The sequence below is a fragment of the Dromiciops gliroides genome, chromosome 1 (assembly GCF_019393635.1).
Source record: "Dromiciops gliroides isolate mDroGli1 chromosome 1, mDroGli1.pri, whole genome shotgun sequence".
NCBI classification, from domain to species: domain Eukaryota; kingdom Metazoa; phylum Chordata; class Mammalia; order Microbiotheria; family Microbiotheriidae; genus Dromiciops; species Dromiciops gliroides.
Genome location: NC_057861.1, coordinates 338003881 through 338247673, shown reverse-complemented (window position 1 = coordinate 338247673; position 243793 = coordinate 338003881). Strand labels below are relative to the sequence as shown.

Below are 243793 nucleotides of genomic sequence, written 5' to 3'. Positions count from 1 at the left end.
GGGAGGTTACACTCTCTGTGCAGCTAGGTGGCACAGTGGATAGAGCACTGGCCCTGAAGTTGGGAGGACCTGAGTTCAAATTTGACCTCATATGCTAGCTTGTGACTCTGGGCAAGTCACTTAAACCCAAATTGCCTTAAACATCTGGGGCAATCTCCAGTCGTTCTGATCTAGATCTTGCTACTGGGCCCAGATGGTTCTGGAGGAGGAAGTGAGGTTGGTGACCTTGCACAGCCTTTCCTCATTTAAATCCAATTCACTGCACCCTGAGGTCATGTCCTTCAAGATCGAAGGGCAAATAAGAGACCACACTTGGAATTTAGTGTCTAGCCCTGAGGACCATCTTTTCTGAAGGATATTAACAAACTAGACAGTGTCTAGAGGAAGCAAGGAGTTCAAGTGAAGATCGAGTGACATAACTAGTTTAGCCTGGAGAAAAGACAGGATGGTGGTCTGTAAGTATTTGAAGGGTGGGCCAGGTGAAAAAGAGACTACCTTTTACCTGGCTGACCCCATAGAACTAGGACCAATGGAGGGAAGTTCCCTATCAACTCACTACCCCACTCTCATAACAACTCTTCCAAGCTTTTTCATTTTTCCTCAGACCTCCTGGGCTCCTTTACTCTCTCAACTGAGAATCTTTTTCATATTTTACAGAAAACAACTGAGGGCATTGGCCATGAGCTTCCTCTTCTCTCTTCCTCATTTCCCATCATTCAGATGCCTTCTACCACCATCTCCTCCTCTACCCCTGTCTCAAATGATGAAGGAGCCTTACTTCTTACCAAGGCCAAGCTCTGCTTGTTCAAATGATCCTATTCCATCATGTCTTCTCCAACAGATTGCTTCCTCTGTCATCCCTACTCTTCCACTTATTTTCAGTCTTTTTTTTTTATCAACTGGCTCCTTCCCTATTGCCTATATCTCCTCCATCCTGAAAAAAACCTCTCATTTGATCCTTCTATCTCTACTAGTTATCATACTATATCTATAGTACTATACTATCATACTTTATCTCTTCTACTCTCATAGCCAACCTCCTTGAAAAGGCAGTCTAGGGGGCAGCTAGGTGGAACAGTGGATAGAGCACCAGCCCTGGAGTCAGGAGTACCTGAGTTCAAATCCGACCTCAGACACTTAACACTTACTAGCTGTGTGACCCTGGGCAAGTCACTTAACCCCAATTGCCTCACTAAAAAAAAAAAAAAGGCAGTCTACCACAGGTGCCTCCACTTTCCCCTCCCTCTCTTTTTAATCCCTCACAATCTGGCTTCTGACCTTGTCATTCCACTGAAATGGCTCTCTCCAAAGTTACTAATGATTTCCTAGTTGCCAAATTTAATGGCCTTTTCTCAGTCCTTATTTTCCTTGACCTCTCTGCAGCCTTTAACATTGATCACTCTCTCCTTGATATTCTCTTCTAAGTTTTTGGGACACCCCTTTCTCCTGGTTCTCTTTCTCCCCATCTGACCACTCCTTCTCTGTCTCCTTTGTTGGATCTTCCTCCAGATTGTGCCTTCTAACTTCAGACATTTACTAGCTGTGTGACCCTGGGCAAATCACTTAACCCTGTTTGCCTCAGTTTTCTCATTTATAAAATGAGCTCGAGAAGGAAGTGGCAAACCACTCCAATATCTCTGCTAAGAAAACCCCAAGTGGGGTCACAAATAGTTGAACATACTTGAAATGACTCAACAACAACAAATTTCCCAAATGTAGCCCAGCCAGTTCTGTTCTCTTACTCCATTCTAGGTCTGGCTTGTTTTCCATGGACAGTGCTCATTCTAGATGTAAGCATTGTTGGATTAGTCCAAGAGATGGCTGGGCATTCAACTACATGTCATAGATAGAACAATAGGAATCTTTAATGCATTTGGTTTTTCCAGATTGTATGAATTGTTTAGCCCATCTCTTTTGAGTTTTAATGAACTTGCTTGAATTGGCTATTTAACATTCAGCTGGGGAACACCGTTAGGAGCATAAATAAATAATCAGTCCTAGAGAGTTCCCTCTGTTCCATTGGCATTCTGTGGGAAATTGTAATCCTTTGTATATGTGGGATTTCTCTTTCATATGTAACCCTGTTATTATATTTTAATTGTATGCTTTTTGTTTTTAATTAATGTCATGTCATTTGGTTTGGTATAAGATATATTGATAAAGGCCAAGATATGATTGGCCCCAAAATACCATAAACCTGGATGTAGCTGAGAGGGCTCTGGGCAACATCAGGAACTCAGCTGCTGCCTTATATCTTTGTGAACGAGTACTTGCCTGATGTTCTAGCCCTTTTCCCACCAAAGAAACCAGTTTCCCCACCATTAAGCACCAGTCTTCTTGTGATGGGGCTCTTAAAACCAACTACTAAATCTCTCCAAGACCTAATACCTTCCCAGGAAGATAAGATGACCAAGCTGACCAAGCTGACCTCAGCAATGAAAACCTTCACGTATTCAAGGCTATTAAAACAGAGTAACTATGGTTAAGACTAAGCATTCTGTGTCTGTCAGAAGGTAGTGTTCTAAAGACTGACTTTTATTCCCCTCCAAATTCATATTAGAATTTTCTCTAGAGGAAACTGTGTTTTCATTCTTTGGTTTCTCTGGTAACAATGTTTTGTTTATCTGGTGTTTTTTTCTATTTTTGGACTGTACAAGTGCCTCTTTTGAATATTTGATTCTCCTAAGGGTTTTCTGCATGTGAGGATAGTTGCTTTTCCTTCTTGGCCTTTTGGGGAAATGCACTTGGTGTTTATGATCCCACAAAGTACCTTTTGCAGAAATGGAGTCAGGTCACAGATGTTTAAGCAAGTCCTTTGGAGGATGACGGTGATGAGTTAGTAGGCCATTCCAGATGGAGGAATGGAACAGGACTTGCTAGAAGATGTGGAGAATTGGGGTACAAGTCAATCCGCAGGGTATGTGCCTGATTAGAGGACAGTGACTGAGTCAGGGGATAATGGGAGTTGAAGGTCATTAGATCACTGGGACCTGGTGGAGAACTTGGTGTAACAGTACGGTAGTGCTTATTGGGCAAAAAACCTTTCTACCCTACTTTTTATCCTTAAGAATTTTTCTCCCCACTCCCCTAGGTGACATAGTGAATGGAATGCTGGAGTTAGTTAGGAAGACCTGAGTTTAAACCCAGCATCAGATACTTACTACCTTTGTGACCCTGGACAGAACTTTCAATTTCTCTTGACTAATTTTCATCTAAAAAACTGTGACAATAATAGTATTTACCTCACATGTTTGTTGTGAGCATCTATGTAGGGGACAGAGACAAATTGGCTGGTGGGGGAGGGATAGACAAGATGTCAGAGTAGCAAAAAGATTTATAGCTTAATTCTACTGCATAACTCCTCTATACAGAACTAGAAAATGCACCTGATCAGGAAAAAATAGCTAATAACAGCTAGCATTTATGTAGCTCTTTAAGGTCTGCAAAGCACTTTGCATGTTATCTCATTTGGTACTCACAACAACCCTGGAAACCAGGTGCTATTATTATCCCCATTTTATAGATAAGGAAACTGAGACTGAAAGAGGTTAAGTGATTTATCTAGGATCACATAGCTTCTTAGTGTCTGAGGCAGATTTTTTTTTTTTGGTGGGGAAATGAGGGTTAAGTGACTTGCCCAGGGTCACATAGTTAGTAAGTGTTAAGTGTCCGAGGTCAGATTTGAACTCAGGTCTTCCTGAATCCAGGGCCAGCGCTTTTTCCACCTAGCTGCCCAAGAGGCAGAATTTGAACCCATGTCTTCCCGACTCCAACTCCATTACTCTATCTACTGTGTCCCCTATTTGCCTCTAAATAAAAATAATAGGAGTCATTTTCCCAGCCTAGGTTGACAAAAAGAGACAGAGATCTGAAGACCTGGGGATAAGGTGTAGCCAATGTAACCTAAGCCCCAGAGCCACTTGGTATGAAACTGTCTCCTCATTGTGGAGATCAAGGTCTTGCATCTGCATGAAGGATGGCAAGGTGTTAGTGAGAGCTGGAAAGAAGAGAAAGCTGGTGGTCTCTTCTGGCTCTTTTGAATCTTTTCAGGTTCTTCTGGCTTCTAGTTTCAGGAGAGAAGATGGATGATACCAATAGCACTTCAAGTTTCTGAAGAGAGAAAAGACTTTGGGAAGAAGCTGACATGAGAGAAGCTGGCTGTCTCCACTGTCCCTCTCCCCAGTTTGCTGCACTAGAGACCAGGGGTCTAACCTCTTGGTGAACTCATTCTTGGACAGTTTCATAGCAAGAGGCTTTGGGGCTTGGGTTACATGGCTAAACCCTATCTGCAGATCTGCATCTCTCTCCCTCTCTCTCTCTTGACTTGGATAAATGGGTTTCTTTGCTTATCTGCTAGTTATGTGTTCATTGTGGAACTGGCATTTGGTTTGGGGGGGGCTTTTTTGGGCATGCAATGAGGGTTAAGTGACTTGCCCAGGGTCACACAGCTAGTAAGTGTCAAGTGTCTGAAGCCAGATTTGAACTCAGGTCTTCCTGAATCCAGGGCCAGTGCTCTATCCGCTTTGTACCTAGCTGCTCCCTGGAACTGGCATTTGTTGGGAAGGGAGTCAAGCCTTGGATATAAAGCTTGAGGTTCTCCTTTTCCTGATAAAAAAAGCAATCAGAACATTAGCTTGAATCTGAAAACTACATCCCCATGACTTATAATATTTAAAGTAGCAGAAAGATGTAATTCTAGTTGTGCACCCCCTCTCTCTGAGAGGAGCAGAGAACCCAAGCTTCTGGCCCCAATCTCCTACTTCCCATCCTTGTAGGAATTAGTCTTTATTGAAGAAGGGTAGGGGAAAGATAATAGAGATAGCTATTTTTTGGCCTCCCTTCAAACCACATATAACACTCTCATGCTACATGTAGGGGACACCCTCCCTATAGCCACACGTAGCCATGTAGAACATCCCAACACAGGGAGAGGCTATATACTGAGGCAAAAAGCAGAATAAACAGGGAAGGACTCCCAAACTAAAGTGGAGCCTGTAGTTCTGACAGTATGAATCAACAGAATTTTCCAACAGACTGATAGTGGCTGAGGCCAGCAGCTGTCTACTGGAACTCCAAAATGAGGTAAGCCCACAGGCATGTTGCTCAAACCAAAACCCAAGGCAGGAACTTGAAAAGCTCAAACCAGGAATAGTTTTGTCAGATCCTAGCAGATCTAGTTTGTCCTGGATCAGACTACTTTGGGAGTTCTGAAAGCTTAGAGGTCCCCACTGTTATCTGTCTCTGAGATCCTGGAATAATACAACATTCAATACTCTAAGAGAGCTACTGTAAGACCCAGAAGACATGAGCTCAGTCCAGACATTCCTTTCTGAAGTGCACAGAACTTGACCCTAACATCAGGTCTAAAGAAAGGAAGTAGACTAGAAGAATGAGCAAACGATAAAAGAATTCCACTATTAAAGACTACCTGCTATGATGACAGCAACACTAAAGCCACAATCCCAGAGTAAGAGAATGACTCCAAAACATCTATAAGCAAAACCTCAAAGGAAAACACAGCTTGGACACAAGTTCAAATAGAATTCCTGGAAAAAGATAAAGCAAGAGTTTTCAAAAAGAATTAAAAGTGTTTTTATAAATGAAATGAAAACACCAGAGGGAAAAAACTGGAAAAGCAATAAGAGCTGTGGAAGAAAGAATTGGAAAGGGAATTAAAGGCATGGCACAAGAGATAGAAAACTTCACCCAAGCAGCAAACTCCCTGAAAATTAAAATGGAACAGATAGAAAATAATAACTCTATGAGATAAGAAGAAATAGTAAAACAATGTCAAAACATAATCTCTGTACAATGCTTTGTAAATTGTACAGCACTATACAAATGTTAGCTATTATAAATTGTGAGAAAATAATAGGATTGCCCAAAAGGCTGCACCTGGAGATTGATTTGGATTAATTGAATTGAGTGAGAGTGATTAAGCCACACCTGCCTGGCCCTCAAGAGTACTCAGACACACACACACCCTCCCCGCCCTCCCCATCCCCCACAGAGGGTGTTAACTAAAGACCATCTTCAAGTCATGCCAATCAATGGAATTGAATGCTACCAGCCAATTAGCTTGGAATGATGTGTGGGGACCGCCTCTCTTCTGCTCTGACAGGCATAGGATCTTGCTCTTTGTTTCTGTAACCTCGTGGTGTTGGCAGAAAACAGAGGAGAAGAATCAGGTTAGGTTGAACTCTGATCTCTTCTCTAGGGTACATAGGTTTCCCTATATTTCTGAACTCTATATGTTCTCTCTTTACTCTTTAAAAAAAATGCTTAATGCCTAAACTGTTGCTGAAGCTTCTAATTTATAAGTAAATCCTAGCTAGTTTTCCCCACACTGGGGACATTAGATTTTACACATCACAATGTCTAGCACTGATATTGCTAGGTCTTTGGATATCCACATTTTAGTTATTTTTGGAGTACAGTTCTGCATTGCTTTCCAGAATAACTGGATCAATGTATGGACCCAACAACAATGCATTAGCATTCTTGTCCTCCCACAAAGACCTCTAACAATTGTAAATTACCCTTTTTTGCCAATATGTTGGGTTTGATATGGAACTCAAGATTGTTTTTAATTTGCATTTTTCTTATTATTTGTGATTTGACATTATGATAAAATAATTATTAATAATCGATTTCTTGGGGGACCCATGGATCAGTCCTTTCCTGCCTTTTTCTTTTTTTGGATCAGTCCTTTCTCCCCTCCACTCCAGAAAGTCCTTTCCTTGAGAGTTTTTCATCAAATCTCATCTGGGACAAATCCTAGGGAATAAAAGGAATGGAGATAGATTCTTTTGTCTATATCGCTGAAGGACTGATTGAATTAGATCACACCCAGATAATGGACTTTACCTTGAGCAACTTGAGTAAAGGGTTTTGCATTCCTTTCCCTACCAAGAGTTGAGTGACCTGATGTCATCCTTGGACTTCATCATAATATAGACCACCTTCGAGTCATGTCAACCATTCAAATAATGCTAACCAATTAGATTTGTTAATGACCCACCCCTATCAAAAGAAGATAAAAACCCTTGCTTGGAAGATGCCACATGAGGACTTCTGGGGGGTCTTCTGGGTCTTCTGCATCTCTCAGGGGCTCTTCTGGTTGTGCTAACTGGCATGCTGAAGCTCTCTCTGCCACATGACTTGGGACCATGAGAAATTAGGGAGACATGGTCAATCCTTTAATGGTATAATATTGATAAATTACTAATATGCTTACCAAAAACTTGTGTCTATAGTAATTATTTTCACCATCATGACACATCGTCTTATGGTTGTCAATAACTTGATTTCTTCTCTTAGAAACTGCCTATTCATATTCTTTGACCATTTACCTACTGGGATTTTACTAGGTTCTTGTTCTTATATATTTGAATCAGTTCTCTATATATCTTGGATATAACAATTTTATAGGAGAAACTTGTAAAAAAAATTCTTCCTAATGAACTGTTTCTCTTCTTATTTTATCTGCATTTATTTTTATTTTAGCAAAAGCTTTTGAATTCTATGTAACCAAAATTATGTATTTTTATCTCTTGCCATCCTTTTTCTTTGTTGTTTGAACAAGAAGTCTTCCGCTATCCAAAGTTGTAAAAAGGTATCTCCTTCCATTCCCCTATAATTTGTTCGTGGCATGATCTTTTATATCTAGTTTGTTATGGCATATGGCATGAGATAGTGATTTAGTTCTGATGACAAAACTGCTTTCCAGTTTTCCCAATAGTTTTTATTAAATGATGAATTCTTTTTTAAAATTAAATTAAATTATTTTTTTTTGTGAGGCAATTGGGGTTAAGTGATTTGCCCAGGGTCACACAGCTGGTAAGTGTCAAGTGTCTGAGGCCAGATTTGAACTTAGATCCTACTGAACCCAGGGCCAGTGCTCTATCTACTGCGACACCTAGCTGCCCCAACAATGAGTTCTTAACCCTGTAGTTGGAGTATTTGGGTTTCTATGTCCATTTGCTTCTGGAGCTTATGTTCCTAATCTGTCCCACTGGTCAAATTTTCTATTTTTAAAACCAGTACCAAAAAGTTTTTTATGATTACTGCTTTGTAGCATAGTTTGAGATCTATTACTGGTAGGCCTACTTTATTTTCACTTTTTTTCTCCATGATTTCCCTTGAGACGATTGACCTTTCTTCTTCCAGAAGAATTAAAAAAAAAAAATTCCAGCTCTCTAAAGTAACCCTTTGGTAATTTGATTGGTATGGCACTAAATAAGTAAATTAATTTAGACCTCATTGTTACTTTTATTATATTGGCAAGGTCCAGTCAAAAGTAATTAATATCACTCCAATTATTTAGGTCTGTCTTTATTTCTATAAATAATTTTTTAAAAAATGTATTCATAGAATTTCCATGTGTGTCTTGATAGGTGGTCTCCCAAATGTCTTATATTTTCTGTAATATATTAATATGTAATATATTAAATGGAGTTTCTTTTTCTATTATTTCCTGCTGAGTTTTGATAATAAAATACAGAGAGACTGATGATTTGTGTGGGTTTATTTATCTCCTGCTACTTTAATAAAGTTATTCATTATTTAAATTAATTTTATTTTAATCACTAGGATTCTTTAAGAAGGCCATCACAAATAGACCTTTCTAATAAGATCAAAGATAAATAAGGCAATGGACATTCCTGCTTTATCCTTGATCTTATTAGAAAGGTCTCTAGCATTTCTCCATTGCATATAATAGTGTCTCTTGCTTTTAGATAGGTACCATTTGTCATATTAAAAAGGTCTATTTATTTCTGTTTTTTAAAAAATTAACTTATTTATTTTTAGCATTTATTAAATTTTTTTGAATTCCAAATTCTCTTCCTTCCTCCAACTCCTCCCACATTCATTGAAAAGGCAAGCAATGCATTATCAATTTTACATGAGTCACGCAAAACATTTCCATATTAGCCATGTTGAAAAAAAAGGCAAGAAAAAAAAGTAAAAAAATATGTTTCAATTTGCACTCAGAGTTTCATTAGTTCTCTCTCTGGAGATGAACAGCATTTTTCATCATGAGTTCTTTGGAACTGGATTATTGTATTGATTAAAATAGCTAAATACTGTTACAATAGTGCTGCTACTATTGAAAATATCCTAGCTCACTTCAGTTTTCATCAGTTCATAAAAATCTTTCCAGGTTTTTATGAAACCATCCCCCTCATCATTTCTTATAGTACCATAGTATTACGTCATTACCATATACCACAACATGGTCGTTAGATTATTTTTCTTTTTATTTGAAAAATGAGGTTTTTATTAGAGAAAGAGAAACTTGCTGCAAATTGCTTCCTCAGTTTCCTGCTTTCCTTCTATTTTTGTCTACATCTATTTTGTTCGTGCCAAAACTTTTAAATTTCATTTAATAAAAACTATCCATTTTACATCCCTGATCCTTTCTATTTCTTGGTTGGTCATACACTTTTTCCTTTTCCATATATCTGTCAGGTAAATTTTTCCATGATCCCCTAATTTACTTATGATATCACCCTTTGTATCTCAGTCATGTACCCATTTTGACCATATCTTGGTATACAGTGTAAAATGTTGGTCTATGCCTAGTTTTTGCCAAACCACTTTCTAGTTTTTGCAGCAATTTTTGTCAGATGGTGAATTCTTACCACCAAAACTTGGATCTTTGGGTTTATCAACACTAGATTACTATGGTCATTTGCTACTATGTATTGTGTACCTAATCTATTCCACTTTATTTCTTAGTTAATACCAGATTTTTTTGATTGGTTTCCACTTTGTAATATAGTTTGAAATATGGTACTACTAGACTACCTTCACAATTTTTTTTCATTGATTCTCTTGATATTCTTGACATTTTATTCTTCATCGTTCCAACTAGTTTTTAAGTTGATTCTCTAGGGCTCTCTATACCATAATATCATCTGAAAAGAGTGATAGTTTTGTTTCCTCATTGCTTATTCTTATGATTTCTTTTTCTTGTCTTATCATTACAGATAGCATTTCTAGTATAGCATTGAATGATAGTGGTAATCACGCACATCCTTACTTCACCCCTGATTTTATTGGGAAGGCTTCTAGTTTATTTACAATTCAGATAAATGTTTGCTCTTGTTTTTTTTTTTCCAATCTTTTTTTTGGGGGTGGGGCAGGGCAATGAGGGTTAAGTGACTTGCCCAGGGTCACACAGCTAGTAAGTGTCAAGTGTCTGAGGCTGGATTTGAACTCAGGTCCTTCTGAATTCAGGGCTGGTGCTTTATCCACTGTGCCACCTAGCTGCCCTGCTCTAGGTTTTAAATGGATACTACTTATCATTTTAAGAAAAGCTCCATTTAGTCCTCTGCTTTCTAGTGTTTTTAATAGTTTTGGTCGTTGTTTTTTGTCAAAAGCTTTTTCTGCATCTATTGATATAATCATATGATTTTTGTTGTTTTTGTTATTAATATAGTCAATTATACTTACAGTTTCTCTACTATTGAATTAATCCAGCATTTCTGGTATAAATCCCACCTGATCCTAGTGTATGATCTTTGTGATATATTGCTTTAATTGCCTTGATATTCCTATGTTTTGAAATGGGTGTTTTAAATTAAAAGAAAAAAATTAAGATTTGGTCTCCCTATCTCTCCCTGGCTAGAAAGTACAACTCTGGTAGGCAGATGCTATTATTAGCCTTATTTTACATTTAAGGAAACAGGCAAATGGAGTTTAAGTGTCTTGCCCCAAGTCACACAGCTAGTGTCTGAAGTGGGATTTGAACTCAAATTTCCTGACCCCAGGCCTAGAGCTCTATCCATTGTGCCACCTAGCTGCCCCAAATTTTAGCCTAGATCTTATTGATTTTAAATCCTGGACTTTGAACTACCACATCTCTCAATTAAGGCATGAAAAGTAGGGACTATATTTTTGCAGTTAATGGAGAGAGAAGCCAGGTAGGAGTAATCTAGGGAGATTTTTTGGAGGATGTTAAGTGTGGAATAGTTTTTGAAAAAAAGTGAACTCACTGAGGCAAGAAGGAATAACCAAAGGTTATTCTAACAAAGCATTGAGACAAGAGCTCCTCTGAGTAACTCCCATTTTGGGGTAGGGCAAAGTATGTATAGACATCACATAGGACTTGTTGAGATTAGGGAAGTTTGAGATAAGGGACTTTGCTAAGAAGGGGAGAATTGGAGCAGGTCCCAATTGTGGGTTGCTTTTGTTTTGTTGTTGTTTTCTTATTGTTATTTTTGTGGGACAATGAGGGTTAAATGACTTGCCCAGGGTCACATAGCCAGTTAAGTGTCAAGTGTCTGAGGCCAGATTTAAACTCAGGTCCTCTTGAATCCAGGGCTGGTGCTTTATCCACTGAGCCACATAGCTGCACTCCACTCCCCCCCCCAACCCCCGCCATTGTATTTTTTAACATCATAACAACAAAGCTAGTAATTACATAGAATTTTAAGGTTTGTAGAGCACTTGTACATAGGTTATCTCTCTCTCTCTCTCTCTCTCTCTTTTTTTTTTTTGTACATAGGCTATCTCATTTGATCCACTTAACAAGCATGGTAGGTAAGAACCATTATTATCCCCATTTTACAGGTGAAGAAACTGATCTTGAAAGAAGTTAAGTGGTTTGTCTGGGGTCATACAGCCAGTGAGTGTCCTACATAGGATTTAAACTTGTCTTTTTGGTTCTAGGTCCCAAGCAGGAGCCATTGCAAAGTTCTGAAAAGGGGAGTCATGTGTCCAAAATTACTTTTAACTAAAATAATCCCTGTGGTCTTGAGTAGGACAGACTGAAAGGAAGTTTCTGAAGGTAAAGAAGCTAGTAAGGCTTTTGTAATGGCCTAGCTGGGCATTTGTTGGCTGCCAGTCAATAGTATTTATTGGGTGTTCACCACATGCAAAGCACTATAACTAGGTACCATGGGAACAAAAGGCAGAAATCAGGCCCTGCTGACATTCTGAAGTTTAAAATGTGAAGTCCTCGGTCTAGGGCCCTGGGTGTGGGAATGATGAGTATCACATTTAAAGAAGTGGTACAGGGGCAGCTAGGTGGCGCAGTGGATAGAGCACCGGCCCTGGAGTCAGGAGTACCTAAGTTCAAATCCGGCCTCAGACACTTAACACTTACTAGCTGTGTGACCCTGGGCAAGTCACTTAACCCCAATTGCCTTGCTAAAAAAAAAAAAAAAAAAAAAAAGAAGTGTTACAAAGGTTTTAGAATGGAGTATATTTGCGGGATGGGGAGAGAATTGCTGAAGATGGTAGCAAGCTTTTGTACCTAGGGATGTAGAAGGAGAATGCTCTAGACAGGAAGGAGGCTTAAAAATAGGGATAGGCTAGATAGGGGAAGATGGGTTTTATTCCTTTAAAAGTATGGTAATAGCCTAGATAGATGTTGCAGACAGAGAAGACAGAATATAGTGCTAGAGAGAAGTTGAGAGGTATTATTGTGAGAATCATTCACCTATGAGGGATAACTGAAACCAAATGTGCCGCTGAGCTCTCTGGACAGGGTGGTAGAGGATCGGAGCATAGAAATGCCTGCTATTGGAACAATTAGTGGTAATGGGAAAGAAGAGAAGAGAACAGACCCATATCTCTGTGGTCAGAGAGGTGATGGAAAATGATAATAATCTCAATATTGAGACTAGAAAGGGTTTTAAGGAAGAGAGGATGTTCAATCTTGTCAGAAGCAATGGACAGACCCTGGTATATTTGCTTGACTTTTTTTTCCTCTTTTTTCTTTTCTTTTTAAAATTTTTTTTTGGCAGGGCAATGAGGGTTAAGTGACTTGACCAGGGTCACACAGCTACTGTCAAGTTTCTGAGGCCAGATTTGAACTCAGGTCCTCCTGAATCCAGGGCCGGTGCTTTATCCACTGCGTCACCTAGCTGTCCCCAGACCCTGGTATATTGAATCTTGTCAGGTCATTGCAGACCTCAGCAAGAGTAGTTTCCGTTGAACTCTACTTGTGAGGCCAAACTTATTTTTGTTGAAATGCATGGTCCTAGGGGCAGCTAGGTGGTGCAGTGGACAGAGCACGGGCCCTGGAGTAAGGAGGACCTGAGTTCAAATCCAGCCTCAGACATTTGACACTTACTAGCTGTGTGACCCTGGGCAAGTCACTTAACCCCAATTGCCTCACAAAAAAAAAATGCATGGGTCTATGTGGGCTCAAGAGGGCAAGAAGGGGAGTCTTTAAGAAGAAAATAACAATATGGCTGGGCTCCCCTCTAAGAAAACCCAATATACAAAGACCTTAATTTACAAAACAGCTCAGTGAGGAGTTAATGTTACCATTTTCAAAAGGTGTTCTTTTGCTTTAGGAGACCATTCATAATAATTTGACTTACCAAAATTTGGTTCATATACAGGATGAAGTTACTTGTACAGGTACTAAGACAAAATACTCTTGGACTGGACCGGTGATTTTATTGTTATAAGGAGCTCCTCATAAGAAAATTCCCTCCATTGCAATACATAGATTGGGAACTGCTCTGCTAATCATGGTCTTAAAGAGTGGCTAAGGACACTGAGTGGTCAAATGGCTTGTCCAAAGTCAGAAATGGGACTTGAACTCAGGCCTTCCTCTCAATTCACTAACCCACCATTGGGTAGCTTTCATATTATACTGAATGAGCCCAAATTCAGAGAAGTAGTGAGTATTCTATCTTGACTGTGCAGTAATTATCTTCCATAATATTATTTGGAATGTTTTTCTATGTCAGATTCCTGCCTACCAGCTCTCTTACTTCAGACATCATCTTGATTGTTTCTTTTAAACTGATATAACCATTCTTTTCCAATGTACCTTCTCCGGTGTCTCCACTTGGAGTTCTTAGGACTCTAGCTCACTCGTGGTGCTGCTCTGAGTAGACTGCTGTCAGAGACAGCAGGAGTAGGAGGAGGTGTGTTCTTCCTGCTGTTTGATCCAGGCTCCCAGTTTTCAAAGAGGAAGTCGGGGGGGGGGGGGGAGAAAGAAGGGAATGCAAGAATGACATCCAGCTGGCTGTTGGCTTCCCAGACTCCCTCACCAAGGCTGTACTAACTCAGCTCTTGGTTTTGACCTGACAGTATTTCATTGCTTTCATCATTGAAGGAAGGAGTGTTTCAAAGCCATTTCCAACAAGGATCTGAATTCAAATAACTCAAAGCCCAAATTCACAGGGGCCACGGAGAAACATCATCTCCTCTCCACACTCCCCGCTCCCTGTCAGTGAGCTGACAGGTTGATTATAGTACAGCTCAGTCTTAAGACCATAATATTATGCTCAAGACCTTTATACAACACTCAATAAATCTGCTGGAACTAAATAAATAAGGAATTTATTTAAGTCCATGTACAAATGAAATCCAACGCAGCTATTACAAAGCATTTTTTCTTTCTTTTTTTTTTTTTTTGCAAAAAAATATCCATACAGTGATGTGAGCTACTTTGTTACACTAGGATTTTATTGGAAGAATACTGTCCAGAACACTTAGTGGCACACACACACACAGATCCCATGCAAACGGAATGTGAAAAAGGGCAGCTCTGGCCCCTTGGAGTCTCCTTCTTCCTGCATAGTGGCTTTTTGCCTTGACACATCTAGATAGCTAAGACAAAAAGGACATTTGGGGATTGAACGAGCCAGATAATTCTCTCAGTTCTCCGCTTCCCATTCTGTGTGAGTCGATTATGGCCTCAGATTACAGAAGAGGAAACCAATTACTTTTCATGTTGGACACAATTATAAAAACCTATAAATGGGAGCACAATAGGAATAAGTGCCTAGAAGAAAGTAGGGGCTTACTTTGCTCCAGCAACCAAACTTCTATTTACAAAGAGCCAAAATTCTCATTTACAACTTGGTCTCTATAACTTGAGGCAATGGTATAGAACTTGTTCCCTCTATCATTAATCTACTTTAGAATTCAGTTTTTCTTTGAGAGCAGCATAATGGAAAAGATATAACTTTATCCATAAATATGGAGTCATGTGTGTATGTATATATATATATATTAATTTTTCTTTTTATATAAATGTATATATACAGATAGATATGCTCTCTATATAGCAAGTGCATATATACTGTGTGCATATCTACATATCTATAATCATACATTGACATAGATATATATGGACTGTATATATGAGGAAAAGCTTGCTTTTAAAGTAGGGTATAATATTATAGACACACACTTTATTATGACATCTGAAAAAATCCAATGAAATGTTGCTTATTGTTATACCAGTACAATGTTAAGAAAGCAAATACATTGTCAGATGTACAAATTCACACATTATAAAAAACCCCAAAACAAAATCCCAAGCCCAAACAACATATCTTTTACCTTTCCACTAGTGTATCCTGTACACTTCTCCACCCTAACCAGAACCATGAGTCTCAGTTACACTGAAGAACACTAAAATTCATTACTGCCTAACTCTTGGGTAGTACATCCCAAATATTTAGTTCTTTTTCTAATCGAAAGAGGTGACTTAACTGTTAAGAAGGTAGCTTTGGTGGGGGATATGGGAGTTAAAAATGTCCATTTTCTCAACTCAGAGAGCAGTTGTGTCATAGTTACAACAATACTTCCAATTAATATCAAGCCCTTTCTACTCTTCATGTGACCAATTCATAATAAAACCCATACCATGTCCTTCCAATGTGGGAGATGCCCATTTTAGAGATCAGGAAACTGAGGCACAAAGAAATGGAGCTCAAGGTCCTAGAATAAGGACCAGAATCCTGCCTCCAATCCACTGACCCTGCCCCCTTCTGCTCCCTTCCATCTTCAAAACCACCTACTTCTCCACCATGATCCCACTATCCATCTGTTGAATCCACTTAGCTTAGTTTACTTGAGGAGTATCATTGCTATAATGAAATGGTAGCAATTAACCATGTTTATTTTTCTCCACTCTTTCCTTTTTCCCTCAGTTCTAACATTCCTTTGAGTCGCTGAGTTTGGAACCTGGAAGGGACTTAAAGGATAACTTAGGAAAACCTCTCTACAAATAAGGAAACTGAGGCCCAGAAGGGTCATGACTTGACCCTAATAAAACCACCAGCTTGTGGCAAGAACTGGGATTAGGACTGGTGTCCCACTGATGTGTCTCTAGTTCACTGCTCTTTCCACTAGGTGACATGACTCATGTAGCTGGGTCTCAGACAGAAGGCCACCTAAATCTCCTTTCCCAGGAACACCAATGACACTCAGACCAACAGCAAACCCTTGGCACCATGCTACTTACTGCCTTTCCCTCACTCTGTTCAGTGCTTCACACCACATATCCAAAGGAACTACCCACAACTTTGCAGACCATGAGAAAGCTGTTAGTCAAACCACCATCATGATCTAATAATGAATAAATTATTTAAAGGGTACAACACATTACATTCACTCTGGACATACATGACCTATGCTCACAGGTTAGCTACCAGTCGTCCAACAACTCCCCAGAAAATGGTTGGAAGCACCAATAGAAATAACCAACAAAGTTGTGAGAAAAATATCATAAGATCATTTGAGCAGAGATTATTATTATTGTTTACCAAAAAGAAGGCCTCATCTTGGAATTATAAACATAAGCAGATATAAATTTATCTTTCTACAAATATATATATATATATGTATATATATGTATATATATATATATATGTATATACGGTTTTTATGGAGTACATAAAACAGCATTCTAACTGAGAGGTGGCAGTGGCCCCAAATGCATTCATTAAAAACATTATGAGACGACAGTATTTTTTTTTAAAAGACCTCTCTGTAGAGCATCATAGCACAACATTGTAGTTGTACCCACACCTGAGATCTAGAGCTAAATATTTAATAGAATAGAAAATAATATTCTTTATGCAAATCCGTAAGGTGGTGGTTTTTTTTAAGTGAAAAGCAATGATAAATTCAGCACATTTTTGTTGTTGCCTGGATATGCCAGTGCTTCATTTCAGAAGGAAAGATGACCCGATGTTATAATTAGTAAACAGATGAATCCACTCTCCCTTTTCCCTTCTGACCCAGTCCCCACTGCCCCCTTCCCTTCCTCTAGTCCTGAACTCTGTTTCTGGAGACACAGTTCACTTGGATTGCCTCCTGACTGAAGCTCAGCTCCTCTCTCAGGACTGATGGTAGTGATGGTAGTGGTGATGGTGGTGATGTTCGTGGTGGTGGTGATGCTCGTGTCTCTGAATTACAGGAATGACGTAACCCTCATTGGTTAAGACTGGGGGTAAATCCCGGATCACCTCATGCTCCAAGACAGCAGGCTGGGAGTGAGTGGCTTTTAGTGGGGAGTGGGAGTCCTTTGCCTTCTGCCGATACTTCTTGTGAGTGTGTGGCTGTTGCTGGAGGTGGTACACATCCTGAGCGGCTGGGGAGGGCGCGGCTGGCATGTAGTAGTTAAATGCTTTCCCTGGCTTCCCACCCCCATTGCCGCCACTGGTCATGGCTGGCATTTTGCCAGAACCCTTGGGCGACTTCAGGAACTGCTTCTCCTGGCCTTTTAACCTTTGTTGCATCTCCAAGACCCTCGAAGTGGGTTCAGCAACCGGGACTGAATAATCAGCCAGCACCTGTGACCTCCTGTGATGCACTATGTGGGCCTCGGACTCCTGGGAACGGGACCTGTTTTGGGAATGGGAGGGTCTGCCATGGTGTTCTTGTTTCGGTTGTGCTGGAGGGGAACCTGTAAGTAGAAAGGAATGGAAGGTTAGGGCCTTTCTCTTAAGTCCCCTCTTATAAGGGAGAATGAAAATGCATGTATCCAGTGCTTGGCACATAGTAGGTGTTTAAGAAATGTTGTTGGGGCAGCTAGGTGGAGGCAGTGGATAAAGTATCGCCCTGGATTCAGGAGGACCTGAGTTCAAATATGACCTCAGACACTTGACACTTACTAGCTGTGTGACCCTGGGCAAGTCACTTAACCCCCATTGCCTGCAAAAAAAATGCAAAAATAAAATAAAAATAAAGATGAATTTTTTAAAAAAGAAATGTTTATTGGTTGATTGATGTACCCTTTGTTATCTTGTATGCTTTAAATGGATTCATAGATTTCAAGCTGGAAGCGCCTTCAGAGGCCACCTAGCCCAAATCTCTCATTTTTTTTATGCAACTAGGAGGCATGGGGGATAGAACACTGGACCTAGAGTTAGGAAGACCTAAGTTCAAATCCTGCCTTAGACAGTTATTAACTATGTGATCCTGGGTAATTCACTTAACCTGTTTACATCAGGGTCCCCATCTGTAAAATGGGGATGATAATAATGGCACCTACTTCCCAGGATTAGGATACTGGTTAAAGATGAGATAATATTTGTAAAGTACTTTATAAACTTTAGCTATTATTATTCAGATTAGAAAACTGAGGCCCAGTGTTGTTGAATGCCTTGCCTGTTTCTCTGACTCCAAATACAGCAACTCTGCTGCACTATGACATTGTACCGAAGGGAAATTTTCAAAGACCTGGAATGGACTCTTTAGATACATAAGCTATGGAAATGCCCAAGAAATATTGCCTGAAAATGGTTTTGAGAGTCTGTGTCTACCATTAGAAGTTTTAAATACAGATTCTATCTTGAGTAATACAGGAAAGGACCCTTTCAAAGCAGACAATTCAATATTGGGCAAATTAAGTTCATTCATTTTTAGGAATTCCCTTCAAACTTCCTTGGTCTGAATGTGTGAGTTCACCAATGCAGAAAACTCCCAGTGAAGAATTCCCCTCCATCAATGCAGATTAGCAAACTACTCTACAATTTATAGCCTTAGAGAGTTTCTGGGGATAATAAAAGGTTAAATGACTGGCCCAGGGTCACACAGACAGTGGTGTCAAAGGTGGGTCTTGAATGGAGGGCGTCCTGACTCTCAGGTTAGTTCTCTACCCCCTAATGTTGCCTCTTGATTAGCTTTCAAACAGCTTTTTTTTTTTGTAATTAAAAAAAAATTGGGGTGGGATGGAGCAATGAGGGTTAAGTGACTTGCACAGGGTCACACAGCTAGTAAGTATCAAGTGTCTAAAGTCAAATTTGAACTCAGGTCTTCCTGAATCCAGGGCCGGTGCTTTATCCACTGCACCACCTAGCTGCCCCCTTCAGACATCTTAAAGAAAAGTCAATTTAAAATGATTTGGTGTAATTTTACAAAATAGGTATCATTTCTTTTTAAAGCATTCATTTGGTGGTCCCCACCCCCACCCGCCATGCACGAGCCCTCCTGTTGATGGAAGAGGTATCTGATAGGAAATACCCCTTAAGTAAATGCATTCATCTGACCTATTGTTAAAAAAACAAAAAAAAAACCCCAGGATGGATAAGTTAAACTGTTAGCACTTCCGGAAGGAAAAAAAAAACCCAACCACGTCTAAATTTAGTTTGGATTTAGAAGACATTAGGTGTTTTTTTGGATGTTATGCCTCACTGTTTTGCTAATCCCAAGGGTCAGGATATTTCAAGAACATTTCTACAATAGTGTTTCCACCCCAAGCTATTTAGATTAAAACAATCCCCCTCCACTTTTCCCTTTTTGCTTTTCTTAGGTCTTTAGAGACTAACAAAATATAGAAGAAAAGACTTGGAAGAGGCCATTAAGAACAAACCCTGAAGTCTTTTGCTACAAGCTCCCTTTCAACATGTCAGAATAGAACATATCGGTTCAAGAAACAGGTCACGATGAAATATTTTATAACCAAGGTCAGGCTACAGATTAACGAATGACCACCCGCCCCTGTATGTGTGAGTTATTTTCTACCCTGAGTGTTCACTTGAATTATATGATAATGATACCTGGCATTTATAGAGCATTCATTATCATCCCCACTTTACAGATGAACAAACAAGCAGAGGGAGGCTAATCGGGGCCATATATCTAGTGTCTAAAATAGGACTTGAACTCAGCAAGATTTGAAACTAGGTCTTCCTAATGCCAAGTCTAGCATGCTATCCATTGTACCCATAGCAGCCCATGCTGCAGCTAGTTGTCTATGTACACAGGGTTCAAATAAATAACAGAATCTTCCACTTCTCCTTAAAAGGATGACTAAAGGAGTCCTCCTTTGGAGTGCCTTGACTGGTACTTAGTCATCCATCCTCGGAGATGATTCTTACAACGGCTGGGTTTTTTAGGCCTGCTATACAGGGGATCCTGGTTCAGGTGTATTAGAAGGCTTCTGAGATCCCTTTTAGATTCTGAGTTTCTGTGATAATTTGTTGATACAAAGATCTGGGAGAAACTAGAAATCCATGGAAGTTTTCTTCCACCTATTTGATAATATTATTATTTTGGAAGGATGCCATCGGCCTTTTCCCACAGGGTACTCCATGGAGAAATGTCCTGCTAGACTGAGAATTGTTGGCATATGAACACATGCTTTATCATAGGTAGATAATTTTATATTACGTGTAGTTATGTGGAGGAAGCTAGATGGTACAGTGAATTTAGTGTTGGGCCTGGAGTCAGGAAGACCAGTTCTGATCCAGCCTCTTACACTATTTTTTTTTTTTGGTGGGGCAATAGGGGTTAAGTGACTTGCCCAGTGTCACACAGCTAGTAAGTGTCAAGTGTCTGAGGCCGCATTTGAACTCAGGTACTCCTGAATCTAGGGCCAGTGCTTTTATCCACTGCACCACTTAGCTGCCCCCCAGCCTCATACACTATTTATGTGACCCTTGGTAATCATTTAACCTCTACCTAGAAAATACTTATGTGGCTCAATGGATAGAGTGCTGGGCCTGGAGTCAGGAAGATCTAAGTTCAAGTCTAGTCTCAGACATTTCCTAGCTCTGTTACCCTAGACAAGTCACTTAACCTCTGTTTGCCTTAATCCACTGGAAAAGGAAATGGCAAACTATTCCAGTGTCTTTGTCAAGAAACCCCATGAGGGGCAGCTAGATGCACAATGGATAGAGCACCAGCCCTGGAGTCAGGAGTACCTGAGTTCAAATCTGGCCTCAGACACTTAACACTTACTAGCTGTGTGACCCTGGCAAGTCACTTAACCCCAATTGCCTCACTAAAAAAAAAAAAAAAGGAAAAAAAAAGAAAACCCCATGAAACAGCCCTGGTCCATGGGGTCACTGAGTTGGGCATGACTGAATGAACAACAACAAAGTCACAGGGAAGAGAGGCTGGAGAGACACAGCTCTCCAAATTAGCTTGCATGAGAAGTTTTATAAACCTCAGCTCTGAAGAGTGACGATAAAGTGAGATGTTTATTTTATAGGAGCTCTAGAAATCTTTATCCTGTTTAAGCTTCTGGTTCCTAAAGAGGATTATCCTCATTTGAAGAATCTTTGTGTCTGCTCTGAGTGTCTACCTGGCCCAAACTTTGAGGTGTAGTTTCTCAATTCCAGCGAGATCAAGGTAATGGTTCCTTCTCTCTGTATTTTCATCAACACAGTACTGCTCACGGCACGGTGTAATGGTGGTGGTCATTGTTCGGCCTCCTGTGCAATCAGGAAATAAACAGGACATAAATCTATTACTTACCAGACAAAAACCATATTGAAGTAAAAACCTATACATGCACACATCCATAATCCCTATTTAAGTGTCTGTACGAGGCTGTCTGATAAAATAGAAGGAATGTTATTCTTGAACTCAAGAGGTCTACTTTGGAATCCCAGCTCCAATATTTATGATCTGTGTGACCATCTTCAATTCACTTAACCTTTCTGGGCTTTATCTGTCAGATGAGGATGATAACATTTGTGCTACTAACCACACAACTACTCAGTGAGGAGCAGAGAAGAAAGGTGTTCAAAAACCTAAATTGCTGTATAAATGTGATTTACTCTGATGATTATTTCATTTATACTTAAAGGATAACAGAGGGCTAGCTGAGGTTAAGACATTATGTAATAATAGCTTGCATTGAGATGGGTTAATTTTGAGGAAATAAAATGATTGGCCTAAGATAACTTAATTAGTAAGTAGTAGAACTGGGAAAAAGAACGCAGGAAAAAAAGAACTGTTAAAAAGAATTGCGAGGAGCAGCTAGGTAGCACAGTGGATAGAGCACCGGGCCCTGGATTCAGGAGGACCTAAGTTCAAATCTGGCCTCAGACACTTGACACTTACTAGCTAGTGTGACCCTGGGCAAGTCACTTAACCCTCATTGCCCTGAAAAAAAAAGAATATAACAGAAAAAAGAGAAGAGGGCCATTGGAGGATCTACACACTGTTGTCAGTGAGATATGGATGCAGATCAGCAAAGGTGACTTAGGAGAGGTAGGAGAAAATCCTAAGAGAGACTAGTATCATGAAAACCCAGACCAGAAACGACTACCCAGTGGAAATCAACAGCATTAAATCCTGCAGAGAGGTCAAGAAGGATGTAGGAAACTGTCATTAGATGGGGCAATTAAGTTAAGATCATTGGTAACTTTGGAAGAGAGCAGTTGAAGTTGAATGATGAGGTTAGGAGTCACCCAACTTAGACTTCTCAGTCAAGTTGAAAAGGAGAAGAGAAATCCAGGACAATAGTTAGCAGAGATAGCAGCATCTATTGAACTTTTTTGGGGGGTGGGCAGGGCAATGGGACTTAAGTGACTTGCCCAGGGTCACACAGCTAGTAAGTGTCAAGTGTTTGAACTCAGGTCCTCCTGAATTCAGGGCCGGTGCTTTATCCACTGCGCCACCTAGTTGTTCTCTAGTGAACATTTTTTAAGAATGGGGGGACTTAAGTGTGTTTAAAGGTAGTAGAGAAGGAGGAACCAGAAGACAGGGAGAAGATGAAGATTATAGAGAGAAGGTATGATAGTGGGGTAAGTCTGCTAAAGAAGACATGCAATACCGCCTATAATGAGGATCAACAATTTATAGGAAACAATCACATGGTAACACTTTTATACTTTTGGGGCTGTCATAGTACAATGACACTTTAAATGAATAACACTTACAGAAGGAAAAGCAAGGAGAAGGTGAATTATTTAGGGTAAGTATGTTGTATTTTTAAATATGCTTTGATCAATGGGCACACAATCTGCTCATTTAGGGCCATTCCAAATGGAAGACCCATCACTCTCTGAAAAAGACAGGTAGTAATGTATATGCCATCAACCCCAACTGGAAAGAAGCCTACTGAAAACAACAAGGAACCAATGAGAAATCTTGCTTTATTCTTTTTTTTTTTGAAAGGTAGAGAAAAACCAATAGGCCAGGAATTTGTTTATTCGACTGAACTTAAGTCAGAAACCACGTGTCCATATGAAGAATGGAACCGCTGGTTCTTGCATATGGAGTATAATGAACATAGATAGGTCTGTGTCCTGAACTCTCAACATCTGTTTCTAGTGGATATATTTTTTTTTTTAGTATTGGGGCTTTTTAGTCTTTTATTGGGTGTGACTTGACCAAAAATGAAAGCTTAGCCCTGTTTGCTACTATCTCTATGACCTTCACTCATATAAGATGAAATCAAGGCAACTTCTAGAAGGTCAAACGATTGTAAACTTTTCAGTGTCTTCTTACCTGACATGAGCAGATAGCCTCTTGTCCGCAATCCTCATTTCTTCAGAGTGCTCTCCTTCGGTTTTACATCGAATAGCTTCTCGATCTAAATGACACATAATTAGAATTGCTTTACAATAAACAGTAACATTTGGCAGTCCACCAACACACCCATTCATTAGGCACACTTACCTGAATGCCCCTCCTTCCTCTTGCTGGAAGGCTCAGGGCTCACAGTCAGTTTCACCCGGAGTGTCTTGCTGTTGGTGGAGGAATGGTTGACCGAAGCATCTACAACTTCGTAAATGGTGTGCATCAAGCTGGACATGTCCTTGCATAAGGATCAAAACAAGAGACTATCAGTACCCAGAATTAATTAACACCTTATCTCCAAAAATAAGCAGGTAGGTGGTGCAGTGGATAGAGTAATAGACTTGTAATCAGAAGACTCATCTCTGTGGGTTCAAATCTTGCCTCAGATACTTAGAGCTGGGGGACCCTGGGCAAGTCATTTAACTGTTTGCCTCAGTTTCCTCATCTGTAAAGTGATTTGGAGCAGGAAATGGCAAACTGCTCTAGTATCTGCACCAAGAAAGCCCCAGATGGGATAACAAAGAGTTGGACAGAACTGAAGTGACGCAACAACAAATATCTCCAAACAACTTAATGTTAAGAAATAAACTCATGCATACCCTCAACACTTTGTTTTTTATTTTCAATTCACTGAAACAGCTCTGACAAAACTCTAGCATCATCTATATTGTGGTCAGGGATAGAATTTCATTTTTGTCATAGCCTTGAGTTTAGTTCTAATAACTCCAGAGAAAAAGGAAGTATTTTCATTGCTGTTAGAATGACTTATCTCTAAGTGACTGAAATTTCAAACAGACTTTGGTCTCAATACAGGTTTGTTTTTATCTTATTCTTGGTCCAAAACCAAGTTCTAGATTCCTAGTTCATTTAGGAATCTGGAGTGGTCCTTTAAAGTGCTTTTGCCATCTGAGGCTAGGGAAAAAAGATTGAAGGACCTTTAATATATGCCACCAAAATGACTGTGGGCACTTGCTTGGTCTTGCTCATGGAATCATCACTGTCTGATGAGGAAACAGAGCACTGCATCACCAAAGGAGGCAATGCCAGGTGCCCTGGCATGGGCAGATGTACAGAAGAGAGAGAAGAAAGTTGATTAAGGCAGCTGTAGTATAAGGGTGTATTTGGGATCTTTTGACTGTATTAAGGGGAGCTAGGTGACTCAGTGGATAGAGGAGAGATCCTAGAGTCAGGGAGACCTGATTTCAAATCTGGCCTCAGAAACTTAGTATCTGTATGACTGTGCATAACTTACTTAACCTGTTTGCTTCGGTTTTCTTTTCTGTTAAATAAGGATGATAATAATAGCATCTGCCTCTCAGGGTTGTTGTGAAGATCAAATGAAAACAAAATGGTAAATCTTATGTGCACAGTGCTGGGCACATAATAAGTACTACATTAAATATTAATTATTATTATTGTTATGCATCCAGATCTTGGTTGATTCTGACCAATCCATATATACAAGGTTATATTGTATCTTTTCAAGTGGCCAGTCTGTTTTCCAGGTGAAAACAAATATTACCTCTTTGGTTACTTTTCCACTGTTGTCAAAATCATACAGGGTAAATGTCCATTCTTGACGATTGTCATCTTCTACTGAGACATCACACTGAAGCTCCTGGAAACAAGGATTTCTTTTTATTAAAAACCAAAAATCTTCAAAAGAATATGTGTCATCTTTGCCATATGCAGCAAAGAATGGGATCATGTTTCTGTTCCAGTTTTATAGAACATAACGGGAGGGAGGAAGAAGCTAACAATTTTTCCCATTTATTTTATGATATGCATCTGCTTATATGCTTTTTATTGGTTCATCTTTCTGATTTAATTTAATTATAAACAAATAACTAACTTTAAGCAGGTATGATATATAAAAATCCAAATTTACAAAAATTAAAAGATTATTTGCTTCCCTTAGTGTATTTGAATAAAATTATTCTATTTATGAAATTCATTTGGCATAAGATGGTGCAGTGGATAAAGTGCTAGGCATTGAGTCAAGAAGACTCATCTTTGGGAGTTCAAATCTAGCCTCAGAAAGTTACTGAGTGACCGTGGGCAAGTCACTTCACCCTGTTTGTCTCAGTTTCCTCATCTGTAAAATGAGCTGGAGAAGGAAATAGCAAACCATTCAGTATCTTTGCCAAGGAAACCCCAAATGGGGTCATTAAAGAGTCGGACATGACTGAAATGACTGAAACAAAAGCACGGGACTGAGTCAAGAGAGTTTGGGGTCATGTCGTGACCTTCCACTTACTTACTTGCTAGGTAATCTAAGTTTTCTTATCTGTAAAAAGAGGGTATCAAGATTAGATGGTCTCTAAGATTTCTTCTGGACCTTGATAGTCTATATTTTTTCAGAAAGATGTCTATTTCATGCAGTGAAGCACACCTGTATGCATTTTATATTAGGCCAAGGTCTTTAAGCATTTGTAGGAAGTAACTTCAAGGTCTGAAGGAAGTCTCTTGTGCTTACAATTTAATTTTTACATTAAGTAAGAACTTTAAGTACTCCTACAGAAAAATCTTCCTTGTTTGTGGGTGGCCAGAGCTGTTTGAAAGATCTTAGAAACACAACATCTGAGGGAAAACTGTGGCTATATTCCTCTCCCTCCTCCTTCTGGGTGGGGGCTAATATTTCAACTTATGTGGAAGGCAGAAAGCCCATTTTCAGACCCTCTTTTGGAGTTTCTACTTTGGCTATGTGGAATCATGTGTCTTGACGTTATATCACTGAGATCATCATACCCAATTTGCAGATGGGAAAACTGAGGCCGCAAGAAGATTAAGGAACTAAGTCACAGTAAAGAGAAGAATGGGGAAAAGGGGACTATGGCTATAACTCCTGCTTCTGGGTGCCATGCTAATGCTCTCCTCAGCAATTTGTTTTGTATGCTGTTGATAATGACAAGACAATGGGTTATCTGTCACATGCTATAAAGTTAATAAGTGAGCATCATTTGATTTTTTTTTTAAGTTTAGAAATGGAAGCAGAGGAAAGAAGGAGAAACATCATCCTTTCATTTCCCTCTACCCCCAACTGTAGCTTACCTTGCAAAATAATAACTTTTTCTTCCAATAATACCAAATATCTTACAATGGGCACCTTGTTCAAAAGCCACAGAATTCTGAATTGTTTGCTAAAGTTTACTTTATATCACTTCTGTAATGCAAAATGTGCAAAGCCAAGCAAAATACTGAATTCGAAAAAAGATTTTAACTCAATGCAAAACAATTTTAGCCTTATTAGCAAAATTCCATGGCAGGGTCCTTTACCCCCCTACAAACCTGCCAAATTTATAGTCAATTCCACTACATATTTTAACACACTGTAATTTGCTAGAGTATAAAAGAGAATTTCCTTCCTGAAAAGTCAAATTGGAACCCAAGTTTGAGGAAATATGTATTTTAAACACACTCAGAATCTAACAAAGTGATGTACAGAGAAAGACACATTACAAATAAACCAGATAAAGACACAACATACATCAATATTTAACCGCTTCTTCCCCATTCCTCGGTTTGTGTCTTTATTCGCAATTTTTTCTCATCTTCTAGATTAAAAGGCTGTATGTAACCTTCACATCCTTCTACTTTCTCAGGAGGAAGGGCAACTGTGAGACCAAAAGGAAAAATTGGTAAGAAGGTATAGAATCTCTCCAGTTTAGTTATTAATTCATAAATGACACTAGGGCCCACAGATCATCCTCACAAAGATTCCAAGGGCATAACTACTGGCTGGACTATGCATACTCAGAGGTCAGGATTCAGAAATATGGACATCTTTCTTGGAATTAATATGGAAATATGGAAATATTTTCTTGTCTTCTTAGTCTCTCTCATCCTAGTCCTTCTAAGCCAGCCTCTAGGCTAGGGAAGAGTAAGGAGAATGGATGTCTTCCTTTGGGTTCCTCTACCAAATAGCTTTGATTGGGTATTTTAACAAGTTAATAAAAATCCTGTTGGAGAATAAATGGTTCAATGCTTTGTGGATGGTATACAGAAAGGATGGTTCCAACTCATCAGTAGAATCTTTTCATCACCACCTAAGGATATGATCTTGTCTCTCATGGTTCCTCCTCCAGGGTGGTAGGGAATGGAGCAAGAGACATAAAGAGAGAGTGGGGGGAGGGCACAGCTAGGTGGCACAGTAGATAAAGCAACTGCCCTAGATTCAAGAGGACTTGCATTCAAATCTGGCCTCAGACACTTGACACTAACTAGCTGTGTGACCCTGGGCAAGTCACTTAACCCTCATTGCCCCTCAAAAAAGAGAGGGGTGGGGGGAGGAAAGAAACAAAATGGTAGATGGATGAGGCAGTATTTCCCAACTCACAGGAACCAGGTGAATGATTGTAAAGCTTTTGTAACTTTTTTCTACTCTCATTTCTATTTAGGGGTTACTCACCCCTCCCCAATTTAGGGTTCATGTTGAGGAACTCTAGAGTCGAATACAAGGAGCACTCTAAAGTGTAGAGGAAGAAGACTTGGGTCCACAGCTTGTCAGCTATGTGACTAGGACAATCATTTAATTTCTCAAAGCTGTAGTTACCTGCTCTGTAAAAAGGGGTTAATTATTTTTAATAATTCTTTTATTCTTTTAAAAAAAGTTTTATTGTTGCCTTTTGCTTTTATGCCACAATAATTTACCTTTGACCCTTCTCACTCTGAAAACATTCTAATAAGTAAAAACTCCCAGCAAACACTTAAGCATGGCTGACATAGTAAATATGCTTTATGGTATAGATCCCATTCAACATCTATACACTTTTACTTTTACATTGGGAGGAGGAACGTGTTGTTTCTTGCACTATCTACTTCACAGGGTTGTTATGAGGGTCAATTTAAAAAAAAATTAGGTAAAAGTGCCTTGTAACTATCAATTACTGCACAAACATAGACTGATCTTCTTGTTATCATACATCATCCAAACTTATGAAAATCAAGAAAACGATTCTTATACAATTCAGGCAAAATTTTGATTCTTTGACTGTTCAGGTTTATGTGTATAGGCCCATAAGATGTGGGGAAATAGTATATGCTAAAAGCATCCTGTCAGCTGCTTTTGAAGAATGAATGACTTAAAATGAAAATAACAAGTATGTGTGTAGAAAAAGGTTGGCACTAAGTACTAGTTACTTTGACATCTATTTAAAGATGCAAACACTCTATATTTTTAACCAAGGCATTAGTCCCAACTCTGCTTAGATTTAAATGTAGGAATGCTGGTTATTTGAAAAGCTGATGAGGGTCTGCATCTCAGTCCAGATTTCCAAAAGGCTATTAATGCTACCTCTCACTTTTGAATACACATGTGGATGTTTTTAAAGTACTGGACAGGAAAGTGGACTTTTGAGTTTTCTCCCGGGCTGCAGGAGCAAGATTATGTACTTACCCTCCAGGGGGCATTGGTCCTCCCGAAAATGTCCCTCTTTCAGTTCACCATTCAGTAGCTCCTGCAGGGAGAACAAGGCCCAGCTGTAAGTGAATATGCAGGATTTCAGCTGCAGCCCCAGTGAAAACAAACAGTTACAGGCAGAAGCATTTCCTACATCTAGAGTTCTGAGATGTGAGATCTGGGAACAAGTCCCATCATATGAACCGAACATCTGCAAGGGCTATTGTGTTACACTGTCTGGGTCTAAAAAATTTAACAACTGCCAAATCCTTTATGCCTCATTCAAGTTTCAGATTTTCAGAAATCAAAATACCACACATACTCTATTATATCGTCAGATTTCATTGTGACAATCTTTATGACAAAGATAGGGTTGCTCAGTACATGATGGCTGACATGTCAAATGAAGCAATTAGAGAAAACACAGGTGAAAATGACACAAATAGCCTTCACTCATCTTTGCACTAAAATAAAGACCAGCCCACTCTCTCAGGCCCAGATTCTCTGTGCTGGCCACACATTTATCTCTCATCTGACAACAATGATACAATGCATCTGAAGATCCATTGCTAAGGGGGAGACAGAGACAGAAAAAAAGAAAGAGAGAGACACACACACACACACACACACACACACAGACACAGAATAAGTTTTGGTGCCAAAGTTCGGTTGCCTTCCATCCCTAACCCTACAGATGACACTTTCTTTTGGAGTGGAATGTAAGGAACTCAATTGTCCTGTTCAGTGATGTAGTTGGTATGAACAATTCCTGGGCCAGTGAATTTCTCGGGAATTCCTCATTTGAGTATGAGGAGATGAAAGATGAGCCCTATTATGGATTGTGAGAGTGAGGAAGTGCCTGCCTTATAGAAGACTCTACATCACTTCCGACAACAGAGTTCTTCATCAGATGTGGGGGCTGGGGAGACTTTAAACACGGGAGAATAAAGTTAACCCAAAATATATAGGTTTTAGGGGGCAGCTAGGTGGCTCAATGGATAAAGCACTGGCCCTGGATTTAGGAAGACCTGAGTTCAAATCTGGCCTCAGACACTTGACACTTACTAGCTGTGTGACCCTGGGCAAGTCAATTAACCCTCATTGCCTTGCAATATATATATATATATATATATATATATATATATATATATATATACACACACACATATATACATATATATATAATTTGTCATTATAAAACCTATATATGTGTGTATATATATATATATATACACATATATACATATATAGGTTTTATAATGACAAATAATTGATAAATTCCTAAATGTGGAAAAGCAATATAGGAAAATATCATTTGGAAAGCACTCTTGGAAATCCTTACACAATAATTAAAAAAAAAACTATGCAAGAATCTTGCTCCGTAATTAGCACAGAACTATTTTTCCCACCATCTTTCTGTTTGCATGCAAACCTTAACTATTGTCAAAAAGTAATGCTCAGGGGCAGCTAGGTGGCGCAGTGGATAGAGCACTGGCCCTGGAGTCAGGAGTACCTGAGTTCGAATCCGGCCTCAGACACTTAACACTTGCTGGCTGGGTGACCCTGGGCAAGTCATTTGACCCCAATTACCTCACTTAAAAAAAAAAAAAGAAGAAAAAAAGTAATGCTCAGAGGGCCGGCCCATGCCATGTAGCGGGTTCCCTCCTGAGGACAAGTCCAGTAAGGGCATTGCTGAAAGTTGCTGTGTAGGTGAGAAATTGATATCTTTGTTCCAAGTCTTAGCTGAAAATATCTCCATTGGAGGAATATTGGCCTCTGAAATCTCTCTCAGGTTGTTTCGAAGTGAATAATTACTGTGCTTGCTTAACTGCTTCAGACATTGCTATCATAATTCCTACAGTTTTATTATTTCTTCCTGACAAAGAGCTTTATCCTGTGTAACTCGAGAAACCTCATAATCTCCCTTTCCGATCTTCTGTGTGGCTTAAGTCCCAAAGCATCAGTGGCGCTCCGTAGAATCTGTCTTGGGCAGGAGGCCAGAAGGATTTACCCCAGCGAGGGCTTCTCGATTCTCCAGCTGCCTCCCTGTCGGGGTATTGCATCATGAAAATGGTTTTATCTCCAGCCAGATGCCCATAAACTGCACGCTGCCCACAGATGGAGGTAAATAGTCAGGGATCTCTAGGTCCCTCCTGTGAGCAGCTGTCATTAATCAGGGTCCCCAGCAGGAGAGCGGCCAGGAATGTTCCCCAGCACCAGACAGGGCCCTTTCCAGTTGCCCTCTGCTGAGTCCACATGAATGTTTATGAAGGGCCAATAAACCAGAGCTGGGAGGACCCCCCCCCTCCCCAACCCACCCCAGCCGGGCTTCAGAATCGGAACCTTAATAAAATCACCCCCACAGTAAATTTTGAGTATGCCTTGTTATTTAGTTAACTAGAAGGTACCATATTGATCCATTTCTTAGAAAAAAAAAAAGAGAGGGGATGGGGGTAGGGGACAGCAGAACCGGCAACCTTTTCAACTGAAAGGTTAAATTCCAGGAACAGAGCTGCTGCATTAAGGAAGCACTGGGTTTGTGGGTTCCGGGCCAGCTATTGCCTAGTGTATTACCTCACCATATGGTTGGGGTGGCTCTGGGCCCTCACCTTCCAAGGGCCAGCATTCTGTTTTGGAATGACAAGTATTTGTATTTGCCTAAACTCAACGAGGGAGGCCCATCTCCCCAGAAAGGCAGCCAGGGCTTCTAATAAAAGGAAGTGCCAATCTGCAAGGGTTTGGCAGCCCAATTGGGCCCGGATGGAGGAGCGAGCTGTCCAGCCTTTGTGAGGGAAAGCTTGACTCTCTCCTCTCCCATGTTATGTCTCATTAAAGACACACAAACCCCAAAGGACACCGAAACGTTAATGAAATCCATCACCTTTGCAAATGACTGGTTGAGCCTTTGTTTATAGTGAAAGCCAGTTAGGGCTTTATTCTACAGTTACACACAGGGGCTGCGCCACAAGGACAGAGAGAGGTCTCTGATCGGCCTGATAGGCACTTGGAAAACAAACAAAAGAATCAGCTGGCTGTTTGTTCCTGTTTTTGCAACATCACTGCCAAGCATCCTTCAGCCGGGCCTTTTACCAGCCTTTTAAGTGATATCGGATTACTCTGAGGTTTTCATTGCTAAGGACCCGGTGACATCAGCCAAATCTTCAGCTCTCTCAACCCACCCCCGCTGGTCGAGGGAACACTACAGATCTTTGTTTCAACCTTTTCCTCTCAAAGAAAACCAGGCAAACTTATCAGACTATCAGAAATTCCACCTTTGGGGACTTGCACATGTCAGTCAGCAGGACTTAAAAGGAAAGGCAGCAGACTCCATAGAAAGGTTGAAAATGCAAAGCTGCTTAAAAAAATAATTAGGTGACTGAGATAAATGAAGAAAATAATTACAGGAGTAACATTTTCCTCTGGATGATGCAATAACTAAAATTAAACTAAAAAGAAAATCTCACCCCCACTCTGCCCCCTTCTCCTCCCCTGGCCCCCAAGTGTACAATCTGGCCACTGTGGTTTTACAAAAGTTTGGAGGTAGCAGATTTTCAACTATTATATAAAATTCTAAGAGGCCCCATTTCTCTCATTTTTGGACATTGATTTAGCACTCAGATGGCTACAAAGCATATTACAGGCATCATCTCATGTGAGGCCAGGGATGTGTGGGAGCCAGCATAAACCGGCTAGTGAGAGCCAATTGTTAAATTTTCAACATGAGCATTTACACCTCGGAAGTTGGCAAACATTATAAATTAGGCCTTGATTTATTGTTCTGTCGATTGTCCAGACTTAAGAACGTGATGGAGAAAATATTAATAATGCAGATTTAAACTTAAAAGTATATAATTTCTTGAAAAAAAAAGTATATAATTTCGGGGCAGTTAGATGGCACAGTGGATAGAGCAACAGCTCTGCAGTCAGTAAGACCTGAGTTCAGATCTGGCCTAGACATTTATTAGGTGTGTGACCCTGGGCAAGTCACTTAAATCTGATTGCCTTTAAAAAAAAAAAAAGGATATCATTACTATCTCCCCCCATTCAAGCCAGTTGTTAAATAAACATTTACCAGCACATTCCTATGTAAGGTCCATAAGCCAATAAGGTAGGCACTTATAGGTATTATTGTTCCTAACAGATGAGGAAACTATTTTTTAGCCTTACATATGACAAGAGAGAGGGAAAGGGAGAGAGGGAGAGAGGGAGGGAGTGAGAGAGAGGAAAGGAGGGAAGGAGAAAGGGAGGGAGGGAGAGAGAGGAAGGGGGAGAGAGAGAGACAGAGAGACAGAGAGAGACACTTCTCCAAGGTGACATGGCTGTTAATGTCAAAAGTGCATGGGAATCCAGGTCTTGCTGATTCTAAGACCAACACTCTAGCTACTCTACCATCGTGGAAGTACCATTGCTCCAAGTGAAAATGGGGAAGAATAAAAGGAATTTTCCTTAAATGTGTGAGAAGCAAACTTTTGAATATTTTTCAAATAAACAGAAAAAAAAAGTTTCTTAATATATAGCAGGTCTTGGTCATCAGTCAAGGAAAAATGTGGAAGGATAGATGTTTCATGTGACAACCTACTATTGTGAATGATTGACACTCCTTACTTGGAGGGCCATTAGATTTTTGGAATATCCCTATTGTACCGTTTCCGTGTAAGGTCAGAAAGAGGTCATTTATTAGCTCAACTTTAACAGCCAGGAAGAGTTCATCCAATGCCTTCAAATAAAAAATTCCAATCCCTTCTCACCAGTGTGAGGAATCTATCATGATATAAAGTCCTCCTATAAACATTTTGTGGAATGAAATTAAGCATGCTAACTTTGATAAGGGCAAAAAAGCAATTGTGATGAAAAATGGGATAAGATCTCCTGATAAGTTTTCTGAAGTAATCACCATAGTACCTCCTCCTCCTCAACCCACACCGTTGTTATTATTCTAGGTCCCTTTTATGATAGTAGATGATACCATCATGTATGGGCTGACATAAATTTGGAATCAGTTCATTTCCGCAGGCAATAAAAGTACATGGACTTGAAATGTCATCCATTTTTCTTATTTTTAAGTATTATTTCCTTTCTTCCATTAACACTGCCTTGTCAACCTAGCAAAGTAGCCAACTGAACTTCAAAAGGCTTTGATTTACCACACCAGCTCAAAAGACTTAAAATATTTTGGCTAGAGTTACATATCTAATGAATTTAACTTGGGGTCATATCTAAACAAGTTTCTTACTTAACAAACAACCTCAACTGCCCAGAACACAGGCACCAGAAAGATGTTAAGGGTTTCCTTGGGTTATCGGACTGCATTTCATCAAGGGTTCGGATCCTAATGGATTAAAAAAAAAAAGCAATACCTTTTCAAAGAAGTCAGATTTATTTTTCAAACAGCCTGAAGATGTTTTTATGAAAAGTTTTTTTAATGTGTGTTTTTATATAAAAAAAATAACCTAACCTGTTTGTGGCAAGGAACAACTGCACTCCTCATCTGTGACTGTCTCCATTTAGGTGAGATGGTGGTAAATCTCACTCTGTGAATGGATTATCATCCAAAAATTCAAGTTTTGTTTCAAAAGCTCCTTTATAAGTACATGGCTTGGGCCTTGGAACTCAGTTTTCTCCACTTGAACAATGTTATAAACAGTTCGCAAGCCAAACCACAAACACCTATTGAACCTTAATGTAGCTGAATTGTAATCCTAATAAAAAGATGGAACCTTACCAATGGGGTGGCATAATGGATAGTGTTCTGGACCCAAAGTTAGGAAGACCTGAATTCAAGTCCTTTCTCTCATACTTACTATCTGTGTGACAATGAACAAGCTATTTAATTTTATAAATTATATAATTTTGTAGCCTCTGTAAGGCTATAAATTAGAGGCCATTTGTGATTCACATTAGTGGAGAGAGAGATTTTCCATACCAGCACCAAGGAAGTCACATGTCCCTGTGCATAATGATAGAGAATTTGGACTCCCAAACTGGGATGATGTTAGGAACACACACCTAGGACTCTGAAGAAGGACCTTTCCCAAATTGTTAGAGTGGTTCTGCTGGGGACTCAAGGATCCCTTGGGAGGGTGGCTTTTGGTGGTAACCACACCAGTGGTAGGAAACAGGAACTTTGCCAACTGCTCAGATGTGGGGATTCTAAAGTTAAGGGGGAGATGTTCTGGAAATGTATAGGTCTTTTGTGAACCAGGAGTTGCCTAAATGTACAGTTTTCATTTAAGCCATGTGGATTTTATAAATAGTTTACCACAGGTTATGCTCTATTTTCAGCTGATTTGGGGGAGCCAATATTTTCAATACTCAGAACTATGATCAATCTTTAATGATTTTTTTTCTTTTTTTCTTTTTTCTTTTGCAGGGTAATGGGGGTTAAGTGACTTGCCCAGGGTCACACAGCTAGTAAGTGTCAAGTGTCTGAGGCTGGATTTGAACTCAGCTACTCCTGAATCCAGGGCCGGTGCTTTATCCACTGAGCCACCTAGCTGCCCCCAATCTTTAATGATTAAGGATGAATTGGCTAAGATGTGGGATCCTTCAATCATTCCTCTGTACCATCAAATAGAATATAGTTTCAGCTCTAATGTCGCACCATTCAAGAAATGTTCAGTGTGGTCCCAATCTTGAGTATGTATAAATTACTTTATCACCAGGTAACACGAGACTTGAAATATTCACATCTTTTTTTTTTTTTTTTTTTAGTGAGGCAATTGGGGTTAAGTGACTTGCCCAGGGTCACACAGCTAGTAAGTGTTAAGTGTCTGAGGCTGGATTTGAACTCAGGTACTCCTGACTCCAGGGCCAGTGCTCTATCCACTGCGCCATCTAGCTGCCCCCATTCACATCTTTTAACAATGGTAACTTAAAACATAGAAATTTTTCATGTTTTGAAAAATTATCATAAATTAAGAAACAGTTTGAGAATTGAAAAAGCAGGAAAGATTTTATCTGGATTAACCAAAAGGTAAATGGATTCCAATCAGTCAACTGACACACATTTATTAAGTGTCTAGGATGTTCTAGTTACTTGGTGCTAGGGTTCACCTTTCATACTAGCTTGGTTGTTGAAAGCTTATTATTATTATTACTAACACTATTATTATTATTAATTATTGATAGTAATAAGGAGAAGCAACAGGAATTTATTGAGAGCTAGCCTTGAAGACAAAGACCTAGTTTCAACTCCTGACTATGACACATACAGTCCATGTGACCTTGGGAAAATGTTAACCAATCTGTGCTATAAGCAACTCTCATGCTTGGATGCAGAGAAAGTGATCATCTGCATTGGTAGCAAGAATATCCTTACCTAGAGTTCTCCTACGCCAATGAAAACACATCTGGCTTCCTCCTATTCCTTATAATCATTTATGACTAAAAGTTTAATGTTGCAATGCGTATATTGGCTTTGTAAAATTGTGATGTTTGCTATTAAGAAAAATATCAAGAAAATAGAAAATTCTTGTTTTAGTTAGGTATAACAATTTAAATGGCTTTTTTTTTGCAGGGGAGTGATGGTTTTTGTAAAATTGGCAAAATATCATCAATATACCCATGATCAATTACTGAACTGGAGATGTTTTACTCCCAATGCTTCAAATGGTTTCACAAATAAAACAAACAAACTATTGTTCGGTTTTCTAATGTGTTGTAGATGCAAAATTAATCTTGAGGGGAAAAAAGGGGGACCATAAAGAATTAGTGATTTTAAAATGCACAGTCTGTTCCTTCTAAAAATTATATCTGCATCTATCTCAATACGTGAAGAACATGTATTGAGGTTATTTGACAAATAACCAGAATGTCCTTTTTTGTTGAAAACAATTAAATTTAGTCTTGAATAGCGATTTAAATTGTGATTTAAACGAAACCCAACCTAGTTCCAATAAATCTGCCCTTCTCCTGATCGAAGGCTGTTTTTATTCAATATAAGGGGCCAAGAACTTTAATTACAATTTATTAAATCGTCTGTAGATCATTTACATCTGGCTGCGTTGGCCACACTAAAACAGATGTGATGCAGTGGCTCAAACTTCAACAGTTATTTCCTAAGTACTAAGATCCCTGGGTCTCCAAAGGCTCCAGGCACCGGTAACTATTGAGAGACACAGCCGTTTTTTCCCATTGGCTGGCTTTCCCCTTTTCATGATCAAAGCCAGACTGACTCTGGAAACTGTCCCTGTTTAAAAAAAAAAATGCTTGGATGATCAAAGTTCAGTCTTTCACATTATTCTCAGCATGTTAGCAGTTCTCATACAGGCAAAGTGCTATTATTCCTATATTTACCACCTCCCACAGCACAAAGAACTCAGCTATCTTCTCCTCAGGCTCCCAATAAAAGAACATTGGAGGTGGGGGTGGGATGAGGCTATATAAACTGTGTCCAGTGTTACTCTAATTCACATTTATAGCAGATTTGGGCTAAGTACAAACCATTGTTTCCTGGATCCTCGTACCAAGGCTTAATTCTTTACATATTCTGACTCAAGTTTGGAATATAAATTACATTTCCCAATAACAGCTAACAATTGCTGCCTTTATAACTAGAAAAAAATCCCTTATAATAAAAGCTATATTCCACACAGAATGAAAGTGTTCCAGTCCTTTTAACAGGAAACCATCCCAAAGGAGTTCTGTGGATTTTTACATTGATGTTTGAATCAGTTGGGGGGTTGGGGCAGGGGGTGGGAATCAACAATCCTCAAAGATCCTACGTCTGATGAATTAAAACATTGAAAATAAAAGTCTAATGTCTTATTCAAGGCTCTTTCCAGGCTTTAGGCGATCCCAAACTCTAATTTGGCTATAGAATTTAAACAAAAAAAAAAATTCAGTTTAATGCATGTCATTGTAAAGGAGTGGACAATGGTGGGATGGTGATAACTATTTCTTGACCAGGGAATTTTCTTCTAAAAGGGGAGGAGGAGAATGCCGCCAAGTCAAGCCTGGAGAGGTTAGCTAGAGACTGCTCTTTATTTTCCTCTTCTTTCAGGCATCTTGCTCAGTGCTTTGTAGTATAGAGCTGACTGGCACCAGAAGACTCTTCCCTTGTAAAGCCTGTTTACTATTACTGAGACAATAGTGGCCTTTGACACTGAAGTGTGACCCTATGGGATCTCCTGTTTACAAGGAGGCTCTGAAAGAGTTTCAAAGTAAATATTTTCCAAGTGCTCTACTGAGCAGGGACCATTAGGATGCCTTACCTCATTTTAAATAAGATTAGAGAAGTCCCAAATCTCCCACATAGCATGTGGGTATTGGCTGAGCTATTAATAGGTACAAATTATTATTAAATACTTATGTTGTGCTAATCCTAGTGATTTGGGGGCACACTTTCCAATTGTTTGGAGAGTAGCTTAATCTCTCGTGGGGCCACGATTCATTTTCCACTCATAATTGCCAGCTTTCTTCAAAGTGCAGGCTCCTAGGTGGCCAAGTTACCGGATTCTGCTAGGTTCTTTTCCGGTAGCATTTTCTCCAATCCGGTTTTCCTTGGCGTCATTTTGTTATTTCTATAAAAAAGGTGAGGTTACCTTCCATCTGTCCTGCCAATATCTTGTACATACTCAATGATTTATATGTTGTTTACCTCATCAGAATATAAGTTCTTTGAGGTCAGGGTTGGTTTGTTTGTTTTGCGGGGTGAATGAGGGTTAAGTGACTTGCCCAGGGTCACACAGCTAGTGTCAAGTGTCTGAGGTCACATTTGAACTCAGGTCCTTCTGAATCCAGGGCTGGCGCTTTATCCACTGCGCCACCTAGCTGCCCCCCAGAGATTGTTTTTACCTGTCTTGGTATACCCACTCCTTAGCACAGTTCTTGGTACAAAGTTAGCACTTAATAAATAGTTATTTATTAACTAAATGACTGCTCTCCAGGAGAATCTTTACAAAGCAAATGCATTCCTAGGATGCTAGGCACTGGTCATTTTGGATTCTAGGGTGACTGAGAATCTCCAATCAATCCCTCCCCCTAGGAGGTTTGCACCTAGGAAAGGTGCAAACAATGCAGATTTCTTACTCCACAGGGTTCTGGGCGCAAATCTGATTGTCCCCTAAGAGGATCAGTCCCTCAGCTGCTCTCTTGCTGGTCTGAGACCCAGTAATCATCAATTGCAGGTCAATTCAAATGTTGACATTTTACAAATAATGTTAAAGAGATACTAATTTGATTTAATTAATGTACATCTGGCTCTAGATATCCATCCACAGCTGTCCATAACAAAGTCAGAGAACAGTGATATGTTCCATAATTTTCATAGGACATTATATAGCAACCACCTACTCTCACCTAACTTCTGACCCATGTAGAGTCATACTGCTAAGGCCAAAGATGTTACCAACTCTTCTCTTCAAGGTCTTGAAAGGAAAGTAGAGATGTGAGAGGGAAACCTGGGGCCAGGCAAAGAGGAGGATGACAGTGAGTGGTTCAAGAAGTCAAAACCAGGAGTCAAAATGAAGGTCTTCAATACATAAGGGGGTCAAAAGACTTGCACGCTGGTAACAATCATATAAAATACTCCAAATTCATAACAATGTGAATCAAAACAACTCCTAGGTTTCGCCTTATACCTGATAAGTTATTTGTTTTTTTGGGTGGGGCAATGGGGGTTAAGTGACTTGCCCAAGGTCACACAGCTAGTAAGTGTCAAGTGTCTGAGGCTGGATTTGAACTCAGGAACTCCTGAATCCAGGGCCAGTGCTTTATCCACTGCGCCACCTAGCCGCCCCTACCTGACAAGTTATTAAAGATGGAAACAGTCATTGTTGAAGGGGTGGTGGACAAAAGGCATACTAATGCATTGTTGATGTATCTGTGAATTGGGCCAAATGTTCTGAAAAGCAATTGTACTTAAGCTAAGAAAGTGACTAAATGTCCATACTCTTTGACCCAGAGATTCCAGGGTTGGGTATATACTCTAAGAAGGTCAATGATAAGAAGAAAGGCCCCATATAGACCAAATATTTACAGAAAATTTTTTGAAGTAGCAAAGAATTGGAAACATAGTAGATGTCCAATGATTAGGAAATGGACAAACAAACTATGGTATATAAATGAAATAGAATACTATTATGCAATAATAAACAGCTATTATGAACACAGAAGCATGGGAAGACTTATATGAACTGATTCAAAATAAAGGAAGTAGAACCAGGAAAACAATACACTGGATAACTACAACACTGTAAATAAGCAAAAGCAAAATGAACAAACAAAAATTAAAACTCAATGCTGTGAAAGTATAATGACCAAGTCATTTTTTTCAGTTGTGTCTGACTCTTTGTGAGGTGTTTTTGGGCTTTTCTTGGCAAAGATACTGAAGGGGTTTGCTATTTCCTTCTCCAGCTCATTCTCTAGATGGGGAAACTGAGGCAAATGGGGTGAAGTGACTTGCCCAGGGTCATACAGCTTTTAATCATCTGAAGCTAGATTTGAAGTCAGGACTGAACTCTGAACTCCTGACTGACTTTGGGTTCTGAGCTCTATCCACTGTACCACCTAACTGCCCAATGATAATAACCATAATAATGACCAAGCTTGGCCTTAAAGAAGAGATATGAGAAGGCAGCTAACTCCCCTCCCCCCATTTTTTTTTTTTTGTAGAAGTAGAAGACTATGGATCTGGAACAAGACATATAATATCTCATTGAAAAATTTTTTTTCCTTTAGTTTTTCTGAACAATTTTTCTCTTTTAATTTTTTTGGTAACTCTCTGGGAAGGGAAGGGCATATACATTGGGAAGTGTAGGTGGTGTAAAAATAAAATATATAATTAAAAATTCATTTTAAAAAAGGCATAAAGGTCTGTTGCCTCCCAGTCTACTGTTACTTTTGTTTCCACTTTTCCTGATTCTGTCTTTTTGCTAAAAGAGATATTCATATTGTCAGATCTTGAGTTAAGGGGAAGTATGTATATATTTGCTCTCTGTGTTTATGTATGTGTCTGGGGTGGGGGAGGAGGGGGGAAACGGGGAACTGCCGTGGGAATGAACACACTCCTAAATATCTTGAGGCCAAATAAATGGTGGCACGAAATCTCTGATAAGTTGGAGTATAGTAACATGTAAGCCAAGAATTGGTTAACCATTTTCATGATTATTCATGAAAAGAACTTTCTAAATTTAAAAAAAATTTTTTTCTAACTTGCTAAATACAGCAATAAAATTAATAGCCTTATTAAAACCTCTATTCATACACTACTACTTGATGCAATTATAAATTAACCATTTCTTTTCTATCTACAATAACTAAACAAAGAGTAATATGCATTGGATGGCCACTGTCTGACAACCTTGCCTGGATAATCTGGCTCTTTCTTTTGGGATATATTGGCAAACTCTAAAGAGGCAGGCTGAGGCTGGAAGGAGCTGATCCTACTGTTTCTTATTCCTATCTCATGCCTTCTAGAGCAGCTCATGACATGAAAGGAATTGATCTAAGCCTCTAAAGTGGAGACTCCTTTCCATGATGAGGGTCAAGATCCACAATCCCTTCACTCACGTTTCAAGCTGAACACAGGAATTCTAGACTGGTTTTTAGCAACGAGTGGCTTAGCCAAGAGTCTCTTATTTTTTTTTTCCTCACTGACACTGCTGGATGTGGCCTGATGCCCACAGTCATATACCTATGCAGCATAGGGAAAACAATGGGAGGTGTTGGACAGAGAGAGGTAGAAGAATGCAAAAATGTCCACCATAGGGGATGGGAGAAGGAAGGAACAATCAGAGAGATAGAAGAAAAACCAGGGGGAAAGTAGTGTCATGGAACCCAAAGGAGGAGACAGTATCAAGAAGAAATGGAGGTAGCTGACCATGATACACAGACAGACAGACAGACAGATAGATGATAGCTAGGTAGGTAGATCAGATAGAAAGATGATAGATTGATAGAAAGGTAGATAGATTAGCTAGACGATAGATGATAGGTATATAGATGATGGATTGATAAATAGATGGTTGACAGATAGATTGAAGGATAGAACATTTCTAGAGAACTGCTAAGTTCTGGGAATAGAAATACCAACCAAAAGAAATAAAGTCTCTGACTTCAAGGTGCTTACATTCTAATGAGAGGGAAGGGAAGCTAACACATACAAATACTGAAACTGAGAACAGTTTTTAGTAGAGTATTGGGGAAGGGAGGAAACATCAGAATTCAGGAGGTTGAAGAAGGAGTGGACATGGAAGAAGCAGAAGCAGCAAACGTAGAATGTGGACTAATCTTTTAAAAGTTTAAGAGGAGAGAGATTAGACGGTAGCTTTAAGGTGGTAGCAGCTATTGGTAAAAGGCTGTTTTTAGGCTAGGGAGACCTGAACATGTTTCTAGGAAGAGAGAGAAATAGGCAGCAGGAATGGAAAGACTGGAGATGAAAAAGAGGAGCTTGGAGAAAGACATGGGATTTCTTATTCTTTCTTTTTTTTTTGGTCTTTTTTTTTTTTTGTGGGGCAATGAGGGTTAAGTGACTTGCCCAGGGTCACACAGCTAGTAAGTGTCAAGTGTCTGAGGTCAGATTTGAACTCAGGTCCTCCTGAATTCTGGGCTGGTGCTCTATCCACTGTGCCACCTAGCTGCCCCCCAAGACATGGGATTTCAAGGGCACAGGTAGAGGTGCTAAGTTTGGTGAAGAGGATGGTCACTTTGTCTTCTGAAACTGGTGTAAGATGAAAGGACAGAAGAAGCAGTTTTCGAGGTGTAGAAGCGGGGGTGGGGGGGGGAACTCCGGAATGGAAGCCTTAATCCTTTTAGGAAAGCAGGAGGTGAAGTCACATGCTGGGGGGTGGGGGGTGGGGAGGATAGGTGCAGAATTGGGATCTCGAAGAGAGAGAAGACTTGGAATAGTTGCTGTGGGGAGTCAATTAGAGATAACAGCAGTAGAGAAGAATCAGTTGTATTTATTTTTCATGCTTAGTAAATGCTTGGTTAGACTTGGCATTATTTCCTGACTTCTCCATCATACTATGCCTTGCCCATCTAGTCTTCTCATTCAATATCCAAGAGGAAGTTACTGCTCTGCAACCAGACTTTGAGTTTAGAAACCTGGGTATACTTGACCAATATCTCCCTCCATCCTTCAAACTCTACCCCCACCTCTTAACTAACTTCTGCTGCCTTCACTCCTTAATCTTTATTTTGCTTTGACTGATCTCACCCTCCATTCAATCTCTCTCTCTTTTTTGAGGCAATTGGGGTTAAATGACTTGCTCAGGGTCACACAGCTAGTTAAGTGTCTGAGGCTGGATTTGAACACAGGTCTCCCTCACTCTAAGACCAGTGCTCTATCCACTGTGCCACCTAGCTGCCCCCATTCAAATCCTAGAGTGACTTTTTAAAAAAAATTACTGTAATTTGACAGTTATTTGAGAGTGGCAAGACATAGTGGCTAGAGTGCTAGTCTGGAAAACCAAGGGTCAAAAATCACCTTAGATACTTCCTAGCTGTGTGGCCATTTAACCTCTCTGAGCTAATGGCTGGCCACACTCTAAGACTATAACTTCATGGACAGATTATGATCCGAGTTGGTAGAAGAGGCTCTCACAACAATGAGAACACAACCGTCTTTGTTGCTATTTCTTCTGTCTTGAATTGATATTTAACCTTACATTATACTTGGGTCTGGATTCCCAAACAAAGCTGTAAGCTTGCTGAAAGCCAGGCTTTTGTCTTATTTTTTGGGGGGAGATTGTCCCTCATGTTTTGTATGTAGTTGGTGTTAAGTTCATTCTTTCTTCTTAAACCTGCTTCCAACTTCACAATTTCTTTCACAGGCCCTACCACCCTTCACCCTCTCCCACAGTCCAAAGCCTGACTTTCTCTTTGGCTCTTTCCAATCCCTCACCATTCATTGATCTTCTCTACCTATCATCTCTGGAATCCATCCTCTCTGCTCTGTTCTCACTGCTGCTGTGCTAAGACAGGCCTTTGCTACGCCTTTGCCTAGACTACTGCAATAGCCAGCTAACAAAGTCATCTGCCTCTAGTCTGTCCTCCCCTCCCATCCTTCTCCAGGTAATACCAGAAAAATCTTCCATGTATACACCTTTGCTCAGACATCTCCCACTGTTCTTTACAGCCTCACAAGTTAAGGCCAAAGTCCTTTGTCTAATGGTCAAGACCCTATAAGATCTGTTGTCTTCCTGGCTATCAAGCCTTATCTCACATTGTTCCTTTCCTGGCAACCTGAACTACTTCCTGTGCCCGACATACCCTGGGTCCTCTCTCCATGCCTTTGTTTACCCCCTTCCCTGGCTCTGGGACTGTCCTCCCCTTCCCCTATTTACCAACTTAATTCCCACCTGCCTTATAGAGTGAAACTCAAATCTTTCCTCCATGAAAGTCCTTCTTCTCAATAATGAACTTCTTGTCTCCTATCTCACATAGTATTTTGTTAGAAATCTTTCTCATGCACTCATCATTGGACACAATGTGTTATAGTTACCTGCGTATCTTATTTCATCATAAAACTATAAACTCTCATAAGGACAGAGGTTGTGTCTTCTATACACTTTGTTTTTCCACTAGTGCCAGAGACACTGCTCTATCACACACAAGAGGTGTTTAAGTGGTTAACTGATGGTTGAAAGGAAGATATGGGAATGCCTAGGGCAGGTTATTCTCTTTTTGTCACAACTCGGTGAAGGAAAGAAGGTAGGTATAACTGTAGGACAGAAGTGATGATTGAGTTGACGATTTCAGTGGGATAGGGAATTTTCTCTTCCAAAGCAGGCTAGCACCTTTCCCCCCACAATCAATTAATCAATAAAGATTTATTAAATGCCTACTATGTGCCAGGCACAGGGCTAAGCTCTGGGCAAAAAAAAAAGAGCATAAAACAGTTGCTGCCCTCAATGAGCTTACAGTCCGCTGGGGGGAACAACACAAGCAAATATATACAAAGCAAGCTATATACAGGATAAATAAGAAATAATTAACAGAGGGAAGGTACTGGTTGAGAAATAATTACCAGAGGGAAGAGAGGTTGGGGAAAGTTTCCTGTTGAAGGTGGAATTTTAGTTGGGACTTAAAAGAATCCAGGGAGGTAAGTAGGAGTTGAGAAGGGAGAGTGTTCCAGGCATGGGCAACAGCCAGAGAAAATGTTTGGAGCTGAGGGATGGAGTGTCTTGTTTGTAGAACAGCCAAGAGGCCAGTGTCACTGGATTGAAAAGTAAGCGTTGAGGAGTAAGGCATAAGAAAAGCAGAAAGTAAGAGTGGGCTAGGTTATGAAAGCCTTTGAATACCAAACAGAACATTTTGTATTGCTTCTGGAGGCAAGAAGAGCCACTGGAGTTTAGTGAGTGGAGGGAGTGACATGGCTGCACCTGTACTTTAGGGAAATCAGTTTGGTGGCTGAATAGAGAATAGACTGGAGTGGATAGAGACTTGAGGCAGGCAGAGCCACCAGCAGGCTATTCCAATAGTCCACGTGTCAGATGAAGGGGGCCTGCACTAGAGTGGTGGCAGTGTTGGAGGAAAGAAGGGCCTGTGTTCAAGAGATGTTGTAAAGGTGAGGTTGATGGGCCTGGGCAACAGCTTGAATATGGAGGTGGGGTGTGAGAGATAATAAGAAGTCCAGGATGACCGCTAGGTTGAGATGCTGGGGAACTGGGAAGGTGCTATTGACCTCTACCGTAATAGAGAAGTGGCAGGAGAGGAGGGCTTGGGGGAAAGATAATGAGTTCTGTTTTGGATATACTGAATTTAAGATGTCTCCTGGACATCCAGGTTGTGATGTCTAAAAAGCAGTTGGAGAGGCAAGATTGATAGTTAGCAGAGAGATTGAGGCAGGACAGGTAGATTTGAGAATCATCTGCATTGTTTAATTGTTCTCAATCATGTCCAACTCTTCGTGACCTCATTTAGGGTTTTCTTGGTGAAGATATTGGAATAGTTTGCCATTTCCTTCTCCAGCTCATTTTATAGATGAGGAAAGTGAGGCAAACAGGGTGAAGTGACTTGCCTAGGGTCACACAGCTAGTAAGTGTCTGAGGCCAGATCTGAACTCAGGAAAATGAGTTTTCCTCACTTCAGACCCAGAATTCTATCCACTGTGCCATGTAGCTGCCCTACTTCAGTATCAAGATGGTAATTAAATCTCTGGGAGCTGAAGAGCTTACCAAGTGAAGTAGTATAGAGAGAGAAGAGAAGAGGACCCTGGACAGAACCCGGAGGGGACACCTTAGGGACAGTTAGAGGGCCTGATCTGGAAGAAGGTCCAGTAAAGGAGACAGAGAAAAAGCAGTTGGATAGGTAAGAGGAGTCTTAGATAGTTACCTAAAGCTCTGAGTGGATAAGTGCTTTGCCCATAGCCCCACACAAACAGTACATGTCAAAGATGAGACTTGAACTCAGGTCTTCCTAGTTTGGAGACCAGCTCTCTATGCCCTCTACCATGCTGCCTCTATAAAGAACCTAGTGTGTGTGTGTGTGTGTGTGTGTGAGTGTGTGTATGCATACATGCCTTGCACTTGTGTAGTTTGACCCCTCCCCCAAACCCCCCAAAATTAAGATTTTATTTTCAGCCGGATGTGAAGGTTGATAGGAAGTAACCCATTCATTCATTTCCTGACTGGGAATTTTCTTTGGTGTATGCGTGTGTATACGCACACACTATATATATATATATATATATCTGCATACATATACACTCATACACATGTACATACATGTTTGTATATTATACATATACCTGCAGTTCTGTCTACATATCTATATCTACATCTAAAAGTGGGTGAGGACTATAAGGAAGAGAGGTTAAATGATTTAGTATTACAGTATTTGGAGTTGGAAGGATCCTTAGAGATCATCCAGTCCAACTCTCTCACTTTGTGAATGAGGAAACTGAGGTTCAGAGAAGTGGTGACTTGCTGAAACACCCCCAGGTAGTGAGTGACAGGGCCATAGCCTGTGTTCTTGCTCCTCTTACTGTAGCTGCTTAAGGTTAAACAGCCAACTGAGACACAGCTGGAATCCAGGTCTCCAGACACCTAACCTTTGGCTCTCTTACAAATCCTATTTGCGCGTATTAACGTCACCAAGACTTGTTTTGCCCAATCCTACAATAAAGAAATGTAGGTGGAGTTTGGCAAAAGCAGCAGAATTCGAACTGAGTTTTGTTGGAAAAGAAAAAAAAATCACAACAAATCCTGATGAGCCCCTCGAGTGAACAAAATCAGGATTATATTTCCACCCATAGTGTGATGCTTCCAGGTCCTGCTCTTTACTTTGTGTGTGTGTGTTTCTGGCTGTATCTCATAGCACAGGGGACTTGGCCCAAGCTGGGAGACCATCTCTCACACAGCAGGGCTGTGTGCTCTGAAGAAGGTCTCTGGAATGTGGAACAAATCCCTCCAGCTTTATCAGCTATCGCGTGCACACCATGAGCGTGCTGGATGGGCCAGAATCTTGGAATGGAGTGTTAAGAATTCACAGCGATCGCCAGAAACAGGGTGAACATCCTGTTTGAACTGTGAAACTCCTTTCCCACACGACTCTTGGCGGCCTGTGATATGGATTTGCTCTGTTTTCTTTGCGTTATCCTGTGGTCACTAGGTTTTGCCTAATAGGCAATGTGAGTCTGGATTGAATGTGCAGAGATTTTATGCCCCACTTTAAAGCCACAGAGAGAAGAAAATCTGGTTTGGAAGCCCCTCTGTACATGAGCTCTGTTAGCGGGACTGAAATGGCCCCACCGTCTTCCAGTGGAGATGCTCATTTTCAGTTTTCATTTTATTCAGTTGAACAATTTCCCTTGGAGTTGCTTCAGCTAGGGAACATCTGTTTCATTTGAGCATTGTTTATATTATTTGACTGATGATGATATAGAAATGAGGCTAAATATACATGTTAACACATTGGAAACCAAACAGGTGGGTCAGCAAGTTTCTAAAAAAAAGTTTTGTCTCATGCCTGAGCTCATTGGCAAAATTGAGAAAGGCATCGGCAGCCTTCCAATCGGTGATGACTCCTTGCCCTTCCTCCTTTCCCTTTAATGTTTACATTCTTTTAGGTTGTTCTCTCAAGAAAGGAATCATTTTTTTGGCTGTACTGTGCTTCTTAAGAAGTTTCTTGAAACAAAAATCTGTGGAAACAGTTCTTTTTGTTTGGTACAAGGGGTTTTGTGGATTCCAAGGAAAACAGACCACCCTTAGAACACTGGAATGTGTTTGCACAAAGATTACCGATGAACCTAGCCTTGAGAATACCTAATATATGTGAATATACATATTTTTCAAAATAAAGGAATTAGGGAATGACTGTTGGCATTACATAAAAAGGATTCTTTCTTTTAGGGATCCTTTAAATGAGGAGCTGTCCCATGGCACTTGAAATAGGATTTTTATTTTTTCAGACCTTTGAAGAAAGGATTCTTCACCCTTTTTTTGTGGCTGTCCTGGTGTCCCTTAGCACCCTGGAGAAACTTATGGACCCCTTCTGACAATGATGCTGTTAAACGCATAAAATAAAATCCTCAGAATTTAAAAGGAAATCGATTATACACTGAAATACAGCTATCAAAAATAATTTAAAAACAAGTTCACAGACCGTAGGTTAAGAACCCCTGCTTTGAAGGATTGCTCCATAAAGTGAGGTCCATTTGCACTTGCTTGGTTTGACCCTTCTCTAGAAACTTATCTGGTTTCCAACAGGATGCAGAGGTTCTTAACAAGAAATCCATTCATTTATTGCTTGACTCTGGGCATTTTCCCAGGCTGTTCCCCTCATGCCTGGAATGCTCTTCCTGCTCATCTCTTCCTCCTGTCTTCCTTCAAGTCCCATCTAAAATCCCAGCTTCTACAGGAAGCCTTCCTCAAACCCTTCCTAATTCTAGCACCTCTGATGGTTATTTCCTATTGGTCCTGTATATAGCTTATTTTATATAGGTGTTTGCATGCTGTCTCTTCCACTAGATTATGAGTCCCTTGAGGAAACGCAGGTATTGAACTAACTTCCTTGAGGAACTGTCCTTTGCCTTTTCTTTCGCCTTTCTTTGCATCTTAGGTGCTTAGTACAGTACATAGCACATAGTAGGTACTCAATAAATGTATGTGGTCTAAGCAATTTCTTTCAGAAAACTTAGTGCGTACACACACACACACACACACACACACACACACGCACACACATATATATATGTAATTTTTTTTTTCCAGGGTCACACAGCTAGTAAGTGTCAAGTGTCTGAGGCTGGATTTGAACTCAGGTCCTCCTGAATCCAGGGCTGGTGCTTTATCCATTGTGCCACCTAGCTGCCCCAATGCATATGTTTTTGAAGATTAATCAGTCTTATTCCAGAGAATATGCATAGCATAGTCAGTGGACAATGAGTATACCAACTTGGCTGCAGGGGAAAATTCACCTAGGGGTGTTTGGAAAAGAAGGTTGAAGCCCAATTGGGTAGGGCCATAAAAAACCTGAATAAGAAGTTAAGCTTTGTCTTGAAGAAAGCAGAGATAAATCAAATATCATTTCTTTTATGTTGATGAAAACTTCTGGGACCAGCAATTCAAAATTAAACACTTTGTACTAATAATTGGGAAGTCAGGCAACAAGTATCTATTGGGTGTCTACTATGTGTTAGGCATTGTACTAAGTTTGGGGGCCACAAAGATTAAAAAAAAAGGCATAGCTTTGAGAAGCTGACATTTCATCCACAAACATTAAATAAGCGCTTGCAAGAGGTTACAATGGGGCCCATGAGATACAAGGAAGCATAAGAACAACTTCTTGTCCTCTTTGGAGGAACAGCACCTATGCTAAATTGTTTGGGATACAGACCACCCATTGTCCTAAAATGAAATCCCTTTGGAAAAAAATATAGCTCAGCTTTAGGCACTACATAAAAATATAGCCCAGATTTAGGATTTACATAAAAAAGAGAGTTCAGATTTAGGATTTATACATGGCCTATATTTGGCCTCTAGGTGACACAGTATATAGATGTCCCCAGCCTGGAATCAGGAAGATGAATCTTTCTGAATTCAAATCTTGCCTCAGATGCTTACTATCTGGGTGACTATCTGGGCAAGTCGCTTAACCCTGGTTGCCTCAGTTTCCTCATTTGTAAAATGAGCTGGAGAAGGAAATGACAAACCACTCTAGTTATCTCTGCCAAATGGGATCATGAAGAGTCGGACATGATAGAAATGAATGAACGGTGAAAACATGGCCTATATTGAAACAGTATAGTCTCTAAGATGCAAATGCTTAGAGGAAGATTTCTACAAAGGAGGTGAAACCTGAGCTGTACCTTAAAGGCTGGGTGAAATTAATTAAAGTAAATAGAGGGAGCAGAGAAGGGATGTTCCCAGGTGAAGGGGATATGGCATAGCATGACCTGCGGGAAATTTAATTCAACAGTTTATATTAAACACCTACTGTATACAAGGCATTATGTGAGGCCCTTATGATATTGGGACAAAATGAAATAGTTCTTGCCCATAATCATTTCACGTGATAAACTTATAAAAGTAATAAGGACTTATAAACTTATAAGGAAAGAACAGCTAGAGAACCCCAGGCAGCAGAAGATATCCTGGAAGTGGGGGTGGCCAAACAATGTCAAAAGGGGCAAAAGATGGTCTGGGAAGATTAAAACTGAGAAAAGGTCACTGGACATCCATGGAGGATACCGATCTTGGGTAACCTTAGAAAGAGCATCTTCAATGTAGTGGTGGGGTGGAAGCCAGACCACAAGAAGTTGAGAAATGAGTAGGAGAAGAAGTGAAGGCAGTGAGTGGCTTCTTTTATGGTTTGGCTATGAAAGGAAGAAGAGAAGTAATCAGAGACCCTGAGGGCCTGGCAGGACCAAGTGATGAGCCTTCAAGATTAGAGAAAACCTAGAGGGGCAAAGTGGTAGAGAGTGATGAACTAGGAGTCAGGAAGACATAGGTTGAAATCCTACATCAGTCACTTCTTACTAGCTATAAGACCCTGGGCAAATACCTGTAATGATTGGAATGACGCCACCTGCTGGAGAGTTACTGTAGGAAAGCTCCACCATGAGGAAAAGGCGTCTGAGAGCAAGCCATGTGGCTTTCCCTGGCTCAGGAAGTTTGCTTGTGGGTACTGTCAATCAAACCTACCAGCCAATTAGCTTGGAGCTGTATGTGCGTGTGGATGGGGGGGGGTGTTCCCAGTTTCACAGGAGGCTTTTGGGAGAAAGGAGGAAACATTGGGTCTTTTTTGTTGCTGACCTTGCCATGGCAGGTCGGATGATGGGGTCTCTTAGAAATAGATTTTTACCTTTTCTCTCTGATCCCAATGCTCTTTAATAAATACTTTAACACTTAAATACTCTTTCTAAAGCTTATAATTTGTTGGTGACCACTCATTAGATATTTTAGACAGACTAGGATTTTAGCCCCTTACAGGTCTGGAATTTTAGCCCCTTTCATACCTCAACATCTCTTGTTCTCAGTTTCCTTGTTTGCCAAATGAGGGAGGTGGACTTGTGTGGTTTCTAAGGTCCCTTCATATTCTAAATCTCTGATGCTATGACCTACTCATGTATTTTAGGCATTGGAGGAGAAGCCGGTATATAAAGAGAGTTTACAGATGAGTGAGATTGAAAGATAGTTCTCATAGCTGATCAGATGGGGTGGGATCAAGAGTATAGGTAGAGAGACTGGCAAGGAGAAGGGCCCCCTCTTTGTCAGGGATCGGAGGCTGGAGTGCTAGAAAAGATGTTGGGACAGATATTGACGTCTCTAAATATGAGGCAAGTGTTGGGGTGGAGAGGAAAGCCATTATATCTAGGGAATTCCTTTTCAGGCACCCTTCCAGTTCTCATACTATACAATTCTTATTACACCAGTTTGGTTATAGTATAAGGTTCATTCAGGTGAATTTAGAAAAGCAAAAATGGGGCCAAATTGTAAAGGACCTTGACTGCTGAATTAAAGAGCTCTTGGACTTCATACTGAGGTCAGTAAAGAAGGTTCCTGTGGGGCAGCTAGGTGGCATAGTGGATAGAGCACCGGCTCTGGATTCAGGAGGACCTGAGTTCAAATCTGACCTCAGACACTTACTAGCTGTGTGACCCTGGGCAGGTCACTTAACCCCAATTGCCTCACCCCCCCCCCCCAAAAAAAGGTTCCTGAGCAACATAATTAATCTGCAGGTTCTTTCTGGCACCAATAGGCATTATCCATTACTTGCTGAAGACTGATCTACATACATACAATTTCTGGAAGATCCTAGGTTTCAAGAAAACTCTCTATGTTTTTCCTAAAACCCAGCTAGCACAGCAAATCACGTTTCCTGTGTGTCCAGGTGAATACCTAAAGATACCTTTTCTCCTTTTAATACACATGAAAAGGAATTTTCCAAAATTCTATAGAAGATACTTATAGGGTACTCCATATGAATGAGTTCTAAGCCTGAGCTGATCTGTTTCAGATACTGTCACAATTTGGGGCTGACATTAGCTATGGGAGCTCTGAGTGAGCACTTTCTTTTACATTCACATCTAACTCATCACCATATTTGGCAAGTGGCTTGATTTTTCAGTATTCTTTTGGAATTCATTTAGCATCTCTAGTTTCATTTTTTTGTTTGTTTTTGGTGAGGCAATTGGGGTTAAGTGACTTGCCCATGATCACACAGCCAATAAGTGTTAAGTGTCTGAGGATGGATTTGAACTCAGGTCCTCCTGACCCCAGGGCCGGTACTCTATCCACTGTGTCACCTAGCTGCCCCTCTGGTTTCATTTTGATAGTGCAAAGTTTATTTCAAAATAAAGGTTTGTTTTCTCATGGAATTCTGAGGGTTTTGCATGTATGTAAAAAATTTGGAGTTTTGGTGTTTTGTTTTTTTTCCCTGATGACAAGTAGCATCATTTTTTATACTGATAACCCAATGGAAAAGACTTTGTTTATACGTAAGAAAAATCTGTCAATCGTTTGACTTTGTTGTTTGAAAGTTAAAGCTGCTCGGTTTGTGTGAGCTGACTTGTTCAGAATACTTGAGAAATGTTGCCTTCTGATTGTCGGGCTGTCAGATTTTTGGAGATTTTTATCTTCATGTTCATACCCAACAACCTGATAGCTGTGATTGGAATTCCCTATTTCCTGTCAGTTGCTTTTGGGAACCAACACATGTAATTGTTCCTTGCCCTCCCTATCCTCCACTTAATGTGAGTGGTAAGGAAGATAATGTATAGTAATTATAAAAAGAAAACAAAATACTGGAAAACCTCCAGCATGAATTGAACGATATATTCCATAAATAAAGAATAGATTTAATAGATGAATATAAAGCGGTAGCCTGGCACAGTGGATTCAGTTCAAGTCATTTTTCAGTTTTGTCCAACTCTTCATGGCCCCATTTTGGTTTTTTCTTTTTGCCGGGCAATGAGGGTTAAGTGACTTACCCAAGGTCACACAGCTAGTAAGTGTCAAATGTCTGAGGCTGGATTTAAACTCAAGTCCTCCTGAATCCAGGGCTGGTGCTTTTCCACTGTGCCACCTAGCTGCCCTCCATTTTGGGTTATCTTGACAAATATACTGGAGTGGTTTGCCATTTCCTTCTCTAGCTCATTTTCCAGATGGGGAAACTGAGGGTTAAGTGACTTTCCCAATGCAGCTAGTAATTGCCTGAAGCCATATTTAACTCAGAAAGATGAATCTCCCTACCTCTAGGACTAGTACTTTATCCATTCTACCACCTGGCTGCCCCTGGCATGGTAGATATGGTGGTGGAATTGGAGTCAGGAAGACCTGGGTTCAAATTGTGCCTCTGACACTTACTAGCTGTGTGACTTCGGGCAAGTCATGTAACCTCTGCCTCAGTTTCTTTATCTGTAAAATGAAGATATTGGACAAGATGGCCTTTAAGGTCCCGTCTAACTTCACATCTATGGGCCCTGAGCCATTTGGATAAATCAGGTGACATTTCAATAATTGAATATGTATATTTGTTATGAAATCTATCAGAGCAAAGAACAAAGAATAAGCAGTGTGCTCATTTGTAATAGTTCTCATTAATTCAGACTGAAAAGGATGTGTTGCTGCTAATGAAGCCAAAGCACCCAATAGGGTGGAGTGTACTGAGAATTCTACAAGTTTCCAGCTGCAGCAGCTCCTAGGATTCGTGGTCCTATCAACCCAGAAGTCTCTCTCCCATCATATTTTAGGATAAAATATCAGGGAAAGGTGAGAGGGCAGGGGTATGTAAATAAATACACTAGTTCTCTCCTTGAAAAATATATAAATCAAACCATATTTCTAGCACTTCAGGGGCAGTATGACATTTAAAAGAATCTTAGGGTGAATTTTTTTTTTATAAAGTAAAAAGTCCTTTTGTAATGGAAATAAACATTCCTTGATTTATCTTTTTTTTTTTTTGTAAGCTGAGACTTCATGGTATAAGTGTAAAAGTTCTTGGTTTAGGACTCAGAAGATCTGGGTTTGTTTTTTTTTTAAGATAAGAAATCAAGATTTCTTTTCCTTCAAGAATCGTTTCCTTCTCTATTAGAGCACCTGGGGTAAAATTTAGGACCACTCTGTGGTAGTCCCCACCCACTCAGTGGCCTGAGCAGTAGGAGTTGCAGACCAGTCTTCGGTAGCAGGCTGAGCACTCCAGTCTTCAGTAGGGAACTGCTGAATGGGCACAGATGGCACCTGCACTCCCTCAGACCAATCAGTCACCTCTGGTTGAGCAGCAATGAATTCTGGGGCAGGGGCAGTCCATTCACCCTGAAATTCCTCCTTTATCACTGCCTTCTCAGCTGTGGCCTGCTCTTCCATCTCAATCTCCTCTGGATCTCTGTAGAAGTGAAGATCAGGCATCACTTCCCACGGGTGTTCACATGACACCATCGTACCACGCATACATAGGACGTAGGCCAGCATCCGCCACATCAGACCCACGGAGTGAGCTCCCTTGTTCTTACATGGAATGCCAATGTTCACATATCGAAGTGGAGAATCTGTGTTGCACAATGCAATGGTTAGGAGGTTAACATATGATGCTTCAGTCAGAGGCTGGTGATCCATCTGAGGATCAGTGACCACCAAGAGTCAAGGTTCCCTGAAAGCTGCCTGAATCTGGTTAGTGAAGGTGCCCAGGGTGAAGCATCCAATAATAGGTGTAGTGCCAGTGGCAGCAGCAAATTCCAGAACAGTTCGCTGGCCAGAGATGACACTAACATCAGCAGGATTTTCAATGGCGACAATGGCACAAGCAGCGGGCAGAAGCTTTTCCCAAGTTATCTTCAAATGAATGATGTAGATGCCGTCATTCTTCCTTTTGTAGATGTACTGTTCCATCTGGAAATCCAAATTAGGGCCACCCGAATGGGTTCCTGCAGCAAGAAATTTGAGGGCATCCTCCTCCTTCATCTGCAAGAAATCCAGGGCTCCGGACAATGTGGAAATTTCCCTTTAAAGTTACGACAGAAACCGAGGACAACGCCGTATGGATCCCCCTTCTGTGTAGAGCGGAAAGTAGATCTGGGTCCTAATGTTGGTTTTGTCAATAACTGTGTGACCATAGACAAATCTCTTAACCTTTTTGGTCTGGTTTCCTTATCCCTACAATGAAGGGTCCAGATTGGAAGGAAACAGGGGTTTCCACAATCTCTAGGGGATTCGCCTCATTCTTTGATTGTAAAAGCAGATTTTGTAATATGAAGCAAGACACCATGGTGTTTACTCAGCAATTATTTCTTATTTTCCTGAATCGAGATGATTTTGTAAAGGTTTATTTAAACAATCAGATAAGGTAGAAAAGCAGTCACAAATTTCCTTCTTTTATTAAACTTCCACTACATCCTAAAATGAACAAATCAGTAAAATGCTATTTTCCTAGAAAGTACCTTGAACTTTCTAAGTTTTGAACTTTGAAACTTTTGAAGTACTTGTAGGTATGTGAAACAAACTTTAGCCTCTAGTCTATGGGTATTGGCAGCTAGGTGGCTCAGTGGAGAGAGTGCTGGGCCGGGAGTCAGATAGGAAGACTTCCATTTCTTTGAACTCCAATTTCTCATTACCCTTCGTTTGCTCATCTCCTTTGCTTATATGACATTCCACCTGGTTTTATGGCTATTTCTGTACATATCTGGACAGAAACTATGGCTTTTGTATTCCTAGAACCTTGAGCGGTGCCTCGAATATGACAGAAATGTTCAAATGTTCAGTTAGAAATGTTTGTTGAACTGTATAGAAATAGCTAGCTTTGTGGAACACCAGGGGACACTTTCTAAACGGATCTCAAGAAATTTTCAAAGCAAACTGTTAATTCAAATTAATATTTACCATGTATGCAGTAATTCCTCCGCCATACCAGGCCTGCTATTTATTAGCTGTGTAACCTTGAACCAAGCTCTTTGCCTCCCTCAACCCCACCTATAAAATATGGAGGCTGCTGAGATGGCCGCTAAAGTGACTTCTGGCTTGAAATCTCAGGATCTGATATCTGATTAACAGGCACTTTTGTACATCTCTGGTATCATTATAATTGATGTTTACAGTGATCTGGAGGGGCTGTGTATCCTGAAACAACTTCTTAATCATAAAGGAAAGAAAAGGAATTAGGTTCACTATGGCTTTGGTGTTGGGTGTATTTTAATCCTCTGAAAATTGATAATCCATTTATGGCGTGTGAGGCATGAATGCAAAATAATGAGACTAATTTGTTAACAAACAGAAGAGAACTCACACACTCAAAAGGATGTTGTCTTTTCAATAGGCGAGGTTGTGTTTTGTAAGGGGAAGAACACTGGATTTAGTATACCTAGCCTCTCTGAGCCTCGGTTTCCACATTTGTAAAATAAGGAGAATGACGCTCACACCACATATTTGTGAGATTTCCTTAATAGGCTCTGCCACTGTTCAAAATGCTTTTTAAAATCCTCTTGGGAGGAATGTATTAAAAGCTAGATCGCAAACCCCATGGCTATATGCAATGGCTTGCAAGTCGTCTCCCCAATTGGACTGTGAGCTCCTTGAGAATAGGGACTAGTTTTTGCCTTTCTTTCTTTGTATGCCCAGCTTTTAGCAGAGCGCCTGGCATGTGGTAGGCAATACTAATAGCATTAACAAATTAGATAAATACTAAAAGCATTAATACATACTAACTGATATAAGAAAACCAGGCTCATTACCTTATGCTCATACTTTGTATGTGACCAAAAATAGGAATGTTGAGCAACACTCATCACTCCCTTCACTCAGCAGACCTGATTCTGAAGGCCTTTTAATCATTTCCAAAAATCAAAACCACTCTCCAAAAAAATGAGGATTTGGCACTGGCGAGGCTATTCCAAATAGCATCGCCTTTGGCTTGGAAGCCAGTTCTCAAAGAGGAAGTTTTAAAAATGCTTTTAGTGGTAACAGCCTCATTGGAATAAAGACATCATTCCCCCCAGGAAAACTCATTTGGAAGTATACATTTAATTCCAGAATTACTTACTATGTTCCGACTACGGGCAAAGTGCTGAAGAAAGTATGAAGATAAATAAGAGATGGTTGTTTACCCTCAAGCTGCTTATATTCTCATAAGGAAGTTCTGCTATGGTCGTTTAAAAAAATCACTCCGATTACTTTTATGGCTTCATAAAAATCTTGTACACTAAAGCTTCCTAATTTCTTTTCTTTTTTTTTCCTGTGAAAGGCATCATGAAAGCTTGGGAATCATCATGAACTTTTTGCAGAAATATCAAGTTTTGAAGTTTTGTTTGGTTTTTTGGTTTTGTTTTGTTTTGTTTTGTTTTGTTTTTTGTGGGGCAATGGGGGTTAAGTGACTTGCCCAGGGTCACACAACTAGTAAGTGTCAAGTGTCTGAGGCCGGATTTGAACTCAGGTCCTCCTGAATCCAGGGCCAGTGCTCTATCCACTGCGCCACCTAGCTGCCCCCAGTATCAAGTTTTGACTTCTCTATTACCATAATGTTCCTCTAGATCACTTACTCTCCCCATACGCCATTCACACTAGTACTACTCTAATACAGGTCCTCATGACCTTATTCAATGCATCTGTGATCTTTTTAACACAGTCATTCCCTTTAACAATCAAGAACACAGTTCATCCATGTCTGCCCATCCTTGGCTATGTCTTCCCATAAGCTTGCTACAGAGAGATTTACCCAACGTGCAGGTAACTTTCCTTGAAGTTTACAGATTTTTTTATCTTTTGAGGGAGGTTACCCATGGACCATTTAGGATTTATACCAGGTGTCTCACTGGGCACCTTTTTTTTGACTTGTATATTTTATTTACATTATCTTTCATACCATTGCTTATCTATGCCATTTTGCCTCATGCACACACCCATCATGTATTTCTCCACTGACCTTTGGGTGATCCCCAACTTCAGTTCTTTGGAGAAAATAGTAGTCTACAACTTGCAGCCAAATTGCATCACTGGAAGAATATTGTTTTTTAAAAAATTTTTATTTTAATTTTATTTTTTAATTAATTAATTAATTTTGTTGAGGCAATTGGGGTTAAGTGACTTGCTCAGAGTCACACAGCTAGTAAGTGTTAAGTGTCTGAGGTCGGATTTGAGCTCAGGTCCTCCTGAATCCAGGGCTGGTGCTCCAGCCACTGCGCCACCTAGCTGCCCCCTGGAAGAATATTGTTAAAAATTTGGGCCTTTACAGGCAGCTAGGTGGCACAGTGGCTAGAGCACCAGCCCTGAAGACATGAGGTTCTGAATGAAAATCCAGTCTCTCAGACATTTACTAGCCATGTGATCCTGGGCAAGTCACTTAACCCCAATTGCCTCCAGAAAGGAACCTAGTTTATTTCAATAGCCTCCTAGATGGTCTTCTAATACTCAAATCTAGATTCTATCTCTTCCAATATTGCTAGATTAATTTTTGAAAATTACCATTCTCTTCATGTCATTTTCCTTCTTAAAAACTGAAAATGATGTCCTCATCATATCATGTCCAACCTCCTTAACTTAAGGTATTGCATCATACTTAATATCTAAAGTTATCTCCTACTGCTTCTCAACAGCAAACTCTACTCTAACCAGGCAGGTCTCCTCATTATCACCTGTATATCTTCATTCTCCCCTTCTCATATTTGTTTACACTATATTCTGAGCCCGGAATTTGCTTTTCTCTTTCTGCCTAACCAAATCCTGTATAGTTTTCAAGGCCTGTCTCAAGTTTTGTCTCCTCTATGAAGTCTACCTTATAGTTCCAGTCCACATTGCTCTTGCCTCTTCCAGCTGTACACTTACACTGCACTTAGTTTCAATACAATATAATTAGCACATTAGCATATGCCACCCTGCCCTTTAATTTATGCTTTTGTGGTCAGGCAATGGATCTGAATTTCTTTTCATAGACTTCTTTCAAAGTCAGAGTTGGAAGGGAAGTTCATCTAGTACAGCAGTAGGAGTAAAGGCGCTTAAATTCTTATTTAACAAGTATTTAGTAGATACCTGCCTTGTATATAATTGACTGATTCAAGGCCTATGTGCAGAAAGTTAGCCAGCTGCCAAACATACAGGTGAGTTCCACCCATGTATAGCCTGGGAAAATCTTTATTTCTTAATGCAGTTAATTTAGAAATAAAACAAAAAAACACAAATCAATTAGTTAACTTTTTTTTTTTAAAGTGAGGCAATTGGGGGCAGCTAGGTGGCGCAGTGGATAGAGCATTGGCCCTGGAGTCAGGAGGACCTGAGTTCAAATCTGGCCTCAGACACTTAACACTTACTAGCTGTGTGACCCTGGGCAAATCACTTAACCCCAATTGCCTCACTTTTGTTTTTGTTGTTTTTTGTTGTTTTTTTTTTTAGTAAGAGAAAAATGGATGGATCTATCTTTCACAACTAAGGCTAGGGGAGAAAGACTTAGCTAAATAGCGACAGTAGAATGATAGTCATACTGATAAATGATGATGGAGCTGTGAATCGGTCCAACTATTCTGGAAAGCGATTCGGAATCATACTTAAAAAAAAGTGACCAAAATGGTTAGACTCTTTGACTGTGAGACACCACTGCTAAGTATCCAACCCAAAGAGGTCAAAGACAGAAAGTAAAGTGCTGTGTACACACACACATACACACACACACAGAAACCTATATATATACCTGTATACAATTATTTTTATTCAGCCATTTTCCCCTATTTTAAAAAATGCTGATGTTTTATATTTAAATCAAGTATCCATTTGGAATACAACATGTATAAGATGCTGGCTACACCTATTTTTTGTCAAACTTTTTCAGTTTTCCCAGTAGCTTTTGTCAAATAGAGAGTTCATACACAAGTTTATACACATACACACATACACACCACACACCCATTGTGTATACATATTTATATTCATATTCACAAAAGTACTTGTTTGAGTGGCAAATAAATAGAAACAAAGTAGGTCATTATTGACTGGGGAATGGCCAACCAAATGGTGGTATTTGTAATTAAATTTTACTGCACTAAAAGAAATGATGAACATGGATTCAAAGAAGCATAGGAAGATTTCTGTGAACTGGTGCCTAGTGATATAACTGGAGGTGGGGAAACTATGTACACAATGACTACAACAACGTAAATAGAAAGAGCATTTTAAAAAGAAGAAAGAAAGAGCATTAAAAACACACTGAATATGTCCATTACTGTAATAACAAAGTCTGGCCTTGAAGAAGTGTTGAGAAAATGTGCCTCCCTTTATTGCTGAGGTAGGAGACTAGGAGTGTGGAATATTACACATACTAACAGATACAGCTGACAGATGCAATGTTTGATTTTGCTTAACTGCTTTTTCCTCTTTCCCTTTGAAAATCTTTGTTAGAAGTAGGAAGTTGGGTGGGGTATTGGGGAAGGCAAGAGGAAAGCTATATTTGGAAATAAAAATTACCTAAAATCAGAAAGCATCCTTAAAAACAATTCATTTCATTGAATTCTAAGTCCTTAATCAAGCTCTTTGTATCTGAGCAGGTCCTCTGTGGTATTGTGCTTGTGGTTCAATCATTTTAGAGTACAGGCCATGACATATTAGTGAATAATAAGAGACCAGTCCACAGAAGACCCTTAAGAGTCCTTCTGTCACCCTTTAACAACAGTACTAGAGGGCTTTTTTTTTAATTATGCCAAAGAGATAAATTATTAATCAGCTCTGAAAAAGGTGCCCCCAGCTAGAGCAGAAGTGAGGAAAATGGTGACCCTCTCCTTTGCCTTCAATGGAGACTTTCCTGGCTGGATGGTGATGACAAGTGTATGGTGATGGATGGTTCTAAAATTATGAACAGCTTCCTGTGCCTAGCAGGCTGATCTGGTGGCTCCAAATGAGGCGTGCTTCATTGAAAGTGCCCATGTCTCCCCCAAAGTGCTCTTTCTTCAAGAGAACTCCAACTGTGGTAGACAGAGTAAAAACATTACTGGGGGCTCTTGGGGGGGGAACTGCTTCCCCCAGTTCTATTTCCTTTTCCTTCTTTTATTATATCATCTATATATAATCAGTTGAATTCCTTCTATGTATCAGGACAGAGAGAAGGAGGAGCTGGTCTTGGGATATTTACAAGGTGTTAATAAAACAAACAAACAAAAACCTTCCCTTTCAGTAATATCTTTATTTTAATTGCCATAAATCTCACTATGAATATTCAAACGGAAAAACGTTTATTAAGTAGTTGCTATGTGCTAAAGGAGGCAGCTAGGTGGCTCAGTGGATGGAGCCTTGGGCCAGGAGTCAGGAAGACTTGAGTTTAAATCCAGCCTCTGACAGGCACTAGCTGTGTGACCCTGGATACATCACTTAAGCCGGTTTGTTTAATCCACTGGAGAAGGAAATGACAAGCCACTCCAGTATCTTTGCTAAGAAAATCCCATGGGCAATATTGGCACGATGGTCCACAAAGAGTTGAATACAACTGAATGACTGAACAACTTGTATTAAATGCCAAGGATATGAAAAGAAAGGTTAGACTGTCTCCATTCTTAAGGAACTGAGATTTAACTAAGGGGATAAAGCTCAGTGTTGCCTTGGGCAAATCATTTAACCTGTCTGTACCACTTTCCTTATCAGTAAAATGGGAAGGCTGGATTCAGTGATTTCTAAGGTTCTTCTAGCTCTAAATCTATGATCCTAGAAACCAATATAGAGTCTATGACATAAAAGGAAGGAAAGCTGGAATAGGAAGAAAGGGAGAGGGAACATGTAGGAAAGAGCAACCAGGCTGCTCCAGTGTTACCCTTGGTTTCCTTGAATTAAAAGAACAGTTTTAGTAAAGGATGCCCATAACTCACATGGAGTGAACAGGACTTTGCCTCAGGATTTGCCCCAGTAGATGCAAGCTTCTCATGGGTAAGGACTTCAGTTTTTTGCCTTTGTATCCCAGCACCCAGCACAGGGCCTGGTACGTAACAGGTGCTTAATAACTGCTTGTTGATTGACTTATTGATTGATATAGAGGTTCTCATCTGGGAAGGAGGGTGGTAGGTCTTCTCTACAGTGACTACCACCACTTCTGTTGGCCCATATTATGTACAATAAGTCAGAGTTATCTCCCCTAACCCTTGGGTCCCATCACTATCAGGCTCCTTCTTCAAGAACCCCCTTCCAGTTAACTGCCCCTCTTCTCCTGGCAGGACAACTGCACCAATGGTCTGACTATCCCATGCCTTGCCACTTTCCTCTACTTCCATTACCCCCCAACTGTTTTTGCTCTTAGTGGAGAAGATATTCTTGGTTATAGCCCTATAATAAAGAGGTGGTAAAGCTGATAGATTGCTGGGCTTGGAGACAGGAAGACTCACCTTCCTGAGCTGAAATCTGGCCTCAGACACTTACTAGCTGTATTACCCTGGACAAGTCACTTAACCCTGTTTGCCTCAGTTTCCTCATCTGTAAAATAAGATGAAGAAGGAAATGCAAACCACTCCAGTATCTTTGCCAAAACAACTCCAAATGGGGTCATGAAGAATAGGACATGACTGAAACAACAAAATAACAAAAACAAAGAAAACACTGGAAGAAATATATTTCAGGGACCTGAGAGAAATGAAGACCTGTGACAGGGTTGGTTAACTTGTTTGGGTGATTTTCCAACTGCAGTTAGTTTCCAGCTGAGTTTTATTGAAGAAACAGTAATTAGAGAGCAGGCCCCAAACGACTAATGGCACACATATTTTCCCTAGTGAACACAAGTCTACTTGACTGACAATCACATTTATTAAACCAAAAGTAGGAATTCACCTTTCTTGTCAAACTGAGTAAGGTAATCTAATCAACTTAATTCCCTCTGCCAGGGTTGCCCAAAGGCCTGATCAGATTGTTCTAATTCCAGACTAAATGTTCCCTCTGTTTTTCCCTTCCCTCTGCTTCTAAGCATAAGTACTATGCTAAACGTGTGATAAAATATAAAGAATGAATATATGTAAACAGAGTCCTTGGGACCATGGATTGGGAGCTGGAAAGGCCCTTACAGGCTACTCAGTCCAAACCTTTCATTTTACAGGGGAGGAAATTGAGTTGTGATATCAAGTCTTGGATTTCTGGTTCTTGGGTTTTGAATTGCAGATTTGCTCCTGGAAGCCTGTGGGACAAACCACTTCACTAATCTGGGCCTTGAATCCTTCATCTGTCTCCTAGATGAACCTCAAGGTTCCTTTAAACTCAAAATCCATACTCCTGTGACTTGAAAAAAAGGGGAAGCAAGACATTCTATAATAGCAACCAGCATGAATAAAAGCATATGGATGGAAGAGGCAAGAGACTTAGGCTCACAGAGCTCACAGATCAAAAAGAAGGGATTGGGCTAAATGATCTCTCAGTTTTCTTCTGGCTAAAAATCTTACGATTCTCTGATCCTAATAAAAGGAAACAAAGTTTATGTGACACATGAGTAAAATAGTAGAGTATGTGGACTGGATGGTCTATGTTTTTTTCAGGCACATCTGTTGCTGGCTCAACAACTATGTCCAAACTGTATTTGTTCCTTCATTCAACAAATATTTTAAAGTGTCTACTATGTGTAAAATGTATTTAACACTTTGAACATACAATGCCTTGTGTTAGATGTTAGAGAAACAAAGAAGCAAACTATTATATCTTTAATTACTTTACAATCTAGTAGTGGGCTATAAATTAAATTTTAATTAGGACATGAGGGGGCAGCTAGGTGATTGGGCCTGGAGTCAGGAAGACCTGAGTTCAAATCTGGTTTTAGACACTTACTAGCTTAGTAACCCTGATCAAGTCACTTAATCTCTGTTTACCTTAATCCACCAGAGAAGGAAATAGTAAACTGTTCCAGTATCTTTTCCAAGAAAACCCCATAAAAAAAGAAAAAGAAAACCCCATGGATAGCATTGGCGTATGATGGTCCATGGGGTCATGAAGAGTCGACTGGACATGACTGAATGACTGAACAGCAACAAATTAGGACATGACAAGAGTATTAGAATAGACAATGAAGAAGCCAGTTTGGCTGGAACACCAATTGTGTGAAGGACAGTAATGTGAGATCAAGTTAGAAGGAAGGCTGGAGCCAGGGTAAGGCATTTTCTCTTTCTTTGGTAGGCACTAGGGGAATAGTTTTGAGTAGTGGAGTGGCATGATCAGACCCAAAGGCCAATCCATTAGCGTTATGTGGAACTGATTGAAGGGGAAAAAAACCTGGAGTCAGGGAGACTTTGCTAAGGCATTCCACAATCCAAGCTGGAGGTAAGGAGGGTCTATATTAGAGTAGTAATAGTAAGAATAATGAGGAGGTGGGGGGCAGTTAGGTGGCACAGTGGATAAAGCACTGGCCCTGGATTCAGGAGGACCTGAGTTCAACTCCGGCCTCAGACACTTGACACTTACTAGCTGTGTGACCCTGGGCAAGTCACTTAACCCTCATTGCCCCACCAGAAGAAGAAGAAGAAGAAGAAGAAGAAGAAGAAGAAGAAGAAGAAGAAGAAGAAGAAGAAGAAGAAGAAGAAGAAGAAGAAGAAGAAGAAGAATGAGGAGGAAATGGACATTGGTGGGAGGGAAGAGGAAAGGTGTAGATAGAATGTATTTAGGTGTATGGGCTCCAGAAGAAGGAAGAGCCAAAGATTAAGGTTATAAGTATTAATCCAGTCACTGGTGAGTGCCCATTTCCTAACAGACACACACCCCTGTGTGATATGGAAAAACCACTAGGAATCAGAAAGCCATTTCTGTTCCAAGCTCTCATACTTAGGAGTCATGTGACCTTGGGCAAGCCATTAATCACCTTCAAGCTTTTGATTCCTCAAGTGTAAAAAGTGGATGGTAATACCTGACCTGTCTACCTTAAGGAGCTGTTGTGAGAATCAATCAGATAGGAAGTGAAAAACACTTTACAAAATATAAAGGATTATACAAATGTAAAGGCATCAGACTCTCCATGTGTATCCTTATGAGAAGACTCCAAGCTTGACTTTTTAAAAAAGTAATAAAACCATTTTTATTTATAGTTGGGGTTCCTATTATTATCCTTCCTTCCCTTCTTCCCTTACCCCCTCCCTGAGGCAGTAATCAATCAGATATGGGTTATGCATGTATGATTATGTAAAAGATTACCATGTTAGTTATTTAGTACAAGAAAACTTGAATAAAAGAAAAAATGAGTGAAAAATAGTATGTTTCAGTCTGAGTTCCATTAATATAAGTTTTTTCTTTGGAGGTGGTTAGTATGTTTCATCAACAATCCTTTGGGATCGTCTTGATAATTGTATTGTGAGAATAGTTAATTAAGTCTTTCACAGTTCTTCATCAAACAACATTTCTGTCTCTATGCACAGTGTTCCTTGGTTCTGCTCACTTCACTATATATCAGTTCATACAAGTCTTTCCAGGCCTTTCTGAAATCATACTAGTTGTTATTTCTTATAAAACAATAATATTCCATCACCATCATATACCACAGCTTGTTTAGCCATTCCCCAATTTATGGGCATTTCCTGGATTTCCAATTCTTAACCATCACAAAAAGAGCTGCTATAAATATCTTTATACAAATAGGTCTTTTTTTCCTTTTGGGGATGTATTTGGGTATGCACAGTTCTATAGCCCTTTTGGCACAGTTTCAAATTGCTTTCCAGAATGGTTGGATCTGTTCACAATTCCACCAAAAGTGGATTAGTATCCCAGCTTTCCCACATCCCCTCCAACATCCAATATTTTCCATTTTTGCTATATTTGCTACACTGATAGGTGTGAGGTGATACCTCAGAATTGTTTTAATTTGCATTTCTCCGATCAATAGTGATCTAGAGCATATTTTCATATGATTATAGATAGTTTTGATTTGTCTGAAAACTGTTCATATTCTTTGACCATTTATCAATTGGGGAATGACTTGTATTTTTATAAATTTGACTCAGCTCTCTATATAATTGAGAAATGAGGCCTTTATCAGAGATACTTGTTTCCAAAAATTCTTTCCCAGTTTTCTGCTTCCCTTGTAACCTTGGTTACATTAGTTTTGTTTGTGCAAAAGCTTTTTAATTTTATATAATCAAAATGATCTATTTTACATTTTGTTTTACTCTCTATGTCTTCTTTGGTCCTAGATTCTTCTTCTGTCCATAAATCTGACAGATAAACAATTCCATGCTCCCTTAATTTCCAAGCTAGACTTTTAATTAGGATCCATTAGCCAAACATACACAGTCCTTGTAACCATAAGGGTAGAACATGACATGGAAATGTCATTAAATCAATGCCAATAAATAGTTTGGTACCAATAAATAGATGAACTTAAGTCTTATCTAGTTGATCTCGTACTCAAAAGAAACCTAAGATTTTGTCATTAGGCAGCTTGGTAAAGTTTTGTAAAGTGGTCTCCAAAAGGAGGATGGGAGTTGTCAACTCCAGTGTATCATGTATATGGTATTAGGGCAAGCTTCCATTCTGGGATGAGGTCTGAGAACCTAAGTCTCTTGCCTCTCCTATCCATCTGCTTTTATTCATGATGGTTACTATGCCAGAGCGTCTTGTTTCCTCTTTCTTTCAAGTTATAAGATCTCAGATCTCTTTTGAGCTTAAAGTGATCTTGGGTTCATCTAGAAGGCAGTATGGAATAGTGGATAACTTACTGAAACTAGAGTTATGAATACCTGATTGGGAATGCAAAGAAAGGCAAAAACCAGAGTTTGCTCTCAAAGGATTTCATAGTCTTATGGGGGAGACAATCTGTAAATAACTATGTACAAAGAAGATATGTACAGGAAAAATTGGAGATAACCTCAGAGGGAAAGCATTGACATTAAGCAGGAGTGGGAAAGGATTTTTGCATTGTTGTTCGGTCATTTCAATCATGTCCAATTTTTTGTGACCCCATTTGGGGTTTTCTTGGCAAAGATACTGGAGAGGTTTGCCCTTTCCTTCTCCAGCTCATTTTACAGATGAGGAAAAATGAGGGTAAAGTGGTCACATAGCTAGAAAGTGTCTGAAGCTGGATCTGAATTCAGGCCTTCTTGACTCCAATCCTAGCACTCTAGCCACTGCACCACCTACCCTGGAATAGGAAAAGATTCTTGCATTAGGTAGGACTTTGAGATTTGAAGAAGTCAGGGAGGGCAGCTAGGTGGCACAGTGGATAGAGCACCGGCCCTGGAGTCAGGAGTACCTGAGTTCAAATCCGGTCTCAGACACTTAACACACACTTACTAGCTGTGTGACCCTGGGAAAGTCACTTAACCCCAATTGCCTCACTAAAAAAAAAAAAAAAGAAGAAGTCAGGGAATCCAGGAGGCAGAAACAAGGAGACCATAGTTCTAGGCATGGGGGAGAATCACTGAAAATACCTGAGTTGGGAGATAGAGTGTCTTTTGTGAGGAACAGCAAAGAGACCATTGTCACTGATCGTAGAAGACTAGAAAGGGGGAAAGGGCCATGTTATTATTCAGGGCTTCAAAAACCAAACTGAAGATGTCATTTGAGGTAATACTAGGTAACAGCCACTGAAGTTAATTGATTGGGGAAGGGAATGAGAGGAGATATGGTCAAACCTGTGCTTTCAGGTTAATTTAACAGCTGAGTAGAAGATGGATTGGAGTGGAGAGAGACAAGGCCTAGAGGTTGACCAGCAGGCTATTGCATTAGTATAGTTATGAGGTGATGAATGTTCTTACCAGTAGAGTGGCAGTGATGACAAAGAGAAGGGGCATGTAGGAGACGTGATACAGAGCTAGAAGCAAGAGAATCCGGGGATTGATTGGATACTCAGAGTAGAGAGAGAGGGAGGAGTGAAGAATAACAACTTTGTAACCAAGAGGATGGCAGTACCCTAAACAATAATAAAGGAAATTTGGATAGAAGGAAGAGTTTGGAAGGAAAGATGAGTTTAGTTTGGGAGAAGTTGAGTTGAAGATGTCTATGTGGTGTCCAATTTGAGATGTCTAATAGGTATCTGAGGATGTGAGACTGGAGGTCAGGAGAAAGACAAATTGATCTAGGAATCGCCATCTTCATAGAGATGAGACTTGAATCTATGGGAACTGATGATGAGATCACCAAGGGAAATAGTATAGAGGGAGAAGAGAAGAGAGCCCAGGACAGATGTTAAGAGATCTCCTCAAAGTTATATAGTAAGTAAGTAACAGAGGTGTATTTTGAACCCAGATCCTCTGACTCCAAATTCAGCATTCTTCCCACTGTGCCACACTGCTGCCTAATTCGAATGCTTTTGTTGTTCAGTTGTTTTCAGTTGTATTGGACTCTTTGTCACCCCATTTGGGGGTTTCTTGGCAAAGATACTGGAGTGGTTTGCCATTTCCTTTTTCCAGCTCATTTTATAGATGAGGAAACTGAAGCGAATAGAGTGAAGTGATTTGTACAGGGTCACCTAGCTAGTATCTGAGGCTGGGTTTGAACTCAGGAAGGTGGGTCTTTCTGACTCTGGGCCTAGCACTCTATCCATCGAGCCACCTAGCTGCCCCAAATTCAAATGCTACATACTAAATGAAACCTTCCCTGATCTTCTCATGGGTAATGGCTTTTTTCCTTGGCCCTCACACAGCTCTTTGGCATGCATCTCTCTAATGTAAAATTTCTATCCCCTTACATGCAGAAAATACTCAGGGGAAACTGGGGTCCTATGAACTTCAATTCCACTGAATACTGACTTTTCCAAAAGGCTAGCTACATATCTACTTCATACTTGAAGCCCATGTAGAGCTTCAAGTGGCTAGACCTGAGAAGCCTGGGACTTTGGTAGCAGAGTGAAGGAATAGGGTTTGATGAACTCCAGATTAAGACACAAAAAGTGTAACCAAGAGAGAACTAGGGGGGCAGCTAGATGGCGCAGTGGATAGAGCACTGGCCTTGGAGTCAGGAGTACCTGAGTTCAAATCCGGCCTCAGACACTTAACACTTACTAGCTGTGTGACCCTGGGCAATTCACTTAACCCCAATTGCCTCATTAAAAAAAAAAAAAAAACAAAAAAAAAAAAGAGAGAGAGAGAACTAGGTAAAAAAAAATGTCATTTACTAGAGGTTCTTAATCCCACATGATCATTAGGACCAATCTCTCTGGGATCCTCAAGATGAGCCACAGCAAACAACCACAATGTACAGGGTGGGCCAAAAGTCATAAATTTTTAATAACTCCTTTATTTTTTGTTTTTAATTTATAATACCATAGTATCATATACAGTATATATAGGAAGTGAATTTACATTGAGTGAAAAATCAAATCTTGTAAATGGTGAAAATAAAGAAAAATAATTTTCAAAAAGTTATTAAAACATCAGACCCCTTTGTGACTTTTGATCTACCTTGTACAACATGGTACAGGTTTGCCTATACTGAGGCCAGCAGCTTTGAGGGCTCTTTTTTTTCATTTAAGTTGAACTTTGAAATAAATCAGTGAATTTTATTCTCTTCTTACTTTTTAAAAATATTTTTAAAATTTATTTTTTAATTTCTAGAATAAAACAAGCATGTCTATAACATAGTATACTAAAAAAGATGATTGTATATGAAACTGCAAATCTGTTGTGTACAACTTGCTATTCCTTTTATGTATATAACAAAGTTATTTAAATTTTTCCTTCCCCTAGAGATGGTTACCATTAAATACAAAGAGGTGTGTATATATGCAGATATGTATATATGTATGTATATGTATGTATATATAAAATCATTCTATACATATTTCTATCAGTTCTTATTATCTTTTCTTGAATGTAGTAATACCAAAGGCCCAAACTAAAAGAAAAAAAAACACAGAGCTAGTTGTTAGCAGTGTTCTTATGCCACATCAAAATTAATAAGACCTCGCATTTCCACAGAATTTTCAAGTTGACAAAGCATCTTTCCTCATCACAATAATGCCTGCGAAGCAGTTTCATCTCTCCCCACTCTAATCTATCTTCCACTCAGCTGTCAAATCCCCATTTTACAGATGAATAAACTGAGGATCAGAGGGGCAGAAATCACTTGCCTAAGATTATATAGCAAGTGAGTGTCAGAGACTTGAACCCACATCTTTTAACTCCAGGTCTAGAATTACTTCCACTTACATCACACTGCTCCAATAAAAAAGATAAAATGTGAGCTCTGAACAACTACAGTAACAATTATGGATTATTCTTTTTCTTCAGCCAGAGGTCTAACTGGAAAAGTTCAACTTAGATGAAACATCTGTACACTTGGTGCCAAAAGTGAATTCCTCACATCATATTCCCCCCCCTCCAAAAAAAAATCCTATCCAGAGCCTGTATATTTGAGAATTCCATTTTCTCCAGGGGGCAAATATTTACTCCTACGCGAATTATTAACTTTATCCTCTGGATTCAAGAGGAAACGAGATCATGATTATGCGCACGAGTGTGTGTGTGTGTGTGTGTGTGTGTGTGTGTGTGTGTGTGTATGAAAAGATCCAAGAACATTTTGTTTTAATAAAAACCCAGTTTCACCTACATAGAGCCATAACCAAAGTTTGGCAAATACAGGCATTCCTTCATTGGCTCTAAGGTGAGCCCATCAAACCACTGGCAAGAAGGCTTCATCTATACAGATGCAGTGAAATCATACAGGATTCACTCAGATCAGACCATTAGATTTTTCTTGGTCTGTTTATATGACTCTGTTTGGGGAAGAGGCTGAATGGATGGGTGCCTGAACACTTAAGGTCAGAGGGGAATTTATAAGCTTCATCTTCATTTCTGCATGGAGTTCCAGCTTCTAAGAACTAACTAGTATGGTGAGGCACACTGATTTTAGTGATGCCTGGCTTTGGGGTAGCTAGAAATGTTCTGAACTCTTTATATGTCTGGTTATCTATTTCTACCTCAAGAGTTTGTGATGGTCTGGCCCACTTTGGTGGTTATTTTTTTTAACCAGAATTATAACCAGAAAAATTCACAGCCTAGGCCTTCTAGAAATGGGGAGTGACTAGTTATTTACAGGCAGTAGCTGGGTGGTATAGTTGATAGATTGTAGGGCTGAGTCAGGAAGACTCATCTTCCTGAGTTCAAATCTGACCTCAGACACTTACTAGCTATGTGACCCTGGGCAAGTCACTTTACCTTGTTTGCCTCAGTTTCCTCATCTGTAAAATGAGCTGCAGAAGAAAATGGCAAATCACTCCAGTATCTTTGCCAAGAAACTCCCAAGTGGGATCATGAAGAGTCAGATACAATTGAAAAACAACTGAACAACAACAGTTATTGGTCATTCACAAGAATCTATGTGCATTGAAAGCATAGCTTAGCATAACTGCTATGAGGACAAATTTAGGTGTGGGATAGGAGAGTGACAGGGGCATAAAAGTTATTCCCTCTTCAGGAGGACTGATGAAAGATTCATCCATCACTTAGAAACCAGACTCCACCCCTTCAGGGTTGGAGCAGGAGAGAGGGACGGCACAGCAAGCCCTGGGTGGCCAGGAGGAGAGGTGTGGGGATGGCGCCTGTCTGCCTCACACATAACTTAATCTGCACCAAAAAAACAGTGAAATAAATTTGAAAGTGCCATTAATATCATCTGTCTCCAAAAAGAATTTCAAAGGAATTGCGATGATGAAATAGGATGCTGTTTTTCAAAAAGTTTGTTTTTGTACAAAATTCCAGACTAATAGCTCCTGAGGATGGAGCAGTAGAACCCCTCTTTCTTTCTCCTAGAAGAACACAAATACACATTTGGAATAATTAGGAAGAAGACAGTTCTTACAGTACTGCAGTAACAGTGATGGTGGTAATAGCAGTAGGCAGCCCTGTTCTTCCTTTTATCTATGGATCTCCCAGTGTGATTGTGACACTAGTAAAGAGCAGACAGTAAGGTTTGGACACTGTGGTGAAGCAGCAGTCAGAAGATGTGGGCTCTGCCACTAATCGGTGGTGTGATCTTGGGCAAGTCGCCTAAATGCCACTTCACTCCATCTTTCAAATGGGGATAAGCCTTTCCTCCTGCCCTTACAGAATTCTCTCAAGAATTAAGATAATATTTGTGAAAATGACTTGGGATGGGGCAGCTAGGTGGCGCAGTGGATAAAGCACCTGCCCTGGAGTCAGGAGGACCTGAGTTTAAATCTGGCCTCAGACACTTAACACTTACTAGCTGTGTGACCCTGGGCAAGTCACTTAACCCCAACTTCCTCGCCAAAAAAAAAAAAAAAAAAGAAAAGAAAAGAAAAGAAAAGAAAAAGAAAATGACCTGGGACTACAAAACACTCTACAAATGAAATTATATATTATTATGAACTGCTTTCATTGTTACGAGGGAGGGTTCTGCAGGGGTAAAGGAGCATCTTGGGAAACTATGGTATTTTTTTAAAATGAAAACATCAATAAAACTTCAAAAACAAGAGCAAAAATGAATGCAAAACACATGAACAAAGATATAATTATGACCCTTTGTTAACCTAAGAAGGTTAATGCCCACTTGGCATCATCTCCAGTAAAGTGTCCTTAGGGATCTAGCCTAGTCCCAGGCCCTGTATTATCTAACATTTTTATCAGTTTCTTGGATGAGGGCCTCAATGGCATACCTGTGAAATATGAAAATGACAAGATGCTGGGAGAAAGGAACAGGTATTTGTTAAGCTCCTACTATGTGCTGGGCCCTGAGCTAAATTCTTTATAAATATCATCTCACTGGATCCTCACAGGAACCCATGTGCTATTATTAACTCCATATTATAGTCGATAAAACTGAAAGAGGTAAAGGTTAGGTGACTTGCCCAGTGTCTCACGGACAGGAAGTAGATCTGCCCCAACCTTTCCCATTTTTTACACTTCCTACCCCACCATTTAATCTTTTTATTTTAATTTAATTTTATTTTTTGAGGGGCAATGAGGGTTAAGTGACTCACCCAGGGTCACACAGCTGGTAACTGTCAAGTGTCTGAGGCCTCATTTGAACTCAGGACCTCCTGAATCCAGGGCTGGTGCTTTATCCACTGCACCACCTAGCTGCCCCCCAGAATTATATTTAAAAAAAATTTTTAATATTCATTATAAAAAATGTTGAGTTCCAAATTTTCTCCATCCTTCCCATCCCTCCCCCAACCATCAAGAAGGCAAGCAATCTATTTACACACACACACACACACACACACACACACACACACACAAAATTTCCCCAAAAGAATGTAAGCTCCTTTTATTTTATATCTCCAGGCCCTAGCAAAGTGTCTGACATATAGTGTTTAATAAATAATCATTTGTACCACTATATACTCTTTGAAATCCGCTGCCATCAGCCTCCTCTCTGTTCCTTGAACAAGATGCCCCATCTCTTGTCTCTGGGTATTTTCTCTGGTTGTCCCACAGGACCGGACTGCTCTCTCTACTCATCTTTGCCTCCTGGCTTCCCTAACTTCCCTAAAGTTTCAGCTAAAATCCCATATTCTAGCAGAAGTCTCTTCCAATTCTTCTTCATTCTAGTTGCCTTTCCTCTGTTGATTATTTCCTATTTATTCTGTAAATAACTTGTTTGTCCTTAAATGTTTGCACGTTGTCTCCTCCATCAGTCTGTGAGCTTCCTGAAATCAGGGACTGTCTTTTACTTTTCTTTGTATCCCCAGCTTAGTAAAATGCCTGGAACATAGTGGGTACTTAATAAATGTTTTCTGATTGGCTGAAGTGATTGAAACTGGATTTGAACACAGGTTTTTCTGACTCTAGGCTCAGTGCTCTATCCACTGTGTCTCCTAGCTCCCACTGGAAACAATAACAAACATTTCGCAGAATTAAGTCGAGGTCCAAAAAAGATCTCAAAAGGCTATAACCATGGACTGAATAGAATAAAGTGAAATTTAGTAGATTCATACGTAAGATTCTACACCTGGGTTTTAAAAACAATCTTCACAAATACAGTATAAAATAAAAATATACTATGACTAAATAGCTGTTGTTGTTAAAAAGATCTGGGAGTGTTAGTTTGACAGCTCACTGTGAATGACATGGTGGCCTATATAACTTTAATAGGTAAAAAACTGAGTAAAGGGAATAAGGAATCTCCCTGATGTGTTCATATTATTTGAAATCTCACTACATATTTCCATTGACCTGGAACGAATGACTTTCTTTTCCATTATTTAAACTGAATTGTGTAAATTCAAAAAAATATGATTCTTACTAACTGTTCTTAGTAACTGGGACCTGGTTCATATTCCATTCTTTAAGCAATGTCCTGACTGCTCATCAAAAAAATTACCTGACAGTACAAGTTAATCGAGGCATATAATTTTCTTCCAATGCACAAATTCTTCCCTGGATAATATCTGTATCTTCAAATTTTCTCGGGCCATGGTTTTTTCCCTTTGATTAAACTGTCCACTGGACAAATCTCCTAAATTCCTTAAGCCAGCTCTGACCAGAAGATAGTACACTGGTGTGGGCATGGGCTAGATGTGGTTCACTGGGACCACCCAAGTGCATACTCTGAGCAGTCCTGAGTCACCTCAGAAGCCTTCTCACAGTGGCCAGGGGAATCTGCAGCAGGTGGGACATCACTGAAAAAAGTCCTTTGGAGGGCAAATTACCTTTTCAGTCATGACTATGACTTAAGTATCCCCTGGTCAATAATCTGTGACACCCAATGACCTTAAGAGTCACAGTCCTTCAGGTGTTATGTAAGGACCCCTAGTTTTTAAGGAAAAAAATAGAGAACCATGTTGTCAAGATGCTAATAACTGAATCAATTAAAAAACACACCTGAGTAATGGATTCATAAAATATTTAAAGCTGATACTTGAGGAAAAGTCTATTTAAATAAAGGAGGGCTATGCAAGCGATAGCAATTTTATGGAGATCTTAGAGGAGACTTTGGGGTGCTTTTAAAAATGATTTTTAATTCTGAACTTAAATACAAAAAAGGTAGCATTTCTATACACATAATAGAGCACAAAAAGAATACTTTCTATGAAACCGCGAATCTCCAGTTTACATTGCTTGCTGAACATTACTCATGTATAATAAATTTTATACATTGTTTTCAAAACTACCTTGCTTGACTGCATTTCTTTCTGTTCTCTTCTGTGTAGGTTTAACTATATATTACATTATTATATATTATATGAATAGTAAATATGTTTCAATTATCCCCTTTTTTTTGGTTACCCCTACTGCTAACTTTCCCTTCTGCCTTGGGGCCACTCTTTACTGTCTTTTTTTTTTTTTTTTTGCAGGGCAGTGAGGGTTAAGTGACTTGCCCAGGGTCACACAGCTAGTAAGTATCAAGTGTCTGAGGCTGGATTTGAACTCAGGTCTTCCTGAATCCAGGGCCAGTGCCCTATCCTCTGAGCCACCAAGCTGCCCCTTTGGGGGCATTCTTAAAAGGTTCAAGACCCAGTTTGCTAATGTCGAATTTAAAAGTTTTCTTTTTCTTTTGTATGAGAGTGTCGTTAGCATTACTTGTACACTGATCAACTCTGCTTAGGGTTGTTTGGGGGTGTCACAAATGAAATAAATAAGGATACAAGAATAAAAAGCTTTTCTTTATGTAATTAAGCAGAATTGTTAGAGGAAAATGGAAGTGATGTTAAAGAAGATATGTGTGAGAGAAAGCATTGCCTAAGGGGGAATTAACTGTCTAGAGCAAAAAAAAAGAAAGAAAGAAAGAAAGGAAAAAGAGTAAGGCATGTAGAAGGAGGGAAGGATGACCTGGTGTGTACATGATCTTCCTGATGAAAAAGAAAGGAAGTGGTGGGGAAGAGATCCCTGTCATAGCTCAGCAAATGGTGGCAGCAACCCAAGGTAGATTGGCTATTATCTGAAATGACCTTTAGGTTGGGACTGGGTGGAGATTGTCACACATGTGTGGACAAGACACTTGCATCTCCAAAAGAAGACACATTCAGTCTGCCTTTATTATTAGCACTTATTTATGTTACTTTGTCAGTGCTATCTTTTCTTGGGTTCATCTATTTCCCTTTATTATCATCCTTATCCTGGCACCAAAAGGAAGTTTGGCCATGAAGGATAAGCAAGTGAATGTCCCCTCTAAAGAACTAGGACCACTCCAATCCTTGTGGTCAGACCTACAGGGTCTGTGTCTGGAGGACACAGATCCCTTTGGAGAACCCCCACCTCTTTGTGGAAGCAGCTCCAAGGTAACAGGAATGGGTCATTTATCCTTGTCATTACTGAGGTAAACAGATAAGGAAAAGCTATTGAGTCGAATAAGGATATTTATTGAATCTTTGCTACCTGCTGAGTACTAAATAATGCATTACTTTAGGGGAAGGGAAGCCAGGGAAGGATTAAAAGAAAAGTATGCTTTGTTTTCAAAAGCTAGTAAGTGTCTGAGGCAGTATTCCAGTTCTAGTCTGTTTGACTCCATGTCCATCACTTTATCCATTCTATCCACCACAACACTTAGCTTCCTAGTAAGTAAGCAAGACTATCCAGTATTTTAATCTAAGTCTGCCAACTCCAACTGCTGCATGCACTCCAACCCATTCCACAGGTTAGTAAGTCCAAAGTTGCCATGGCTTTCCAGCACACCTTTAGGGAATACAATCAATTATATTGGGCAAGACCGTGTGGAGGGATTAGCAAAAAGTCATTGTTGTTACTGGGGAAAAAATTCAAAGCAAAGGTCAGACTGCAGTTAGCATTCCTGAGAATGACTTTGAGTGAATAAGTCATTTTGACTATTATAAATGCCCAAATTAATTAAAAAGGACATACAAAGAAAGACACTACCTGCATCCAGAGAAAGAGCTAACAGACATATATATATATATATAATAATTTTACATCTATATATACCTATTTGCATCTAATGGGAGCCATTGATAGGGTGGAGCCGGGGAGGTAAGGAAGAAAAAGAAATTTACACATTAACTTTATTATATATTTAAAAGAAATAGCAAGTTGTACATAATAGATTTTCAGTTTCACTTACAATCATCTTTTTTATTATACTGTGTTATGGAAATGCTTGTTTTATTCCATAAATTTAAAACAATTTTTAAAAATTTAAAAATAAAAGAAAACTTTATATATATAAAAAAGAATGTAAGATCTTTGAGGGCAGGGATTGTCTTTTTGCTTGTATTTGTGTTGTCAGTGTTTAGCACTGTACCTGACAGATAGTAAGCATTTAATTAATAATTCTAGACGTGACTTGCAGTCCATTCAGTATCCACCACCACCACCCCCTTTTCTTTTAAAAACAATGCATACTTTTCTTTAATCCTTCCCTGGTTTCCCTTCTCCTAAGGTAATGCATTATTTAGTACTCAGCAGATAGCAAACATTCAGTAAACATCCCTGTTCGACTCAATAGCTTTTCCTTATCACTGTACCTCAGTCATGACAAGGATAAATGACCCACTCCTGTTACCATTTTTTGGGAGGATTTAAGCGATCAGATCTAATGACTGGAAACTCTGGTGGGAACCTTAATAAGGACCCCCCACAGGGCTAAGAAAAATGCCTTACACATAGTAGGTGCTTAATAAATATTTACTGAATTCCAGTGAGTGGGAGTTTTCCTAAAGATACTTGTCCACTGGGAACTAAAACCAACAACTGAACTTAATCCAGGCTTTCAATCATTCTTCCCCAGGTTGGGTTTGGCCTATCCACCTATATACTAACAATGCTATATATCCTATTACCTACCACTTGCTTCAGACACATATGGGGTTTCTAAGGGAACCAAGGTGGGGTGACTGTTTCAAATTCCCCTTTTTTAAAAAAAATAGCATTTTCAAACAGCACTGTACTGCAAAATCAGAGGCAATCACAATTCCCAAATTGACCAAGTCCCAGTGTCTATGGTGACTGTGAGCACATCTGCCTCTGTATGTCTAAAGAAATCAAGTTGTTTTTTTTTTCTTTAAAAAAAAAAAAGAAAAAGAAAAAAATCTGTTAAGGTAATAAAGGCACATTTTCTACATGTTCACCATCTGAGTGGAATTTGATTTCAAGGTGATCTGCCAGCCGGGTCTGTCTGGAAACACTAGGGCAAGCTTTGAAGTCAAAGTCTCCGTTTCAACAGCTAAACAGTTTCAGATGTGACAATGTAGTTTTATGGGCTTAATAATACCGACATATGTGCAGTTGAGGTCCACAGAGGGTAGATTACAACAATAATGAAAGATGGTTTCCATTCTAAGAGGGGCCTACTTTTCAAATGTTATTCTGAACTTCTGATTTTAAAACGAAAGGCTTAAAGAGCTATGAAAACCCAGGCATTCTTCCTGGAGGGGTGGGGGAGGGAAAAGAGGTCAGAATACAGAGTTCCTGGGTAGAAACTTGTAGGTCTTTTAGTATGTTTCTTTTTAAATTGCACTGAAGAGCCATGTTTTTTAAAGAGGCTCCGCTACATTTTTTTTCCCCGTTCTACTTATTTGGGTGCATGCTTAAATCAGAGGGGTTTTGTTGTTGTTGTTGTATGAACCAAAGAACAGACGCTAAATTTAAAAGTTGAGAAACTTTGGGATCAATTGGTCTTCTATCAAAAAACATATATTCTCCACTCTGTGAACGTTAAGTTCTATTGTTTTCCACGAAGTTATCAGGGAGCATAATATTAGAAAAACCAAACCATCTTTTTTCTTTCCCTCTATTTGCTTTCCCTCTTTGCCTACAACTGACACTTTACTCTCCTCCCCATCAGATCCACTGCGTGGTTGAGGATCATGTAACAACCAAGGATGTGAAGTACATTATCATCTTCCCTACCATACCCATCTCCATCATCGTTACCTCATAGAAATTATGAGTAGCTCCCATTTCCGTAGCACATTATGGTTTACAAAATGCTTTCTTCAGAATCCCATGAAATAGGCGCTGTATTATTTTGCTCAGATTATGCCCAGACATAATCCTTATGGAACACTTTCACAAACACCTTTTCATTTGATGCTCACAAGAGCAATGTAAGCTAGGCAGGACTGGTAAAAAGTACTCAAGCACTCAAACTTATCTGTGATCTCATAGATAGGGATGTTACCTCCAACAATGGCATTTGCCACCTATCCATACCTGGCCATCTTGTGCCACCCTTGTAAATTTGTTCTGTAAATTTGCCACGGCGCAACTAGGTGGTGCCAGAGAGTGCCAGGCCTGGAGTCAGGAAGATTCATCTTTCTGAGTTCAAATCTGGCCTCAGATACTTAATAGCTGTGTGACCCTGGGCAAGTCACTTAACCCTGTCTGCCTCAGTTTCCTCATCTGGAAAATGAACTGGAGAAGGAAATGGCAAACCAACTCCATTATCTTTGCCAAGAAAACCCCAAATGGGGTCACAAAGAGTCAGACATGACTGAAACAACTCAATAACAACACATTTTCCACTGTAGCTTGTGTCATCATGTTATAATTTTGGAACTAGAAGGGATCTCAAAGACCATCCAGTTCAACCTTATCATTTTACAGATAAGGAAACTGAGGCCTAGGGAAGTTGTCACTAGCCCAGGGTCACATAGGCAGTGAGCACCAGGTGGGAGTTAAACCTAATCCTCCTATCAATTCAATGCAAGGGGTTCTTCCCACCCAACATGCTAAGGGCCTTCCTTGACTTCTCTTGACATCATAGACCATATAAGTCATCCAGTAGTTATCCCTTGCTCAGTGATGAATTCCATTATAAGGGTATCATTTGCATTTTACAAGTGAGGAAACTGAGGCTCAGAGAAGTCCATGACTTGCCCAAGGTTACACAGTTATTAGGTGACTGAGCTGGGACTAGGTCTTGAATACAGATGTTCTAATTCCTAATCTAATGCTGTATGAATGATACTATAATGCATAAAGTAACTGGCACGCTGGGAGCATGGAGGTACGCGCACACACACGTTCACAGACACAGACACACGCCCTTTGATTCATAGAAATTAATTTACTAATTCAACTAGGATTTGTTAAGCAACTACTGTGCACTCATCAGTATGCTGGTTTACTGGATTAGTGAACCAAGCTGAGCTTCTGGGCTTGATTTCTCTATGTGCCAGATAACTTTCCTTCGTTTTATAGCCACTAACCACAACCCAGTCTTAGGATGGCATCTAGAAAGTTTGTGCCACTGAAGATACCAAGATAGAAGAGAGAAGTTTGAGGAAGATCCATACAACTGGAAAAACTGCCCAAAGCATATGCCTTAATAATACTTTGTGTACATCAAGAAGATTCATAGTCAATACTAGAAGCCAGCCTGGAACACCATAGGTATTTAATAAATGCTTATCAACTGACTGACTGACTGACCAGGGAGTTCCCTATACTAATGATATCACAGGACTATCATTCCCTATCCCTATCCTTAAGTAATTCCCCTGGCTCCAGCAACTTGTTGTTGTAAAAATAAATGAGATCATGAGATCCTAGATCTAGAATTGAAAGAGATCTCAGAAGCTATGTATTTCAACACTCTCATTTTACAGATGAAGAAACTGCTACACAGGGAGGTGAGTAACTTGGGCACGGAACTAAGAAGTTCAAGAGTAGGGTTGTGCTAGCAAACATTTAACAACCGGTTCTCTTGGTGGGGAGGAAGGGGGGGGCGGAGAATGTCTCTTTTAAACTTAATATGAATTATTAATATTTTCTTAAGTCTAGAAATCAACAAAACAATAAAACACATCTTGATTTATAGCTTTGCCAATTTCTGAGGTGTAAATGCTCACATTGAAAATTTAACAAGTGGACTCGGTTCCAGCTGGCTCCAGAACACCTCCTGCACCAGGAAGGATTCAAACCCAATTCTTCTGATTCTAGAACCAGTACTCTTTTCACTATAAAACTATAGGAAAATCCTTTGAAATGAGAAAAAACAAAACAAAACAAAACAAAACTCTGAATATTGTGAAATTACAATGATCAAGTTTAGCTTTAAAAAAATTGAAATGAAAATGCACCAGATGCCTTGTTTTCAGAGTTGGGGGACTATGGATGTGGGACACAGCAAATACCAATGATCTTGGTTGATGAGCTGGCTAGCTTTGCTTAATTGTTTTTCCCTCCCCTTTAGAAAAAAAAAAAGGGTTTTTTTTTTTTTAAATAAGAGATGACTTTTTGAGTAGAGTAGGGGGGAAGTATGCATTGAAAAATGAATAAAATATAAAACCAGAAGCCTTTAATAAATTTTAAACCCTTAAAATGCAATACAAATGAAAAGGATTTTTATTACTTTAAACTTCAATAATTTAACCCATTTTTAAAAAAATCTCAGGATTTCTATTAGTTTTTCCTCCAAATCAAGTCAGTCTTCTAGGAAGATCATGGTATTGAGAGGTGAAAGGGACTTCAGAGCTCATCTGTTCCATTCCCCTCATTTTATAAACGAGGCCTTTCGAAGCCCCAAAACACAAATTCGCTTGCCCGAAGTCATACAACTAGGAAGCAAAATTTGAATCTGGGTCCTTTGATTCTAAACATGGAGAGCTTTCCTTTCATACTGAGCTGTGTTTAAATGGTCAATTTGTAATCTAATAGGCAAGGTGTTCCTAAAAGTAAATGTCTGTTATTTTCTAAATACGTTATTATAAAGGTACATGTACTGCTACTTAACAAGCATATTCCAAGTTTAAGGGACAAAATTTTCTTTGCACTTTTAAGCATACACAAAAATCAAATTTACAACCTACCTTAAAATCAAAGCAAGAACAATGGTTCATCAGAACAACAAGGCCCACTGAAATTGTCCCTATTTTTGAAAAAAAAAATCTAACTTCAAATCTTTTATTTTTAGAGTTGGCTTAATTGAGCTGTGTTGTTTAAATCGAACTCCCACAATCACTTTATCTTTGTTCCTCAGCACAAGGGGAAAAACTCACTGGGATTTTTTTTTTTTTGCTTTCTTCCCTGGGTGTCGAAACCTCATGTTTCCTATTTCAAAGGAAGATTAATTCCAAAGCTGGAAAAGGATCCTACTACATTTTACATTTTTAAATTTAGAAGGCACCATATATTAAAGTGCAATGTGAATGTACTTAAGAAAGATAAACAAACTGAAAATGTTGAACTGGTTATATTTGATTACAGCATTAGGACCCTGAGGATTAAGCTTTTTTGAAAAAACAGTAATAAAACTTTTTTTTTAAAGCAACCTACATAGGTTTATGTGGAAACATACCTTGCACACTACAATTTAATAACCTTTAAACCCAGCTCTGTTGTTGTTGGCTAGAAGCTACACGAGATCAAACGGGGAATGAAATCCAGCAGACTAAGCCAAAAACGTCTGCAGTAAGCCTCAACTTCAAGTCATGGTATTTTCTTTATGCTTTGATATCTGGCAACAAGGACTTAGATGAATTTTAAAGGGCCAGAGGACTATAAGTAATTCATGCAAACATGAACCAAAATCCCCCAATAAATTAAAGGAATTTGGTCAGGACCTCACATGATAAAGATTAAACCCATACACATACACACACACACACACACACACACACACACACACACACACATATATATATATATATATTTTTTTACATAACACATATATATTATAAAAGAACTTACACACATCTCTATTGAACAATAAATTATCTCGTATCAGAGATGGCAATAGTCCTAAAAGAGTAAAATGATCTGAGAAAATCCCAGTCTGAACAGGAAGAACTGTGAATGACAGAAAAGTGCTTACAGCATTTTTCACACAGTGATTTCGACCATTATAATGTAAGGGACATAAAGAAAACCCTGGTGTTTCTTAAAATAAATATGAAACTCAGTTTTACATTTTAAAACTTGAAAGTTGGAAAAGAACTCTGCTTAACTTTTCTGGTTCATACTTCAGATAATTCCAATATATCCTTAGGAGACTGATTTTTGTAGCCTGTATTTAGGTTAAAACAGGACAGAATTACATAAGGGGCAGAGGGCTAGAATTGATATCACAATGACTGGGAACAAATCCCCCCTGTGATAATTACTTGTTACATGATGATTATGGGCAAGTTGTTTAGCTTTTCTTTGCCAAAGTAACTTTCTGCAGCTATAAGTCATAGATACTTTGGTGGAGAAAGTTCCTACATCAACAAAATCAAAGGTTCTTGACATTGATATATAGGTATAGTTATGGGGATAAATATAGTTATAGGTATTATAGGTATATGTATAATTATAAGTATAGGTATGGGTATAGGTATAATTATGGGTATGGGTATAAGGATAGGTACAGATGTGGGTGTGGATATAGGTATAGGTACAAGTATGGGTATGGGCATGGCTATAGGCATAATTATAGGTATGGGCATGGGTATAGTAAGGTTTAGGGATGAATATAGATATAAGCACAGTAATAGGTATTATAGGTATAATTATAGGTCCAGTTATACATATAGGTATGGATATGGGTATAGTTATAGGTATAGACATTGGTGTGTGTGTGTGTGAGTGTGTGTGTGTGTGTGTGTATATATGAATGGTTATAGGTATTATAGGTATAGTTATGGGCATGGGTATGACATAATAGATATATGTATAGGAATAATTATTGGTCTAGTTGTAGGTATAGGTAGAAGTATAGGTAGAGGTATGGGTATGGCTGTAGGTAAAGGTATGTGTGTGTATATATATATATATATATATATATATATATATATATATATATATATACATATATACATATATGTGTGTGTGTGTGTGTGTGTGTATATGCATCTGTTTGTCTAGATCTATGATCTCATAAATATAAGGAACTCCCAGTGATATGTGTGTGCATGCACAACACTGATATATATGCACACACATCATAGTAAGTACATTCATTCATAACTACACAAATATATTTTCCTAAGAGAGAGACAGAGACAGAGAGGAGGAGAGGGGAAGGGGAGAAGGAAAGGGGTAGCATGGTAGTAGACAGAGGATGGGCCTTGAAGCCAGGAAAACCTAGATTAAGGTCTTGCCGTGTGACTCAGGGTAAGTCACTTAAGCACTTGTGCCCTAGACAGCTCTCTAAGGCTCTAAGTTGGCAGAGAAGCAGCCCACCTTCACTGGCAGAGAGAGTTTCCTTATCAGGGAATTCCTATACTGGTGAAATCACAGGTGCAGGCCCCTTTTCTCTCTTATATAAATAGTACATAACCACATCACCTAAAGCTGTGATTTCATCAAATCTCACAAGTTTATAAACCAAGTGGGCAATGAAGTAGGTTGTTCCAAGAAAAAGAATCTTAAGAAGTTACTCAGAGTCCGGCAGAGCCCAGGTGTGGCTGGAGGATATGGGGTTGGGGAGCCACTATACTATAGAAGACATTCTCATTCTAGTAGCCTCAAGCTTTATCCTGTCATGACAGATCATCCCCATACTCCTTTGTCACTCACTGATCTGGGGGAATTCCAAGCTGGGCGATGGCCTCTCTTGCCTCTCTGGGAAAAGCCAGCTCAGCACCTTCATTCTCTACACTGACTTTTCCTCCTGGCTCTTCTTGCTGGACCTCAGAAGAAAATGGGAAAGAAAGGAGAGAAGAAACAAAAATAGAAGCCACCTGGTGAAAAAAAAAAGTCCCCTAGAGATAATCTCTTAGGGAGTGTTCTCATCTATGAAGTCAGGAAAATAGCATTTGCCCTCAGCTTGTCTCACAGGAGTGTTGTGAGATCTAATGAGAAAATGTTTGTACAGTGCTTTGAGTTCCTGGGATGAAAGGCACTGTGTAAATACAGACCATTATTATCTTAATTGAAGGCTGGAAGCAGCAAATATAGTTAGCAGTGTTTTGACTGGGAGGTTCTTCTTTTGTGGGAAATGCTTTGATTTGTAGCTGAAAACAGTTGAGCACAGCTCCTGGGGATTGGATCCTTTGCCCTTTTACGTTCTTCCCTCCTCTCCACCTCCCACCCCTCCATCTATGAAGCAGTACATTCTCCACTCCAAATATACATCCACTACAACAGTCAACAGGGAGCCAGCAAGTTCTTGCTGTATAAGAGAGGGTTAAAGAAAGAAAGCACTACTCCATGCATCATTCCCAAATGATGCCCAAACACGGCTGAGACATGACTATACCCTCTGCTCGGGTTGGTTTTTATAAAATCATAGTTGGTTGTGTCTTAAAATACATTCTAGCTCCTTTTTGGATAATTGAATGAAATAATTCAGGAGCTATATTTACCTTTGGTCCTAAAAATAGTTGTGCTTTTTTTTTCTCTTCTGAAATTAAAAAAGAAATGGGTCATTAAGAAAAAATCAGTGGAATGAAAGCAGATGGCAATGCAATCCACTGTGTGGGTTTCAGTGTGCTGGGGGATGCCAATCTCCTCCTGGAGCCTCCACATCCTGGAGTAGAAGCCCAGGAACTCTCCAGAGTTAAGCAGGGTTAGGTTAGGTCAGCAGATGGGAGAGCTCCAAGAAAAATCCGAGGCTTCGGGCATTAGTGCTGGTGCTTCAGCAGGTGGCACTCTCTCCTGAGATAAGATCTAGTGTGGTGGAAAGGAAGCATGGGTGGCTGGAAGGCTGGGTGAGGGGAAGACACCAACGGTATTTGTTTCTGCTCACTGACTCTTCTGTGGATAGGCCCTGGCTTGTGAACATTCAGGTAGGTTGGGGTTTAGTGCCCTGAGCAAAGCCAAATTCAGGTAAGGACAGTCATATTTCCTCCTCAAACTGCAATTAAGAGAAAATTTTGTTCTAGAGCTGATGACCTCCAAATTATACACGGGTTGTGTTCTGAGTTTGTTTGGATTACAGAATACATTTTTCTTCCTCATAGAAATGGTGTGATAAAGGACTGTTTTTTGTTCAGTCGTCTGCAGTCGTGTCTGACTCTTTGCCACCCCATTTGGGGTTTTCTTAGCAAAGATATTGGAGTGATTTGCTATTTCCTTCTCCAGCTCATTTTACAGGTGAGGAAACTGAGGCACACAGGGACAAGTGACTTGCTCAGGATCACACAGCTAGTAAGTATTTGAGGCCAGATTTGAACTCAGGAAGATGAGTTTTCCTGATTCCAGGCCTGGCATTCTATCCACTACACCACCTAGCTGCCCTGATAAAGGACTATAAGGTTCCACAAAAACTTTATCTGGCCCACAATGTGGAAATTATCTTAATGAATGCTTCTCTGATGAGCTGATCATTGTCTTATGGGTTTCTTCTCTTCCTCTTCTTTCCTTTCTATCTTTTGTTCCAATCCAACCCAACAAGCATTTATCAAGTACTTATTATGTGCCAGGTTCTAGGGACACAACATACCGTGAAACAGTCTTTGCCTTCAAGAAGCTTATTATTTTCTGGGCTACCAATGGGTAAATAGCAAAGAACATACCTAATTTAAGGAAGGTGAGAACACTAGGGGTTAGGGGGCAAGGCTTATAAAAGTTCAGAGGGAAACCTGAAATGCTATTGGCCTTTGATTTATTATTAGAGAATTAGCACTATGGAAAAATAATTGCTAGACCCTCAGGGAGGAGAACCAGCTTCAAATACTGCCTCTGACACTTACCGGGCATGTAATCAGGAAGAAAATCATTTAACCTCAATGACTTTATCTGTGAAATGAGGTTAATAAAATTTGCAGGGGCAGCTAGGTGGCACAGTAGATAGAGCACCCGCCCTGGAGTCAGAAGGACCTGAGTTTAAATTCGGCCCCAGACACTTGACACTTACTAGCTGCGTGACCCTGGGCAAGTCACTTAACTCCAACCGCCTCACCAAAAAACCCACAAAAAACCAAAAGCAAAACCCCCAAAACAACAACAACCAAAAAAAGAAAAGCAAAAAACCTTGCAGTTCCTACCTTACAGGGTTATTGTGTGAGAACTGTTATAAAAATGTGAGTTATGTTATTTTGGGGAGGGACAACCTTATAGCATTTAGAGGTAGCCAAGTAGCACCATGGATAGAGCATCAGGCCTGGAGTCAGGAAGGCCCAAGTTCAAATCCAACTTCAGGCTAACTAGCCGGTGTGACCCTGAGCAAGTCACTTAACCTCTGCCGCCTCAGTTTCTTCAATTATTAAATGGGGATAATAGTAGCATACAGTTTGTTGTGAGGATCAAATGAGAGAATATTTGTAAAGAACTTAGTTCAATGCCTGGCAAACAGATGACCCTTAATAAATGCTTGTTTTCTTCCCTTCCCTGGAGAGGCAGGAAAAGAGCTGAAGGTTTATCGCAGCTGTCACTTCAGCCTTGCTTTCCTCATGGGGTTTGACTGATGATTGCTAAAGTCCCTTCCTTTTTAAAATTCTATGATCCTGTTTATCACCATCATCGTTATCATCTATCCTTCCATCGGTCCCTCCCCTTTCCCCCTGTTTTTTAGCCATGTTGTGAGTTCATTTTTTCTCAGAAATCCAGAACATATGAAAGGAACAGTTATCAAGGAAGAAGGTACCCAACGCAAAGGCTAGGAATGTGGAGAGGAGAGAAAGCTTTGGACAAGTGGAAAAGCCCCATTAATCACAGAATTTGAGAACTGGGAAGGGAATCCAACCTACACACCAAAGGAATCTGCCCTCTAGAGGCTGGATGAGGGATGGTCCAGTTTCTGATCGAAGGCCTGAAGGAAGGGGGTGCCTACGATCTCTCCAGGCAGTCCATTCTACCCTTGGGACAGCTCAAACCATTTGTCTTAACTGATTTCTTTGCCCTTCTACCCATTTTCCTTTGTTTTGCCTTCTGAAACTGGAATGAATGAGTCTAATACCTCTTCTAAATGGTAAGCCTTATCAAATATTTGAATGAATGAAAATAGCATTTATCAAGCACCAGCCATGTGCAAAGGGGTGGCTAGTTGTTGCAGTCCATAGAGTACCACGTCTGAAGTCAGGAAGACTCATTTCATGGGTTCAAATTCGGTCTCAGAAACTTATTAGCTGTGTGATGCTGGGCAAATTAATTAACCTTGCTTACCTCAGTTTCTTCATCTGGAAAATACTCTAGAGAAAGAAATGGCAATTCACTCCAGTATCTTTGCCAAGGAAACCTCAAATGGAGTCAAACATGACAGAAACAACTGAACAACAACACCATAACAACAAAAAAATGTGCAAAGAACTGTTCTAAGCCTAGGGACAGAAAATCAGAGTCGGCCCTTGCTCTCAAGGAGCTCACATTCTAATGAGGAAGACAACATCTGGATTTCAGCTGCCAGTCAGATGGAAAAATTCCAGGGTCCTTTGGTTACAGTGGCAAGAAAAGCAGATGGCAATCCCTTTTTCTTTAATGTCATTTCTACTGATAAAATCATATCTGTTTCTTATTTTGAACAATTTCACAGTTAAATAAAGGCTTTTGTGGGCTGATGTGGAAACATAACTACAATTTATAGTATCATTCTCCGGGACAATCTGAGGAAGGAATGCATTAGCGCCATGAATACAAGCTCCCCTCCCTACTTACTTTTACGGGAGTTTCTGGCCTCTTAGGGAAAAGAGCATTTGGTGATTTGAGAATTATTTCTCCTTGTGGATCTAGGGGAAGGCCCTCCTTAGCCCCAAGTTGGTTTCGCTATTTATAGTATGAACATTGATAAATTGACTGTTCCTAACTTAGGAAGTGCTTTCTATTCCCTTCCAAGGGACCATGTGAGCAGATGACCACAGCGCCAGGACCCAAGTAATTAGAGAAAGGGTTATCATAAGTATTCAGTGCAAAACTTTCTGCAGTTGCTCAAGAAAGTAGAGGCAGATTACAAAACCTTTTGGTTATCCAGTTTTCACTCATTTTCTATGATGGGCCTGCTTGACCCCCTGAAAGCATCTGATTTGTTAAGGATACTCTCAGGAATGAGTGTCTCACAAATGAAAGTAAAGCCTCTCTGTTGGTTAAGTTATAGATCAGGAGATATTGAGCTCATCTAAGGAACCCCAGTAAATGAATAGGGTGATAATTGTTTTTAAAAAATTGACAATGTTGGATGCTAAATATTTTTAAGGGCCATCCTTGGAATTGAGAGACAGCATGGTCCTACAGAAAGAGGACTTGGGTTCAAATCTGGATTCTGTCACTAACTGTGTGACCCTGGGTAAGTCATTTAACCTCTAGACCTTAATGTCTTCAACCATAAAACTAGGAGCCAGATGGCCTTGAAGGTCCCTTGCATCTCTAAATCTACAATCCTATGAATTTGGTTTGGGGTCAGTGCCTCAAATGCTGAAGATAAGCAGGAAATTGATATGATCCCCCATCTTCAGAAGGACATTCATTGAGTTTGCAGAACAAGACCTACACTCAGGGTTCTGGGGCCATTGGCAAAGTAGCATGCACTTCATGGTTGCAGAAGGAAGCTAAAAGGTCCATATGGGATGAAACCCACTAATCTGGTTTTATTAGCACACACTCCAAAAAGTGAACCACAGATCAAGGACTTGGAGTGGAAACATCTCACTGCATAGGCCCACACTGTGTTGCACTGCATTGTCTTGATATTGCTTGGCTGAGGGCAACATGCCTTCCCTTGTGGAAAGAAGAGGGAGAAGCTGATTCTAGTTAATTGCTTTCTATCAAACCCCGTGAGAAGGAGTTAGGAGCCCTCATTACTCCTGCTAAGCACCAGGAAAGCCTCAGCAAAACAAATAAAGGAACAAAGCAAAAGAGATCCCCGAACAAAGGCTCAAAATTAAGCTTTCCTCTGCCTAATCCTGACGATACAACTTCTTCCAGCCTAGCCTATGGGCTAAGAACATATGCTGGGAGAGAGCAGGGGAGACTTCTCAAAAATCAGGGAAAAATAAAGGAAGCCAGCTGCAAATTTAGAGGACTATAGGAAAGCCTGAGAGAGGGGGGGGGGGATTAGTTTTTAAACAAACAGGATCTCATGAAATTATGAAATCAGAGAAAAGAAGACCCACCTAATTTTAGGAGAGTCACCTACATCAAATAGCCAGAAAAAAATACATACTGCTAATATTCATTCATTCAATCAAGAAAAAATATTCAGAAACCATTATGAGCTAGGCATAGCATCAGGTGCTTTGGTGGATAAAGGAGCTGGGAAAGAGGGAAAAATAAGTAGAAATCAAAGTATCTGCTTTTAAGAAGCTTCTAGTCTACTCAGGGGAGACAAGGCCAACATATGAGAAACAACCATAGGGTATAAGCAAGTGACGGTCAAAAAAGTCCAGTGAATGATTCAGGAGTGTGTCAGCCATGTCAATGACTATCATAAACCACAAATTAAACACAATTAGGATTTTTGTAGGTGGCAATTGTTTAGTTTTATTTGATGTGTATTACAACGGAATGCTATTAAAATTGTGAACCTAAGCATGCACACACAATAGAGTGAAAATTGGGTTCAAAGCTAACAGAGAAGACATTATGGAAAGTCACAAAGAAGAAAGTGGCTCAGAAGCCCAGAATTAAACTTGATAGTCTAACTTTTCACCTTCTTCCTGACCCCGTCTTCCTCTTCTGTTTTAGCTCATTTTGGATATAGTCCAAATGCAGAATCATAGCACTGTCATTTAGAGAGAGAGAAGGGACCTTAGAAGTGGTTATAGCCTGTCCCTGGATCTCACAAATAAGGCAACTGAAGCCAAGAGATATTAACTGACTTGTCCAAGGTTGGGCATGCAAGATGGGAGCTCTGAATCCATGTCCTCTTACCCCAAATCCAGGACCCTTTCCCTTATACTACTGCCAATTTGGATGGCTTTTTTGGATATGGCTTATGCTAATGATAAGAAAACATTGTAGAGCCCATTAAAAAAAATAACAACAAAAACCAAATGGGTTAAAAAAAACAAACAAACAAACAAGGGCAGCTAGGTGGGGCAGTGGATAAAGCACTGGCCCTGGATTCAGGAGGACCTGAGTTCAAATCTAACCTCAGACACTTAACACAATAGCTGTGACCCTGGGCAACTCACTTAACACTTATTGCCCTGAAGAAAACAAAAAACCAAACCAAAACAAAAACCCCCAAAACCAAAAACAAATGCGTTGGAGAAGTTAGTCTTAGTCTGTCAAAATATAATACCTAAACCAAAACACGATAACTCTAAATTCAGTCAAATAAAGGATAGATGGGACAGGACTGGTTTTTATCTCTATCATATGGGGGAATTTACTTCTTGCCTGAGCCAATTTTCTAGGAAATACATTGAAATTTTGCTTGTGTCGTCTTGTTTGACTTATGGTTTTTCTTGAAAGGAACACAATGTTCTCTTTCAGGTTCAGATGCCCATCTGCAAACCTTACGGGAAAATATTTCAAAAATGGATTTATAACTGATGGGCCAAACCTGCAATCAAATCAAATAAAATAAATGTATTTTTGTTGAGCGCCTACTAGATTCAAGATTCCGTTGGGCCAATAAAAAGCTGAAGGTACCTATACCCTGTCTTCAAAGAATTCAAACTCTATTTAAGAAATACATAGTTGGAAAGTCAAATAGTAATAAAATGTAAAAGAGAACATAGGCTTCAGAGCTAGAAGGGACTTCAGGGATTATATAATCCAATTCTCCTGATTTTGGCCAGGAAGGTTACGTTGCAGGCAGGAAAGGAGTAACAACTGACAGATGATCACTATAGGCAGGCAGTGAATGCTAGGAATTATGGGAAGTAAAAAATCACTGTAGGCTACAATGATCTGAGAAGCCTGAGGGGAGGAGGAGAAATGAAAGATGGGTATCGAAAGATGGTTTGGATTTAGATGAAGAGAGATGGCAACATTCCAAAGGAAGGAAGGGTATGAGTAACAGCATGAGGAGAAGGATATTCTAGACTGATGTGAGGGCTGATGAGTAGACCGGCTTGTCTGAAACAGTCAGTTCATATGTGTATAACAACAACAACAACAACAACAACAATAATAATAATAATAATAATAGTAATAATATAATGCCAATAATTTCTATAGTGCTTACTGTGTGCCAGGCACTGTGCTAAGTACTTTACAATAATTATTTCATTTCATCCTCATAACAATCCTGGGAAGTAGGTGCTATTATTGACCCCATTTTACAGATGAAGAAACTGAGGCAAACAGGGATTCAGTGATTTTTCCCAGGATCACACAGCCAGTTAACATCTGAGGCCAGATTTGAACTTTGGTCTTCTGGACTCCAGGTCTGGCGCTCTATCCACTGTGTCACCTACCTGCTGTGAGAATTGGAATTGCACCCCCTACTGGAGAGATACTGTAGGGAAGCTCCGCCATGAGGAGAAGGCATGAGATTTACAAGCCATGTGGCTTTAGTGTCCAGGAACTTGTCTCTGTAGAGCTGCCCATTAGACTTGTCAATCAAAGCTACCAGCCAATTAGCTTAGGGCTGTGTGTGTGGACAGCCCTGTTTCCTGTTGGAGAGGGGGCTTCTGGGAGGAGGAAGGAAGCATTGGGTCTTTTTTGGTTCCTGACCTTGCGATGGCAGGTTGGATGCTGGGGTCTCTTAGAAATAGTTAGATGTTTACCTTTCTCTCTGATCATTAGATCCTAATGCTCTTTAATAAATACTTAAAAGTCTAAATTCTTGCTAAAGCTTATAATTTATGGCAACCACTCATTAGATTTTTAGACAGTCTAGCTAGAATTTTAGCCCCTTACAGATAGCAACTTTACACTGCCTCGATTATTTTATTTTTATTAAATGATAAAGCTGGGGGCAAGGTCCTTGAATGCTAGGCTAAGGAGTTGCAACTGTATTCTGTGGACAATGGGGAGTCATTAATGATTGTTAAGCTGAGGAATGATGTAAAGCTCTGGAGCTGAAAAGTGACCTTTGAGATTATCTAGTGAAACCCAACTATTTTAAAAGATGAAGAAACAGAGACCTGGAAAGAAAATGATTTATCTGAGCTCATGAAATGAATGGGCATTGTTTTAGGAAGATTAATCTGGCAGCACTGTGAGGGATGGAAAGGACAGGTTAGTTATGAAGTTATTATGGTAGTTAAGCTGTCAGTCATGAAGGCCTAAATTAGGGTGGTAAGAATGGGAAGAGAAAAGAAGAAATGAATGTAAGAGACAAATTGCTGTGGATATATTTATAAGATATGCCATGGGGCAGCTAGGTAGTGCAGAGGATAGAGCACTGGCCCTGGAGTCAGGAGGACCTAAGTTCAAATCCGGCCTCAGACACTTAACACTTACTAGCTGTGTGACCCTGGGCAAGTCACTTAACCCCAATTGCCTCACCAAAAAAAAAAAAAAGATATGCCTGTAGTCCCTACCTCACAGGGTTGGTGTAAAGATCAAATGAGATAATATTAAATGAAATAAAATAATAAATAACTAATAAATAGCCTACATGAAGTAATAACTAAAGAAGCATCATATAAATATCAGCTATCATCATCATTATTGCAGGAAATAAAGATGGAAGAAGTTTCAGGAATCACCTAAGTCAATTCAATAAAATTAAATTCAATAATCATTTATTAAACATGTATTTGGTGCTTGCCATTGCACTAGATGCTAGAGATTAAAAGATAAAAACAAAATAGCCCCTGCCTATAAGAATTTTATATTCTGTTGGCAGGAAACAACATGTACACTGATATGTAAATACAAAAGATATACAAATTAAATCCAAGTAATTGAGGAGAGGGAGCTAGGTGGCTGGGTGCATAGAATCCCAGACCTGGAGTCAGGAAGATTTATCTCCCCGAGTTTAAATCTGACCTCAGACACTCACTAGCTTTATGACTCTGGGCAAGTCACTCAATCCTGTTTGCCTTAGTTTCCTCATCTGTAAAATGAACTGGAGATGGAAATGGCAAACTAGTCCATGTATCTTCACCAAGAAACACCCAAATGGGGTCATGGAGAGTAGGACATGACTGAAAATGACTGAAAAACAGAACTGGGGAGAGGGGTGACTAGAAGCCTGGGAAATCAGGATGGGCTTCAAGGTAGGCGGTGGTCTGTGAGCTGAGTTTTGAAGGAAGCAAGAGGTTTCAAGAGGAGAAGCTGAGGAGTGAAAACATCCCAGGAGTGAGGGATAGCCTGGACAGTGGCTCAGAGACAAGATACAGAGTGCTATGGACAGGTCACTCCCAGTAGACCAATGTGACTGGAATGGAGAGTTCTGGAGGGAGAATAATATGGAATCAGCCTGGAAGGGGAAGTTGGAGACAAATCGTAAAGGATTTGAAATTCCTTGATTTACAGATATAAAGGGGGCAGCTAGGTGGCGCAGTGGATAGAGCACTGGCCCTGGATTCAGGAGGACCTGAGTTCAAATCCGGCCTCAGACACTTGAGACTTACTAACTGTGTGACCCTGGGCAAGTCACTTAACCCCAATTGCCTCACTAAAAAATAAACAAACAAACAAACAAACAAACAAATAAATAAATAAATTTACAGATATAAAAGCTGAGTCCCAGGATGGGAAAGTGACTTGCCCAGAGTCATACAAGGAGTAAGTAGCTGAGTCATGATTTGAACCTACCGTCCTCTGAATCTAAATGAGAACTATTTCCATTACCTGATGTGCCTCTTCAATGCTTCTACTTTACAACATGTGAGTACCAATGGGCGTAAATCAAATCTCCCCCAGTTTAAATCTTAACAGCTAGTTGAAGAAATTCAGGACATGATGCATTTATACTTGGTAGATTATTTTAAATAGCCTGTCATATGGTTATACAACTCAAAATTCGATTAAAGTAAAATAATCCCTATGAATTAGAAATTCTATTACAATGTGCATTTTTGAAGTTGGAGATTACCCAGCCCAAATCAGAACGCTGCTATAAGGCATCTTGCAGATATTTGAGACAGAGCTAGGTGGCCCAAATTATACCTTTTCAATAACAAATAGCTCAGGCATTATTGTTAAAATCACTGATATTTTATGGGAAAATATGAGGAGAAGAAAATATCAAGTAGGGGAAGAGGAAAGAGAGGATAAGTATGTGGGAGTAGAAGAGGGAGAAAAAAGGAAAGCATTTTGTAGATAAAAAAACAGTAGAAATTTTCTTCTAAAAATGGGAACACAATAAATCAGTGTCTCTATGAAAATGTAAAGTATGTCTCTAGCAGCTAGGTGGCATAATGTATAGATCACTGGGCTTGGAATCAGGAAGACTCATCTTCATGAGTTCAAACCCAGCCATAGACACTTACTAGCTGTGTGACTCTGAGCAAGTCACTTAATCCTGTTTCCCTCAGTTCCTCATCTGAAAAATGGAATGGAGAAAGAAATGGCAAACCACTCCAGTATCTTTTCCAAGGACATCCCAAATGGGGTCACAAAAAATCAAGTATGACTGAAATAACTTAACAACCACAACCTCAAAAAAATATATTTCAGGGGACAGTTAGGTGGCGCAGTGGATAAAGCACCAGCCTTGAAGTCAGGAGAACCTGAGTTCAAATTCAGCCTCAGACACTTGACACTTACTAGCTGTGACTAGCAAGTCACTTAACCCTCATTGCCCTGCAAAAAAAACCAAATGTGTGTGTATATATATATATATTTCAGTTTATATCAGATGTTTTGAAGAAATAGTTCTTGCGAAAAAGAACAAGAAGGTTTAAAAGAAAAGGTGTATTGATAACTATCTTTACATGTAACTGGAAAAAAAATACAATTAAATAGAAAGGGTGAAAGTCTAATTAACAGTGGTTCCCTTTGTCTGGAATGTACTGTTTCCTCACCTCTATCTCTGAGAACTCCTAACTTCCTCCAAGAAACTACTGAGGTGCTTCTTTCTATACTAGGCCTTCCTGATGCATCATTAATGGCTTCTTCCTCTTCAAATTATTAGTACTTTACTACCCACAAGTAAAGCTAGAGTATCCACAAGAAATGATGGTGGTCAACAGTGTCAAATACTGGCGAGATATCAAGATGGATGAAGGTTGAGAAAAGGCCATTAAGAGATCATTGATAACTTTGGAGATAATTGTTTCAGTTAAATAATAATGTTCAAAGCAAAAAAAAGAGATCCCTTTTATTTGTTAGATACAAATAAACCCTTTGTGGGATTGCATTTCCAGCATGGGGAGTACCTGTCCTCTTTGTCTTTGAAAGTTTCATTGCTCTCAATAAAGACACAAACACTTTCTTGAGAACAGAGTAGACTTAGTTTTTATATTATGACATATGCAAAATAGTGTTTTTTTTTTTTTCAGGCAATGGGGGTTAAGTGACTTGCCCAGGGTCACATAGCTAGTAAGTGTCAAGTGTCTGAGGCCGGATTTGAACTCAGGTACTCCTGAATCCAGGGCCGGTGCTTTAACCACTGCGCCATCTAGCTGCCCCTCAAAATAGTGTTTTTAACCATTTTTGTTTTGCATTTTCAAGCTAGCTTTCAAATTACATGACTTGAAACCATCAATAATAATGAAAACTTGTCACTAGAAGTAATCATGAAGGAAGGATAGAAAACTAGCTCTTTTATATGTTGTCTTCTATTAGAAATAAGTTCCTTGGGGGCTAGGTGATGCAGAGGATAAAGCACCGGCCCTGGATTCAGGAGGACCTGAGTTCAAATCCTGTCTCAGACACTTGACACTAGCTGTGTGACCCTGGGCAAGTCATTTAACCCTCATTGCCCCGACCAAAAAAAAAATAATGATACAAGCTCCTTGAGAATAGGCATTGGCTTGCTTTTTTGTATTTGTAACTCCAGCATTCAGTACCATGGTTGCCACTTAGAAATAAGTGCTCTTGGGGCAGCTAGGTGGCACAGTGGATAGAGCACTGGCCCTGGATTCAGGAGTACCTGAGTTCAAATCCAGCCTCAGACACTTAACACTTACTAGCTGTGTGACCCTGGGCAAGTCACTTAACCCCAATTGCCTCACTAAAAAAAATAAAAATAAAAAAAAAAAAGAAATAAGTGCTCTCTCTCTATCTAAATTTTTTGCTTCCCATAGGCAATATGGTAGTAGTAAAATGGAGGTCAAATGACATAAATTCTCATTTCGGTTGTACTTTGACTTAAATGTGTGACCCTGGACGAGCTGATTGACTTCTTTGGCCCTCAGTTTGCTCACCTGTCAAATGAGGTTGGGCTAGATTTCTTCTATGGCCTCTTCCAATTCTAAAGTTTTATGATTTCAAAACAGGTTCATTTACTTCACAAAAAGAAAATCTTTGTGCCATCTGCCTTTGTTTCTAGGGCATTGTCAAATTATTTCAAATGGCAAAATAAACCACTGAAGGAAATGTTAAAATCTCCAGATTTTGTCAAAGAATGAAACTATTAGTATAGAGTAACCAACTAGAGACATGTATAAAGGCTACATAACCCTTAAGCATCACCTTTCCCCTCTGATCTCCCATGGCACATTATTTTCTATTTCTCAAATGCCCTTTTCATTTATTTATGTATTACAGTAAACTGTAACTTAAACCCTTGAGGGCAGAGACTTTCTTAGACTAATTTTGCATATTTTGTATACAGTAAGTGCTTAATAAATGAATTGAATGAATGAATAACCATCTCTTCTTACACAAGAGGCAGCTTGGTGTAAGGATAGAAAGTTGACCAGGAAGCCCTAGATTTAAGTACCTCATACTGGGCAAATCATTTAAAACCTTCCTCTTCTCTGCTTCTACATTTCAGACTATAAATTGGAAATTAGGTGTTATTTGCATTGGGACAAGGAATTTCCCCACATGAATTTTCCTATATCAATGAAATTACAATGCCTCCTCCCCCTACCTCCACCAAAAAAAAAATTTCAAAGAAACTAGGCATTAATTAAGGAAGAAGCAAAAATAGTTTTTTGCCATCAAGTTTATAAGTAAGGCCAAGGGATAGGACTTCCACACAAATAAGCACAATACAAATAGAATATGATAAATGCCTAAGATGAGCCTCTTAATTGGATTTCCAATTTTCAGTATTTTTCCTCTCCAAGTGATACTCCATACATTTAGCAAAATGATCTTCCTAAAGCAAAGGTTGGACCGGGTGACTCCTTTGCCCAAGACTCTTTAATGGCTTTCTGTTATGACACCCATTCCTCTGTCTGCCACAATCTACCTCCAGCCTACCTTACAGACTTAACTGAGCATTACTCCTCCCCCCTCTACACTTCAGCCAAATTGGCTTACTTGCTGTTCCACAACACAAATTCCATCTCCCGTCTCCATGCCTTTCCAGGCATTCCCCAGGCCTGGAATTCTCTCCCTCCTTCCTTTTGACTCTTAGAACCCTCAATTTCCTGTAAAGCCACAGTCAATGTGGCATCTCTGGTGGAAGTCTTCCTGTTTCCCTTTGTTAGTGCTTTTGCTTTCCTCCTCAAATTATCATGTATATACTTATCTGTTTTACATATTTCCTCGAAGGCAAGAACTGTTTTTTTTTTGTCTTTGTATGCTCAAAACCCATAGAAGTGTCTTTCCCCTCAATAATAAGTATCCCATCTTCAAGTGGAAGAGGATAAGGTGTTTTGAGCTCAATTTTATATATATTACATATATATGTATATATACATCTATTATATATACAAAATATATGTGTGTATATATAAGTTAAGGATTTTATATATAGTAGGCTTCCACCAGTCGCGGACGACCATGGATCAGCGCCTTGAAGAGCCACAGGCCACAGTGTGGCTATGCAGTCTGATATGGGAGCCGCAGCTCCTGCGCAACGAGGACAGTGGAAAACTGCACACAATCCTAAGCTTTTGTTTGGGTAATGTTCCTAGAAAACAGCAGAAAATTTTTTTTAAAAAGTGAAACCTAATATATTGAACCTATGGGAAATAGGGGGTTAGGTTTCCACAGCCACCAAAAACTATAATCTTTCACTAGAGGTTGTTGAAAATATGCTTTTCTGCATAAAAATCTTTACAACAAAACATTAATTCTGGTAAATATGTAAATTTCCTAATACAGTAATCACAAAATAAACTCATAAAATACAGTACACAAAATAAAATTAGTAACAAGCAGAACATTTTTTTCACCAGTAATTCCCTAGAATTCTGTGACCTTTTGTGCTAACATCTCCCAAAAATTGTTTCAGATAATATTTACTTTTCATAACACATGAAATCTACAGTGCCATAATTACCGTACAGCAAATAGAATTCTTACAATTAAAATGTTTTTTTAACCTGAATCATACCTTTCACTGTGTCAGATGGTGGTGGGAGGGCATTATATTATATCCTATACTGCTATAAATTTCTTTTCCTTGGCTGCTCTCTGAAAGCCAAGAGAGGTTGCTGGGACTTTAGTCACTGCTGTTGGAAGACAAGGAGACTGGCAAAGTCTCCACATAGCCTCTGATGCTCTGTCTTTCACAGCTGGTGGACAGCATTGGAGATCACGAAGGACTTGCAAGCTTGTGATAAATAATCCATCAGCTGAAGGCTACTTTGTTTACCATTTGAAAGTCTTAAGGATCTCCTGGTGGACAGCCACTGTAGACACTGAGGCATGCAGTATACTTCTTTTTTTGTTTTGTTTTGTTTTGTTTTGTTTTGTTTTGTGGGGCAATGAGGGTTAAGTGACTTGCCCAGGGTCACACAGTAAATGTCAAGTATCTGAGGCCGGATTTGAACTCCGGTCCTCCTGAATCCAGGGCTGGTGCTTTATCCACTGTGTCACCTAGCTGCCCTCATGAAGTATACTTCTAACATTTTTTTCATTAAGCCACTTCACTGACTTTGCACATTTGGGTTTAGAGTCTAAAGGGCTTGCAGCATGCTTTGGGGGCATAAGTGCAACATAAAACTTGGGTTTTAAAGTCAAATAATGAAAATATGCAATGAATGCACAGGGAGCTCTTTACAACAGCAGGGTAAACAAGTCCAGTGAAGCACCTAGCAGGATACCAATTGCTCCAAAAACTTGGTGCATTGTGCTTCTCAGCTGAGTATAGCTAGGAATATGCATGGTTGCCAACCCAAAAGTGAAAATAAGGTTACTAATACATGAATGCCTGAAATCATGCAAGCTAAACACATGAGTGTTGAGGATTGACTATACACATACATGTATAAAACATGTGGAATTCCAGCTCAAGAAGAATTTGGAAATTTTTTCCAAATAGACAACATCAAATACATCTCTAAGTAATAATTTTCTTGGTTTTATCACAATTCACATGTTACAGTCCCATGACCAGAGAAAAATCTGAAGTGGACAAAAGTTGTTAGTGTCTAAAAGACAATCTCTCTCTCTCTCTCTCTCTCTCTCTCTCTCTCTCTCTCTCTCTCTCTCTCTCTCTCTCTCTCTCTTCCCCTCCCACAATAACCTCGACAAGAACAAGTGGTCCTGTTGGGAACAACAACAGCTTCGAGGTCTGAGAGCTCAGGAAACTCTACAAGGCATTGCCCTTTGTGACAGTTAACAAGCTCTCTGTCCATTGGCAGTTCCAATAATCTGAGCCTGATCTGATAGAAGACTGTCTACTAGAGACCAGGCTGCTCTTACTTGGCTATTTCTCATATGCTGGCTACACCAAGTAAAGACCTAGCCAGACAACTTTGCAGTGGTCCCACTAGAGAGAATAGGGTAATGGTGGTAGTCCTCCAAACACATCCCAGCAGACCTTTTGCCGAATCTGAATGCAAGTTTGTAATTATGTGCCAGGCATTATGACAGAAATAGAGAACTGAAGAAAAAACTCCTAAACCATTCTTGCCCTCATAGAGTTCTTTTCCATTGGAATGACTGACGTATTCCTCCTTCACATCAGGGGCTATTTTAGAAAGAATGGAATCATTCCATTCAGAATGAAGAAGCATTAGCCAACTTAATGCAAAACGTTTTTGGTTCATTTCATCTGCTGTGAAATAGCTGGGCCAACAGGGAAACCAGACACTTCCTCTCCTTGGGCTTCAGCTTCCACATTTGTCAAAGGAGAAAGGTTGGACTAGAGCATCTTCTGAGTCCTCCAATGGCTTTTTTTTTTTTTTGCAGGGAAATGGGGGTTAAGTGACTTGTCCAGGGTCACACAGCTAGTAAGTGTCAAGTGTCTGAGGCTGGATTTGAACTCAGGTCCTCCTGAATCCAGGGCCGGTGCTTTATCCACTGCGCCACCTAGCTGCCCCCTCCAATGGCTTTTAACATCATGTTTCTAAAATCCAGACTTTTTTGGTGTCTAAGAATCTCTAAGTGCTTTTCTTACCACAAAAACAAAGAATAGGTGAAATCCTCTCTATTTCCAAGTTGGGGACTAGGGGGCCGGGGAAGAGGGAGTCACCGAACAACTGTTGCATGTCTGTCTTGCTTTACCCTCCCAAAGCCAACAAATGATCAAAAGCAGGCCCACAGAACCGTGGTGCCTCTTGTGCATCCCTCCCTCTCGTCCACCAGATCACATTCCCCAGAGTCAGGCACGGAGAACTGTTTGAGGAGCATTTGAAGTCACCATTTGCTAGGGCTCCAGCTTGGGCCTGGCATTTCTCTGTGCCCAGAAGCCTCTACTAAGGATTAGAAATGAGCAGGCACACAACAAAGGAACCAGAAAGCACATAATGAATCACACATGGGATTATTGGAGAGGCAGCGGGGCTGTGGATTGGAAAATAAATCGGGAGCGTCTTAGCTCCCTTCTCCTCCTGGATAGTGAGCATGGCAAGTCCTAGCCTGAAAACTAGACCTGAAAGCTAAGAACAGAGTGCTGGGAGCCCATGAGAAATGAGAACTCACAGGAAGGGTCTAAGGGCACCCACAGAACGCAGAGCTCATCCAGGGGTATAGATGCTATTAAGATAAAAGGGTATTTTGTCAAAGGGCAAATGAGAGTGTCAACACCTCAAATTATTTTCAATTGCTTTCTCAATTAAAATAAAAGTGAATTTAAAGGGGAGAAAACTCAGTAGCTAAATCTGCTTCCTTTTAGGAGGTACTATATACCATAGGATCTTGGGTACACATTTAACTTAACACTTGGCTTCCAATGCTTAGAAATGGTAGGAAAACAGAAAATGGAGGAGGGGGTCACCCATTGCTGACAGAAACCCTTGGGTAGAAAGCTCTCTCCAGCCTAGTCTTTATCCTGTGAGTCCTGAAGGAGAATGAAGGCTCCCGTTAGTTATTATCCTTAACTCTCAATTGTAAGCTACAAATACAACCCAACCACATCATCAGCAGTAAACTCAAAACAGCCCTGACATTTTAACTATCACATAAACATAATCCCCAATTTGAATTGTTTCATGTTAAAATATTCTCTGCTAGGAGCTAGCTCCCCCTGACTTCATAGCTCACAACTAGTTGCAATTTCCTTGGGAAGACACTGTGTAGAACAAAAGGAAAATAAATCCCCCTACTTCAAACTGCCAAGAGCTGGCTATCATTATAAATAAATTCGAGCTACAGCATAACAAACAGGATCTAACAGACCCAATTTGTTTAATGTTGGCATAAAAGCCTGCCAGTTCGGTGCCTTGCCAAATACTCCCCAGACATGAAAGAAGATGAGAGCTCACATAAACGAGAGCAGTTGATGTAATTCACTTTGAGGGGAGAACTGGGTTTCTGAAAAGCATTATGTCTAATTACATTCAGGTTCTTAATGCTAAGAATTAGCATCCCAAGGAGATGGCCCAAACCAAAGCCAATGCTACATTTAAATTTTTAGAGCCTCACCATGAGACTTAGCCAAAAACAGATCATTTATTACTCCGTGGAAAATGTCTCTAGTGGATTGATGGAATGTCTCTCAACCTAGGTTAGAAATTAAGCGATTAGTGAGGGTAGCCTTAAAAGAAGGGACAGAGAGAATTCCATGACACAGAACTTGCTTTAGCTACCCAAGCTCCTGGTGACGTCCCTTTGCATCAATGGGACAGACCTAAGCACATGCTGTCCAGCCAGCCCTTCTAGCTGCTGATCCAAGGGAACAGTGCCTAGCACCATTCCATTCTGTGACTAGGTGCCTCCTAATGCTTTTGAAGCATGGATCCAAGCCATGAAAGCTATATAAAGGAGATGGATGTTTCGCATTATTATAATTAACTGAGCAGAAGAAGCTCTTCTCTAGTAACAGGAGTGATGAATAATAGGCACACAGCATCCAAGACTATGCCTAGTTTCCAAATATAATTTGAAGTGTAAGGTAGCTTCATCATGCTGGGTCAAACCCATATGCCAAATGCTAGCCCATCATGGACACTTGGGATATAGAGTCCAAAGGGGCAGGGAAGGTATGATAGAATTAGCTTCCCTACATTCATTACTCCCAGTTCATTGCTTCAAATAGATCTGGGATCTCATCAATATGAGAAATTCCTTTCCTTAGAGCAGACTGTGACGCAGCCAAACCTCCTTGTCCTGCCTGTCTCTGGTTCTGGTCCATGATCATCCATAGATCCTCTGCAGAGGATGCACCCCGGTGTTGGAGGTCTTCCTCTAAGTCATCCATGGAGCTGGAAAGGATCTCACAGGTCACCTTTCTACATCCAATGGGCGTCAGTGCCTTGTTCAGGTTGTCTACCTGCTATCCCTTGATCTCACCACACATCCAGTCTATGTCCTTTTTCAAGGATGCATTTCTTCAGTGACAGACCTCAAGCCAGCTCTTTTGCAGTATTTCTTGTGATGTAGGTCATCATTAGAAACATGCTGCAGCCTACCTCTTGGGTTACCATTGCCCTTTGGGTCACCCACAATCATTGCCAGAGGATATGTAGACAACAGCTACAAAAACTAGAGGAAACACTAAGAAGTAGTGCTAAATGCTAAAGTAGGAGGACTGAATTTCTTTCCTTCCTTCCTTTCTTTTCTTTTTTGTGGGGCAATGAGGGTTAAGTGATTTGCTCAGGGTCACATAGCTAGTAAGTGTCAAGTGTTTGAGGCTGGATTTGAACTCAGATCCTCCTGAATCCAGGGTCAGTGCTTTATCCACTGTGCCACCTAGCTGCCCACAGAGGACTGAATTTAAATCTTATGTCTGTCCCCAAAGAGCCACAGACCTGGGCAAGACATTTACTCTCTCTGCCTCAGTCTCCTCACCTATAAAAGAATATAGTAACACCATCCATTCTGCTTCCCTCTCAAGGTTGTGTAGATAAAATAAAATAAAGATGTGAAAGGTATTATTCTCTGAACACCTGTGGGGGGAAAACAGTCATTTGTTCCCTTCTTCCTTTTTTTGATTGCATTAGCACATGAAACATATCACAATCCAGGGAGGCTGCATTCAAATTCTAGTCCACATTCTAAGTGTGAAGGTCCCATGGATCATTGCTGGATCTCTATCTGCCCCTACCTTTCCCGTGAACATCAGTCAGGATTTAGGATTAACCTTATTTAGCATTTCTTAGTAAAATGGATGGGTAGCATGCCCACTTTAAACCAGGGGTTCTTAATGTGGGGTATATGAACTCGGTTTTTTATCTGATAATTGTATTTCCTTTTTAGTCTCATGCATTTTATTGTGTGCATTAAAATTTTTTATACTGAGAAGGGGTCTGTAAGATTCACCAGGTTGCCAAAGGAGCCCATGATAGAAGAAAAGTTAAGAAACTGTGGACTATAAACAGAGACTTTCGACCTTGACACTGAAGACTTCCAAAAATGCTGAGTGCAGATTTAAATCAACAATACCTGCATGTCGATTCAGCAAAAATGGATTACACACCCACTCTGTCCAAGGCATTGGACTCGATACTAGACATACAAAGACGACCTGCCCAATTTCAGAAAACCACATGTACACACACACACACACACACACACACACACACACACACACACACACACACACAAAACTGCTCAGCAGTCATAATGGGTTCTCACTCAATACCTGCCAATTGATTATCTGGTAGCCAGTGGTCTGAATTCTATCTCCAAAACTTTAATTGAAGTATTTCTTTGCACTTAACAATAATCTTTTAATCTGAGTGAGTGGCTGGGTAATTGTTTGCCTTTATTTAAGTTTCAAAAAATTTAGTGGTTTCTACTTTTCCTGGGACCTGTAAAAAAATAATGCTTTTCTCTTTTCTCTTAATGCATCACAAAGTGCAAATAGAGATAAGATTTGTAATTCAGCTCTGTATTTGCTACCAGTAATTCTCTTTATTCTCTCAAGTACTCCAAGTGGGTTTTTGAACTCTCCTTATGCGCTATCATAATATCTTCCCTTTCTTTCTTTTTCTTTTTTTTTTTTTTTTTGCGGGTCTATGGGGGTTAAGTGACTTGCCCAGGGTCACACAGCTAGTAAGTGTCAAGTGGCTGAGGCTGGATTTGAACTCAGGTCCTCCTGAATCCAGGGCTGGTGCTTTATTCACTGCTCCACCTAGCTGCCCCCCCCTTTCTTAATCCATCCTTTCTTGTGTTATGTCTCCCTCATGCAATGACCAGATGGACGTGGAGGAAGAGCTGTACAGAATGCCAGGGTTTCTTATGGAAGGAGCCTTCAATGTAACCACTTTTGTAAGCAACCTCATAAAGACAGGGAATCAGATTGGAGGGGATAACTATGAAATAACTGGTTCGTGTGCTACTTGTAATTTCTATCTCTAGTAATAGCAGTGATGTTAAGAAAACCATTCAAGCTTAGATGGACTAATTTTAGCCAGCTATAAAATGGAAACAATTTTATTATAATGGCTAATATTTATATAGAACTTTGAGATTTGCTACTTTACATACATTATCTCGGGGATTCTTATTTTCCCTGCTTTATAGATTAGCTTCTTATTTGGAGGATGACTTTAGGCAAGCTTAGTAGCCTCACTGGGCCTCAGTTTCCTTATCTGTAAATAAAGAAGGTTGGGCAAGATAAGAGCTGACATTTATATGACACTTTAAGGTTTCTAAAGTATTTCCCAGATGTCATGTCATTTGATCTTCACAACAACTCTGTGAGGCAAATGATATTATTGTCTCCATTTTACAGAGAAGGAAACTGAGGCTTGAAGAGAGGATAAATGACTTACCCAAGGTCCCACAGCTAGTATCACAGGTGGAATTGGAACACAGGTCCTCCTGACATCAAGTGCAAAAATCATTCCACTCCTCCATACTGCCTCCTAATTACCTTTATTCAAGAATCCTAGGGGGCACAGTAGATAACTGAAGTCAGGAAGACTCATCTTCCTTGAATTCAAGTATGGCCTTAGATACTTACTGGCTGTGTGACTCTGGGCATGTCACTTAACCCAGTTTGTCTTGGTTTCCTCATCTGTTAAGCCAGATGGAAAAGGAAATGGCAAACCACTCTGGTATCTGTGCCAAGAAATCCCCAAATGGAATAATGAAAAGTCAGACACAACTGAAATGAATGAACAACAATAACAACATGTAGCCAAGCTTAATTAATGTTTAGACATTTTAACATGCAAGACCTTAGAAGTGGGAAGACCCACTTCATGATTTGAAATATTCTTGCTCACCAAATCAATCAAAAGCAACACTCTATCTTATCAATCACTTAGCTCAATGTTAAAATAGGATAGGAAAGGTAAAGGTGATTCATGACAACTGGAAATAAACCACTACGTTTAAAAAAACAGAAAATTGAAAAAAATGTTCATTTAAAAGGGGCAGCTAGGTGGTACAGTGGATAAAGCACTGGCCCTGGATTCAGGAGGACCTGAGTTCAAATCCAGCCTCAGACACTTGACACTTACTAGCTGTGTGACCTTGGGCAAGTCACTTAACCCCAATTGCCTCACCAAAATTAATTAATTAATTTAGTTGTTTCCATTAGTTTCATTTATGACAAAATTTCCTACTAGCTTCATGTGAACCAAGGAGGCCATGGAGGCCTTTCAAAAAGGCAGATGATCTCAAGAGTCAGGTCATTTCATGTCATTCTATAAGTGGAATATCAGTTTTATCTTGAACTGACTTTTCCCTCCTCTCCAACTTTTTTCACAAGTTTTGAAATAACACATATAAATTACATCTAATTTAATATTACATAGAAAGCAAATGATGAGAGGAAATCATGTTTTAGACTAGCTAAAATACCATGGAGAATGTATGTAGCAGAAGAATTTGGGGTCTACCCTCCCCCACCACCATGCATGAGACAGAGTACCTGTCTTAAATGTTGTTTAGTTGTTTCAGTCTTGTCCAGCTTGTCATGACCCCCATTTGGAGTTTTCTTGGTGGAGATATTGGAGAAGTTTGCCTTTTCCTCCTCCAGCTCATTTTACAGATGAGGAAACTGAGGCAAACAAGGTTAAGTGATTTGCCCAGGGTCGCACATCTCTCAAGTGTCTGAGACTGGATTTGAACTCAGGAAGATGAGTCTTCCCCGATTCCAGGCTGGTTCTCCATTCACAGCACCATTTGTCTGCTTCCTCAGTTATAAGGGACCGAAATTATTCCCCTATTTACTTTGTGGTTATCAGTTAACCAAAAACAACCAGGAAGCTAGCAGTCAAAGGGCCATGAGGCAAATCTACAGGACAACTATGTGATTAATCTGTATGTTACAGAGAAAAAGGCCACATTTCCAGAGACAAGTAACTGTGGTTACAGTGGGCTGCAATGTATGCTGCCACACATAAAAAGATCCAAGGATGACAAAAACACTTGCCATCTGGAATCTAACTCTGGACTACCTGGCTATGTTTGGAGTCACAACCCACTTGAGACTGGTCTACCACCAGATCTGAAGTTGTCATTTTTAAGGTAGAGAGACTGCTGATGAATCGTGGAATCACAGACCTGAGAGGAGGCACAAAAGTCTTTGCTGGTGAAGCAGCAAGGAGTGTGATGTTTTCTTGTTCAGTTGTGTCTGACTCTTTGTGACCCCATGGACCATAGACAGAAAGCCAGTCCCTTCTGTTCTTTATTATCACTTGAAGTCTGTCCAGGTTCATGTTGGTGGCTTTCATGACACTATCTATCCATCTCATCCTCTGCCATCCCCTTTCCCTTTTGCCTTCGATCTTTCCCAACATCTGGGTCTTTTCCCATGAGTCCAGTCTTCTCATTATGTGACCAAAATATTTAAGCTTCAGCATTTGACCTTCCATTGAATAGCCTCGATTTCTTTAAATACTAACTGATTTGACATCCTTGCTGTCCATAGGACTCTCAAAAGTCTTCTCTAGCACCACAATTCATAAATGTTGATTCCACAGCACTCAGCTTTTCCTTGTAGTCCAGCTCTCACAGCCAGACATTGCTACTGGAAAAAAAACATAGCTTTGACTACATGGGCTTTTTTTGTTTGTTTGTTTTTGTTTTTTTGGTGAGGCAATTGGGGTTAAGTGGCTTGCCTAGGGTCACACAGCTAGTAAGTGTCAAGGGTCTGAGGCCAGATTTGAACTCAGGTCCTCCTAAATCCAGGGCCAGTGCTTTATCCACTGTACCACCTAGCTGCCCCGACTACATGGGCTTTTATAGGCAAGGTGACCCTGCCTAACCACAAGAGCTCCTGTGCCCCAGTGCTCAACAGATCACCCCTATGGGTATTCTCTTCAATGACATAGATCTATAAATCACAACCCGACCATTCCTACCTATTCTAATAAGTAAAATTCAAATTACTGCATTAGAAACTTCTACTCAGTATAGTTTATGTAACTTCCCAGTACTAAAAAAGCTAAGTGAAGGAAAGAAAACAATTCTTGATTTTTTTTTTTGTCTAGACCTTGGTTTCAATGGCATAGGAAAGTCCCAGTATGAAGTCTGCTACAATGATGTAGATTAGAAACTCATCTGTGAACTACAGTTATTCAGTCAGTTACTAAGTATTTACTAAGCATTTATCTAGTAGGCACTGTGATAAATGCTGGGGATACAAAGAAAGACAAAAGATAGTCCCTGCTATCAAGGAGCTCACAGTCTAATGGAGAAGACATCATTCAAACAACTACGTACAAACAAGATATGCAAGATGAATAGGCCCTAGCATCAAATGGTATTAGAAAAGTCTTAAAGTCTTTGTGTGTATGTGTGTGTGGGGGGGAAAGTAGGACAGAATTGAAGCAATAATAACAATAATGGAGCAACAATAACAATGAAACAATAATAACAACATTATCTCTCTCTCTTTTTTTTTTTTGCAGGGCAATGGGGATTAAGTGACTTGCCCAGGGTCACACAGCTAGTAAGTTTCAAGTGTCTGAGCCCGAATTTGAACTCAGTCCTCCTGAATCCAGGGCCGGTGCTTTATCCACTGCGCCACCTAGCGGCCCTATCTCTTTTGATTGTCACAACAACCTTGTGAAGTAGGTGCTATTATAATCCCCATTTTACAGATGAGGAAACCGAGGCAAACAGGTGAAATGGCTTGTTCAGGGTCACAAAGCTAGTAAATGTCTGAGGCTAGATTTGAATTCAGGTATTTCTGACTCCAGGTCCAGCACTCTGCACTATGGTGCTACCTAGTGACTTATCTAGATTGATAGAGGCAATATATGTCAAAATAAGAATTTGAACACAGGTCTTCCTGACTCCAAAGTCAGCTCTATCTATAACATCATGTTGCTTCTCAAATTCATTACTTGCTTCTGTGATTTTTGTCATGAGCTATTTTGATAACTGCTCTCCCCTCTCCACACTGACTCATATTATGAACCCTCCATAATTTACTGGACTAGCTACGTAAGTTACTAGGGCCAAAAATGTTACCACCTGTTGCAGTGATGTGGCTCTCTGAATTTAGTTGGGCTGGTCTTCAGATGACAGACACATGCAGAATGCTGTTGGACCCCACCCTCCTCAGAGACTTCCCATCTTGTTAGGACCTGTTAGAACTTGCATTCCCCTGCCTTGGCCTTGAAGAACCCAGGGTCACCTCTAAGCTGCCAGGAATAAGGCAACAGAGCATTGCTGAATAGCATTAGAATTACTGAGATTATATCCATTGTTTCCAAAATTAAGCAAGAGCCACAGCGAAAACCATGGAAGCGGTTTCCTGTCAGATGTGCAGATCCTAATGGGTAAGTGGATCATCTGCATTTATGAGAACCGCAAAGTAAGAATTCATAATTCAAACAAAAGCCTTAAGATCTAATGTGTTTTGTTGAAGCAGTTCTAGATTTGAGTTCTACACCTGTCACCAAGTTTAAAAGCCCATGTGTAATTTTTTCCTCCCCATTTAGGTTTTACAAGTGAACAGCTTTTAAAAATATCCTTTGAAATATTTAATCCCAATGCAGGCTCAGAGCTTTTCCTAACTGCATTGCAGACTTAGAGCTGGAATGGGAATTAGAGGCCATCTTGTTCAAGCCTTCATTTTACAGATTGAGGTAACTGAGGCCCAGAGGAATGAAGTGACAGATCTAAATTCACACAAGGAAGTTCACACAGAGCTGGGATTTAGGTCCAGGGCTTCTAATTTCAAATCTAGTCCTCTTTCTGGAACACTACACTGCTTCCACTGATTCTATTTAGAAGTCCTTGTATTACCTAGCAGAAAAAGACAGAAAAAAGAAATTCCATTCAAAATAATCACAGAATGCATAAAATGTTGGGGAATTTGCCTATTAAGGTATACACAGAAGTTATATAAATATAAACACTACAGAAAAAAAAAGACATTAATTGCTCATGGTTGGGTTGTGCTAATATACTAAAAAGAACAATACTATCTAAGTTAATTTATTTTTGTAGTATTATGTCACTCAACCACCAAAGGATTACATTATAGAACTAAAACCAGAAAGAAAAACAAAATTCATCTGGGGAATCAAAAAGGTCAAGAATCTCAAGGGAAATAATGAAAAAAAAAAGTGAAGGAAGGAGCCTATCAGCACCAGATCTGAAACTATACTATAAAATCTGTAACTGTCAAAACTATTCGTATTGCTTAAAAAAAAATAAAGAGGTTGATTAGTCTAACAGATTAGATACACAACATACAGGAAAAAATAAATAGTCTGGTGGTTGATAAACCCATAAAAACTCCAGTTCTTTTTAGAGAGAACATTAAATCTTTAAGAAAGAAAATGTGTGGATATCCAAAGTTTGATACAAGAACTAATGGGGTGCTATGAGAAAAGGGAGCATTTTGGAATAGGAGTCAACATTGGTACTTATCACCTCCATGGTCCCCAAGATGCCTCTTCCCATTAGAAAAGAAGTAAAAGTGGTGTAACTTTTAGCAGAATCAGATGCAGCTTGCAGACTTCTGGCCAACTGCCTCACTGGCCAAAGTTTGCATATTCTTGTGCCTAGAAGGACTCCAGGCAGGTGTTAGCTCTGCCTCTCAGCCAAACCAATAATTTCTTTTAAAAAAAAAATCTGTCCAGGGAGAAGATAGAAGATGGAGCAGCTGGTCGTGAGGCAGGACATCATCATCACTGCTAGTGATTGAAAGAGGGGCCTCAAATTCTCCCCCTTGAAGCTCTTTGATGTTTCTCTAGAGCAGATGGCAAATCCAATTAACCAACTGTTTGAGAAAACACCCAACCATCCTCCCTCCCCCATTCCTTAAAAACATCCCCCAACCAAGCACTTCTCCTGCCTATAACCTATCCACCAACCTTCTCTCTGCCCTTGTAAAACTCTTTACTATATCATTTGGAGTGAAAGGAAATTAGTGCTCAAAGCTTGAATTGCATTTAAATACATTTTCTTTTACTGATGAATACAGGGGAAACACTTTTACAAGGTCTATTAAAATTGGATATTTGGGACACAGTTAAAAAAAAAAGCCCACCCTCCTTTCCAACTAAAACAAGCATGGAGGAATTATAGTAATTGGCTTTGGAAATGAAAGAAAAAAAAAGGGCACAACCCTCCTTCCCTTTCTTCCCCGCAGCCCCACCTCCAACCTAAAATCCCTTCCAGGGGGAAAAAAAGGTTCAGCATGTAAAAATGTAGGTTAACAATATGGTGACACTGACACACCCCAGCTGGGTATTGGAAAACTTTCTAAAATGTGGGGGGAGGGAACCAAAGCACAGCAATAACTAATTTCATTGAGAAGTTCATGACCATTCTAGAAGAATATGTAATGTAGCGGGAGAAGCCTTACTTGATCTCACAAGTCTGTGTTGAACTTTTATGAACTGAGAGAGAAAGTTTGAATTATGAGATCTCCTACCCTGAGGAAGTTTTTATCCTTCCTCAAGTAAAGAAATTCAGTGCAATGAAGTCCTCCCCAAAAGAGGACTCTATTGGGCCACAGAGGGTCAAGAAAGACCTGAAAGCTTTAGGACCAGGACTTGTTCGGTCTAAATCTAGGACTTTCTCCACTACATTACTAGGTCCCCTATCATGAAAATCATCAGGGCTCCCAGTGCCACATGATGTCTGTTCCACATATATGTGGAAGAGCCTGTTATAATCAAGAAACCCCAATGAGCTTCACCATTTTGAAAACTTCTGCGGAAATACCAACCATTCTCTATACTAGTGTTATTAGACTCAAATAGAACTGGATCTCTGTGGGTTGCATATTGACTTAGAAAACCACAGGTTAACATTATCTATGTCATATTGCATTTAAATGTATTTTATTAAACATTTCCTAATTACGTTTTAATCTGGTTTGGGCCGAACTTGGAGTTTAGCAGACTAGAGGGCTGTGAGTTTGACACCTCTGCTCTAGACCAAGGGTTTTCAAATTTTTTGGTCTTGGGACTCCTTTATACTCTTTTCTTTTTTCTTTTTATTTTTTTGGCAGGGCATGAGGGTTAAGTGACTTGCCCAGGGTCACACAGCTAGTAAGTGTCAAGTATCTGAGGCCGGATTTGAACTCAGGTCCTCCTGACTCCAGGGCCGGTGCTCTATCCACTGTGCCACCTAACTGCCCCTATTTTTCATTTTTTAAAAGTATACTATCCGGGGGCAGCTAGGTGGCACAGTGGATAGAGCACCGGCCCTGGAGTCAGGAGGACCTGAGTTCAAATCCGGCCTCAGGCACTTGACACTTACTAGCTGTGTGACCCTGGGCAAGTCACTTAACCCCAATTGCCTCACCAAAAAAAAAAAGAAAGAAAGAAAGAAAAATGAAAAACAGTCTCTAATCCTAGGAAAAGGGGGTCTTCTTTCCCTAGAAGAACTTTTGCTCTATTCTGTCTTGTGGATACTAACTTCACTCCAAACAACACATTAGACTCCAACATGAAAGGGTTTTTGTAACCTCACTGTAGGGACTTTTCTACAAGCTTCTAGGAGCAACTAATGGAGAAGAGAAGCCCAAAAAAAGACAATAAAGGTTCCCTTAGTTTCTCATTGGAAAAGATGATGGATGCTGTTGGCTTAAGAGGCCTACTCAAGAAGAAGACAATTATTAACAAAAGGTGGCATCCCTGAGCAATTAGAATTTGGCAGAAAAGAGGTTAGAATTTAGAAAAAGAGGAGCGGCTAGGTGGTGCAGTGGATAAAAGCACCGGCCCTGGATTCAGGAGTACCTGAGTTCAAATCTGGCCTCAGATACTAGACACTTACTAGCTGTGTGACCCTGGGCAAGTCACTTAACCCCCCATTGCCCCGCCAAAAACAAACAAATAAACCAAAAAACCAAAAAAAAAAAAAAAAGAATTTAGAAAAAGGAAGAAAAAAGATCCACACTAAATATCCTGACACAATCTTTGATTCCTCTTTTTAAGAGCAGCCCCATGGCTTCCCTGGGCACTGATCCATTCTCCAACATGTACCTCACCTGCAGGAACTTCTGCCAGATGAAAGCTCAAACAGAGAACAGAAGCGACTACAAATGGAATGATTTAAAAGGAATGGAAAAACAGAACTCTCTCCAGTCCAAGAGGTAACTAACTGTGAGTAGAATGAAAATAGCTGCTGACCAGTCCTTCAGAAGTAATAAAAACAGGAAACTGACATTCTTTTTCCTTCTTTTCACCCATCAGTACACAGAAGAGCACCTGGCTGCCTGGGATAGACGTCAAAATTGAAAGGAACCTGTGGGAAACTAAACGAGAATGAGGAGGGCAGAACAGCTGTCCTACAAGCTATCAGACATGGTTGGCAGCAGTGTGAGGGGGGCGGCTTGACAATCAGAAGAACTGAGTTCAAATCCCACCTTTGATGCTTATTGCCTGGGTGGCCCTGCGCGGGTCATTTCATTCGTGTGGGCTCCTATTTTCCTCTTCTATAAAATAAAGGGGTCGGAAGAGATGGCCTCTGAGATGGTGAGATCCAGTTTTGAATTTGAAGTCACTCCTCAGTTTGGATCTGCACCACTTACTGAGCACATTTTTCACTTGCTTCCCCTTGGAAGACAGGGGTTCTTAGATTACTTGTACTCATGTCTGATCTAAAATTAACATGTGAGGCGAGGGGCATGACGTCTTCCAGCCATCAATGATGTTTTCTAAAAAGTTCTTCAGAAGTAGGAAAGAGATTCAAGTCGGGGCCACTGGATGAATAAATCCTTTGAGTTGCCTGCCTCACCACAATGCCCATAGGATCTCCAGCAAGGAGAGTGCTCAGCAATACCTTTCCTCTCTTAGAAACAACTGTCAGGTCTTGTTCAACTTGGTAACAAACCACACACTAACACTGGCAGGGTGCCGTGACCGCATTTCATTCTGGACTTCCATAGAGTTCTGGATAATATTTCTTTAATAACTTCATAAGATTATATAAGGCTTTGCCTTCTAAACCTAGTTATTTTTCTGAAGTCAGTTTATGGTTTCCTCACAAGCCCTAGTCAAACCCAAACTGGGAGAGGTTTTCATGAGACACCTGCAAGATGTAATTCGGCTCTGTCCAGTTTGGGTCATTTTCCTTTGAAACGTAAGCACTGACTCAACCTGGTTTGCTTTCATTGACTCCTGGTTCCTGTTGGAGTGACTCACTGTCCACTTCCAGGTTATTTAGGAAAACTCCAAATGTCAAGAGATAAACTGTGCCTGACTCCGATTCAAAAACTTTCTTCCATTTAAAAAGGCAACAACAACAAGAAGTCACTAACTCACTGAAGCTAGCCAAAAAGACAGAAACGGCTTCCTTTCCTCAGTGGAGAAACAGCATTACAGCATGTCTAGCAAGAACGAGTAGAGTAAGTGAGGGACATGAAACTAAAGCAAATGAGCAAGGACTAGATAGTCAAAAGGGGGCTTTCCATGCCAAGGAGCCTCTGTGAATCTTCCACGGCCCTTTCACTCCTCCTCCCCTGAGAAGAGGGAAGGCTGTTAAATTCTTAAATCAATTTGATTAAATTGAGGATTCTGAATCTGGGGCTATCAACTAAAAAAAAATAATAACTGTATTTTGATGAATTGTTTATATTCAGAATCGTATGTATTTTATACATTTTAAAAACATTCTGAGAAGGGGTCCCTAGGCTTTTCCAAAGGGGATCATGACAGACAAACAAATATTTATTAAGTTTTTTATATGTGCAAGGTATGTACATGCTGGGGAATACTCCTAGAATCAGCCAGATTTCACCAATAAGAAACTTGTTCCACCAGTAGAAATCACAGCCAGTTTGACTTAGTATATAAGGAGCTGATCAAGGCATAAAAAAGTTAAGCAACTTGCCCAGAGCTGTCAGATGCAGGAATTTGTTTTTTTGTTGTTTTTTTTTTAGTGAGGCAATTGGGGTTAAGTGAGTTGCCCAGGGTCACACAGCTAGTAAGTGTTCAGTGTCTGAGGCTGGATTTGAACTCAAGTCCTCCTGAATCCAGGGCCAGTGCTCTATCCACTTTACCACCTAGCGCCCTGAGATACAGGATTTGAATGCGGGTCTTCCAGATTATAAGCCCATCATTACATCTGTTATACTGTTTTTCTTTTCTCTGGGAATACGAAGTTTAAAAAATGCCATAGTCCCTTCCTTCAAAGAGCTTTTACATTCTAAGGATGGTTTTTATTTTCAGAATGGATCTCTGACTCATTTACTGAGCAGAGGGCAGCTAGGTGGGACAGTGGATAGAGTACCAGGCCTGGAGTCAGGAAGACCTGAGTTCAAATCGGGCCTCAGACACTTACTAGCTGTGTGACCCTGGGCAAGTCACTTAACCCTGCTTGCTTCAGTGTCCTCATCTGTAAAATGAGCTGGAGAATGAAAAAGCAAACCGTTCCACTATCTCTGCCAAGAAAACCCCAAATGCAGTCACATACAGTCAAACTCAACTGAAAAACAATTCAACAACCACCTCACCAGATAGGCAAGTAACAGAACATACTGCTCCCTTCGGGAAAGTTCTATGCTGCTCACAGTATAGCAAGTGTAAAATCACCATAAAAAAAAAAATCCCAGCTCTTATCTTAAGGTTCTCATCACAGGGCAGTGCTATCTCCTTGGGAGAAACAGAAACAGACTGAGACAGAGAGACTTTCCCAGGGTCTTGATATACAAACACTCAAAGCCCCCCCCCCAAAGCACTTACCAACTGAGTACCCTTATCAGCTAAGGAGATAAGGAGAGATGGGGTAAAAGATGCAGAAATTATTGGATCGAGGTCCCCCCCCCATAACTAACTATGAATTCTGTTGTGTCTCCCCTCTATTGGGTCCCATTACATCATTGCTATATCTCATACCCAGAGGATGAAGAGGTGACAGGCAGATAAATGTAAATAATTGAGGCATACGGCTAAAATTCTATCACTTGGGTGGGCCTCCAGGCCCACATTTTCCTACTTTCGTGGATGTATGAGGATTTGAGTTATGGTTGGCTAGTTTCTAAAGAAACTGCAGGAATTCTTTCAAACGTTAATACTGCACCAAGTTTAAAGGAGAGCCCACATGTTTTTAGCCACTAGGAATAAACTTAAAGAGGTGATATTCAAGACCTCTATAATAGTATTCTCATCATCTAGCATAGCAGTTTACACATAATAGCACTTCTGAATTAAAAATAACACCAAATCTTATTAACAGCTGTCATACTAAACGGGCACCTAACAAAAAGATCTCAATTGATATAGCGCTTTAGATTTGTAAAATGTTTTACAAATGTTACCTCGTTTAATCCTCATAACAACCCTGGGAGGTAGTCATGACAATTATCTTCATTTTGCAGATGAGGAAACTGAGGCAGACAGAAGTTAAGTGCTTTGCTCAGGGTCACAGAGTTAGTATCTGAGGCAGAATTTGAACTCACATCTTTCTGACTCTCTTTGTCCGAGATTCTACAGCTACCTTTGGGATCGACCCCCCCCCCCCAATCATGCTATCAAAGGATTACAGCACCAATGATAAACACCATAACCACTATTTCTATTGATAAAGAATAAATCACTAAAAATGAAGAGAAATGTCCCAAGAGCTTACATTTACCAAGCTCCAACTTTTAAGACCTTTTAAAAGAGCTTTATATAAATCATTTAAAAAAAGCTTGTGTGGGGCAGCTAGGTGGCGCAGTGGATAGAGCACTGGCCCTGGAGTCAGGAGGACCTGAGTTCAAATCCAGCCTCAGACACTTAACAATTTCTAGCTGTGTGACCCTGGGCAAGTCGCTTAACCCCAATTGCCTCACTAAAAAACAAAACAAAACAAAACAAAGGGCTTGTGGGATGGGAACCAATTTAGACTCAGAAAGTTAGTTGACTTACCCATGGTCACACAGAAAGCAAGAATTGGGGTGGGATTTGGACTGAGGTCTCCTCTAACGCCAAGCACATTCTTCTCCCCAGTATTTCACAGTCTTTCCACATCAACCATAGAATCTTTATAGTTGCTAGAATTTTATCTATTGGAGTCTCTATTTAACACCTCTCATGAAATGTTCATTTGCCAAGTTTGATTTTTTTTTCTGAAAAGTGTATATGGTCTTTTATGGAAAATCTGTCAAGTTGCCTGAAAGTTGACTATATACTAAAGTTTACCACCTTCTGGTTAAACCATAATCCCAGATTTGACTATAATATTCTATTCTGGATCATAATGACCCACCATGGTCTTAGAGTCATTTTTCCAGTAGCAGAGATGGATTTATGCCAATCCATCCACACCCCCACCCAGTTGTCCCTCCTAGCACCCAAGGGAAACATTGCACAGAATGTTTTACAGATCCGGATGGGGAATCTGTGGCCTGAGAACAGACAGTGTTGAACCTTTTACCGTGGTTCCATTAGCACCATATAATAACCAACTTCACTAAGTGAACCCAAATCTTTTAAGTGTAATAATTTGCTATTTGCATTTGTAATATTTCCTTTAAAATTAGGCCTCTTTTAGATAGCTGGCAACTTACAGGCCATCTATCATGAGAGTGTAGAAGGGGGATGATGGTCTCTTTGAAAATCTGAATTTCTGATAGTTATAATAGGCCTTATGTTCTTTTGAGGAAAAGCAATATGTAAGTTCTTAACTAATAAAACTAAAATTCTGTAGGTAAATAAGCCACAAATATAAAAGTGACAGAGAAAGAAAACAAACTGTTACTCAGTTGGCACAAAATTTTTGTGTATATTGGCCGTTTGTTTCCTGCCTATGAAATCTTTTTTTCTTACAAACTTCCAAAAATCAGCTAATAAAACCATGGCAAATCATGCAGACTAGCTGGAGGGGAGCTGATATTATGCTCAAGAGCCCTTTGCTTTAGAAATTGGAAATTTTTAGCTCATTGACTCATACACAACATAGGACATTTTCTCATATTACCTCTCCTTTCTGGACACCAGAATTTGTCAGTTTGCAAAAGAGGTAATCTCATAGACATAGGGCACCTCCAAACCAGGAAAATAGTTCATAACATTTACATTTGGAAGAAACCTTTGAGATTCAACCCTATCATTTTAGACATGAGAGAGGTTAGATGACTTGAAAGGTCACCCAGCAGAAGCAGGATTTGAACCCTACTCTTATGAATCCAAATTCTGTGTTCTTGTCACTGCACCATAGCTCTCTTGTTCAATCTGGGGTTTTTTTTTGGGGGGGGGAGGACAATGAGGGTTAAGTGACTTGCCCAGGGTCACACAGCTAGTACGTGTCAAGTGTCTGAGGCTGGATTTGAACTCAGGTCTTCCTGAATCCAGGGTCCAATCTGCTTTGGAAGAGAGCTCTTTGTTTTTTCATATCTGACTTCTGTGGGAAATTGAAAAACCACTTTTGCATTATTTGGATAATTCCTTTGTTTCAACAATGATGCTATGGTGCACTGCTATTTCATGTTTAAATCACCCCTCATTTAAAAAAACTTCTTTGGGGGGCAGCTAGGTGGCACAGTAGATAAAGCATAGGCCCTGGATTCAGGAGCACCTGAGTTCAAATCTGACCTCAGACACATGACACTTATTAGCTATGTGACCCTGGGCAAGTCATTTAACCCTCATTGCCCCACAAAAACAAAACAACAACAACAAAAAACTTCTTTAAAGTCTAAACTAAGACTATAAACTTTCCCAACCAGAAACCTTGTTAAATTCACTCTGAATGGAAATCTGCGTCTTCACTAGCTAAAATGACAGGTTCATTTTTTAAGAGGCCTGTATGTCAAACATAAACGTGACTGTCTGAATGACAGTGATGAATATACATACAATACTTTTCTCCATAGGTCACTTGCTATAATACAACAAATTCAGTCCACTTTTCTTAATGTTCAAAGCATCCAAATCTTTTAAAATGGAAATGGCTCTGAAGGAGTTATCACCAGCTTAGAGGGAGGTGTCTTGGGAACCTTGTTGAGCCAGACAACACTTAGAAGGACTTATTCCTCTCTCAGAATGGTATGTAGTAAAAACTGGACTAAATGACATACCATTAGGGTCCTCCCTTGCAGGTCTAACATTCCATGATTTTACTGAATTCAATCACATGAAATAAATTGCAAATGAAATCTCCGTTCTTCAGAGAACTCCCAAGTTACCAGGATGCCATTCTTAATCACTTTGAAAAAATAGCTAATTTTTCTATCTAATCTTAGAACAGCTCATTTATGCCTCATAACCTTAGGTTACCACAGCTTCCTCATCTGTGAAATTAATAGGTTAGGATAAATGATCACCAAAGGTCCCTTCTGCTTCCAACATTTGGTGATCCTTTGTCTCTATTAAATGATTCTTCCAGGATCTTTATATCACACCTATGGAACCTAGCAGATGTGACTAAAGATGGTTTCATAGCTGCCTATTCTAATAACCAACCAAAACAAGCTGGGGCAGTTCCTGGAAGGGCTATGTATTGAGCCACTCTCCCATCTTTTGTTAAGCAGACTATACCAAAATACTTGCTATCAGTCAATCAATAAGTATTTATTATGTGCCTACTATTTTTCAGACACTGCACTAAGGAGTGAGAATACAAAAAGAGACTAAAGACAGTGCCTGCTCTCAAGGAGCTCACAACCTAACAGGGAAACAACAATAATTATAAGAAAGAAGTCACTAGAAATTAAGAGGGGTTGGGGGAAGTCTTTCTTTAGAAGACAGGATTTTGATTGGCTCTTGAAGAAAGCCAGACACAGCAGGAGGGGAGATATGGAGGGAGACCATTCCAGGTATGGGGGGACAACCAGAGAAAGTGCACAAGGACAAGAGATGGAGTCTTCTTCTCAGAACAGTTAGGAAGCCAGTGTCATTGGAGTGAAGAGTATGTGGCAGAAAGTATAGGTGTAAGAAGATTGGAAAAGTAGGGGGGGTAGAGTGGGTGTAGGTTACAAGGGCTTTGAATACCAGAGGATTTTTGCATTTGATCTTGGAGGCAATAAGGAACCACTCGAATTTATTAAGTCTAGAGGTGTGGTGGTGGTGGTCGGTGGTGGTATGGACCTATGCTTTAAGAAAATCACTTTAAGAAAATCAGCTAGGTGGCTCAGTGGATAAAGCACTGGCCCTGGATTCAGGAGGACCTGAGTTCAAATCCGACCTCAGACACTTGCCACTTACTAGCTGTGTGACCCTAGGCAAGTCACTTAACCCTTATTGCCCCTCCAAAAACAAAAACAAAACAAGAAAATCACTTTGACAGTTGATGGAGGACTAGATTGGAGTGGGGAGAGACTTGAGGGCAGGAAAACCCACCCAACGGGGTCTATTATCAATAGTTTAGGAGTAGGAGGTGAAGTCTTGAACAAGGGTGGTAGCAGGATCAGAGGAGAGAAGGGGGCATATTTTTGAAATGCAAAAGTGAAACCAACAGGCAATAGACTGGATATGGGGAGAGATAGTGAAGAATTGAGGATAACACTTAGGTTGCAAGCCTGAGGGACCAGGAGATTGGTGTTGCTCTCTAAAATATAGAGAAGTTAGGAGGGGAGGCTTTAGAGAGAAAGACAATGAGGTTTGTTTGGACATGTAGATTTAAAATGTCTACTGGACATCTTAATTTCAGGATCAATACAGAGATGATCATTGAAATCCATGGGAGCTGATGAGATCCACCAAGTGTGGTAGTATATAGAGAGAAGAATGGCAAGCCCAGGACAGACCTCTGGAAGATGATCCAGCAAAGGAGTCTAAGGAACATTAGAAAGGATAGACTCTGTGCCTCACTGATGACAGGTTAGAGGAGGCAGATTTTGAACGGAAGGAAGAACCTTGTTACCATAAAAGCTAGTCAGAAATGGAATGGAATTTCTTTTGGAGATAGACTGTTCCCTGCACTGGAGGGCTACAAGCAGAGGCCATCAGGGATGTTGGAAGGGATTCCCTAATCAGTTAGAAGGTTGGACTTAAGAGTCTATATCAACTCCAAGGTTCTTTGGGTCCAAGAAGAATATGAGCTGAAGCTTTTCACATCAGCCATAGAGGAGACATTTTTTTTTCTTGTTCAGAAACATTCAATTCTTTGAAAAATACTCCTAAATTTTGTTAAGATGCAGCACAATAACATATCAGTCGTGATAACCCAATTTAAATTTTTTCAGAGGACTCAATATCAGATACACTTGGGAAAAAATGCTTGAATCTTACTTGTTTGAATGGCTTCCCTTATTTTCCCCCCCACTTCATTCAGAACAAGTAGGTGAAATTGCCTTTATCTAATAGATCAGTATCTCCCAAGGCATATAAACTAGGCTAATTCAAAGGGTTTTAGAAATATTGTTATTGATTTGATCACACCCTATGGAACAGTTAATAAGTGCTTTGTTTTTCAGATAAGGAGGAAGAGCTAGGGAACCTCGAAACAATGTCATAAAGGAACAAGGCTTAATAGCTAGTTAGGAAGTCCTTAGCAACAACCTAATAATCCAGAACTTACCCCTTCTCTAACCCTGAATACTATTTTAATGGGCCACTTTAAAAAGTTGTGTGATTTTTTTTTAATTTTGAGGAAGTTAATGACACATAAATGAGAGCTAGATAAGATGTGTAAGACAAACCTGGGGGGATTGCGGCTGGGAGTGGGGTGGGGTGGAACAGACTGAGAGACACACAGAGACACAGAAAGAGACCAAGACAGAGAGACACAAACAGAGGGAGAGAGAGAGAGAGAGAGAGAGAGAGAGAGAGAGGCGAGAGAGAGAGAGAGAGAGAGAGAGAGCACAAAATCGACTGGTTTTCAACATCTCCCTATTACGTATTAATGTAATCCACAGAAAAGATGCAGACAATATTTTATTCTTCTGCCAAAAATATGAATGAGCAGATATCTTAAGATAAGGTCTGTAGGTGGAGAAAGATGTTGAGAAATAGTATATAGGTATGCCCCCTAAATATTAATGACATTTACATAGTTGGTACCTTTTAAAATGTTCTTAATCATCCTTGTTTTTTTTTTTTTTTTTTTTTGGTGAGGCAATTGGGCTTAAGTGATTTGCCCAGACTCACACAGCTAGTAAGTGTTAAGTGTCTGAGGTCGGATTTGAACTTAAGGTCCTCCTCGAATCCAGGGCGACTGCTCTATACACTGCTGCCCCATTCATAACATCCTTTGCAAATATTTAGTTTAGTAAGAGTTTGTGTTTTCTGTTGAAAATGGTAGAAAGTATTAAGCACAAATATTATTCTATGTGAGTATACATATGTGCATACATACATAGAGTAAGATTTAACTTACACTCCTAACTTATCAAATCACATCATTGAAAGTGGTAGAAAAGGGGCAGCTAGGTGGCACAGTGGATAAGCACCAGCCCCTGGATTCAGGAGAACCTGAGTTCAAATCCTGCTTCAGACACTTGACACTTACTAGCTGTGTGACCCTGGGCAAGTCACTTAACTCCAATTGCCCCTCACTCCCCCACGAAAAAAGAAAAAAAAGAAAGTGGTAGAAAGTATAAAGCATAAAAGCATACATATAAGCATACATTTGCATATACACCATAGAATAAAATTTGTGCTTAAAACTAATTTCACTTTCCAATATGTGATTGATAAGTTTAGGAGTGTATGCATACATACACAACTTAAGTCCTAATACATCACATTCCAACTTCAGTTTCAGGGACAACTAACTAGTGTTATGCCCACAGCAGCAAATGACTTTAAATAATCGATAACTATACAAACAAACATCCACACAGACTAGAAGGATGAGTGTCCTTTTGAAAGCTGCTAGGGTCTCGGCCAACACTTGTCTTAAATGATTTAGGTTCAGACTCATTTATGGGAGGGACCAAATGCTCGGGAGATCAGTTTCATCAGCATGGTCTGCAATCTATTAAGTATCCATGCCATACAATCCACGGAGAGTTTGGGGAGGTGTGCTGGGGCTGGGGGTGGGGTGGGGGCTGTTACTTGGTTGGCAGTCCACATTGATCACACTAATGGGAGGACCGCCAAGTAGCCATTTCACTCTGCCTGGGGACAAAAATTTGGTGGGTCCTGTTTCCCAGATGTTGTCTCCACACATGAAGAAATCTTCTGATTCCATGTGCCTGCCATCCACTTTGGCCATACAATCTGGACTCATGAATGAATCCAAGCCAACTATATTTTGGGGTCAAGTCTGATCTGGCCATAATTGTATAAGCCATCCTTATGCTTGGTAGATACTGCCCTGAAAGCTGACTCTGGCGTCTGAAAATATCAAAGAAACACCTCCCCTTTCATTTTCTGTACATGACTTTTCCTATTTCCAGTCAGTTTATGCACATAAGCAAATGCAGAGGCGAGACTCTGGTAAAAACTTTAGCATAATACCCGACACTAATCTAGTATTGTACATGTGTAATCTTAGATGAGGAAACTGAGGCTTAGAGACATTAAATAACTTGGCTGTGGTCATACAGTTAGGAAATGGCAGAATTTGAACTCAGTATTTGAACTTTGAGTATTCTGTCAATCAATCAATCAGCATTTATTAAATGTTTAAAATGTTTGAGTCACAGTTAAGCATAGGGGACACAGTTGCTGGAAATGAAACAATCCTTGCTCTCAAGTAGCTCACACTCTACCACAAGACCATGATGCTCCTACTAAACGGGAGATCCCCACTCTCCACTTTGGAAAATGCTCTTTTATACCAAAACACCCATCAATGCCTGGAGACCAATATGCTTCATTACATCTAAATCAGGGGTTCTGAACCTTTTTAATGTCATGGACCCCTTTTTCTGTCTGGTGAACCCTATGGACTCCTTAGAATAATGTTTCAAATGCATAAAATAAAATGCAGAAGATTACAAAGGAAATTAAAATCATGTTAAATAGAATCGTCAATTTTTTAAAAAGTATGTTCATAGACCACAGGTTAAGAACTTTTGAAATAGTATATTTCAAAGGGGGGGAGAGGGAGGAGGACAATGAGAAGAGTAAAGAAGAAAGAAGAAAAGGTCCAGTCACACTTCATGTAACAAGGAAACTCTCATGGAATGATCCATGGCTGTGAATGCATTTCGAATACCTGTTAGAGCTTAATCAAAGATTCCTTCCAAAGTCTAGCAATGCCAACCTGAGTTTAATCTCCTCTCAGAGTCTCCATTAGCGTAGACCCATAACTCCTCCTTTAATCAGGAAGAATAGGTAAAATAGGTAACAATTGATGACACTTGTCTACTAAATGTCTCCAGGCTTCAGCATGGTTCGTAAATGCTAGGTACTGGCATTCTTACTTTGATTTAAATACGAAAAGAGCACTTTTGTTTCCACTTTCCAGGTAAAACCCTAGTAACTGTCTACTTTTGAGGTTGTAACTCTCTATAGTTCCACGAATGTCTGGCATCTTCTTGCCCCCCCATCCCCCCCCCCCATGCGAAGCAGTATTTTGGAGAAATTGTTACACTGAATCAATCACCAGGTATAGATACTTGACGCATGATTTCACACCAGGAACCAGCTCCCTCCCAATTACTTCTGAGTACAGTACTGGGATTCCAAGCAAGGGTGTAGGAAGAATAATTCCTTATTTCTGGAGGAAGCCAGAGCACCAGCACGAGTCTGTCACTAGAAAGGAACCAAGTGGATAGAATGCAAGTTCTTTCCCCTATCCTGTTAGGCAGCTGCGGAAGCTAGGCGAGGTGGATGGTAGTGTCTCTCACCTGTTTGTCTCTCGACCTGTGCTCCCCGACTCCAAATCTGTCCCCTTCTTCCAAGCCTTTACGGTTGCCCACGTAGGAGTTCACCACAAAGCTGTCCCCTGCAACACCCGGCCAGCACGGGACGTACGGGAAACAGACATCCCAAAGGAAAAGGGGGGAAGCAAACTATTAATGAAGGCAAAACCACAAACTTCCGAGCGGTTACGAGATGCGCTTCCAGTGACAAGCCAGAGACAGGAGGCAACCCGACCTCCGACTCTCACACTACAAGGCTCGTAGGGGATTGGGGGATGTGCGGAAGGGGGGTCGTATGGGCGGGGAAATCCTATTACGGGAGAGAGCCTGCCCAGGATACGCAGACAGGAGGGGCTCATCCAGTCTAAAGTGAGGTCCCAAGGTAGCTAACAGCCTTTCCCCGCCACAGTTTAACTATTTCCCAAACCGCTCTTCAGCCCCAGCTGAGAGGAGGGAGTTAGAATCCCTTCTTCTAAGAAAGGAAAATCACTAGTCTTTCAGATTCCCATATCAAAGGGAGATCAAAGCTTGTCCCTCCAGGGGTAGGAAAAGGTAAGATTTGCAGTCAGATAAGACGACTCACCCCGAGGGCTCAGGAGGAGATACCCAGGGTTACTTATTAACCCCCTCCTAACTCCGGGGTCAGTGAGTCAAGCAGACACGTACCACCACGGCTGCAGGGAGAGCAGCATCTTCTCCCCAGGAAAGAAGACAGCATCCTCATCTCTCCTCCCGCACACCCAGATGGAAGCAAAGGGACTGGACTAAGATCCCCGCTAGCACTTAGCAGGCCCGCTCCAGGCAATCCGCAGCAAGCACCCCATTCCATCCACCCCACCCCACCCCAGCTCCCCCTTTTTCCTCTCACCTTCTGGGTTTTCTCTTCTCTTGCATGCTGCTGTCGCCAGTTGGCAAAGGCAGAGTAGAAGAGAGGAAGAGAGACGGGAGGTGGGGAGCGGAGGACGGGGGGTGGGGGAGAGAAGGGAAAAGGGGGAAAATACAGTTGAGATGTTTTTCAACCCGCAAAAGGATGCAACGTCCCAATGTAAAGTGCCCACCGCAACCTGCTCTCCCTCCTTTCTTAACACCCCAACCTCAGGAGCCCTCTCCCCTGCCCGCTTCCCAACCACAGCAACAACTCCAGCTCTTACTTACCGTGTTTGGACTGAAATTTCCCCATTCCGCTCTCCACGCTCTCTTCTCTTGCCAGTGCAGCCCGTTCAACTCGTCCTCTTTCGGAAGCCTCTTCTTCCCCCAGGGTTCCCACCCTTCCCACCCACCCACCCCCAGCTCTCCTTCGGGAGTCTGCAGCCGCTACCGCTGGCCCGGACGCAGATTCCCGGCTCGGGACAAGGCGATCATTCAGGTGCAGATTTGTAATCCAAAACCCAGAGAGGAAGCCCGAAAGATCCACATGGAATCCGCGCAGGGAAAGCGACCGAGCGCAGCAGCCTCTTCCGTGGCCAGTCTTTCTCTCGCTCACTCGCTTGCTCGTTCCCTCACTCCCCACGCTCAGCTCAGCCCGGGGTCCTAGGTCTTTGGGAAGGTAGGAGCGAATGAAAGAGGGGAGGGGCAAAGGTCTTTTACCTAGAGACAATACACAATTATGGATGCGAAATGCACCCAAGGCTGGGAAGGCGGGAGCGAAAAGCAGCCCCCCTCCCGGCAAGCTCGGCAGGGGTGGCGCGGATGCAGATGCGCCAGCACCACCAACAGCAGCAGCAGCAGCAGCAGCAACAACAGCGGCGGCGGCAGCAGCAGCACGGATTGCAGAAACGTGAGGGCAGCAGGAGAAAGCAGCAGCGACCCGAACCTCCCCAAAAGGTTGGGGGGGGGGCGCGCTCAGAGAGGCACAGAAAAGAAAAAAAAGGAAAAAAAGAAAAGGTGCAAGAAAGTGGAAGACGAAGGAAGAAAAGAAGGAGAAGGAATAAGAGGAGCAGGAGGAAAAGAGGAAGAAGCTCCAGCTGCAACAGCAGCAGCGTGTGCGGGCCCCCAGCTGCACTCTGAGAGCGCGCGCCGGGCGCTTGGGGGTTTAATCGCAGCCCTGCGCAGCGCCCCTTGCGGCCGAAGACTGCACTGCGTGAAGAGACAGACTCGGTCTCTCCAGGCGTTTAAAAAGCTGCCTGCGGAACATGGTGGCTGCCCAGGAGGCTGGCTGTTCGCTCCAGGGGGTCTCAAAAGACCCAGGGAGCTCATTTACTCTCTCTCGGCTCCAGCGGACGAGATAAAATGCACATTCTATGGGGGAGTCATAACGACAACCCTGTTCTTCCAAGAGCATTTTCATTTTTGTCCCCAAAGAAATCCACAGGCTGTGTCTGAAGACACTGATGCCTGAATTCATTGGTGTGGACAGCCCACTCGGAAAATCTTAGCCGAAAGATGGGCATTATGACCCAAATCACACGGTTTGTGGAGCACACAGATCTAATTAGCTTAATTAACAAGAAGTTCCCTTTGTTTTGTCATGTCAAAATATACTTTCTTATAGCATACTTTGTATAGAGATATGCATATATTTACATATACACACATGCATACACTGGCATAAGCATAGGTATACAATTAGAATGCTTTAAATCTCACCATCTATTATCAAGACGTCTACCCTCTCTGGGTGTCAGTTTCCCTTATCGGCAAAAAGGAGTGGAAAGGAGAAGGGACTGTCTCTCGCTTAATCTATGCTCCCATGATTTTGCCAAATGAGATAATGTAAATAAAAGTGTTTTACTTCCTAAAGGGACTATATCAATATAGTTTATTATTGTAATTATTCCAGTTAGTATATCTCACATTGTAGTTCAAACCAATTTAAGGATTCTCTTACTCAGAACATTAGTTCTGGATGGCATCTTAGAAATTGTCTAGTCCAATAGCGTCATCCTATAGATGAAGACACTGAAGTGAAGGGAGTATCTGTAACAGACGTCCTACAATTGGCTAACGTAACTAATGGAGAAATAAATCTAGGTTTCTTTACTCTTTGTACTCTGTCTTTCCTGTAGGAAAAGAGGGAGAAGGAAAAAAAAAATGTGTAATAAGTTCTTGAAAATTTTACTCTGGAAAAAAAAAGATGTAAATAAGAGATAAATTCCCTTGACAACCTAGTTAACCCAGGCAACCCCTAATTCAACTCCCCTGTAACCCGATTCAAGAGATCATCCCACTTTTATGGTTGTTTCTTCATCCTCTTCATGTTCCCACATAAAAGGGGGAGACCAGAGAAATTGCCTGGGATTTGGTTACAATATTATGCTTCTAAATCCTTCTTTCGCTTTCCTGGAATTAAGCCCTGTAACCTGGATAGCTCTATCAGAAACAGCCACATGCTATGTATGACATTTTCTGTATGTGCACACATGAACCAGTAGAGGTCATCACATACCTCACTAAGTAAACAGGCAAGCTTTGGAAGAGATCCTGGTTTCTCTTTGAGAATATCTCCATAAGGGGATTTTCTGCTGCACAGTTCCCTGTGCTGTCCCTGGGAGACAATTTACATTGATGACCACTGAAGTGAAGATTAAAGACCCACTACCAGTTAGACTAAATCATTTGGAGAGCTCTGATCCTTTCCCAACTCTCTTCTCTGTATCATCTTTGGTTTCTCTCTCTGCACTACTTCCTTCTCTACCTTCAAACATATACAGGACTCTCCTATATTTTAAAAAAGCCTTCTGTTGACTCTATTGTCCCTCTCACCCCAAGCTGCCATCCTATCTCCTTGCCTTCCTCATTTGACTTGATTTTGTCACACACACACACACCCACACACCACACACACACACACACACACACACAACACACACCACCTTTCACCCCTTAAAATCAATCCCCTGTAGCCACCATTAGTCTGAAATTATTTTCTTGTGTAACATCTTGGCAAACTGTTCTACCTTTTCTCCACTCCTTGGGTTTTCCTTGAACTCTCCGCAGTAAGTGGTCCTGAGGATCACTCTCTCCTTACACTCTCCTTGGGCTTTCCCCCATTTTATATTACCCTAACTTTCCTAACCTCTATGATCTTTCCATGCCCTGTTTGCCTTCCTTTCTAGATTTTTTTCTTGTTTCCCAGAGCATGACACAACTTCCACCCCCTCCACCACTAAGCTGATTCCATGATCATTTATTTTCCTCTGTACAATCCCATTTCTTTGGAGAACTCATTTCTTGGAGGAATAGAACCACTTGCTGGTTCCTAAATCTGTACCTCTAGTCATTACTTCCCAATTAAGCTCCAGTTCTGTAATTCCAATTGACTATAGGATATTTACACTGATATGTCATACTGTAATCTGAAATTCATTATGTCCCAAACTAATGACTTTTCCCCTATAAACCTGCACCCTCACTCCCAGTGTCTAAATCCCTCATTCCCAGTGTCCAAACCCCTTTCATCAGCAACACTATTTCCTCACTCATCCAAGCTTAACATCTTGAAGTTATTCATTCTTTTAGCTAACAACCCTTTTTAAGCACTGTAGGAGTGTACAAAAAAAAAGTCATAGAAATAGTCCCTGTCCACAAAGAGTCTACAGTTTTAAGTGGGAGGGCAAGATACACACACACATGAAAGTAGTAAACAAGGCAATATTTTATATACTCTATTAGTCAATCGACAAGTATTTCCTAACTGCCTACTATGTTTTATGAGCTAGGCACTTTGAAGGAAAAAAAGCTACCCAACCTAGGGTACTGACTTCAGCCCCTGGGAACCCTAAAGAACAATGCTACAATTATATCTCATACTTCTGAAAAGAAACCTCAGGGGCAGGAGGAACAATGCAAGTTCATCTCCATGGCTAACGGAGGCGAAGTGCTAATGAGGCCAAGGTCACCGAGTTCAATCCCTGTATAAGGTCAATTAGCTTTCTGTCTTCTATGGCAATAGACTGCACCCTTACCATTTCATCATCTTGTAAAACCAGGAAGACTAGAGTACAAGGTATCCAGGACTGCGGGGGGTGGGAGGGAGGTGCAAAAATAGGACAACTTTTATAAGATGAAAAGAAAAAGAAATAAGGCAAAAGACCATACTTAGTAATAGAATCAGGGAAGAAAGGCTACAAACAAGTTCCTGTTGACAAGAGCTGGGATATTGGTGGACTAATCCAGCTATGAGTCAAACAATGTGACAAGGCAAGGCCCTCCCCTCCCCTTCCCCGCCCCCCCAAGGAAAAACAGTAAAGCACATTTTAGGCTTGGGACCAACCGATGTGTGTGTGTGTGTGTGTGTGTGTGTGTGTGTGTGTGTGTGTGTTGTGCCTGGGTCAGATTATACATGGAGTGTTGTGTTCAGTTCTGGTTGCCACATTTTAGGAAACTCATTGCTAAGCCACAGTATGTCCGAAGGAGAGTGGCCAGGATAATGACGGAATGGGAGACCATGCCATATGAGAACTGACTGAAAGCAAGGACAGTTAGCCTAGAGAAGACTGGAGGATCGGGGACAAGGAATCTGACAGTATTTCCAAGGAGTTGAAGGCTGTCTGATGAATGAAGATTAGACTCTTTCTTTGTGGCCCTGGGTGGTCAGAATTAGGAACACTTGGTGAAAGTGGAAAAGAGTCAAATTTAGGTTTGAAGAAAGAAAACACCATAACAATTAGAGCTGTCTCAAAATAGAATGGGCATCTAAGGCAAGTAGAAGAAAGACCTCCCTCATCTGGGGTGGTGTTGGTCGTGAATTCTATTCCTTATGGGGAGACAAGGACCTTAGAAAACCATGATGCAGCTGCTGATGAAGAGGCTACCACTGCCCTGCCCCACTCCCCCCATTTGGATAAGTATGGTTCCTAATTAGCCTAATGGTTCTTAATCAGTAGGAGCTCTAAGGTCAGATCCTCTTTTCACTCTGCGGCCACAACGCAGCTTGAAAGTTGGGGTATAAGGGTAGAGTGGTAACCCTTGCAACACATAAGTGCTTTTAGGGTCAGGCTAAAGGAAGACTTGAAGCCAACACCCCCCTCCCCCAAGCCCCAACGCTAAACCTTCAAAGTGTCATGTTCTGGAAAAGACTTTAGAGATCATCTAACACAATTTGTTCATTTTGCAAGAGGAGGAAATTGAAGCCAAGGAACGTCACAGAGGAAGGCTCCTTCAGCTCTTTGTGACTCTGAATGTGTGCTGAGGAGGATCGAGAGACTCCCAAACTCACTGTCAGAGCCAGAAGGAACCTCAGGAACCCCCTTGTACAATGCCCCTCGATTCACAGATGAGGGAACAGAGCCCCGGGGTTAGTGTCAGGATGGAGACCAGAACTCAGGTCTTTGAATTCTTAGACCAGGGTCTGTTGGGGCAAGTTGGGGACATTTGGGTGGGGTGAGGGTAGCACTGGTTTTTCTGTAGCAAATACCCTAGGTCTAATAGATCAGAAAAAGCAGTTAAATAGGTGAGTCGGGGGAGGGGGTTCAGTCCTCAGGTCTCGCCACGCTCAACCACTCCCTCCCCTTTCCCAATCTGGGAACGTCTAAGAAGTTAGGGAGGTGCCCCTGAATCCACCCTTTCCTAACCTATGTGACACAGAGATAAACCCCTGTCCCCCACTTCCATTACCCCACTCCATGGGACGAAGGTGTGAGTGCGAGAACTCCATAGCTTGAAGCAATTGAACTCATTACAAGGATTAGCCTTGGTGAACCGGCACTCCCGTTCCCAGTCAATTTCCATCTTCCCCATCCCCCCAACACTCTCCCGTAGCTTAATCTTAGAATCGTTTGAGAAGTTGGGCCGGTTGGGGGGAGAGAAACTTCAGGGGAAAGGCAAAGGCTCTGGGAGGTGTTGGTGACTCAAGGAAAGCTCAAACTTCCAGGAGGAATGAAGGAGTTGTTTCTCTCCTTTGCCTCCTTCCTCTTCCATCCCTGACTCTATGCCCCGATCCCTATGCCAAATACTTGGCTCTGTCCCTGCCCCACTTCTAGGCCCTCTCCACCACTCTGTCCCACCCTACCTTCTTTCTTTTTTTTTTTTTTTTGGGTGAGGCAATTGGGGTTAAGTGACTTGCCCAGGGTCACACAGCTAGTAAGTGTTAAGTGTCTGAGACCGGATTTGAACTCAGGTACTCCTAAATCCAGGGTCAGTGCTTTATCCACTGCGCCATCTAGCTGCCCCCCTACCTTCTTTCTTAAAGGAATAGAACCACTCTGCAAGCAAGTGGCTCTGGGTCCAATTCACTGGCAATTGTCTGCCCTTGGGCAGAGCCCCCATTAGCCTTATCTTAGTTACTTCTCTAGGTACTGTGAAGATTTTTCGACTAGGATTCTGTTCAGGACCAGGATTTCTGAGATCAAAGCTAACCAGGAACCAAGTGTAAATTAAATGTTTGCTGTATAATTTGGGTGTGCATCAACTCCTGCCATATTGGAATAAGGGCAAAGTCAGTCAGTCAATCAATCAACAAACAACTAGGTGGAGCAGTGGATAGAGTGCTGGACCCAGAGTTAGGAATACCTAAGCTCAAGTTACACGTTAAAACAAATTTTCGCATTGATTTTTTAAAACTTTGTGTTCCATGGGGCAGCTAGGTGGCGCAGTGGATAGAGGACCGGCCCTGGACTCAGGAGGACCTGAGTTCAAATCCAGCTTCAAACACTTGACACTTACTAGCTGTGTGACCCTGGGCAAGTCACTTAACCCCCATTGCCCCGCAAAAAAACCAAAAAACCAAAACCAAACCAAAACAAAAAACCTTTGTGTTCCAAATTCTCTTCCTCCCTCCCTTCCTCCCCACCCCTCCCTAAGAACTCAAGCAATTTAGTATAAGTTATACATGTGCAGTCATGCAAAACATCTCCATATTAGTCAGGCTGTGGAAGAAAACAGACAAAATAACTTTAGAAAGAGGAACAAACAAAAAAAATTATACTTCAATCTGTATTCAGATAACATAAGTTCTTTCTCTGTAGATGGATTGCATTTTTCCCAAGTTCTTCTGATAGCATCCTGCTCATCATTTCTTTCTTTCTTTTTTTCATCATCATTTCTTTCACAGTTACTATTGCTAACTGTATTACCCTTCATCCTAGGAATATCTAAGTTCAATTCTGGTCTCAGATACTTACTAGCTGTGTGACCCTGGGAAAATTACTTAACCTCTCTCAGCCTCAGTCTCCTCACCTGTAAAATGGGCATTATAATAGTACCTACCTTCCAGGGTTATTATGAGGATCAAATGAGATTAATATTTTTAAAGCACCTGGCACTTACTAAGCACTATGTAATCACTAACTACCATTAAGCATTTATTAATTACCTACTACATCGGTAAGTCAACAATCATAAGTTTCTTCTATGTTCCAGGCACTGTGCTAAGTGCTGGGGATACAAAATGAGACAAAAGACAGGCTCTGACCTCAAGGAGCTCACAGTCTAAAAAGAGAGACAGCAGACAAACAAATACAGTGGTACCTCAGTACTCATCATTAATTGGTTCCAGAAGGCATGAGGAGTAGTGAAATCGACAAGTACTGAAGAAACTTTTCCCATCTGGAGTAATGTAAATTGAAACAATCTGTTTCTGAACCCCAGAAATTTCACATTTTACTTGGCAATGTATAAATTAATGGAGTTTTTTAATTTAAAAAATAACAAAAGCCAACTTTTAAAAAGGAATTCATTTTCCTCGCCCCCAAATTCTTTCTCCATACTGTCACCCCCTCCTGCACACTCCCCCATCCCCCCAGTTATGATGACTACTCATCATGGGATAATGCAGGGGAACCTCAAACCATATTTCAGTACAGACATCCATTTCCTTCAGGGACATGGAGATGGGGTGAGGTTGTGTATAGAGGAGAGGCTGTTGCTGTGCTGTCTGAGATAATGAGCTCCCAACACCTGCAGATGTTTTGCCAGGGGAATAACATGAAATACCCCCCCCCAATACACCCAGCCTGCTGCTCCCTTTCTTGGGAGGGCTGAGGCAGAGCTTAAAAGAGAAGCAAAAATGGGGCAGGTAGGTGGTGCAGTGGATAGAGCACCAGCCCTGGAGTCAGGAGGACCTGAATTCAAATCTGGCCTCAGACACTTGACAACTTACTAGCTGTGTGACTTTGGGCAAGTCACTTAACCCCAATTGCCTCACAAAAAAAAAGAAAAGAAAAAAAAGAAAAAAAGAGAAGCAAAGAAGTCTTTTTCTTGAAGGCTGCAATGGCAGCTGGTGGCAGGTGGCAGCAGCTGCAAAGAGGAGGAGGAGGGTTTCAGAAGGTTTCCTGGGTAATTGACAGCAGCCTGGGCTGTGTCTGTTGGCTCCTGTTTGTTCTCAGGGAAAGTAGAACCTTGACGGTGGCTAGACCACTTGTTGAATGACCTTTCCCCACGTCTCCTCCCCCCCCCAACTTCTGTTTAATGCAGTAAATTGGTGGTGGGGAATTGGGCCTTCGGGGCAGCATGGGGGACCTTGCCCCCTCTGTTCCTGATGCCAGCTCACCAGCCTGGTTCTCATTTGGGCTCTGTTGGTCCTGTTTCCGCTGGGATTGGATCTCCATGAGCCTAATTGGGATCCACTTTCAATCCAACATTTTGTTACCACTAGCACACTAAAAGATACTAACATCCGGAGAGATAGGATGTGGAGCAGTGTCTTGACTCATACAGGTTTTAGCAAGTGCGATGAGCAAGCATCCAGTGCTGAAGCATTTTTTTTTTCATCAAAATGCATTGAATACTGAATTACTCAGGTTTTGAAACCAAGTGCCAAGGTATGACTGTATGTACAATCAAGCTACACACAGGAGAAATAGGAAGTAATTAAGAGAGGGAAGGCACTAGAATTTAGAGGGGTTGGGAAAGATTTCCTGTAGGAGATGGGGAACTTTTGTTGGCACTTAAAGGAAGTCAAGGAAGTCAGTAGTGAGTAGGGAGAGCATTCCAAGCATGGGGGAACAGCCTGGGAGAATATCTAGAGTCAAGAGGTTGAGTGTCTTGTCAGTGGAACAGCCAGGAGGCCAGTGTCACTGATGTAAGAAGACTGGAAAAGTGGGATGGAGCTAAATACTGAAGCGCTTTGAATGTCAAATAGAAGCTTTCGTATTTGATTCTGGGGGCAATTGGGAGTACTGGAGTTTATTGAGTAGGAGGGTGAAATTGTTGGATTTGTGCTTTAGAAAAATCTCTGGTGATATGAGTAGAAAATACAAACCTGAAAAAAAGAAACAATCCCATGCTTTCAGGGAGGTGAGATTCTATTAGAAAAGAAAATCTATACAAATAAATATGTATAGAATAAATGCAAAATTAATCCAAAGTAGTTAGGGCGAGAAGTAGCAGTTGTAGGAAATCAGGAAAGACTTTATGTAGCTGCTTGTAGAAGGAAGTGAGGGATGCTATGGGGTAGAGGGAAGGAGGGAGACCCTTCCAAGTATAAGAGACAACCAGTACAAAGGTTTAGAGGTGCAAGATTGCATGGAGTGTGTGAGCAATCCAAACTGAATATTAGAGAAAAGGGATGAATAAAGGGGCAATTTATTGGAGAAGATGGGAGGAGATGGGATCAAGGGCATATGGAGATGGGTTGGTCTTGGCAAGAAGGGCCACCTCATTATTAGAGACAATAGGGATGTAGTATTGAGTGTGATTGGGGTGATGTCAAGGATTTGAGATGCAGAGAAGAGAAGAAGAGGCAACATAAAACCAACTGCCTCATTTTCTCAGTAAAGTAAGAGGGAAGGTCCACAGCTGAATGGCTGACAAGATATAGGAATCTGGAGAAGTGAAGAAATGGCTTGAAACAGCTTTCGTGAGGAGTGGGACGGTAAATAAGTTTGTTGTTAAGTTATTTTTCAGTCGTGTCCAGGTCTCTATGACCCCATTTGGTGTTTTCTTGGCTGAGATACTAGAATGGTTTGCCATTTGCTTCTTCAGCTCATTTTACAAATGAGGAAACTGAGGCAAACAGGATAAACTGACTTGCCCAGGGTCACATGTCTGTTAAGTATCTGAGGCCAGATTTGAACTCAAGAAGATGTATCTTCCTGACTCCAGCCCTGGCATTCTATCCATTGTGCAACCTAGCTGCCCTAGTTAGTGAGTACTAAAAGAATTTCCTATGTGTAGTAACATCTGAGTTGAAGTTTGATAATATAAATTTGTAGTATATCCAATGAACTCTATTGTGTGACTTTCCCAGCTCCATCTAGCAACATATGAGTTGATTTGGAGGAGGCAGCTGGCAGAAGTAACCCAGGGCTGGGGTTTTCTAAGGAATGAGTGACAATAGGACAAGAAGGCAAGAGATCCCAAGTGTCAGGTTTGAAGTTAGAGGACCTGAGCTCAAGTCTTGTCTGTGCAACAATTGTGTAGATAGTAATATCTACAGAACCTTAGGAAAAACCTTTATTTTCTCTGGGCCTCAGTAATATGAGGGGATTGGGCTAGACCAAAGCTTCTTAAATTGTAGATAACTGAATGTGGGGGTGATGAAAAAAAATTGGCAATAGTAAAAGGTTATGTATACCTATTTTATATACCTATATGGCCGCGATCACATAAAAATTTCTCAGGTGAGAGGGCAGCTAGGTGGCGCAGTGGATAAAACACCGGCCTTGGATTCAGGAGTACCTGAGTTCAAATCCGGCCTCAGACGCTTGACACTTACTAGCTGTGTGACCCTGGGCAAGTCACTTAACCCCCACTGCCCCACCAAAAAAAAAAAAAAAAAGAGATTTTTGGGGCAGCTAGGTGGCACAGTGGATAGAGCACTGGCCCTGGAGTCCGGAGTACGTGAGTTCAAATCCGGCCTCAGACACTTAACACTTACTAGCTGTGTGACTCTGGGCAAGTCACAACCCCAATTGCCTCACTAAAAAAAAAAAAATTTCTCAGGTGAAAAGAGGTCACAAGTGGAAAAAGTTTAAGAAGCCCTGGACTAGATGATGTCTAAGTTTCTTTCCAGCTCTGAATTTGGCTTTTCAGTGCTCAACAGCTAAGTATTTAATGTTCCAGATACACAACTCAATACTCTTGCTGCTCCTTTCCTCTATTTCATGGTGTTTGAAAGAAGAACAGGCTGATACCACCCTCAGTCATCACAAGATCCAGAAAGGAGGGGGCCCCAGTCAACTGGTTCTGTCAGAAAGACTTCTACACCTCCACTCCTTATACCTGAGTGCTACTGGATCTCAAACTACTGACCCAGAAATGGTATCGTTTGGAATTCAAAACCACTCATGCTAATTTTTGAGCCCCCCCCCCACCCACTGAAGCTCAACTTTCAGACCAGCAGGGATATATCATCTCACCTCATATTGTAGTGAGAACAAATACAAATATATTTAAAATTGAAAGTATTATAATATGAAAAAAGTATCATATCTGGGGCCATCTCCAGTTGTCCTGATGTATATCTTGCTACTGGACCCAGATGGCTCTGGAGGAGAGAGTGAGGAAGCTGGTGACTTTGTACAGCCCTGCTTCACTTAAATAGCAAGGCATTGTGCTAACTGCTGAAGATATAAAGAAAGGCAATAAAGGAACAAACAAACAATTAATAAACTCTTTCCATCTTCTGACACCAACAGAAACCTGGAATTCTTGGGAAGATACTGCATGCCTGAGGCTGTTCCCTGGTAGAGGGTATTCTTCATCTAATATCACCTGCCAGAAATAATAGGCATACCTCAGACTTGCTCTTTTTGACAATTTTAGACCCTCGCATTGTCTCCATCTCTCGGTTATTCTTCCTCTTCTGAGGTTCATCCTGTGTATCGTAGCTCCCTATTTGGATCCTTGTAGAATAAGTTAATACTTCAGATTCAAGACTGGAATGAAATAAGATACCTTTGTCTTGTGGCAATTAACAAATATTTAGCAATTAACAAAAGGAGCTTCATTTATTCATAGAGTGGAAAGGCTGCCCAGCAACTTGATTCTCTGCTTCTGTGTTGCCCATCCTGGTCCATGGTCAGAAGTCTAAAGAAACAACTAGAGGTCCTTATGCTCTTTACTATTTTTGTAATCTGGGATCAGGGAGCCATGGTAATGGCTGATGCAATGGGGTTTAAGTGACTTGCTCAGGGTCACACAGCTAATAAATGTTAAGTGTCTGAGGCTGGCTTTGAACTCAGGTCCTCCTAAATCCAGGCCAGTGCTTTATCCACTGTGCCACCTAGCTGCCCCCAGTTTCAATATATTTTAAGGAAAAATTAGCCTAACCTTCATGGAGTGAGGCCTTAGGAAAAGCTAGTTCAGCCCATGTGGCAGGGGCCTAGGAAATAATTATAGCTTCTATGGTGCCTAGGTCCTAAATGTCTTGCACAGGACTTTCTACTCCTGAAATGATTTTATGGACAACCTTAATTTTGAGGATATTAAAAGCCTGTCATAGGCAGCACTGTAGGAAGAAAAGAAAGAAAACATAAAGAAAGCAAAAAGGCAGCATGGTCTAATGGTTAGAGACGTAGCTTTGAAGCCAGGAAAACTGGGTTCAAGTCCCCAGCTCTGATACATACTGGATATGCAACTCTAGGCAAGTTACTTGTACCAAATCTTTGCTCCTGCCTCCTTTTTTCTGAGGAGGGTGGAGAGAGACTATTTCACCTTTCCCCGACGCTACCTCTCATCAACACAACCTCTTGGTCTTCCTTAGGGAAGAATTATCTAATGACCTCTGGGTTTTTGGTGACAATAAGGAGAAACATCATTTCCAGATTACAGTGAGTAAAGTTTTATGTTAGGCTTGTCTTTCTCACTGCTCATATTAGTGACTGCTCTACTGAGGCCTGTGTTTCTGCTCACTCTTCTATCACTGGGGACCTTAACTTTTGTGGTTGCCACTGGAGCTCAAAATACTGCTTGCTGCTTGCTGCCACTGCCTGCTGTCACCACCCCTGGGGCCTGTGCCACTGTCCCATGTGCTGAACCAGATATAAGGGTCAGACCATGACTGTGTTACCTTCTGCCAATGCCTCAGGACAAAAAGTCATGGATCCTGGCTTATCTGCCATGTTGATGAGACCATGATGGCTCAGGCACCCCCAAAAGATTCTGTCTGACAAACCAGAGCTTGGATTCCTCCTCCTGTCTGCTCATCTTCTCCAATACAGGAAATTTCTCCTACTGTCAGTCATCTCCAATTGAGGGGCCAAGGAACTCCCAACATCTTGACTTTACTAAACTATTGCCAAAGCTAAGATGTCCATCTCAGGATTGAATAATTTATGCTCCCAGAAAAGGACACAAAGCAAAAGGGATGGTCAATTGTTGGTGGAGCTGTGAACTGATCCAACCATTCTGGAGAGCAATCTGGAATTATGCCCAAAGGGCTATAAAGCTGTGCATACCCTTTGACCCAGCAATACCACTTTTGGGTCTTTTTCCCAAAGAGATCATAAAAAAGGGAAAAGGACCCACATGTACAAAAATATTTATAGCTGCTCTTTTTGTGGTGGCAAAGAATTAGAAATTGAGGGGTTGCCCATCAGTTGGGGAATGGCTGAACAAGTTGTGTTATATGAATGTAATGGAATTCTATTGTGCTGTAAGAAACAATGAGCAGGAGGAGTTCAGAGAAACCTAGAAGAACTTGCATGAACTGATGATGAGTGAGATGAGTAGAACCAGAAGAACACTGTATGCAGTATCATCAACATTGTGTGTTGATCAACTGTGATGGACTAGATTCTTCTCACCAATGCAATGGTACAGGAGAGTTCCAAGGGACTCATAATGGAAGGGGATTTCCAAATCCAGAAAAAAAGAACTGTGGAGTATAGATGCTGATTGAACCATACTATTTCTTTTGTTTTTGGTGCTGTTGTTTTTCTATTTTGAGGTTTATCCTCATTGCTCTGATTCTTCTCTTATAACATGACTAATGCAGAAATATGTTTAATATTATATATATGCGCATATATATATATAACCTATATCAGATTACCTGCTGTATAGGGGAGGGGGGAGGGAGAAAAATCTGAAATTGGAAAGCTTGTATAAACAAATGTTGATAACTATCTTTACCTGTAACTGGAAAAAAATACTTTTATCAGAAAAAAAAGGATGGTCAGAGACTCTTTTAGGCCAGCATACATGCTCTATCTGCCACATACAAGCAGTCATCATTTCTTCCAGGATGTACAGAGACAGAGAGGGAAAGAGATGGAGAAAAGCAAGACAGAGACAGTGATAGAGAGACAGACAGAGATAGAGACAGAGCCAAAAAAAAAAAGAGAGTTACAATTCATTCTTCCAGAGTAAGAGCAGAAGCTGTCCCTCTTTTAAAACATTTTCAGCTGTAGAAGTCATCTTTCCATCCTCCCCCACCCTTCCACCTAAAGTGCATTTGTCTATCTCCCATTCTGGAAAGGTCCCTGGACTTCTGGGGAGGATCAAGCACTGTCCTCATAAGTGCCTCTCCAGTGTCCAGCATTAAAAGTAACAATAAAGTCCATGTGGTGCAGGTCCGAATGGCTTCCCAAATGCCATATAAAAAGTCTGAAGCAGTTACTCCAGCAAAGTTTTTAGACAATCAATGAACTCCAGTACCTGGTTGGTGTGGGGCTTCCTGCAGCTGGTGGGTCTGGAGATTGTTATCACTCCAAATATAAAGATAATGCCTGTTCCACAAACAATAGTTACTGCAGTTATCATCTTCAGGACATAGCTCTTAAGAGACACAGAGCATCTGTCTCTAGTTGTTAAATGGCCACAGAGAGTTTACTTGGATGTCCCAGGGGCAGTGAGGACAATTCTCATCAGCAGCCAACATCACAAGAAGCACCACCAGACACAGGAGCCACCTGGGGATCACCTTCCTCTGTCTTTCCCCATCCTCTAGTTCAGGGAGTGTTTTCCATTTTAATCCTGCCTGCTATTATCAATGTAATTGACTGGGCCTGCCTTGAGCCAGGCTGGTGGGTCGGTCATGTTCAAGAGCATAATAAAAAGAGACAATTGTGGAATGTTTAGCAGCTAACAAAAGGGGCTTTACTTAGCTGTAACACAGAAAGATACAGCAAGAATTTAGTCTCACTTTAATTCAATGCCGTTTTCCTGGCTCTGTGTTACTTCTGGCTGTCCATGGTCAGGAACCTGAATGATGGAAATGACTGCTGATGATGTAACACCGCACACCACCTAGCTGCGCCTGTGTTATCATTATATATACATTGTTATCCTACTTCTGCTTACTTCACTCTGCATCAGTTCAAAGAAGTCTTATCGATTTCTTACCAAATTCTTCTTCCAGTTCTTCATTTCTTATGACACAATAATATTCCATTACATCCATATACCATAATTTGTTTAGCTGTTCCTAGTAGATGGACAACCCTTGCACCCCATTCCCTTTGTTTCCAGTTCTTACTGCTTCTACAAAATTTGAAGCTGGGTCCTTTTTCTTTTAGATCTCTTTGGAGGTCTACCTACAATAGAATATTAGTAGAATAGAATTTTAATGCAATGATACAATAAAAGAAATGTTCTTATCAAACTTTTTTTCTTAGAAATAATTTTGGTATTGAGTAACAAAACCAGAAATAAATGCAACTGTAAAAATCCTAAGCACTTGCTTTTAAAAATTGCTTACCTTCAATTGATCTGTTCTATCCAAATAGGGAGAATCATTTGTGGCCACTGTGTCAGCAGATCTATTCAGCTAAGACTATTAGTAGCACAAAAGGTTAAGTTATCTCAGCCAAGGCCAGCCAAATAAACAAAACCATGAATTCATTAGAGAGATATTTGTTAGATCCTCCGGCCTTTTGGAGCCTTACTCTAATGATTTTCAAAGACAAAGATAAACAGGACTAGATTACCCATGAGCAGGGATTATAATGATTCTGTTTCTCTCAAATCAGAGCTAATACAATAGGGATACAGACCAGACCTGTAATATCATTGCCATAGGATCCTTCTGGAGGAGGAAGCTCCCTCACTTTGCCATGCTGCCTTTCTCTAATATAATAGAGCCAGTTAACTTGGGAACAATTACCACCATGGTGTAGAAACAGGAGCCCCTTTTTTGTGATCTGGACACCTTTGATAATCTGATGAAACCTATAGAACACTTCTCAGAATAATGCTTTAAATACATAAAATAAATTATCTAAGGTTGCAAAGGAAACAAATTATATTGAAATAAAGATTTTTTTTTCTCCCATACAAGGTCACAGACCCCCTTGAAATTTATCCACAGATCCAGGTTAAGAAACCTTGCTGTATGCCTGAAGGAGTTGTACTATAAGATTGTGATGAAATACTACTGTGTCATAAGAAATGATGAACCTATAAAAACATGACTAGCCTTGCACAAAATAATGAAAAGTGAAATGAGCAGAACCAAGAAAACATTGTATACAGTGACAACAATATTGTTTTAACATCATTTTTTTTTAAGTGAGGCAATTGGGGTTAAGTGACTTGCCCAGGTTCACACAGCCTGTAAGAGTTAAGTGTCTGAGGCTGGATTTGAACTCAGGTACTTTTGACTCCAGGGCCAGTGCCCTATCCACTGTGCCACCTAGCTGCCCCAACAATATTGTTTTAAGAACAATTTTGAATGAATAAATAGTTTTAACTATTATAAATGCCCAGATTGACTACAAAGGCCCTATGAAGGAAGATGCTACCTGAATCCAGAGGGGAAAAAGACCACACTGATAAATAGAAGTATGCATAGAATGGTTTTATATGTATGTACATATTTGTGCCTAATGGTAGCCACTTCTAGAGTGGGGAAGGGAAGAGGAAAAAAAAAGAAAAAAGAAAGTTACATGATAACTTATATAATAATATAAAATATAATAAATATATCATAATATATTTATTATTTAATATATTTTAAGGGAACAGCAAGTTGTACATAATAGATTTGTAGTGTCATGTACAATGATCTTTTTAAAAATTCTAATAAGTTATGGACAGCTTGTTTTATTTCTTAATTTCAGAATAAAAAAATTAAAAAAAAACAAAAACAAACCCTGTTATAAAATGTGAGTTTGAATTGTATCCTTATTAGTGGTGTCTCTCTGGGCAAATCAAGAAACCCTTGGAAGATAATAGAATCAGAAAGGCCTTATAGATCAGCCAATTAAACTCCCTAGTTCTACAAAGAAAGTTTCTGAGGACAAGGAAGTTTAGAAAACTGCCAAACATCTCAAAGTGGGTGTGAAGCAGTCAGGCTAATCAACCTAAGTCCCTATAGTCATTGGGCTTGCTGCCTTTCCTTATCTCTAAAATGGGTATAATACTTGAACTACTTACTTCAAAGAATTGTTTTGAGGATTAAATGAAATAAATAGATGTGTAAGGCTTCTTATAAAAAGAAATTTTGTTTTAATTATACTAGATGACCTCTTAGGTCCCCTTCAACTCCAGAAAACTTATTTCTAATGGCAATGACCTAATGAGATTGCCTATTTTTTTTTTTTAGTCCTATGGTAAGGTTTGGGTTGTGAAGAAGGGCCTTATGTGGCGTATTTATAGAAAACCATGGACAAAAATCACAGAGGATATACAATTAAAGATGGGCTATGACCTGGAGCTACATATTCATGATTGGAGGGGACAACCAAATCTATGAGACAACATTTGAGTATTTGGGTCTGATGAGGTAGATTGCCATTTTACAAAAATTATTTAGTTCAGTGAGTTCAGAACAAAAATTTAATGCTCAGGAGGACCAATTAAGAAGCTGATAATTTACTTCAATATGGTCATAGCTGAATCAAATAAAGATGTTGAAATGGAGCTAATTCTTTTCTGGTCTAGAGAATGAATGACACAGAACAAAATGAATTATCTTTGATCCAGCAAATAGGACCTGAGGGCTTCCCAGAAGAGACCAGCACACAAGAAAGGTCTAACATTCTGTGGTTCTAGGTTTGAGCTAGGTTCTGAGCTTCATAAGAGCAGGTAACAACAAGTATATCCAGCTAACTTCATAGTTCATTTTAAAAGATTTTCTCTATATAATTAGATGCTTTGGTTTAAATTTCTTTTGCTTGTATACCACTGTTAGGTCTGTGTCCCAAAGAGAAAACAAAAAAGAAAAAGATATATATGTACAATATTTATAGCAGCTCTTTTTGTGATGGCAAAACATTGGACGTCAAGGGGATGCTCATCAATTGAGGGATGACTAAATAAGTTGGGGCATGGATTGTGATGGAACACTATTGTGCTATAAAAAATGATGAGCAGGATGATGTCAGAAAAACCTGGAAAGACTTACATGAACTGATTCAGAGTGAAGTGAGCAGAACCAGACATGGTAACAACAATATTGTAATGACAATCAGCTGTGAAAGACTTGGCAAACAATTTTGTATGTGAAGTCATGCAAAACATATTAGCCATGCTGCCAAAAAAAAAAATAAAGAAGGTGAAAAAGTACATTTTGATCTGCACTCAGAGTTTTATCAGTTCTCTCTCTGGGGGGTGGGTAGTATTTTCATTATGAGTACTTTGGAATTATCTTGGATCATTGTCTTGACCAGATTCAGGAGAGGGAGAACATTTGAAACTTAAAATTTTTTAAGAAATGAGTGTTATAAATAAACAAACAAATAAAATTTGCTTGTGTGATAAGGAGGGGATCAAATGATAGTGTGACTATACAGTGTTCCAAAAGACTTAGTGAAGTTTTAAGCTATTAAAGATCTTATATTTCCTAGTGTGCTGTGCAACAAATACATGTCTAACCAACCAGAGCTTGATTTCTCAAAGATTTGTGTCTGGGCCCGGGAGATTTTGATATTTCATTGTGGGGAAGAGATAAAAATCCAATGAAGGGGAAAAGAAAGAGATGAAAACTTAGGACAACCAATCCAACCAATACCTATTCTATACCTGCTGGAACTGAGTTAAGCTTTGAACATCTGGGGAGTTATGAAGTACAGAGAATGTAAAAGGCTCTCCCCAAAGGGGTGGCATAGCAGGAGATGAAGGATGATCCAGCAAACAAGACAGGGGAGAAATCAGAGAGGTGGGAGAAGATCAGAAGAGAGTGGCAGGTTGCTGGCCACCAAGAGGTGAGGCAGCAAAGTTAAGAAGACTTGTACAGTCTTCTAGTCATGAGAGTCAATACTGGATATCAAACTTACAACCAATGACTTCAAGTTTTCCTGAGTTTATGAAGGGGAGCTTTATCTCTGCACTATATTGGGGAAGAGAAGAATGAGAATGTGCTCATTTGAGAAATGGCTACTCTATTTCTCTCATTTCCTTTTCAATCCCAATTCAAAGCTTTAAGATTCTACTGCTATTATTGGTGTTGTTTTCTGTTAGAAAACTAATAACTAGGGGCAGCTAGGTGGTGCAGTGGATAGAGCACTGGCCCTGGAGTCAGGAGTATCTGAGTTCAAATCCGGCCTCAGCCACTTAACACTTACTAGCTGTGTGACCCTGGGCAAGTCACTTAACCCCAATTGCCTCACTAAAAAAAAAAAAAAAAGAAAAGAAAACTAATAACTGAGAATCTAGACCCAAACTGTAGAGAGCCCCACCTTCATACTGGGGCAAGGGTTCAAGTAATGTGAGGTACACTCACTACGAACTATCAGAAAAAAAGAAGCTGAGCCCAAGAGAGTAGAGTTAGCTGGCCCAAGGGCAACACTGCATGGGCTTTTCCTCTATCCATTGTGATTTCTAAGTTAAATTACTTATAACTCAGTGGCCTTGAGCTAGTAGGCTATAGTGATATGTATGGATGGATGTATATATGTATGTATTCACACATGTATATATATTTGTATATATGTATTTGTAGGTCAAGGCTACTGGTGTTAGCAGTGTTCTATGTGAGACAAACTTTGCTAATAATCCAGGTAAATTTGATTCTTGTATAATGTGTTGAGTGGCCTTATGTGCTTGTGGAGTAAACAGGCATGTTAACTACTCAGGTATTGGAAAAGTGGTGCTCAGCAGTGGGACTAGTCCCTCCTCAGTGACTGCTGATTTAAGGGTACCTACAGGGCAGACTGGAATGATGAGAATATTGAAAGGGTTTTACACAATGCTATGGACTCTTTGGTGGCTCTAAAATACAGGGCAAAACATGCAAGAAGAAAATTGACAAGGTTGCTGCATGATTTGAGCTTTCTGAAACAGTAGGGTATTCCCAAATCCCCAATAATCTAATTTAAATTCTGACAAGTGCTGAATTCAATGGTCTTGGCAAGAGTTGGGTGGCCAACTATAAATTCAGCATTCATTACTAGCAGGGAATATCAACAGAAAGGATGATACTTTATCCCATAGGGTCTGTTCTTTAAAGACCTCAGGGATTCCCATGGAAAGGATGAAGATGATTTGTGACCTAGGGGGAAGAGAAGGGCTCACAAAAGAAAGCACATCTTAGAATCTAGGACTTTCTTAGAAAGATGTGTTTTATTCTGGAGAGCAATTTGGAATTATGCCCAAAGGGCTATAAAACTACATGCCCTTGGACCCAGTGATACCACTATTAGGTCTTTATCCCAAGGAGATCATAGAAAAGGGAAAGGGACCCACAAGTACAAAATATTTATAGCTGCTCTTTTTGTGGTGGCAAGGAATTGGAGGTTGAGGGGATGCCCATCAATCGGGGAATGGCTAAACAAGTTGTGGTATATGAATGTAATGGAATACTATCGTGCTGTAAGAAACAATGAGTAGGCAAATTTGAGAAAAACCTGGAAAGACTTACATGGACTGATGCTGAGTGAAATGAGCAGAATCAGGAGAACATTGTACACAGTATCAACAACATTGTGTGATGATCAACAGTGATAGACTTAACTCTTCTCAGCAATACAATTCAAGATAATTCCAAAGGACTCATGATGGAAAATGCTCTCCACATCCAGAAAAAAGAACCATGGAATCTGGATGCAGATTGAACCATATTCTTTCTACTTTGTTTTTGTGTTTTCTTTTTTTGAGGTTTTTCTTTTTTGTTCTGATTCTTCTTTCACAACATGACTAATGCAGAAATATGTTTAATGTGATTGTCCATATATAACCTATATCAGATTGCTTGCTGTCTTGGGGAGGGGAGAAGAAAGGGAGGGAAAGAGGAAAATTTGGAACTAGAAATATTATAAAAGCAAATGTTGAAAACTATCTCTACATGTAACTAGAGAATAATAAAATACTTTTATGATAAAAATTGTGTTTTAGGTGGGAATGTATTAGCATTAAATCAATCTCTTTTTTAAAAAAAATCAGTCTCTTTTGCCCCAGTTGACCTTAGTGTATAGCACAGTGCCTTGCACATAGTAGGTGCTATATAAATTCTTATTCCCTTCCTATATCGTCTTCCTTCCTCTTGGATAATCTGGAAAGTCTGTCAGCTATTCAGTCAACTAGCATTTATTGAGTGGTTACTACTTCCCAAACATTGTACAGGGTGGGCCAAAAGTCACAATATTTTAATAACTTTATGAAAATTACTTTTTCTTTATTTTTACCATTTATGAGATTTAATTTTTCACACACAATAGTAATTCAATTCACATATATATATACACACTGTATATGATGCTATGGTATTATAAATTAAAAGCAAAAAATAAAGGCATTATTAAATATTGAAACCCCTTCATGACTTTTGGCCCACCCTAAGTGCTAGGGGATATAAAGAAAGGCAAAAACAAATAAACAGGCAAAAAAAATACATACATAAACAATCATGATCCTTGCCTTCAAGGAATTCATGTTCCACTAGGGGAGACAACATGTAAATAAATAGTTACATAGAAGATCTGTTTAGAGTCGATGGAAGGAAAGCTGTGAAGACACCAGCAGCTCTAGGAAAAATATCAATGAGAAGTGATAAAAATCAAGAAAAAGGGGCTCAATCTTAGTTCTCCAGCATTCAGTTGAGAGATTCACCAGAGCTGTAGATAGGCACTACTATAGCCAGCCTGTTACAGATCCTACAGGAGGTGTGAGAAGGGAGATGGTGCTACCCAAGGGCTTTCAATGCATGGCTATTAAGGCTCTGAGTGTTGCTTTTGGATAATTGAACCAAGAGAAACTTCTGGATTAGGTGTGGATCAAGTTTTAGTGGCCCAAAATGGCCTGGAGAATTTTTACAATAGGCAAGGCAATTGGGGAGAAGTAATTTTTTATATGTATATGGCTTTTCCCTGTCAAGATCTATTCTGATTAAGAATCAGATTAAGATAGGAGCTGATGGAGAGAACAGTACCAGGAGAACAATTTATTCTATTACAATAATTTTTTAAAAAGACTAGAAAGATTTAAGAGTTCTGATCAATGCAGTGACCAACTGCAGCTCCAGAGGTACAGTGGTGAACATGCTATTACTCACTTCCTGACAGAGGAGTGATGGACCCAAGGGATACAATGAAATTTACTTTTCCGGACTTGGCAAATGTGTGAACTGTGATTATTTTTTTCCACAAAGATTGTGTTATTTTTTTTTTTTGTTTGGGGGGACAACTTGGGTGGAGGAAGAAAGGAGTTAGTGATATTGTGATGGGCTTGAGCAGAAGAACCAGTAAGCTTAGTGTGATGAACGAAAAGTTCAAGAGACATAATTTCTGATAAAATCATTTTTATTATTTCCAGCAAGTAATTAATTAAAAATGGTAATTTGACTTTCTCTTGCAAACCAAAGAAACTCCCTGAAGAATATTGAATGCTTAGATAGATTTGAAAATGGGGGAGAGGTATTCCTGAGGTGGAAATCAACTCCGATTGCTTAACAATCAGTGAGGGGTTGGACATATTAATGAAGAAGTAGGCAAAAAGTCATAGGCTCCTTCAGCAGAGAGCATCACCTAATTATGAGACTCAGCCACCTCAAGCAATCTGGGCAAAAGAATACCTCTCTACCCAGACATCACTAATTGGTTTTCCCCTTCATAAGTTGGGTCAGCCTTAATCCTAATGGAATTTTCTAAGGATCGACTGGGGCTTGATTAGAATGGATTTTGTCTGTAAGGTCTCCTAGTTGGGTGGAGTTCCACCCAAGATTGAAAAACATACCTGAGGATTTGGACAATCTCATCTATCAGCAATGTCCTTCAGAGGCTGGCTGAATAACCCTGTAGTGGTTGGTTTCTGAATGAGGAAAAAGAAAGGAAAAACCTTAGTTCTAATTTAATAATTGGTTATTTTTTGTTTTTGTTTTTGTTTTTGTTTTTGTTTTTTTGCGGGGCAATGGGGGTTAAGTGACTTGCCCAGGGTCACACAGCTGGTAAGTGTTAAGTGTCTGAGGCTGGATTTGAACTCAGGTCCTTCTGAATCCAGGGCCAGCGCTTTAACCACTGCGCCATCTAGCTGCCCCATAATTGGTTATTAATATAAGAAAGGAATCATCATTTCTCTCATTAGCACAGGGCCTTTCACAGGTAAGTATATAATGGCACTAGGAATGATGCACAGGCTCATGTGTTGATGTTTGGGTAGGAAACATTACGGCTTATTGATCTGTGCCTTGGAATCTTGGAAGATGGAAAAGCTATGGAGACTTATAGCCAGAATATCATTTGATTGAGAGGTCAGTTGAAAGAGACTGACTACTCACTTCTAGCATCATATCAGAAAAACTCAGAAATAAGTAGCGAGCAGTATGGTGCTCATGTTAACCATTTGGAATTCCATTGAAGGGATAGAGTATGGAGTGCTGCTAAGAAATTTTGGTATCCAGGCAAAATACATGATATCATCATGGTGAAGAGCCTCCCTGTATCAAATTGTTGAAAGACTGGATAAGCTACTTGCCTAAAAATATCCCTAGAGAACCATTACAAAGATGGTGCCTCATGACCACCTGTTTCCCTTGGCAACCGTGAGGACAGGAATGATGGAAATTCAAGGAAGACAATGTTATTGTTCATTTGCCAGAATTTAAAAAAAAGAAGAAAGCTGCATGGTGGTTGTTGTTGCTGTTTTTCATCCTTGGTTAATGAAAAGGATCAATGGCACCATGGGATGATGTCTTGTCTTTTCTGTGAATTGGATTTAAGTGAGGCAGAGTTTGCTCCCTATCCACTGAACCACCTAGCTGTCTCTCTTTAATTCCATAAAACCCAAGGGCTCCCTATTGTCTTTAGCAGGACTCCTTAAACTTTTCCCACTTGAGACTCATTGGGTATATAGGTATATAAAATAGGCATACGTAACCCTTTACTGTTGCCAAATTTTTCACGACCCCCACATTCAGTTACTTGGCCCCATATGGGGTTGCTACCCACAGTTTAAGAAGCTAGGGCCTTTAGGATCAAGTATAAACCCCTCTATTTGATATTGAAAGTTCTTTAAAGCTTGACCCTAAGTTACCTTTCCAGTTTTGTTATAGATTACTCCCTTTCCTGTACTCTGTAGTTCATTCAGACTTCTTGCTGTTCATTACACAAGACCTTCCACCTTCTATTACTGTGCTTTGCCCTGGCTATCTTCCATAGCTGGAATGCACACCTTCCAGATCTCTTACACTTAGAATCCTGTGTTTCCTGCAAAAACTCAGCTCCAAAAGCCTGTGTTTTAAATCCACAAGTAGTCTGCTTTTCTTCTTATCCTGATGGGAGAGTTTGCAATCCCATTTGATTTACCCTGGCAGTGGCAAGGATCCATGGGGGGTTTTCAGGTTCCCTTTGGAATAAGAGACTCAGAGGAAACTGCCTAGACCTCTAATGGGGATCACCTATTCCAGAGAGACCCCCAAGAATTTTGGTATGCCCTGTATAGAGGAGATTTTTTGGTGCAGACCTCAGTTGGATGGCTTTATGAACTGAGGGAATCATTGGAAAAGTTTCCACCCAGGATATTTTTCTCATTCTAGAAAGAGACAATGCCAGTTGACCCCAGGTCCTAAATCCCTGTGGGCAAATCTCCATGTAGCTTGGAATGCTCAATGTGGACCGCATTTCTGTTTAAGATGGAAGCCAGTTTTCTTTGTCTTAGCTCTTTTGCTTGTGGGCTGAAAAGTCCCCATAAGGCTAGAGTTAAGGCTAAACAAACAGAAATATTTGATTAACTTTACAAAAAGTTTCTTATTTTTTTGGCTTATTTGCAGAACTTTATGAAATGTTCCTTGTTCTGTGAATCTCCAAAACTTTGTATTTGGAGATAATTGTGATTTTCATCTGTCCATGTGGTATTGCATATGATATTCGAGACTTGACTGTATGGCACTGGGGAAACAAGTGAAAGGATATTACTCATGTCTCCTCAGAGACCCATAGAGAACTGTTCTGAATTTTGGACAAAAACCATATTAAAAAAAAATGTTCTCCTGCTTATTTACCAGAGATGGCAATTTTCAATCATTGGGAAATGTGTAACTTGGTGCCCAGTTCACTTAACATGGAGACATCTTTGATGGGCCTTTGGAGCATGTGTAATTTGCCTGACATGGAAGCTTATTGGTCCTCTGCCCCACGGGTGGGGTAGTCTCCTTTGATCAGCTGCTTGCATCTTTGAAACTGACAAGACTTTCTGCTGCTCTCTTATTGGCTGCATCTAGAGAGTGAAGATCTTAGTTTATCCGCAGTGAGGATGCCATGAACTGAACCAGTGAGAGGTGAAGGACTTCTTTCCCCTGCTCCCTCTATTGTTTACCTTGGTTCAGAGAAATGGGCCTGTGGGTATCTGTTTTTATTCTGTGTTGTTTGACCTCCTCAGTTTCCAGAGCTGGAGGTGATCCCCAGTGGACCAGGAGTTCGAGCCATGGTGATCTTGGAGCCAGAATTGTAGGGGTGGTGGTGGTGCAGCCAGCCAGCCTAACATGGAAGTCCTGAAAAGTCAAGGTGCCTGGGACTTGAGCCCAGGGTGGAATTTGAACTTGAAATGGGAAGTGTGCTCTATAGGAATTAAGCTGAGATGTGTATCTAATCCCCCTCTAATTCTGGGAGACTGAGGTGGGATGGGGGAGGAGGATTGTTCCTCTCATGTGTTATGGGAGGAGGTTTGTATATTTATGATTACATTTTCTGAAGTAAATATTTTGGTATAAAGACTAAAAACAAACCCGGGTGTTTGTGGTGCAGTGGATAAAGCACTGGCCTTGGATTCAGGAGGACCTGAGTTCGAATTCAGCCTCAGACACTTAACACTCACCAGCTGTGTGACCCTGGGCAAATCACTTAACCCTCATTGCCCTGAAAAAAACAAAAACAAAAACAAAAAAACAACTCTAAAATATAGCTCAGGAAAAAACTAAAAACAAACAAACAAAACTCAGATCAAACTCTACCCTAGTGAAGCCTTTCCCGATTCTCTCTTCTGCTGGTCCTCCTCCCCATTACCTTGTAAATTTTGTAAATATCTCATAAAATATTTGTAAATAGTTATAAAATATGTAAATATTATAAATAATTTTGTAAATACTGTCTGTTGTCTATATTGTTTATTTTGTAAATATTGCACACGTTGGCTCCAGAACTCCTTGAGGGCAGAGACTTTCATTTTTGCCTTTATATTTCTTAGCATGGATGTATCTGGCACATTGTAGGTGTTTAAATTCTTTTGACTGATTGATTTGTTTTTTGGTTTTGTTTTTTGTTTTTTGGGGGTTTTTTTGGTGAGGCAATTGGAGTTAAGTGACTTGCCCAGGGTCGCACAGCTCGTGAGTGTTAAGTGTCTGAGGCTGGATTTGAACTCAGGTCCTCCTGAATACAGGGCCGGTGCTCTATCTACTGCACCACCTAGCTGCCCCGACTGATTGATTTGTAGAGGAAAGAGTGCTGGATTTGGAGTCAGAGGATTCATGATTTTGGGCTAGTCACTTAACCTTCTAGACCTCAGCTTTATCACCTATGAAATGCAGGAGTTAGAACAAATGGCTTCAGATGCTTTGTAATGTGTCTCTATCTGGGTATGCAGGGACTAAAATCTTTTGGACTTGGAGGAAAGGGGTGGGGATGGGGTTTGAACAACATAAATTGCCCTTAAATGATTGTTATTTTAAAACTTCATGTTACTTTTAAATGATCATTCTTAGTACTCAATAAGGAGAATTGCACCGTCACAGGTAGCCCTGAAGGAGTGTAGTTGTCTTGTAGCCTTCAAGAACCCTAAGTAATTTTGCTTCTGAGATCCCTTTGATAATAGGTGCAAGGGGGGAGGGGTGAAGAATATCCAGGAAGAAGGAATTTTCTTCAACTCGCTAAAGAAACAGCTACTGTTGTACTTTTAGTCTGGTTCTGTTGTCTGTTCAACCAATGACATCATGGGATATCTTCACTTGCACGTGAATTGGATTTAAGTGAGGCTAAGTTGCACGAAGTTGTGTACCTCACTCTCTTTTCCAGAGTCCTCAAAGTCCAGTGCCAGGACAAAAGCCAAGATGACTGACTGTGGCCTGGGATATAATCGATGACCTTGGTGTTTTAGTCTGGCCAAGTGATAAGAGCCCCCCACGGCACTTGCTTCAGCCACCTTCATGGCTGTTGGAACAAATTGTTGTCATCTGTCCAGTCCATGCTTGGGGTAGACAACCCCCTAATTCACTGATGGGTCTGAGGCCTGCCAGTTACCCTCAGCCTGGTTTATCCCTGATTGCTGAGATGGTTTTCCCAGGAGTGGTCACTGTGCCACTTGGAGCCACAGGTGAGAGTTGGGTGACAGGCAAACATCAAAGTGCTGGAAATGCATAGCTAGAGGTGAGGAGATTAGACCAGAAGCTGGAGTTGATTTGTTAGCCCCTCAACCAAGTGTTAATATCTCTGAACTAACACAGAAAACACCTGGACAAGGAGACCATAGATTCTCTTCAAAGCCTTGGTGGGGGACCCTTGCAAGCATAGGTCCCAAGTCCATTTATCCTCTACCTAAGGCTAGCTACACCTTGAGCCTTTCTGTGGTGGCTGCTGAAGTTATCTCTCCTTCTAAATCAGAGACAGCTTCTCTTCTTTCCTCCTTAGAAGGGTAAATAAGGTTTCAGTCAATCTATATTGGTTGTTTTTCACTTGTGTAAAAAGTTTCATAAATAAGCTAATCTTTCCCTCCTGAGACCCAAACTAAACTCAAATTGGTTTCCACAGGGCTCCACAGAGTTTTTAGTCTGTGTCTGAGTTCTCAGTGACAGCACTGGGGTTTTGGTTAGGGCGCCGAGTGCTCATTGTGCCTCCATGGATTTGTTGCTTTTTCTGTTGAAAGACCAAGCTGATTGGAATTATCCTGAGCTTATTGGAATACCGTCTCTGAAGATCCACATCCTCAGCTCTGATGTTTCTTCCCTGAACCAAAGCAATGGATAAATAATTCAGAAAAGAAAGAACAAAAGTTGCCCTTTCCTTTACAGCTTCTGTCAGTTGGGTAAGTTACATTTTGGCAAGGGAAGAGAGAAAAAGCCAGTCTGGTCTCGCTGCTGCCCTCATTATTTCCCTTTTTTAAAATCAGATTTTCCAGACCTGCATCGCATCTTCATAGGGCTTTTAAGATGTGGAGTCTGAAGAAAATATGAATAACAATGATGGTTTTAAAAGCCCACACAAGTAATACCAGTTAGTCTTACTCTGTATGTTTTTCTCCCTGACCCTCACCCCTCCCTCGTACATACACTCCCTTACCTCTAATTGGAATCGATGGGAGAAGTAGGCTAGTGTAAATAATGTAGCCTAAAAGAGGCACTGTGGTATAGTGGATGGAGGGCTAACCTTCGAGTAAGGAAGATCTGAGTTCCAGTCCTACCTCTGACATACCTGACATATCTTGACATACTTCAGGCAACTGACTATAAGTTAATAATCTCTATCACTGGTGAGTTTACACACTGAGAATTCCATATCAACTAAATCACAGATCTAGACTAAATAAATAAGTGCATATGTTGAATGGTTTCTGACTCTTTCGGACCCCCATTTGGGGTTTTCTTGGCAGAGATACTATCTGGTTTGCCATTTCCTTTTCCAGCTCTTTTTTTTTTTTTTTTTTTTTTTTTGCGGGGCAATGGGGGTTAAGTGACTTGCCCAGGGTCACACAGCTAGCAAGTGTCAAGTGTCTGAGGCCGGATTTGAACTCAGGTACTCCTGAATCCAGGGCGGGTGCTTTATCCACTGCGCCACCTAGCTGCCCTCCAGCTCATTTTATAGATGAGAAAACTGAGGCAACCAGGGTTAAGTGAATTGCCCAGGGTCACACAGCCACTATAAGTCTGAGACCACGTTCGACTCTAAGCCTAGTGCTCTATCCACTGCCCTGCCTAGTTGCCCTAAATGCACATGTAGGTAGTGTCCAATTGATTAAAGAAGACCCTCATTCATAGATACACTATCCTTAACAAGTATGATAACCAAGAGATCTGGGCTGCATCAGGCCTGAAAAGTAACCTAGATCATGTTTCTCTAGTGTATGTTGTTTAGGTTCCTAGACCCGATGCTATCTGGATCAAAATGTAATGTGGAACTGGGCACAGACCCCAAGGAAGTTAAAGAGAATTAGAACAAAGTTGACTATTTAATCAGCAACTGAGGCACTCCCCTCTCACATATGGGGCCCTCAGAATAAGGGGTTTCTATGGGTCCACATCTATTCAAAAGGATAACTCAAACATATCCATTGTTGTGTTTATGTTTTCTCATGGGAGTTCAAGGAGGGCTAGCACCCCTGGTGTCAGGACTTGCTGAGAGGCCTTTTCAAGACTGCTCATCCATCTTCACCCAACTCTAACCTGTGGCTCCAAGAAACTATAGCATGCACAGCAACCACACCCTGGTAAAAAGCATCTCAGCAGACAGGCTAAACGGGATTGAGGGTAACCAACAGGCCACAGACCCACGGGTGAATAAGGAGAGTGTCTATCCAAACCTGTGAAGACTTCCAAAGTGGAATGGGTAGGTGAGAACAATTAGCCATGTTGGCAGCTGAAGCAGGTGCCGAATGCTGAGAGCTCAATCAGACATCTGAAGATGCCAAAATCATGCGCTGCATCCTGGGCCATCGCCAGTCATCCTGACTTTTGTCCTGGCATTGGACTTTGATGACCCTGGAAGAAAAAGTGAGGCTGATGACTTTGTTCAACTCTGCCTCACTTTAACCACCCTGTGATATCATTGGTCCTCTTCTAGAACAAAGGACAAACAAGAGCAACAGGTCAGTCAATCACCTAGCATTTACTTACTATTCATGTGTCAGGCACTGTGTTAAGCACTGGGATACAAAGCTGATCAAAAAGACATTGCCTGCTCTCAAAGAGTTTACATTCTAATGTCAGGGAAAGGACCTCATTAGTTCAAAACACAAGCAGTCGATGAGATAGAAGATATGGAAAAGAACATTCCCTACTGCACACTCATCCAGAAATAGACACCACATCATCAGTGAGGAGAGTGAACACATGTAGAGATCACATAGATGGGAACTGTGGGTGGAGTAGAAAGGCACACCTTCCAAGCTGCAGGACCACCCATATTTTCTAGTGATGTCATCTACTTTTACCTATCTCCCCTCCCCCACTCCCTTTAATATGGAGGTAGTCTGTGCTGATGCCTTGTGTTATTCAATTGGTCCAGTGGCCTCAGTGTTGCCCTGGTAACTGCTGGTCCTGTAGTCTCTGCTGAACATTGCTCCTTGCTGTCATCTTCTGGGCTCATCTCTTTAAGGCTACACAGGCTTCAGTCTGAGATCCGAGGCTGGTGAAAACAATGGGTGCTTTTCCAGAATACGGTTGGTTTTTTTTTTATGTATAAAATAAAACACTTAGGATTACAAAGGAAGCCAATTATATTGAATTACAGCCATCAAAGTATTTAAAAATGATAAATTCGCCAACCTCAGTCTAAGAACCTTTGTGCTACAATATAGTGGCTAGAAGCACTCTGGATAAGGGCTCTTAGCTCTTTGGTAGCAGGCACCACACCCAGCTAACTAAAGTTGGGCATCATGTCTCCAGGCTGAGCTTGGATCTTTCCTTTTCCCCTCCTACATTTGGGTGGAGATCAAAGCTTTGTATTACAGATAACTATCTAACTTAAGGTTAGAAACTCATGGATTCCCAAGGTCCTTTCGGGCTTCTGTGCAAATGTACTTGAGTCAAAACAAAGGTGAGTTTAAGAAGTCCCATTCTTCTCTGGATGTTTATGCTTATATGTAGGCATCAAATTGATTACCTTGGTGCTGTATTTTGACCACTGAACAACTTAAATCTCCCTATAGTATGTACAACAACAACATATGCATGGAAGTATACTCTTTCTGGTAGCAAAGTACTATGTAAACATATTGGGTGCCAACTGATGGGGCTGAAAACAAAAACAAAAACAACCTGATCATGGTATTGGTTGCTGTCCTTTGTTCTTGAAGAGGACCAAAATCATCACTATGTTGGGGTCATGGTACAGTTTGTCTGACTGACAGACAGATCAAACCAATATGAGCTTGAAAGGTTCTATCATAGGTTGGGCAAAAAAAGTCCATATGAACATTTTGAGTGGAGATGTTTCTAAATGTGCACATCTCACATTTCTTTTGAACTACTGCAGTTCTACTTTGCTCATAGAGCACAGCACCCTCTTTGATGTGGGCATCCTGCACTGGGTGGTCCTGTGCCAGAGTTTCCCATATCTCAAATGGATCCAGAGTTCTTCAGAGAGACCTTGAGAGTGTCCTTCTGACCTCCATGTGAGAGCTAGCCTTGTGTGAGTTCTACATAAAATAATCTTTTGGACAAATGTACGATTGGCATTTGAACATCATGGCCAGTCTATCAGAGTTGTGCTCTCTGAAGTAGAATTTGAATGCTTGGCGGTTCAGCTCGAGAAAGGACCTCAGTGTCCAGTACCTTATCTTGCCAGGTGATTTTCAGAATCTGCCTGAGACAATTCAAGTATTAGAATGTAATGGAAAATTATTGTGAAATAAAAAATGATGAATAGAAGGAATTTGAAGAAACAGGAGATGTATATGGGTAGATGCAGAATGAAATAAATGGAACCCACAGAATGATATACACAATTATTCCAATAATGTAAGTGAAAAGGTAATTAAAAGCAGTCCAACTTTAAGTAACTGAAAAATCAATGATGGTCCCATAAAACTTATAATCAATTACTCCTTCCACCTCATGGCAGTGAAGCAAGGGACTACCAGGGCAAAATACTGAATACATTATGGCCAGATGTGGTATTTTGGTTTAATTGTTTTTCTTTTATAGTAAGATTCTGAAATCACTCTTCCAGAGGGAGACCTTCTATATCTCCTCTCAGAGTTCTAGGGGTACCCCTGAGGGCTGGAAGTACTGAGCTTTAATGTTATCAACTCAAGCCTCTATTCTGGTGTATTCTCCTCAATGCTAAGCACCAGTGATTTATTCCTCAATTTCATTTAACCAATTCACATCAAATAGCTTTTACAAAGAGATATTGACTGAAATAACATAGCAAGGACAGATGTTACAAATACTTTCCCCCAACACCTGGGGGGGATGCTTTTCCCTATAATACATTAGTCTCTAGCACTAGTGACTAGGAATGAAATGCCTTTTCCCACCAAGCTCACTTCCCAAAATAATATAGTTGATGGATGAGTCTGTGTTTCTGCTACCACTGGGCTGGGTCAGTCTTGGGCCTCTATTCCTTACCATCTGGTTTCTAGCAAATCCCAGAGCGGCCTCCAGCTCTTGCAGGAGTTTGCCATTCTCTTTTCAAAGTCCACAAGTTCATAGCTATCTCCAATATTCCTTCACCTAAAAGTAGGGTAGGACAAATGCAAAAGAGGCAAAGAATAAAGGTCTGGAATCATAGACCACATGATGGTCCCACATGGGGAGGGCTCAGGCCCCTCCTGTCCAGAGGCTTACATCATTGTGGCATAGTGGACAGAGGGCTGACCTCATCATCTTGCTCTCCATGTGAAGGGGCTGGTAGCCTGCTTCTGGAAAAGTTGTGATGATGTGAGCTTGGAGAAACTGTGGAATATATGTGGACATTCTAGAACTGATTTCAGTCAGCTAACTACATGTTGAAGAGGAGGCTTGTTGGTTGGCTACAAAAGCATTCAAAGATGCCCACTCTAGCTACTTCCTCTCAGCCTCGTTTGCTGACTTCTTTACTCAGTATCCAGTAGGAGACAATACTGTTAAAGAGAAAGGCCTTTCTCCCTTCTGAGGCTATTTAGCTTGGTGAAAAAAGGCCTTAGTCCTTGGCCTCTGTTCATTTGTTTTAAGCTGAAGGAGACTGAAGCTTTCATGATCTTGAGAGTTCCAAAAGTCAGGAGAGTACTTCAGTATTCCAAGATTCCAGAATCTGGGTTCTAGAGGCAGTGCATCAGGACTTCAGTGTATTTGAGTTCCAGAACCTTGGCTCCAGAATAAGTATATCATCAATGCCACCAGGAGTGACCTTGGGAATGACCTTGAGTACCCCCACTATTGGTAGCCAAGACTAGGATCAGTCTGGGAAGAGACACTGCCTTGGATGTGAACTTGGTGCAACCAATGCTATGTAGTTTTGAGCCTCCCCCAACCCCCCACCCCTAGAGACAGAGATGCTGTGGGAAAAAGTCTGCCCTTGAGATGTTGAGGGGAAATGTTTGGCCTTTGTTCTTGCTACTTCTTTGAAATTGATATTTTTTGAGAAAGCCACTTTCTGTTGCTACCTCATTGCCAGCCTCCTCTGGTGAGAAGACCTCAGAGTGAACACTTGTGCCTTATACCTTCCATATCCTGCTCCGTGTAGCTTTTCCTTTGAGGGACAATCACAAGGAGCCCAGCCAAACATCTTCTATATACCCCAAAGCAATGACTTTCATCTCTGCCACCTCATGCTGCTGGCCCAATCTCTCATCTTGGACATAGAAAACCACTGATGCATGGATAAACAACCCTCCCTTTGACTTATAGCCTCCTATCTCCCGCTGGGCCTGTCCTTTGAGGAAAGAGGATGAAAGTTGGTGGGGAATGAGATTTCTTTTTCCTACATGTAGGGTTGACTTCTATCTCCAGCTATGCCCTTTTTCTGCCCAATTTCCAGCTTTTGGATGTAGGCTCCAAAAAGCTTTGCAGGGAGTTACCTCCCATCTGGCCATGTGCCTCTCATCTCATAGTACATTACCCCTAGCATGATCTCTGAACTCTGTTGGATAGAGAAGTGCTCCCTTCCACTCAGGGATGAATATTCTCACACCTACTCATACCCTTGACATGCTAGTGACTCAACTCTTGTAGATCATTATTCCCAACCCGTTCGCTACCTCCTACCACCTTTTTCTTCATCTTTCTCAATCCTCCTCCCTAAAACTTCCAACCTAACTCTCTGAAGATCTTCCATTGTTCCTATTCTATAGGCAACAAACTTTCCTTTATCTCTAATCTTTTCCTTTCCCACTCCTTTAGTCTACTAGCTCTTACTGAAACCTAGCAGGGATGGAAAGATCAAATGAAGGCTTTTTCAGAATGGAGGAGACATGGCCATGTTTGTAGGCTTTAGAGAATCAGCCAGAAAAGAGGGAAAGATTGAAAATAATTGAAAGAATGGGGACAGTCATAGGAGCATTCTCTTAGAGGAGATGGAATGGAATGAGATTGCTTGATCTAGTAGAGGGGTTAGCCTTGGTAAGGAGTAAAGCCACTTCAATATGCAGGTCAAATCATGACATCCCCCTTCTAAATAAATTCCCTTGGCTCCCTATTGCTCCTAGGAACAAATACAGTGTGCTCTGTTTGGCATTCAAAGCCCCTTATGGCCTAGTCTCCTGTTACTTTTACAGTTTTTTTATACCTTACTCTCCAACACATACTCTTCAATCCAATGACACTGGCCTCCTGGCTGTTCCATGAACAAAGCCCTCCATCTCTTGGCTCTGGGCATCTTCTCGGGCTATTTCCCATGCCTGGAATGCTCTCTCTCCTCTGGACTGAATACTGACTTCCCTGGATTCCTTAGAATTCCAACTAAAATCCCATCTTTTACTGAAAACTTGCCCTAGTCTCACTTAATTCTAGTACCTACCCTAGGTTAATTATTTCCTATTTATCTTTTACATAGCTTATATTGTATATATTTATTTGTATAATATCTTCCCCATTAGACCATAAACTCCTTGACCCCAGGGACTTTTTGCCTCTTTTTGTATCCCCAGCAATAATGCCTGGCATAGAAGAGGGACTTAATAAATGTTTATTTGTTGATTGTTAAGTGGGTAAAATGAAACTATGGTACTAGTCACTGACTCCACCCCCCAACAATGAGGAGAAATTGCAGAGCCTGGTGGAGTCTCAGGTTAGTGGCAATAGAGAAGAGCTATACCACCAACCCCTCAGTGTACCCTAGCACTCAAAGAAATCCAAAGAAGAGGAGGGGAAGAAGAGGAAGGGAAGAAGACTAGCTCACTACCCAAATGCAATGACATATTATTGTGCCAAAAAAGATGATTTCAAAGAATCCTGGATAGTATGACATGACACAGAATGAAGTGGGCACAACCTAGAGAGCAATTTATACAAGGAGAACAATATTTTATTTTATTTTTTTGTGGGGCAATGAGGGTTGAGTGACTTGCCCAGGGTCACACAGCTAGTTAAGTGTCAAGTGGCTGAGGTCGAATTTGAACTCAAGTCCTCCTGAATCCAGGGCTGGTGCTTTATCCACGGCGCCACCTAGATGCCCCCAAGGAGAACAATATTATTATTATTATTATTATTATTATTATTATTTTAGTGAGGCAATTGGGCTTAAGTGACTTGCCCAGGGTCACACAGCCAGTAAGTGTTAAGTGTCTGAGGCCGGATTTGAACTCAGGTACTCCTGACTCCAGGGCCGGTGCTCTACTGTGCCACCTAGCTGCCCAAGAACAATATTTTAAACACAACAACTTTGACTCTGATAAAAGCAGTGACTAGTCGTATCTCCAGAGGACCTATGATGACGCATGTTACTCACCTCTTGACAAAGTGATGATGGACACAAGGTACAGAGACACACATTTTTGGACCTGCTATTGTGTGGATTCATTTTACTTGTCCAGGCTCATCTGTAAGAAAGTTTTTCTTATCTCTTTTTTCTCCTCTAGGATTTTAACTGGGGGGGGGGGCATGGCAGGGGTTTAGCAATAATGATGCCATGAAAGAAAAGTCATTTTTAACATTTTAAAAGAGAATAGAGGGGCAGCTAGGTGGCACAGTGGATAAAACACCGGCCCTGGATTCAGGAGTTCCTGAGTTCAAATCTGGCCTCAGACCTTTGACACTTACTAGCTGTGTGACCTTGGGCAAGTCACTTAACCCCCATTGCCCTACAAAAAAAAAAAACCAAAAAAAGAGATAGAGGGGCAGCTAGGTGGTGCAGTGGATAAAGCACTGGCCCTGTATTCAGGAGGAACTGAGTTCAAATTTGGGCTTAGATACTTGACACTCACTAGCTGTGTGACCTTGGGCAAGTCACTTAACCCCTATTGTCCCCAAAGGAGAGAGAGAGAGAGAGAGAGAGAGAGAGAATAAAAGGAAGTTTAGAAGGAACCATAGACAAGTGGAGCAATTTTTAAAACATGTAAAATTTGCATACTTTTCATATGAAATGGAGATTCATAGTTTTATACAGAATCTTCTTTTTGTGTTTTCTGTGTAGCTGTGTATGGAAATGTCCTTTTTGTAGTTTAAGTCTAGAAAAATAGTCATAAAAAAGAAAGAAGGGGAAGGAAAATGAAAAAGATGAAAATGAGAATGAAAATAGATGAAATGAGAGAGTAAGAAAAAGGAGAATGAAAAAGAGAAGGGAAAAGAGGAGGAGAAGGGAGAAGAGGAGGAAGAAGAAGAGGAGGATAAGGAGGAGGATAAGTAGAAGAAGGAGGAGGAGGAGAAGAAGAAGGAGGAGAAGGAGGAGGAGGAGGAGGAGGAGGAAGAAGAAGAAGAAGAAGAAGAAGAAGAAAGAAAGAAGAGGAGGAAAAGAGGAAGAAAGAGAAGGAAGAGAAAAGGAAGGAGAAGAAATGAAGAAAAGGATACAGAACAACTGTGATCACTACACTATCATCCCTTTAGCACTATTACATTTATAAAAGGAAAAGTTTGGACCAGATGACCCTGTATACTTACCTTATTCTAAATTAATTTTAATTATTTGCATTGTTATCTCCCTTTACCTCCCACTCCCCAACATAAGCTCCTAGAGAACAAATACTGTATTGTTTTTCTCTTCATAAACTTAGCATCTATGATAATGTTTAATGAAATGTTGAATGCAAAGATCCCTTCCAGTTCTAACATTCTCAGTTTCTGTATTGCATTGATGAAATCATTCCCCCAACCCACCCCATAAAGTAAGATCCTGATTGGGCATGATTTGTCCATCAAGTAAGTATTAGTCTTGTCCTCAATACCTCTGTCATTAAGAGATCCTGCTGTGCTTTTATATGGTCTGAAATCAAGAAGAATTATGAGACAGAAATTATGTGTAGTTTATTTCTTTTAAATAGGATATCATTAAGCAAACGCTGAATTTTGAGAATGTCAAAGACTACTGCAGGAGGAGTCTTCAATGATGAAAAATGTATTTGCAAAATGAGGCTTTGGAATTTCTAAAGAAAAAGACTAATATTTTTCATACATACTGACAGGAATATCAGAAGATCTTTGTAGAATAACACATACATTTTCAGACTCACCTACTGTGGCAGCTGGTTTTGCTTGACAATGCATTATTTGTTATAAGAGCTTTGTTTTTCTTTTTCTTAAAATTTTTCCAATTTCAGGGTGGGGTAGAAGGAATGGGGGGGATAGAAATAGGGTAGCAAAAAGAAGGGAAAAAACAAAAGAATGAAAAGATGGTCATTTAAGCATTTTTTAAAAGTGCACAGAAGAAAACAGAAGGAAAGCCAAAAAGAATCACAGCCGAGTAGGACAACAATGAAAGTTACATGCCAAAATTGTTACGGATTTTAAAAATAAGGCAAGCTATACATGATAGAGATGTATCATTTCATGTACAATCTTCTTTTTCTGTTCTATGTTTATGAAAATAGCCATTTTTATTTAGCATTTAGGTTCAGAATAAAAATAATGCATTAAAAAAAAAATCAAAAGACCCACCAGTGAATTTCTCTCTTCCCTGACCTCTATCCATATCCTCTGTGGTCAGAGTCTTGAAATTCTAACCTTGTCTAAGAAGCTGCAGCAAATACTCTCTTCAGGACACAGTGAGCTGTGGTTTCTGCTGATAAATTTGCCATCTAGAAAACAAAAGCAGAGGAGATGAATGGTGAAGAGAAGCAATTGTTTGACAGTTAAGAGGTGTCATTCCAGATAGAGTCATTAAAGACCAAGCTATGACCAAAAAGTCAACAATAGTTTGATTTAGGAGTAAAGCTTCCATACCTTTGCTATTACATTTCCTTGTCTTCCCATGGGATATGGAAACCCTCTGTCAGCATATGCATCTCTTCTTTTTTGTCCAGTCTTCTACCAGAAACCAGTTATTTCAGTACAGCTTTAGAGGAATAGAGTGGACTGGGGGTGGGGGTGGGGTGGGGAGGAAGAAGGGCTGGGGGCAGGGGGGTGCTGCCACAGTCTTAGCTGGATCCTAGTCTTCAGTGCCCTTGAGATGAAAGGCAATTCTGAGGTAGCCCATGACTATCTGGCATTCCTCACTGAGAGACCAACGTTTAGGAACCAAGCCTGGGAGATATCTGAGATAGAAATCACTTCATCTTCTGGTTTCCTTTCAAGGTAGTATTCCTGTTTGTTTTAAGTATTTTATTATTTTCCGGTTACATATAAGGATAGTTGTCAGCATTTGTTTTCACAGGATTTTTAGTTCCAAATTTTTTCCCATCCTCTCTTCCCCACCTCCTCCCCAAGACAGAAAGCAGTCTGATATAGGTTGTATATGTACAATCACATTAAACATATTTCTACATTAGTCATCTTGTGAAAGAAAAATCAGAGCACAAGCAAAAAACATCAAAAAAGATGGAAAAAAGTCCCAAAGTAGAAACAGTATGGTTCAATTTGCATTCATAATTCACAGTTCTTTTTTTCTGGATGTTGAGAACATTTTCTATCATGAGTTCTTTGAAACTGTTTTGGATCATTGCACTGCTGAGAAGAGTTGTTCATCACACAATGTTGCTATTACTGTGTACAATGTTCTCCTGGTTCTGCTCCTCTCAGTCAGCATCAATTCACATAAGTCCTTCCAGGTTTCTCTGAATTCCATCTGCTCATTGTTTCTTATAGCACAATAGTATTCCACTACATTCATATACCACAATTTGTTTAGCTATTCCCCTATTGATGGGCATTCCCTTAATTTCCAATTCTTTGCCACCACAAAGAGAGCTGCTATAAATATTTTTGTGCATGTGGGTTCTTTTCCCTTTTCTATGGTCTCTTTGGGATACACACCTAGCAATGGTACCACTGGATCAAAGGATATGAAACAGTCCCATAGCCTTTTGGACATAGTTCCAAATTGCTCTCCAGAATGGTTGGATCACTTCACAGCTCCACCAACAATGCATTAATGTTCCAATTTTTCCACAGCTTCTCCAACATTTATTATTTTCCCTTTTTGTCATATTAGCCAATCTGATAGGTGTGAGATGGTACCAAGGTAGTACTCCTAATAATATTTGTGTAAGGGCATTGAGAGACAGCATGGAGTAGAAAATAGAGTACCACACCTAGAGTCAGAAAAGAGTTCACATCTCACCTTTGAAACTTCCTAGCTGTGTAAGCCCAGACAAGTCATATAACCCTTTCTACACCTATTTCCTTACCTAGAAAATGGGGATAACAATTTCTGTAGTTTCTGCGGCATATTGCTGAGAGGTTTAGATGAGCTATTGTATGACATAGTTATAGTCATTAAACATTCACTAAATACATATTATGTGTCAGGCATTGGGCTAAGGATGACTGTGCAAATAACAGAAAGAAAGTCCCTTCCCTCAAGGAGTTTACAATCTAAAGAGGAAAGACAACATACAAAGGGAAACTGAAAAGGGGGCAGAGGGAGAGGCCTTGCTTGGGGCATGATGGTCATGGAGTAACAGCTGGAACCAAGCAGAGTTGCTGGTAGAAAGAAGTTAGCTGGAAAGTTTTGAACCCTCTTTAAAGGAAGGCTTTGGGAGGAGTTCCTTGAGCTATCCTCCAGCCCTCCAATCAGAGGGGAGAGGCAACTGAGGCAATTGAGGTGTTAAATATGGAAGCTGAGGGCAGCTAGGTGGCACAGTGGATAGAGCACCAGCCCTGGAATCAGGAGTGCCTGAGTTCAAATCCGGCCTCAGACACTTAACACTTACTAGCTGTGTGACCCTGGGCAAGTCACTTAACCCCCATTGCCTCACTAAAAAAAGAAAAAAAATAATGCAAGCAAATATGGAAGCTGAGTTAATTTCCATGATGATAAGATTTCAGGGGATGAACTTATGCTGGAGGAGGCATGATGTTCCTGGAGTCCAAACCAAGCAGATCAGCTGATGGAAAATGAGGAGTATGTAAAAATAAAACAAAACAAAACCCATGCAAACCTTAAAATAATATAAAAATGTCAGTCAAGAGGAAGCATGGCCAGAGCCAAGAAGAACTGGGATAAATTCCCAACTCTGATATATGCTGGCTACATGACCCTGGCAGTCACTTAACTTCTCAATCCTCCAGTTTATATTCTCTAAAGAATATAAACTGTAGAATCATCCCTGATCTACATTGGTAGAAGGACTTTCTATCTTGACGAATTCACAAGTCTAGACAAAAAAAGAAAAAAAAAGACATCTTCTTCTTCTTCTTCTTCTTCTTCCTCCTCCTCCTCCTCCTCCTCCTTTTGTTCCTTTTCCTCCTCCTCCTTTGGGCATATGTTGATTTTATATAGAGGATCTTATCAAGATTCCTTGTAGCATTTCTCTATTGCTTCATCCTTGGCAATTAATATTGGCATGGAAGCTGCAATTATTTTCATGGTACTCATCATTAATTCAATGCCCAATGAGCAAATGACTATGAAATAATATTGTAGTTTTGAGTGTACAAAAAAATCCAAGCCCTTTATTTACCTCTCCAAGGAGTATCCATAAGCCATCCTTCCATTTAGCTGTAACATCGTTTTTTCTATGTGTTAGAGTAATGTCTATGCGTTGGTCATTAGACAAGGCATTCAAATGTGGAGTACCGAGAATAGAATCAAAATCGATTGGGGGGTAGATATGTGGTGCAGTGTATAAAGCACTGGCCTTGGATTCAGGAGGACCTGAGTTCAAATCCGGCCTCAGATACTTGACATGTACTAGCTGTGTGACCCTGGGCAAATCACTTCTCATTGCCCCCTCTACAAAAAATATCGATTGGGAGTCTAAAAACTATGTGTGATGCTCAGTACCCTCTGTCCCTTTCCCATCAGTCTGGCCTGCCTATTCACAGAAAAAGACCAAGTTGATGAATGATGTCTATTGAGCAGATTTGACTGTGCTTCTAAAGGAACATCCTATAGAGCTTGTCCAACAATGTGTGTATATCTGTGTGTATTTACATATTCAAATATATACTTATGTGTATATATATGCAAATGCATGTACACATACATATATGGAATACTATATATACATATAGACACACATTTTCTGTATTTACACATACAAACACAATATATACATATGTGTATGTGTGCACATGTATTATGCAAACACGTATGGAACACATGTAAAAGTATGTGCAGTTTTAAATGATTAAAACTTAATACTTGCACTAAGACTTTTGGTATACCCTGTATATATATGGGACAGAAAAAAAGGGATGGATAATGATTTAGACCCCAAATTGAAAAGGAAGAGGAGGAGGAAAGCAGATTGCAATGCCTTTGGGAAATTGCAAATCTGTTTTATGATCCCAAGTTTCCCATACAACAAAGGTATATCTTTTTAATACAGACATTTTTACTGGTGTTGTGGTATATCAGAACGTCTGGAACATCACCACCTCTGAAAAACTAGAGATGAGCATCCAATAGAGGGTCATGGAAAGGTGCATGGTGGGCATGAGCAGGCTATAATGTGGAACCAGTCAGTGGCTCTGAAGAAGAACAGGCATGAGGGATGTCATTAATTATATAACAGGAGGAGAAGGTGGGCTGGTCATGTGACAAGAGGAAAGGATGCAGGTGGGTAGCCAGAATGATTTCCAGGTACAGTCATGATGACTAGAAAAAGCAGGGAAGGCTTTTGGCATGGGGGTGGGGGGAGCATGTGTGGTAAACTTTTGGAGGACGTTGACAAAAGTCATACAAGAGGGCCAGGCATGGAAGGGTTGCAATCTACATTGTTAGAGAGAACTCCCAAATTGATGAGATCCCAGATCCATTTGAGCATATTATAAGAGCTCCAGCTCCAGCTTTGGTCAGGATGGCACAATAGACATAATCCCACTGTATTTCTCCCAATCTTTCCTTCTTTCTTTGGAGTCAGAGTTTAGGATATATTCTCTTTGAGGATGAGGATTGTGTCACTTTTGTATATGTATCCAGTGCACCAACCATGGTGCCTGGCACATATAGTAGGTGCCTAATAAATGCCTCTTGAATGATTGAGCAGAGACAAATTCCAGTGCCCCCTAATATAGTGCTATATCAGACACTCTACACTTACTTCAGACTCTTGACACTTACTAGCTGTGGGACCCTGGGCAAGTCACTTAACCCTCATTGCCCTGCAAAAAAACCAAAACAACAACAAAAATAGTGCTATAGCCATGAAATGTGTCCCTGGAAACTTGCAGAAATTGTGGACATTACTCTACCTATATCCAGGGCTTGAAGCACATGCAGGAACATTTGCATGAGAATGTAAGCACACAAGCCTAATGTAATCTCCACTGTACCCTGAGCTCAATTTTAATTCAAAAGGATTTTTGTTTGCTTTGTCACAGACATTTACCCACTTCAAGAGATGACATGATTCCTTTGTTGTCTAACTGGTTTAGTAGACATAATGTTTTTATTTGTAGTGAGATTTATGATATTGGTACAGTGATGTAACTGACTGTTAAGATAATCGGTGTTTGGCTTTCTCAGAAGTTTTTGACAAACAGCCATTCTCTCTGTGCACCCTCCACAATATAATTCCTAACAGACATTTTCTCATTACAAGAGATTTATTTGATATATGACATTTTGCCCCCCTCTCCTCCCACGGCCACGCCCTGCTTCCATTTACCTCTATGTGCAGCATATTAGTAGGGCTCATAAAGGTGGAAGAGATTGTGTTGCTCAGGTGTTTTTCCAACAGGCAGGTACAAGGTTCTCTAGGGAGCTCTACAGGTGCTGCTTAGCCCCTTACACCTGCTCAGACCCATCCCCCCCCCTCCTTTTTTTAGCCAGAGTTGGGACAATCTCAACTGTAATGTATGCTCAGTTATCTCTTGGGAAACTGGAAAATTGCAGTAACAGACATCGCTTGGAATCTCCAGGGTGTCCCTCCCTGGGTTCCCATGTACCACATGGTGATATTTCCTCCTTAACAGACACCCCAGGCTTAGGATGGTAACAAGAGGCATATTTCAGTTCAATGTAAGGGAAAATTTCCTAATAATTAGAGGTTTCAAAAAATGGAATGGACTTTTTTGAGAAATAGTGAGTTCGGGGCATCTAGGTGGTGCAGTAGATAAAGCACTGGCCTTGGATTCAGGAGGACCTGAGTTCAAATCCAGCCTCAGACACCTGACACTTACTAGCTGTGTGACCTTGGGCAAGTCACTTAACCCTCATCGCCCTGCAGGAAAAAAAGAAAGAGAGAGAGAGAAATAGTGAGTTCTCTCTTATTAGAGGTATTCAATAGGTTGGGTTAAATAGTCTTTGAGATCCCCTCCAAAATTGAAATGAGGTAATTCTGTAATTTGGACTTGAAATTGTAGACAATGTTGATTTTCCCCATCCGATATAATGCTAAGTTCTTCCAGTGGAATGTAAGCCCCTTGAAGGCAGAGATTCCTATTTTTGTCTGTGTATCTTTAGCACCTAGTACAGTGCCTGACATAACAGGCACTTAATAAATAATAGTTGAATTTAATTCCATTTCCATCCCCAGATCATGGTGGGTGATGACAACTGGGAAATCCATTAGATTTACAAGAGCTCAAAGCTCTCTGGTTAATTGGGTCCCCTTAAGTGATTCACCACCACTGGAGTGACCTAGTCTAAAGTACCTCATTGATCTAGTCCTAACGCATAAAAAGCACCCAAGCAGCCATTGAGATAATTCCTTAATGATTAGAATTCCATGAAGTTCTCTGACTCCTTACTGACTCTTAGGGTGGAGACAGACAGTTTCCACTCTTGCTATGAGAATTTCTCCAGCTCTCTGGAAGAAGATTTTTGCTGATGACATGTATTCAAATATTAATTTATATTTGTTCTAAATTGCAAGATAGATAAAACATGAAACCCTATATTTGTATAGTGCTTTTAACTTTTCAAAACACTTTCACATACACACTCTCTCATTAGCTTCTCACAACCACCCCAGGAGGTAAGCCTGAGAGGTATCATTATCTTCATTATGGAGATGGAAAAACAACGCCTCACAGAGTCAGAAGGCCAGAGATCCTTGCAGTTGGAAGAAACCTTTCGTATCATCTCATCTAACCCCTTTATGTTACATATTAGAAACAGAAAAATTAAGTGACTTGCCAAAGGGTCTATTGGCTTGTCCGAGGTCACAGAACTCATTTAGTGGTTGAAACAGGACTGACCAAGTCTCCTGGATCTCCAGGCCAGGGACATTTCCATTGTAACGCATGTCCTCTAATGCCACAAAAACAAGTAGTAAGTTTGAATTTCAGGATCCAGGACTTAGAGGCTACCCCACATCCCTGCTTCTCTTTATCTTCACACCCTGCCTCCCTTCAAGAAATGCCTTGACCATGTAGCATGGAGGAGAGAGGGGTTGCTTTCTCCTTTTATGGATCCTTAAGTTGAGTTAAGGCTGCTGGAGCAGTAGATATGCCTCTACTCAAACTTGTCTAGGGGATTCCCAGGATACAAATGCCACCTCTTTGAAAGACCACTTAATTGGTGGTCCTTTAAAGCAGGTTTTACTGTACAGAAAAATGATCTACGTTGGGGAGTTGGAGGAGGGTAGGGAAGGGAAGAAAGAAGCAGGCTAAGGGAAATGGAGAATTTGATGGTATCACCTAATGCAAATGTTCTTCTCGGGGTGTTCTCTTGGGTTGGCAGAGGCCTCAGATCCAGATTTTATCTCCCCCTTCCAGTTCTACTTCAGTTTTTCAGAAATATAGTAGTATTTCATTCTAAAGCTAGTATTAGGGGACAAGCAGAGCAACCTACTTGTTGTTTTCCATGTTCTAGTGAGAGGTGGGATCTTTGTTTCTTTTATCTTTTCTTCTTTTCTTTTCTTTTTTTTCCTTTTTTTTTTTTTGGCAGGGCAATGGGGGTTGAGTGACTTGCCCAGGGTCATACAGCTAGTAAGTGTCAAGTGTCTGAGGTTGGCTTTGAACTCAGGTCCTTCTGAATCCAGGGCCAGTGCTTTATCCACTGCACTATCTAGCTGCCCCCAAGGTGGGCTCTTTGTAAACAAGGGACAGAAGCATCACATAATCTGAATTTTAGAAGCAGAATGGATCCAAGAGATCATTTAGTCCAACAACTTCATTTTATAGATGAGACAGTGAAGACCCAGAAACATCAGTTGACTTAATGAAGGTCTCGCTGCTAATTAGTGGAAGAGTCTGACTAGAAGCCAGTTTCTCTGACAGTCCAAGGCTCTTTCTGTGCTGCCACTTAGTGATAAGACCTGTAAGACAAATGCATCTGCTCTATGACTGAGCACCATTATAATAGGGTTTTGCCATATTTTATTCTGGTAAAGGTGAGACCTTAAAGGGGAAATCAAATAGCTTAATGGAGTGTTTGGGTAAAGAGAGGCTGAGGAAGCATATTGAAAAAGCAATAAGCTTTGCTGTAATGAGGTGGTCAAGCCAAACAGTTGTTTATTTTCCTAGACACAGTCTAGTTTGTCAGAGGTCTATTCAAGATCCAGCTACCTCTTGGAGCAGGTGTGGATAATTATAAAGATAATTGATTAGTTTAGTAGCTCTTGGGGCAGCTAGGTGGTGCAGTGGATAGAGCACCGGCCCTGGAGTCAGGAGGACCTGAGTTCAAATCCAGTCTCAGACACTTAACACTTACTAGCTGTGTGACCCTGGGCAAGTCACTTAACCCCAATTGCCTCACCAAAAAAAAAAAAAAAAAAAGGGAAAGTTTAGTAGCTCTTTCAGTGTGGCAAAAACCTAAAGACTAAAGAGGTGTCCATCAAGTGGGGAAAGGCTAGAAAAATGATGGTACATTAATGTAAGGGAATACTATTGTGCTGTAAGAAATGAAAAAAAGGGATGGTTTCAGAGAAACCTGAGAGTACTTGTTTGAACTGATGCAGAGGAAAGTGAGCGAAACAGGAGAGCCATTTTCTTGGTAACAACATTGTAAAGACAACAACTTGGAAACCTTGGGAACTCTAATCCACATAGGGACCAACCATGATCGCAGAGGACCCAATGAGGAAGCAGATACACATTCCTAATAAAACAAGAATGCATTTTCAAGATCCAAAATGAGACATATTTTTTTGATGTTGATAACTATGGGAAGTACTTTACTCCACTATCCATTTTTGTTATCAAGATTTTTTTTTGCTTTTCTTTTAATGACTAGGGGAGGTGGGAGGGAGAGAAAATAGATTTTCATTCATTAAAAAAATTAAATCAAAAGTAGAAAAAAATATATTACTGTACTAAATAGAGTTTCCAGATATTTGATTTGTGTGGGTATGTACTGAGGAGATGAGGCTAAACTGGTCTATCAAATTGTAGAATCTTTGAGCAGAAGAGGACCCTAGGAAATCATTTGGGTCAGTTCCCTGAATTCAGGCATGTGAATATCTAAGTTTTGGGCCTAAATGGCCCAAGCTACACTGTCAGGTTTTGGTTTTGTTCTTTTCACCTGGATCTGACATTTCTCTAGGAGAAACTTCCTTTATCCAATACAGATCAGCACCTGACTTGCTACTCAAAGCCTGAACACACAGAGCCTATGTCAAGTCAACTCAGTAAGCATGTATTAAGTGCCTACTATGTGCCAGGTACTGCTCTTAGCACTGAGAATACAAAGAAAGGCAAACACAGACTCTGCTCTCAAGGATTTCAGAGCCTACAAGGGAAATAACATGTAAACAACTTTGTACAAACAAGATATATGAAAGATAAATTGGGGAAGGGCAGGAAGTAAGATTGAAGAAGACTAGGAAAGGTTTCTTGCTGAAGATGGAACTTGAAAGATGTCAAAGAAGTCAGGAGGCAGAAATAAAGCAAGAGAGTTCTAAGCATGAGGAACAGCCAGTGAAAATTCCTGGAGTCAAGAGATGGAGTGTCTTGTTTTAGGAATAGCAAGGAGTCTCCAGTCACTGACTAAAGAATGTGTGGTATCTGAAGACTGGAAGGTTCTGTAATTTACCCAGGGTCAGGCAGCCAGTATGAAACAAGAGCAGGTTTTGAACTTAGGTCTTCCTAATTCCAAAGCTGGCTCTTCATCTACCAGGCCAAAATGCCACTATTCATTTTGTTAGTTATCACTCAGGAGGATATGAAATTTGGGCATACAAGTTGATGCTATCATGTGATGTTGGCAACTCCCACTTGTGGCAGGAGTTGGTAGATAAAGGGATTGTGGACTTCTGACCTTTCCTTACCTGAAGTTTCAATACTCCATCTCGTCTGTGATAAGTGACATCAATTTTATTCAATGTCATATATTTAAACTGTCTAGGAGAGTTAATTATGTCTATGGATAAAGTTTTAGCAGTTGTCCTTGAAGCTCATCCCTTTCTATCTGCTGGCTTCTCTGGCTTCCTTCAAATCCCAACTAAAAGTCCATTTTCTAGAGGAAGCCTTTCCCAGTGCATCTTAATTTGAGTGTTTTCTCTCTGTTGATTATTTCCTATTTATCTTGTATAAAGCTTCTTTGTACATGGTTGTTTAAATGTTGTCTCTCTCCACCCCTCCCACCCCCCAATTAGACTGTTAGCACCTTGAGGGCAGGGACTAGCTTTTGCCTTCCTTTGTATCCCTAGCACTTAACACAGCGTTTGGCATGTAGTAGGTACTTGAAAAATACTGCTTATTGACTGTTTTCTTACCCTTCTGGTCAAGAAATGTTTTCTTATGTACAACTGCAATTTTTGCTGGTTTTTTTTTTTTATTTTTAATTTTATTTTTTTTAGTGAGGCAATTGGGCTTAAGTGACTTGCCCAGGGTCACACAGCTAGTGTTAAGTGTCTGAGGCCAGATTTGAACTCAGGTACTCCTGACTCCAGGGCTGGTGCTCTATCCACTATGCCACCTAGCTGCCCCCAGGTTTTTTTTTTAAAGCCCAGTTCTGATTAGTTTCCCGTAGGCACAAAGAAGGGCAGATAGGTGGTGCAGTGGATAGAGCACTGGGACCTGAGTTCAAATCTGATCTCAGACACTTATTAGCTGTGTGACTTAGGGCAAGTCACTTAACCCCTATTTGCCTTAGTTCCTCATCTGTAAAATGAGGATGCACTGGAGAAGGAAATGGCAAAGTACTCCCATGTCTTTGCCAAGAAAATTCCATGGACAGAGCCCATGAAGTCACAAAGAGTTGGATTTGACTGAACAATTGAACAACAGAAGACATGAAGTAATCCTCTCCTTCAGACCCTTCACATGCTGAATTTGTTGTTATTCAGTCATGTCTGATTCTTTGTGACTCCATGGACCATAACACACCAGGGCCCTTTACCTTCCACTATCTCTTGAAGTCTGTCCAAGTTCATGTTCATTGCTTCCACGACACTATCTATTCATCTCATCCTCTGCCATCCCCTTTTCCTTTTGCCTTCAATCTTTCCCAACATTAGGGTCATTTCCAATGAGTACTGTCTTCTCATTATGTGGTTAAAATATTTAAGCTTCAGTGTCAGTATTTGACCTTCCAATGAATAGTCTGAACAAATTTAAGTATTGACTGATTTGATCTCCTTGCTGTCTTCTCCAAAGTCTTCAAAAGTCTTTTCCAGCACCACAATTTGAAAGTGTTGATTCTGTGGCACTCATTTTTCCTTATAGTCTAGATCCCACAGCCATACTTTACTACTACAAAAAAACCATAGCTTTGACTATACAGACCTTTGTTAGCAAGGTGATATCTCTGCTTTTTAGTATGCTTTCCAGATTTGCCATAGTTTTCCTTCTAAAGAGTGTCTTTATAATTTCATGGCTACACTCATCACCTGCAGTGATCTTTGAGCCCAAGAGTATAAAACCTGACACTGCTTCCATTTCTTCTCTCTCTATTTGCCAGGAAGTGATGGGACCAATTGCCAAGATCTTAGGCTTTTAAAAAAAAATGTTAAGCTTCAAGTCAACTTTGACACTCTCCACTTTCACCTTCATCAAGAGGCTTCTTCCTTCCTCTTCACTTTCTACCACTAGAGTAATATTGTCTGAGATTGTTGATATTCCTCCTGGCAACCTTAATTCTGGCTTAATTCACATACTGCAACAGAACAATTAAGTCACTTGGTAACCAGGGACAGTCCTTAGTAAAACTTTGAAGCAGATGAAGTCTGTATTGAGTGAATTCTACCTTACTCTCTCCCCATCTTTTCCAAGCTATCATGCTGCTCCCAGTGCTACTTCAGTCCGATATCTATTGCCCCAAGTTGCATCCTATCCTGCAGAATTATCCCTTCCCTATACCCCTGTAACAGGGCACTGAATATACTGTTCTCTAGAGGACAGAGGTTTCTAGTGTTCCTTTACTTCAGCACCTGAGAGTTATGAGACTGTGAAAGTGAAAGGCTGTGTTGAGAGAGCAAAATAACTGAAGGAAGTTGGCCACAACTGAACCAGAGACCCATATCAACTGTACTGCTGAGAATATAGCTAAATTATCCCTATTCCAGTCCCCTGTTCCCCCTCTGCTCCTCCCATTCTCTCAAAGGAAAGAGGAATCTGGAGGATTTGTTTTTTTTTAATTTGATATGCATTTTCAACAGAAAATCTCTAAGATATTTTTCATTATTCACTGTGACTGTATGTATCTTTCAAGGGATTAACAGAGGCTGTGAGGCTGTGGTTGCTTAAGGATGTGGAGAGAAGCATCTCTAATTACTGTTGTTGCCACTTAAGGGCTTGATAAGGAACCAAAGAGATTTTATTGATAGATATTCTCATATTGCCCCCAAAATGGGGAAAAGATCAAGCAAATCCAGATGATCTTGGATTCTTCTAGGCAAAAATGAGCCATCAGTGTTCTGGTGGGAGGAGGTTTGGTATATAGCAGGTCAAAGTCCCTCTGTGGCCATTGGCCATTGACTGTCAAGCAAGTTTCCTTCTATGATCCCTCTTCCTTCTTCAAGTAGATTAAGAGCTGCCTACTTCTTCACTAGGATGGAGACTTTGGGAAAAAATCAAACTCTAAAGGAGTTAGGAAAGAGCAGATCTGTTCATGTAAAGATGGGGCCAGAAAGAGGTGGGTAGCTAGTTTTTCTCTTCAATCAAACACCACCTAACATAACCATGATTAGACTCCCCACCAAGTTCCCATTACTAGAGTGCCCCATTTTCCCCTAATGAGTTTTAGAGGAAAGTAGTCTGACACATTAATTACACTAAAGTGTGGATGGACTAACTTGATATAGTAGCTTTCCCAGAGGGAAATACAATTTCAAAGAAGACACTCGTTGATGCAGTGTAACTTAGGGGAAAGAAAGCTACTCATTTTGCCCAGGAAAGGATTGGATAAGACAAAGTATTTTATTTAAGGTCTCATATGAGTCTAATAGTTTATGAATCACTGAAGATGAAATTTTAGGCAGTGTGGGAGAGAGGTTTAAAGGCTAAGGGACTTTTCAGATCTTTCAAATTATACCTCATAATGACCAGACTGCTTTGATTAGAATAGGGCTGGCTCTGGTATATCTTATATAATAGATGTCATTTATTTATGATGCATATAACTTTTTGATGTTTCCAATTCTGACTCTGGTACTTAGTAGGTATATGATGCCTTTGAGCCTCAGTTTTCTCTCTGTGAAATGGGCTTATACTCCTTGTTCTAACTGTCTTTCTAACTGATTGTGAGGAAGCACCCACCTTAATGTTCATCACTTTACTTATATAAATGTTCATTACTTTCATTCACCATATTTATGAAGCATAGTGATGAAAGTTCTGACTAATGAAAGGTAAACTAAAGGGTACTATTGTTCTGCTCTTTCATGCCATACACTTCTCTCCCCCAAACTCCCCACAATATATTTAAGGACCTACTATTGACTTTGGGCACAGTGTGGTATCTCTTCTGATTCATTCTTCCTTGTGAAATATGCCACCACTTGGAGCAAATCACTCATCTTCAGTCCAAGTTACCTGATAAGAATCTTGAACAAATGTCCTGGGATTTGAGGAACTACTTGTCCTTTTATACTTAATTCCTCAAAATTTAGTCCAAATATTGACAAGTTCCAAGAATATAGGTTTAGATTCTGATGCTGCTACTACAAACATTACTAGATTTGAAACCTGGGAATAACAGGAACTTGGCTAGATGGTCTCTTTCTGCAAAGATGCCAACCTAATTGCTACATGGGGGAAGACAATATTTTATTTTTAGCTCAAAAGTTACTACAGGTATCCAATATTATGTGATGAATTCTGTGGCATTTTTTTACTAGCAGAGGTGTAAAAATATTTGCAGAACATTTATTTTATTAATTGCCACAACAATTTCAGTCTCTTTTTATTTTTCAGGTAAGCTTATTGTATTAGAAAGCATAAAGGATACATGTTCAAGGGCAGCTAGGTGGCACAGTGGATAAAGCACTGGCCTTGGATTCAGGAGGACCTGAGTTCAAATCCAGCCTCAGACACTTGACACTTACTAGCTGTGTGACCTTGGGCAAGTCACTTAACCCTCATTACCCTGGGGAAAAAAAGAAGGATACATGTTCAAGCCCCAGTTCAAACATTAATTTATTAGGTAAAAATCACTTCCCTTCCCAAGTTTCTGTGTCCTTTTTTTTCAAATGAAGGGGTTGGCATGATTGGAAAATGATTGAACAATTGTGGTACATGAATGTGATAGAATATTACTGTGTTGGCACTAAACAATGAATATGAAGAATTAAAAGAAGAGTGGAAGAATTATGTGAACTGATGCAGAACAAATCAAGGAAAATGGAAAACAATATGCCAAATGACAACAAGAATATAAAGGGAAAGAGCAAAAACCTCAAAACTAAATGCTGTATAATTATAATGACCAAGGTTGAATCTAGAGAAGATTTGAGAAAATGCACCTCCTTCCCTTCTTTGCAGAGGTGAGGAACTGTGGTTGTGAATATTGAATGTATCATTATACTACAATTGACATATTGGCTGGTTTTGCTGAAATTTGCCTTTTAAATTCTTTGTTGCAAAGGGATAAAGAAAAGGATTAGAGACTGATAAGGGAAGGATTAGAGACTGGTTCAGAATTAAAGAATGTAAAAACAAAAGATAGCATTAAAATTAATTTTTTAATCTAAAAGCTGGATTAGAGTGTCTCGAAGGTCCCATTCCCAACTCTAAACAAGAGCTTTGCCCCCTTTATCTAATCAATCTATGGTTGTCTCTCAGACTTCTCATTCTTTCTTCCCAATTCTCTTTCATTCTTTACTCTATCCTAGTCTGCCCTTTCCTCTGGGTCTCTCAATTTTTCTCATACTTTCTTTATGTTGGTCAAAATTCTTGTGCTTAGCACAGTGCCTGGCATATAGTAGCTGATGAACAAATACCTTTTCCCTTTCCCCTTTTAATTATTGTCCTCTTCATTTCTGTTCTATTCCAAATTTTCCTACTCCACACTCATAACTTGTTCTCTGATTAATACTTTTGTGGTTCTGATCTTGTTTACTCTTGGGATAAACCAAGCTCTTGTCAGCTAAGCTTTGTAGTGGATAGAGTATTGGATCTGCAGTCGGGGAGACCTGAGTTCAAATCCCATCTCAAATATTCACTAATTTCGTAACCCTGAAAAGTCACTTAGCTCTGTCTGCCTCAGTTTTCTCAAATGTAAACTGGGGATAATAAATATCACCTCCCAGAATTGTAGTATTGATTGAGTGTACCCTCAGAAGAGGATAGCAATGTCCGGGCTCCTACATCCAAAGCTTCCAAGAAAAATATGAATTGGTCTCAGGCCATAGAAGCACTCAAAAAAGGACTTTGAAGATAAAGTAAGAGAGGTAGAGGAAAAATGGAAAGAGAAATGAGAGTGATGCAGGAGGGTCATGAAAAAAAAGTCAACACCTTGAAAAGCCAAATTGCCCAAATGGAAAAGGGTGTACAAAAACTCTCTGAAGAAAATCATTGCTTAAAATTAGGATTGAACAAAACTAAAGCTACTGACTTTGTGAGAAATCAAGACACAATAAAACAAATCCAAATGAATAAAAAAAAAAGAGGGCAATTGTGAAAATATCTCCAGATTTGAACTCATGAAGATGAGTCTTCCTGACTTCAGGACTGGCTCTCAATCTACTGTTTAACTACACACAGGTGGCAGCTAGGCAGCACAGTGGCCCTGGATTCAGAAGACCTGAATTCAATTCAGGCTTCAGACACTTGACACTTACTACTGTGTGACCCGGGGCAAGCCACTTAACCCTCACTGCCCCCCGAAAACGTATGTATACACACACACACCCCGACACTATCTCTATCCAGTACCTGACCTACAACATATAAATCCTCAAGCAAGCAAACAGAGATTCATGTAAATGAATCAATCAACAGTTTATTGATTAAGTACCTACCATGCACAAAACACTGTAGTAGTCACTGGGGGTATAGAGGCAAAAAGTGAAAGAGTTTCTACTCTCTAAGAGCTTGCAGACATGTACATGTGTATATATATGTATATGAAAGTATATATACTATATAATATACACACACATACACATGCACATACATATATACATATGCATATAAATACATATTAAAATACATAATATACAAGATAATGGGAGGAGGACAGGTAGGGAGTAGGAAAATCAGGAAGAGCTCATGTTGGAGTGGGAGTTTGATCAGAACTTTGAAGGCAACTAGGGAAGACATTCAGACACATGTATACACTTTTACTGAGATGTAAGACAAATCTGTCTCCTGTCCCCTATCCCCCAAAGAATTTTTCCTTATTCTTCCTGATTTCCCCCTTTAGTTCAAAGCAGCATCAAGTCCTCAAGGACAGATCCTTTGCTGATTTATTTGGTAGTTAAGGAGAACCAGCCCCACCAGATTTTGAGGTCATGAGTTCACACAATGTCCTCTAAATATATTATACACTACATATGATAAATGTGTGTATATGTGTGTGTGCGCGTGCCTTTGTGTGTAGTTTATTCATACCTTCCAAAGCAAGAACACTGTTCCTAGTAACCACATTGTCGTTTTCCCTCAATTCTTTTATTTATTTTCTTTGGTTTCTTCCAGTGTGTCTATCATCCTTGCAATTCAGCCTTTGGGTCAAGAAAAGAAAGAGCAGTCATGAGATTGCTATAGTTAGCATATAGTCTAGTTGGAATTGAGAAAAATTCCTGCCAGCCAGCAGGGCTCTAAGTGATTCTAGTTCCAGTGTCCGTCGGTAGTCACCTCCTGCTTTGCTGAGCAGAGGTTCACCACTCTGACTAGTGGAAAGACAGGTTTGATGAGAACTTCCCTCAGCACTTGACATGGTCCCCCTGGAAGAGCATCAAAGCTATTGTGAGGAGGGAACAAAGGAGGCTTCCTGGGCTGCTTCCTATCTTGTCCTTGACCTGAGATCTGTCAGTCAGGTCCCTTTCATGAACACAAGCACTAACTCATCCCAGAGAGGGTTGGAAAGAGGGGAAATTGAAACCCAAACTGCTACAAGCTTCTCCCTGGCTGACTCTTCAAGGCAAAAGTCAACACCCACCCTCCGAAAACCGGCCCTTTGATAGAGATCCTGGATGCTGCTGCTGCTGACTGAGACCTTTAGTTTGGCATAATTAGGAGCCCAGCCACAAAAAGCCTTAAAAAAAAAAAAAGATAGGGCCTGTCTCCTGGATAACCACAGAATCACTCCCATTTGCCTTTATATCCAACCACATATATGATGCAGCTCCACAGGAAGAGTTGTGCTCTGAATGCTCACTTCTTGCTAGGAAAGGTCAGTGACAGCACTGGGATTCCTTCTTACTGTGAAGAAAGGAGGGGGGGAAACAGAAAAGGAAAATGGATCTCCATCACAAATACACCTCTGTTCACCTCCCGGGCATTTCTATATGGGGCTTAGCCCTTGCCTTTTGTTGACTTGAGAGAAATAACAACAAACAGATCTGGAAGGAGGTGGTGTATATCTACTCTGTGAGGCTGGTGCTACAGACCCTATTGGTTTTGGCTGGGTGCCAAAGGAAGGAAGCCTCCCCCACCCCCCAAAGGAGCTCTGGCCCAGAGCATGGTTTGTCTTCACGCATAGTTCAGAGAAATTAGAGTTCGTGTGTAGCCCAGGCTTTCTGAGGGATGGGCTCACTTTTTGCCCATTGTTCTGTTGAGCTTTTTACTCATCTTGGGAGGTCTTTGCAGGTGTAACTCTGTCCTTAACCGGACAAAGCCAGTTCTTGGTGAAGGAGCAACAGGAGTCCTTGGGAGGCCTTGTGGGAGAAAGGAGGCCTTCCAAGGGACCAGGAAGCAGCTACAGAGCTTAAACTCGCCTTGCCTATGGCTATCTTGTTAAAACAGCTTCTCGAGACCAGATGTTTTGGACCGTCATTCAAAAAAAAAGGATGAAAGATGTGATCTATATTGGAGGGATATAACAATAGCAGTAATTTCTAGACAGCATTTTACAATTCTCTAGGATATTTTAAAAACAAAAATTACCCTGAGTTTATTTTTTTAAAGAAAAGGTATTTTGTATCCTCATTGTACATGATTCACTATAGATGGAATTTAGGCCTTTCTTTAGACCCCGTTATAGTGTAAATCTATTAAACATGCCATTTAAGGGTTTTTTTTTTTTTAAGAGAGGAGGGTGGAAATAGATGATGAGTCACAGAATTTGCTGTAATTTGATAAATAACAATAGACTTTTGGAGGTCCAAAAAGGTTAGAAATACTGGACTAATAAAAATAACTCATATTTATGCAGCACTGGAGTACACAAAATTCTTTCCTTGCAGTGACTCAGTAGAATGTAAGGTATGGGTAATGACCTCTGTCTCCCCTTTCTTCCTTCTTCCTTCCTTCCTTCCTTCTTTCTTTAGGCAGTACTAAGCATGTTTGGCATACAGTAGTTCTTATAAGGGTTGATTAATTGATTAAAATATAAGCATAAACTGTTTGGTTCTGACTTTGCTTAGTCAGCACCCAGCACAATATATCACACACAGTGGTGTTTAATAAATATTTGTTAAATGGAATTGAAGTAGATAGTTCAAGTTTTGTTGCTCCCCCTTTTACACATGAGAGGTTAAGTGATTTGCCTTAGGTCACACAGGTATTAATCATCAGTCAGGACACTGAACCATGATCTTCTTGCTCCAAATACAGCTGCTTTCCCTTCATGCCATACCATGTTACCTGTATAATCATTTGATTGATTTACTGTTAGCAATTTGGGACACTATAGGCAAATAACATAGTATATGGGTGATGGGTACTCCTGTGGCTGTGTCCAGAGATAGATGTGACTTTTACTTGTCTTTAATTTCAAGAAAGACCCACTTCAAGTAATAAAATTCAGGGTCAGATGCAAACGCCATGTATACTATTGTTTTGTTTGTGGGTTTTTTTTTTTGGTGGGTTGATGGGGGTTAAGTGACTTGCCCAGGGTCACACAGCTAGTAAGTATCAAGTGTCTAAAGTCGGATTTGAACTCAGGTCCTCCTGAATCCAGGGCTGGTGCTTTATCCATTGCTCCACCTAGCTGCCCCTCCATGAATAATTTTGTAATTGATCAAAAATTAAAGAAGGTAGGCTTGTTAAAAGTAGAATGGATGAAACCAAACTGAGAAAATGTGTCTGAGATTTTGGACTTTTGCATCAAAAAAGTCTTCAACCAAAAATGCATGGTACTATAGAATCATAAAGCTACAAGGGACCTTAGAAGCTTAGAGTTTATAGATGAAGAAACTAAGGCCACTGAGGTTAAGTGACTTGCCTGAAGTGACATAGATAATAAGCCTTAGAAGTGGGATCTGAACCCAAGTCCTCTCAGTCCTAGAATCAGTGCTCTTACACTGTCCCATTAGTCCTCTTTACACTGCCTTTACAGCATTGAAGAAATGGGTAGGAAACAGTGAGATGTGCTATGTAAGAGGCTTCTTGTTCTTGTTTGTCCTTTGGGGACCAATGACATCATGGGTGATGATTTGGTATGAATTGGATTTAAGTGCGGTTGGGTTGTGCAAAAGTTGTCATCCTCACTCTCTCTGAGTCATTGGAGTCCAGTGGCAAGACAAAAGTCAAGACAACTGACAATGTGCTGGGATGCTTGGTGTCTTTGATGTCTGACCAAGCTCTATGCAGGCCACAGAGCCTGCTTTAGCTGTCTTCATGGCTGTTGGAACAAATTGTTCTCATCTGCCCATTCTGCTTGGGGTAAACATTCTCCTAACTCAGGCCTAACTGAGGCCTGTCAGTTACCCTAAACCTGGTTTAGTCAATCCACAGAATGATGGCTTTTACTGGTGTGTGGCTATGTGCACATGATACAATTCTTGGAGCCCACAGATGAGATTTTGGTGACAGGTGGACACCAAAGGTGGATGAGCAGCCCTGAAGAAGGCTCAGCAAGCCTTCACACCAGAGGTGTTAGTCCTTCTCGAACACTTCATGCACTCTTTTTTTTTTTTGTCTTTTAATAAGCATTTTCATTTAAAGTGTTTGAGTTGCAAATTCTATCCCTCCTTCCCTCTCTCCCCTCCCTCTCCCTAAGGGGTAAGCAAAATAGGTTATACATGAACAATTGTATAAACATTACCATATTAGTCATTTTGTATAGAAGACAAAAGAAAAAATGAAAGAACATGAAAAATAGCATGCTTCAGTCCTGTGTTCAGTCAATATCAATTCTTTCTCTGGAGGTGGATAGTATGCTTCATCATTAGGCCTTGGGATTGTCTTGGATCATTGCATTGTTGAGTATAGTTAAGTCATTCACAGTTCTTCATCAAATAATATTGCTGTTTTCCCACATCCCTCCAATATCTAACATTTTCCTTTTCTGTTATATTAGCTATGCTGATAGGTATGAGGTGGTACCTCAGAGTTATTTTAATTTGCATTCTCTGATCAATAGTGATTTAGAGGGGGGGCAGCTAGGTGGCACAATGGATAAAGCACTGGCCCTGAATTCAGAAGGACCTGAGTTCAAATCTGTCCTCAGGCACTTGACACTTACTAGCTGTGTGACCCTGGGCAAGTCACTTAACCCTCATTGCCCCACCCCCCCCCAAAAAAGTGATTTTAGAGCAATTTTTTTAATATGACTATAGATAGCTTTGATTTCTTGTCTGAAAATTGCCTGTTCATATCCTTTAACCATTTATCAATTGGGGAATGACTTGCATTTTTATAAATTTACTCAGCTCTCTATATATTTGATAAATGAAGCCTTTATCAGAGATACTTTTTTCAAAATTCTTTCCCAGTTTTGTTTTCCTTATAATTTTTGTTGCATTGGTTTGTTTGTACAAAAGCATTTACATTTTATATAATTGAAATTACCTATGTTATATTTTGTAATGGCCCTCTATAGCTTCCTTTAGGTCCTAAATTCTTGCCCTTATCCATAATCCAGGTAAACTATTCCATGCTCTCTTAATTTGCTTATGGTGTCACTCTTTATGTGTAAATCATGTATCTATTTTGACCCCATGAACTTCTTTTCTTTTCTTTTTTTTTTTGGTGGGACAATGAGGGTTAAGTGACTTGCCCAGGGTCACACAGCTAGTAAGTGTCAGTGTCTGAGGCCGGATTTGAACTTAGGTCCTCCTAAATCCAGGGCCTGAGCTTTATCACTGTGCCACCTAGCTGCCCCTGACCCCATGCACTTCTAATACAAAAGTGTTATGACTCCTTGCCTTGATCTCCTGAAAGGTTTTCCCACTGTCTATAGCAGTCACTTTCATCATGTGAACCTTTGAGAAGAAGATATCTCCATTGAGATGTTGTGTGATTTAACTTGGTGAAAAATAGTCTCTGGGCAGCTAGGTGGCACAGTGGATAGAGCACCAGCCCTGGATTCAGGAGTACCTGAGTTCAAATCCGGCCTCAGACACTTAACACTTACTAACTGTGTGACCCTGGGTAAGTCACTTAACCCCAATTGCCTCACTAAAAAAAAGAAAAGAAAAGAAAAGAAAAATAATCTCTGCCAAAGGAGATAAATAGCATTGTATATGGAAAAGACTATGGTTATCCTGGGGTTAGGGACCCAGTGCCTGATCTGGAAAATTTGAGTAAAAATTTTTGACCCTCCCCTCATACCAGAGAAGAGGTCTGAAGTATCATATATCAAAAGATAAAATACAATGATGTTACATGAAGTTATACATTTATTTTTTTACATTTTGAGTTTCGAACCTTTTTTTGGGGTTGTCAGCTGGCTTCCATGGGTTGTTTATGGCTTCCACAAAACTCCCCCCAAATTCCCATTTAATTTCTTATGCAGACACATGATTGTATCCAAACCATAATGGGAAAGGTCGAGATATGAAGGAATAACTGTATTGTCAATATGTTGTCCAAGACTGGGAAAAAAGGAGGCAAAGGGGGATGAATATCCCTTGGCATTTTTTATTGTTTTTATAGTTAGACAGTATTTTGGTAGTTTAAGTAAGACTGTAGGATTATTGTAGTTGTCAGGATATGTTATTTATCATGACTTTATGAATTTGGGTTTTCAACCCATGAAACTATTATTTTTTCTTCCCAAATACTATGCCTGCAATACAGGTATACTGCCAGCATACTGGTGCCTTGACTATGGTCCTCATAATCAAAAAACTAGACTTTCAATAAGAGTAGTTAAATGAGAGACCCTACAATTTACCTATTCTTTTACCTCACCCACAAGATTAAAAGATCATAGAATCACAGATCTAGTACTGGACAGAACCTCAGAGATTATTAAAACAACTAAGCAGCCATTTACAAATGATTAATAAATAGGCTTAAGAGGTTATATATAGTTTAGAGTAAGATTTAAAGGAATTCAAACACCTGAGTACAATTGGTATTTTTTCTCTCATTGTCCAAAAGCTAATCTTGGTTTTCCCTTCATGTTGGAGTAGAACACATCTTCTACTCACCCTGAACAAATCTTTGTGTCCAGAGGTTGTCCATGTCCCAAGGACTTCTAGCTAACCTTAGAAGCTCTTTTGTCAGTGACTTTCTACCCAACCTTTGATCTCCTCTCTGGGAGAGAGACACTGACTACATCCCACTAAGTCAGAGAGTATTTAAATTGCATTTGCCATCAGTTATCTGCATGCTAAGAATCTCTGTCATATTTCTTCCTTCTTCCTTTTTTGCTTTTTTATTTCACTCCTAGCCAGGGGTGGGGGGGGGAAGAGGGGAAAGAGAGATAGACAGAGGGGGGAGAGAGAGACAGAGAGAGAGAGAGACAGAGAGAGACAGAGAGAGAGAGATTTTGAAGAAGCATGGTGTCATTGCTCTAGGTGAAGGTCTCATCAATGTGTTTTTGTAATAAGAATTTAGTTTTTCTTCTTTTCATTTAATTTTCTCCACATTCCTCTATTTATCGGATATAAGATATTTTAGTGATTCATTTGTATCTGTTCACATAAATTATACCTTTATTTATAATGCTTCAAGTCCCTTGTACTCACAGATACAAACTTTCTTCATTTAAAGGGACTATGATGTTTTCATAAAACTTTGAAACCCATTTAAACGTAACATATTAAAAAAACCCAAAAAACAAAGATATAAAGAGATTTATACTCCAGGATATGTTGACTAAGACTGAGCCCTCATAAGAAATGCAAGATTCAAATTCAAACACACTTTTGTTTACTTAGAGATCCTAAGAACTTGAATGAAAGAAGGATATCTTAAGAGAATTATTATTAAAAGTATAAACAGGACCTTAACTGATTAATTGCTTAGTATATATCATATGCAATAAACATATGATAAAGAAGAGGAAGTTGTTTTATCTGGATTTACATTTGAAAACAATTTACATGCTTGCTGTTCATTTTATGAGCTAATTGTTACATTTTAAAAGAAATACCATCATAGAATTTGGGCTTTCTAAGGATTTCTGTGTCCCATGTTTCCTGTCCTATTCATACTTTGATATATTGTAATTTGGTCAGGTGGTATTTATTTGTGAAATGTTAGCTTTCCAATTCTTCGCCAGAATGTCATACTATCCTTTAAGCTCAGCATACTGTAGGGTTTTTATAGATTTCCTACTAGGGTAAGGACAAAAGTTCAATGTAGGATAACAAACTTAAATATCTAAAGTTTCAAGCCCTTCCCCTCTCTCTCCATTTACACGTTAGCATATAAAAGCTTATATGGCATTACAAATGCATTCTGGTGTTGGTTCTGGATGTCCAGCTGTTACTTTTTTTTCCCTAGTGAATGTAGATTTGTAACACAGATACTGATTTACCCTGGCAAGGTTGGATGGTTGCCAAACATTTTCTGCTACTTAGAAGAATCATTTTGCTTTTATCCTAAACTATCCTTTTGGCCCTAACACAAAAGACAATTCTTACATAAAAGTAGCATTTTATTTTATGTTATACTTTCCTAATAGTTTGTTTCTGTTTTGTTTTGTAGCTTACAGATCAGAAAATAAATCTGAATGAGGGAGGTATATTTCTTTAAAAGGAGAATATTTTTTAAAAAAATTATGTCAATATGTCAAAGCTATCAGAAGCCTACATTTCCAGAAGGGTGTTAAGAATTCATATGGCCTCAGAATTCTATAAGAACCAAACACTCAGTTTTAAAAATGTTCCCCAGAGTCTTAAAGACACAAGTGAAAGAAATATAACAAGTTCCAATATATATATTTGAGGGAATTAGATTAGATCCAATTCAACAAGCATTTATTAGGCACCTGCTACATGCAAGACACTGTGCTAAGTGATAGGGATCCAAAGACAAAATGGAAAAACATTCTTTGTTCTCAAGGAATTTATACTGGAAGGAATACAGCATGTAAACAGATAAGTAATATAAATATGCACATATATACATATGTATTTTATAAATTAAGTAAATGATAATTTAAAGAGGAGGGGAAGGGTCAGCTAAAGGGATCAACTGTCCAAGGCTCTTACATCACATGCAGGCCCCATCTAACATTGCATATTGCAATAACCTTCTTTGTGAACTTGGGAACATTTTCTGATCATTTGATCCTTTGGTTTTATCAGCCATATTGTAGAAAAAAAATTCAATATGTAATTAAAATGGTTTGATTAAAAGACTGGATTATTAAAAGACTATGATCATTTTGGCACAGATACAAGTGTATATCACTTTCTATCATGTGTTCTTTTCTTCCTTCATTTCTTCTTTTTTCCCATGATCCTTTTACAAATTCTGTTTAGATTGGAACACCCTTACCCCTCCTACCCCCAACCAATCAACTTACTTGGAATTTTTGAATAGAAGGGGATGAAGGTTAGATTTCAGGGGCTAACAAGCTGTTAGATGGATGAAAATTACTTGAGTTTAAAGGAAAAAGATGAAATGGAGAAGAACAAAGGGGAAAATGAGGGTAGATAATAACTGCTGATATTCTGTGGCTTTTTAAGGTGTTCAAATGAACAACCCTATGATATAAGGAAACTTAGGCTCAGAGAGGGTAAGTAGTATAATCTAAGATCAAATGTCTAGTAAGTTGCTGAGCTGGAAGCTAAACCCATGTCTTCTGACTCCAAGTCTAGGTCTCTTTCTTAAAAATTAAAATTTTTATTTGTCTATTATCTATCATTCTCTCTCTCTCTCACTCTCTCACTCTTCAAAGACTAGGTTTCCTTATCCTGCCAAGGCTAGGGGCCCAGTTCCATTCTGATTAACAGATATATAATAGCATAGAAATCCTATGTAACCTCTGAACTGACATTAATAATCTGAGTGAATTCAGAACACTCTTGATTCCGATATCTAAAATCCCCAATACTCATATCAATACCTTGCTGCTTACTTCTACATTTCTGTAAAATATATCCCTTCCATGCAAAAGCAGAGTCTTGAACTATGTTGATGATTGTCATTCTTATTCAGCTTAAGTTTTTCTTCTTTAACCCCTCTATATTGTCTGTCAGTCTTTTCACCATACAAATGCTTTATAAGATTACTAATTAAAGACAAAAGCAGGTTAGCAAAATTATGAACAAAACAAGCATATCTGGAATTTAAAGGGCTTTCTAAGGTTGTCTCAGAAGCACAGCCAGGCTGGGAAAGGGCTGAGCCTGAAGCTGCAAATGTAGTTAGAGAAGTTGAGCATGCGCATCAGTTCTCTGGACTTCCAGGCAGGGGAAGCAATGGGCTTGGCCATGGGAGGAGTAGAGGGTGGGGTTTGGAGAGGAGGGGAGGGACCAGCGCAATTTGAATCAGACTTGATTTGAACTCAGGCCTGGATTCCTCTTCCCCCACTTTGCCTCCAGGCCGCTAGGGGATTAAAAGCTACTAGAGGGTGGGTCATTGCCTCCAGGCATGCAAAATTAGAGCAACAATTACTGTTAGAACTGGGAAAAGCTGCGGGAATCTCTTCAGGTTCCTCTGAAAAAAGCATGGTTGGAGAGGGAGAGATATTTCCTTGTGTGAGTAAGTTGCTGGCTCTTTTAACAAAAATAAAAAGAAAAATAGAAAATCCACAAAAACAAAGCATTAACATGATCTTATCTCCCATTTGTCTGGTTAAACAGACTAAAATCAAAAATAGGGTAATTAGGGAGTTTAAAAGGTCCATTCGAAAAAATTTAAAGGGAAAACACAGCCAGTGCGCCAGTACTTAGCAGTTTAAAGGGTAGGGGAAATTTCTTACCCAACCAGAAGATCAGAAGACAGGTTTAGCTTTCCTCTTCGTGGTCAGCCATCTGTTAAGGGTTAAAATTCTAGCTAAACTGTCTAAAATATCTAATGAGTGGTCGCCAATAAATTATAAACTTTAGCAAGAGTTAGACTTTAAGCATTTATTAAGGAGAATAAGAATTTGGTAAAGAGAGAGAAAAAGGCCTAGATTCCTATCTATTAAAGGGAGAGCACATTTCTAGCTCCGCTCTCCACCAGAGTCCAGAGGAAAGAGAGCGAGACTGAGCGCCAGTCTCTTCCTTCCTCCTCCCACTAGCCCGCGTCACTTCCTGACTCCTGGTCTTGCCCTCAAAGACCTTCCCTTCATGGGCAGAACTCTTCTACAGTAAGTATCCAGCAGGTGGCATCATTCCAATCGTTACATTGGTGAGCCAAGGGAATTCTAGAGAAATAATATAGAATTCTATAGTGGATTTGACAAAAATCCCTAATACTATCTTTGTGGAAAATACAAAGATGTGATATAGGTGATAGAACAGGTAGATGGATTCAGAGCCAATTGGATGGCACATCCCAAAGAGTAGTCCAGTGGATTCAATGTCAGTTTAGAAGGACATCTCTATTGGAATATTCCAGAGATATATTCTGGGTTCTGTGCAACTTAACATTTTTATCAATTTTAAATCTTGCCTCAGATAATGGCATGTATGGCATTTCTATCATATTTATAGCTTAGAGGAATCTAAGAAGAATAGCTAATATGTTGGACTGCCATAACTATCTAAATAGGCTAATACCATGGCTTAACCCTAGCCAGATGAAATTTAATGGAGATAAATGTAAAGCTGTACACTTTAGCTAAAAATTTAACTTCACATGTGCAAATCAGAAGGGATATGGTAAAAATTTTATGGAGCCTGATTTCAGTTTGTTGTAAAGAATAATGTAATAGAGCTATCCAGAAGTAGAATCATTTTCCTCAGGAAATAGTGCATTCCTCTTCACTGAAGGCACTTTAATGTGCTAAAGATTGGCTGAATTGACAAGCACCTCATCAGAAAGAGTTTGGAAGAGGTATCTCTAGCATCCTATCCAACCCTGAGATTCTATGGACCATTCTCAGTTTTCTTGCCAGATCTTAAGCAGGTGTCAAAAGTAACATGAATGAGGGGCAGCCCTGGATTCAGGAGGACCTGAGTTCAAATCCGGCCTCAGACACTTAACACTCACTAGCTGTGTGACCCTGGACAAGTCACTTAACCCCAACTGCCTCACCAAAAAAAAAAAAAAGTAACATGAATGAATTGTACAGTACTGAAATATCAGACTTTGTACTGCTTTGTATGACTGTCAATGGTTTGTCTACATGAAGTATAGGATCCTAGAATTGACAGGGACCTTAGGCATTATCGAGACCCACTCTTCTCTTCTGGAATGTTTATACTATGTGTTAGGGACTTTGCAATAGTCATCTGGACATGTTTTATTGTAGTGGTCTCCTGGGGAATTGGCAAATTGAAACCTACATCTAAATTACTAGTGCTGTATAGGCCTGGTTTTGACACAAAGAATAAATTTTTTTAGATATCCAAAGATATTGTAGTGAATTATTCCTTTTATAGTCAAATTTTTTTTTTCAATCAAAATTGCATTTCTCTCCCCCCCAACTCCTACTCTGACCACCTGGAAAAATGAAACAAGTTCCCATATTGACCATGTCCTCTCTCTCTGTCTCTTTTCCTATCCATCTATCCATCCATCCAGGGTGTGTGTGTGTGTGTGTGTGTGTGTGTGTGTGTGTGTGTGTGTGTGTGTGAGAGAGAGAGAGAGAGAGAGAGAGAGAGAGAGGAGAGAGAGAGAGAGAGAGAGAGGAGAGCTTCTGAACCCTGAGTCTATCCCTCTCTTTCAGAAGGTATAGAAAGCTTCTTCACTGGTGTTCCGTAATCATTTGTCATTGTGTTGATGAGAATTCTAAAGTCTTAAAAAACTAATAATGTTATCATTATTATACAAAATATTCTTCTTGTGCTGCTCACTTTGTGCTGCATCGATTCATACAAGTCTTTCAAGGTTTCACCAGGATTGTCCCTTTCATCATTTCTTATGGCAATAAGTATTCCATTCCATGCATAGACCATAATTTGTTTGATCATTCTGAAGTATTCGTTTTGAAATAAGAGATCCCTAAAACAAGAGGATACTCAGTATAAAATGGTTTCACAATTGAACAATTCCCATGGATTTCAGGCTTCTCACTGTAGCTATTATCACAGAGCCAAGAAACTATTCAATAGTCCTTTGTTGAAAAATATTATTTACTATTGCCATTATTTGGAATGAGCAAATTGCTAAAATGGGCTTGGATGCTGCCATTACGTCATGAAACCAAAGAATGACTTCTGTGTATCCCTTTTCAGTTCCCTATGGAAATCCTGAATGCTTTGTTATCCATATCTGAATCAGGATCTTTTTCCTATGGGGGTCTGAGGCAGAAATGTTTTTCCTTCCAGAAGTATTCATTTGCATCTGTAGCCTCTTGCCTTTGGGCAGTTCCCCCCTTTTCACATGAAAGAAGCTTTTTCTCTTACATCAACAATAAGTAATTAAAGGACTTTCCACCCTGATTACAACTCCACAATCTACTTTGCTTCTTTTAACATTTGATAGGCATCTAGGCACAGCACTGCCCATTGAAAAAGACAAATTCTGTCTCACCATTTGGCCTTCCTTTTCCTCTCCACCCATTCAGGAGTATTGTTACCACTGTAATCTAAAGGACCATATGGGTTGGATTATTGTGGGATTTTTTTTTTGACTGATCATGATAGATAAAGAGTTGTCCTGTACCATTTGAAAATAAAATGATGGCAGCCTTTCCCCCAAGGTTATTATAACCTCCCCAAATGGTGAAGAGAAATAGAATGTTCTAGTAATAGAATTCACTTAGCTCACTGAATTTGTTAAGTAAACTGGTTTTTTTTAAAGTAAACTGTTTTAAGTAAACTGCATGCTTAAAGTGAATTAATCAGAACTAGTTATTAGACTCCCCCTCCCCCAAGAAGCTTTTATTTTGTGCTTCTTATGTAACAAGTATTGTGCTAAGCCCTGGGTTTAGAAAGGCAAAAAACAGTCCCCGCCCTCAGTGAGCTCACAGTCTAATAAGGGAGACAATATGGAAAAAAACTAGGTAGATATATGACATATACAGGACAGAAGGAAGGTGATCTGAGAATTAATAGTAATGGTACCCTGTGCATATACACAGTAGGCATCAAGAAGAAGGCTATAACAACTTATATATCAATGGTTAAAACTGTCTCAATGGGGCAGCTAGGTGGCACAGTGGATAGAGCACCGGCCCTGGAGTCAGGAGGACCTGAGTTCAAATCCAGCCTCAGACACTTAACACTTGCTAGCTGTGTGACCCTGGGCAAGTCACTTAACCCCAATTGCCTCACTTAAAAAAAAACTGTCTCAGGCATATAGGAAGGATCTTATGACAATATTTTACTCAATTATTTCTCTCTCTCCTTCTGCTTGTGATATTTCTGAAGCCTGGTTTTTAAAAATTGGTGCTTTTGTTTTTAATGCCACATTAATTTCTGAACATTTCCCTTCCCTCCCCTTTATCTAGAGAGCCAAAAATTAAAAAAAGAAAAGAGAAAAAAAGCAACTGAACAGAAAAAAGAACCACATTAACTGTTAGACAATATATGTGACACTCCCAATTCATAATTCTTCCCTTCTGAAATGGAGGGAGGTGCATAGAAATTGAACTTGCTAAGGGATTTCTTTATCCTTTTGGTTAACATTTATGCATGTGAGTAAAAAGCTGATCCATTAATCACTTCTGTGACTAAAACAGAATGACAAACTTAGCAATGTCCAGCATAATTGATAAATTTTGTTGTGATTATTCAGTTGCTTTCAGTCAATGTCTGACTCTTTGTGACCCCATTTTGGAGTTTCCTTGGCAATGACACTGGAGTGGTTTTCTATTTCCTTCTTCAACTCATTTTACAGATGAGGAAACTGAGACAAACAGGGTTAAGGGACTTGCCCAGGGTCACACAGCCAGTAGGTATCTGAGGCCAGATTTGAACTCAGGAAGATGAACCTTCCTGATTACAAGCCCAGTGCTCTATCCATGGTCCTACCCAGCTGCCCAAATGATAAATACTTGTGTAAATATAATACACGCAAAAATATTTACAGTTACACATATAATTGAAGGTTGAGCTCACTCAAAGGTCATGATAGGTGTAAATGAGCAAAAACATATCGCAAATTAAAAAGTTGTATGGAATTGATATAAAAGAAGTTGTAGAAGAAATATATGATCAAAAATCAAGATGTATTGTTAACACATTAAGAGCATAGGATAAATAAATGATAGACAGAATGTATGGTATTTCATGATATTTTCATAAATTCGAGAAAATTCAAGAAGGGTACCCTGTATATTGTGTGGCTCCCCTGTGGTAAACTTTTCAGAAGATACATATAAGGATTGGCAGGGAGGATGGGTTATAGTTGGCTTTGTCAGAAAGAATACCTACACTGATGAGATTTCAGATTCATTGGAGATGAGGACAGTGGAGAATTATACATGTGAGCATATGTATAACCAGTTTAATGAAAAAAGGAGATTACCAGAAATATCTTGTTAAAGAAACAGAACACAGAAATGCAATTGCTTCCTGAAAATCATTCTCCTGGCCTCATGTGAAGCAAGGATTCAAAGTATGTTAACTACTGTTCAAAGTTACAGCTTTGTTTTGCCTATGCAACAAGTTTTCTTGCTGATCAAAGGTATACCTGCTAATGAATTTTTGCCTTGGGTCAGAAAGTCCTGTTTTCACAGACTTCCAAAGATCTCCTTGTGGGCAAATAGTTATGCATACAGACATGGAGATCTAGCTACCATTTTTGGCTGTGGAATCACACTGGTCAGCTATATGAGCAGCTAACCTATTTTTACCCAAGTGCATTTGAAAAGAATGGCTCAGATTTTTTTTTCTCTGCCAACATTTTTATAATGCCACTTAGACCAGATCATATCTACTTTCATTTATTCCTCTTCTTCATCTTTTGATGGTGAAAAGAAAAGAAATTAGCCCTGCCAAGAAAGATCTTGCTTCCGGTGATTTTTTTTTTTAATCGAGAATTTTACCTTTGTCCTAAGTTTCAGTAACAATCCATTAGAGACTTGGGAATTGGGAACCTCTGTTAGTCCTAGTGTTGAGGGAAAACTGTGGAGGATTTTGTTTTATTCAATGGACCATGAAACAAAGAATCCACAGTCACAGCTGGAGATCTCCAGTGTGCAAAGATCACAATGCTTATGTTAAAATTGCATTACCAGTCACAGTCACTGGGGACTGTGTTATTAAATCCATAATGGACTCCATCTGAAGGCTTTTTCTTCAAAGTCTTGGTTCTTTAAACAAACAACAACAATAACAGAACATCTAAGTCCTCTTTTTTCACCATTTGGCTAAATACTGTTTGTTTTCTTAAGCATACTTTTCTGCCTGATCTAATTGAATTACATGTTACCACCAAAATCTGGTTCCAAATGTAGCCTACATATATGCAAGCTTCTTTTGCTAAGAAAAGAGGGGGAAATGAGAGCTACTGGATTAAAAAAGAGAAATTAGGTAAACCTGGTTTGCATAATATTAGGCTATAAATCTCTCTTCCAAGCCCCATGGCTATTCTGGTCTGCTTTCCATCTGATATTGTTACCCCCATCATACACTGAACAATTTTATGCTCAACTATCCTTTTAGTGGAAAGGTAGGGAACTATGGGTACAGAATGTTGCTCACATAGGCAGTAATTTTTGCATTATTGGTCAGTTATACTTAATTTTCTTTGTTACAAAAAGAGGGTTCATGATGATGGGAATATTAAAGAAGGACAGTGGTAAATGAATGTGATATGTGTTTATCACACATTATGTAACGATTGGAATGACACCACCTGTTGGAGACTTACTGTAGAAGAGTTCCGCCCATGAAGCGAAGGTCTTTGAGGGCAAGACCAGGAGTCTTTTCTTTGGCGTCAGGAAGTGATGCAGGCTAGTGGGAGGAGGAAGGAAGAGACTGGCGCTTGCTCTCGGGCTCTTTCCTGAGACTCTGGTGGAGAGTGGAGCTAGAAATGCGCTCTCCCTTTAATAGATAGAAATCTAGGCCTTTCTTTCTCTCTTTATCAAATTCTTATTCTCCTTAATAAATGCTTAAAAGTCTAACTCTTGCTAAAGCTTATAATTTATTGGCGACCACTCATTAGATATTTTAGACAGTTTAGCTAGAATTTTAGCCCTTAACAATTATATATAATATAGTTAATATTTTCCTATAATATACATATTTATGATGATACAATAATATATTACCATACTATTTATTATAATATAATACTATAATACAATATTTACTATAATAATGTATATATTTAAAGACATCCATAGGGGGCGGCTAGGTGGCGCAGTGGATAAAGCACCGGCCTTGGATTCAGGAGTACCTGAGTTCAAATCTGGCCTCAGACACTTGATACTTACTAGCTGTGTGACCCTGGGCAAGTCACTTAACCCCCATTGCCCCGCAAAAAAAAAAAAAGACATCCATAAAAAAGGGGAAAACCCTTAGTCTGTGGAATGACTAGGAAACTGAGATGAGAAGTAGTAGTGGTAGTGATTACAGCCTCCTTCCTTCCCATGTTTCCTTTCTTTCCTAAATCCCAGAAATGGTCAAAGCAATATTTAAGGGAGGTAACTTCACACCCTTGAAGGAAATGTATAAGTCAAAAAGAGCCTGGTCTGACAGTTCCCTTCCTTTCTCTGATGTCATGAGGTTCCTAGATCTAGAACTGGAAGAGAACTTGAGTTCCATCTGTATCAACTGTCTCATTTTTCAGATAAGCCTATGGAGGTTAAATGACTTGCTCAGGGTCACACAAGTAATAAAGGGTCAGACAGAATTTGAGGCCCAGGGCCTCTGACTCTACAGCTAGTGCTCTTTCCTCTGGTCTTTGTTAATACATTTTGAACATATCAATACCTGTCACCTTTCTGAAATCTTCCCAAACCTCAACTCAGTTGGTGAAATCCTACTCTGCATTTATCTGTAAGAAATTCCACCAGTGGTGGCCCATTTCCACGTTCCCTGGGAGTGTGTTACCTATTTCCTGCTGTAAAGGGCCATTTCTTCTTTTACTCTTGAATCACATGCAATCATACTAATTTCAGAGGAGCCAACTTCCAGAGCAGGGGATATTAAAAAAAAAATGGGTTAAGGGGATGGGGAAATGAAATCATGGGCCAGGAAAGTGAATAAATTCAGGTATGTAAACAAAAGTGATCTACTGTCCTCATTTCCCTTCCCACAAAGAGGGTTTTCCATGGGAAAGAAGTCTCTGGAAGCCTTATTTAGCATACTTTCCTAAATAACTCTTTTAATCATTGCTGTGGTTACAACAAAGATATTTAACAATTACAACAAGATTGCAGTAAGCACAGAGGCCAGAGGGTCTTTAATAATGACTGAGGCCTTGAGAATATTTTGGGACAAAGCACAGTGTTTTTCAATTACCACGATTTCCTAAATATATAGTAACAAGCATTTTGAAGTTTTAATTTACAGTCAGTCTATTTAGCTTATAATTTAAATGCCATAAATGTAACAGTTCATTTAAAGTCGACTAAAGCCTTCTTCAAGAGGACAGTGTTGTCATTTTTAGAGAGACGGGGTTACAGAAGGGCAAACACTTCCGAAAGCAAATGATTTTTCCTATGAGCAGTGAGGTCAGTCATTGTATAGACAGAACAACCTAGATATTTGCAGTTTGACAAAGAATGTGTGCTGTAGGATCATCAAGGTTGAGATAAATATATCAATCTCTTACCAGTAAATATATAAACACATGCCCTGAACATGAGGTCCCCAGAGAAAATATAATAACATGATAAAAGTCTCTGTGTGTAAATGATTAATGCTTTAATTTTACTCAATTATGCGTGAGGTTAGGGGACCTCCCCCAACCTAAGATAAGAAGAGAAAGTTGTTTAAATCTGCTCCAGTCTTGGAACAAGCTCAGAGAGCTTAGAGTAGGGGCAGAGATTGGATATGGAGGGTAATTTTTCAATAATCAGAGCTCATTGGAAGTAGAGACAGTTTCATTCTTTGTTCTTGTAACCCAACACCTGGCACAGAGTCTGGTATAATAAATGGAAGACTGATAAATAATTGGTTATATGTGCCCAAGAAAATGTATGATTTTTGATGATAGGGGGTGTCTTATTTACTAACACAATGCCTGGTACATAGTAAGTGCTTAATAATTGCTTGTTTATTGATTAACCTGGAAACATACTATTCTATGCTCCTTACGTGACCCTAGCTATGAAGACCAAAGTGGTAAATTAAGGTTATTTCAACTCTGATTAATTGGAATAACTAATCATAGAGAGCTGGTGGTGAATCTTCCTCTCAATAAAGAGGTGAGGGACTATCGAAGCAGAATGCAGCATGTCGTGTTGATTTTACGTAAATATTTTTATTTTTCTATATCACAAGTACCACAGATGACTCCAAGCCATCTGCATAAGATTCTCCTTATTGCTGGAGACTGAGTTTTTAATGTTCTGGTCTTGAATGAGGATAAGAGTTCGAGTGATCTTGAGGCTGGTCTTCTGGCTTCAGAGAGAGAGAGAGAGAGAGAGAGAGAGAGAGAGAGAGAGAGAGAGAGAGAGAGAGACAGAGACAGAGAGAGAGAGACAGAGAGAGAGAGACAGAGACAGAGAGAGACAGAGACAGAGACAGAGAGAGAAACAGAGAGAGACAGAGAGAGAGAGAGAGAGAGAGTCAGAGTCTGTGATTCTTTTAATATAGAGGAGCTAGCATTTAAATCATGTCCCTCTCTCCCACTATTCTAGATTCTTCAGAGAATTTTGCCTTGGGTGAGATCTGGAATTCTCTTTTGGTTGAGTTGAATGATCTTGCTCCCAATGGGAGAGCTAATCCACTCTATGTATTATCTAGTATATATTCTTATAAATCTATCATCTATCTATCTACTCTCTCTGGTTTCCATTTGCTATCTGTGTAGATAAACTTTTTTTTCTTTTCTTTTTTGTTGCTATTTGCTATATGTGTTTTTTGTGGAACTGGCATTTGATGGGAAGGGAGTCAAGCTTTGGACACTCCTTCCCTGTTAAGGGGATAGTGATCAGGGGTACAGCTTGAACTTAAAAATTACTCCCCCCAGACTAGCAATATTTAAGTACTCTGAGTAAAGCCATCCTCTGGCCCCAACCTCCTGTTCCTCCTGATAAGAATCAAGGTGTCCCTTGGAGAAAGATGGGGAGGAGGAAACTCAAGTAACTGCTTTCTCTTTCTTCCCTTCCAGCCACACCCAGAGAGACCAGTGTAGACACACATAACCTACATGAGCAAATATACACAGTAACACACACCTAACATCTATACAAGGAAGGTAAGGTTCAGTGGAAAAGAAGAGGTAGAAGGGAAATGAATATTATATAAAAATGAAAGACATCAGTTAAATGTAAAATAAAAGGCTGTGGTAAGGTAGGGAAAGGCAGCTTCCCATGTGCAAATGCACTGGAATCGGAGTTTGAGACCTGGCTGGATTTTGGTCCAGGCTCTGCCAATAACTAGCTGCTTAGTGATGAGTTGTCTGTTGATCAAGTGTGGCAGCCCCATCCATTCTGATATCCAAGGACATGCGATAGCACCTGCACACACACCTCCTAGAATTCTGACAAAACGTGGTACTTAAATATCAAACAGGGTAGCAATGTATTGAAGACAGGGAGTGTCCTAACAAAGAGAATCTGGCCATTTGGGCTGTACTAATTTTGAAAATTGGTTTTTAATGGGAAAAAAATGATGCTTAACTACTTTTCTTTTCTTTCTTTTTTTTTTTTTTTTTTGCTTAACTTCTTATAAACAGGGTCTTAAAGAGACTGTACTTTATATTGGCAAAGTGGGAGACAAGTAGTTATAATTTGCATGAAGAAATAGTTCACCCACTAGAGTCCATAGAAGGCACAAATAACAGTTTGGAGTAGGGAGGAAGGTAACAAAAATGGTTCTGTTATCCTTTCTTCTCTTGCTTTTCTTTTCTTTCTTTTTCTTTTTTTAGTGAGGCAATTGGGGTTAAGTGACTTGCCTAAGGTCACACAGCTAGTAAGTGTTAAGTGTCTGAGGCTGGATTTGAGCTCAGGTCCTCCTGACTCCAGGGCCGGTGCTCTATCCACTATGCCACCTAGCTGCCCCTCTCTTTCCTTTCTTTTTTTTTTTTAAACATTCATTTTTTTGCATGTGTGTGTGTGTGTATGTGTGTGTGTGTGTGAGGCAATTGGGGTTAAGTGACTTGCCTAGGGTCACACAGCTAGTAAGTGTCAAGTGTCTGAGGCTGGATTTGAACTCAGGTCCTCCTGGATCCAGGGCCAATGCTTTATCCACTGTGCCACCTAGCTGCCCCTCTTTCCTTTCTTAAAAAGAGAAGGAGAACAAAGCAGAGGGCATACTTGAATGGGAAGAAAAAGTATAGTGGAAAGTATTTTGGAATTAAAGAACCTAGGCTTAAATTTGACTCTGCAATTTATGTAACCCTGGACAAATAATTTCCCTAGTTTCCTGAACTAGAGGGTTAGATAAGAAGATCTTTCAGATTAGGTGGTCCCTTTCAGTTCTAAATAATTTTTGTTGTTGTTATTGTTATTTAGTCCTGACAATGAAGGGCAGCTATATGGCCAATATAGAAGTTGAGAAGACCTGAGCTCAAATCTGACTGTAGACATTTCTTAGCTGTGAGACCCTGGCAAGTCACTTAACTCATGTTTGTCTCAATTATAAAATAGAGATAACAATAGCACCACCTCCATAGTTAAAGCACTTAGCATTATGTCTGCTACATAGTAAGCACTTAATGAATATTTGTTTCCTTCCTTCCTCATTTCATCATTTCAGGGAATTCTGGGATATGAGCTTTTCCCACCAATCATCAACTCATCTGTAAGTCTTGCCTGGGGCATCTAGAAGAGATGTGACTTTCCCATGGGTCATAAGAATAGTATGCGTGGGAGGGAAGGAGAACTTTAGCGCATATGTTTCTCCCTCCAAGGCCAGCTCTCTATCCATTCTGCCATATTGTCTCTCAAAATCCTATGATGAGGTGTTATAAATACCTTTTGAAGTTTCACACTCACTCATATGTAGTAAAATTTAATGCAAACCTTCCTAGGAAGATCTGAAATAAAGGTCCTCTATTGTTCCTTCTCTCCCTCCCTCCCTTTCTCCCTCTCCCCCTCCCACTTTGAACAGGGGGAAAAGAGATTATTGAAATGTATAACCATCTTTTTTTGGCTGTAGTTTTACTTCCCAACCTGTACCAAGTCTGTAACTGGAACCATACTTTCAACCCAAACACCATATGGGGGCCTTGAATAGAAAAAAGGGAAGACCAGTATCAGTGCATGTTCAGTCTCCCCCAGGAAGCCTTACTTTCTTTTTTAATTTTAATTTTTTAAAATTAATGCCTGAAGCCTTACTTTCTACACTAACCCACACACATCTCTCCTTTCTTCTTCTTTTTTTTTTTTAGTGAGGCAATTGGGGATAAGTGACTTGCCCAGGGTCACACAGCTAGTAAGTGTTAAGTGTCTGAGGCCGAATTTGAACTCAGGTACTCCTGACTCCAGGGCCGGTGCTCTATCCACTGCACCACCTAGCCACCCCCCATCTCTCCTTTCTTATTTGTACCACACATTTTGACCTTTGGCCATACATTATTTTGGATTATTCTCTAGTTACTTCATGGTATATGTCTTTCCTACCCAAGGAGGTTAAGGCAAATCTGTGTCTTCTCATATCACTTATAGATGGCTATAGAGAATCTATCTGAGTTTCAACTCTGAGACATACTGGCTATGTGCCCATGGACAACCTGCTTAACCTCTCTTTATCTGGAGCACCACTTAAAACCAGCAGAGTTGTCAGCATACAATAGTTAGAGGAGTTCATATGTTATATGTTATAAGTTCCCCACCATAAAGAAATCATAGGTCTGGCAAAAAAAAACTCCAAACAAACAAAAAACCCTTGCAGTATCTAGAAAAAGTGCCAGAAACATTGCAAAGGTTTCATGTAGACTTTTGGAATTGATCTGAATTGAAGAATGGGGAAAGTTGACAGTAAGAGGAGAACAAGGTCAAATGGGAAGGCTGGGAAGGTGATTGATCTGGAGTCTATCAAACTGGCCTGGAAGTGGGAGAACAGAATGAAAGTTCATGTTAGTGGAACACAAGTTAAATGTGAGTCAGCAGTGTAAGTATACTTATCAGTAATACAAACACGATCCTGGGTTGGATTGTGTAACGATTGGAATAACGCCACCTGCTGGATACTTACTGTAGAGGAGTTCTGCCCATGAAGGGAAGGTCTTTGAGGGCAAGACCAGGAGTCAGGAAGTGACGCGGGCTAGTGGGAGGAGGAAGGAAGAGACTGGCGCTCAGTCTGGGGCTCTTTCCTCTGGACTCTGGCGGAGAAGGGAGCTAGAAATGTGCTCTCCCTTTAATAGATAGGAATCTAGGCCTTTTTCTCTCTCTTTACCAAATTCTTATTCTCCTTAATAAATGCTTAAAAGTCTAACTCTTGCTAAAGCTTATAATTTATTGGCGACCACTCATTAGATATTTTAGACAGTTTAGCTAGAATTTTAACCCTTAACAGATGGCTGACCACGAAGAGGAAAGCTAACCCTCAGTCTTCTTCTGATCTGCTGGTTGGGTAAGAAATTTCCCCTCCCTCTCCCTTTAACTGCTAAGTACTGGTGTACTGGCTGTGTTTTTCCTTTGAATTTTTTCGAATGGACCTTTTAAACTCCCTAATTATCCTATTTTTGATTTTGGTCTGTTTAACCAGACAAATGGGAGATAAGATCATGTTAATGCTTTGTTTTTGTGGATTTTCTATTTTTCTTTTTATTTTTGTTAAAAGAGCCAGCAACTTACTCACACAAGGAAATATCACTCCCTCTCCCAACCATGCTTTTTCAGAGAAACCTGAAGAGATTCCTGCAGCTTTTCCCAATTCTAACACTAATTGTTGCTCTAATTTTGCATGCCTGGAGGCAATGACCCACCCTCTAGAAGCTTTTAATCCCCTAGCACCTGGAGGCAAAGTGGGGGAAGAGGAATCCAGGCCTGAGTTCAAAATCAAGTCTGATTCAAATTGCTCTGGTCCCTCCCCTCCTCTCCAGACCCCACCCTCTACTCCTCCTATGGCCAAGCCCATAGCTTCCCCTGCCTGGGAAGTCCAGAGATCTGATGCGCATGCTCAACTTTCTCTAACTACATTTGCAGCTTCAGGCTCAGCCCTTCCCCAGCCTGGCTGTGCTTCTGAGACAACCTTAGAAAGCCCTTTAAATTCCAGATATACTCCTTTTGTTCATAATTTTGCTAACCTGCTTTTGTCTTTAATTAGTAATCTTATAAAGCATTTGTATGGTGAAAAGCCCGACAGACAATATAGAGGGGTTAAAGAAGAAAAACTTAAGCTGAATAAGAATGACAATCATCAACATAGTTCAAGACTCTGCTTTTGCCATGGAAGGGTATATATTTTACAGAAATGTAGAAGTAAGCAGCAAGGTATTGATATGAGTATTGGGGATTTTAGATATCGGAATCAAGAGTGTTCTGAATTCACTCAGATTATTAATGTCAGTTCAGAGGTTACATAGGATTTCTATGCTATTACATATACATTTTGGAATTAATGGTATAGGTTTATTTTCATAGAGATTTTAATGCTTTTGAGATTGGGTCTTATACTTAGTTTCTAAAACAAGGAGAATATTTGTAAAAGCTTTTTATAGTCATGCGATCAAGTTTATATTTTGTAATACTCTTATTAATATTAAGTTCATATTCATTTAGATTTCCCTAGTTTGAATTTCATTGTCTTTTATTATTCCACGTGTATTTTCTTCTATTCATTCATCTATCTAATTTTGAAACATGGTTTTGATTTCATAATACAATGTTAATTCTAGGAGTATTGTGCTCCCATGTTCTGAGTTGTTTGTTTTTGTTATTTTTTCTCAACTGATTATTTGATCAAACTCTTTAAAGCATTTCCCTGGCAAATTGGTTGCCATGGCAAGTGTAAATTGATTCTAGAAGTATTATTTTTGATAAGCATATTCCCAAAAAAAAAAAAAAAAAGAGGGGAACATTTGTAAAAGTTTTCTTTTTTCAAAAAAAAAGTTTTCTTTGAGATTCTGTTGTGCTTTAACTTGTATTTAAATATGTTCTGATTTTTCACAAAGGTAATTGTATACTAAGTACAAAAAAGGGGTATTATTTGAAATTGTTGCATAATTATATATTGTGTTCTGAGTCAAGATGTATTCACATTTTTTGCAATCATTTATTATCCTCAATTTTTAAATCCATATGAGACTTGGATTATGGGAACTTATCATTTAAGACATTAATTGCCTTTATTCTGAGTTATCAGATGCCAGTTGGCCAAGATGCCATCCAATCACAAGAGGAATACATGCAAGAGCAGACACTGAACTGTCACATGAGGGGAGACATGCATGAAGTCAAGGTATGGCCGAGGGAACGGCTTTTGACAAATGTTGAGGTTGGATTCTCTTGGTTTAATATTTTATTTTATTTTTCCCCACAATATTGTACAGATGGCTGGAAGTATTCATCCCACCCATCTCACTTCTACACCTGGCTTCCATGCTCCCTCCTATATGCCTGATGCCATGGACATCTCAGTCCCATGCATCTGATTAAGTCTGACTCAGTTTCTTCCAATATGTTCGGTGGCATGGACATATATTCCATCCACCTATTTTAAGCCTGGCATACTGTATGGGCAGTACATATTGCTCAAGTGTGGGAATGCTCATATCCCATCATTTCTCTGTTCTTTTATGGTAACCCCCATAATTATCTCAGGTGTCATGATAAATACACTGTTGAATTTGGCCTTGACATCTGTTACCAATTATATAAGATTTTAAAATTTCTCATAATGGCATGAGGATAATTAGGCAGATGATGCAAAAAGTGATGAAACAAAGACAAAAATTATTTTTAAAAATTAATATCACAGCAATTGTCTTCTCAATTACTCTCCATAAGGGGGGACTATAGTAATATTATAATTTTAAAGAATGGTTCAATTTTTGTTTTATTATATGTTTCATGTGTAACAACTAAGATTCTGAATTCCCTTAGACATGTTTTTGAGAACTTTCATTGTTTGATTTGATTATTGACAAAGCTATTTTAAAGTTGTGTTAAGCTCAATTTTGTAGGAAATTTTCCTGGCTGATTACCAGCATCCACACATCAACCCCTGAAAAGACTTCCATTCCATGACTACACCTAGAGGACATCTGAGAAAAGACTTTCAGAGACTTTAAATGAACAGTTTTGATTTGTTGTTTTTGTTGTTTTTTTCTCTTTCTGTTATAATATACACCATCTGTAATATGTATTCTCTGCAGAGGCCCTCCCTTTGCAAGACCAATGTCAAAGCGTCGGTTCATGAGGACAAAAAATCACCCCTCTGGACAAAACTTTCCTCTCTTCCTTTTCTATATTGTTGTTCACATATTATTAGTTAGCAATAGTTATTATATTCTTTTTACTGTTCCGTCAAGGAAACATTTTGTTTCTTGAGGAACAACAGGGGGGACTGTAACGATTGGAATAACGCCACCTGCTGGATACTTACTGTAGAGGAGTTCTGCCCATGAAGGGAAGGTCTTTGAGGGCAAGACCAGGAGTCAGGAAGTGACGCGGGCTAGTGGGAGGAGGAAGGAAGAGACTGGCGCTCAGTCTGGGGCTCTTTCCTCTGGACTCTGGCGGAGAAGGGAGCTAGAAATGTGCTCTCCCTTTAATAGATAGGAATCTAGGCCTTTTTCTCTCTCTTTACCAAATTCTTATTCTCCTTAATAAATGCTTAAAAGTCTAACTCTTGCTAAAGCTTATAATTTATTGGCGACCACTCATTAGATATTTTAGACAGTTTAGCTAGAATTTTAACCCTTAACAATTGCAAGAGTAAGGAAATATGGAGACTTTGTTGCACTTAAGCATAATTTAGGCTCCTAAAATTTGCCTGTTTGCAATTTTGGGATAAATCATATCTTGCTTGTATTGTTTTAGGTCTACCCATTAGTAAGGAGGAACTATGAAGGGACTTCCATCACTATGAGTCTCTTAAAAATCCTCAGAAGATCCTACATAAAAACTGTATTATTGTAAATTTCAAGGACTTAGCAAAATTTTTGATAGTACTGGAATTTTGCTATGATTAGATTCTTCTTTGAACCCCCCCCCAATTCTTTAGGGTAAATTTGTTTTAAATTGTAAAAAGAAGTAGTAACATAGGGTGAAATTTCTAAGCTGTTGCCCCAAGGCCATGGCAGGGCAGGACAGGGCAGGTTTCAAAGCAGAAAATGGTCTTGGCAGGAAGAACCTGACAACTTAAGGCTGAGTGTTCATCTTTCTCTTAGAAGCAGCAGTATAGAAGTAGCCCTAGACTATCAGGCAGAATATCTGGCTTTAAATCCTTTCTGAGACATAGTAGTTATGTAGCCCTAGGTTATGTGGCCTCTTTCAGCCCTTGGGTTGTTGTCAGTAAAGTCTTTTACAAACCATAAAGCTCTCTATAAAAATAAAAGAGCGGTATAATGGATAAAAAGCTGGTTTTGGAGGCATGAAGACCTGAATTAAAATCTTGTCTGACTGTGACTTGGCTGTGTGACCTTGGACAAGTTGTTTAACCTATTAGAGCTCTAGGCTATAAATTGTGGGCCTACATTGGGACATAAGGAGTTTTCTCATCTAGGAGTTCCCTATTATCAGTGAGATCACAGGTCCATCCTCTAGACCTCTTATTATCCTTAGGAGGCATATTCTTTTCTTGGTTTCTAATTCATTCACCCCTCCCTTCTATTTCTGAACATTTGAGTCTTCCTCTCCTCTCATTTTGACTCACCCTCAGCTCCTAAATTGTGCCTTTTTTTTTTTGTGGGGCAATGAGGGTTAAGTGACTTGCCCAGAGTCACACAGCTAGTAAGTGTCAAGTGTCTGAGGTCAGATTTGAACCCAGGTCCTCCTGAATCCAGGGTCAGTGCTTTATCCACTGCACAACCTAGCTGCCCCCCTAAATTGTACATTTCTATCTGGTGTTCTTGCCATACCAGGTAGGGATGGGTGTTACAGAGGGAGGAGAGTGGGGTGGATGGAAGAAGAAGGGTTGATGGATGAGGGGTTGAGAGTGGAGATAGGTGGCATGGAAGACAGAGTATGAAGCAAATTGGGATGAATAGATGAGACACCAAGGGGTACTTTGAAGTTAGGGGAATCGGATTCTCATTCCTTTTGATTATGTGAGTCAGAGGAATGTGCAAATATCTGCCTGGGCATTCTTCTGGAAGGAGGTAATGAAATCTATCTTTCCAGGATAGACTCTTGAGCACTCCTGAATGCAGCACTGACACTGTTATGAGCCTACTTCATATTTTAGGCCCACTAAGTTTATGTGTAATGTAGAAATAATGTAGGGTTTTCTTCCTAGTGTATTTAAGGGTATAAATAGGGAAAGTGCAAGGAAGGAACCCAGTTGTACACCTGATAAAGAATCCCATTAAAAGCTCTCCTCTTTTTTTTTTTTTTTTTTTTTTAGTGAGGCAATTGGGGTTAAGTGACTTGCCCAGGGTCACACAGCTAGTAGGTGTTAAGTGTCTGAGGCCGGATTTGAACTCAGGTACTCCTGACTCCAGGGCCGGTGCTCTATCCACTGCGCTACCTAGCTGCCCCTTAAAAGCTCTCCTCTTAAAAGAACTGTGGAGTATAGATGGTGAATGAACCATACTATTTCTTTTGTTTTTGGTGCTGTTGTTTTTCTGTTTTGAGGTTTTTCCTCATTGCTCTGATTTTTCTCTTATAACATGACTAATGCAGAAATATGTTTAATGTTATTATATATAAATATACATACATACATACATATATACATACATACATACATATACATATACATATACATATATATATATATATATATATATATATATAACCTATATCAGATTACCTGCTGTCTAGGGGAGGGGGACGGAGGGGAGGGAGGGAGAAAAATCTGAAATTGGAAAGCTCGTATAAATAAAAGTTGAAAACTATCTTTACATGTAACGGAAAAAAAATACAACAAAATACCTCATTGACTTATCTAGAGGAAATGTCTGATTCTGGTCTGCTTCCTAATCTCTCCCTGCTCACTACTTTTCCAGGTTGTCATTTTGAGCTGGCAAAGCAAGGTGACCAGGTTATGACTCCATCTGACCAGTGAGATGATCTTTGCTCTGCAGCTTATCCACTTTGACTCATGCTGTTTTTTACTTTGAACTATTCAGTTTCCAAAGCTTTGTCACCACAGCTGACAGACAACATAAGACAAGGTTTAGCAGCTGTTCATTTATTTTATATAGAGGGAAATAGGTGATGCCGTGGTGGGAGGAGAAGGGAGGACTCAGAATGGATAACCAGTCCAGTCCATTTGAAATGGTAGGGGGCAGCTAGGTGGTGCAGTGGATAGAGCACCGGCCCTGGATTCAGGAAGACTTGAGTTCAAATCCAGCCTCAGTCACTTGATAGTTACTAGCTGTGTGACCCTGGGCAAGTCACTTAACCCCAACTGCCTCACAAAAAAAAAAAAAGAAGAAGAAGAAGTAATGGTAGCTGATGGAGATGATCCTGGCTGTAGCAGAAGAAATGGCTTCCCTGGTTCCATCTTTTTCTCTCTGGCGGGGAGGAAGGCAAAGTGATTTCAGAGGAATACTTTAGTTTAAGAAGTAGCATCCTTCTCAACTCTGAGTCAAGGAGGGAAAGATGGAGTTCATTTCACCCAATGATTACTCAGTCTCTGATTGGCTCTTAGAATGATGAGGACCTTATCTTCTGCTCTAGAGATGGAAATTCCACTATTGTGGAATGATGAGCAGGCAGATTTCAGAAAAACCTGGAAAGACTTATATGAACTGATGCTGAGTGAAGTGAGAAGAACCAAGAGAACATGTGGTGATCAACTATGATACACTACACTCAGAGGACATCCCAAGAATCATCTGAAAAAAGACTTCCAAAGACTTAAATGAACATTTTCCTGTTTTCATTTTTCCCATTGTATACACTGTTTATAATGTCCACTTACTAAAGGGGAGTGCTCCCTTTAGTTTTTCTCTGTTTGTAATGTCCACCTGCTAAAAGGGGAGTGCCCCATTTAGCCTTTGTTAATGCTTCCTCTCTGAATTTCTTTTCTCTCTTTTCATTCCCTTTACTTTGTTAGTCATAAGTATCTGGATTGTTATTGCTTCATTAAGGAAACAATTGTTTCTTGACGAAGCACAGTGGGGAATATGATAAAATAATGGGATTTGGCAGACACCCAGGGGCCCCCACCTGAAGATTGATTTGGAATTGATTGAATTGGGCAAGACTGAGAGACTGAATGAGAACCTATTTAAGGTTGATTAAATTGAGACCACACCTGGCTAGCCCTGAGTGGGGTGTTGTTCTCAGAGGCTATGGACTAGACAGCAACAGGAGACCACCCTCAACCAATCAGCTTGAAGGACCTCCCTTTATGGGGAGGGAGAGAGGAAGTAGGAAGGTGAGGCTGGTCCCCTGGATCGGCCTTTTCATGCCAAGACTTTGGGTGGGTGACAGAGAGTGAGAGAGTAAGAGAGAGAGAGTATGAGAGTAAGAGAGAGAGAGAGAGAGAGAGAGAGAGAGAGAGAGAGAGAGAGAGAGAGAGAGAGAGAGGAAAGTAGATAGGCTTTTCTTGAGTTATGGTACTTCATGTGTTGTCTTTACTCTTTAATAAATACTTAAAAGCCTAAACTCTTGCTGAATTTATCAGTAAATCTTAGCTAGTTTCCCCCCAAAATGGGGGGGGGGCAAGTAAGGACACACATTAGATTTTAAACATCACAGAAGAGTACTGGATTTGGAATTGGGGGACCTGAGTTAAAAATCTTAGCTCTGCCACTTATCATTTATGTGCCCCAGGACAAATCATTGAATCATTCTGAGACTCTGTTGTAAAATGAGTGGGTTGGACCAGGTGACCTCTAAGATACTGTCTGGCTCTAAATCTACGATGCTATGAGGCAATTAGAAAATAATTAAGCCGTAAATGTGATGTACTGATTGTAAGTACAATAGAAGTTCAGAAAAAGAAAAGATAGATTTGGCCTGAAGTTAGTATGAATAAATAAATGAAAAAAGTATGTAACTCTGAAGATACAAATGGGAAAAATATATTAGTAGGTCACCATGTTAGGCTCTTATAGGTGAGGCTGGCTGATTTTAAAATGGCCCAAGTTTGTGGTAATTCTATCCTTGGAAGTGTAGTTATGAAATAGCTCATGATAATGCCCCTAGTTAGTGAGCAAAACTCTAACAATGGGTTGGTGTGCTGAGATCCTAGCCTTGAGTTAGGAAAGGTCATTCTTTCCTGCAAGGCTTTCAGAGATGTTTAATGCCCTCCTACCATGAACAAAGGGATGCCAAGAAACATAAGGATAGGATCAAGCATAAGTGTTCATGAGAAATAAGATAAGAAGTAGTTTTTAACAGAGAAAAAAACCCCAAAGTATACAATCAGAAATGGGTAGCAGTAGCACCCAGCTAAAGTGAGGCAAGGGGCAAGGTTAAGAATAGCCAGTTTCTGGGGGCAGCTAGGTGGCACAGTGGATAAAGCATCAGCCCTGGATTCAGAAGGACTTGAGCTCAAATCCATCCTCAGACACTTGACACTTGCTAGCTGTGTGACCCTGGGCTATTTGGCTAACAATCATTGCCCTGCAGAGAGAGAGAGAGAGAGAGAGAAAGAGAGAGAGAGAGAGAATTGAAGTGCCCTTATAGGTTCCTAGTGCCGAACTTCCCTTCCAACCAAACCAAAACAAACCAAAACAAAAAAAACAACAACAAAAAACAAAGAAAAGAAACAAAGAATAGCCAGTTTCTCATGTCTGTTTTCTCTCACTGCTTCAGCTGCTGGAGTGAGCATTCATCATTAAAAAACAAAAGCACATCCATATACCTCTCTACTTGTCTTTATAAAAAACACCTGTAATGGTCTTCTATGAAAGCTTGGGTTTGAAGAGGGGAACTGGATTTCACTGCCACTGTCTAATGTGGTATTACTAGTCCATATAACAGGAGGAAGACCCCACCATCTCCCTATTCTCCTCAAAACTCCTGCTATACTAGAAGAAAAACTCTGTCCTCTAATCCTGATTTCCTGATAGCTTTCCGTCTTCTCAATCTGGGAAGAAATATAACTCCCAGTATTTTTGCAAGCAGCCATCGAGAAAGAAAAAAACCAAACCTCTGTTCCAAATTTGCATATTTAAATTTCCAAAATGTCAATGTCCAGAACAAATATGTTTTAATGTGTACTCTGAATCCATTATCTCTCTGTCAGGAGGTGAATAGGAAGTTTCATCATGAGTCTTTTGGAATCATGGTTGGTCATTACATCAATCAATTTTTCAAAGCTGTTTGTCTTTTCAGTGGTGTTATTACTGTAAAAATCTTTCTCCTGGTTCCATTCCCTTCATTTTGCATCATTTCATTTAAGTTTTCCCAGGTCTTCCTGAAGCCATCCCCATTTATCATTTCATAGAGCATAATAGTATCTCATCATATTCATATATCATAACTTGTTCAGTTAATCCCCAAATGATGGGTAGGTACCCCCTTATTTTCCAACTCTTTGCCACTCCCAAAAGAGTTGCTACTTTTTCATCTTCCCTTGATGTTTTTGAGTTATAGAACTAGTTGTGGTATCACTGAATCAAAGGGCACACACAGTTTAATAAATTTGGGGGGCATAATTCCCAATTGCCTTCCAAAATGGCTGGAATATTTCATAGTTACACCAACCAGGAATTAATATATTTGTTTTCCCACAGCCTTTCCAACATTTGTTATTTTCTCTTTTTGTCAACTGTACCAATTTGATGGCTATGAGTTGAAACCTCAGAGTTATTTTAATTTGCCTTTCTGTAATTATTAGTGATTTAAAGCATTAAAAATACGATTCTCAATAACATGGGTTTATTCTTCTGGGGGAAAAAAAGTCTGGTTATATCATTTGACCACTTATGAATTGTGGAAAGGGAACTCCCATCTTAATAGAGGTGGACAAGGTTTTAGTTACAAGTTGGGTAAACAGGTCCAGTGAAACTTAGAATGCAGCAGCAAAGCAGATGGTAATATATTCTCTTTTATGTCATTTCCATCCATAAAACTATACCTATTTCTGATGTTGAACCATTTGATAATGCCAAGGAACTTAAGAGTGAGAACTTTTTTGGCAGGGAAGTTTTCTTGGAGTAGGTGGAATTTCATTAGGGGACACAAAGTATTTTCAATGATTTCTGGTATTCATAGACTACTGTTATCAAAATTTTACCTTACACTTTTCTCCATGGACTATACCCCTCACAGATCATCTCTGCTACCCAAAGATTTCACTGGATCTTTACCAGTGGAGGTTTTTAGAACATTAAGATATTTTCCCATAGTCCCTTTCTAACATACCCATAAAGCCCTTTATTGTGGAAATGGATTCTTTTAACGGTAATAAAAGCTATTCTATCTTAGCACCCCGCCCCCACCAAATTACTTTAGCTCTGTGTATTTTTCACAAAAGCTAACTGCTGTTGAAAAAGAAAAAAAAAAGCAAACATGTTTTTGGAAATAGATCTAACTGTTAAGTCAGCATTTGAGGTTAGGCACCATAGCTTGGAAGCCCTCTTCTTCTGCTCCCCCTTCCCCTCAGATCATAAAATCCTGGACTATTTCCCACAAGCCAGAAACTGAGCCAGAGTCAGATAAGGTGGGCCACATTCCAGGCCACTGCAATCAATGAACAGATGTCCTTCCAAGGAAGCCAGAATATTACCCCTACTTCCCAGACACTCATATAAGCAGCCGTACACCTGGAAAATCCTGTGGTCACACAACCCTACCTAAATGACATCCAGCTTATTAACGATAATGGGTGAAGGAACTCTATTCATATCTAGTTATCTGCCTTCTAAGGGAGGGGAAATATGTGATAGACTGCTCAAAGGTATATTCCCCCCCCCCCAGGTAGGTCCCCAGCAATGGCCTCTCAGTATCTTGAGGTCTTGGCCAAGGAAAGGGGCTATTGTTTGTCCTTTGTTCTTGAAGAGGACCATGATATCAGAGTGATATCATGACTTGTAGTGAATTGGATTTAATTGACAGAGGGTGGGCTATGCAAAGTCACTAACCTTACTCTCTCCTCCAGAGTCATCTGGGTGCAGTGGCAAGATACATATCAGGATGACTGGAGATGACCCCCAGATATTTTAAGACAATTGGGGTTAAATGACTTGCTCAGGGTCACACAGCTAGTAAGTGTCTGAGATGAGATTTGAATTCAGGTCCTTCCAACTTCAGGGCCAGTGATCTATTCACTGTACCACCTAGCTGCCCTGGATGAAGAGGTCAGAGTTCATTTGAAAGCACATTTCACACTCCTTGCCCCACACACTCAAATATCGTCTGGATGTCATGCCATATTGGGGCTCACAATTTCACAAAAATGACCCACTTCAACCACTTGTACTAGTTCTTTTGTGTCACCTGAGGTGATTTAACTGTTCTTCAAGAAAATTTCTCGTCTATGAGCTATGAATTGGCTTAACCATTCTGGAAAAAAATTTGTAACCATGCCCCCAAATTTATCAGATTCTGCATATACTTTGACCCATAGATGTTATTACTAGGTCTATACCACAAAATTCCAAAAGAAGAAGAAGAAAAAGAAGAAGAAGAAGAAGAAGAAGAATATGTAAATTAAAATAGTTGTATTAGGTTTTTTTTTTGTGGTGGCAAAGAACTGGAAACTATGTGTGTGTGACAATCTATTGTTAAATGACTAGAAAAAATATATATTAATGTCCTGGAATACTATTATGCTGTAAGAAATGACCAAAGAGACAATTTCAGAGAAACCTGAGGAGTCTTGTCTGAACTGATGCAATGTAGAAAGCAGAACCAAGAAGACAACTTGTACAACTACAACTCTGTAAAGACAAACGACAAAAATTTAATAGCTTTGATCAGCAATATGAATCATGCCCAAATTGATAAATGGTCAAAGGATATGAACAGCCAGTTTTCTGATGAAGAAATCAAAACAGTTTATAATCTTATGAAAAAATGCTCTAAATATTTATTGATTAGGGAAATGCATATTAAAACCACTCGAGATACTGTTTTACACTTATCAGATTGGCCAAAATGATAGAAGATGAAAATGGCAAATGTTGGAAGGAATATGGAAAAATTGAAGCACTGATTCACTGGTGGTAGAACTATAAACTAATCCAGCTATTTTGGAGGGCAATATGGAATTATGCCCCCAAAGTTGTAAATATGCCCATACCCTTTGCCCTGGCAATACTACTAATAGGTCTATTTCCCAACATGATCAGGGGAAAAGGAAAAGAACCTATATGCTCTAAAAGATTTATAGCAGCTCTCTTTGTGGTGACAAAGAACTGGAAACTTCAGGGATGTTTGTCAATTGGGGAATGGCTAAACAAGTTATGGTATATGTAATGAAATACTCTGCTATTGAGTAATGACAAACTCAATGATTTTAGAAAAACATGGAAAGACTAGCATGAAAAAATGGAGAAGTAAGCAGGACAAAGAGAATGTTGTATACAATAATAGCAATATTGTTTTAAGAACAGTTTTGGGTGATCAAATCATTGTGACTATTATAAATACCCAAATAAACTACAAAGGACCTATGAAAGAAGAGGCTATCTGCATCCAGAGAAAGAACTGATAAATAGAAGTATCTTTAGTTTGGTTTTATACATATATACGGATTGGTGTTTAATGATAGCCATCTCAAGGCAGGGGGATGGGTGGGGAGGAAGGGGAAAAAAGGAATTTACATGATATTTTTATTATTTATTTAAAAGGAAAAACAAGTTGTATATAATAGATTTGTAGTTTCATGTTCAATCCTCTTTTTTTCTATTCTTTGTTATAGAAATTCTTGTTTTATTTCTTAAGTTCAGAATTTAGAAAAAAACAAAAACCTTTGATCAGCAAAACATCCAATCACAATTCCAGAGCATTAATGATGTATATCAATCACCTTCTGACAAAGAACTGATGTGCTCAGGATAAAAAATGTAACATTTATTTGTGGATTTGGTCAATGTTGAATTTTTTATTATTTTTTTTTTTTGCTTGACTATGCCTATTTATCATAAAGGCTTTCTTCCCGCTAGTAAGATAGAAGAGAGAGAAATTAGATTTTCATTTACTGAAAAAAAAAATTACACTAAAAAAACCATTTTCTATCTATGTGGCTTCCCATCACTCCTCATATAAAACATTGGCTCCCAGTGTATGTTTATGTTTTGCCATGTCGTGCTCATTTCCACAGTTAAGGCTCATCTCTCCACTATCACCCCCAATCCAATAGTCACTTGGAGATAAAAACAGGATAGAAAAGCAGTACTTGTGTTATTATACTTCTTACCACTGGGACAACTAGTCGGCTCAGTCAGGCTGAAGCCCAGGAAGTAATTCCCTCCTCCTTTCCACTTAGCTTTGTGGGAAGCTAGTAAGACACCCACCTTGAGGACTTTCTATTTATGGAAAACAGCTTCTAGCCAATGAAATGACTCAGAAATGCAGGGCTCTTCTCTTGGTTGGTCTCTCTTGCCATCACCTCCAAAAAAACATTGCACACAAGACATACTTTTAAGTTTAAACTGAATTAATCTGATATTCTTATCTCTTTCTTACATCTAGACAATTAACAAAACAATAAATCAAGCTCTGATCTGTAGTGTTTACACATTTCTAAGACATAAATGCTCACACAGAAAATTTAGTAATTGACTCTCAGCTTTCTCTAGACAGAGCTGGCTCCTGCACATCCCTGACTGCTCCTGGAGCCATGGGAGGCTTTGATGAACCAGTTTTTGTCTTATCTTACTCATTTCCAGGCCTACAAAACAATTCCTGCACATCTCCAGCCATTCTACTGCCTGTAAACATATCCCTCTCTCCTTTCCTGTTCCCCTTTATGCTTTGCTTTCCCCCATTAGAATGTAAGCCCCTTGAGGGAAAGCATTGTCAAGCATCCCTTTATTTGTATTTCTATCACTTGGCACAGTGCCTGACACAGATTAAGCACTTTAATAAATGCTCTTTCTTATTTATTTATCTATTACCTACCTACTTACCTATCAACCTATCTTCTATTTTTTTCTTTCTCTTTTCCTTTCTTCCTTCTCTCATCCTTTCTTCCTCCCTCCCTTCCTTCCATCCTTCCTTCTGTCCATCCTTTTTTCCTTCCTTCCTTCCTTTCTAAGGTATAACAAGTCAGCTTTAATTTCCTCATCTGGACAACCTATTTCTACTTCAGGATCCTCGACTCTTTTCTCATGTATTTACTTAGTTGCACCTCTGCCTCCAATACTACCCAGCAAGTATGAAGGAAGGGAACCTCCCTTACTGAGCACAAATGGCCTGCAGTTATTAGTCCTGTCCAATGGGCCACAGAGGAAACATGTATAGTCTCCCCTAATCAGGCACCACTGCCTCAGTCTCTCCATGTTACATTTAGATGCTCTTTTGAATAGCGGCACCTCAAACTTTTCCCATTGTTATCCCAGCTCAGAAGTTTGGTGGGTGGGGTCCCTGGATTCACTCCCTGCCTGGGTGTGTTACATATACTTGATTCTGTTCTGCACTCATCTCCCTACACCATAGAGACAATAGTATTTTACTCCTGGGAGGAACCAGAAGTAGAAAAGGACCATATACAAGATACATGATATGTCATCAATGAGGCCTACAAGAAGAGAGCAGATAACATTAGAACCCCAGGGGAACCCCTAGGCTAACAGACCTTCAAAGCATCTGGCAGATGGAGGAACAGGACTCTCAATTTGGGGTGTGACAGAGCCAGCTCATACCAGATCCAAAGAGCTGATTGTTAAATTTTCATTGTCTTTATTTATTCCTTTGAAATCAGCAAATGCTACAAAACAAGACTTGATTTATGACAATGATAAATGTCTGTGGTAATGCCCAGGAAAGTAATAGAAAAGTTGGGGATAGAAGAAGATTTGGGGAAAAGATAATGAGTATGGGGCAGGTTGAGTTTGAAGTGTCTGCAAGATACCCAGTTTGAGAAAACTAAGAGGCAGTTGGAGATGTGTGACTATAGCTTGGGAGATAGACTGGGCTCTGAGAATATATAGCTCTGAGAATCATCTCCCTAAAAAGGGTGGGTTCAAACCCATGGGGCAAAGCAATAGGCAATGTTATGAAAACCAAAGGCATAGAGAGAAACAAGAATGAAAGTGGTGACTTGTAGTATCAAATGTTGCAGAAAGCTTAAGAAGAGTAATGACTAAGAAACTGCTACTGGTTTTTGCAATTAGGAGATAATTGGTGACCTTGGAGAAAAGAGTTTCAGGAGGGTGAGGGTGAGGGTGAGATGCCAGACCACGGAATGTTGAAAAGTGAGCTGATGGTAAAGATGTAGGAACACTGAATGTGAGCTTTTTTTTTTTTTTTTTAAAGAAGCAAAGGAAAGGAGAAAACCTGAGGAGGAAGCAGAACCAAGAAAATGGGAACACCAGAACATGTTTATGAGTAAAGGTCAAGAAGCCAGCAGACAGGGAAAATGTGAAGGTGCAAGATGGAGACAGGGTGATTGATTTAGTCAGGTCATGGAGGAGTTAGGAGGAAATTGGGATCTAGGATGCAGATTATATACAGGCTTGAAAAGAACACTTACCCTTCTGAGAGAGGAAAAAAGGAAGGAGAAGAGAAGGATGAAGGTATAGAAGTTTAGAGAGTAGAGTAGATTATCTCACCTATTATTTGAGGAGATTCAATCAAAACAGAAGAAGGCAAGGCCATCCACTGAAAGCAAGAGATCTTAGTGGGCTGAGGGGGAAGAAGAAAGTGTGGAGTAGATATGGTAGGAAATGGGATGAAGAGTCAAAAGGAATTATCAAATTCTACATAATAGATTTGCAATCATCTTTTTAAAAAATACTGTTATGGAGGGGCAACTAGGTGGTGCAGTAGATAGAGCACTGGCCTTGGATTCAGGAGGACCTGAGTTCAAATTCGGCCTCAGACACTTAACACTTACTAGCTGTGTGACCCTGGGCAAGTCACAACCCCAATTGCCTCACCAAAAAAAAAAAATACTGTTATGGAAATGCTTGTTTTATTCCATAAGTTAAAAATGAAATATATTTTTTTTAAGTCAGTAGGAGATAAATGGAAAGATTGATGTTTAGCTGTGAAAAACTGCTGAGGTTTGCTTCTGTGTCACTGGGATTGTTTGCTCTTTCTTTAAGGGGCAGAAGGACCAGACCTGTGATTTCAGTGGTTTAGGGAAGGGAACTCCCTGGGAAAGGGACACCTTCTGTTAATGCAGGTCATAGATTTGCCTGAGGCCAGAACAGGTTAAGTGACTGGCCTGTATCACACAGTCACTGTGTCAGAGATATAAATATAGACATAAAATGTACACACATGTGTATATGTATATATAAAATATATACACACATGTATATACGTATGTGTATACACACATATACATGTATCATGTGGTTCCTAGTCTAGAAGGAAAAATAGGTTTGTGATCTGATAATATGGAGTCCTCTTCCATTAGGATGTATGGCTATGGCTAGGGGCAGTTAGGTAGCATAGTGGATAGAGTGCCAGCCTGGAGTCAGGAAGACTCATCTTTCTGAGTTCAAGTCTGGCCTCAGAAACCTACTAGCTGTGTGACTCTGGACAATTCACTTAACCCTGGTTGCCTCAGTTTTCTCATCTGTAAAATGAGCTGGAAAAGGAAATGGCAAACCACTCTATATCCTTGCTAAGAAAACCCCAAATGGCATCATAAAAAGTCAGAAATGACTGAAAAAATGACTGAACAGCAAAAAACCTGTATGCATAAGGCTAAATTTCTTAATTTCATTCTCCCTCAGTTTCCCTGTCTTGGCACACAGCTCCTATTAGGTAACTGTCATTATCATCAAAAAGCCTTTATTAAGGGCCCTGCACCATCAGGCATCATCAGTTGCCTGAAGATCCTTAGATGAAAGGGACTAAGTAGCAGGTGTTTACCTGCATTTATTTCCTGAAATGAACCAGTACTCCTATCATCAGAATATTAACTGCTTCGCTTTCAGTAATTGTCTACCTTCCTAATTGGCTATGTAATGGTGGCCTTGAGATGCCTGACTGTTTGTTGATAAATTATTAATTTGGGTGTTTGCATAGATAACACTCCTGGTTTTCCTCTGACTACTTAACAGATTAAGAATTCACTCACTCAGTTCATTCATTATCTGAGATGACCATCCCTTTTCCTCATTTAGGAATGTGGAAGAACAGATGATTAAGAAGTTGCAGATAATTTCCCAAAGTAGCCTAAACAGCATGAGGTAGGAATTATCCCAACTTGAAAAGGAATGAGGTTGTCAGCAGGATTGGTTTACAGGAGATCCCTCTGCCAGGGTTATCAGTTACCTAAACTCTAAACTCAGTGGCAATTGTATTGTATGGATACTATGTGATTGCTTCCCTGCTGCAAGTATGCTGAAGAAAGCCAAAAAGGTATGCTTTCTTATTTTTGTTTTGAAGAAAAGGCCCAGGAGAAATTTAATGAACTATGAAAGATTTGGAGTTGGGGATGGGGAGGGGAGTTCATTTCTAAAAACCCAAAGGTTCGTGAAATGTACTCTTTTTCAGAGGCAAAAACAGTGATTGGAGTATAGCAGATTATCTCACCTATTTAGATACTTAGTCACCCAACAATCTCACATATCAAGACAGTGACCAGGAAGAAGCAAAAAACATCCGCTGAGCAGTCCAAATAAATGTCAGAAATGTCTGCAGCTCATACGATTTTACTCATGAGAGAGCCACTCAGGGCTTTTCTCCCTCTCAGTTTGCTTGTGTCAATACGCAGTTCTAATAAGTTTCACGATCTGATTAGAAACAGCAAATTAGAAAAGAGGGAACAATTGTTACAAATTTGATGTGGAGTGTGAGGGAAGAAGGAAGCATCAAAAATACCCTTAAAGTTTCAAAGATAGGAAAGTACATGAATGGGGATGTCCAAAGGCAGAAATAGAAATGTCCAAAGGAAAAGAAAGGTTTAGAAACCGCTTGGCATGGTTGGCTTTGAGGGGATGATGGTACCATATACTCAGGTAGAGATGGTTTGTGGGTAGTTGGAAATACAGGTCTGGGGATGGGAGATAAGGATTTGGAAGTCACTTGCATAGTGTGTTTTGTAATTAAGCTCAAACTGTGGATTTTAAATTAATTTCTATGGCTATAAATATCAGTTTGGGTGAAGCATATATTAATTTATTTTAATATTATATTACCAGTAAAGAATTGACTGAGTGGTAGAGAAAGCAGGAGAAAAGCATAAGCAGGAGAAAAGCCCCAAAAAACATGGTCTCAAAGACAGCCAAGAGCAGAGATTGTGTCCAGAGAGAGCCAAGTGCCAGCCAAGAGAGTGCTCCTGGCATGGCCAAAGCTAATTGGTTAGCATCATTCAATTCCACTGGTTGACTTCTCTTGAGGGTGATCTAAATTAAAATGAACTCTACAGGGGGCAGCTAGGTGGCACAGTGGATAAAGCACCGGCCCTGAATTCAGGAGGACCTGAGTTCAAATCCGGCCTCAGACACTTGACACTTACTAGCTGTGTGACTGTGGGCAAGTCACTTAACCCTCATTGCCCCACAAAAAAACAAACAAACAAAAAAATGAACTCTACCGAGGATATCAAGGGAGAAGAATGTAAAAGACCCCCCCCCCCCCACTGAAGTTACTCAAGGCAAAGTCCATTATAGAGGTGTGGTTTGATCCTATCAGTCCTTCCCAGAGCTAGACAAAAGAATCTATCTCCATTTCTTTTGTTCCCTTGGGTTTGTCCCAGATCAAGGAGAACAGGACTTTCTGGAGTGGGGTGGGGGGGAGGTAAGGAAACACTGAGAAGCTGATTTCTGGGTCTCCCAAGAAGTCCATTATTAATAATTATTTTCTCACAATAGGGATGGTCATTGAAGCTATGGGAGAGGATAAGATTGCCAAAGGAGGATGCAGAAAGAGAATAGAAGAGTAGAGTTAGAGAATCTTGAGAAAATGAAAGATGATGAGAAGTCATTGAAAGAGATGTAGAAGAATCAATTAGATAGCGGCATCTTGGAAGTCAAAGGTACCCATTAACTGGGGTATTCCTGGAGAAACTGTGATGGATGAATGTAACAGAATACTATAGCTACACTATAAAAAAGGAGGAAAAGTTATTTTGATGATACATGGTGAGACTTGTATGAACTGATGCAGAGTGAAGAAAGCAGAACCAGAAGAATCATTTACACTGGGGAAACAGGTGGGAGCCAACAAACATTTTATTAAGCACCTATTATGTGGCAGATACTCTACTAAGCTCTTCACAAATATCTTCTCATTTGATCCTCACAACAACCTTAGGATGAAGGTGCTATCATTATCTTCATTGTGTTGTTGTTGTTATTCAGTTATTTTTCAGTCTTATCTGACTCTTCGATCCTGTTAGGGGTTTTCTTGGCAGAGATACTGGAGTGTTTTGCCATTTCCTTCTCCAGCTCATTTTCCAGATGAAGAAACTGAGGCAAACAGGGTTAAGTGACTTGCCCAGGGTCACACAGCTAGTAGGTGTCTGAGGCCAGATTTGAACTGAGGAATATGAGTCTTCCTGACTCCAGGCTTGGTGCTCTGTCTACTGAGCCACCTAACTGCCCAGTAATTAACATCAAGATTACAAAAATGAATATTTTTTAAGACTTTACTAAACTGATGAAGATTGAATTGAAAATAATCAGGAAAACAATGTATATAGCAACATTGTTAAAAAAAATCACAAAAACCCCCAAAACCCAACCCAAACTTTGAGAGCTGTAAGAATTCTGATCAACCTGACCACCTATGATTCTAGAAGAATGATGAATGGTGAAGCATATTATCTACCTTCTGACAGAGGTAATGAACCCAGAGTATAGAATGAAGCATGTATTTTTTCCTACATGGCCAATGTGGGAATTTGTTTGGCTGGAGTTTGCATATTTATTATAAGCATTTTTTCCCTAATGGGGTAGAGGTCGAGAGAGAAAAAAATAGATGTCTATTAATTAAAAAAATTAACTTAGTTAAAATGAACTCATTATCTATAAAAGTATTTAAATATGAAAAAATAATAAAATACAAATGCTTATTTTTTTAAAAAAGAGGGAATATGCAAGAGGAGGTATTCAACAGGACCAGTGAATGATGAGACCCCAGGAAAACTACTCATGCATGTACATAGCTGTTTGCATGTTGTTTTCCTCAGTGTGAGCACTTTGGGGGCAGGGATGGTTTTTGCCTTTCTTTGTATGTCTACTTTAGAGCATAGCATTTGGCACATAGTTTGTTCATCCTCCATTTTCAAAGAGGACCAGTGACATCATGCAGTAATGTCTTGACTTGTGCATGAATAGGATTTTTTCTTTTTTGGGGTGGGGTAATGAGGGTTAAGTGACTTGCCCAGGGTCACACAGCTAGTGTCAAGTGTCTGAGGCTGGATTTGAACTAGGGTCTTCCTGAATCCAGGGCCGGTGTTTTATCCACTTCCCCACCTAGCTGCCCACATGAATTAGATTTAAGTGGGACAGAGATGCACAAAGTCATCAGCCTCACTTTCTCTTCCAGTCATCAAAGTGCAGTGGCAGGATAAAAGTCAAGATATCTGGTGATGTTTGGCATATGGTAAGGGCTTAATAAAAGCTTATTGACTTGATTTGAAAAAAAGTCCTGAGAGTCAGACAGTTGGAATGACTATATGGGGTCATATAAATAGTCAGTAGGAAAACTAGGTGGTACTGTGGATAGAGCACTGAGCTTGGAACCAGAAAGACTCACCTTCATGAGTTCAAATCTGGCCTCAGGGGCAGCTAGATGGCGCAGTGGTTAAAGCACCGGCCCTGGACTCAGGAGTACCTGAGTTCAAATCGGGCCTCAGACACTTGACATTTACTAGCTGTGTGACCGTGGGCAAGTCACTTAACCCCCGTTGCCTAAAAAAAAAAAAAAAAAAAAAAAAAATCTGGCCTCAGACACTTACTGGCTGTGTAAGGCTGGGCAAGTCACTTAACCCTGCTGGCCTCAGTTTCCTCATCTGGGAAATGAGCTGGAGAAGGAAATGGCAAAACACTCCAGGATCTCTGATGAGAAAACCCCAAATAGGGTCATGGACAGTTGGACACAACTAAAAAATGACTTAATAACAACAACAACAAAAAGTAGTTGGTGACTAACGAAACCAGAATAAAGGGCTCTTAATTTTGAGGACAGACTGTTCCCCCCCCCTTCCCGCCATGGAGTGTGCTGGCTTAAAGCTGGTATCATATAAAACCAGAGTAAGTGGTCAATTACAGAGTGTAATTTACTCAAACATTTCCCCTCCTCTGCCTCCTACAATACCATCACCTCCCTACCATTAGAGAGCCATTTCCTTGAATCAGGACTGTGTTTTAAAGGATCCCATGTAAAGTGTCAATGCCCTCAGAGAATATCCTAATATATGCTGGAGCTAGCCTATTAAGCCACATTTTGGCTTCTGTCTCCTTGCATGGTGAGATGGAAAAATAAAAAATAAAACAGGAAGACTCCTAGTTTCTCATTCTTGTCCTAGCTCTCTTACTCATTGGGTGTTTAACATTGGGTAGATCACTTCAATGTTTCCTTCTCATTTGCAAAATGAGGGTACTGGACTAGGTCATCAGTCTCTCAAAGGAGATTCCAGCATAAGTTTTTCTAGTTACTTTGTGTGTGTGTGTGTGTGGGGGGGCAATGAGGGTTACATGACTTGCTCAGGATCACACAGCTAGTGTCAAGTGTCTGAGGCTGGATTTGAACTCAGGTCCTTGGGGGCAGCTAGGTGGCACAGTGAATAAAGCACTGGTCCTGGATTCAGGAGGACCTGAGTTCAAATCTGACCTCAGACACTTGACACTTACTAGCTGTGTGACCTTGGGCAAATCACTTAACCCTCATTGCCCCACCAAAAAAAAAAAAAAAAAAGAAAAAGACAAATGAACTCAGGTGCTCCTGAATCCAGGGCTGGTGCTTTATCCACTGTACCACCTAGCTGCCCCCTCTAGTTAATCATCTCCATCATGTTCTTCTCAAGCAGGGGTTCTTAACCTGGAGTTCCTAGACCTTCATTCTATGAGGTCTGTGAACTGGGATGGGAAAAACCAATTACATCTTTATTTTTCTGTTTAGGCTTTGGCACACACTGAGATTACCTTGCCATCTGAGATGGTGTAGGCATGTGTGAAAGGCCTCCTTATGCCTCTGTTAACCTCTAACTGAAATTTAGCATTTCTTCTGAGAATGGATCCATCAGCTTCACCAGACTGCCAAAAGGGGCCATTAGACACACACACACACACACACACACACACAGAAAAAACATTAAAAGCCCCTATTATAGGGAAAGCTTGTCACTTGACATTCCACCTAGTTACAAGCAGGGTAGAGCAGCAGAACCTGTGTTCTGAAGATTTCTACAAAGCAAGCTGGGCAAATATCCCTAGGCAGGGTGTCTAAAGGCATCGCTCCACTGTTGTTTCTCCCTTACTCAATCTTTTATTTTTATGTACCTCGGACCCCCTCCTCCTTAAAAAAAAAAAGGTGCAGAAATTCATGTAGCAGGTCACTGAATAATAATGATGATGATGCCAAATTGCCTTTTGACACTAAGAGCAACTTAAAAAAAGTCTTCAGATCTAGAGAGAGCTATTTTGTTTAGAATCTTTTCAGCACTGATTAGCTTTCAAGTACAGTCTGAAAGTGCAAATTTTAACTTCCAGCAAAATCTTAAAATTGCACAATAACGGGAATGTATGTGTATGTATGTGTTTTGAGATTTTTAGGTTACTCTAACAGCAGTGTTGCAGAGTTAGAGAGCTAGTGTTGATGTCCAGAAGAATTAGCTCCACATACCACCTCTGATACATACTGGTTATAAGCTCCTGGGCAAGTCCAGGGCTTAGCACAGGGCCTGGCTCATAGCAAATGTTTAATAAATACTTCTTGACAATCAGATAGGTTATACATGTGCAATTATGTAAAACATTACCATGTTAGTCATTTTGTACAGGAAAAAAAATGAAAGAAAGTAGAAAATAGCATGCTTCAGCCTGTGTTCCATCAGTATCAGTTCTTTCTTTGAAGGTGGATAGTATGCTTCATCATTAGTCCTTTGGGATTGTCTTAGATCATTGCATTGCTGAGAATTGTCTTTCACAGTTCTTCTTCAAACAATATTGCCATATCTGTGCACAACTTTCTGTTGGTTCTGCTCACTTCGCTATACATCAGTTCATATAAGTCTTTCCAGACCTTTCTGAAATCATCCTGTTTGTCATTTCTTACAGCACAATAATATTCCATCACCATCGTATACCAACAGCTTGTTCAGTCATTCCTCAATTGATGGGGATTCCTTTGATTTCCAATTCTTAGCCACCACAAAAAGAGCTGCTAGAAATATTTTTGTACAAATAGGTCCAATTAATCCTTTTTAATATTTTATGAAATGAGAAAGAAGAAAGCAAAAGTAAATAAATATGTATATATATATATATATATATATATATATATATATATATATATATATATATATATATATATATATATATATATATATATATATATATATATATATATATATATATATATATAAGGGAAGCAAGAAGAAAGGAAGAAAATGAAGGAAGAAAGGAAAGGAAAGAGGAAAGGAGGGAGGGAGGAAGGAAAGAAGAAAAAAGAGAAAGAAGAGAAGAAAGGAGAAAAATCTATGGCCTAGATAACATCTTCTAGAAACAAAGCTTTTTTTTTAACTATGGGGCAACAACTATTTTCTCCATCTTCCTTTAGCCTCACCTCACCCCCTTACACACCCAAACAGTTTGAAAACTCCTCAGGGCTAAGGAACTCCGGGGGAAGGAAGGACTAGCCAAGTTTCTTTTTAATTTTTCAAGCACCACTCCCCTCCCACCCCAAACATTTAGAGATAGCAAGAATTTCCTCATAGATAATAGATAAAGACCACAAGGAGACAAGTGTTTATTTAGGCATTACTGTGCTAAGGGAGAAACCAAAGAGAAGAATGAAAATTCTTACACACTTGGAATGGCTCAGAATGGAAGACTCTCTCTTATCTGATGTTTATACCTGAAATTAAAAGGCTCTTGTCCTTTGTCCCCATCACTACTGAGTAGGTCTCCATTCTGACTAGTCTTTTTTTTTTTCTCCCTCTAACCTTTATTACCCAGATGGATGGACCCATAGTCATACCAACTCTTCTCTGGTGTACAGATACTTTGTTACAGCTGTTTTTATTTTCTGGATCATCTTACAATCTCTGAGCATGAGAGGAACAGGACAGGATGCTTTGATGTTGTTCTAAATGATGTAGGAGTGACTAATATTCTCAGTGTGTCAGCCAGCTTTGAGGCTATGCTCTTTCAGAGGAGGCGTTAATTTCTTGGGCAGTATCCCAAAGATGCTAGACATACCATGACTGTCATTGCAGACACAGAACTGGTGGCATGCATGCCCCTATGTTTGGGATTTGATTGATGTGCCAGCCTCCTTTTGATGAACAGCAGCTGAAGTCACTGCACTTTTTTAATATTCTAAGTTGAGAATTTATGTATGGCAGATACGTGAGTTAAGGAGGAAAGTCTATTATTCCACAATTATAGAAGTCTGGAGTTGGAATGGACTTTACAGATAATCTAGGCCATTATAGAGGTCAAATGATTTGCCCAAGGTCACACATCCAGTTGGTGAGTAAGCCAAGTGTTTTGCTTTTCCTCCTTGCTAACTCTTTGACCTTCTACCAACTCCCCTCATCAGCTCATGAAGGTAGCTTAAACAGATGTGTGCCTGTGGCTGTGAACTTCTAGATAACTGGACAAACACGGTGGTGGTATTCTGCTGTGACTTCCTGTCCTTCCACAAAACTCAAGCTACCCAGTTATTCTCTATCTATCTATCTATCTATCTATCTATCTATCTATCTATCTATCTATCTATCTATCTATCTATCTATCTATCTATCTATCATCTATCTATCTATCTATTTATTTATTTATGGGGCAGTGAGGGTTTAGTGACTTACCCAGGGTCACACAGCTAGTAAGTGAACTCAGGTCCTCCTGCTTCCAGGGCCAGTACTTTATCCACTGTGCTATGTAGCTGCCCCTCCACAGTTATTCTCAAAGAAGAGGCATCTTTTTTTTTTTTTTTTAGTGAGGCAATTGGGGTTAAGTGACTTGCCCAGGGTCACACAGCTAGTAAGTGTAAAGTGTCTGAGGCCAGATTTGAACTCAGGTCCTCCTGACTCCAGGGCCAGTACTCTATCCACTGCTCCATCTAGCTGCCCCCCAGAAGAGGTATCTTTAATCTTTGTGGCTGAGTATAGCCAATGGAACTTCAAAGGTCTGAGAAATGGGAGGGCCGGTGGATTGAGAAATTCGAGGCTCCATTCAAACTCTGATACATTTGAGTAGTAGATTGAAAAATTGAGTAAATTTTGATTGCACAACTTGTCTCAGCTGCTCAAGCTAGTTTGAGCTGGGAAATCAGGACTTCCTATCCAACTACTCTTTCCTTTTTCATTGTCCTGGATCGGGGCAGCTAGATGGCGCAGTGGTTAAAGCACCGGCCCTGGATTCAGGAGTACCTGAGTTCAAATTCAGCCTCAGACACTTGACACTTACTAGCTGTGTGACTGTGGGCAAGTCACTTAACCCCCATTGCCTACAAAAAAAACCAAAAACATTGTCCTGGATCCATAATTTCCAGTGCTTGAAGGGATATAATCCATATCCTTCATTTTAGAGATGAGGAGTGACCTAGAATGGTAAAGTGACCATCCCAAAGTCACCAAAGGTCATAAGGAGCCAAATTAAGATTTGAACCCAGATCCTGACCCCAGATCCAGTGATCTTGTCCACTGTATTATCTTGTCTATGTGGCTGTAGTCAGTGCTAGGGACCAGATTTCTCAGTCACATATATGCTTCACTCCATGATTTTTAGACATGGATAGCACACATAGTAAAATCACTGACTGAGTGAAGTGCACTATAAAACTGGAATCACAACATTAATGTGAGATTTGGGTTATGTGACTGCCTCTCTGGACTATGGTTTCTTCACCTATAAAATAAATGTAAAACCGTGTGTCAAGATTGATTAATGCCATCACACTCTCTTTTTTTTATTTTTTATTTTTTTTTTTTTTTAGTGAGGCAATCAGGGTTAAGTGACTTGCCCAGGGTCACACAGCTAGTAAGTGTTAAGTGTCTGAGGCCGGATTTGAACTCAGGTCCTCCTGACTCCAGGGCCGGTGCTCTATCCACTGCGCCACCTAGCTGCCCCATCACACTCTCTTTTTGAGCCACTTTCCGCTACTTTTCTCTCAGCAGACAAGTTTGTCTCCCATTTTACTAAGAAAATTGAGGGCATCCATAAGGATCTCCCCCATGGCCTTTCTGTCATGCATGCCTCAGACCTTCTCTAGATCTTGAACCTTTTTTATATCTTTTCTCACATTGCCATTTTTTTCCTTTGCTCCAGGCCCAGAGGATCAAGTGGCTCTTCTCCTTGCCAAGGTTAACTGTGCCTCATGCTTCTCATGTCATCCCCTCCTACTTCCTCTAGAAGGTCAGAAGTTTGTTCCATTGGTAACATTGATTTCTCTCTTTCTCTTTCTCTCCCTCCTTCTCTCTATTTCTCTGTTTTTCTGTCTCTCTATCTGTCTATCTCTGCCTCTCTCTCTCTCCCTCCCTCTCTCATATCTTCACTCCTCTACTGAGCAGCATTATGAACTCAGTTCAATCCTTCCTCACTGTGAGAACATGGGTAGTTGTCTCCTCTTAGTGAGGATATAACAATCAATCATACTCCTGACCTGTTTTTAGGACAAAGGTCTCAGATCCCCTCCTCCCCCTCAGGCTAACAAAATCACATGGTTCAGGGAGCCCTGGTCTCAGTAAGGTCCGCTCTGAAGTTGTGTCCATATAAGGAAGAATAAGGTCCACTCCTGAGTTATGCCCATATAAGGAAGAACTGATTAGGGATGGGAATACTGCGTTCTGATTAGCTAGTTTTTGCCCCTAGATTGTAACCCTTGAGTAATCGGACCAATGATGAAAAAGGACAGGGTCCATTCTTGTTAGAGACTAGGGTTTAAAACAGGGCCTACGAGCCCCCTTTCTTGGCACTCACTAGCTGCACACTAGGGTGCCCCTTTCTCATGAGAAGGAAATAAACGAGCCTTTGTCACATTGCTGCTGAGTTCCCTAGAATTATTGAGAAGAGGATTGTTTTCCTTCACACTCACACTAGTTCTATGATTTGCCTCTTTTGGGCTCAGTTTGCTCATTTGTAAAAGGGGGTCAATAATAACACCTACATGACAGGGTTGTTGTAAAGATCAAGTAAGTGAGTAACTATATGTATAGATATAGATGTGCATACATGCGTGAATATATACATGCACATAGGTACAGAGCATGTGTATCATATATATACAGAGTGCATACAAATGCACTTATCTACATATAAGCATATATGTATTGTGTATACATACATACATATATAGTGTTTTATAAACTTTCAGGGGCTATATGAACATTAGCTATATTTATTATTATTGTCTGCAAACCTGCTCAGGTCCCCTCTAGCTTTCTTCTTTTTTTAAATTTGCAGGGCAATGAGAGTTAAGTGACTTGCCCAAGGACACACAGCTAGTAAGTGCCAAATGTCTGAGGCTGTATTTGAACTCAGGTCCTCCTGAATCCAGGGCCCATGCTTTACCCACTGTGCCACCTAGCTGCCCCTCCCTCTAGCTTTTAAAAAAGACTTCACAGAGGTAGTTGGCAGCTGATGACTCAGTGAATAGAGCACTGGGCCTAGAGTCAGGAAGTCCTGAGTTCAGATGTGGACACTGACCTTAGGCAAGTCACTTAACCTCTGTTTTCTTCAGTTTCTTCAATTGTAAAATGGGAGTCATAATAGTAATTTCCTTCCAAAGCTGTGAGGATCATATGAGATATTTGTAAAACACTTAGGACAGTGCCTGGCTCATAGTAGGCAATATGTAAAACCCTTTTCCTCTCCCCTTTGTTTGATCCTGCAGTTCCCTCCAACCACCATCTTATACCTCATCTCTTTTTCAAGTCCTTACTCCTAGAAATTGTCATTTGCTTTCTTTCCCCCCACATCCTCACTATCCATAAACTTCTTAACCTCCTACAATCTGACTTCTGACCCCACTGTTCTACTGAACTTATTCTTTCAAGAGTTAAAATTCAATGGTCAATTCACTTTTAAAAATCATTAATGCTGTGTGTAAAGCCTGATATCATTGGTACCCCTGGTGCTCACTAAGCATAATGCACAAAGGATCACAGATTTAGGACAAGATGAGACCCTCTTTTTTCATCTAATATAACTCTCTCATTTTACAAATAACAGGCTGAGAGAGGCTGAATGATTTACCTAGGGTTTTGTAGGCAGTAAGTGGCCAAGTTGGGATCCAATCCGGGTGCTCTGACTCCAAATCCACCATTCTTTCCTTGGCACCAGAATAACAGATTAATAAGTATTTGTTTAATTGAATGAAATTCAACATCCATAACAGGGGGCTATAACCAAATTAATTAATTACATGAGAACTGTCAAGTGGAGTAGAATTTTTAAAGTGAATGTTTTCCTTTGATTGGAACTCCTGGTATCCATAAGTAAATGAAAATGTGTTTACATTTTTATGGATTCAGCCTGCAGTTTTTTTAAGTTAACATCTTTAATCAGTCCACGAAGTTCCAAACTAATAAATGATTGTCCTTCCTAGTAGAAGCATAAACAGAACCCAAGTTCAAGAATTCACTAATTGCTCTTCCCTCTTGCAGACATTTGCTGGTGTTCATCTTTAGCCATAACATCTGTGGGACCATAACCAAATGAATCCAAGAACCAACTATTTACAGGGGTCCATTTTAATGGATGGCATGATTCCCGTTTCAAGATGTCTTCCCCTTAGCCCTACCATGAAGATGAACTTCCAGTGAATGAATGGTTCAAATGTTTTATTAAGGGTGAAAGATGAACTTCCAGGGAATGAATGGTCCAAATGTTTTTTTAAAGATAATCAGTGCCCTCTTACTGGGCTATGGTCTTAAAGTATGGGCTGGATCAGAGAAAAGGAAAGAGAGAAGTGGTTATGGATGTCTGTTAAACCTTACCATTGCTAGGAGCAGCAATGTCAGTAAGAAAGTCCTGGATTTAATCAACCAAGGGACTAAAATTCAAGTAATGAAAGAAGTTTCTTTTTTATTTTCTTTTTAGATTTTTGCCCATAGTCTTTGTAATTTATTAGAAAATTAGTCATACATAGACTTGGCATCAAAATTAATGAGGTCGGCTTCCAGTAGAGCGAATGTTAGTATTACATATTGTAAACCTGTCAGGACACATCTTGCCAAGAAACAATGCAGCCCCTCAGTTGACAGCCAATATGTTTTCCCTGTTCGTTTGTAAATTCAATATTGTTCTTAAGTGATTACAGTTTATATAGGAATAATCCCTTTTTAATTGGGCCCAACAATCATTGGTGAGTAATGTGCTTGTGAGTTTCGCCTTGGGCCATTAAGCAAAGAACCTGTCATTTGCTATAGCTAGAGACAAATTTTCCTTGGATAACTGCTTGATTACCCAGACAAAAGTTTGCCCAGGAACACATGGCTACATGGAAACTTTGGTGACCAGTGGAAGAGAATGATGCACGATGGGTCATACATGTGAAATTCCATTTTTAAATAAGTTTATAGAAAGGCACAGTTTGTTTCTGAAAAACTGAAAACACAAATAGCAAACACACTCAAACAGCATTACCAAAGTTCATTGGCACTAATTTGCTGTGTGTTTCATTCAGCAACATATTGCATATTAATTGTTCCCAGATGCCATCCATCATGTACATTCCAGAGTTGCTATAGTGCCCCAAACACCTAATCTTTAGTCATGACTCACCAAACATGAAATTATTCTTTCTGAGGGGGTTTCTCATCCTTTTGTTGATGAGAATTTCAGCAACCTATGGGCATTTTCATGGATTCATGCATCTATCAAGTATTTATTAAGCATACTAACATAGGTACAGTACTTTGAAAGACACTAGAGACCCAAAGATGGAAAATAACGCAGTCTTTGGCCTTAAGGAGATTATAACCTAGAAAGGTTACAAGACAACTAGCTATAAAACCAATTAGAAGGAGATAAGTGAGTTGGAGAAGTCAAACACAGGTGTGAAAGATTTGGGACGGGAGAGATCACCTCTTACTAGAGGAAGGTCCAGGGTTAGGGAAGGTTGAGATTGGAAGGAAGCAAAGAATTTTAATGGGTGGAGATGCTGGTGAGGAGTCCATTCCATGGATATGGGGTGGCATGTGTAGATGATTAAGGAGGGAGAAATGACAGGGCATTCTAGTTTGACTAGAACATAGAGTGAATTTATTCTGGGGTACTAAAGAGCAGTGAGGAGGGCACTTTCTTTCTATATACTTAAACCCAGGGACTGTGACATAGAAGCTGAGACAATTTCTGTTCAGCATTTACTTTCTGCAATGAATATATCTTCATATTCTTGAACTCTTTACTGTAGATCCAAGTGTCTCCAAGTATGGTCAGAGAGGGTCTTCCAGGTGGTCTGCATAATGATCTCTTACAGTGTTCATAGCACCAGTCTACATTCCAAGAGGCTCACACCAGATGATTAGCCACTGGATGTTTGTGTTTGTGTTGGTGGTGGTGGTGATGATGATGTTTTCATAGAGAAATGGTAAGCAGAAAGTCATTCACCCTAACTATGTAAGAGTCAGGGCTGGAGACACTCTGGGGAGAAGACTGAGGAAGTATTTGAGTTTGTGGGGCCCTTTTGGGGAGCCCCCTAGGTAAAGTTATGAGGCAGGTGAAAAACACAGACTAAATAATATTATGAATGGTTTCCAGGCATGAGGTCTGGGTGGTATCTGAGAGAAGTGGAATCTAAAAGAGTATTAAGAGAAGCAGATTAACTACTCAGTTTCCTCATCTGTAAAATGAAAAGGTTGGACTCCATGACTGCTCAGGTCCCTTCCAAATCTATATCTATGTTCCTTTGAGCTGGTGAATATTGGGGCAGAGTGATGGCTAACTGAGGTAGAACTTTGGTAGGCAGAGCATGGACATGGATAGAGTAAGGGCTGAGGACATAGAACTAGCTGGGGAAGCCCATAGCTGAGGCCGAACTGTCTGTGACTGACGAGCAAAAGGGGACCCTTGACCAACAAGAACTAAGGAGGCCAGGAGTTTCCTTTTCTATTTTTAATTTAATGTTTTGTCACATTTTAAGTTTTGAACTAGCTCCCTCCTCTCCCCACCCTGTACAAGAGAAGGCCACCATTTGACCCACACATGTATACATGTGTTACATATACATATAGGTGTATGTGTATGTAAAATCATACTATGCATACTTCTATTTACTAGTTCTTTTTCTGGAGATGGATAGCATCTTTCTTCATAGCTTTTTTTTGTAGTTGCTTTGAATATTTATAATGTTCAGAATAGCTTAGTTCTTCACAAATATTCTTCAAAAAATATTGCTGTGATGGCATACAACTTTCTTTTGGTTCTGCTCATTTTATTCTTCATTTTTTTCATTCAAGCCTTTCCATGTTTTTCTAAACTCAACCTTCCATCACAGAGGCCAGGAATTTCCTGGAAAAGTGTTCCATTCATTGGAAACTCAAGGCAGACCTTTCCTTTTTGTCTTTTGAGTGTGAAATTCTCTCTGCTTTTTGTATTTGTCTCCTCCTGTAGAATAAAAACTCCTTGAGGGTAGGCACTGTCTTTTCTTTTGCTTGTGTCCATCCCCAGCACTTCACACAGTGTTGAGCACATAGTAAGTTCTTAAAAAAGGCGTGTTTTCATCCTTCCTTCTTGTTCATCCAGATCTTGGTGACATTTATCTACTGACCCTTAGGTCCTATTCTCTTCTTTCTCAAAGAATTAGGTAACTGGCTTAGTCTTCCTATTCCCTCAATCCCTGCTTTTATTTCAGGATGCTTCAATATAAGGGCACCTAGGTGGTACAGTGGATAGTGCTGGGCCTGGAGTCAGGAAGACCTATCTTTATGAGTTCTAATCTGGCCTCAAATACTTCCTAGCTGTGTGACCCTGGGCAAGTCACTTAACCTTGGTTGCCTCAGTTTCTTCATCTGTAAAATGAGCTGCAGAAGAATATGGCAAACCACTCCAGTATCTTGGCCAAGAAAACCTCAAATGGGGTCACGAAGAGTCAGACATGACTGAACAACAACAACTTCAATATACATGTTGATGTTACACAGTCTTCCAAGTTCCTCATTCTCAAGGCTTTCACTTTCATTTTCTCTCAGTCACACACAGGGATGGTCATACATCATCACACATATATTCCACCTCCGTGATCCAGAATTATGAACTCTATTTATCTGGCCACAACATTCTCTTCTTCCATCTCTTCCCAGGTCTCCTCCTAACCCTATTCTCTGTCCCTGCCAACCAGTCACTTCATGCTTCATTGATTTCCCAGTCTGATATCCTTGCTCTGGCCTCATTTTTTTCCCTTTCAAAATCTTGATGTTATAGTTAAGCAGTTCAACTGTTTATTATTGTCTCACCAGAATTACACACCCTCTCGTCCTATTCTTTTCTGAACCATAACTCTGAACTACCCCATCATCTACCTCCTTTGTGTTTAACCACTGTGTGCTGTGAGAAGTCAAACAATGTCCCAGTTGGGTCCATGACAAATTTTTGTTGTCTAATTCCAACTGGGCTCTAACTGTTACCCACCAATCCCTTTAATGTCCTCTGATTAATTCCCTATTACACCATCCACTTTCCATGTCTCAAACTTCCTATGGTAATCATGACCTCTCCTCCCTTCAACAACGCCACCCCCCCCACCCCCCAACAGAGGCTCTTGATTCATACTTTACTTAGAAAAAGGAAGCCTAATGTTCTGAACTACTCCTTCCCAATTCTATGCCTCAAATTCCCGCAACATCATTTTCTAGTCCCTTGTTCTTTCCTCCGGTATTGAGGAAAGAGGTAGTCTTCCTTGCCAAGGTCACACCCCTTCTTGTACCCTTGATTTCTCCACCTGGCCCCCACCATCCCCTCTGGGAGCTTTCCCTTTTAATCATCCCCTCCCTCCTAATCTTCAGTCTCTCTTTGTAAACTGACTTTTTTCCTCTGCTGCCTACAAACATATCCAGATTTCCTCATGCATAAAACACCTAAACTTGACCTTGCCAACCCCTCCAGCCAATGTCTTGTATCTCTCCTCCCTTTCACAGCCAAACTTCAGGAAAAAGCTGCCTCTACTTGTTACCTCCACTTTCTCACATCCCACGCATTTCTCAACCCCTGGCAACCTGACTTCCAACCCAGCCACTATCCTGAGACGGCTTTCTCCAAGGTTGCCAGTTACTTCTTCCTAAATTCAATGGCTTCTTCTCATTCTTCTTGACCTCTCTGCAGCATCTATCATGGTTGATTATCCTTATTCCTGGATGCTTCCTCTTTTATATGTTTTCTTTTCTTTTTTTTTTTTTTTTGCAAGGCAACGGGGGTTAAGTGACTTGCCCAGGGTCACACAGCTAGTAAGTGTCAAGTGTCTGAGGTCAAATTTGAACTCAGGTCTTCCTGAATCCAGGCCCAGCACTTTATCCATTGCACCACCTAGCTGCCCCTATAGGTTTTCATAACACAATTCTTATCCTGGCTCTCCTCTTACTTATATGATCATTTCTTCTTGGACTCTTCTGAAGGATCTTCTGGATGCTCTGAATCCTATGGGTTTCTCCCAAAGCTTGTCCTGGGCTTGGCACTACTGTGTGCCTCCTTCTCTATCCCCTATCTCCCTCAGGCCCAATTCTCTAAGCATCTTCAAGCATGCTATCTCATCTTATTTGCCCATTTTCCTAGTGGAGCTTTCCCACTAAATGGAAGCAATGCAGCTCAGGAGCAGCCAGAAGGAGCAGTGGACTCGGGGTGAGGAAACCTAGATTTGAGCCCTGGTTCCATCACTAACCATCTCTGTGACTTTGGAAAATGAGAAAAGTGCAAGATTTGGAGTCTGAGGACCTGACTTAAAACACTGTCTCCGCCCCTTAGTAACTGTGTGATCTTGGGCAAGTCATTCTCTGTGCCTCTGGTTCCTCATCTATAAAATGGGGGAGTTGAACTAGATGACATCTCAGGTCTCCCTCCAGCTGTAATTATAATTTTCTGAAGTCACCTTGCTTTTCCAGGCTTGAGTTTCCTTATCAGCAAAATTAGCTTCTTTTCCCTTCTGTTTCAGTGGCCAATTTGTATTCCACCTGGATGACTAGACAGAGCATGAGCAATCTCACCTGACCTAATATGGTGGAATTTTACTTTCCCCAAGATTCCATAGTTACTTAATTTGAGACATAGAAAATTCCCGTGTTGCCCTCTTTCTTTTTTTGTCTCTTAAAGTAGTTTAAGTTTTTTTGATTTCTTGACTCGCAAAAAGTAATTTAAAAGCAATTTATTTTGAGATTTAAAAGTTTCTCTGATTAATTTCCTCTTCTTTTTTTCTTAACTAAGGTGGTTTTTTTTCCACCTCAATCATATTCCAATAATCCTCCCAATTATTATCTTCCCTCATAACAACAACAACAACAACAAACAACAACAAACAATAACAAACTTCTTCCTCTGCCCTGACTACTAACTTTCCTGGTTTCCCTTCATTCCCAACTAAAAGCTCACCTTCTTAACAGAGGACTTCTTTAATTCTTCTTAATTCCAGTGACTTCCCTCAGTTAATTATCTTCCATTTATCCTGTATGTAGTTTGCTTTGTATACATTCTTTTGCATGTTGTCTCTTTTATTAGGCTGGAAGCTTCATCAGGGCAGGGACTGTCTTTGGCCTCTTTTTGCATCCAAAGCCCAGTGCCTGGCACACAGTAGACACTTAATAAATGTTTATTGATAAAATGATGAAGAAAACAATAAGTTAAGCAACACCTTCTCATATAGAAAAAGCTTATTTTTTAATCTGTGTTGGGGGAAAGAAGAAGGAAGGAGGCTGTTGCTTTGGAGGAATCTGTGTAGATGAAAGGCTGAGTTCCTTCATTCTTATTTTGTATTTGCTTCCTTTGCCATGTAGTTTGAAATGGAAATGAAAGGACAAAAATGGCTGCTAGAGAGCTGATACCTGAGGAGGATATTAAGAGAATATGGTAGCTGCTCTTGATGAATTCAAATCACCTGACCCAAGTGAACTATATCCTTGAACACTGAAAGAATTGGTGGGCCAAACTGGTCTCCCTTTCTCTAATTTCTCCTTTTTAAATTCATCCTCCACTTGTTCAGTCATGTCCAACTCTTCATGACCTCATTTGAGGTTTTCTTGGAAAAGATATTGGAGTGGTTTGCCATATTCTTCTGCAGCTCATTTTACAGATGAGGAACTGAGGCAAACAGGGTTAAGTGACTTGCCCAAGTTCACATAGCTAGTAAGTGTCAAGTGTCTGAGGTCAGATTTGAACTCAGGTCCTCCTGAATACAGGGCTGGTGCTTTATCCACTGTGATGAATCATCTTGATCAGAGTATCCTTAGCTTCTTTTAAAGCATAGCCCCAACACCACCTTCTGTAGGAGCTTTTTCTGAATCTCCCAGGTGCTACTGTCCTTATCTTGGAGATTACTTTGCATCTACTTTGTATATGTTTTGTGTAATTTTCTATGTATACATTCTTCTCGATTCCCCCAAGAGAAAGTAAGGTCTTTGAGCTCATGGGCTATTTTCTGTTGCATCTTTGTTTTGCCAGCTAGCATGACATAGAGAGCTGGTCTTGAAGTTCATAAGAACTGGATTCTAATCTCACCTCAAATTCATTCTGCCTGTGTGACTCTGGACAAGTCAGTTAACCTCTAAACAACTCTCTGAGACAAGAAGATGCTGACTCACATGTCAGTAAAGGGAGTTTTCTCACTTGGGAATTACCAACACCAGTGAAATCACAGGTCTGCTTCTTACCCCTACCTATAGATTCCTGGCATGTAATAGATGTTTAATAAATGGCTACTTAGTGTATAAATTAATGATTATAGCTATATATGTAATATTTTGCACTATAGTCCATACCATCTCTACTAAGAAGGAAGAGTAAGTTTTAATTAAGACTGCACTAAGACTTTTGGGACATGTGTTCAAAATACTGGTATTTCTGTGAGCCTATTCTATGAGTTCTGTTGTCACTTGGTACTTCCTCTAAATTTTTGTTTTTTAGTGAGGCAATTGGGGTTAAATGACTTGCCCAGGGTCACACAGCTAGTAAGTGTTAAGTGTCTGAGGCCAGATTTGAATGCAGGTACTCCTGACTCCAGGGCCAGTGCTCTATCCACTGTGCCATCTAGCTGCCCCCTTGGTACTTCCTCTAATTCCCTTACTACAATCACATATATTTTGTTCTTGTTTTTGCTCTATTTTTTAACTTTTCAAATTAAAATTTACTTTATATTTTCACTTAATAAGTGATTTTTTCTCTCCCTCTCACTTCCCCCAGCATCACTGGAAAAAGAAAGACAAAACTCTTGTAATAAATATTCATGGTCAAGCAAAACAAATTCTTACATTAACTGTGCCTGAAAATATATGTATTATTCTGCAAATTAATCTATCACTTCTCTGTCAGGAGGTAGATAAGTGCTTTTCTCTGGTTGTTCATTCTATTGATTAGATTTCCTAAGTCTTTAAAAGTTTTTTTTTTTATAATTTAAAAAATAAAATGTTTTGATTTAAAAAAATATATTGTCATAATTTCCCCTCCTCTCTCTCTCTCTCTCTCTCTCTCTCTCTCTCTCTCTCTCTCTCTCTTTCTCTCTCTCTCTTTCTCTCTCTGTCTCCCTCCCTCCCTCCCTCCCTCTACCCCCCCCAGAGAACTATTCTATATGACAAATAGTATTTTTAAAGACAAAATAAAAATAAAATGGAAATAATCAGTAAGGTGTTGCCTCCTAGTCCATTCTCTTATATGTTCTCTTCTTCTTCTTCTTTTTTTTTTTTAGTGAGGCAATTGGGGTTAAATGACTTGCCCAGGGTCACACAGCTAGTAAGTATAAGTGTCTGAGGCCGGATTTGAACTCAGGTACTCCTGATTCCAGGGCCGGTGCTCTATCCACTGTGCCTCCTGTTCTTTTCTTTCCGAAACACTACAGGAGTTATTTTCTCTTCTTTTGTAACTTTTGGCTTGATTAGAGTATATCACATATTTCCTTCTATCTTCTTCCTTCCATCTTCCCTTTTATGTACCCTCCCAATTTGTAGTTTAGACCCAGAAAAAAAAAACTACAACCCAGTAGGTTTAGTCCATGATGTTTCAGGCCTGTTTCTTTGCCTTGTTTCTTTTAGACTTTTGTTTTCATTCTTCTCTCCTTGTGTGCCTTTCAAAAGATACCTCTTAATGATCTCTCCATTGTTATTTTGTTGTTGTCCTTTGTTTCAATATTCACTTACTTTCTTTTATTTTTACTGTCTGACATATGTGAAAAGCAAATAAGTTGTTTGAGTCTGATTTTCTTTCTAGGATTTCTTTGAATACCTTTTTTTTAAAAAAAAAATTGAACATCCCTTTATTTTCAATAATGATTAAACTCAGTTTTGCAGTGTAGGTCACCTAATGTTTCATCTTGAATTCTGCTCTTTGGAACACATTACTCTATTTCCTCCCTTGTGATGGATACAGAATAGTTTCATGTTATTAAATTTTCCTTTCCTTTATATATGAAAGTTTTTTTCCCTTGTCACTTGAAGTTTTTTTTTGTCATTAGATTTTTAAAAATTTAACTACTATGTACCTTGGAGTGTTCAGCAGTGAGTTTTTCTCCTTTTTTTCTTTTCTTTTTCTTTTTTTTTTTTTTTTGCGGGACAATGGGGGTTAAGTGACTTGCCCAGGGTCACACAGCTAGTAAGTGTCAAGTGTCTGAGGCCGGATTTGAACTCAGGTACTCCTGAATCCAGGGCCGGTACTTTATCCACTGCGCCACCTAGCCGCCCCTCCTTTTTTTCTGAAGGTGATCCATTATCATATTCAGATTTCTTGACTTGTTGAATTCTTCTAGAAGGCCTATAATCCTTAATTTGAAGAGCATGTATGTCCTATCTATCTATCTATCTATCTATCTATCTATCTATCTATCTATCTATCTATCTATCTATCATCTATTTGTATATAGCATAATATAATCCTTAAGTTCAAGATTAATATGTTCTATTGATATAGAGATCATATTTTCTTTTAACATTATTATTTTTTTGCTTTTCTTCTTCTATATTGTCCTTTTCTTCCAAGTATTAACATTCCCAATCAGTTATTCCTTCCTTTGTTTCTTTGGTGAGACTTACCATCATGGATTCACATTTTTCAATTCTGCCATTTTCTACCCCTGCTCTTCAGGTTATAAAGTCTGTTTTTATAGTTCTTACCTCTTTAAACCATTCAGGAACATATTCCAGTGGTTCAATTTTCTCTTAGGAATCTACAGGACCCTCTGCCTCATTAGGTATTGATATATTTTCCTTTGTTTTACAATATTTCTTCATAGATGTCTGGATTCTTTTACCTGATTTGGGTGCCACATTCCCTTCTTTTCCCTTTCCTGTTGTTTTATCTATTTATCTCAAAGATCTTTAATTGAGTTTTCCTCTTCTTGAGATCTTTGCCAGTTTAAAGTCTTTTCTTCTTATACTTTCCTATTGCTCACTTTCCGACTCCTTTCCCTTTGATGCTGGTGTCCTTGGGGGCTGGACCTCAAAGTTGTCTCATCATATTCCTGTGTTGATCAATTCACATTTCATTCATCTTAGTCTCTGCCCTGTGACTTCTGGGTGACAGAACTTGACCTAATGGATACTGGGCTTTTCCCTTCAGGCTTAGTAGAATGTCACACAGCCACACCCATGCCCTGCTCCACTTCCCTGTGGCCCTCAATTCTCTAGATGAGCTCTGTTACATTATAGAGTGCTGCCATGCTGCTTAATTATTGTAAACTTTTGCTTTTCAGTTTTCCTAAACCTAGGGAGGATGTGAAAAAGAAGGAGGAAAAGGAGGAAGAGAAGAAAAAGGAGTGGTGGCACAGAATTGAGTTATATTGCAAACCTATGGGGTGATGAAAGATGGGATGCTGAAAGTGCATCTTAGGGGTTAGGAATTATCCTTTTCTCTCATTAGCTGATCAGATTTTTGCCTAATAGGTTTACTGATATCTGACATTGTGGATATATCTGAAATTGCTTCAACTCATCATATAATTTCTATTTTGGAGAGGTTTGAGAGGCCATAAGTAAATATCTAGTCCTCCATTTTGTGGGTCACTTGACCTAGAAAAAAATGTTCTCCTGTTTCTACTTTCTTTACTTTGCATTAATTCAAAAGTCTTTTCATATTTCTGTTTCTTAAAAAAAAATTTGTCAGCACCAGCAAATTTGATTTTTAGAGAAGAAAATGCTTCCCTGTGACCATTTTAAAAGCAATTTTGGTGATGGGAATTCTCATACCAAAAATAACTGTCAGGAGTGGCCTCTTAAAACATTAAGGTCAAAATTAAACATCCCTCACTTCTCTTTTCTCCCAACCTTTCATGCTAGTCATTTCATGAGCTCACTCCATGGCTATCATTAGTCTAGAGGAGGAGAGGTTTCTGGGCTTTGTAGCTAAAATGGAAGGTCCTGGATTCTTTTTCCCACATGCCAGCCAATGGCCCCTATCCCAGTGCTCTCTTGGCCCTGTCTACCAGTCACCAAGTGGCTGCTCACAGGCTTTCATTACTGCCTTGTGATAAGCCGCAAGCTGGCTCACCCCAAGCATTTTCTTAACTAGTGACTGTTTTTAGGGCACTGGCTACACTGCTCAGGGTGACTTTGGGGGCTCCTGTGGATTCAGAGCCAGAGTCCAGAGCAAGCCTGGGGAGCTGTGCTCTAGCCCACAGCCACTGGGAGTGGACCACTCCAAGGGTCAGACCCATCCCTAACATTTCAGAGAATCCCTAAGGAAGTGGATTGAATCTGGGGCCTTGCTGTGGTTTCTGAGTCACTCTCTGGGTGCCCCAAGGCCATCAGATGTTATGCTGGAAACTGTTAAAAAGGGAAAAAAATGGTTTTCTTAGTAAGAATTTAGCAGCTTTTATAACGGATGTAACTAATTTCTTCCCCAAATGTGTGTTCACTTTTTGTGGATGGCCTATATAGAGAATAATCAAGTTATTGAGTTTCATTCCTATTTACTCTTTTAGTTGCAAAGTGAATTGCTGGTTTAAGTATTGCCTTCTTTCTCCATCAAAGGTTTTTGTACATGAGTTTTTACAGATGAGGATGTTTTACCACATGAGAGGCTGGCTCCTTGCTGAGAAAATACAAGACTTGTGAATTTTGAACATACTTGTGAAAACCAAATGGAGTTTCAATGACAAATTGCTACAAAAGTTGGGTCTTAATTAGTGAAGGATTTGTGAACTTAAACCAGGGATTCTTAACTTTTTTTTATGCCATGGACCTGATTGGTAGCCTTGTAAAACCTATGGTTCCCTTCTTGGAATGTTTTATATGCATTAAATAAAATATACAGTACTAAGGAAATAAATTATGTTAAAAGATAGTACTAAAGATATATATATATATAAAAGTTCATAGACCCAAGGTTTCAGACCCCTGACTTAAACCAAAAATTAAATTTAGAAGTAGAATTACATACAGAAATATAAATTCAGTCTATGTGAAGCTGAACTCATTCCCTTTCCCTACTACTACCACCCTAGCCACTCCCAAATCTACCTCTTCTCTTGCTTTTTCTGTTAGTAGCTTTTCCATCATCAATCTTAACTTGAGATTTGTATTTGACTCTTTGTCAGTGACCAAGAAGAGGTGGCAACAGGCAGCAATTAGGGACCTCTGAGCTTAATAGGGCAATATGGGGAGTGTTGGATTACTAAAATGGGAAGAAGAAAAGGGAAACCTCAGGCATGACAAAAGGAACAGATCTCAAGGAATGGCAGGAGGTGTGATCTCAGAAGTGTGAAGAGGGTGATGTGTGAGGAAGCCTGCATAGAGGAGGGTGGCAACCCCAATACAGGTTATTATAGAAGGCAGGGCTAGAATGTTTCTTTCATTACACCAAGGGACCACAGGCTGGATG

General features: G+C 40.0%; 1 protein-coding gene and 1 pseudogene across 1 annotated transcript; both read right to left on the bottom strand.

The window, feature by feature from the left end:
* Positions 1–14326: 14326 nt before the first annotated feature.
* On the bottom strand, positions 14327–126583 carry NKD2 (NKD inhibitor of WNT signaling pathway 2). The gene is given in 13 exon segments (XM_043975865.1): positions 14327–17671; positions 21296–21320; positions 21322–21402; positions 21404–21425; positions 23452–23536; positions 23623–23761; positions 25046–25141; positions 27011–27072; positions 27075–27137; positions 28919–28979; positions 125308–125405; positions 126191–126220; positions 126478–126583. Coding segments are annotated over 13 exon segments (1356 nt in total). The 5' UTR covers positions 126503–126583; the 3' UTR covers positions 14327–17102.
* Positions 54418–62531, bottom strand: LOC122737055 (annotated as a pseudogene).
* Positions 126584–243793: the final 117210 nt, after the last annotated feature.